The sequence below is a fragment of the Pelodiscus sinensis genome, chromosome 4, assembly GCF_049634645.1.
Source record: "Pelodiscus sinensis isolate JC-2024 chromosome 4, ASM4963464v1, whole genome shotgun sequence".
Lineage (NCBI taxonomy): Eukaryota > Metazoa > Chordata > Testudines > Trionychidae > Pelodiscus > Pelodiscus sinensis.
Genome location: NC_134714.1, coordinates 62,070,282 through 62,306,250, shown reverse-complemented (window position 1 = coordinate 62,306,250; position 235,969 = coordinate 62,070,282). Strand labels below are relative to the sequence as shown.

At 45.1% G+C, this 235,969-nt stretch overlaps 2 protein-coding genes and 1 long non-coding RNA gene across 8 annotated transcripts; 1 reads left to right on the top strand and 2 right to left on the bottom strand.

Moving 5' to 3' along the window:
- Positions 1–20,216: 20,216 nt before the first annotated feature.
- Positions 20,217–66,066, bottom strand: BUB1B (BUB1 mitotic checkpoint serine/threonine kinase B). 2 transcript variants are annotated; one of them, XM_075927082.1, is made up of 24 exons: positions 65,910–66,066; positions 64,730–64,880; positions 63,360–63,419; positions 62,944–63,088; positions 54,820–55,016; positions 54,538–54,719; positions 54,214–54,413; positions 51,872–51,966; positions 50,861–51,087; positions 49,161–49,276; positions 48,474–48,619; positions 48,087–48,139; positions 46,738–46,839; positions 46,403–46,487; positions 45,843–45,945; positions 42,295–42,581; positions 41,551–41,738; positions 35,965–36,108; positions 33,292–33,404; positions 30,723–30,884; positions 28,824–28,966; positions 25,199–25,370; positions 24,491–24,597; positions 20,217–20,774 (listed from the first exon to the last, which is right to left on the bottom strand). In XM_075927082.1, the coding sequence occupies exons 2-24, from the start codon at positions 64,867–64,869 to the stop codon at positions 20,585–20,587; spliced, it is 3,357 nt and encodes a 1,118-aa protein (XP_075783197.1). In that variant the 5' UTR covers positions 64,870–64,880; positions 65,910–66,066; the 3' UTR covers positions 20,217–20,584. The 2 variants fall into 2 exon arrangements, with proteins under 2 accessions (XP_075783197.1, XP_006128709.2); XM_006128647.4 differs by lacking the exon at positions 65,910–66,066 and adding an exon at positions 65,732–65,863.
- Positions 66,067–122,918: 56,852 nt separating this feature from the next.
- Positions 122,919–146,959, top strand: BMF (Bcl2 modifying factor). 2 transcript variants are annotated; one of them, XM_075927081.1, is made up of 5 exons: positions 122,920–123,078; positions 126,925–127,245; positions 128,460–128,623; positions 145,215–145,312; positions 145,984–146,959. In XM_075927081.1, the coding sequence occupies exons 2-5, from the start codon at positions 126,930–126,932 to the stop codon at positions 145,985–145,987; spliced, it is 582 nt and encodes a 193-aa protein (XP_075783196.1). In that variant the 5' UTR covers positions 122,920–123,078; positions 126,925–126,929; the 3' UTR covers positions 145,988–146,959. The 2 variants fall into 2 exon arrangements, with proteins under 2 accessions (XP_006128708.1, XP_075783196.1); XM_006128646.4 differs by lacking the exons at positions 145,215–145,312; positions 145,984–146,959 and adding an exon at positions 129,664–130,445 and having other exon boundaries at positions 122,919–123,078.
- LOC112546720 (uncharacterized) lies at positions 136,432–233,265 on the bottom strand. Of its 4 annotated transcripts, none has more exons than XR_012903431.1 (7): positions 231,351–231,390; positions 207,900–207,960; positions 157,380–157,452; positions 155,761–155,876; positions 155,526–155,617; positions 143,340–143,442; positions 136,432–136,568 (listed from the first exon to the last, which is right to left on the bottom strand). It is a non-coding gene; the product is annotated as an uncharacterized LOC112546720 (long non-coding RNA). The 4 variants fall into 4 exon arrangements; XR_012903430.1 differs by lacking the exons at positions 136,432–136,568; positions 231,351–231,390 and adding exons at positions 138,417–138,539; positions 233,168–233,265; XR_012903429.1 differs by lacking the exon at positions 136,432–136,568 and adding an exon at positions 138,417–138,539.
- Positions 233,266–235,969: the final 2,704 nt, after the last annotated feature.

The window sequence follows — 235,969 nt, the reverse complement described above, 5'->3', positions numbered from 1 at the left end:
TGGGAGAATAAAACTGAGCTCTGGAGAAATGTTTGGCTAGAGTTTCCCCTACAATATGTACCAGTTCCGACTTACATACAAATTCAACTTAAGAACAAACCTACAGTCCCTATCTTGTATGTAACCCGGGGACTGCTTGTAGAAGAACCTAGATATCTGAAGAGATATGGTAAGGGAGTGAATCTAGAGACTGCAAGGCACTAGAAATGCAAGTATAAGAAAATCCACAGAAACTAAGCAGAAGAGTAGAGCTGACAGTTTGAAGGTGCTTCCAGCATTTGCCTTTCATCTGTGATCTTATCATTCAAAAGCTGATCCTTCTTGGTGTCATACTGCCATACCAATTTTGTTTAAGCAACAATAATTAGATAACCTTTGAGCAGTGCATGTGACCAAAAGAAAGCGAAACAAATATTGATAGAGCAGAATAGAAGAATCTGACACTTCTCTAATCTAATCGAGTGACTTTAATGTTCAGATGCCAATTTAATTAAATGTATTTCAAATATTCCACCAGTAAAGAATTCATGGACATGAGACAACTCCATTTCCAAGAGTGTCCTGAAGCAGATGTCATGGATCTGACACAATATTTAACTTTTAGGAGTGACAGTAATTTCCTGGTAATCTTTGGAAAGCATGCACACTAGTGTAACTGCAGTACCCACAGCCCAAAGCTAAATGACATATTTTTACCTCCAGTTCTCAGCACCTCAGTCAAATAATGCATTCAGAACAACCCAACTAAAACTCACTAAATATTCCCACATACAAGCACCACTAGCAACTTTTTAGGCTATGTTTACATTACAGACTTATGTCAACTCATGTTGGCATCCAGCTGTCAGCTGTATGTCACTTGTGCACATGCATACTTGGCTCCTTGTGTCGGTGATGCACATAATCAACAGGAGTGCTTGTATTCATGCAGAGTATGGTGCACCATGGGAAGGTATCCCACTATGCAACTTGCCACCATCCAAGGCACTCTTTTGGGAAGTTTTAGAAATGCATTGTGGGCCTGAAATGAGTCATGCAGGGGTGACTAGGAGAATGGGGGTCAACATCCCAGTTTGCAACTATGTCCATCTTGTAATTTTTGCAATTTTTTTTCCCAAAATCCCATAAATCTGCACAGTCCTCCATGTTGTCCATCATCTCTGACAGAAACATGGAGCCTGCATAGCTCTGCACTATCAATGTCAGTGTTGTAAGCACAGGGCACTTGATCTTGAAGTATTTGCACAATCACAAGAACCAAATCAATGGGGAACATGACAATTTCGTGGAGGAAACCTTGCTAGGGGACATTGCAAGAACCAATTCAAGTTTGTTGTTGGCATTCGTGGAGCAGTTGCAGTTGATGGAGCACTGCTTCTGGGCCTCAGAAGCAAGTATTAACTGGTGGGAGAACATCACAATGCAGGTTTGAGATGACAAGCAGTGGCTTCAGAATTTTTGCATTCACAAGACCACATTCCCAGATCTGTGTGCTAAGCTTGCCCTAGCACTCTGGAGCAAGGACACCAAAATGAGAGCAGTACAAACAATTGAGAACATAAGAACATACATAATAAAATGGCCATACTGGGTCAGACCAAAGGTCCATCCAGCCCAGTACCCTGTCTGCCAACAGTGGCCAACGCCAGGTGTCCCAGAGGGAGTGACCCAAACAGGTAATGATCAAGCGATCTCTCTCCTGCCATCCATCTCCACTCTCTGACAAACAGAAGCTAGGGACACCATTCCTTACCCATACTGGCTAATAGCCATTAATGGACTTAACCTCCATGAATTTATCTAGTTCTCTTTTAAACCCTGTTATAGTCCTAGCCTTCACAACCTCCTCAGGCAAGGAGTTCCACAGTTTGACTATGCGCTGTGTGAAGAAGAACATCTTTTTATTTGTTTTAAACCTGCTGCCCATTAGTATAATTTGGTGGACCCTAGTTCTTATATTATGGGAACAAGAAAATAACTTTTCCTTATTCACTTTCTCCACACCACTCATGATTTTATAGACTTCTATCATATCCCCCCATACTCTCCTCTTTTCCAAGCTGAAAAGTCCTAGTCTCTTTAATCTCTTTTCATATGAGAGCCATTCCAAACCCCTAATCATTTTTGTTGCCCTTTTCTCAACCTTTTTCAAGGACAATATATCTTTTTTGAGATGAGGAGACCACATATGTATGCAGTATTCAAGATGTGGGCATACCATGGATTTATATAAGGGCAATAAGATTTTCTTCGTCTTATTTTCTATCCCTTTTTTAATGATTCCTAACATCCTGTTTGCTTTTTTGACTGCCGCTGCACACTGCATGGACGTTTTCAGAGAACTATCCATGATGACTCCAAGATCTCTTTCCTGATTAGTTGTAGTTAAATTAGCCCCATCATAGTATATGTATAGTTGGGGTTATTTTTTCCAATGTGCATTACTGTACATTTATCCACATTACATTTCATTTGCCATTTTGTTGCCCAGTCACTTAGTTTTGTGAGATCTTTTTGACGTTCTTCACAGTCTGCTTTGGTCTTAACTACCTTGAGCAGTTTGGTATCATTTGCAAACTTTGCCACCTCACTGTTTACCCCTTTCTCCAGATCATTTATGAATATGTTGAATAGAATTGGTTCTAGGACTGACCCTTGGAGAACACCACTAGTTACCCGTCTCCATTTTGAAAATTTGCCATTTATTCCTACCCTTTGTTTCCCGTCTTTTAACCAGTTCTCAGTCCATGAAATAATCTCCCCTCTTATCCCATGACATCTTAATTTACATAAGAGCCTTTGGTGAGGGACCTTGTCAAAGGCTTTCTGGAAATCTAAGTACACTGTATCTACTGGATCCTCCTTGTCCAATGTTTGTTGACCACTTCAAATAACTCTAATAGATTAGATAAGACATGATTTCCCTTTACAGAATCCATGTTGACTTTTGCCCAACAAATTATGTTCTTCTATGTGTCTGACAATTTTATTCTTTACTATTGTTTCAACTAATTTGCCTGATATTGATGTTAGAATTACTGGTCTGGAATTGCCGGGATCGCCCAAGAGCCATTTTTAAATATTGGCGTTACATTATCTATCTTCCAGTTATTGGGTACAGAAGCTGATTTAAAGGACAGGTTACAAACCATAATTAATAATTCTGCAATTTCACATTTGAGTTCTTTCAGAACTCTTGGGTGAATGCCATCTGGTCCCGGTGACTTGTTACTGTTAAGTTTATCAATTAATTCCAAAACCTCCTCAGATTTGTCACCTACAAGGGATGGGTCAGGTTTGGGAATCTCCCTAACATCCTCAGCCGTGAAGACTGAAGCAAAGAATTCATTTAGTTTCTCCGCAACGACTTTATTGCCTTTAATTGCTTCTTTTGCATCTCGATCATCCAGGGGCCCTACTGGTTGTTTAGCAGGCTTCCTGCTTCTGATGTACTTAAAAAACATTTTATTATTACCTTTTGAGTGTTTGGCTAGCTGTTCTTCAAACTCCTTTTGGCTTTTCTTATTACATTTTTACACTTAATTTGGCAGTGTTTATGCTCCTTTCTATTTACCTCACTAGGATTTGACTTCCACTTTTTAAAAGATGCCTTTTTATCTCTCACTGTGTCTTTTACATGGTTAAGTAACGGTGGCTCTTTTTTTACTTCTTCTACTATGTTTTTTAATTTGGGGTATACATTTAAGTTGGGCCTCTATTATGGTTTCTTTGAAAAGTGTCCATGCAGCTTTAGTCACTGTACCTTTTAATTTCTGTTTAACCAACCCCTTCATTTTTGCATAATTCCCTTTTTTGAAATTAAATGCCACAGTGTTGGGCTGCTGAAGTGTTCTTCCCAATACAGGAATATTAAATGCTATTATATTATGGTCACTGTTTCTAAGCGGTTCTGTTATAGTTACCTCTTGGACCAGATCCTGCACGCCACTCAGGACTGAATTGCCTCTCACCTTGTGGGTTTCTATACCAGCTGCTCCAAGAAGCAGTCATTTAAGGTATCAAGAAATTTTGTCTCTGAGTCTCATCCTGAGGTGACATGTACCCAGTCAATATAGGGATAGTTGAAATCCTCCACTATTCTTGCGTTCTTTATTTTGATAGCTTCTCTAATCAACCTTAGCATTTCATAGTCACTATTACTGTACTGGTCAGGTGGTCGATAATAGATCCCTACTGTTATATTCTTATTAGTGCAGGGAATTACTATCCATAGAGATTCTATGGAACATATTGATTCAGTTAAGATTTTTACTTCATTTGATTCTAAAATGGCAGTGGCAATTGTACTGTGGAAACTTGCAATACCAGATTGCTACTGGTCAGAATCAATTTGGACTTGGGAAATCTACCATAGGGGCTATTGTGATGCAAGAGTGCTGGGCTATTAACTGCCACCTGTTATGCAGGACTGTGACTCTTGGCAATATGCAAGGTACAGTGGATGGATTTGCAGCAATCAGGTCCCCAAAGTGCAGTAGAGTGACAGAAAGTACACATATTTCTGTTTTGGCATCTAAACACCTCACCACAAAGTAAATCAAACAGAACAGACTACTTTTCTATTGTTATGCAATCATTGGTGGGTCACTGAGGACGTTTGACCAAAATTAATGTGGGCTGGTCATGAGGGTGCATGACACTTGTATATTTAAAAACACAAGACTATTCAGAAAGCTATAAGCAGAGATTTTTTTTTCTGACTAAAAGATTACCACTGAGAATGTTGAAATGCAATAGTTATTCTAAGGGGCCCAGACTAATATTTGTATATAAGACCAGGACTGTAAGGGTGCATCTACACAGCAGGGTTTAACTCGAAATAAGCTATGCAAATTGAGCTACGTTATTTGCGTAGATTATTTTGAAATAGTTCATTTTGAAATTGGGAGTATCTACACAGCATTTATTTCAAAATAGAGCATTCTTCGACTTCCCTTACTCCCCCTACAATGAGGGTTACAGGAGTCAAAGTAAGAGGTCCTCCAGCTTGACAGTATTTCAACACTATTTTGAAATAACTGCCTGCTGTGTAGACATGGACTAAGTTATTTCAAAATAACACTAGTTATTTTGAAATAATGTTGTGTAGATGTGCCCTAGCAGTTCAAAAAAGGACTACATAAATTCATGGATAGGTCCATCAATGGTATTAACCAGGATAGGTTGTAATGGTGTCCTAGTCTGTTTATCAGAGGCTGGGAATGGGAGGGTTGATGATCACTTGATGATTGCCTGTTCTGTTCATTTCCTATGGGGCATCTGGCACTGGCCACTGTTGAAAGACAAGTTACTGGGCTAAATGGATTTTTTTTTTGTCTAGAACAGTGGTTCCCAAACTTTTCAGCATCGTGCCCCCTTTTTTATTTTTGAGAAACTCTCACGCCCATCCTCCCCCCCATAGCAGCAAAACTTGAGAGAGAAAGGGGGGGGAAGAGAGGGGAACTGACAGGGGCTGAAAAACAATAGCAGCAAAACTTTGGGGGATGGAGGGAGAGAGATTGTCAGCAGGAGAGGGGGGGCTGGGTCACCTCACACACCCCTGGAATTTCTTCACCCCCCCCCAGGGGGGGCACGCTCCCCAGTTTGGGAATCCATGTTCTAAAATGACAGTTGACTGTGCTTTTTGTCATTTGAAGATTAGCCATAATTGGCCACTCAGAAGACTGGACTTCAGTGAGAAAAAAATAGCCCAATGGCTATAGCTGCTTTCAGTTTCCTCCATAGTAGATATGAAACGCCGGGAAAACTTTCTGCCAAGGTTGAGGGCAGAGGTGGAGTTGTTAATAAGTAACACAACAGAGAAACTATTATAGGGTTAAGTGAGCGGTCGCCTGCTGAATTTAGAGAGCCAGACACAAGTGTTATTAAAACAGCCTAGCACATAGTCTTTCAAACACTCCTTGAGCTATAGCTATTTTAACAGAGAGTCAGAGAAGGGTATTGTTATTTTCTTGTGCTCTGGCTTGGTCTGCTCTTTTGTGGGCCGGTAGGAATTGTTTTGTGATTGCTGTACAGATAGGACTATAACATCAGCAGTGCACCAACTAATTTTGTTTCTAATGATCTTATGAGTTATGTGATAGTGTAACAACAGGTAATGGGTTCCTTTCAGAACTGTTGAACACTTAGGAGAATATGCTTTGAACTAATAAAGATGAATTATGTTCTAAGTTATAGAAGTGTATTCTATAACAAAAATCAACGAAAAAAATCCCCAAAACCCTTGTGCAATTTTAAAACAGGTTTTTCCTACGAAAGCTCATGATACTATATATACACATTTTTGTTAGTCTCTAAGGTACTACAGGATTACTCATTACTTTTAAAGTTACAGAGTTGAACTTGCAGGATCCACCGCAGTCTACAGCATCTGTGTTTGCTGCCAGAGAAACCCCATTATGTTCTGGTGCATCTCCCTCTCCTTTTCCAGCTAGGACACCTGGGCCTCTCCTCTGTTTCACCAGAATGTCTGCAACATTCATCCTGAAGGTGCTGTGCTCACAGTCTAATGCAATCCTGGTTTGCCAGAGCTCCTGCAACATATCATGCCAAGTCCTCCTCTTTCTCCACCTTATCCAGCTCAGTCATTCTATAGATATGAAGGGGGAGACCCTGAAAGCCAGTCAAAAAAGCTGAAGATAAAGCACAGAAATGCAATCGTCATTCACTACAGAAAAGTAAAGCAAAGATGCTGAACTCACTCCTATTGCTCCCAAGAAGTTTTAAGTACTACATTCTGACTTCCATTTGGGGCTGCTTGTGCATAGCACTAGCCCTGGTGGGCATGTCCCACCAAAGGTTGAGGAAATGAGAGAATTGCTCAGTTGTAATATACTGCAATGTCACTGAATACAGGCAGTGGTTATTTTAGCTGATCTCTCACTCCTGAGGGAAACAAAAGCAGAGAGAGCACAGCTGCAGCTGGTCTTCTGAAGCCACCCAGACCCATATGCTGCCATCCTGTGAGCTTCATTGGTGCCTGCTGAGGTTACCACTAAATGGCATGGGAAAGCATCCTACCACAGAAATGGTAAGGCAGCCCTTCATAGAAACCTTTGGCAGAGGAATGCAGATTAGCTCAATGGATGTTTCAGTGAGATTTCCCAGGGTAGTTCAAGGAACATTTCCGTGTATATAAACAAACTGGACTGCATCCCCTAGCCCCCAAATTCTAGAGGGGAAATGACAACCTGATAGCAGCTCTACCTCTCTTGGCTGTACCACTCCCTAGTCTAGCATGAGCAAATTAATGAAAAAAAATCAGAAGACTGTGTCCAACCACTTTGGGGCACCATCCCTATAATTGAAAATGTATCTACACACACTTATCTGAGGTTCTGTCTCCTGAATTAGGCTCTTCTGTGCTTGACTGGCAGGACTGACTGGAGTAAAAAACATGTCCTGGCTCACTGCAGCTGGATTCCCCATTTACCTCTTCCCCTTTCTCCTCTTCCTTGTTCACAGCAGTGGCTTGTGACTTGGGCTCCTCAGAGGTATTCATGGTGGGGTGAAGGGTCTCCGTTGAGGATGGCATGCAGCTCGTTGTAAAAGCAGCAGCTTTGTGGCTCAGCACCAGATCATGTTGGCTTCTAGTATACCTGCTGCAGCTTGTTGGCTTTGACTCAGCACTACTGCTGCTCTCTGACTTATTTACTTGTAACCAGAGTGCTTTGAGATGGGCTCTGCAATCTAGGCAGTGGCACCTTCTCCTAGCACTGCCTCAGAGTTTTTGTGCACCTCTCCTGCTCCTTCATTTGGCATTCCTGAACAGCCTGATTGCAAATCTATAAAAGAGGGTATGCTGCTCCTTGACACCTCATTTCCTTGCACTACACCCCGAGTCAGGATTTTACAGAACTATGAGGGTATAACTACACTGCAGAGTTTTTCCCAAAAAAACCTCCAATTACGCCCACACTGCAATCGCATTCTTTCGAGGGGGAGAAAAAATGGAAAGAACAGAGGGGTTTTTCAGACATTGGTAAACCCCTTTCTACAAGAAAGGAGCCTTTTTCCAAAAGGGCTCTTTCGGAAAAAGGCGTGTGTGGCCGGGGAAGAGGAAGTTCTCTCTCAAGAAGTGGAAAGAGGAAAAAGCACAGGTGCCTCTGGTGGCCACTCTGTCCATAGTAATTGCAGCTTAAATGCAAGATAGCACCCATTCAGCGTGGATGCTAGCTTTCAAAAAAGCAGATCACTTTTTCTATATACTTTTGCTGTGTAGACGCTCTCTTTTGGAAGAATTTTTTCTGGAAGTTCTCTTCCGGAAAAGCTTCTTCCAAAAGAAGCCTGCAGTTTAGGCACAGTCTGAATAAAAGAAATGAGAGAGGTGACCAAGTGAGGAGGAATGTGCAGAGTTCATTTCAAAGAGCACCAGTTAAAAGAAAGTAATCGTCAGCTTTTCTTCAAGTATCTTGGCATACTCTTACTCATGGGATAGTTTGACAAGCAGTACACCATGTTTAGATGGTGGAACTCAAGAATCCTAACTGAATAGTATTTTGAGCATCTGAGCAAGATGCCATCTCTGTGGAACAGTATGTTGTAAATATGAGTGTCGAACTCCAGGAGGCACCTTGCATGTCTCAATTATTGGAGCATGTCTAAGGCATGCTAAATTAGTTCAACAGTTCCGCATACTCTGATTCCAACAAGAGGAACAGATGCAGTCCTGTATTCCTGTTCTATACATTGTCTAGCCCTGTACACCATGACTGAAGAAATAACCACCTCTGTGGCTTCAGCATAGAACATCAAACTTTTAGGGGGCTTTCAAAAAATTCTTTATTGAAACCAACAACTTGGGCAGTAAAAAGGGTTAAAAAATTCTAACCATGTACCAGATTACAATTCAATTGGTTATATGATTAAATGCTGCCAGCCCTGGAGGCAGCTGGCTCTTGACAGCCCCGGCAGCTGCCAGTCCCATCAGCCCTGTGGGCTGTGGACCTTGAGGGCTGCCAATGCCATGGATTCCTGGCCCCACCAGCCCAGTAGGAGTTTAACTGATGAGCTGTTATCTGTTCTAGTTATCTATTAACTGATTAAACTCTTACATCTCTACAAGCAGCAATCTGACATTGGCTCAAAAGAACAATTCATGAGCTGTGTTGATACCAAACTGAGATCCTATGATGGACCTGGACCATTTATTAACAGATATGTATTAAGAAACTTACTTTAGATCTGTTTACCAGTACCATGCACAGAGCATTTTATATGTATTAGAGTATATCAACATTTACAGCATTATTTCAAAATAACACATCTAATAGTGTTTTGCTATTTCAAAATAGCGCATCCACACTGATTGGATGCGGAATCACATTTAAGGCTGGCCGGAACTGGTTCTGAAAGGGCATCGGGTCAGGAGTTAGCCTCAGGCAGCAGCCACACAAGGTATCTGAGGCCTGTGCTTAAAGGGACCCACCCCCCCTCCCCGGACAGCCAATTCTCAGGTTTCCCTGCTTGCTTGCCTACCTTGCTGAGGGACAGCAAAACATTTTTTTCTCTGCATGCTCTACTTGCCCTCACTCAGGACACAACAACACTCTGCAGCATGGAGCCAGAGCCACCCCTGGGCACTCTGGTGCTTCTCCTGGATGTGTTGCTGCGAGCCTGGCAGCACGTTCTGCAGAAAGTAACAGTTTCTCTGGTGTGCCCCACTGGGGGCTTGTGTCTCATTTCTCCCTCACGTCCTTCCACTTACCCCTCTCTAACCCTCTTTCCTGCTGTACAATAAAAGACACGTGTTCATTACAACAAAGTCTCTTTATTGAACAAAACTGGCATGGAGGGGGAATGAAACTGAGGTGAGACTGGGGAAAGAAGGTGGGAGAGGGGAGGAAGAAGGGTGGGAGAGGGGAGGAAGAAGGGTGGGAGAGGGGAGAGGGAAACCTGGGAGGAGGGAGCTGGCAAAGGGAAGCAAGGGGAGGAGAAGCTCAGGGCTGGGGGGGGACTCGCAGGCCCAACTGTCTCCCAGCACCATGGGGGAAGGGCGATGATGGGAGGGTATGGAGGAATAAGCGGGAGGAGGAGAAGGAGGAGGAGTGGTAACTGGGGAGGCAGCAGGGGCTGGAGCCAGCAAGCTCTGCAGCAGGGTCTGCAGATGCTCGCAGATGGCACGGCCCTGGACAAGCTGCTCCCACCAGAGCCACAGGTCTTCCTGCACCCAGTGGTGGAGGAACCGGTGCAGGGTTCACAGTGTCCCCAGGTGCGCCTGCTGGTACCCCTCCACTGCATGGGTGGGCCTGCGGAGTCCTCGGGTGCAGGAGAATGTCCTGGGTGGGGTGGTGCACCCTGCACTCGCAGCTAGTGCGGCTGTGGAGAAACAAGAGAAGTGGTCAGTTCTCCTTGCGGACACAGGCAGTAATGCCCAGCCCCACTCTGCAAGGCGAGGATGACAGGTCTCCGTACCATCAGAGCCGATATACTTGCAGAGAGACCATGTTCGGGATGTCCTGCTATCCCCGGGAGTGGGAGCTGCCCCGGGACTGCACCCCATGCCCCTGTGCTGTATATAATGTGTGTGTGGGGAGGGGGGGCAGGAGGTGTTCCCTGCCTCTGTGTAGGGGGAGGGTGTCCTGCTGTGTCCAATCCCAGGGTCTCTTCACACATGTGTATGGCTAACAGGCCAAGGCCCCTGTGTGGCAGCCAGATGGGGCCACATGCCCAGGGGTGGCACAGCACATGCTCGCATGTGCACAGGTTGCTGTGTGATCCGTGGCCAGCAAGGCCAACATGTGAAGTCCCTGGTTTCTCCCCTCTCTCCCCCACATATAAGGGGACAGTGATGGCACTCACATGTTGTTGCCTCCCTGGATGACTCCTGCGACAGGTCCGCTGGGATGACTCGGGGGTCCTGGCTGCATGGCAGGCTCCCTCCGGGCTTCTGGCCCTCCTTGCCCTGGTCAGGGCCCCTCTGCCCCAGGGTCAATGATGCGGTCCAGGGCATCAGAAGAGGGACAGCTCTCTGGGTCTGCCCCAGGTTGGGAGCTGCCCCCTGTGGCCCTGGCCATAAGCCTGCCGCAGCTCCTTAATTTTCATACGAACCAGCTCTTGGGTTCAGATGTGACCTTTGGTGGCCAGGCTGGCAGCCAGCCATCCTGCTACAGACAGCCGCGTTCCTCCATCTAGTGCAGAGATCATGGACTTTGGAGGCATCCCCCCAAACTTCAATCAGGTTCATGATCTCCACACTATACACTAACATCCCTACTTGGGAGCTCATTATATTACAACCACACATGTTTCCAAGGTTATTGAGAGGTAGTCATGTCTTACAGACAAGTTATGTACACAAATGTGAAACTTGGGAAGTTTGATGAGCTTCAGAGAACTATTTGAAACAATGGGTTAAGATGAAAAATGAAGTTTTTAAAGTGAAGATGGTTTCCCAGGAAATCTCTAGGAGAAGGGGTATTCAAAAGTAGTACTCCAACTATGCAAGAACCTTTCTAAGCTTCTCCGAGGGATGACTTTGGCTGCTGATCACCTGAGACATAAGGACAGATTAAAAACAAAACCAACCTAGTCAAGCTCTGAGGTGGTAGGGCACAAGTCTATCAGTAGATTGGGAGACAAGATGCACACAGTTTGAAAGCCAGTTCTCTTCCACCTCAGCTCTGCCATCATGGAACCAGTACATAAAACTGAAAATCTATCTATAAGCAATACTGAAAGAGTCTCTAAACTACAAACCCTATTATAAAAGTGTAAAATAACATTAAAATAGTAACCATACTATGCTAGGCACTACTAAGCAAAGTATCAGATCTAAAGATATGCATGCCCATCTGCTGCTGCAGTTGTCATTCCCTTTTATAGCCTCACACCCAGAACTTTCAGAAATACTGAATGGAAGCTGGTAAGAGGTAGGGGTGAGGTGGGGGGGGAGGGGGAGGAGGGTGTGTGTGTGTTCTAAAAGCACTACTCTGAAAAGGCTCCCTCATGTAGGCTGCACATCCCATGAGTAGAAATAAGCAGAGGACATGCACAGAACAATAATAATTAAAAGGGCCAATCTAGTTTCACTGACCAAATGGGGTGACATGCAAAATGTAAACAGTGTAATGGATGAAAAGTAAATTTTACAATTGTTTTAACTACAACCTAAAAATTGGACTAGTAACCCACCAATTTTTTAAAAGGTTTTTTAATCACTGCTTTACTGTATCTCTGCAATTAAGATGCAAAAATTCAATAGTGCTGATAAGCAGACTCTGGTCTTACAAAAAGACAATTATTGTAGAACTTAGTAAATGAAACTCAATATGTAGGAAATGGAAAAAAAATAAGAAACCTATAGTTAGAGATATAAAATTGTTGTCTTAGAAGAAACTGGAAAAACTGTTTCTTGTTATTGAAACAAAAGACAGGACTATGTAGCACTTTAAAGATTAACCTTTGATCTGAGGAAGTGGGTCTGGCCCACGAAAGCTCATTACCTAATAAACCATCTTGTTAGTCTTTAAAGTGCTACATAGTCCTGTTTTTTGTTTCAGCTACACCAGACTAACATGGCTACATTTCTATCACTATTCTTGTTATTGAATAATTCCAAACCTTTTTACCCCACAGACAGAAGTAAGTATAAGCTGAATCTCTCTAGTCTGGCACCCTCAGGTGCTGATCATTGCTAAACAAGAAAATTTGCCGAACCACAGGAGGTCAATATCATCTAGCAGCCTAAGCAACACTTCCACTGCTTACTGTAGACATTTAGGGGTAAAGTAGAGCTATTTAATAGCACAGAACACGGAGAACCAGGACTGGTCGCTGTAAACAAACTTTATGGGACCATAGGAAACTTGGCCACACCCATAGTAAATGGACATCCAGCTAACTAAAATCATGCTGGACCACGGATGTTGCTGGACTAGAGAGTGCCGGACTAGAGAGGTTTAACTTGTACTAATATTTGTGATATCCAGAATATGTCTCTCTCAAAAGAATAGAAAGCTGCCTCTAGTAGATTCATCTAAACAGGGACTCAATGAGACACTGATCCTGCAAAGTCTTGTCTAAAGTTACACACATTCTTAAATCATTGTAGGATTGAAGCCTGAGAAGACAGCGCAAAGCAGTCTTTATTGGTTCTGGGCTTGAAATAATTTTACTGATCGCCTTCATATGTTTCAAGCTATCCTTAGAATTGTCAGACAAATTACCTTTATCTGTTAACTTAAATTTAAAATTTTTACTGAATACACTACCAGAGTTACAAGAATCTATCATTTACGCTGTAAATAAGAGTGTATAAAATTACATCTTTTTATAAAGAGGCTGTACATGTGTGACATGGATCCTATACACTAACTCTCGTAAAATGCCACCTCCTTATCCATCAATAGAATTTATATACTAGGCAACAATTTAGGTAACACAGAAAAACTACACTCCGTGCCTGTTCACCTAACCTTTTCTAAAACTTGTTTGATAACTAACCTGACTTATTCCACAATACCAAGCACAGCCACACCTAACAAAGTATCACAAAAAACAGCTGAATAGTCCTCTTGCTGAATTGCTTCATGATCTCTTCACCTTATCAGACTCCTTAATCTACTGACAGTCTCAAACACTAATGCTTTTAGAACCCTTCTGAGTTTGTGCATATGACAGAGGGACAGATTTACAGCTTTATCATGATCTGAGTTTTTGATGTGTATACAGTAATTCCTCATTTAACACTATAGATATGTTTCAGAAAATGATCGTGTTAAGTGAAAACGTGTTATGCAGGGTTAATTTTCCCATTGAAAATAATGGAGAAGGTGGGGGTTGCGTTTCAAGTAGTGGTGTCTGTTGGGACCGAGACATAAGGTTAGGGGAAAAAGGGGACTGGGTTACAGCAGGGAGGGGATGCGTTTGGCTCTGGAGAAGGAGAGGGGAGGAGAGGGATGGGGGATTGGGTTGGGAGTATGCCCCTGTGATGGGTCTGCTGGGACCTGCACTGCATCTGGTGAGGGGGAGTCACCAGGGAACGGCGCGGCAAGTGGCGAACCCGCCGCCGCTTTGCAGGGAGGTGGGAGAAGCCCTGCACAGCCACCAGCGACAGGCCGGCTGGGGAAACCCAGCCGCCGGCCTGCAAGCGGGGGCGGAGGAGAGGGGGCAAGGCGTCTGGCAACGGGGAGTCAGCGGGGAATGGCGCGGTGAGCGGCAAACTCGCCACTGCTTTACAGGGAGGCGGGGAAAGCCAGTGGCTGTGTGGGGCAACAGGCCGGCTGGGGAAATTGTGTTGTTCCGGGGACTGTCGTGTAATTCAAAAAACGTTCCCTAAAAAAAACCCCGTGCTATCGCGAAAACGTGTTAAGCGGGCACGTGTTAAATGAGGAATTACTGTATTACACAGTTGAACTACAAGTTGAACCTCTCTAGTCCAACAACATCCAAGGTGTTTAGTTAGCCAGATGTCCACTTGCCACAGGTGTGGCCAAGTTTCTCACAGTCCCACAAAGTTTGTTTACAGCCACCAGTATTGGCGCTCAGTGTTCTGGGCTGTAATTTAGCTCTAAATTTACCCTTAAATGTCTTCTAAGAGCCCAGTAAGCAGTGGAAATGCTGGCAATGCTACTAGACCAGTGTTTCTCAACCTTTTTCTTATAAAGTACCCCTTAAAAGAAAAAAAAAAAAAAAAAAGATTACAAGTACCCCCAGTACCTACTGTTTTCAGACACTCAAAATTTGTTTCTACCATTGCAACACTTTTGTTTAAACAACTTAATTGTAGCTGGGCGGGCAATGAAATTTTTTTAGTGTAAATAGTACAAAATTAATAAAGTACTGTAAAACTTAGAACAAAAATTCAGTTTCTCCAAACTTCAGTTGTGTTGACGTACCTCCCAGACTTCTCGTGAGTACCCGAGGGCACTCTTACCACTGGTTGAGAAACACTGTGCTAGACAATATTGACCACCTATGGTTTGGCGCCAATCAGGTCTCGTGTAAGGATATTAGATATTGGTTATTTTAATAATCATGTAGCAGCAACAATTTTTAGCAGTTACCAAAATGCTCCCATTATCCGTCCCGGGGACAGGGACAGCAGCCAGTGTACTTGCAGCCCCACTCCTGGGGAGCCTCCAGCTGCCCCTGTTGTAGCGTGGGATGGCAGGCAGTACTTTATCATTAACTAATGCATCTTTCTGTTTTACCTTGCTAACTAGAACTTAATATCTTACCTATTCCAAATGTAATGTTTTGTAGGTTACTTAAAATATCTTTGTAAGGAAGAGTTCCAACTCACCTCACAGTACTCAATACAAAGTCACTTGAACTATATTCAACCTATTAAGTTAAATAAAGTCTTAGTATTTTACCTATTGGCCCACACCAGAGCAGACGAAAGCCAGTGGTATATTTGTTGAATAAAAATCAACTTAATGAACAAAATTTACAATAAATATCTTAATATTTTCAAGTAATATAAAAAGCAGATAATTGCTATGGCTAGATTCTCAGGCAGACAACTTTTTTTTTTTTGCAGATAACTCAGAGAAATTTTGCCAATTTTAAGGAATAATTTGGAGGGTTTGAAAGTCAAAAATGTTATTGATTTTCCAAGAAACTCAAATATTAGCATTGCTTCTGTCAGTCTATACTTATCATGCAAGACCACAGACCACAAAAAACTGTTCACATTCTGAAGTTTTACCACCAGTTTATGAAAGCCAATGGATGTTTTGTGCATCCAAGGCCCTCAATCAAGCCTTACATGTCCTAAATATTTGAGAGTTGGTCTGTTCAATAATTTCTCCTAAACCAAATTCAGTATACAATTTCCTCTTATAAAAAAGCAAGGTAAGGTTTGTTTGTGCCAGGGAAATGGATGTACCTGAAATGGGATTGCTTCTCATGAAACCATACAGAGAAGAAGAGAACCACCAAGCAGGTGAAAAGGGCTGGAGGCAGTCTCTTCTCTCTCCATCCCCCCCCCCCAACCCAGGACTGCCCCAGTCACAAGCCTCCTTTCCCCTACATGGCTGAAGGTTCTCCCTGCCTCAATTTACATGGCAACTTTGTGGACTGGTCCCCTTCATCAAGTGAAGGGAAAATGCAGAGTTTGCTGTACTTCTCACCCTGGCTGGAGAGCACAGGGGACAGATGAACCTAGACCTGCCATAGCTGGAGGACATGCACTCCTCCCCCCAGGCTGTGTCTGCTGGAGCTGCAGCAGCCATGGAGATGTGCTTTTCACCTGGTGCCACACTGCTGTGGTGAGAGAGGGCTGGGGTAGTCCTCTCTTCACAGGTAGGCTTCATACTGAGCTGCTCATCCCCGGCCCAACCCTAGAGAAATGATTTAAATGAAGAAAAACAAAAACTGGAGTTAACAATCCGAGCAACACCAATTAAATCTTCGAGTCACATTTAGGCCTTGTATGTGGCAGAGAAGTATGGGGAAATGAAGGACAGTTTCAGTGACAGTCAAGATCATGCACAAGTCAGTCAGTGGTAAAAAAGAACATAGAATCCAGAATCAACTTCTTTAAACATTATTTCACTTTCATGCACAGCATACAATTTATAGCTGAAGAACCCAAACACATTACATTACTACTCCACAGGAGATATTTAGACTAATTTACTTAACTAAGTTAGCATTATGATTAAGAGAATTCCAAAGATGAGAGGGAAGTGGGGCTGCCCTATAATAATGTATTAATTCTATATTTTAACCTGGTTAGTGGGATGTTAACTTCTTGAGCCATCTATTTTTACAGTAAACCATTAAGTGTTCACCAAGTAGTAAGAGAAACTCATTACAGGAAGTGGCCTGGGAATAGAAGATCAAAAGGATTATAGAGCAATTTTTAAAAGGACATCCCTATCAAAAAGGAGATGGATTTTAATGATTGTTGAGGTAGTTATTCAGGGGAATTGGGCTGACAAACAGATACCATTTATGTAGGTTTAACTTCTTCAGACATCCCCAGCAGGTAAGACAGGTATGTGTATAGATTCAAAGAGCAGGAGAATTGTAGAATTCCACCTCACTAGAGCTAAAGGCAAGAAGCAAAAGGCATAGTTATAGGACACACCTCTGTGATAGGACAAGAATCAGTGGGCTTAAATTGAAAAACTATCATCATGTCCCCCCCCTCAGTCTTCTCTTTTTAACCTAAACAAGCCCAATTCAGTCCGTTTTCCCTCAGAGGTCATCTTTTCTAGACCTTTTAATCATTTTTGTTGCTCTTCTCTGGACCTTTTCCAATTTTTTTATATTTGTATTGAAATGTGGTGCCCAGAACTGGACACAGTACTCCAACTGAATCCTAATCAGTGAAGAGTAGAACAGAAGTATTACTTCTTGTGTTTTGCTCACAACACTCCTGTTAATGCATCCCAGAATCATGTTTGCTTTTTTCGCAACAGTATCACACTCTTAACTCATATTTAGCTTGTGATTCACTATGACCGCTAGATTCCTTTCTGCAGTACTCCTTCCTAGACACTTGCTTCCCATTCTGTGTGTGAAACTGATTGTTCCTTCCTAAGTGAAGTACTTTGCATTTGTCCTTATTAAACTTCATCACATTTACCTCAGACCATTTCTTTAGTTTGTCCAGATCATTTTGAATTATGACCCCACTCTCCAAAGCACTTGCAACCCCGCCCAGCTTGGCATCATGTGCAAGCTTAAAACGTGTACTCTCTATGGCAGGAGTCAGTAACTTTTTCAAGCCAAAAAGCCAAACTATTATCAAAATTCAAAATAAGCGGTCAACAAAGAGCTATATAAGAATGCCCATTTGCAGGACTGAATATGTACAACATAGTATTATTGGTAATTGACATAATGATTAATAATAGCATAAATGAAACATACTCACAGACTTTCATGGGACTCCTGCTGCTGCAACTTTTCACACATTTCTTTGAAGTTTACATCATAACTGGTCAAATCCAACTTCATTCATGCAATCAGGCTGTTTTCTGTCAACCTTATGGCAGGGGGCTGAGGATGTGGGAGTTCAGGAGAGTGGGCTGGTGTGTACGAGGGGCTCAGGGCAGGAGACTGGGTGTATAATGGACTCAGGGCACAAAGTTGTGTGTGCAGGGGTGCAGAAGTGCTTGACAGGTGCTGGGTCCCAAATGGGGGCTTGTTGGCTAGGCTTCATTTTTAAATAAAGTAAAATATGTCCAAGACAAAAGGTTTCAATATTGCCTTTGTTTATGACAGGAGTAGGGAACCTTTTCTGGGTTGGGGGCCATTGACGCACAGGAAAAAAAAAAAAATCAGTTGGGACCACACAAGTGAGAAGCAAAAACAGCCCTCAAAACCCTCCCAACCCTCACTGATGTGGCCCCCAACTGAAACATCTCAGTGCCCTGGTGCTCCAACCCCATAGCAGAGGGAGGGGCAGGGAAGACTGAGGTTCAAGGCTTAGACCAGATTTACTCTTCTGGGGTTTCAGGGTTAGTGGATTTTTTGCCCCCTTCCCTCCCGCCCAAGCTCTGGGGTGGGTCCAAAAATGAGGGGTTAAGTGTACGGGACAGGGCTACTAGTGAATGGAATAGGGATGGGAGTGCAGGGTATGGGTGGGAGGAGGTAGGATGCAGGAAGGGGTGAGGGGTGTGAGATCTGGCCAGGGGGCAGGAGGTAGCTGGGGGCAGGCTCCCTGGCAAGGGGGCATGAAGCTGGCTGCCTGGCCAGGGGCAGATTTTGACCAAGGGGGCTTGTGGCAGGGAAGGGAGGAGATTCTGGCCAAAGTGGGGCATGGGGAGGATTGAGGACAGGGAGTAAGGAGGATTTTGGCCAGATCCCCCACAGAGCTTTGGACCTTTGTCCCCCATCATTCTCTCCAGGATGCCAGGCCTGGACGAACCAGTCTTATGGGGGGAGGGAAGAGGACATAATGTTGTAGCACCAGCACGGGCTCCCTGCTGCAGAGGGGGCTGAGTTGGGGTTCAAAAAGAGCCATATCTGGCTCCCTAGAGAGCCATAGGTTGCCAACCCCTGCTCTATGCTATCATCTAAATCGTGGATGAAGATATTGAACAGAACTGGCCCCAAAACAGACCCCTGTGGAGCCCCACTTGTTATGTCCTTCCAGCATGACAGTGAAGCATTTAACTACTCTGAGAACCATTATACAGCCAGCTATGTACCCACCTTATAGTAGTCCCATCTAGGTTGTATCTCCCTAGTTTATCAATAAGGTCATGTGAGACCATATCAAACGCTTTACTAAAGTCTAGTATATACAATTATTAGATACAATTGTATCACAATTTGTATGAACGTTGAAAGTGAGAGAACAAGGAAGTGAGACTCCAGAGATTTTTTCCATGGAAAGAGTGAAACATAATAAGAACCAATGTACTAACTGTTCTGTACAAGATAAAATTATTGGTGGTAATTAGTGTTGGCAGATGTGGAAAGGAGAGAAAGGTCTATCAGTATATGGGTTAGGTGGCTTGTATCACTATAAATTAAAATTGGTGGTGGGGCGGAAGGTGGGGGGGCGGGGGGAGGGGAAGAGAATTTGGAGATGTTAGACCAAAACATGGGAAGAGAAGAATCAGGAGAATAACCATAAACTAGGAACATCAGAAAACTTGACTGAGATCTTTTTACATCCATTGTGCCTTATGAGTAGTCGTCCCTGGAAAGGTACCCTGGTATCCCTACTATCTCACGTAAAGAGGTGCTGCAAGGAGAGGGAAGACCTAAAGTCATGAAACTTCTGAGACCCCAGACCTCCTTTACATTTTGAGTACAGGGCATGTTGCCCCAGGCTCTCTAATTCCTGGCTGCATCCCTGATACCTGATCCTTGAAGCCTGCATCATTCTTTACACTGTGTTAGAGAACACTGGCAGAAGACAACTCTGTCACAGCTGGCAAATTATGTCTCAAAATAGGTTTTTGTTGAATTAAAAAAATCCAATCATTGAGTCCAACACAGCAAATAAGGACTCATGGGTTACTGGAGCAGTCAACTTAACCCTGCACTTTTCTCAGTTGGAATTTCAGCCATCTGTTCTACTTCAGTGATCCATAAGTATTACTGATTGGGATATCAGCTCAAGTTAAAAAAAGCCCCAGGTGCTTGCGAAAGCCACCCAAAGCCTACCACCTTGTAAAGCCATGAACAGCCCCCCAATTAGTCAGAAATGACACTCACATTCATGACTCCAGTAACTAAGTCAAAAAATTAAGGCTATTTGGCAGTAACATTTCACAAGACAGTACTGCTTACAAAAACATAGGTTTATTACACACACAGTGATTAACAGCAGTTGTACAGAACAGAACAAAGACAGGATGAAGATGGAAAAAAACTCATGAAGGTGCTTCAAGTATTAAAACATACATTAGCAAATCATACATGAGGCTGGCTGGCATGGAAAAAAAATGGATAAAACATCTGTACATATTTAGTTAATGCACAAGATTTAAGAGATGTCTAGACATTAACTCAAACACATTTTGCAAGTTTATATAAAGTATTTAGGAAACAGTTACAACCAATTTCCACCAATATATTGCATATTCAGTATTAAACAGCAAATCCCACAGGATGGATAAAAATTGGCAAGCATTTGCCCTTCTACATAGGATCAGAGGAAATTCTCCATGTTGAAAATTTCTCTCAGTTTTGCTAAGGTACCACAAAACCATTCTTGCACAGAGCTGGCAAACATGCCATTCATTTCCTCTCTTAGTTCCCTCAGCACAGGCACTGTGGACTTGCCATCTGCATTCAGAATCCTCATAAAGAATTTATTCCACAAATCACTGTCAACAGTCCTAAAAACACACAGAACAGTTTTCAATGAGAACAGCATCCATCCACATAACAGCTCCCATCATGATTCCTGCTTCAATTCAGCTCTGCAAGCCCTGTGGAGACTCAGCAATGTAACAAATATTGAACTCCACTCTCAGATGAGCACATGTGCTGAAAAAGTGAGGGTGCTATCAAGCTTTTCTATGCAAGCTTTTTATTCCTTCACAAATAGACTTACATGTAACTAACCTTAGCATTATTGTGCATGCCAATGAAACACTTTGATCACCACAACTTAACCCAACATATCTAACACCTATTTACCATTTTAAATAGGAATTGTCTGAGGCTTTTGGGAAAGGTTAGTAGGATAACAACATATCACCAAACTGGCAGATCCCTTTCATGGAGAAAGGCTGGCTGCGACTATTTAAAATATTCACCAGCTTTCAGTTATAGAAGCAGCAGAGCCCAGCTAGGTCTCTGTGGGATCACCAGCATTCAAAAAGGAGAGCTTTGTAAGGGACAACTGTCAAAATAAATTAGTGGCTTACTGCTGCTAGAAGCCTCCATTATGCCCATCTACCAAAACAACGTGTGTACATTCTACGCAGCCAATTGTTTGTGAAACACTAGCTTGCACAAGTCCCCTTGTGGGGTAATTTACCCATATGCAAAATAGAGATATTAAAACCAAAAGGGTTGAGTGACTTGACTACGGCTAAGTAGAATCACTATCAGAGCTGTAATTCAAATAAAGGAATCCTTTGTTCCTCAATTCTGTGAGGAAGCACATTTTTTCCTTAAGGCTCTCACAACATAAGGGAGTGGCGTGTGGTCTGGGTTCCCAGCTTATCCCTGTGGGACCAGGAAGGAGTCATGCACCCATGAAAAAGTTATGGACTAGGGATGTAAAAGAGTCAGTTAAAAAGCTAACTGTAATCCCTGAAAATCTTAGTGGCTACACGCACTGCGGACTCTGCAGTATAATTTATACTTCAGAGCCTGGAGCAAAGCCTCCCCAGGTACAGTATCTTCTCTGCCATAGGGAAGCCTCCTCCCCAGGAGCAGAGCCAGCAAGAGCTGCCATCCCACTCCTCAGAAGGCTCCACTGCAGACTCTACAGCTGGCTCCTCAGGAGTGGGGTTAGCAGTCTCCGCTGGCCCTGTACCCAGGGAGCCAGCACGCAACCTGCAACAAGGGAGCTGGGCCTGCTATGGAAAGTGGTTGCTCCAGCTGGCTGGAGCAGCCTCTGCTTGCAGTGGGTCCCATGGAGCTGGAGCAGCTCCCTTGCCTAGAGCAGGCGGGAAGCTGCTTCCTCCCGTAAGGTTAACTGGAATCAGTAAGCATTACTCATTTAGGGTGATGCTTACAGATTACCCAGTTAACCTTTCACATCTCTATTATGGACCCCAGGCTGAGAACTGTTCCACTAAATAATGCTGCCTCCTAGGAGGCATTTCTCCTTCAAGCTAGAAAGGACATTGGCTGTTTAAAGGAAACTGTTCAGCTGCAAGAGAGTTTGCAGCAGCCATATCAGAAGCAGCAGTCTGGATTAATATAGGGACTTTTAAAATAACCCCACTCACCAAAAGAAAAAAAACCCTAAAGGCAGACTGAGCCCCAGGAGGTAAGGGCAAGGAGATTACAGATAACTTGGGAACTTTAGAGTATCAGCTTGGACATTTCCAGTTCCCTAGAATGCAACGGCAGGAGGAGAAGAATACACAATTCAGTAAGATTCATGGGCTCCAAAGGTCAGTTCCAGAACTAAAAAAATGCAACTGAAGTCTCCTTTTAATAAGAACCAATACCAACTGTGCTTAACATAGGGACAGGAGATTTTAGTGTGATAATCAATTCAAGGGATTCTTAAATTAAAGCAAAAGAAATGGTTTCTAGCCTGTAACTCCTTATCTAGATAGACACTCTAGTAAAATAATAGATTCCAGCTTTTCCTGCCTTTTTGTTAACAAGTCAGTAAGTTAAGAATTCAGGTGGTCTTAACTTTTCAGAGATTTCTAGTTTGTTTAAATCTCTTTCCTCTAAGTTTAAATTCTGTAGGTTATTCCAGGATAACATCTCTATACTTTGAGAAAATAGCTCCATCAACTCAACGTTTTTACCACCACTCATCCATTTAGTCATGCTAAAGTTTTCTTAATCAAGATAGCTCTGTTGATTAATTTTTAAAAGGGAACTAAACTCTGGGATCTTGCAGGCGTGAGGTTATAGCATTTACCACAAGCTGTCTCATAAGAAAGTCATTTTCCTTTCTTACTTCCTACTCCCCTATATGCCCAGGATACTTTTACAGTAAAGCAATCCTCTCAAGTAGGCTCTAAAACCACTTGGGCTCCTTTTTGCACAAAACCCTCCGAAGAACAGCTCTTGTGCAAAAGGAGGTTTTTGCACAAAAAGGAGCAGTCTACACAGCTCTTTTTTGCACAAAAACCTCTTGTGCAAAAGGTATCCAAAGAGGAAATGCAAATGCAAGCGTGACATATGCAGATGAGCACTCCATTTGCATTTCCTCTTGCAGAAAAGCTTTGCAGTATAGACATAGCCTTACTGGTGGGTCTATAGAAACAGAGAAAACCAAAGATCAGGCCAACTTTAAGCTCAAACCCCACGTGTGAGCTGGGGACTGTGCATGAGGATCTCATTGCCCTTCACGGTGACTAATCTAATTCTTGAAGGGTCAGATGGATTTGGATTCCACCAAAGGTTAGAGACAGACTAAATGTCTGCAGTCTTGGAAACAAGTTGTGTGTTTAAGAGTAACCAGGCCTAAAATAGGAGGAGCAGAACAAGTCACTGAAGAACCTATTGAGGAGGGATGAAATAGATTACAGAAAGGCATCATGTAATTTGGTTCAAAACGTTGAGAAGTCTCTACTCAGAGGCAGTACCCAGGCAGAAAAGCATAGATGCAGAAGACTTGAAGTGACAGCTTAGGACTAGCTCTAATTCCCATAAAACTGAATGGCTGGCTCAGCACACTGGAAATTCCCCCAAAGGACTGACGGTCTCAGCATAAGCTGCCCCTTTCCTGAGGCATTTGACTACAGTAGGGGAGGAGGGAAGAAGACTCTTGCTTCCTGAAAGTTAACAGGTAAATGTGCAAAGAGCAGCTGCCCATGCAACCTTAAATTTTGCCCCTTGCACATATGCTCATGCTACAATCTTTAAATTATATTTTTGCCCCCACCCAAGTTAGTTTCCTTCATCCTGTTCACCCTATAGCACAGCACACAGCAAAGTAAAAAACGCTGAAGACCTAAATGGTTACAATTCAGAATCATGTCCTCTTATTAATGTGTAATTCCCCACTACACAGCTCCAAATTTACCTGCTGAGTCAGAGAGAATCCAAGTGTAACTCATAAAGAGCTCAGAAAAGGGGTATAAAATTCTATAATAAATTAGGCCACACTCTAATGTACACTCTTTCAGCTCCTTGGTAAATAAGCAACTAATGTGTCAGGGGGTCTAAACTGTAAGCGAGTGTAAATAGATTGAGAGAGTCCAACAAAACATCAGTAAATCCATCTAATTCTATTTCAAACAAACAAGTCCAGTTTCAAAACGGAATCTTTAATTGTAAAGCAGCACTATTGTTACCAATGGATAGCATAAATTCAATACTCCAGCTTTGGCAAAAACCGCAATACAGAGGTAAGGGAGAAAGCTAAAACTGCCTTTACCTACCGAGAGATTCCTGATGAAACACTTACTTGGAGAAATTCTGGTTGATTTTCCAGAGTGAATCTTCTTGATAAACCTGGAGGTGCTCCCCAAACAGCATCAAATGCACTATTTCTGCAATACCAATCAAGTCTACCTGAAACCACAACAATCAACATTAGGAAAATGTTCTGCTGATCTCTGCAGCCATTTCGCCATTCCTCCATATCCACAAAATACAGCACAAAAGCATTAATAGCAACGGTGCCACTAGAGATGTCCTACCACACCTTCTGTACCTATTAACCCTGAATTCTGATGTTTGAGATTTTCCAGCAAAATAAATTAAGCTAAGGAAAAGAAAGCAATGTGAACTACTGTAGGAAGCAAAATCCTTGTTTAGCATTTCAGATCAAGACACAGTCTAGCCATTTATAATGAAGTGTAGCTGTCAAATGAAACTGCTCCAGATTAAAAATGCCAGTTTCTTCAGATAATATAGAATATACTGGGTCCAACTGAAGGGGACCCAGTTTAAGTGTTGTTACTTTAAGCGTTATGGCAATTGTGAAAGATGCTGCTTATTTTGATAAGATCTATATATTAAAAAAAAAAAAAAAAAAAAAAGAGACAGGCCACATGTCCAGTGAAATTCAGCTTAGAACAAAAACATTCAGTCTGCACTCCGGCTTCTTCAGATAAGGAAGATACATGTCAAAGGACACTCATAGCAATTACCTGACTTAATAGGTACTTACGTGATAGGGAAGAGAGCACTTGGCTAAGATCTGTTGTCCAGGCTGGGTCTGAGCTATTGGGAAGCTGTTGAGTAAACTCACTCTAGGCTGCAACCTCACATCTAGGCTGTAAGAGAAGTCCACTATCTTCAAAGCACTGGTAATCTCATTATTAGCAAATGGATCACAGATCCTAAGGAAAGAATCCAAGGAAACAAAGACAAAGAAGCAGAAAAATTTCCTTTTATTATCTTGTATGGCAGGTGAGTCTTAACTATGGCAATAGCCTCCTCTAATGGTTAGATTAGGAACTGCTATTAAAAAGGCTTAACCCACATGACGTGGTTTAATGAGGACTTAAGTTTAAGTGATACATAGGGGGCTGTCCCCCCTGCATGCTATGCTTGCCAACCCCCGCTCCCCCCGGGTGTAGGCAGCCCTGGCCCTCTCTCCCCCGTATTCCTGGCCACACCAGCCCCAGCCCCTTCTTCCCTGCCCCGGGCTCCTCAGCCAGTCTCTCAAATATTCCAGATGTTCTTAGAGAAAACACCTGCATGAATTCTGTCCTGTCCAAAGTGTAATACCATGGTGTTGATTTCTGAATTTGTATGCACAGTATACCAATGTTTGCCAAGGTCACACTTAAACAGCTCAGAACAGCTTTTTCATGCAAGTTTTATTGATTAACATTCTGGGTTCTCTCTTTAGACTTCTTGGAAATTGGAAATTTTTAGATTTAAATCCTTAATCCAATTGAGATTAGAGAACATCAATAAATAGCTACACATGACTGTTTTCACTACAGGTGTGTCACTTTGGTTTCCTCTTGTTAAAAAAAGACTCATGGATATACCAGATATTTAGATAATTAGTCCAATGACAAGTTAAGGAAGACTTTTCTGGCTCTCTAATTTCAATCCATGTAGACAGCTTACTTCAACAGACGAGATTAGCATTGAGAAATGTAACCGCCTCTTTCCCTGTTGCTCAGAAGAGGTGGATGACCTGTCCCAGAGGCAGGCATGTGGGCAGCCCTGTATGGACCCTCAGGCACAGAGCAGCCCCAGCTGCTTTAAGCAGCTGGCCTGCTCTCTGCTCAGGGCATGGGGCCAGAAACTGGCTAATGGGAGATGAGATTTTACAGAGGTGCAAAGCCTCCACACTCCAGAGCAGAGATGCACATGGAGAGAGCAGCCAGCTGCTTTGAGTAGTCTGGGGCTGTTGGCAGGCAGGGAAGCCTGCCTCGGGGTTCTGCATGGCTGCTGGCCGGCAGCCATGTAGGTACATACCTCTCAGTCAGCGGTCGCCTTTGGCACCTCACACCCTTCCTGCCCAAGGTCATCATCCAAAATTTATGCACCGCCTCCCCCAGACCCTGCACTCTGCTACACACCTCCCCAAGGCCAGAATCCTCTCCTGCACCCGTACCCCCTTCCCAGACTATTCATCCCAATCCCTTGCCCAGATCACAACCCCCTTTCTTCACCCAACTCTCAGACCCCATGCCCTCTCCTGCACTCCAGTCCCCTATCTCAAGCTCCCTTCTGCACCCAACCTCCAACCCAGACCCCGCACCTCCCCAAAGAAAAGTGTGGCCCTTAGCCATTTATCAAAATTTTGGTGTGCCCACCCACCAAAGTTATGGACCATTTCTTACATACTCCATTCTATCACAATTGTCCCTTGAAGGTAAAAATGGCTTTCCATGTTTTTGCTCGATCTCTTTCCCACAACCTCTCAGAAAATAGAATATTTACAGATTTATTGGGAACTGGCAACATATTTGATATCTAAGCACTTGCCTATTTCCATGGCCAGCCACTAAAGGAAGGAAAAGGCAAGTGGTAGTGATTTTTTTAAATTTGTATTTGTGTACAAGCAGTCCCTGACTTACGCGGATCCGACTTATGTCGGATCCGAACTTACGAACGGGGCTCTCTCGCCCCGGAGGTCGAGGTGGCGGATTGCTACCTGCGAGCTTCGGGGCGAGAAAGACCCGTTCGTAAGCTGCTCCGGTGCCCCTGGTCTGCTGGAGACTGTCTCCAGCAGACCAGGGGCACCGGGCGCGTTCCCGCACTTCTGAGGCTTTGCCAGAGCAAAGCCTCAGAAGCGCAGGAACTGCCGCTGCTGCGGCTTCAGTCCCGGTGCCTGTGGTCTGCTGGGGACCGCCAGAGCAAAGCCTCAGAGGCGAGGCACCCCGCTGCCACTGCGGCTCTGCTCCCCGTGTCCCTGGTCTGCTGGGGGGGGGGGGGGGGGGGCGCAGCTAGTGGGCCCCCCCCAGCAGACCAGGCTTTTGTTTTGGACCCTGGGGCAGAGCAGCTGGGGCGCTGCCGATTGGTCCTGCAGCGCCGCTCTGGGCACTACTGGACCAACCCGGCAGCACCCCAGCTGCTCTGCCCCAGGTCCTGATTCAGCCGCTGCTGGTCAGTTTCAGCAGTGGCTGAATCAGGATGCCTGGGGCAGAGCAGCTGGGGTGCTGCTGGGTTGGTCCAGTAGCGCCGAGTGGTGCTACTGGAGCAACCCAGCAGCACCCCAGCTGCTCTGCCCCAGGCGTCCCCAAGTCAGCCGCTGCTGAAACTGACCAGCGCTGACTACAGGAAGCCCGAGGCAGAGTTGCTCTGCCCCAGGCTTCCTGGAATCAGCCACTGATCAGTTTCAGCAGCAGCTGACTTGGGGACGCTTGGGGTTCTTAAGTTGAATCTGTATGTAAGTCAGAACTGGCGGTCAGTTTCAGCAGCGGCTGAATCTGGACGCCAGTTCCGACTTACATACAGATTCAACTTAAGAACAAACCTACAGTCCCTATCTTGTTCGTAACCCGGGGACTGCCTGTATTTTAATATTTACAATTCTGAATTTATTTTAAGTTTTATTATAATGTTCTGTGGTTTTGCCGGATTGGCATATGGTGAGATTTCTATTAATAATCATCGCTAATAATGAGCTCACCACTTATTCTTGTGACTTATCAGTTGGAAGTGACAGAGGTGAAAGACCTAGGTGCATTGATCGATCATAAAAGGAGTGAGCCATGAATGGGATGTGACTGTAAAATGGGCTAATGTATCCTAAGACTACATTAGGCATGGTATTTCTAATAGAGACTTGGGATGTAAAATCCTGGTTAATCAGTTAACTGATTAAGTGGGATCCCATGCATGGTGTGGCTGACAGCAGGAGCTAGCCACCCCGCATGCACTGGGTAGCCAGCTCCTAACACCTGCTGGGCCCATGGCAGGCTGCTGCCAGATACTGGTTAACCATTAAAGCTGATGCTTACCAGGTAACTGGTTAACCATTCATACACCTTGTAAATGCAGGGAAGTGTTAGCTCCATTATACAAGGAACTGGTGGGACCTCATCTGGAATACTGTGTGCAATCTGGTCACTTGTATTTAAGACTGGAACAGGGGCAGAGAAAGGCTACTAGGATAACCAGAGGAATGGGACACCCCTTCCTTCATATGTGCCTTTTAAATATTTCCAAATCAATTTTCCTAGCTGCTTCCTTCCTACTCCTGAAATAGTGAACCATGTCATTATTAACCTGCATAGGAGAGAGGGAGTTACAACCACAGCACAAGTCTTCAGGACAGGGCTCAATTATAATTCTTTGTTCCATGTCTCTGGAACAAGGCTACTAACCTGTCTCCCAAGAAGAGAGCCTCTGGACACAAGTTTCCATGGACAATCTCTGCTTTGTGTAGCTTCTCCACCACATCCAGGATATTGTAAGCCACCAAAACAATCACTTCCTCAGGGATGGCTTTACAGCACTGGATAATATCCTGAGGACAGAACAAATGTAAGCCACAGTGGAACCATTCTGCTGTCAAGAGATAAAGCATCAGACAGGAACAATACTATTTCTCAAATATCGAGTTTACAGGGTCTTGTGAAAGAGGGTTTTTTCTGGCTCCGTCTACATGGGGCTTTTTATCAGAAAAACCTCCTCCACAAAAAGAATTGGAAGATATGCAAGTGCGAGCACGATTTGCATATCCCTCTTCTGCAAACAAAAAAACTGCAGTGTAGCTGTAGCCCCAGATAACAAGCCCAGCAGAATTCAAGGACTAAGTTCTCAGCAGACACTGCAAATAAAGAATAGCTGAAGAATCTGGTTGGAAACAAGTTAAAGGTCAGCTTCAGCCCTGAATTCATTTTTTAAACCCTGTATACGCTAGAGCTCAAACTGTGCAAGTCAAAACCATATTTAAACATAAGCCCTTTTATGATGATGATGCTAACCCTACTCCCGCTGGCCAGAGTAGACTGCAGATCTAGATTAGAGTTTTCTTAGGGCTGTTAAAAGACCTGAACCACACATGCCCACTAAGGCTACGTGTACACTGCGGGTTTTTTGCAGAAGAGGATATGCAAATAGCATGCTCATTTGCATATATTTTTCTGACCCTTTTTGTAGAAGAGGTTTTTGCAATAAAAAGCCCCATGTAGATGGGGCCATTTGTCAGGAAAAAAAAAAAAAAAAAAAAAAAAACCCACCTTTCACAAGATCCTGTAAATCTCATTTTTTGAGGAATAAGGGATCTTACAAAAAAAGGGGTTTTTTTTTCCCCTGACAAATGACTCCATCTACACGAGGCTTTTAAATCGCAAAAACCTCTTCTGCAAAAAGGATCAGAAGATATGTGAATGAGCATGCTATTTGCATATTGTCTTCCACAAAAAACCTGCAGTGTAGACGTAGCCTAATTTTGGATTGCAGGGGTGGTGAGATTCATGCTGCACCTCTATGGACCAAAAAGCTTTACACCAGGAACACACAGGGACTCTCAGGAAAAAGTTATGTCAAAGTCAACTAAAGATGAAGATAATCTGCATGAATTAAAGCGTGATAATCCCTTTTTTAAACTCTCTCATTCAGGAGAAGAGTGGCTTTTTCAGGATTAAGCTATGGCAAAAACCTACGGCCAGGATACTTCTGAATGACAACATCCACACGAGGGTTTAACATACTTTAAATTATGCACATTATCTTCATACCTTTATTTGACCTTGCCTTAACTTCCCTGAGTGCCCCTTCAAAAGTTGGGGAATTTTTTGTCTCCTACTGGGAAGCACAAAACCCAAGAATGAGAATCTTGCTTAGATACCATCTTATAAAATTAGGAATCTTTACAGAAAATATGTTTCTAGCTAAGACTTCAAAATTGTATTTAAATAGTTAAATTAATATTCTGGGTCTCTTGAATCTGTTTCACACCGAAGAACAGCCGACATCTCTAACTGCTGACATCTGGGTTTGTCTCCACTACCAGGTGTATTGATGCTGCAGCAATCAATCCCCCAGGTCTAGTGAAGATCTGCTAATTCAACTGCAAAATCACTCTCCCCTTGACTATAGTACTTCACCAGAGCAAGGACAGTAAGGAAAGTTGATGGGAGTAGTGTGTGGACACTATGGTAAGCAGATTTAAGGTAACTCAAATTGCATAGCTTAGATTTACTTTTTCCCATAATGAAGAGCTGCTCTATGCTACAGTTCAGGGCTCCCTAAATCATATATAGATTGCCTACACTGACCCAGAGAGTAAAGCGATTTATCTCCCTATGCAGAATAATGCAGCCATCCAGGTATAAGAAACAGCTACAGCTCTCACTGAAGCTTTGGTCAAAGTCAGTACTCAGGCGTTCCTCCAGCTGGAGTGTGATATAGAAATCCCAAGGCAAAGGCTGAGAATACACCTAGAAAAAGGTAAATAAAAATACAAATTATTGTTAGATTTACTTTGAGTGCTCATCCTCACATACAGCTCAGGGTGCTCTTCTCATTTTAATGAAGAGTCAGAATACACAGAGCTGGAACTGCTATTCTATATGAAGAGCAACGTACACCTTAAATCAGTGGTCTTCAACCTTTTTACACCCAAGATCACTTTTTAAGTGACAGAACAAGCCAAGATCTACTGCCCCGCCCCTTCCTCTCTATTCTCCTCCTCTCCAACACTTGCTATCCTCAACCCTTATACGGCTGCTTTTTTCCCCAATTCTTCTGTAGGAAGAGGTTTTTCCAACATTGGGTCTGTCTAGACTGGACCAAATGTTAGAAAAAACCCTTCTTTTGGAAGCCCCCTTATTCCTCATGGAAAGGGAAATATAGGTGTGACAGAGTATGTTTGCTCTTTTACTAAAAAAAGTGGAAGAACAAACACATCCCTGGATGCAGAAGAGTTTTTCTGGGATATCTTCGGAATCCTGAAAAATTCCTGCAGTCTAGCCTTACCCTCGCTGGGTTGAGGCAAGATGTGTAGGCTCTGGAGTGGGAATGAGGGATTTGGGTGTGGGAAGGGGTGAGAGGTGCAAGCTCTGGGAGGAAATCTGGATGCAGGAGGAGGTGGAGAAGGGGATGCTGGGTCGGGGAGGGGGCTTCAGCCCGAGCAGTATTGGGGTCAGATGTAGGGTTGGGGGTACTAAGCAAGCCACAGGGCTTGTGGGTATGAGGGTGCAGAAATGTGGGTTGGGGTATAGGAGGGGCTCAGGGCAGGGGGGTTTCAGTGTATGATAGGTTCAGATCTAGGGTCTGGGGGAAGAGGGAGTGCAGGAGTGTTATGATGCTGTGGGCAGATAGGGGCTTGTTGGCCAGGCTTCGTTTTTAAATAAAATACTATGTCAAACACAAAAAGTTTCTGCATTGTCTTTATTTATGAGAAGGACAGGGAACATGTTTTGAGTCAGGGTCACTGACCTACAGAAAAAAGTCAGCTGGGGCCACACAAGTGAAATGCAAAATAAAAAAACTCCTCCAAAACCCCCACAAGCCTCACTAATGTGGCCCCAACTGTACTGGTGGGAGCGGGGGACATGGTATTGGGGAAGGATGCCAGGGGGTACCGGGACAGGGTGCTGGGTAGGATGCCAATGGGTGCTGGGGCAGGGGACAGGGTGCCGGGGCAGGGTACTTTGGGGGGTTCTGGGCAGGGGAAGGGGACAGGGACCAGTACCTGGGGATCCTGCAGCTGCAGATCAAGGCCCAGGAAGTGAGTGGGCTGCTCCCCCGAGCCCTAAACAGTAGCATGGTACCTGAAACACTTGTTTGTTGTGTAGCCTGATGCCCTCCTTTGCGGGCTGGGAAGTCCCGGACCGCGTCGGCTCCAGCTGACATGCTGGAGACTTTATTCCCCTCTGCCTTGGAGGGTGGGGAGGACGGGGAGAGTCCCAGACCGCGCCAGCCCCAACCTAAAGTGCCGGTCCATCGCACACTGGGGATTTTGTTCCCCTGCTGCCTTCCTGCATTCGGGGAAGGGGTTGGGTGTCTGGAACTCCGCTGGCTCTGGCTGCTCAGGAAGCATGTGCTGCCGTGGGGAGGGGAGGAGTAAGGCGCAAGCTTCTCAAGTAGTTGCGGTTGGCGTGAGCTGGGACTCTCCCATCCCCCGCAGGCAGGCAGCAGGGGAATAAAGTCCCCAGCATGCCAGCTCCAGCTGTTCGGGCAGTGGGAACGGGGAGTCCCAGACCACGCCATCCCCAACCACTTGGGCAGCATGCGCTGCCCGAGCAGCTGGAGCCGGTGTGCTGGGGACTTTATTCCCCTGCTGCCTGCCTGCAGGAGAAGGGGGAGTGCCAGCTCACACCAACCGCAACCACTCAGGAAGCTTGCGCCTTACTTCTCCCCTCCCCACGGCAGCACGCGCTGCCTCAGCAGGTGCAGTCCCGGACACCCCACCCCTTTCCCATGCTCAGGAAGGCAGCAGGGGAACAAAGTCCCCAGCACGCAACGGACCAGCATTTTAGGTACTGCACCAGCAGTTCGGGGGGAGGAAGAGCAGCCCGCACACTTCCGGTACCAGAGACGGGGCTGCAGAACTCTCCCCACCTCGCTGGAAGCCCGCGCTACCTCCATTGTTCCTGGAGGTAGCATCGGCACGGCATTCATCTTGGGAGGTGGGGGCACTGAGGGGGCCCCCCAAAAGCCTCACGATCGACTGGTCGGGCCCCCAAGATCGACCAGTAGATCACCATCGACACGTTCGTGACCCTGGCTGTAAATAATTCTATACTCCCAATTCATTCAGCTGCCATGACCAGATTTTACCCTGCTGAGAGTTAAGAGTTTTAATTCTTTAAGACTCAGGTGTGCATATGGTGACAGTCCTACCTTTATTGCAAATCCTTTTGCATCCAACTCTGCAAAGCTAGACAGAACACCAAAGAACATCTTGTAGTCTTCATTGGTCCAGTATTCCCGTTTGATACAATAAGTCTCATTCCCTATTGTGAAAGTTTAAGTTTAGAAGAGCTCACAGGAAGTTCACGTATGGAGAATGTGGCAAATTTCTATATTATCTTTATGAAAAATATACATGACTGTTTCCCACTTGCTTCTGAGTTCTGACCTAGGACTAAAGAGATTGACAAGAGATGGGTGTTGGCCATGTAGGCCTGTCTGTGTTGGGATGAAAGAACTGGAAACATATGAATGAGAATTACAATGGAAGACCAGTGACAGGACATTTACCAAGGGAAGCAGAATGTTTTAAAAACACTTTTCAAGTTCTAACGTTGATGATCTAGGGTATCCAAAATGTATTGAAAATGGTCTTCCACTTTACTGGGCACACTGAAAAGCTGGATGCTTGGTCAAAAAAGGCACATTGGACTACCAGCATAGGCATGCACATAAGTTTTGATTTTTCATGCTAAACTAAGGACCCTGAAATACTGCATAGCAGTTCACTAATACACACTGGCTTATTTTGTAAAGATGCCCTGCACTGCTGAAAATATCTGCCAGTTGCACAGCTTCAATAGGAGTAAGTCTCCAACAGGAGTCAGAATTCATTTAGACTTGCTGGAGAAGCCTTGGTGAAGCCAAAGGGCCCAGTCTAGAGCTGCAAAAAAGTTGGTGTAGGAACTAGTGCTGAGTACAGATGTAATCGTATACAGGCAGTCCCCGGGTTACGTACAAGATAGGGACTGTAGGTTTGTTCTTAAGTTGAATCTGTATGTAAGTCGGAACTGGCGTCCAGATTCAGCCGCTGCTGAAACTGATCAGTTTCAACAGCGGCTGAATCTGGACGCCAGTTCTGACTTACATACAGATTCAACTTAAGAACCCCAGGCGTCCCCAAGTCAGCTGCTGCTGAAACTGATCAGCGGCTGATTCCAGGAAGCCCGGGGCAGGGGCTTCCTGTAGTCAGCCACTGGTCAGTTTCAGCAGCGGCTGACTTGGGGACGCCTGGGGCAGAGCAGTTGGGGTGCTGCTGGGTTGGTCCAGTAGCGCCGCCACTCCTCGGCGCTACTGAACCAACCCAGCAGCACCTAAGCTGCTCTGCCCCAGGCGTCCTGATTCAGCCGCTGCTGAATCTGACCAGCAGTGGCTGAATCAGGACGCCTGGGGCAGAACAGCTGACGTGCTGCCCGGTTGGTCCAGTAGCGCCCAGAGCGGCGCTACGGGACCAACTGGCAGCACCCCAGCTGCTGTACCACAGGTGTCCGGAGCAAAGGCACGGAGCACGGGGGCAGCGGGACAGCCCAGACGCGCCATGGCTGTCCTGCTGCCCTCAGGCTACGTGGCTTTGCTCTCCGTCCCCCTGGTCTGCAGACCAGGGGGACGGGGGGCAAAGCGGCGGAACACGCGGGCAGCGGACAGCCCAGACGCGTCTGGGCTGTCCACTGCCCGCGTGCTCCGCGGCTTTGCTCTGCTTTGCCCCCCCCCCCCGTCCCCCTGGTCTGCAGACGGGGGGGGGGGGGGGCCAAAGCAGAGCCAAGCCGCGGAGCGCGCTGCCAGCTGCCAGCCCAGACGCGTCTGGGCTGTCAGCTGACCGCGCGCTCCGCGGCTTGGCTCTGCTTGGCTCTGCTTTGCCCCCCCCCCCCCGTCTCCCTGGTCTGCAGACCAGGGGGACGGGGGGGGGGCAAAGAGCCAAGCCTCGGAGCGCGTGGGCAGCGGACAGCCCTGTCCGCTGCCCACGTGTTCCGCCACTTTGCTTCCTCTCCCTGGTCTGCTGGAGACCAGGGAGAGGAACGGCCCCGTTCGTAACTGCTCGGGGACTGCCTGTATTCGATTAACTGATGAGCAAAAGTTTATCGGTTAATGCTACACAATACATGCATTTCCCTCTCCCCGCCAGTAAAGTTTTAGCAGGCTAGCCAGCAGCCTGGCTCGGTCCTGGCTCACAACAGGTCTGGGACCTATTCCTGTTGTGGCTCCGCATTTCAAGTGTAGTAAGAACTGAGCAGGCAGGCAGTCCGGCTCAGTCCTGCCTCACGCTGGGTCCAGAACCCACCCCAGTTTCAGCTCTGCATTTCAAGGGTATTAAGAACCAAGTGGGCAGGCAGCCCAACTCAGTTCTGGCTTGCGCTGGGTCCGAGCTCAGACTTCCCCTTGAAAGGGACTGCTGCCACCCCGCACTGCTACCTTTTTCTCAGAAGAGGCAGCAGAAGGTTACAGGCAGCCAGTCCATGAGGGGAGCTGGTTTTTAACTGACTCCCCTTGAGGACTAGCTCCCTCCTGGTCCTCACACTGCTGCCTCTGATACACCAGCTGCTGGCCTACTACTATAGAGTAGTCAACTAACCGATAAAATTTCATGAGGTTACTCAACTATTCAATTAACCACTATTTAACAAAGGAGAGAGGCAAGTGCACTCTTTGGATTCATTGCATGTCCAAATTAAGATCTCTAAGATCTAAGGCAATATGCTACCATGTTAACTTGAGTTAAATATTGCAGTTATTTCACAAAATTTATGGTTTGGGATCCATTTTGAAGGAAAACACCTAAGCCAGTTTGAACAGAATGCTAGCACAACAGGGTCTTTTACTGCTTACCCAGCTCTATTTCTTTTTCTAGCTCCATCACAGGCATGGGCCCATTCTCTGAACAAAAACCTGGAAAATTACTCAGTGAACCTAACAGAGGGTCCAACAGCCCCCTGCACGTCTCTGCATTCCACATGACTTGAGATGCAGCATCTAAAAAACAAAAAAGTAATAGAGTTCCAAACGGGCAGATGTGAATTATGTTTGTAAAGCCAGCATGTATGTTTAGATTAGGAAACCTAGATATCATGTCACCTCATTTATATTCCCATTCTGTTAGTGATCTTCTGTAGGAATCCATTAACCTCCTACTTATGGCTTATTCTGCTAAGCGTACAGAGCAACACCTACTCAACCTCTGAAGATACTTAGAAATTCTGATATAAAGATTGTGAATAAGTGCAAATTGTTTAAATAAAAAGACTGAGTCAACTTTTGTACATCTTAAAACCAATATTTAACAACTAGTGGTCATTTGGTTTTAGGTGCATTTCTCTGACCACCACAAAAATCCAGTCAGGACAAGTTCCAGTTCTGACCCATTTCTATAGTGGACCAAAATTATTATTTTTTTTTTTAAAGTACTGGAAATTAAACCCCTCTTCTAGACCTTGCAAAAAAAGTAAGGTTACAGATTAACTCATCCAGCCACATTTAATCATAACACTGTTAATCTGTTTGTAGTAAAACCGGCACCACTAAACCTCTGAGTGGTCACAAATCTTAACATTTTTCATTCTACAAAGCAAGTATATAGGAAAAATTCAAAGAGACAGGCCAAGATTCCTCCACCCACCCCAGTTTACTGGAATACAAAGAGTAAATTCTGAAGAAAAAAAAATTAGTCCGATTCAATTGTTCTATTCAACTGAAAGAGAAAGTTTTGAAACTGTTTACTACACCAAGGGAAAAAAGGTGTTTAAAAAACCCCAGGAGGTTGTGATTGTAAAAGCACAAAAGTTGAAGCAGAACTTTATGGGAAACTTTAAGGCTTGACATTTCCAAAATATGTTGGATTTCAGGTTGGAAGCAAATCAGGAAGACACTGGCTTTTCAATATCAAACTAGGGTACTTTGACTATTTTCCTGACAAGAATGTCCCAGAGCCTAAAAAATATCTTCCTGTAAGGAAGCTTTTCCTGCCATTCAAGCTAAGGGTTGTCAACAGAGTTATTGCTGATTATTCCAGAGTGTCCACAAAAGGGAGTTTATCAGAAATAATTAATGTACTTCAAATTCACACCCTACCTTCTTCTGGATTAGTTTTTCTGTGTAGAGTAGGGATGTAAAATCCCATTTAACCAGTTAAATGGTATCCTGAGCTGTGGCGGACACACCACAGCGTGGGGGGCTGCTCTGGCTGGCTGGAGCAATCCTTCCCCCAACACAGGCAGGGCCACCAGTTAACCAGTGACATCTCTATAGCACACAGTAGGGATGTAAAGTAGTCATCTACCCCCCAGTAAGCCTATGTTTATTGGGTAGTTGAGTCGACTACTCTCATTTCCCCCTCACCTGCTGCTTCTATATCAGAGGCAGCAAGGGGGTGGGAAAGCAAGAACCAGTGCTGGGGGGAGCCAGCTTAAAAGCCAGTTCCCCCACAGCACCACTTCCAAATTGGGCAGGGGAGGTGGAGGGCAGCAGGGAAACAGCACGAGCGGGGACTGAAACAGTCCTGCTCACACCGGTCCCAAGGGCTGCTCCTCTTTCAAATGCACAAGAGTCATCCCCAGCTCCTGAACATTTCAAAAGGGAGAGGCACAGAGGGAACGCATGGCAGCAGGGACCTGCTGGCACAGGTTCCTGCTGCCTCTCTCCCTTCAATGTACAATAGCTGCCCACAGCTCCTGTACATTGCAATGGGAGAAAGACAGGAAAACCTGCCTCTTGTACATTTCAAAAGTAGGAGGTGCAGTGGGATAGCGAGTACCCCTTATCGACTAGTTCAGTGGTCCCCAACCTTTTCAGGTTGTCGGGTACCAGGGGGCGTGGCCGTTCGCCCGTCGGGTGCCAGGGGGCGGGGACACTTGCCCGCCTGGGGGCGGGGCCCCCCCCAGCCGCAGGCCCGGGGGCGGGCCCCCCCATAGCCACGCGCCCCGGGTCGGCGCTCCCCCCGTAAGCACCGCGGGGCCAAGGCCGGCACCGGAGCCGGCAAGGGCACGCGCGGCACCCCCGGGGGCGTGGGTCAGGGTCGGCACCAGCATGCGCGGCGCACCCGGGGCCGGGACCAGCCATGCGCCCAGGGCTGGCACCTGCTAGCCCAGATGCTCCGCGGGCGCATGTAAAGAGCCCGGCGGGCGCCATGGCGCCCGTGGGCACCGGGTTGGGGACCACGGGACTAGTTGATGAAAATTCCATCAACTACTCAGTTTAATACCCGCATTTTAACATCCCTAGTCTAGAGAAGCACTAAGTTTTCTATTTCTTAATTTTATACTATTACTTTTAATTATAACCCATTATATTACCTTAAATGATCTCTGCAATAAGATGAAGGCCTGAAACAAAACCCCATGTAGCCCAGGCCTGGTTTGAGGCCCAAGGCCTAGCTAACAATGGACAAAACTTGGCTAACATAGTAAAGCTACTCTGTGAGCAAAAGGCAGTTCCCTGCTCACAAAACTAGGCACAAATAGGCCTGAGTGTGCAAAACACTAATTGGTAATAGGCCCAGGTGTACAACAGTAATTGATACTGGTCATAAGTTGAAAGGACATTCCAAAAGGATATTAACACCAGCTCATTAAAAAGAGACCTTGATACCCACACTCTCCACAGATACCCACACTCTCCACAAATACCAACCTAGGTTCTGGAAAGGGTCTATAACTAACAGCATGATGGATAGAGATGTTCTAATCAAATCACAAGATGCAGGGTGATGGGTGGTATCTAAATAGTATCAGAGGGTGGCAACCTGACATGTCAGGAGTGACGTGCAGCTTATTTGTACTGGTATATAAAGTAGTATCTGGGGGGAAAAGAGGGAGAGGAGACAGGGACGGTCTTTGTCCAGCCAAGGGGGCAGTGGGACCTCCAACTGATTGAGATGAGTCCATTGTTATAGGGTACATATGCGTAGTGGTTTGGTAGAGTCTACTGACAACTATTATCAGGGCTTGACAAATTCTGGAAAACCCTACTCGCCAGACAAAAAAGGGACTCGCCACCCTCCCCCTCAAAAAGTGTTTTTTTTTTTTTTAAATAGCATACATTCCTAAGAAGAATAAGAACAGTAATTACTAATAAGTTATTATTAAATATCTTCTAAACCTCTTCCTTTTCCCTCTGCTGCCATGTCTCCTCCCCTTCTTCCATCAGCTCTCCTGGTGCCTGCTGCCCCACAACCCCTCATCCTCCCCTGCTGTCCTGAGTCCTGCCCTTCTCATTGCCCTCAGCCTTCCTGAGACCTGCCCTCCTCCACCAGCCCTTCTCTCTCCCCCTGTGCCCACTCCTCCAGTAGCCCTACTCTGATCTGATCCTCATCCCTTCTCCTAAACACCTCCCTCTACACACCTGCCCTGCCTCTCTCCTCTGGTGATGGTCCCTTCCCTGCAGGTGTCTGCCCTTCTGCTTCACCCCCAGAATCCCCTGGCATCTGCCTCCCCCTTCCCTCACTGCCCCTGCCCCCTTTGCTCTCGTTTTCCCTGATGCCCACCTCCTCACCACCCTCTGCCCCTGTTCCCCTCATGCCCCTGTGCCCTCACACATGAAGGCAGGGATGGAGCAAGTCCTCATGCCCACCTCTTCTTTCTAGCCTTCTCCCAGCACCCTCCCTCCCCCTCTAGCCCCCAGTGCCCTTACTCTCTCCTCTCCCAGCATTACCCTGTCTCCCCTCCCACTGACACCTCCCCTCCTGCCCTTTACCTCATTGTCTGCACTTGGCCCCCTGGCATTTCTCTCCTGCACCCCTGTCCCTTGGTGCCTTCCCCTTTCTTCTTCTTCTGACCTCCTCCCCCGCCCTCAAGCCCCTTCCCCCTATTTTTCCCCTCCCTTCCCCACAGTCCAGCCCAGCCCAGCCCCTTCCAAGGTTTTTTGCTGCCCCAAGCAAAATATTTTTGGCTGCCCCCCTTTTTTTTGGTTGTCTTTTACACGTTTGCATTTTGCAGTGGTTTTTTTTTCCCATTTGTTTTCATTTTTGTCCCCGCATTTTAGCCCTATAAATAGCAAAGAGCATTTTCATTTGTTTTATTCCATAAAGGCAAAGGCGCTTCAAATGAAATCCCCCTTTCACTCCCTGCTGGGTCATAGCAGCCTTCTCCCTGGCCTGTCCAGCCCCTCCGTATGGACAAGCACCCCTCACTCCCGACCGACAGGGGAAACAGGGTGCAGGACAGCACAGAGCCAGAGGGGTGCAGGGAACAGTGGGAGGGGAGGGTGTACAGGGTTGGCACGGGGAATGGGAGGCACAGATCCAGAGGGACGCAGGGTGCGGTGGAGACACGGGGAATGGGACGCGGGGAACGGGAGAGGCAGAGGGATTGGAGTCTAGGGGCAGTGCAGGGAATGGGCAACACAGAGCTGGGGGGCAGGTATTGGAAGGGAGCAGGGTGCACGGGCAGCGCAGAGCCAGAGAGTCGCAGAGAAGAGGGAGAGCAAGGGATCCGTGGTACAGGGGACCAGGGTGCAGGGGAACAGGGGGCACGGAGACAAAGCGGTGCGGTGCAGGGCGGGTGCAGCAAGCCGGATGGTCGGCCGGGAGCAGTCTCTCACCGGCGAGAGGATTGTAGCCATGGCAAGACTGGAGCTGGCGAGGCAGGACCTGGCTGTGCCGCAGCCAGCTCCATGGCCACGCAGCCAGAGCTGAGCTGCTGCGGCCCTTTAAAATCAGTGGGGCCATGTCACGCCAGCATCCTGGCATCTGCCGGTGTCCCGCCCTTTGGCCCCGCCTCCTCGCACCGGAGATGCACACAGGCAGCCCAGTGCTGAGAATCACTGCACTTCCCCCTTCCCGGTGGCGCTCTGCTCCTCCGCCCGGCTGGCGGATCAGATGGGGCCACGCCGGCCGTAATGCGGGCTTTGGCCAGCCCGTCACAACCGCCTACCAGGCCAGTCCGCCCCTGCACTCGCCAGCTGATAAAATCTACTCGCCACAGACGAGCGCATTTGTCGAGCCCTGACTATTATTGTACTTTGCTTAACAATAAACCTGGCTGGGCACCATTGATTCTTATCTGATTTCTGGTCTTTGCGAGCTATCAGTCTGCTGGTGTTAACTAATCGCACAAAAGTCAACACAGCACACGACTGAGAACAAACACAGACGCAGTCTTCTGGCCAACGACAGAGCAGACCACCTGTCAGGACACCATGACAATAAATCCTAACCTACAACATTGTTGATCCTACTACAATCCCTTTCTTCCTTAATACCAACATCCTTCAAGAAGTTTTATTTATGTGCCCCACACTGTTACTTAGTTCAGTTAAGACAGGATCACACAGCCCACTGCATAGACTTAACCTTATAAAACCATAAAGCCAATGAGATATTTACACAAAAGTACAGCAGAATACAGGACATGCTTATTGAAGATTGTAGCTGAGCTCAAATCAAAGACATGTTGTCAAGTGAAATTCAGACTTGGTACTTACTAGTATTGTCTTCACTGCCTCCAGTGTCACTAGCTACTTCACCAGGCAGGCTCTGAGCCAATTCCAGTTTCTCAGGAATATGCAAGTATTTAACAGTGGAGATGTGCGCAACAGAGGAAAGAGAGGAGGCTGAGGAAACAGAGGAACCAGAGGAGCCAGTGTCTTCCTGACTTGCTTCCATAATTGGGCTGTAAATAAGAAGATTATCAGCCACCCAACCTTCCAGCTGTTGTAGTGCCTGCATACCAATCCCTTAGCTACAGAAATATACCAGACATCCCCAAACCCCTCTAGTAAATACTGAATTCACAAGACTCTTCTCATCCTGAAATAGAGACTTACTAGAGAGACTGAAAAACCAAACCATTGCTATATTAACAAGACAGTAAGAAATCCTGAAATATAACTGGAATTGGTTATTCTCTCTAATCATTTTGGTTTAAACTTTTGCTCAACTTTAATTATTTTAGACACACAGCATGAAGTTAAGCATTGCAGCAAAGCTGTGACTCTTGGCTGAACATTCAATTCTATTTTCAAGATATTACACCAATAAAAAAAAAAATGAAACCCCAAACCTTAGACTGAGCTGGAAAAATGATAAGTATACCCAGCTCTATTAAGAATATTCATTATACAGTATCTAATCTTGGGAAAGAGACTCCCAATAACCAAAGACTCAAATCAGGAAAAAAGGATTAAGGCATTTTGCTCTTGATGGAAATGTGATCTACAGAGAATTACCTTAATTTCTTAATGCAAAGAGTTTCATTGTAGATACCCTCACAAATAGGAATTTGCTGGCTCAGAGATGTGCTCTTAGATTCTGGACACTCTTCCTTCAAGGTACACTCAGGATTGGTAGGAGGCTGGATTCTCTGAGCCACTACACCATGGAAGGGAGTTGATGCCAAGTGAGCTGCCCTAACAAAGTCACAGGTATCTTCTGGACTGGGGCAAAGGGTTTTGTTCTTGTAGGAGCCAGTCAAAATTGCATCTTCAACTAAGGGTTCAATTCCATGGAGCTCATCCTGAAACAAAAAGAAAACAGAACAAATTAGCCAACAGCTATCACCTAGCCCCTAGATTGGGGAGGGGGGTGTCCTTGAACAGTTTCTATTAAAAAGAATGTCAGTTACATATAAAATGTCTTTGATGTTATCTACTTTGCCTTACTCTCCAGCGCAAAACCCACAAAAAAGTAACATGACTTGTTATTCATACTTCGCTTCCTTCCAAGAAACTTCTACATGACTGACAAAGATGTACCTGCTATTTGTGATTATTAATAGTTTAGATTTGATCATCATTCGTTTTTCTGCCAGTTTACAGAATACTAGAGTTATGAACTAACTGTCCAATCAACCACAGACCTCATTTGGAATAAGCTGTATGATAATCAGGCAGCAGAAGAGACTAAAAACCCAAATACATTACAGTACTGTGTTAAACTACTGGAAAAAATAGAGGGAAAGCAGTATTTTTATTAGGAACAGTAAAAGTTTCAAAATGGTATTAAGTCAATATTCAGTTGTAAACTTTTGAAAGAACCATGTTTTGTTCAGTTACAAATTTTTTAGCAAACAGCTCTTTATGTAGATGATTCTTGTGTTAGTAACCCTTCCCCCCCACCACTGACTTTGATCCTTATCTGCTTTGTTTTAACTGGCCAATCCTCAGGTGCTTACCGTTTTGCCTTTGTTTTACCCTTAGATTTTTTTCATAACCTCTGCTCCTTGCTTCCTGCCCCCCTCCCCCTTCTTCCCCTTTCTCCCCTATTTATTTGGGTCTGCCCATCTTAAACTCAAAACTCTGGTCATCTGAAGAAGTGGACTGTGCCCACAAAAGCTCATGATACCATCTACACGTTTTGTTAGTCTATAAAGTGCTACCAGACCAGTTTTTGTTTGAGGTTCTACTGTACATGCAAGTTTCATCTTTCTCCAATGCACTCTGTCCCTTTTCTCACTCTTGTTACTACCCCCATAATCAGTCCAGTCATCTGATCCTCCCCCCTTTTTCCTGCACAATCAAGATTTGTACTTCTCTTTCCTTTTGATTCTTCTCATTTTGGATTAAAGGCATCTTTGAATTAAAGGCATCTCTAGCTTCATGTGCTCTTCCTATAGCTTGCTGTTAGTTTCAGTTGGGTAAATGACTTCTGCCTATCTAGAATTATATAATTTTCTTACTGTTCTGAGTTATTCTATAACAATATTGCTGAGAACTGTTTAAAGCTTACTATCTTTCACCTCAGAAGTGGATGAAACGACTAGTAAAATGATCACTCAAATTTATTTCCATCTGAAGCTGTGTATGCTGCTCTGTAACTCAATTATAAAAAGTTAAAAATCAAAAAGTATGTCTAACATTAAAACCCTTCCCAATTCAAGACAGCCTTTAAAGCCACTAATGAATTCCAAAGTCCTAAAGATTTCCTCACAATATTCATTCTCCTTCAATTCCCTAAATTTCCCCTTGAGATCCTCAAGTTTCTTTAGACTTCCAGAACTGTCCATTCCCAGTTCTTCTATCTTGATAGCCAAGCTTTCATAATTAGACTTGTATCAAGAAGACTTAGTCTTCCATTTTGGACATGCTCTGGTGCAGTGGCTCCTAAGTTTTTAGTAAAAATGCATCACATGCATTTTTAATCTTTTGAGGGTCCCTATTAATCCTACCCTTCCCCCCGCCCCCATCATGCTTTGCCTTTCTTCCCAATCTTTCAGCCCCCTTCTCCCTCCACAACTTCCTTACATCTGATCTCCCAACCCTACCCCTTTTCTGCAGGCCCTAGCTGCCCCCAAACCACCATCCCTACCTTGGTATGGTCTGCTTGCTAACTCCAGCTGCTTCATCTGTATTGTTGCTGCTTCCCAGATCTTGCTTCCCACTCTGCTACCTAGGGGAAGTGAGATAAGGACCCAGACAGCAGCAGCATGAAGCAAATGGTAATGGGCAAGGCGGAGAGACTGCTGATTCCTCACTGGCTCTGGCTGCTTCCCTATGCACCACTTGGATCCTCCCGCTCACGTCAGGTAAGCCTACTGCTCAGGGTAAGCAGAACAGAAGGGGACATGCACAGCCCATTATGTGGAAAACACTGCACTGAAGGCCAGTCTTTGATCCTTTCCAGTAGCTTTCTGGTGGGCTATATGTACAATCATGTTTACCCATCTACTCTGACTCCCATACTTCTTCAGAGATAGGTCTCTACTTACACACAGCAAAAAACTCAACTTCTCATCTCACTGAAACTCTGCCCTCCCTCCTTTCTGCATCATTAGAGACAAATCCAGTTTCTTTCCTTGAGATGTTGGTTCTCATCAAATCTTACCTTATTCTCCAACACTGTCAATCCCCCCCATCCTCCCCAGAATGCCCCCCATCTCATTCACTCTTTAGCCAAGCCATGGTTCACATCATGATTGTATCATCTCATATGAACTACTGTAGTCTTATCTACACAATTTTCACTAATTTTCACTTTTCCATCTATCCAGCTTTCAATCTTAATCATATCTCTGGCCATCTTAATCGTCTCTACCTAGCTAATTCCTTCATGTGCTTATTATCTCCTACTTTTGCTTAAGATTCTGCCCCCTACCTTGTTGTCTCTCATTACCCACTTCCTACCTTGTCTCTTGCTTTTTCACGGTTTCCCTTCTTGCCCTTTCACCTTAATGCCTTTTCCTGTGTTTCTACTCGGTTATCCTTCTCATGCATCAATTGTCTTCACTTTATGTATTATTTTCTTGACATCAACTTCCATTTCTGTGCTGTGTCCTTCTCCCCACTCTTGCCCATCTCAATCCCTACTTTAATATCAGAACTTATTACTTGGTTGCTATACAAGTTATTTTTGTTCACTTGAATCCTCTTTTCCTTTTGTCTACATCCTGTGCTCGTCCAAGTAGACTGTAAACTCTGAACAGAACAAGGTCTGTTCAAGTCATATAACGGTCATTTCATTATGATACACTTATGTTACTTTGGAGTTTTTTTTAAAAGCACTCCTTCCCTCCAAAAAAGCTGCACTTATCTGTTTGTTTAGCTTTTTGTCATGCAAGGTGGCCAAACAAACAAGTCTTCCACTGTGATCTGAAGGTTACTCCAAAGGCTTGCAAACCAGAGAGAGGCATCAGGGATCCCTTTCTGAAAGTATGGAACTGTGTTTTCATCAAGGACTCGTTAGTTCAAACCCCTTCTATCACACCATCACCAAATTTGGCAAAAGCTCATTCAACACTGTCTCCTTTCCTCCAAAAGCTGATAGAAGTTTTGCTCCTTACGCAGACTTCTGGTGGTATATTCTCCTTGGTGGTGAGACTAGCTGAAGATTTACGAACAGCAAGGGGACGACGGACACTTTTCGGTGGGTGGCCTGCAGGATGACTAAACGAAAGTGACACATAGCATTAAATATTTACACAAATAATCATTGCTCAATAGAGACTTAATTCATACAACACTTCAAAACCATTTTGCCTCTTTTTAGATCAAAACTATAAACCAATACAATAAACTACTTACCAAGAATGGAAATAATCTTGTTTAAGTACTATATGGGGGTTAGGGTGCACCATAAGAAGGAAAGAGAATTATGTGAAATCAATAAAGGAAAGATTTAGGATGAATTGTGGGGATTTTTTCCTGACCATGAGGTCTCAGACTGTAGAGTCTCCAGAGAGCAGTGAAGTCTATGAGAGAAAAAATTAGCCAATGCATAAAGAGGAATACTGTCATGAATAATCATACTGGAAGAGGGAGTCGTATGGGAGTAGTCAAGGCAACTTATTTAGCATCTTTCACCCTCCAGCATGTATGTGTTTTAGTAATTGACTTCTATCACCTGATAGTCTGGTTTTCTGCATCAGATGATTCATCAAAAATGGAGAAAGTCTTAATAGGATCCAGTGAAAGAGGAAGAGCAGCATCTGAAAGAAAACGGAATCTGGCTAAAACAGACAGATACTTCTGCAAGCACACAATAGTGCTTCAGATCCATCTAAGACAACTCTAGGTGTCCGTTCTAGCGGAAAGTATTTGGACTCATGCTTAGAAGTCCCCATTTAAAAACATAAGAGTGATAATACATTAAGACTGTTTATTTAACATACCAACAGCTAATTGAGCAAAAGCATGAGGCAGTGTGCAGCCTGGATTTTATTTTTTTAAAGCTTGTACCTTTTTTCTTAAGTGTGGTCTCAAATTTCTGCTCGTCTTGGTCATCTAAAAACACACTGTCTCTCCGGAATTCAGAGCACACAGCTAGAGACTGGGTCATTTCTGTCAATACAAGAATCAATAAAGAATTGTAATCTCATGTCTGACCATCTCAAACTCATGTCCCGTTGGCCATCTACGACTGGAGCATTTTCACATTCTAGCCTGTGAATCCTGGCGACCTTAGGGGTAGGGAACATATCTGTACATGTCCCTCAAGCCCCAGCCCTTTCCACCACCACCCTTTTCCCCCAGCGATGTTGCCTTGCAGGTGCCTGGTGGGCAGCAGCAGCAGCCGCCAAGTCCTCCCACACTTCCTGCAGCAGCAGGAGCTGTAGGGAAACTGATGCATATTCAGTGTACAAACTCAGGCCATTCCCCATGGCCCCAACCACCATGGGGAGTGCCAGACAGCCCAATCACTGCTGCTACTCTACACCAGGCTCCCCCAGATAATGCCCAAAACAAGGTGCAACATGGGAGTGGCAGGAAGGAACAGAGCTTAGGGGACAGGAACCAACCCCCACCCCTACAATCAGATTGTGAAAATGCTCCATCTGTAGATGGCCTGCAGGCAGTGAGTTGGAGACCCCTGATCAGTAAGATTATTCATTGCTGGAAAGTGCATAGGCTAATGAAGAGGAGTTCATGAGGCACTCTCATCAACAGCAGTCCAACTGTAGAATATATTAGCTCCTGCAGAAGGCACTCTCAACTGGTATCAGTCTCAACAAATATGAAACTCTAGAACTGTACCTCAAGAGAAGAAGAAAGGACCCTCAGCTATTATATTTGATAGTCTCTTTAAATAAGAACATAAGACTGGACATACTGGATCAGACCAAAGGCCCATCTAGCCCAGTAGCCAGTCTTTCAAAAGTGGCCAAAGCCAGGTGCCCGAGAGAACAAACAGAAGGGGTAATTATCAAGAGATTCGTCCCCCGTCATCCATACTTCTTGCAAACAGAGGCTAGGAACACTATTTCTGCCCATCCTGGTTAATAACCATTGATGGACCTATCCTCTATCAATCTATCTAATGGTTTTTTGAACTCTGATATGATCTTGGACTTTACAACGTTCTCTGCCAAGGAATCCCACAGGTTGATTGTTGTATTTTTTTCAAACTTCCTTTTGTTTTATACCATAATCACATCTCCTATTCAATACAACACTGAGCATACGAAACCCCTGAAGAAGACCAAAGCCAATTAGCATGTTCTTTTCACTATTCTAATCCAAAATTTTGCTATTTATTTGAATGATTACTTCCATTCCCTCAAAACGGAATCAACGCAAACAGAACTTGCCTTTGGAGCATGGCTGGTCATGCTGCTGAGCATTTTCTGCTAACTGGGACTCACTGTGAACAAAACATAGGCAAGTTTAATACATGCATGCAGCCCCCAACTAGACTTAGTAGGCCAGGAAGCTGAACTCAGGTATGCCAGATAAACACACACTAACTTCATTACTCTCCTCAGACAAATTATTAAAATCCTCTGAAAACAGATACCTAGATCTCTGAACAGAATCAGGTATTAACTTGACATCCAACAGTTTTTGTTTAAAAAGGGGTGGAGGGGGACTAAAAACAGGTGTCCCAGAAAGTGACCTATTTTTTTTTTTAAATAAGAAGCAAACAACTACAGTGAGGCAGAGTCCCCCCACATCTTGTTCCCAAAGCTAATCACTACCTTTGCAATCCTGTCAGTTTCTTCGCAAGAGATTCTGTAGTAAGTACTTCTGCCCCAGACAAAGTAATTCCTCCTTGTGCTTTAAGAGACTCTGAAGCTCCCACCAAAACAGATTCCGTTCTTGCAGGCTCTCTCTCCTCTGATGGCTGTCACCATGAAAGGGGGAGCAGGTGGCAGAAGGGAGAGAAACAGCACTCAGTAAGCTAATCACAAGCCATGATACCAACTTCCAAAACCACATGAGATGGCACTCTGTACTTAAAGTCACTGATTTTTAATTTTAAAATCAGAAAACATAATATTTAAAACAATTTAAATCATGTTCCCTGTTCACACTATTTTTCCTAAAGAAAGGTTCATTCTCATTGGTGGTATAAAAATGGCATGCCAATTCTATTATTTACAATTGAATACATTTTTTACACTACCTTTGATATTTAAATCTACGAAGAAAGACTCAGATTTGTATTCATTGTAATTAAAATAAATCTAAAAAATACACTCTATCCTCTTTCAGTTGTTAGGGAAGTGGCTTTATAGAGTTATTCCAAAAATTTAAGAATCCCTTCACAGTAAGAGGGAGGAAACTGTACTTGCCAGATAACAGAGAAGTCACCGTTCCATTAGAACTTTCATCTGCCTTCATGCAGGTAGGACACTAGCACAAATGAACAGGGAAGAAGTTACCTGCTCATATAGTCTCTGCTGCTGATCATCATCTTCTTTCTCCTTTAGCTTCTTCTCCAGCTCTTCAATCCTCCTCTGCATTGCTGCTGTCCGCTGTGCTATGGCCTGAAACTCTTCTAAAGAAGAAATACCTAATTAAAATTTGATGTATTCCTTATGAATAACTTATAGCCAAGCCCAAACTCTGCACACCCCCAGTAACAGATCCTCCTGCAAAGAAAAAAAAAAAAGTTACCCTCCACAGGAAGTAGTGGGATATCATAATCATGAGGGTTAGCCAGCAGCCTGGGGGACTAAGGGGTTAACTATACCTAACCCTGGTAGAGTTGGCCAATAGGAAGGTACATAGGAATTCCAAACCAGGACAAAGGAATTTTGGGGTTTCCCTCCTTTGTCTCTGGGGGTATGTCTACACTACCCCGCTAGTTCGAACTAGCGGGGTAATGTAGGCATACCGCACTTGCAAATGAAGCCCGGGATTTGAATTTCCCGGGCTTCATTTGCAGAAGCCGGCCGGCGCCATTTTTAAATGCCGGCTTGTTCGAACCCCGAACAAGCCATTCTGAACTATCTAGCCCGTGCCGCGCGGCTACACGCGGCACGGGCTAGATAGTTCAGAATGGCTTGTTCGGGGTTCGAACAAGCCGGCATTTAAAAATGGCGCCGGCCGGCTTCTGCAAATGAAGCCCGGGAAAGTCAAATCCCGGGCTTCATTTGCAAGTGCGGTATGCCTACATTACCCCGCTAGTTCGAACTAGCGGGGTAGTGTAGACATACCCTGGGGCAGTTTTCTTTCCAGCTACTGAGGGAGTCAGACAGAATGTCTCCCTCCAAGAACAGATTCTTCACTCTTCTGTAAGTAGGGTAAAGTTTAGATAAATCCATTCAGTTTTATGGTTTGGGAAAAGGGATCTGATTGATGTCTGTGCATTTAAAATGGGTTTTGCTCTCTTTTGCAACTAAGTTTGGGCCCATGGTGGAATTCCCCACGAGGATATTACTTTGTGACTTTACCATCTAGTCATTATGCTTGCAACAGGAATATTGCGGTGGTGATAAAAGTTCTCTTCTTTTTATTCACCTGGTATTGGTTAATTTGTGTGTCCTGGTATGTGCTTTAGGGGTGAGATTTCCCAAGTGATCTCTCCCCTGATTTTCTTATTACTTGGGTAGTGGCAGCAGAGTTTTTATCCCCAAAAAACTTTGGGAAGCTTTTACCAAAGCCTGGAAAGATAAGGTTTTGGTGGTACTTTTGCAGGCCCCCACTTCTGCATTTATCATGCCAGAGTGGGGATGAAGCCTTGACAGAGGGGTATTTATTTAGGCTATTAACAGAACAAAAGACAATCAGGTAAGATAAAAAGGCCCATTTGCCAAACAGATACAGTCTAATACCTGCTGTTCCTGGATAAACCCTAGTAGTGGATGCAGACAGCATGTCTTCCTTTCTAGGAATAGCTTGAGCAAGCTATTATCTACAATGGTTCATTTGTTAACACTGAAGAGCCAGTGAACCTTTTTTCCCTTCCCACTGTAGACCTCCATATGAGTCTTCTCCGCAGGTTTGTCTCTTCTCAGGACTTGGTTGCTGGTTTCTATGCTTAGCATTAACAGGTGCTAAGCAATAGTCCTACCTTCCCCAAGGCTGCCATACCTAATGCAAACTGCATCTGAAGAAGCGTCTGGTCATTGATACATACCTTCCCTTCTCTTTTTTGCTTTCTTTCTATAGATTTCCGCTCGGATCTCCTCCAACGAGAACTCCTCTACTCCGGCATAAACTCTCTCTTTACAATACATTGGCACCTCTTTCTTCTCTTGAGTATCCTGTTGATGGTTTTGCACTCGTTGTAGTGGATCTTCTTCCTTCCCAGGCTTCCAAGCACTTAAAACACGATTTATGCTTGGCTCAATTTTGCAGGGAGTACTAAGAACAAAAAATAATTAACATTCAGCACATAGTCCCCAATACAGGCTCTGTACAATACAGGCTCCTAGTGAAAACAGGAAAGGCGAGAGGAAGAAATGGAATGGCAGAAAAAATAAACGCAGACACTTAGGGGTAAGCGGTAATTGATGAAATAAGCACCAATACACCCCGTCAAATAGCATCTATATGCTATATAACACTTGTTCTTGAGTGGGAGTTTTTGCCTTTCAACCCAGAGACCCTGATAGGCATTTGCCACCTGCAGCTTTTTTGTCACCAGTCTCCCTACCACATGCCCCATTGTTATCTAAGCAAGAAAAAGTAAACAAGAATAATCCTGAGGACAACTGTTCCAACTGTCACCATTTACAGTCAATGCAGATCTGTGAACAACTGAATTTGTCAAATCGTTTAACTCTTTGCAAGATGTTTACTGAAATTCTAGGAAAGAGAGTTCTGTGAAAAAGATCCTAATGCAGAATTAAACCTTCAATTTTCACATTAAGAAAATACCAACAGATAACCCTGAGGCCAACATGAAGATTTAAGAATTAAAGATAAAGGCCTCACAATTTGATTAGGCAATTTGTTAAAATTCAGGAATTTTCTATTCAAAGTAGTCATATTGTTTTTCACTCCATAAACACTGTTCTAGTTGGACTCTTTCAAACATAGTTTGGGGACAGACCAATGCTCATAGCATGGGCAGAACAAGACTGGCCAAACCACTTACGAAGCGAATTTAGCTCCCACTACAAGCTTTCAAGAGACAGAAACTCACATAACTTGCTGCTGTGCAGACTCTTCCACATATGGAGTAAAACTGGGCAGCGTACAGGGCACCTCTATGCCAGAGTTCATATTACTGCGAGGACGCTGAGGGAGCAAAAACTTAATGTCAGAAGCTTAAAGAATGGCCCTTAGACACCCCACAGCCTAATTTGTTGTAATTCTCTGCCCAGACTTTTTCCTGCTGAGTTCTTTGGGTTCTAACCACTTTCACTCTGATAATACATCTATTCTCTCATCTGCCCTGACCAAGTCATTCTGGTACTGTAGTGATGGAGGCCATAAGGACCTAACTAGACAAATTTTTGACTTAATTTCAGCTGCTATCGGCAAACATCTGAAACTAATCTGCTTCTTTTCAGAGAGGAGCAGACTGAAGCATAACTCCCTCTCCCTGCACCTTTCCCTGACTGTCTGCAAGCCTCCTTACATTGCTAGAGTACTGTCTCAATTTAACTTTTCAATACCTTTTTGATGCTTTTAGTTTAGCACCTCTAAGTCTCAGTTCTCCAAACCTCAGACCTATGAAACCTTACTAATCGTCTGTCTTCCTTTCATGCCTATAAGGCGGCACAACCACATTCTTAAGCAGAGTCATGGGTTGTGCTATACTAAGCCTATTTCGCTACAGCTAATTAATCTTCTGCTTTACTGTCCTCTCATTCACTGGACTAACCAAAAGTGTGCGCGCGCACACACACACGCACGCATGGCCAGCTTCTCTCTCTCCATTCTACCCTAGCCTAACTCCATAAAAGGGTATAACAACAAGAAGAAATCTGGTAGCACTTTAAAGACTAAAAATGTATTAGGTTGTTTGAACATAAGCTTTCATGAGCTACAATTCTCATCCTCAGATGCTGAAGAGGGGAAAAAAAAGAAAAAAAAATACAGAGACAGAAGCATGAAATCAGTGCTCATTAAAACAGAATGGATGTGGCTCATCAACAATGGTGAAAAGGCAAGAGTACCTGAATGGAAAGTTACCCTTTGTAATTCAAGAACCATTCCATGTGTTTATTTAGACTAGGAGTGGGGAAACTTTTTTGGGTCAGGTGCTGCTGACCCACAGAAAAAAAAATTGGGAGCCACACCCAAATGAAAAGCAAAAATACAAAAACAAAAACAAAACAAAAAAAACCCAACTCGCACTGCCGTGGCCCCTGAATGAGGGGAAAGACACTCGTCACGTTCCCCTCTCACGCCAGAGCCTAATGGGGTCCAGGTTAGGAGATTTAGTGTGCTCTAGCCCTAAGGTGGAGTAGCTCGGGGCTGGAGTATCAGTCTGAGTTTCCCTGAGCCTTGGGGGCTGAATCAAGGCAAGCTGGGGGTTGGACGTAGCCCCTGGGCCTTATGTTTCCCCACTCAATTTAGACCTCAGTTCATGGTGTCAAATTTGCATATGAATGCCAGCTCAGCAGTTTCTCTCTGCAGTCTGTTTTTGAAGTTTTTCTGCCTGAAAATGGCAACTTGAAAGTCCAAAACTGTGTGCCCAGGGAGTATAAGCACTCCCCCACTGGCTTTGGGATGTTGCCATTCATAATGCAGGCGTGTCCGATTCAGCCGCTGCTGGCTGAATCTGGACGCCAGTTCCAACTTACATACAAATTCAACTTAAGAACAAAACCTACGGTCCCTATCTTGTACGCAACCCGGGGACTGCCTGTATTTTACTAGTCAAGTAGTTGACAGAATTTCCTCCTTTGAAATGTACATCAAGTAGTCGATGGAATGTGGAAGTGCTTAAGAGTCCCAGTTGGGGCTCTTGTACATTTCAAAGGAGGAATGCGGAACTCTGCAAATAGCCCGGGGCCAGCGGGAAGTCCCACTGATTCCGGACTGCACATGGCGTGCCAGCTTTGAAAGATACAAGAGTCCCCAGCAGGGGCTCTTGTGCATTTCAAAGTGGCAGAGCAGCATGGAGCCTGGAGTCAGCGGGGGACTCAGAGTTCCCTGCTGACCCTGGGCTCTATGACACGCTGCCGATTTGAAATGCCACGTGGAGCTGGGATCAGCTAGAGACTCCCCAGCTAATCCCTGGCTCCATGCGCGGCAATGGCACACAGCTGATCTCGGGCTCAGCTGTGCAGCGTTGCCCCTCTGAAGTACCCCTTCTTCCCCCGCTTTGCTGCCTCTATCTGATAAAGGAAGCAAGGTGGGAGGGAAATGTCAACTGACTATCCAATAAGCATTTGCTTATCAGTTTATTGACCAGTCCTTAATATCCCTACTTCATACAGCATATATAGACCTTATTTCAAAAGAATACTGGGAAAAGCACTTACTCTTACATCCTCCCTCCTTTTTTAGGGAACCAGCCTTGCCACACCTTACCCTGCCTGAGTTCCAAGGTCCTGCCTTCAATTCATTCTCCTTGGCTCTTCCTGTTGGGGGTGCTGCCCATGGCTGTGGTGTAAGAATAGGAAGCTCAGCTCCAGAAACTGAAGCTTTGTTTTCATCAAAAACAGCAAAATTTGGACCATTTGACACCTGTTGAGATGTTGAATTCTGGGAACTTCGGCCTCTGTTTGGGGCTAGGAGAAAAGGAGATAAGTTGTACATGCATAATGTTAGGAACACAACTACAATGTCAGCTATTTTTTACTTTACAAGATTACTATTTTTCTATAAGCATGAGAATTTACCAGATGAATTTACCTTTAAGAGCATCTCCTACTCGACTGATTGGGGCTCTCACGTTTTTCTTTCCCTTGCCTTTCAGTTCTGCCAGTGAGCTCCTTTGGGGTTCAGCGGTAATAGGAAGATCTAACTCCTCCTCTTCCTCCTCATCTTGCTCAAGTCCCAGCAGAGTCTGTCGAGAGACACGTGCCTGAAACTGCCTGAAGAAATAAATCTGTGTGAATTTCGTTATGCGGGTTGCCTAGTCAGAGCTATACAAAACAAATCCAATTCACATCTCTCCAGGAGCAAAAGTTTTACCTGTGATGGGACTGTAGTTTGTCCTGGGGCTCAGCCCTGCGCTGAAGTCCTTCCTGGAATATTAAGTCTGCTTTCTTATAACTACCTCTTGCCTCAAGTGCCTCTGCCCATGTGATGTAGAATAACGCCAAAGATGTGCCAATTTCCTGGCTGTGTAGATAACTATAGAGATCCAACGGTTCACTACAGTAGTTTCCCTGAAACAGCCCAGAAGTTTCAGTGATTTACTGCACCAAGTTAAAACACAAAATAAAGACTGGGGGGGTAAATTGCTAACTTTTAATACACCTGCAAGGCTTCAACTGTTTTCAATTCAAGTCCCAAAGGAGTAAATCCCTGGGTAGACATAACTTTGCATTTAAGAGAAATACCAACGTTCACAAAGTGAGGAAAGCAATTCCTAGAAGATTCAAATAGTGCGCTATTGAACAACACTGCTTTTTTTTATCTAGGACTTCATGCATGCATTTGATGGTTGATCGAACTGTTAACTTAATTCTAGCCCGTAAACTTACATATGGGTATTTTCGCTCTTTATAGTAAAGACAAAACTAAGAATTCTATAAGCTGCCAGACTAATGGACCTGGAAGCAAAAATCCCGTAAATTCTCAGAACAAGCACACGTTACCCTGTCAACAACCTGACATTCTGGGAATGGAGAGAGAGAAGCAAAAAGAGAGACTCTCTCTGAACATCAAGAAGGGAATTCAGGATATAGAGAATTCAGATGGTATCAAACTCCGTTTGGTACCAACTAAGATGCACATTAGTTTTGATGTAGAATTGAACATTAATCCTATAGCATTACTTTAAAATCACTCCTGTAGAGACCTGGATTCAGACTGGTGACCTATAAGCCACCATTACTAACTTCAACCCAACCAGACAAATGCACCTTGTAAAACCAGAGGCACATATACACAGCAGGGCTAAACTCGAATTAAGCTACATTAGTTGTCTAACTTAAGTCAAAATAACTTATTCTGGTGCTGTCTACATAGCAGTTATTTCAATATAGAACACTTCTCCCCTCCTCCCCCCGACTTCCCTTACTCCTTGTACAATGAGGGGTACAGGAGTCAAAATAAGCATTCCTCCAGTTCGACATTATGTCGAAATAACTGCTTGTGTATAGATGCAGACTGTTATTCTGGAATATCAGTTATTCCAAAATAACGCTGCTGTGAAGACATAGCCCAGCAGAACAAAGTTAATTAACACTTATTTTGCTAAAATTATTTCAGGTCTTATTTGATATTTGGGTTAGATAAGTTATACTAAAATTAGAACTCTTCCACCTGCCTCAAAAGGAAGCAAAAAACTTTTCATTGGTCTGATCTTCACTAGAAGGAAAGCAGAGTTAGTATTATCGTAACATCTAGGAGATCTAATTATGGACCAAAGTCCCACTATGTTCGGTACTGTAATTACAGATCAAAAAATAATCCATGCCATGAAGAATTTACAATTTTACTAAGTTTATTTTTTTAACTGTTACAATAGTTTTGGAATTAGCTCCTTTTCATGATAAAGCAAGTGAGTGACAGCCACTCACAGTGCAGGATTCCCATTTCATCTTAACTATAGCTGTTGGGCAGCTTCATGATTACTAATTTTCCTATTTGAAGGGACTATTGAAATCATCACTGAGGGACAAGAAAAAGGATATGAACTTTATGAAGTGTATATGCATGCTAGTAGCTAGAAGATATGTTATGGGTTTTCCCAAGTTAAGGATCTTGCCTAAAAAAAATACTTAAATTCTCTCCTGTGTCATTCCTGTAGAGGGAAGAAGGTACTAGACTGAAGGAATCTAGTTCTGGGAAGCAACAAACGTTACAAAGGATGTGCTGCCTTTTAGCTAAATACTGGACACATACAGTGGAAAATGAGTCAAATAGAGAGGCCTGTGGACTGCTGTTGCATATAATGCACCTATGCAGTTTTAAAAAAATACCTTTTTGAAAGGTTTTTGCCTGCTATCATTACAAGTAACATTTAAGAGGACTAGGAAAAGATGGAAAATGGAAAAACTTCTTTCCATTATTCTGCATATTCAGTTCACTGTTAGTGTCTTCTGTTTGAGAGAGCCTTCCTGGAAGTAACAGGAGAGAGAAGGAAAAACATACATGTATAAAAATCACATTGAGACTTAGAGGCAGATATAGTGACCTGACATTTCATTTACCACTGATTTTTCTAACTGACTACATTTCAAGTCATCTGCATTCCTTTAAGCTTCTTCTGCTCCCTTCGGGCCGACCAGTCAATCACAGTCAAGTAGGTGGATCAAGAAAGTTGAGGTTTGATCTCAGCTCAGTCCCACATCTCCAGCTTTTGTTCTCAAGTAGCAGATTGTGTTTTAATACAGCACCAGCTGAACTCAAAGTCTCACTCTGCCTTAACCACAGGCTGCATGCTGCCATAGCCAAAGGTTGATTTGCTGGATGCTCTCTCAGCAGGGGTTGTCTTTATTTTCAAACAAACAGTCTGCACAGGATAAACTTAAAAAACAACAAATAGTCTGGTAGCATTGATGACGAAGTGGGCTAAGCCCACAAAAGCTCATACCCTATCTACGTGTTTTGTTAGTCTTCAAAGTGCTACCAGACTATGTATTGTTTTTAAGTTTACCCTGTACAGACTAACTCGGCTACCCCCTGAAGCTTTTATTTTGAAAGGTGTTTACAGGACAGTGAGAGGGGGAGCCTATAGAGGAAGGATGGGCTCCACCTAAACCAGGGTGGAACCAGACTGCTGGCACTAAACATTAAAAAGGCCATAGAGCAGTTTTTAAGCTAAGAGATGGAGGAAAGCCGATTGGTGCGGAGATACACGTAAAATCGGATGGAGACTTCTTAGAGGAGAATCCATCGATAGAGATTCTCTAAGCTGTAGTCAGAAAGAGAGGAGGGGAGAGGACAAACCATGGGCCAGAACAGACAAACAATCACATATAAAGGAATCCAATGCATCAGGGAAGGACAGACAAATAAGCAGTGGCAAATTTTTAAAGTGCTTCTACACAAATGCTAGGAGTCTGACTAATAAGATAGGTGAACTAGAGTACCTCATATTAAAGGAAGAGATTGATATAATAGGCATCACTGAAACCTGGTGGAACTAGGAAAATCTATGGGACACAATCATACCGGAATATAAAATATTTCGAAAGGATAGAGTAGGCTGGGTGGGTGGCAGAGTGGCACTGTATGTGAAAGATAATGTAGAATCAAATGAAATAAAAATATTAAATGAATCAACATGTTCAATAGAATCGCTATGGATAGTAATCCCATGCTCCAATAATAAGAAATTAGCAGTAGGGATATATTACCGACCACCTGACTAGGACAGCGATACTGACATTGAAATGCTGAAGGAGATTAGAGAGACTACCAAAATAAAGAACTCTATAATAATGGGGGATTTTAATTATCCCAATATTGACTGGATACATGTCACCTCAGGAAGAGAAGCAGAGATAAAATTTCTCAATGGCTTAAAGGACTGCTTCTTGGAGCAGCTAGTACAGGAACCCACAAGGGGAGAGGCAATTCTCGATTTAGTCCTGAGTGGAGCGTAGGATCAGGTCCAGGAGATAACCGTTACAGGATCACTTGGGAATAGTGACCATAATATAATAACATTTAACATTCCTGTGGTAGGTAGAACACCTCAGCAGTCCAGCACTCTGGCATTTAATTTCAAAAAGGGGAATTACACAAAAATGAGAAGGTTAGTTAAACAGAAATTAAAAGGCACAGTAACTAGAGCCAATGCCTGAAAGCTGCATGGAAACTTTTTAAAGACACCATAATAGAGGCCCAACTTAAATGTATACCCCAAATTAAAAAACATAGCAAGAGACCTAAAAAAGAGTCACCGTGGCTTAACCACCATGTAAAAGAAGCAGCGAGGGACAAAAAGGCATCTTTTAAGAAGTGGAAGTCCAATCCTAGTGAGATAAATAGAAAGGAACATAAACACTGTCAAATCAAGTGTAAAAATCTAATAAGAAAAGCAAAAAAAGATTGAGGAACGGCTAGCCAAAAACCTCAAAAAGAAATAACAAAATGTTTTTTTAAGTACATTAGAAGCAGGAAGCCTGCTAAAAAACCTGTGGGTCCCCTAGACGATCAAGATATAAAAGGAGCAATCAAGGACGATAAAGCCATTGTGGAGAAACTAAATGATTTCTTTGCTTCAGTCTTCATGGCTGAGGACATTAGGGAGATTCCCAAATCTGCACTGTCCTTTGTGGGTGATGAATCTGAGGAACTGTCCCGGATTGAAGTGTCTTTAGAGGAGGTTTTGGAACAAATAGAAAAACTTAATGTTAATAAATCTCTGGGACTGGATGACATTCATCCAAGGGTTCTAAAAGAACTCAAATGGGAAATTGCTGAACTATTATCTGTGGTTTGTAACCTATCCTTTAAATCTGCTTCTGTACCTAATGACTAGAAGGTAGCCAACATGACACCAATATTTAAAAAGGGCACTAGAGGCGATCCTGGCAATTACAGGCCAGTAAGTCTAACTTCAGTACCGGGCAAATTAGTTGAAACAATAGTAAAGAATAAAATTATGAGGCATGTAGAAGAACATACTTTGTTGGACAAAAGTCAACATGGATTCTGTAAAGGGAAATCATGTCTTACTAATCTATTAGAGTTCTTTGAAGGGGTTAAACATGCAGACAAGGGAGATCCAGTAGATATAGTATACTTAGATTTTCAGAAAGCTTTTGACAAGGTCCCTCACCAAAGGCTCTTGTGTAAATTACATTGCCATGGGATAAGAGGGAAGGTCCTTTCTTGGATTGAGAACTGGTTAAAAGACAGGAAACAAAGGATAGGAATAAATGGTAAATTTTCAGAATGGAGAGGGGTAACTAGTGGTGTCCCCCAGGGGTCAGTCCTGGGACCAATCCTTTTCGACTTATTCATAAATGATCTGAAGAAAGGGGTAAACAGTGAGGTGGTAAAGTTTGCGGATGATACCAAACTGTTTAGGATAGTAAAGACAGAAGCAGACTATGAGGAACTCCAAAAAGATCTCACGATACTGAGTGACTGGGCAACAAAATGGCAAATGAAATTTAATGTGGATAAGTGTAAAGTAATGCACATCCGGAAAAATAACCCCACCTATACGTAGTTAATTTGGCTATGACAAATCAGGAAAGAGATCTTGGAGTTATCGTGGATAGTTCTCTGAAAACTCCCACACAGTGTGCAGTGGCGGTCAAAAAGGCAAATAGGATGCTAGGAATTATTACGAAAGGGATAGAAAATAAGACAGAATATCTTACTGTCCCTGTATAAAACTATCGTATGCCCACATCTTGAATACTGTGTACAGATGTGGTCTCCTCACCTCAAAAAAGATATTTTGGCCTTGGAAAGGGTTCAGAAAAGAGCAACTAAAGTGATTACGGGTTTGGAACAGGTCCCATATGAAGAGAGGTTAAAGCGACTGGGACCTTTCAGTTTAGAAAAGGAGACTGAGGGGGGATATGATAGAGGTATATAAAATCGTGAGTGGTGTGGAGAGGGCAGACAAAGAAAAGTTATTTATTAGTTCCCATAATAGAAGGACTAGAGGACACCAAATGAAATTAATGGTTAGCAGGTTTAGAACCAATAAAAGAAAGTTCTTCTTCACACAGCATGTAGTCAACCCGTGGAACTCCTTGCCAGAGGAGGCTGTGAAGGCTAGGACTATAACAGAGTTTAAAGAGAAGCTAGATAATTTCATGGAGGTTACATCCATAAAAGGCCATTAGCCAGGGGATAGAAGTGGTGTCCCTGGCCTCTGTTTGTCAGAGGCTGGAAAAGAATGACAGGAGACAAATCGCTGATTATTGTCTTCAGTTCACCCTCTCTGGGGCACCTGGTGCTAGCCACTGTCGCCAGAAAGGCTACTGGGCTAGATTGACCTTTGGTCTGACCCAGTACGGCCGTTCTTATGTTCTAGTGCTAATCTCAGACTTTGCCTTCCGGAAGAAAATCCAGTAAGTTCCTGAGGCATTTAGCAAGAAGAGCATGGACTGGATAGTGGTTAAGTGGATAGCTATGTGCATGTTTGTACTGTGGTGAGCTATCTGTGGGACCAGTATTTTTATCAGCATCTCTCAGCAAAATAAGCTATATTGACAAACCCCACATTTGCCTCCCTTCTGCTTCCACCCCTGCCCTCCCTGGTTCCAAGTGATCCCTGGTTTCTTTCCATTCTCAGCTGTCACCTCACCTAATCATCTTCTTCCTCTTCCCTAGAAACCTGGCTCCATTTCTCACTCCCTACAATCCATCTTCCCTTCACTGACCCTACTCTCCATCCAACCATCCTCTACCCCTCCCATTCAAAGCTTCAGCAGAGCTGATTTTCCCATGGAATTGATCTGGGCTTCTTTATGATCTGGTACATACTGAGATCTCTTTCCTGCAATGAGGTGAGTAAGCATGATGTACTCTGAACCTCCCCCAGTGTGACAAACCAGGAATCCTTCCCTTCTCCTTTCATGGAGCCCCAAAAGAGAACAGCACTGGGTCTCTAGTCATCATGCAACTGTGTCAGTTGTTTATATTTCTTTGGCTTTACACATCACCAGCAGGAAGAAGGGCCATTGCAATGACCATGCAGAAGGAATAAGAGGCTAGATAGCCAGGCCTCAGCTTAGCTCCTTTAGGCACTAGAAGATACATTAATTTTATTGACAACTTGATCATGTTAGAAGTGCTTTCTCTTCCTGCTCCATTACCTTCCCATTACTGCTCTCCTTCCCCCATGCTATTGGCTCCTCTCTCCCACTTATCCCTTAGTTTTTGCTACTCCTCTCCACCCCCACCTTCTCTTTGGCTGCCTCTAATTTTTATCTTAACAGCTGTTGCCTCCAACCCTGCCCTTTCATCCTTTTGCTGCTGTTTCCTCCCCGTCTGTTGTCCCCATCATTAGTTCTCCTCCTCCTGCTGCTACCACCCCTGCCCACCTCATCCCTCTTGACAACCCTGTGATCTTGTTCAAGAAGACTGCTGGTGCTTGGGGGGGTAAATTGGATCTGATGAGAAAGAGCTGGTCCAGTTGCTGTGGCAAGTGGTGAATCTGGCTAACAAGAATGTACTCCTTTGAATACAGCTCTCAGCCTCAAGAGGAAAGGCAAGGTTATTTTCACAGATTGCCACTGTGCGATCAGCAGGGAGTTCGGAGGCAGGGGGATGAGGATTATAACAAATCTGCTAAGCAGCCATCAAGGGGAGTTGGGGCTGGTGCCTGTAAGCACTGAGGAGAAAGCCACAGCCCAGACCAAACTACACTAACCCCTGTGGTGCAACCATCCACATAGGCTTTTTCCCTTATGCCTCCAACCCGGGAGGCAGCCATCCCACATGCTAGGAGGTGCTGAATGGGGAAATGCAAAGCCCCGCTTCCAACAAGCATTCAGGGGTTTTTCCTCTTTGGCCCGGGATCTTGCTCTGCACCCCCACACCTCCACCTGACCACAATACTCTGCCCCAGTCTAAAGACGCCTCCCAGAGCCAGCATTCCCTTCTCCGCTCCAGCACTCTGACTCAGCTTGGAGTCCTTTCCTGCACCTAAATTCCCTTCCAGAGCTTCCACCTCTTACCCCCTTTCTACTCCCAAATTCCTTGATCCCAACCCAATGAAAGTGAGTGAGGATGGGGGAGAGCAAGTGATGGAGAGGGGAGGAGTGGAGTGGGGCCTCAGGGAAGAGTGGGGCTAGGCCTGGATTGCCCTGACATTTAGAAAGTGTTCTTGGGCATAAGAAGGGTGGAGACCACTATTCTAAGGAAAGATATGTCTATTTCAAAGACTATTTCTAATGAAATCCAGCTACAATTTCCAACCAGGCTGAGTGATACCAGAAGACTTTGGAAGATTCCAACAGCACAGTGGTCTTTGAATGATAGATTGGTACATAACACCTATATTGTGAAAAGCTCCCATGTGCCAGATGGGAAGCGAAGAGGGCTAATCCTAAATTTGCACTCGTAGCAGAGTCATAGAATGAACTGTGCAAACAAAAGCAGTTCACGCATTTTCTGAAGCTTTTGGATGTCACTGAATGTACCAAAGAAAATATCTAAAAAGATACTTACAAACTTGAGCCAGAGACTGAGGTAGCGAGGATCTTTGTAGTATCTCTTCTGCTCATTCAGTGTTTTTACAGCTCTCTCCAGCACTGCTGAGAGGTTGCTCTCTTTTCCACCTTGAGGGAATGTCTGCTCTGTCCATTTTATGTACCTGTAGATAATATAAAAATAGAGGCATCTAAAAATAGAGGCATCTTAATTTCTGTATATTATGGAGGCAAAAGAAAAATTAAGTTTATAGTAATGAGAAGAGACAGACCATAGATTATTATAACAAAAACATTTCTCTTTGTACACTTTCCCCCTTATCAATTGGCTCTCTGCTAACAAAACAAAAGCATTTTATTTCACTTCTTGGAAATTCTACAGTTTCACCTGGGAGCATTACAAGTTATACCACTATCAAAATGAATATAGCGTACCTGTCCCAAACATCTAATGGATCATCTCCAGAGTAAAAGCGGATTTCAGATTCAAATTCCCTAGAAAAGATATAACATGATACAGCAACTCAATAACAACAGATTAGTTAACTACAGTTAACATGGCAGAAAACAAGATCTTGACCCCAATTCATGTTATTGTGAATAGTTTTTCATAGACCAACTAATTTATTTCTCCTACAATAGGACTCAATCCTGCTCCCAAAGGTATCAAGGAAATCAAATTATACTCTTAACCAAACTTGGACACAGTTTTCTAGTCCTTTGACATTTAACACCAAGAAGGCATTGGAACAGCATCTAAGTGCTTTTTTTCCCTAAAATTACTATCTGAAGAGTCACACAGTTCCACCAAAGAGAATTCTTATACCTTGCTGTGGAACATTACTGTACTAGGGAGGGGAAGATAACGAACTGACAGGTAGCCCATTTTGGTTGATTATTATAACAGACTTTTTTTTCCCTGACAAAATGCCCTCCCTCACTAGATATTAGGAGTTGCATCTTCCCCGTTCAGTGGTTTCACTTGGAAGATTACCAGAGGAAAACGGGTGAGGACAGACATGCTTCCTGTAATGTTCCTCTTTAGAAGAGGGTTCAGACAATTCTCCTTACAGCCTGCAGTTTAAAAGTTTTTCTACTGAACTGTGAAAGGAACTCCCACTTTCACCACCTCTTCATTTATACAGTGCATAAAAGGCAAATTGCCTGATAGCTTTAGTGTGATGCAACCATGCACAGCAGCATTAGTAAAGATTCAGATGTAGACGTTCTTTTGCTACTAGGGATGTTAAATTGTGTTTAATTGACTAGTCAATAAGGGGAGGAAAACTGCACAGCCGCAGCCGGCTTAGCTCCGAGCACTAGGAGCTAACCCCACTGCGGCTGCCTTTTAAACCCCACTGCGGCTGCCTTTTAAACCCCACTGCGACTGCCTTTTAAACCCCACTGCGACTGCCTTTTAAGAGCCTCTAGGTTTTTAATACATTTAAAGAGCAGAGGTGTGGTGTCTGGGATGGGATGTGAGCCAGGAATCACACCCAGTCCCCTGCTACGCCTCTGCCTCCCTTGACTCTCCACGGAGATGGTGCTGGGTAGAGCCGGCTCCCCACCAGCACTGGCTCCTGCTCCCCCCACTAGCTGCTTCTGATAGGAGGCAGCAAGAGGGGGGAGCGTCTAGTCAAGTCACTACTCGACTATCTGATAAGCTTATATTTATTGGATAGTCAACTAGTCGTTTACATCCCTATCTGCTACTTCTACTCTTCTTATAGCTAGGGACTAGTGGTGGAAAGCCAATGGAAAGTACAGAAATACTGATGATGAAAATAGGTCAGTATTTTGCTTACTGTTTTTGCTGCTGAATAACTGTGTGGCTGGAAGTTTCCTGCTGAGCCAAGACTTCCTGGAGGGTAGACATGATTCTCCCCTGTCTCAGGGGCTGCACATTCTCTTTACTCAGCTCCCATTCGTTCCACTCCTGTGACATGGTGACCTCTCCTGAAACAGCACACACGAAAGTAAACAATAGAGAAAGGGTGGTCCAGGGCTTAGGGTGCTAGCCTGGGACTTACATGACAGACCCAATTCTCTGGTCTATCCCAGACTTCCCACAACCTCAAGCAAGTCATTTACTTCTCTGTGCCTTATTTCCCCATGGATAAAATGGATAACAGCACTCTTCAGTGTTGCATGTATCATGAGGATAACTGCATTAAAGATGGTTAGGCACTAACATGCTACAATGACAAGGGGTGGACCAGACAGATATAAGAGTCCATGGTATTCTATTAAAACTGCATCTTGAGAAGAGTGAGCATAAGAAAGAAGCCCTGGCTGGGATATAAACTAAAGGAACAACCAACCTTAAGCGCCAGCTGAAATAGCACAGCCACAGTGGTTCTTCCACAGACTTGGCAGAATACTGTTTTATCGTTTTGACAGAGAATAGAGATGCATATTTTAAGCATTTTTCCTATAGACTAGCTCACATGTGTATTAAATGAGGGCTTAAGCATTTCGTTTGATTTTTAGTCATTTAGCTTTACACGGGTGCAAGACACGATGAGGGGAGGTCCGAGTGACCCCGAGCACTGAATGGCAGCAGGCATGGTGGGGCAAAAGGGCAAAGCTGTATAGCCGCTAAAACTCGCTCTGCACACCCCCGACTCCGAAGCGGCCAGGCGGTGCTTTTCTTGCTTCGCCTGCCCCAGGAGCCAGTGAGTGTCGATAGAAATAGGCTGCTGGGGAAGGCGAACTCCACCTTTGCGGGCTTTTACCAACAAAGAGCTCTAACGCCACCAAGCCTACAGCAGTGAGCAGCGGCCCCGGGGCGCGCCACAGACACTCACTGAAGGGGGAATCCGAGGCTCCGAGGCGGCTGGGAGACGCCCGAAGGCCCAGCGCTTCCCGACGGCCTCGGGACACCGCGCTGGCCGACCCCGCAGCCCTTCCGCACTTCCCGGGAGCAGCCTTCGGCAACTGCCGCGCCCGGCCAGGGCATCCGCCGCGGCAGCCGCGCTCGCTCACCTAGCGCGGCAGCCGCGGGACACGGGCACTGCTCGGCTTCTCCGCGGCTAAGTCCCAACAGCAACCAGCCGGCTCGTGCGCTCAGTTCCACAGTTTAAACTTCAACCGCCACCAACCTCGGTTCCATTGGCCAGTCCCTAGTACTACGGACTTATCTGATTGGTCCTGCTGCGAGCCGGAAGTTTTGTTGCAGGATGATGCATGATGGGAGCTGTAGTTTCCTCTGGGTCTTGGCAGCCGGCCAAGTGTGGATTCCCATTCCCAATCCTAGCCCTGTGCAGTGAGAATGTTCCAGTGCCATAGTATCCAACCAGTTCTGAAGCAGAGCACACTATGGCTTAGCACACTAGATTGGCATGATTTTCCGGAAATGCTTTTAATGGAAAAGTTTCCTACTTTAAAGTAGGAATAAGAGATCCTCCGGAATAGGGCTTTATTCCGGAGGATCGGGCCAGTCTAGACGCTTTTTTCTGGCTTTTCCCCAAACCGGAAAAAAGCAGCAGACATCTTTATTTAAATCCCGCTGGGGATATTTAAATCCCCCGCGGATTTCCCTATTCCGAAGTTTAAAATTAGCATGCCCCTTTCGAAAAAGGGGCCAGTGTAGACGTAGCCAGGATGTTATCTAGCAGTTAATTTACTAGTCAAGTAGTTGATGGAATTTCCATCGACTACTCGACTAGTCAATAGGCACTTCCACATTCTTCCTTTGAAATATATATCTTGTACATTTCAAAGGAGGAATGCAGAACTCCACGTGCAGCCCGGGGCCAGCAGTATGTCCTGCTGACTCTGGGCTGCACGTGGTGTGCCATCTATGAAATGTACAAGAGTCCCCAGCGAGTTCCACAGAAATGCCACAGGGAGCAACTCTGGGTTCTGCACGGCGCTGCTGCTTTGAAACACTGAGGTGGCGTTTCAAAGAAGCAGCACCGCACAGCTGAACGGAGGATCAGCTGTGCAGCGCTGCTCCTTTCAACACCGCCTCGGCATTTCAAAGCAGTAGTGCCGCACAGCTGATCCCGGGCTCAGCTGTGTGTCACTGCAGCTTTGAAGTTCCCCATCTTCCCTGCCCCTTTGCTGCCTCTATCTGATAGAGGCTTCAAGGGGGGTGGAATCGACTAGTCAACTGACTATCCAATAAGTATTTTTTCTATCGGATAGTCGACTAGTCCTTAACTTCTTTAATTTATACGTACTGCTAGGCCCAGCTAGGCACATAGGGCTCAGGTCCCGAGAGTCACTGGTCATGATCAGGCCCTCAATCACAGGGACAGCATTGGCCCATGGGGTTCTCTGCCAGGGACATGCAAGCTGTACAGGCACATGGTGTAGCTTCCCTACACCCCTTAGCTAAAACTGTGGAGGGGGATAAGTGGGGAAGGAGGGCCATGGGGTGTATGGAGCTGACAGGATGAAGCCAGGAGGTAGGCAAGAGAAATAGGATGACTGAAAAAAAAGGGGGGAGGGTTCTGGCACTTGATCTACCATGCAAACACACCATGACTGTTAAATATTGTGTCCTAATTTGGGTACCCGCGAAAAGTATTTCACTACCTTGGCTGGGTATTTGTTTGTTTGATGTGGATGAACATATCACAGTACAAGAAAAATAATTTGTTGGATTTTTTTTTAATTTGAGTCTAAAGATTTTATATTATTGTCACAATGCAGTGGGATAGCTAATGTTAAAAGCTTCTGTGTCCAGTTACATATGCTGCAGTGTTCCCATTTCTACAGATAATAGATCAAAACTGTTGAAAATACACCAGCTGTCTATGCACCAACAATCAAGTTCACCATGCATATGTGAGAAGTTTGAAATATGCAATAATAAATAAATGAGTGATGTTATCAGTCTTATGTATAATTGTGTTCTCTCTTTGGATAAGAGGTCTCTCTCTGGATCAGAAAGTATGGGGCATGTCCCCATAGGAGGGTATGACTGGGGCCAGATCCAGCCCCTATAAAAACAGGGAAGGAGTTCTACCCAGCTCTAGCTGCAGGGCCCCTACCCTTGGCTGGTAGGGTCCCAGGCAGAGCCTCTGCCGGCTCCTAACCACAGCTCAGTCCTCTTAACTCAGTTTACATCTCCCCTCCCAGAGCTGCAGTCCCACTCCTGGTTATAGGTATTCTTATCTCAAACCAGACTTGATCTTTTTCTGATGTGGGCCTATCATATTTGTCTTCACCCTTTCCCCACAGTTCTTTGTTTCTAGGTTTCTTCATCCTCTTAGGATGGGGAGTCAATTTTAAAAGACTTAGATCAGTGATGGGTAAATACCGGCCTTCAGGCCTGATCCATTTTGCCAGGGTTAACCCCTGGCAGGCCACCACTGGAGCTACGGGCGCTTGCAGGCATGGTGATCCGCAGCCAATGGGAGTTGCAAGCACCTGTACAGGTAAATATAGTGAAGCTGGCCTATCAGGAACTAACCCTGGTGAAGCACCACCATCTTATTGCCCACCCCAGCCTTAGATCAACTGTTTAGAGTAAGAATTTGCATGTAACAAGTTTCTTAGTGTATTAGGATTAATCCTCTACCTACGGTACATCGATGACATCTTTATGATCTGGGCGCATGGACAAGAAACACTGGAGATATTCCACAGAGATTTCAACAACCTACACCCCACCATCAACCTCAGCCTGGACCATTCTACATGAGAGATCCACTTCCTGGACACCACAGTACAAATCAACAATGGAAAATTAGACACCACTCTCTACAGAAAACCCACCAACTCATACAGTTACCTACATGCTTCCAGCTCCCATCCAGAACACACCACACGATCCATCGTCTATAGCCAAGCCCTTCGATACAACCGCATCTGCTCTAATCCCACTGACAGAGACCAGAAGCTTCAGGATCTCTACCAAGCATTTATAAACCTCAACTACCCACCCAGAGAAATAAAAAAGCAAATTGAAAGAGCCAGACGAATACCTAGAAACCATCTACTTCAAGACAGACCCAAGAAAACCAATAATAGAACACCACTTGTCATCACCTACAACCCCCAACTTAAACCTGTCCAACACATTATCAATAAACTACAGCCTATACTGGAACAGGATACCATACTCAAAGAGGCTCTGGGAGACAGACCCATAGTCTCCTATAGACAACCACCTAACCTCAAGATGATTCTTACCAACCACCACAGGATATACCACACTAATACCAACCCTGGTACCTTCCCTTGCAACAAACCCCGTTGCCAGCTTTGTCCACATATTCATTCTGCTGATACCATTATTGGACCTAACCAAGTGAGTTATAAGATCAAGAACACATATTCCTGCGCATCCAGAAATATAATCTATGCTATCATGTGCCGAAAGTGTCCGTCTGCTATGTACATTGGACAAACATCTCAGACACTTCGCCAAAGGATTAATGCCCACAAAACAGATATCAGACAAGATCACAAAGAAAAAACAGTTTCTTGCCATTTTAACCAGAAAGGACACTCTCTCAATGACTTAACCACCTGCATTCTGCTACAAAGACCTTTTACATCTGCACTTGAAAGGGAATCCTCTGAACTGTCATTCATGTTAAAATTCAACACTTTCCAAAAAGGACTCAACAAACACTTGAACTATCTCACCCATTACCAAGATAGTTTCCCCAATTATCACCTCTAATACTGTAACAGGGCAGCTGCCCTGTACTGGCCCCTTAAGAGCCAAACCCCAGCCTGGAGCAGGCCCGGGGAGTTCAGCCCAGCTGGGCGGCATTGGCCAATTAAGGCCCAGCTGGGGGCTATAAAAGGGCAGGGCTGCTTCAGCCAAGGCAGTGTGAGCCTGGCTGCCGAGGGAGCAGGATGCTCTCTGGGGCTAGGGCAGGGCTAGAGAGGCAGACTGGACCAGGACGCGTGGACAGCCAACCGGCCAGCCTGCTAGGCCTGCGGCAGGGCTGTGAGCCTGGCTGCCGAGGGAGCAGGACGCTCTCTGGAGCTAGGGCAGGGCTAGAGAGTGAGGCTGGGCCAGGGCGCTCGGACAGCCAGCCGGCCAGCCTGCTAGGCCTGCGGACAGGCCTGCTGGAGAGACACCAATCCCCCGGAAGGGGGGCTCAGAGCGAGTGACTTGGGCACTGCCGGAGGGCCGTGTGGCGAAGAGAGCAACGCGACTAGAAGATTCCAGAGGGGAAACGCCACGTGAGCGGAGGCCTGTGCGGGCGGAATGGACTGATTCCGGGGACAGATGACGGACCCCCGCTACGGTGGTGAGTGACCCCCTCACAGATGGTGGAGAATGTGGGTGCTTGAAGCTACGCGATCCCGGCCCTGACGTAAGGGCTCCGCGGGTGCCTCAGTGGACCCTAATCCAAAAAAAAAAAAAAAAAAAACCCCTCACGCAAAAAGAGAGAAGTTTGTGGGGGTTCCCTCCTCTCCTCTCGGCGAACTCGGGCGGGAGGGCCATGGAGGGAGAGGCAATGCCTGAAGGACTGACTAAGGGGCGACCGCCGCCAGTGAAGCTGCGAGCCCAACGATTGGCGGCGCAGCTCCGACAACAGCAGAGGCTGGTACAGCAGCTGGATGCCCAGTACCGCCAGGCTCTTCAGGAGGTGGCGGAGCAGGACCAGGCCGGTATGGGGGCCGCCCCGACTCCACCGGCTAGCTCCCCATCCCTGACCACGCGGGGACCCGCGGGGGACCCCGCGGTGTTTGCCCTCCTTGACTCAGGATGCAGCCAGACGCTTATCCGCCCCGACGTACTGCCTGACACCGCGGCGCCCGAGGGGGAGATGCAGCTGCGGTGCGTCCACGGGGATGTGAAGACCTATCCTCAGGTCCGGCTCCCCTTGAGTGTGCGGGGAGTCACCCGAATGATGCGAGTGGGCGTGGTGCCGCACCTACCATACCCTATGGTGCTGGGTCGCGACTGGCCAGGTCTTACAGCTCTCATTACAGACTCACCAGCGCCGACCGAGCCCCATGTGGAACTCCTAGGGGAGGAACTCCAGGCAGACCGACCGCCGGGGTCGTTCGACCGGGAAGGCCCCACCAAGCACGACGCATCGGGCCCGGCCGACCCAGGGCGCTCAGACATGGAGGACGTGCCGATTACACTGGACTCGGCAGACTTTCCCCGTGACCAGCGGGAGGATCCCACCCTGCGGGAGGCCTACGTCCAGCTTGCTTGTGTGGATGGGACGGTGGTGGATCCACAGAGGGCAGCTCACTGGCCCCGGTTTGAGCTACGAGCCGACCGGCTCTATCGGGTCGGGCGGAACCCGCAGACGCAGGAAGAAGAGGCCCAGTTGTTGGTACCCCGGGTCCATCGACGAACCGTGCTGAGGTTGGCGCACGACCTTCCGGCCGCCGGGCACCTCGGGCATGAGAAGACCCTGGCCCGAGTCTTGGCCCGCTTCTTCTGGCCCGGGGTGTACAAAGAGGTCAAAGACTATTGCCAGTCATGTCCAGCCTGCCAGCTCGCCGCAGCCCCCGGGGTGCCGAAGGCTCCCCTCGTCCCTTTGCCCGTGGTAGGGACCCCCTTCGAAAGGATCGCCTTGGACATAGTGGGGCCCTTTCCGCAGAGCGCGGCGGGATTTCGATATATTTTAACGATCATGGACTATGCAACCCGGTTCCCTGAGGCCGTCCCCCTTCGAAACACCCGTGCCCGCACGATCGCGAATGAGTTGGTGAGGATTTTTGCCTGGGTGGGGCTACCTCGGGAACTACTGACCGACCAAGGAACGAACTTTACCTCCCGGTTGCTGCGTCAGGTCTGCGACCTCCTGGGTATTCACAAACTACAGACCTCCGTCTACCACCCCCAAACCGACGGGCTGGTAGAGCGGTTCAACCGCACCCTGAAGGGGATGCTGAGAAGATTTCCGCCACCGGACATGAAGCACTGGGACCAGCTCATCCCCTTGCTCTTGATGGCGGTGCGGGAGGTGCCACAGGCCTCCACTCGATTTTCCCCCTTCGAGCTCCTGTACGGCAGACGACCTCGGGGCATCCTCGATCTGGTCAGAGAGACCTGGGAACGGACCCCCTCCTCCTCGCTTGGGCTTCTGCAGTACGTACTCCGGCTTCAGGAGAGACTCACGCAGGTGGGGGCCTTGGCTCAAGAAAACATACAGGCGGCCCAGGAAGCGCAGGAGCGAGCGTATAACCGGGGGGCCCAGGAAAGAGTGTTTGAACCCGGGGATCGGGTGTTGCTGTTACTCCCCTCAGAGGAGTCAAAATTGCTGGCCCGCTGGCAGGGGCCGTATGAGGTCTCCCGACGAGTGGGCCCAGTTACCTATGAAATTCATCAGCCAGACCGGCGAAGGAAAAACCAAATCTACCACGTGAACCTCCTCAAACCTTGGCGAGGGAGAGAAGGCATGTTGGTCGCGCCCTACCCGTCGGAGCCCATGTTAGGTCCCCGGGTCCCTGACGCCAAGGAGGAGGAGATACCCCAGCTCGCGGATACCCTGTCTAAGGACCAACGGCGGGTGGCCCAGGTGCTCATCGAAACGTTCACCAGGACCTTTACTTCGCGTCCGGGCCGAACCTCGGTGATAACGCACACCATCCGAACCCCGCCCGGACAGGTTGTTCGCGAGGGAAACCGACCTCTTTCCCGACGGATGCGCGACGTCGTGGAACAAGAGGTTAGCACCATGTTGGAGCTGGGAGTGATCGAGCGATCCAGAAGTGAGTGGAGGAGCCCAGTCGTGTTGGTCCCTAAGCCAGATGGAAGCATTAGGTTTTGCATCGACTTTCGAAAGGTGAACGCGATATCGAAGTTTGACGCCTATCCGATGACCCGGACGGATGAACTGCTGGAGCGCCTGGGAAAAGCCAAGTTCATAACAACCCTCGACTTGACCAAGGGCTATTGGCAGATCCCGCTGGATCGGGAGTCCCAGGAGAAGACAGCGTTCACCACCCCGTCCGGGCTCTTCCACTTCGTGCGCATGCCATTCGGCCTCCATGGGGCATCCGCCACCTTTCAGCGGATGATGGATCGCCTGCTCGCCCCTCATCTGGAATATGCCGCAGCTTACCTGGATGACGTGGTCATCTATGGTCGCGACTGGGAGGACCACATAAACCAAGTGGCAGCCGTGTTACGGACGCTCCGCGACGCGGGTCTCACGGCCAACCCCAAAAAGTGTAAAATCGGCGCGCAAGAGACCACCTATCTGGGGTATCGTTTGGGGCGTGGGCTAGTCCGGCCCCTGGTGGGGAAGGTAGAGGCCATACGAAGTTACCCCACACCGACCACGAAAAGGAAGGTCCGACAATTTCTGGGACTGGCGGGGTATTACCGCCGATTTGTTCCCCAATTTGCTAGCATAGCGGCGCCGCTCACCTCTCTGCTCACAAAGGACAAACCTCAGAGTGAGGTGGGACACAGAGTGTGACTCGGCCTTTCAACAACTTAAGGAAGTCCTGTGTAGCGAGCCCGTTTTGCTTAGCCCAGACTTCGATAAACCTTTTTGTCTACAGACAGACGCCTCCGCCACTGGGCTGGGCGCCGTACTCTCCCAGGAGGTCGATGGAGAAGAGCATCCGGTGGTCTTTATCAGCCGTAAGCTGTTTCCCCGAGAACGCCAGTACTCCGTAATAGAAAGAGAGGCCCTGGCGATCAAATGGGCGGTTGAAGCCCTAAGGTACTACCTGCTAGGGGGGGAGTTTACGCTATGGACAGACCATGCCCCGCTAAAGTGGCTACACACTATGCGGGACACCAATAGCCGCCTCATGAGGTGGTATTTAGCCCTTCAACCCTATGTGTTCTCCATACGCCACAGAGCAGGCAAGGCCAACGCCAATGCGGACGCATTGTCCCGCCTGGCCGAGGAGCCGGGATCCAATCCCGAGGTGGGGGACCTGGACTTGTGGGGGAGGGCAAGTAGCAGGGCGGACTGGCCGCCCACTGACCCAGAGGAGGAGGAACCCCTCAGGACACCCGGGTGGGCGGAGGCGGACCCCACCCCGTCACCTGGCCGGAACCCAGAGGGTGGGGCGGGGAGGATAAGAAGACGGCGGGAGAGGGCAGTCAGGGCCCAGCCGCTGGAGGAGCTGGAGGCAGACCCCAAACGCCTGCCCGGGGAGGCCGAGGTCCGGGCTGGGCGGCACCCAGCTGAGTTCCTGGAGGCCGGCTGAAACGCCCCAGACTGGGGCACGGAGACCTGGCCCAGACCAGCGGCCGGAGCACCCCTGGATCCCGAGGACGACCCCGATGGGCTGGACCAGCTAGATCCCCGATGGGTGCTGGAACGCCGCGGCCGACCCACCGGCGGGACCTCGCAGGACCCAACCCTGGACCCCTGGAGTGGGCCACCCGGACCCTACTAGGATGACTGGGACAGCGCGACAGCCCGATGAGCCCTCAGAGGAACAGGTACCCGGGAAGGGGGGGAGAAGAAGGGGCCCAGGGATCGCTCAGGCGGGAGAGCCGCCACGGCCAGCAAGGCCCGGACTGAGCCAATCGCAGCGACGCGGCTGCACTCAGGGTCCCTGGGCCGGGGCGCAGTGAGACGGGTGGGCCTGCGCCCCCTCCCCCCCCCCCCCTCACCCCCGGCCGGGCCGTCCCGGGTTCACTCCGGGAGGAGGACTTGATATGGACACGCCGGGAACTGTGGCCTCGCCTCATAGCGAGATGGGGGCTGGGGCTTGCGGAACAGGGCAGGCAGCAGGGAACCCCCCCCCCCCCGAGATATTTAAGGGGGAGGGTGTGTAACAGGGCAGCTGCCCTGTACTGGCCCCTTAAGAGCCAAACCCCAGCCTGGAGCAGGCCTGGGGAGTTCAGCCCAGCTGGGCGGCATTGGCCAATTAAGGCCCAGCTGGGGGCTATAAAAGGGCAGGGCTGCTTCAGCCAAGGCAGTGTGAGCCTGGCTGCTGAGGGAGCAGGACGCTCTCTGGGGCTAGGGCAGGGCTAGAGAGGCAGACTGGACCAGGACGCGTGGACAGCCAACCGGCCAGCCTGCTAGGCCTGCGGCAGGGCTGTGAGCCTGGCTGCCGAGGGAGCAGGACGCTCTCTGGAGCTAGGGCAGGGCTAGAGAGTGAGGCTGGGCCAGGGCGCTCGGACAGCCAGCCGGCCAGCCTGCTAGGCCTGCGGCAGGGCTGTGAGCCTGGCTGCCGAGGGAGCAGGACGCTCTCTGGAGCTAGGGCAGGGCTAGAGAGTGAGGCTGGGCCAGGGCGCTCGGACAGCCAGCCGGCCAGCCTGCTAGGCCTGCGGACAGGCCTGCTGGAGAGACACCAATCCCCCGGAAGGGGGGCTCAGAGCGAGTGACTTGGGCACTGCCGGAGGGCCGTGTGGCGAAGAGAGCAACGCGACTAGAAGATTCCAGAGGGGAAATGCCACGTGAGCGGAGGCCTGTGCGGGCGGAATGGACTGATTCCGGGGACAGATGACGGACCCCCGCTACGGTGGTGAGTGACCCCCTCACAATACCATTAACTCACAAACATCCCACTCTCCCTACCTCTAATATCATCAATTCACAGACACTTACCTTCCTTCCTTCCCCCCCCCCCCCGCATCCCCCTCCTGTTCTGCAATGTGATTTGTCCTTTTCATATTTGTTCATTTTTTTTAATTGTATCCTTTGGTATATATGGTTGTGACTACTTTCTTCCACTACTTGATCTGAGGAAGTGGGTCTGGCCCACGAAAGCTCATCATCTAATAAACCATCTTGTTAGTCTTTAAAGTGCTACATTGTCCTGCATTTTGCTTCAGCTACCCCAGACTAACACGGCTACATTTCTATCAGGATTATCTAGTGTGTTTTGTTTATTTTGTGTTAGTAATTTACGTTGCTATGTCTGTTTTCAATTGCAACCATTTAAGCCTACTTTTTATACTTAATAAAGACACTTTTGTTTATTTTCAAGCTTAATGTAAATTATTGTTACCTGAAGAGGGAACAACCACTGTGCATCTTTCTCTTTCATTGATAAAACGGGCTGAACTTATGTGTTTCTTCTGTGTAAAACTGAATAAGATGGATTTATTTGGGGTTTTAGTACTTTTTTGGGAATTGGTTTCCTGTGTGCTATTAGCAGCCTTACAGCTGAGCCCTCCCACAGTTGAGCTGGTTCATTGTCTGTGTTGCTCTGGAAGAGGGGAGAGGGGGACACACCAAATGATCTGGCCCAGCAGGACAGGATGGTAGGGAGTCACAAAGGGCAAGAAGTTGGGCATTAGTGGCTTGATCAACATACCAGAGGACACCCCCAAAGGGATTTCTGTGATCCAGCCCATCGCAACTAGTTTCCACATTTCCCCCAGAACCTTGAGCCCCCTTATGGAATGAAGAATAGAACTCTGAGAAGGAAAATACCTGGGAATATCCAGGCTCACTACTAGTGCAGGACTGTTCCCTCTCCTGTGCTTTTCTAGTGTAATATTCTCAATGACATTCACATATATGATCGACTTAAAAAACAGCAAATGGTCTGGTAGCACTTTATAGACTAACAAAACATGTAGATGGTATCATGAGCTTTCGTGGCACAGCCCACTTCTTCAGATGACTGGAGTTAGTCACGCTCCACTCACTGCAGAATTGAAGTGTAAGTGCTATTATTTGCATTATTGTCAGTGACTCTTTGGATTTGTCCATGACAGTTAAACTAATAATAAATCCTAATACAAACGAGCAGCTTAAAGGCTGCATAGATAAAGGTTTCCATTAGTATGGAAGACACATTGCTTTCCAAGCCATGTTAACAAAGGTAAGTGCTGTAATCACTGACAGCCAAAAAGCAGCAACATTACGTAACAACCCTCACTTTATATTACACTCCATACATTTCCTCCTCCTCATGAAGCAGGCATATCTTCCATTGGAAAGACACTGTCCTCTTCAGCACACTCAATGCCTTGTATTTCAGGGGAAATGAGATGATTTGGAGCCTTGGTACAGCTTAGATTACTCATAAATCCATGTTGTAAACACTCTGAATTACCAAAAATTAAAGCAGTTCTACAGCCTGGCAAGAAAGGGACATGGGCCTTACCTAATCTGCTGTACACAGAAAACCAAGACAATTAACCATTTCAAATATGAAAAATTATGAACATACATAATAGTATGGTGTGGACTGTTCATCACAGCATTATGATTGTATTGAGGGCTTGTGATTTCAATAGAGGCAGCTTTCTCTGGTTTGAAAGACAGAAAACAACATTGGCAAGGAGTCCTGTGGCACCTGATAGACTAACTGAAGTGTAGGAGCATAAGCTTTCGAGGGCAAAGACCCACTTCGTCAGATGCATGTAGTGGAAATTTCCAGAGGCAGGTATAAATATGCAGGCCAGAATCAGGCTGGAGATGACGAGGTGGATCCAATCAAGGAGGATGAGGCCCACTTCTAGTAAATGGGTTACTAGAAGTGGGCCTCATCCTCCTTGATTGGATCCACCTCGTCATCTCCAGCCTGATTCTGGCCTGCATATTTATACCTGCCTCTGGAAATTTCCACTACATGCATCTGACGAAGTGGGTCTTTGCCCACGAAAGACTAACTGAAGTGTAGGAGCATAAGCTATCAGGTGCCACAGGACTCCTCGCCGCTTTTGCAGATTCAGACTAACACAGCTACCCCTCTGATAGAAAACAACATGTTTTTACACTGGTGCAGTACATCTGCAGTAGGGGATCTGATTTTCCACTACTTTGCCACTTGCATAGCCATTTACATTTGTGCAATGTCAATGTAAGGTGGTACAAAATGCAACAGTTCATTCTGGCACTATTTTAGACCCTCCCTGATCTGTTTTGATCATGGCTAAATTGAGGCAATCCAGGACTCTAGATCCAGCATGACAGAAGGCCCCATGTGGCTTCTCACCATGCACTCTTTCTCTCCTCTCAGTCTTTGTGTGCACTAGAGAGCTTACAACACTGCAGCTGTACCAATCCAGCTGCACTTCTGTAAGATTTCTGGTGTACCTGCTCTATGCCAAAGGGAGAGAGCTTTCCTGTCAACATAATTAATCCATCCCTAAAGACAGCAGTAGCTAAGTCAGTGGAAGAAGTTCCCACTAGCATAGCTCTGCCCACACCAACGTTTATGTCAGTGTGACTTATGTTGCCGAGAGGGGTGTTTTTTTCTTACTCTTAATCAACATAAATTATACCAATGTAAGTGATGGTGTAGACATAGCCTCAGAGAGGCAGAGCAGCTGCATGGGGCCTCTTTCCAGCTTGTTTCCAGGAATGACCTTCATTTGAGAGCAGTGTGTCTACACTACAGGGTTTAGATCAAAATAAACTCTGCAAATTGAGCTACGTCAATTGCGTATCTTATTTCAAAATACAGGCAGTCCCCGGGTTACGTACAAGACAGGGACTGTAGGTTTGTTCTTAAGTTGACTCTGTATGTAAGTCGGAACTGGCGTCCAGATTCAGCCGCTGCTGAAACTGACCGCCAGTTCTGACTTACATACAGAATCAATTTAAGAACCCCAGGCGTCCCCAAGTCAGCTGCTGCTGAAACTGATCAGCAGCTGATTCCAGGAAGCCCGGGGCAGAGCAACTCTGCCTCGGGCTTCCTGTAGTCAGCGCTGGTCAGTTTCAGCAGAAGCTGACTTGGGGACGCCTGGGGCAGAGCAGCTGGGGTGCTGCTGGGTTGCTCCAGTAGCGCTGCTCCTCGGTGCTACTGGACCAACCCAGCAGCACCCCATCTGCTCTGCCCCAGGCGTCCTGATTCAGCCGCTGCTCTGAATCGGCAGCGCCCCAGCTGCTCTGCCCCAGGGTCCAAAACAAAAGCCTGGTCTGCTGGGGGGGGGGGGGCACACTAGCTGCGCCCCCCCCCAGCAGACCAGGGACACGGGGAGCAGAGCAAAGGGGGCATTCACACTTCTCAGAACCTTTGTTTTAAGCTGTCTAGAAACTTGGGCAGGTGTCCTTACATCATTACACTCAAGTATTTTCCAAGCTTTTCTTCCTAAAGGATGAGGACTGGAAACTTGTTTTGTGAAAAATTACAGATGAGATTGTGATGTAAAATAAGTCAGTTATGCTTATGTCTTAATCTATCCTGCATTGTCCACAGGTGAAAATAGAATACAAGATGCAGGACAGTGGAGTGCAGTTACATTGGCATAGCTTGACTGCATGAAAACAGTACAGGTCCCTCATTTAAAGTTTCTTCTGAATGTATGAAATCTTTATTCTTCACCTTCATCTCCAAACTGGTTTGCTAATTTGTCTTCTCTAATTTAGTTGTTTGTCAGTTGAAAAAACTGTCCTCAACTAGATTAAAAAATAGAAATGGCCACTAGATGATGATGTAGCACAGTTTTTCCTTCACATGATGAATGTGATTGCCAGACTAAAGAGATAAATAGAACTTTATTTTAGGATGGCACAATATCCTCAAACTGAAACAGACTATGTCCGTGAAAGGCTAGCAACACCTTTATACTCAAGTGCTGTTCACTGTGATAGTGCCCTTGTCCAAAACAATCATTAAGACTAAGACGTCAAGTCTCATGGACCAGATGCCATTGCTGCAAATGGTGTTCAGTATGGGAGAGTTGGCAACACTAATTAAGACAGATAGCAAATGCCTAATGCACATATACTTGAAGAATTAAAGAGAATATGTAGAATATTTGTGACCAAAAGTAGGAAGTTTTATCCCATCATCTTAGTTATTTGCATATTTTAAGGGCACTACAGGCAGTCCCCGGGTTACGTCAGTCCGACTTAAGTCGGACCCCTAGATATGAAAGGGGGGCCCCCGCTAGTGTGGGGTGCCTCCCCCACTGTCGCTGCCTCCGGCGGTGCGGGGGGCGCTTCCCCCCAGCAGACCAGGGAGACACGGAGTGGCTTTTCTCGCCACGGAGGACGCGGGTGGCGAGACCACGGCGCGTCTCGGCAGTCCCGCCGCCCGTGTCCTCCGCGGCGAGAAAAGCCGCTCCGCGTCTCCCTGGTCTGCTGGGGGAGGGGGGGCGCAGCTAGACCAGGCTTTTCTTCCCCCAGCAGACCAGGCTTTTCTCGCCAACGCCTGGGGTAGAGCAGCTGGGGGGCTGCCGGGTTGGTCCCCGCAGTGCCGAGGTGCGGCGCTGCGAGGACCTACCTGGCAGCGCCCCAGCTGCTCTGTCCCAGGCGTCCAGATTCAGCCACTGTTGAAACTGATCAGTGGCTGATTCCAGGAAGCCCGGGGCAGAGCAGCTCTGCCTCGGGCTTCCTGTAGTCAGCCGCTGGTCAGTTTCAGCAGCTGCTGACTTGGGAACACCTGGGGCAGAGCAGCTGGGGTGCTGCCGGGTTGGTCCAGTAGTGCCGAGGAGCAGCACTGTGGGACCAACCCAACAGCACCCCAGCTGCTCTGCCCCAGGCGTGTCCGATTCAGCCGCTGCTGGTCAGTTTCAACAGCGGCTGAATCTGGACGCCAGTTCCGACTTACATACAAATTCAACTTAAGAACAAACCTACGGTCCCTATCTTGTACGTAACCCGGGGCTGCCTGTATATGTACACACTCTATGCTTGCTGGAATAAATGACAGAGACAAACTTCCTCAGATACTAATTACAGTAACAGAATTTCAGGGGTTCTAGAAGAGCATTTTAGAAAAGACAACCAGAACGAGGCAGATGGTAGACAAAAGAAACTGCAAATAGACATTTTTCTTGATTTAGATAGAGATTAAATATTAGGGATATGATTCATTTTTATAAAGTTTGATTTGATATTCAAATCCTGTTTTTCAGAAGGTATTTGGAATCCCACAAATAGTTATGTCCTAAAAAGTATGGATTTCAGATAGTTTCAATGTAAGTTTAAAGCTCCTGTTAGTGTATATTTCTATTATAAATATTAAAAGAATGTTAAGATTGAAAATATTCAAAAGACATGAAATTCCAGAATTAAGATTGCTTGTACAACTTTACCTTAGCTCCCCTGTGGGTTTGCATTATGATACAATGTTTAATTATATAATTATGTTATTTTTCCCACAGGACTGCTGCATCATTCAGTGCACAGAATTGATAAAGCTCACTATATAGGTAGCTATCCAATATTTCTTTGTATTCTTACCATCCAATGTCGTCTTCATTCAGTGTATTGTCCCTTGAATTATTAACTGTACTCTATGCAACTCCTCCATTTAATACAGAATTTTTTATTTACTTACGGGCTTTTCTATGTTCTCATCATAGTGTCACCGGTTTATAGGAGGAGAGCTGAGCCCCAGAGATTAAAGTCAAAATTGTCAGTAGCAACAACTAAATTGAGGTGCCCAATTTCAGAAACTTAGGGTCTCATTTTTCAGAGTCCTTAGTATTTTATGTTCAAAGCTTCCACTGACTTCAGCTGCAGCAGCTGTGAATGCTCAGCACTTTGCAGATCAATCCCCAACATATTAAACTGGGCACCCAGAGAATAAATGTCCACTGTGAAGTTTGTTTTGCGTGATTGGCTGTGCATTCCATGCTAGCCCTCATAGATTTAATGGGGCCTAATGTGATAGGCCAGTTAGGTGGCATGACCTGTGAGAGCGAGGGCCAGAGTTATTTATGAGTGAAGCCCCGCTGGGAAAAGGACTAGGATAGCACAATAAAGCCAGGAAGCTGAAGCAGGAGGGGATTATAGGACAAGGAGGCTGTAGTCATTCCCTGGAATGAGGGAGGTTGTCAGAGATAAGGAGGAAATGCAGGGAGAGAGTAAGACCTGAGCTCTTATTCTGGGGTAAGGAAGCTAAGTGGGGGTGCAGTAACTATGGGGAGTAGAGCAAGATCCCAGGGTAAACCCACATACAAGCAAAGGAAAAGAGAGGCTGCAAGGAAAGAAGGGAAACATGGAAAGAGAAGCTATGTCTACACAATAGCGTTATTTCAGAATAACTGACGTTATTCCAAAATAAAAAAGTCCGCATCTACACACAAGCAGGTATTTTGACATAATGTCAAAATAATGTCGAGCTGGAGGACTGCTTACTCTGACTCTTGTAACTCTCATTGTATGAGGAGTAAGGGAAGTTGGGGGAAGAGTGCTCTATCTTGAAATAACTGCTGTGAAGACAGTGTCAAAAAGTTGAAATACAGGCAGTCCCCGACTTACGCGGATCCGACTTACCAGCAGACCAGGGAGATGGGGAGCAAAGCCTGGGAGCACACCAGCAGTGGGACAGCCGCGGCGCGCCTGGACTGTCCCGCTGCCCGCGTGCTCTGCGGCTTTGCTCCACGTCTCCCAGGTCAGCAGACCAGGGAGACGGAGCAAAGCCGTGGAGGACTTGGGCGGTCCCGCCACCCCCGTCTCCCTGGTCTGCTGGGGGCGGGTGCAGCTAGTGCCCCCCCCCAGCAGACCAGGCTTTTCTTACCTACCCCTGGGGTAGAGCATCTGGGGGCTGCCGGGTTGGTCCCGCAGCGCCGCTCCGGACCAACCCGGCAGCACCCCAGCTGCTCTGCCCCAGGCGTCCTGATTCAGCCGCTGCTGGTCAGTTTCAGCAGCGGCTGAATCAGGACGCCTGGGGCAGAGCTGCTGGGGTGCTGCTGGGTTGCTCCAGTAGCGCCAAGGAGCCGCGCTACTGGAACAACCAAGCAGCACCCCAGCTGCTCTGCCCCAGGCGTCCCCAAGTCAGCCGCTGCTGAAACTGACCAGTGGCTGACTACAGGAAGCCCGAGGCAGAGTTGCTCTGCCCTGGGCTTCCTGGAATCAGCCGCTGATCAGTTTCAGCAGCAGCTGACTTGGGGACGCCTGGGTTTCTTAAGTTGAATCTGTATGTAAGTCAGAACTGGCATCCAGATTCAGCCACGGTTGAAACTGATCAGTTTCAGCAGCGGCTGATGCCAGTTCCGACTTACAGATTCAACTTAAGAACAAACCTACAGTCCCTATCTTGTACGTAACCCGGGGACTGCCTGTAAACTATTTTGACTTAAGCTACACAATTAGCGTAACTGGGCAAACCTGAATTGCTGATTATATGGTCTCCAGGGCCACAGCCCCATGTTGTACAAAGACTTGCTTTCAGTACAGAGCCCTAAGCTGGGACTGAATGCTATCTGGGGAAGGCATTTGGACAGTGGTTCTGTTAAACTTTGTAATCCTGGAAGGGGCAGACTAAAGGGGAACCTGGCTGGAGAAAAGAGCAAAAGGTGCTGCAAGACCTACTTTCCCAGATGTAGGTGTGAGGCAGCAGGTAGTGGTGAGCTGAAACCCCGTTACAGTGAATCATTTAACATCACACAGGAACTCTGTTATCTGCTTAAACAAAGCACACAAGATCTTTTATAGGAGAAAGGCAGTACGCCCCATTTATTGAGAATACAATGGTTGCATATGCTTTTCAATCGCTCATACACACAAATAACATACGCACAAAGTCTCGCCAGACGATGTCATAGATGTCATAGTCTGTATCAATCTAGTGGCCAGCTAGATTGAACACAGAGAGGAGCAGGGCCTTTGTCAATCGATCGATCCAATGCTCCTCTGGAACTGGTGGTTGGCAAAACAAACCCAAAGTTCCATAGCAAAGCACCCTGATTTTATAATCCTTTTCTCTGTTGAAATCAATGTATTCCACTGTGTCATTCTGTGACCGGAACATTATCTTTTTTATGTCAGTGTTCCCAAAACATTTTCCAAGGCTCATTCTTAATCAATCGTCCTTCAGGGGTGCCCGCTTGCTTCAAGGCTCGTCAGTCTGCCAATATTCAATCATCTTATGAGTCAGGGTATGTATCGATGGTTATAGGTGGCTTCTCTGCATCCAGGTTGTCTTGTCTTCACCCACGCTTGCTCCCCCTCCTTCTTTGGTCACCTGGTTCTGAGAAATAACTTTGCACCTTATCTCGACACATTCAGTACTCTTTCATACACACATAAGCAATGTTACAAGGGCTTTCAAGATTATGTGGCACATCAACATCTGTATTGGTAAGGCAAAGAAGCATTGTAAATCAAGCAATTAAGGCCTCAGCTTTTAACATTCTTATAATCTTCATTAACGCAGACACAATATGAGATCCTGTCTCTTTACTTACTAAAACTTTAGAACAAGGAAATATAGGAGATATATACTTTACTAAAGGATTTGACTTACTACAATCTTAAATATGATTATATATTACCTTACATTACTACATTACTAAACCTAAGATCAGAAATATAAAAAGAATAAAACTTTCAATTCCAACACTCTGTGGCAGAGGCAGAGAGAGAATCCAATTCTCCAAGGTGACTTTCCACAGCCTTGTCCATGAGAACCTTCTTTCTCCTCCTGCAATCCCCTATCTCATTAACCTTTCAAATCAGGAGACTCCCTTATCAGTCTCTTCTTGGCACAGCCCAAGATGGCCATCTGGTCATTCCAGGAGGAGTAAGCTTAATGGTGGGCTGTTCTGTGACTGTGGGGGCCTGTTCCCAATCCCTTGTTTAATCCTGCCTCCAAGCAGCGTTCCTGTGGGCACTGTCCACTGGCTCCACAGATGTCTTTGAAGTGCACTGGGCACTGTCTGGGGCTCTCTGCTTGGCATCCTCCTTTGGATCCCTCACTATTAATCTTTGACCACACTCCCAATCCTCTTTTATCTTTTGTTGTCCCCAGTGTTCAACTGAAGACTGGACTCAGTGGCTCTACCTCTTAGCTGCGAGGGAGGAACTTCAGTTTTGGATGGGCCTACACCCATCCATCCCAAATGCTTCAAATAGTGCACACTTTTAAAATCATAACATCTCCTCATGCTGCCCAAGATGGCCATCCATCACTCCAAGAGGAACAACCTGGACATGTGAGTGTGGGGCCTGTTTCCATGCCCTTGTTCAGTCATGCCTCTGAGCAGCATATGTTGACCCTCTCAATGTCTTGGAGATAGGCGTAGATAGTTATTTTCATCAGGATCCAAATTTCTTGGACAAGGTATAGTCAGACTCCAAAGAAAATAATTTTAAAATCTAACAATAATTATAATAAGTACATAGAAATATTTCAGAGTCTGCTCAACTGGATTTGACCTTTGGATAGCCTACTAACTCCTTCTGAGTAGTGAGTACTTTCCAGGGTTATCTGCTCAATGTTCCCCTCTGGCTGGCTGATTTTCAACATTTGATCTCACTGTTGCCCATTTTTTTTCATTGCTGTCTCTTGTGGCCTACGCTTAGTGGTTCTTCCCCCTTAGCTGAGAGGGTTGGCTTTAGTTTGCACAGCCCTAGACCCACCTGTCCCAGACATACAGGCTACGTCTACACTGGCCCCTTTTCCGGAAGGGGCATGTTAATTTCAGAGATCGCAATAGGGAAATCCGCAGGGGATTTAAATATCCCCCCCGGCATTTAAATAAAAATGTCCGCCGCTTTTTTCCGGCTTTTAGAAAAGCCGGAAAAGAGCGTCTACACTGGCCCCGATCCTCCGGAAAAAGCGCCCTTTTCCAGAGGATCTTATTCCTACTTTGAATAAGATCCTCCGGAAAAGGGAGCTTTTTCCGGAGGATCGGGGCCAGTGTAGACGCTCTTTTCCGGCTTTTCTAAAAGCCGGAAAAAAGCGGCGGACATTTTTATTTAAATGCCGCGGGGGATATTTAAATCCCCTGCGGACTTCCCTATTGCGATCTCTGAAATTAACATGCCCCTTCCGGAAAAGGGGCCAATGTAGACGAGCCCTATGAGTATACCACTAGAGGGGGATGGAGACACATGCCTTATCAGAAAGTTTCACAGCTATTTGTTAGACCAGAGGTGGGCAGCAATTTTTGTAGGGTGGGGGAAGAGGCACTTAATTAATTTTGGTGCATGATCATGGGCTGGCCCCATCCCCAGAAGGGGCAGGCCTGGGGAGGAAGGGGAAGGGCTGGGGACTAGCCTCCCTGAGACTTGTCTGGGGCTTGAGGGTTTGAAGTAAAAACACAGCAAAGGGCTCGCAGTCCCCAGCCCTGCCACTATTGCATTGCCTGGCAGCCTCTTGGAGTTGCTGTGACTATTTAAAAGGCTTGTGGCTCCGGTCCCTGCTGGGGTAGCGCTGTGACTGGGAGCCATTTAAATAAGGTTCTGCTGCCTGAGCTACTGCCTGGAAATTTGGTGGCATGGGCAGCAGGATATAAATAGAAAGTGGCCTGATGCAGTCCATGGGCTGGATCAGAGTGTTAGGCGGTTGGATCCAGTCCCTGGGCTGCATCTTGCCCAGCTCTGTGCAGGACAGTGAAGGAACAATGAAATTCAGGAATAATGGACTACAGGTATGCTCTGGGATTCAACCCAGACCAGTAAGCAATTGTGGCACCACCTGCCCTGCAACACTAGGGACCTTAAATCCTATGCTGCTGTGGCTCATAGCCCTGACACTAACAGCCAGCCTGCGCGGGGCCGGACTAAGGGGTGGGCTAGCTGGGCAGCTGCCCAGGGTGCTAACCTGATGGCACGCAGTGTCCCTTATAGCTGCCATCAGGCGCTGTGCACCCAGCTCCCGCAGCACCGGCCCACCCATCCCCGCAACGCTAGCCAGCAGTGCCCTTCTCCCCACTGCTGCTGGGCCCTGCACGGCCAGGCACACTCCCCCCGGGCCCGGGGCGCCAAAATGGCTCTGGCCAGCCCCGCTAGCATGCAGGTCACACCTGGCTTCCATCACCCTATTACTTTCTGAAGGGTGATCTGCGACCCCCTCCCCCCCGCCATCCTGAATTTCTCCAAAATTGTCTGCCCTTTAGTTTCCAGGCCTCTTGAGGTACACTCACTGAAGTTTTTAAGTTGGTTGATGCTTTGAAGAGACAGTAAACTGCGGCTCGTTAATTTAACTGGTGCTTGAAAAAAACACTTTTATTTCAAACCACTGAATTCGTTTGCAATAAAAGTAAAACAAATGTATTAAACAAAAGCTCAAACATATAAGCGATACCAAGTATGAGGAATAAAAATAGTAAAGGTTACAAAGAACAAAATAAAAATACACTTTAGGTAACAACCTTTGCCTAAGCAGGTTTCTCTCCTATATCAATGCCCAGAATGTAACCCCCCTTGATTGAAGGATCCTTCATTCTCTGGTTTCAAGTACTATGGCCCTTTTAAATACCTCAAATAATGGATGCCAAATTTTTTCTCTCCATTTCTATCTTCTCAAAGTTCATTGACCTGGCTTCAATAGGCAGGAAGGTTTCCTGGGGGTGCAGCCTTCATACTCAAATGAGATTGTTATGTGGCCAAATGCCAAGGCTGTTCCCCACTCTGGCACTTTGAGTGTAGAAGGTGGGGCCCACAAGAGACCTTAAAAATACCTTCCAGGAAAGGCTTGGGTTAAAATTCCCCCAGGTCACAGATTCTCTGGCCTTGGATTAATATTGCTGCCACCACCCAAAACCCCTTTGAGAACTCAGGAAGGTGCACTTGGGAATTCCTTCCTCTAGGGTACCTTCAAGCCCTTCCTCTGAAGAGGAGAGAGTTTGAAACCTGTAATTTCTCTTAGTAGTTTGGCTTTGCAGTCTTAGGGTATGTCTATGAGAGAGGAATGCAACTGCAGCTGAGCAAAATTGCAAATGAAGTGCGGATTTGAATTTCCCGCACTTCATTTGCATAATCGCGTCTGGGCACTATTTCAAAACACCCTATTTCGAAAAAAACCTGCTATCTAGATGCAATTATTTAGAAAGAAAACCCTTCTTTCAAAATTACCCTTAAACCCTTAAATTCTCAGCTGCATTTGCATTCCTCTCTCGAAAGAGGAATGCAGTGTAGACATACCCTTAGGCACATGCACATAGAACCTCCTGCATTCTAGGACACAAGAATCAGAACATGGTTTTAAAAGGGTGATTTTTATTAATAATAAAAAAAGGAAACACACTTTGCAAAATATTACGTGGCTGCTAGGTATTACAGAGCAACTGAAAAAAAAAGGATTCAAACACAGAGAATTGCTTCCCTGGGATTTAGTTTGGAAAACTACAGCATAAGAGTAGCTTCAGGGGGTAGCTAAGTAAGGGTACGTCTAGACTACATGCCTCTGCCGCCAGGGGCATGTAGATTAGGCTACCAGACATAGTAAAATGAAGTGGCGATTTAAATAATCGCCGCTTCATTTAAATTAACATGGCTGCCACGCTGAGCCAACAAACAGCTGATCAGCTGTTTGTCGGCTCAGCGCAATAGTCTGGACGCGCGGGTATCGACATCAAAGGTATTTGTCGACCACCCAGCTAAACCTCATCCCAGGAAGCTTATTTAAATCGCCGCTTCATTTTACTATGTCTGGTAGCCTAATCTACATGCCTCTGGCGACAGAGGCATGTAGTCTAGACGTACCCTTAGTCTGTAAAAGCCGTAAACAGTGAGGTGGCAAAGTTTGCAGATGATACTAAAATGTGCAAAGTAGTTAAAACCAAAGCAGACTGTGAACAATTTCAAAAAGATCTCACAAAACTAAGTGATTGGGCAACAAAATGGCAAATGAAATTTAATGTGGATAAATGTAACATAATGCACATTGAAAAAAATAACCTCAACTACACATACAATATGATGGGAGTTAATTAAGCTACAACTAATCAGGAAAGTGATCTTGGAGTCATCATGGATAGTTCTCTGAAAACGTTCACACAGTGTGCAGAGGCAGTCAAAAAAGCAAACAGGATGTTAGGAATCATTAAAAAAGGGATAGAGAATAAGACGGAGAATATCTTATTGCCCTTATCTAAAACCATGGTATGCCCACATCTTGAATACTGCGTACAGATGTGGTCTCCTCATCTCAAAAAATATATACTAGCATTAGAAAAGGTTCAGAGAAGGGCAACTAAAATGATTAGGGGTTTGGAATGGGTTCCATATGAGGAGAGATTAAAGAGACTAGGATATTTCAGTTTGGAAAAGAGGAGACTAAGGGGGGATATGATAGCAGTATATAAAATCATGAGTGGTGTGGAGAAAGTGAATAAGGAAAAGTTATGTACTTGTTCCCATAATATAAGAACTAGGGGCCAACAAATGAAATTAATGGGCAGCAGGTTTAAAACAAATAAAAGGATTTTTTTCTTTACACAGCGCATAGTCAATCTGTGGAACTCCTTGCCTGAGGAGGTTGTAAGGGCTAGGACTATAACAGGGTTTAAAAGAGAGCTAGATAAATTCATGGAGGTTAAGTCCATTAATGGCTATTAGCTAATCTGGGTAGTGAATAGTGTCCCTAGCCTCAGTTTGTCAGAGGGTGGAGATAGACGGCAGGAGAGAGATCACTTGATCATTACCTGTTCAGTGCACTCTCTCTGGGACACCTGGCATTGGCCACTGTCGGCAGACAGGATACTGTGCTGGCTGGACCTTTGGTCTGACCCAGTATGGCCATTATTATGTTCTTATGTACAGGATACATTTAAAAAACAACAAATGGTCTGGTAGAAGGGGCGGGGCCAGGAGACTTCTTGTGCTTCCTTCTCAACCTGATTGGCCTGGGGTGGGGGAGTGCAAGAAGTCTTCCCCCTACTTCTCCCACCCTGCCCCCTAGAATGAAGTGGAACGAGGTGTACTGGTAGTTCGAATTAGAGAGCCTAATTCGAACTACCTACTCCGTGCCACGTGTAGCCACGGGCACGGAGTCCGCACTAACGGGGATTTAAAAATGGAGGCACCCAGCAAGATGCAAATGCAGCCCGGGCTATTTAAATCCCGGGCTTCATTTGCAACTTCGAATGCCTACATTAGCCACCCTAATTTAAACTAGGGTGGCAGTGTAGACATACCCCAGCTGTTTTAAAACAGCTGGCAGTTCCCTCTAAGCGCCTAGCATGCTCCCCCTGGCCTCAGGCCAATCAATGCCTGTGGGCCGGGGATCATGTGAAGTCTCCTCACCCCCGCAAGAGCGTACGGCAGTTAAAGAGACATGCCAGCAGTTTTAGAACAGGCAGCATGTGTCTCTAGCCCAGGGAAGGGCAATGGGCCCTCTGTGGGCTGGATCCAGCCTGCCAAGCCAGTGGATCTGGCCCGAAACCACCTTGCTGCTCCCTCACCCCCAGGCCGATCAGGGAACATGCGGCGGCTAGAGACACACCGGCTGTTTTAAAACAGCCAGCATCTCTTTCTAGCTGCTGCGTGCCTCTATCAGGGTGGGAACAGGGTGTGAGGGTGTGTCCAGACTACATGCCTCCGTTAACGGAGGCATGTAGATTAGACAGATCGGCAGAGGGAAATGAAGCCGCGATTTAAATAATCGTGGCTTCATTTAAATTTAAATGGCTGCCCCGCTCAGCCGATCACCTGTTTTTCGGCAGATCGGGGCAGTCTGGACGCGCCACTGTCGACAAGGAAGGCTTTGTCGATTGGCGCAGGTAAACCTGGTTTCATGAGGCATACCTGCGCTGATCGACAAAGCCTTCCTTGTCGACAGCGGCACGTCCAGACTGCCTCGATCTGCCGACAAACAGCTGATCAGCAGAGCGGGGCAGCCATTTAAATTTAAATGAAGCCGCGATTATTTAAATCGCGGCTTCATTTCCCTCTGCCGATCTGTCTAATCTACATGCCTCCGTCGACGGAGGCATGTAGTCTAGACACACCCTGAGAGATTTTGCACACTCCCCACCCCCAGGCTATGATTGACCGGGGAGCAGGGAACACGCAAAGTTCCTCCCCTGCCAAAGGCTCATAGCAGCTAGAGATAAATGCTCGCTGTTTTAAAACAGATGGCACGTCTCCCTAGCCACTGCGTGCTCTTGCAGGGGCGAGGAATCTTCATGCTCTCCCCTGCCCTCAGGCTCTGATTGGCCTGGAGGTAGGGGAGTGGCAGGGCAGCCGTGGGCCAGATCCACCGGATGGCAGGCCAGATCCGGCCCGCGGAGGGCTCTTTGCCCACCCCTGGTCTAGAACCTAGTGTCTATGGCAGGGATGTAAAAGGTTAACTGGTTAACTGGTAAACATCATCCATTAAGGGTGATGCTTACTGGTACTGGTTAACTGGTGGGGGCGGGAGCAGTTCCCCACCAGCCATGGGCAGGAAGTTGCTCCAGTCCCGTGGGGCTCACCACAGATAGGGTCTGCACCAAAGTTGGAGCAGACACTGCCTGCTGCTGAGGGCTGGTAGGCTCTGGTATCCAAAGCATACCTTGTCTGTGGTGTTCCCAGGCACGCCACAGGCAGGGGCTACGCTGGCATCCAGAGCAGCCTCTGTCCACAGAGGGCATGGGCGCCCCGCAGGCAGGAGCTGTAGCAGCCGGGCTGGAGTGACCCCCTCACCTGCTGCCCCTATTATCGGTTAACCAGTTAAGCAATATTTTTAACTGGTTAACAAATTAAACGGGAATTACATCCCTTGTCTATGGTTTTAACCCTTATAGGCTAGACAACTGGGGTTAGGTCTCAACAGTTAACCAAAGACTAGTTAATTGAATGACTGGTATATCCAGAAAAGGGTATTCCCTCCCCCGCATCCCTTCATCACAGCAACATTCCTTACTTGATCGCCCCATGCTTTTGTTCACATTTCATGTTAACGTGGCTTCATTGTCTCTGCCTGATGTCCAGTTGGTCAATCAAGTAAATACACATTCCTTTGTCTAGGGCAGACTGTGTCTATCTATTCCAACACATTTTAAGAACTATAGCCAAACCCTATGCTGGTATCATACAAAAATAATTAATGATTAATGACTTATTGGTTTCCAATGGTATACTACATGCCACTTTTTGGGCATACTACAAGCTGCACCTCCTGCTTGCCACACTCACCAACTCCCCTTTCTCTGCCTGTGATACTTGCCAACCCTTCCTTCTGGCTCCTACACTCACCAATTTCCCTCTCTGGCTGCTACGCTCTCCAACCTCCCTCACTCTGGCTGCTATGCCCCTTTCTCTGGTTGTGTGCCAGAGAGAAGGGGTTGGCAAATGTAGCAGCCAGAGAAGAGGGGCTGGTGAGAGTAGTGGTGGTGGTGGGGGAGTTTGGCGCTCGTAGCAGCTGGAGGGTGGGGGTTGGCGAATGTCGCGGCCAGAGAGAGGGAGGTTGGAGAGCATAGTAGCCGGGGGTAGGGGATTGGTGAACTCAGCGGCCAGAAATGGGGGTGGGGTGGCAAGCATAACAGGCAGAGAGAGGGAGGTTGGCGAATGTAGTGGGAAGGGGGGGGGGTTGGTGAATGTAGTGGCCAGAGAGGAGGGTTGGTGAGTGTAGAGGGAAGAGAGAGGGGGATTGGTGAGAGTAGTGGCCAGAGAGAGGGGTGATTCCAAACACCCTAGAATATTCAAGGAGCTGATTGAGGAGGTATCTAACCCACTAGTGATTATCTTTGAAAAGTCATGGAAGATGGGAGAGATTCCAGAGGACTGGAAAAGAGCAAATATAGTGTCAATCTACAAAAAGAAGAAAAAGGACAATCTGGGGAATTGCTACATTGTTCCAGTTTTCCTGCTTTTGTATTCACATAGCCTGGTGTCTCAACATTTCATTATTTACCAAATTTTACTGTCATTTTACTGTTTTCCCCCATAAGACCATGCTTGCTCTTCCATCCATACTGTACATTGTGGGTTGCAAATAAAAACATGTACATTGGGCTTCCTTATGTTACCCTGAATTAGATGATTTCACCATCTTTCCTTTGTACGGTGATGGGGTGTGTGTGTGAAAATCAAAGTTGCATGTTCCCTTTACATTCATGACACAAAGGTGCAATGGCAAGACAGTTTGCCTGTGATATGATTTCACTACGTTATTAGGAAGGCCATCAAGTTTAAGCAGAGAGAAGATTAAAACACAAAGATTATTTAGATTGCTAAGTCTCTATTAATCGCATAACAGGCAGCTCAGACTAACACAGCGGTCTCCAACCTTTTCTGACTGGATCCCTCACTTTGTCCTATTGGAAACCAGGACATGGGCGGGCATATGCCTGCCCACATTTAAAGGACTCTTTTCTAGTCTACAAGGAAGATCCACTGAACTCTGTAGTCCAAATAATTACAGGAGACAAATTAAAAGGAAAACCAGGGACAGGTGTGTAGGTTAAAAGGCTAAAACAAGAGAACCAGAAGGGGACCAAGCAGAGAGCACCAGACAGCACTCACTGTTCCTAGAAAGCATTGAGGGAGCCAGAAGATGCTGCCCAGAGGAACTCTAACCAGATGCATGAATAAATACAGGAATGGAAATAGGCCCCACAGTCACAGGCCCCTCCCTGAGCCAACCTCTATTCCCTAGTTTTACAAGTGGCCACCTTGGCCATAGCCAGGTGGAGGTTGACATTAATGGAGTGCACTTAAATATGTAGGTGAAGGGAGAAGTGCAACCAGAACCTCAACAAGAGATTCTGGAGGGGCTGAAAAAGGGGCTGTAACCTGGCACACTCAAGGTAGATGTGCACCAGTGTCTCCCTCATGCTACAGAAGAGGCAAGCATCGGGGACAGGAATGAACCACATAAAGTACAGGCCTGTGCTCACAGCACCAAGCATTCCTCACTTTGGGTATGTCTACACTACAGCACTAATTTGAACTAACTTTGTAGTGTAGACATACCCTCAGAGACAGTCCTAGTCAGATCCACCCATTTCACCAATCCCACATGGTCTGCTCAAGTTGCTGTATCTTATTTCCTTTTATCTTCATTCCCTCTTGACTTTTTCTATATGCTTTCCTTTTACTTCCTGTCCAATGTTTTCTCTTCTGCTTAACATTTCTGACTATGTATTCTTCTAACAATCTGGCTGTGCTCAGGGCCACATGAGTATAAATGGCAGCCAAATCAAAGAGCATCTTCAGTGGGCCCTCCCCCCAGTTTGTTCAACTTTTGAATGCTTTATTTTTTATTGCATTTGTAGCTCATTTCACAATGTTGTTGCATGATTTACATAACAGGTTGGATCACAGAGGTCCACTTGAGTCTGTAATCCAGTGTGCTGATCTTACTGCTAAGCCTACCTTCCTGCCCTCTAGGGCACTCCACCACCCTGTTCTGCTGGTCCAGATGCTCTGATCTCCCCCAGCAAAGGCACAGAGTTGGGGTAACAGCCCTCTACAGAGTGACATAGATGCTAGTAACTGCTGAGCTCTGGGAGGGCACAGCTACAGGGACTTGAGAGCACCCAGGAGCACAGATCTCAAAAATGATCAAAACCCCAAATAAATTCAACTTATTCTGTATGAAAGTTTTACACAGAGAAAGTTAATAGAAGCGATGAGGAGTCCTGTGGCACCTTATAGACTAACTGAAGTGTAGGAGCATAAGCTTTCGTGGGCAAAGACCCACTTCGTCAGATGCATGTAGTGGAAATTTCCAGAGGCAGGAATAAATATGCAGGCCAGGATCAGGCTGGAGATGACGAGGTGGATCCAATCAAGGAGGATGAGGCCCACTTCTAGCAGCTGATCTTGAGGTGTGAATTCCAAGAGAGCAGAAGCTGCTTTTGTAGTTAGCGAGCCATTCACAGTCTTTGTTTAATCCAGAGTTGATTGTGTCAAACTTAAAGATGAACTGTAGCTCAGCAGTTTCTCTTTGAAGTCTGGTCCTGAAGTTTTTTTGCTGCAGGATGGCTACTTTTAGATCTGCAATTGTGTGTCCAGGAAGATTGAAGTGTTCCCCTACAGGTTTTTGTATGTTGCCATTCCTAATATCAGATTTGTGTCCATTGATTCTTTTACGTAGGGACTGTCCTGTTTGGCCGATGTATATAGCAGTGGGGCATTGTTGGCACATGATGGCATATATTACATTGGTGGATGTGCAGGAGAATGTACCAGTGACAGTATGGCTGATCTGGTTAGGTCAGTTAATAGAGTTTGCTCTCTTTATCAATGAAAGAGAGAGATGCACAGCTGTTGCTTTCTCTCTCTCTCTCTCTCTCTCACACACACACACACACACACACACACACACCGGTAACAATTATTTACACTGGGTTTGATAATAAACAAAAGTGTTTTTATTAAGTATAAAAGGTATGATTTAAGTGATTGCAAGTGAAAACAGACAGATCAAACTAAGATACTAATATAAAATAAAATGTAAAAACCCCACACCAGCTAAGCTAATACACTAATAAGGCATATCTATACTGCAAGGCAAAAATCGAATTAAGATACGCAACTTCAACTTCATCAATTGTGTAGATGAAGTTGAAATAGCTTAATTTGGCTTTTGGACCTGTCTCTAGAGCAGGAAGCCAAAGGAAGAACACTCTTCTTTTGACTTCCCTTATTCCTTGTGAAATGAGGGTTACAGAAATCAGAGCAAGAAGTCCTCCAGCTTGATATTATTTTGAAATAATGGCTTGCTGTGGAGAAGCGCACTTTGTTATTTCGAAATAATGTCAGTTAATTCAAAATAACACTGCAGTATAGACGTGCCCTAGGAGAGATTGTTACAGATCGTATTTCCCAGGCTATGTCTAGACTATGGGAACGTGTTTGCTCTTCCGACATTTTTTACAGAAGAGCAGACGTGCTCTTTCAGAAGCCCTGTCTTCCTCGTTTCATGAGGAAGAAGGACTCTCCTGAAAGGGGAGGCTTTTTCAAAATTTGGCCCAGTGTAGATAGACCAAATTTCAGAAAAGCCTCTTCCAAAAAACAACTGGAAAAAGGTACTCAAATTACAGAGTGCAATTTGCATATCTTTTTTTGAAAAAAACCTGCAGCCTAGACGTAGCCCCATCCTAGTCCTCGTTTCAGGTAAAATCTTTCAAATCAGAGATGACCTTTTTTCTGGCTTGGGTCTAGCAGATTCTTGTGAATCCTCTTAGGGTGGGAAGGCAGTTTCAATAGCCAGCTGAAGACAATAATTGATTACTTCCCATCCCTTAAATAGAATTTCCCCAGGCCCGGAATCCTTTGTTTAATTCTCCCAATCCCCATCTATGCAGGGTTGTTGGTTTTTTTTTTACCATATTGGCTGTCTCTACCCAGTAGTGTCTCATTAACTTACTCGTATATACATCAAAGAAAGGGTTTGAGTGGTGTGAGGTAATCCCAAGAACTGTAATAGTCAGAGATCAAAGCCGCTAGAAATGTTGCAATGAAGAGACCAAAGCTGCTGCCTGGTTGGAAAAGAGAAGAATCTAACAAGGCTGGAGGTAGCATCTATAAAGTTCCCAGTTGTGGGGGAGGAGGGAAAGATGGTTTATTTAGCTGCTTCTCAGTGACATATCTATCTTAGGTGTTTCAAGGATGCCCATCCCAGAGCGTCTGAGCTCCATCTCAGCTGTCTGGGAGCTAGTAACAGAAAACTGCTATTTGATCTCACTTCTTCTCCTTTATCTAATCTCATCTATCAATAGCATGCACAGCAGCATGGTATCTGAGCACCTCACAGAAATTACACAAAGTCAACAACCTTCTTTGGAGTCTTCTTACCATGTTGAAATAAAAGGGTTAAAATAAAATGGGAATTCAAGTGCATACTTTGTGATTCACCTATACCCACCTCTGTAGCTGGTCAGATGGTGGAAGGTATATCCTGTGTGAAGAGAAGGAACATTGTTTTATGTAGAAAAGTTCTAATGCTCATATAATAATAATAATTAATTAGGAGCATTTATATAAGGGGGAGCATGTTCAAAGGTCTGTGCAAATAATAATCAATCCTACAATACCCTTTTGGAACAGTGTGATGATGTATACAAATCCCACATTGGAGAGCAAGGAGTTAAGGAACAACTATGGGCTTGGGCAGGGCTTTAAAAAGGGAAGGCCAGGGCAAAGTGGGGGTAGGGCGATGGAAGGAAGATGGTCACTCTGAGGTGAAAATGCTCCCAGGAGCTGATTGCCTGAGGCCTGACACAACAGACCTATATACCTCTCTATGGAGAAGAAACCTGGGACTGAGTTTGCAGGTCAGAAACGAGACAGAAGTGATTTACTCTGGGAAACTAACAGAAGCTGGGTCAGGAAGTGGGCCAACGAGCAGTTGATTAGCACAAGAGTGCACCAATTACGGATGTTAGATATCATGTAATTAAATAGTCATGTAACTGCATGAAAACTTAGCAGTTACATGACTATTTGATAGTCCCTAGGGGTGGGACCAGCAGCCAGTGAACTTCCAGCTCTACTCCTGAGGGGCTCCCTGCAATCCTGTGCTGCTGCCTCTGTACCAGAGGCAGCAGCGCAGTGTGACAGGCAGGAACCAGTCCGCGAGGGAAGCCAGTTTAAAAAACAGCTCTCCATGCAGACCATCTGCCTGCTACCCCATGCTGCTGCCTCTGATACAGAGGCAGCAGCATGGGTGGCCACAGCCACTGTCTATAGGGTTGCCAGGTGTCTGGTTTTGAACTGGACAGTCCGGTATTTGAGGGTTCTGGCTGGGAAAAAATTAAGAAAATACTGGACACATAAAATGTCTGGTATTTTCTAATTAGGTACGTTTTATTATTATTAGGAGTATCAGTACCTAGTTGTGTACTGACTGGCTGGTAGACATGCTCATGCTGTGTGAGTGTGTCTACCAGACAGGCAGTATACGACCAGGGACAGTGGGAATCTCTGGGGCCAGCCTCACTCGTGCTTCGCCAAGACTGCGTGCGGGATGGGCAGTGCCCCAGGATCTGCATATGCCTGGGTCAGTCCTGCTCCCCGCCAGCCAATTCTCTACCCCCGCTCCCCACCAACCAGCCCCACTCCCCCCGACTCTCTCCCGGCCAGACCCTCTTCCCATCGGCCAGTCCTCCACCACCCGATCTCCCCTGGCCAGCCCTGCTGCCCCCAACCAGCCCTACTTCCCACCAGCTGGTTCTCCCCCCTCCTTCTCCCGATCTCCCCTGGCCAGCTCTGCTCCACCCGACCCCCTCCCAGACAGACTTGCTTCCTGCCGGCCAGTCCCACCCCCCCATCTTCCCCGACCCCCTCCCCAACTCTCCCCCACCAGCCCTGCTTCCTGCCAGCCAGTTTCCCCCACACACACATCCTCCCGGCCAGCCCCTCCCAGCTTGTGTCCTACCCCTCCCCCCATCTGAGATCAAGTGTGTCCGGTAATTTTTTTTTAAGCCACCTGGTAACCCTAACTGTCTGCAAGGGGTCCGAGCGTCCCATGGACAGGGGCTGCTGCTGCGATGCAGCCTCTGTCCACAGTGGGCCCAGGCTTGCTGCCGACAGAGGCTGCTCTGTGGGATGTGGAGCAGCCTTTGTTTGCAGGGAGCTCGGGCCCACAACAGACAGAGGCTGCTTCAGTGTGGGGGCAGGCGGGTAAGTGGCACTGCAGAGCCAGTGCTGGGAGGAACTAGCATTTAAGCCATCTCTCTACAGCACCGGCTCCTGCCTGCTCCACTCCTCACTGCCTCTCTAGGAGGCAGCAAGTGGGGCAGGCGGGTTACCAGAGATGATATGCACAGGGAGCTGGCTTGAAAGCTAGCTCCTTGTACATATTGGCACCAACCTGCTCCCATTACCCTCCACACTGCTGCTTCTCTATCAAAGGCAGCCGTGTGGGGGAGCAGGCAGAACTGGTACTTGTGGGGAACTACCCTTTTAAGCCAGCTCCTCCCGGGCACCAGCTCCCACTTCCCCCCATCTTGCTGTCTCTGATACAGAGGCAGCAAGTGGGGAGGGGGAAATGCATGTAGTTGACAAGATTAACTAATAAGCCCAGGCTTACTGGTTAATAATGTAATTGTCTACACGATGACTTCCCTAGTGCCATTGGGAGCTACCCACACATTGGGCCCCCGATAAAAGCCCAGTGGAAATGGCAGCCTGGGCTCCCCTATGCATTCCGAGAGGATGTTACAACAACAAAGAGCCTTCACCTATAGTGAGAGTCTGTCTGGAAAAGACTGTTCAAGGGTTCAGTCTGCCAAATACCTGTGCTCTAGGGGAGAACTGGAAATCCTTCGGATGGAAAAGTTGCTAGAAAGACTGGGAACAGCCATATATATTTTCACCCTACACCTCATAAAGGGGTATTGGCAGAACCCTCTGATGTCAGGGTATGTCTACACTACCACCCTAGTTCGAACTAGGGTGGTAATGTAGGCAACCGGAGTTGCAAATGAAGCCCGGGATTTGAATTTCCCAGGCTTCATTTGCATAAAGCCGGGCGCCGCCATTTTTAAATGTCCACTAGTGCGGACTCCGTGCCGCACAGCTACACGCAGCACGGACTAGGTAGTTTGGACTAGGCTTCCTAGTCCGAACTACCGTTACTCCTCGTCCGAACTACCTAGTCCGTGCCGCGTGTAGCCGCGCGGCACAGAGTCCGCACTAGCGGACATTTAAAAATGGCGGTGCCCGGCTTTATGCAAATGTAGCCCGGGAAATTCAAATCCCGGGCTTCATTTGCAACTCTGGTTGCCTACATTACCACCCTAGTTTGAACTAAGGTGGTAGTGTAGACATATCCTCAGAGTCTTAGAAGAAGATAGCGTTCTCCACCCCATAGGTCTGTGTCAATTTCTGAACTATGCCAGTCAGCCTTCATGGGGCAGCAGCCAGGGACCAAGTGCTGTACCACATGACCAATATGTGGCAACATTCATAGGTGAAAGTGCTTTACCGATGTAATTGGGACTATCATGTGTCATGTCCATCCTACAAGCCCTTGAGAGTGCAGGACTCATGGTGAACTTGGATGGCAAATGAGTACATCACATATCTTGGCAACACTGTAGGGTGGAGCAAGTTATGACCCCTAATTGGCAAAGTTCAGGTCTCACCATCTTTTCCTATCCCAACAACAAGAAAAAAAGAGCTTTTGGGGTGTAATGCGCAATTATAGACAATTCATACTTGTGACAGGGCAAGGCATTTAAAGGACAGGATTGTGCTTTTACAGGAAGACAACCTGCTAACCTCTCACATAATCACTAGGCAGCACTGTCAGTGGATGTGCATCTTCTACAGGCAGGTGGGTAAGTCAGGAGAGAGATGGAATAACTGAATTACAGCTAAAAAAACTTGCCAAAGTCCTTAACCAGTCAGTAGAAGAACCAAAGCCCCATTTCTAGGCCTGGGTGAGCTGTTCTCAGAACAGGCCCTGAGGGGAGAGGACAAGGTGTTTTGGCAGTCCCTCAATCCCCAAGTTTGCTACAGGGACTAGTTTAGTCCCACATTGAGGGGTTTCTAACCTACATGTTACTCTGATGACCACGTGCAACAGCCCCCAAGGGTTGTTGTGGCAGTTGTAATGCCCCAGAAAAAAGAGTACTCTCCATGCGTCCACTGCCCGAGCAACTGTGTGTGTGGGGGTGGCAACCTAGAGCCAGGGAAATCCCCAGCTGACTGCTTAGGCTAGCTCGGAGGCTGCTTTGTGTCACTGGAAAGGCACAACAGAGCTGTCAGTGGGCAAAGGATCAGGTTTCAGGGCATCCATATACTGTTTGCATTGGGGTGCCTACTTGTTTCATCTCCTGTTGCAGTTTCCTTAACCTGGTCTTCTTGTGGGACATGGAAGAGATTACTCATCAGGCAGTTTCTATCATGTTCATGGTTCAGATTCATGTTAAGCTCTTCCATGCTAGTGTAGTGGCAGACCTCAATGTATTTAGGCCTCCTAAAAATAATAAATATGGCTTGGCATATGCCTCTCTTTAAAGAGTGGTCAAAGAATTTGAAGAGGGGCGCTCATTGGCAAAAGTCTCATTATATACAGCTTCAAAGGCAGAGTTCATAGCACATAAACTTCAATATTTCTCCTTCTGAAATGAACTATCACTATTTCTATGGTATAGCCTTACTTCATAACTTGCTGCAATGTCAGCCAAAGGGGCCTAGAGCCAGCACTACAATATCTCAAGTGAAGCTAAACTAACAGTGCCTGCAATTAATAGGGGATCATGTGCCCAAGTCCTATAAATAAATGAAAGGGACAGAGTCATCCTTCGGAGGCTCGTCACCTTTTAGGCACTCATGCATACCTTAGACGCACTGGGCCAACACGACAGCTCAGGAACAAAATGAGCAATTAATTAAACAAATGTACAGTAACAGAGGTAATGGAGTAACTATTTACACAGTGGGAAAGTTTCCCAGAGCCACGTCATCTGACTAAAGAAGGCTGAAAGAGAAAAGGGAAAGAGTAAAAAAGAAAAGAGGTTCTAATGAGTTAAGTCCAACATGATTATGTTAAAATCAGGCCCTCCCGTGTTTGAGACCTCACATCAGTAAGTAGCTGCAGATACTGACTTGGGTTCTACTACATAGATCACTGGTCAGTTTTTGGCCTACTTGAAGGCAGTTGTATTGGTGACCAGAACTCTGCACTTTGGCTGCAGAATCTTCATGCCAAATAAGTCCTGCATATTTAGCATAATGTCATTTTAATACAGCCACAAGTTGTTGGCTTCAGAAACAGGAGTCACTGGGAGAAATTCTCCGAAACGTGATATGCAGGAGATCAGATTAAATGATCATAAAGATGCCTTCTGGCCCTAAAAACTACAAATCTGGGAATTTTATAATGATGTAGCAACACTGGCTCCAGTGGAATTGCTACTGAGTGAGATCACAATCAGGTCCTGTAATTTCAGCCCTGTGGCCCAGGTTTGTGAGAAAATAACAACAGAAGCGCTTTTCATGTTGCTTTCAGGGACATGGATAAACAACATTTTAGCTTGCAAGAAAATACCTAAGGCTTGTTACAATACTCGAACTTCAGTGGGAAATAGAAATGGGAGTGTTTGGAAACAGGATTCTACAATGGATTTTTTTAAATGGTCGGGACAGAGCTCTGTAAGTAAGCAAATCATCTCTATTTATTACTGACAGAGAACACGAGGCAGCTCCTCACTGGCTGCTATAACCAGCAATTCCTCTTTCTGCACATGCAGGAAGCACATTCCCTTACAAACATCCCCTCAGAGGTACTTCCCTCTGCCAGCAGGGAGGAGCCACACCTTTAGGAAGCCAAGAAACAGCCCTTCCCCCAACCTGCACAGCAATTCCATTACAATAATAAGAGCTGCCCCCTCCTCCCCATCCACCCCAGAGTACTGCAGAGCTGTATTTCATAGTTGTATAGCATGGGTATGTCTCTCTTTTTAATCTGTATAGCAGGATGCAGGCTTTTCCAATGCCAAGTAGTTAGCTAATCCTGCTCAGGGTATGTTCAGATGTTCAGGGGATGCAAGAGGAGATTATAGTATTCCCATCTCTCCAAATGACCTCTCTGTCTCAGAAATCCTGGCATCCTTTCCTCAGAGGCTGGATTTAGTCCTTGGCCGGGTGCCTGGTTTTCAAATCCCATATATTTGGTGTGCTACTAAGGGGTGCCTCCCTGACCTTGGCATCTCTGTTCCACAGTGGACTGAGACTACAGAGCTTTGGGCCAACAACTTCTCCATTACCTCTCAAGTAACAGTCAGTTCTTCCGATCAGATGCAGTCTCCAGAACTCCCCGATAAGGCGGTGTGCATTCCAGATTCCACTTCAATTATTCACACTGGGATTGTACTGCAGTATCTTTCCCGCAGATAGTCTCTCTCTACTCTTTTAAATAAGACCTGCTCTAACCACAGAGAAAGATTTCCAGGACTGACATGTATTTACTCTAAGTGGGCTCCATTTCCTACCCCTTTTCAAAAATATCTCCTGGAACAGTAATGGGTCAGAGACAATTCCTATAATGCTCCTAAAGATGGTTTTGGTAAAGAACAGCAAGAGAAGAGACTTGCCCCATTTCACAGTATTTAATAGTTAAATGGGAGTTAATCTTTAGGTTTCTATAACCCTAACCTGTGGGGACATTAGGAGCCTTTGGGCTCAGCTCTACATTTAAAATAAAAGCATAAAATCCTATGTCCATAGAGCTTTGTTCTAGACATGAAGGATCCACCTTCATTTACCTGCAGATTCCTAACAGAAGTATTCAAAGCTCTTTTTCAGCACCCTCAGGATTACTTCTGAACCTCTAGAAAAGTTTCTCACACATACTCACATACAATGAACAAACATTTCCCAGAACACAGAAGATCTGACCATAACTCATATAGCTGATTATAAGCCAGAAGTAGCAGATTCCCCAACCTAGGCTCTCAGTAACACTGATGGCAAACAGAATTGAGGGTTTCCGAATGTATGAATAATCAGATGAGGACTCTTCCTTGGCTACTAGTTAAAGGTCATAAGGATATATTAGAGAGACCAGGTGGGTAGAGTTATATATTTTATTAGACCAACTTGGTCCAGTTATTCTGTCACCCTCGTCTCACGAATATCTAGGACCAAAATGGGTACAACAACACTGCATATAAGAATGTATTACATTCAAAAGTGGATTTTCCCTGGACTCACAGCAAAATCTCAGATTTGACCTACAGTGTTCTTAGTTAGCTAACATGACACAGAATACAATTTGTGTAGGTGTATATTGATCATTCAGTCATGGGCATCATCATGTCAGCTCATTTGATTCTTCACAATTGCATTAAAACACTAACATTTTGTAATACAGACATGCCCCTGGTAGTTTCAAGTTGTTCAAGGCCAATGTGAAAATCTTTGCTTTTATTAGAGAAGTAAGTTGCTCATGTAAACTGGTAGCAGATTCTGTACTCTAAGGAGGTGTATTTCTACACACCAAGAAAACAGTGATCACTGAGGAAACTGATTCAATTGAAAGTCCAGTTCTACTCTAGATGAAGTCTGTAACTGAAAGAGAACAGCAGTGGGACCAAGGGTCTACTTCAGATCAAGTCACAGATATCAGTAAGAGGACAGGGTTGTGGGAGCAGTCTGTGAGGTACAGAGAGGGCAGACTGAAGCATATGGTACAGTGTGTTTAAATCCCAGCAGCATACATCTGCTTTGCAGATCTGGCACAGATCTAAGTCTACAACCAAAGTTTGTTTTAGCTCCCATGAGAGTACCTCAGAGAAGAGTCCAATAAAAGTAGAGTTCACTTCAAAACTGTGTATCGACAATGATACTGGAATAGCATGAGGAGCAGCAGGAATGTTCCTGTATTTAGAAGTTCTTGCTAACTCATTCTCAGACATAAAAGTTCAACCTCTCACACACTACTAATCTAGCGTTACCTGAAAGCTCTGGCCCAATAACAGAAGGAATGCAGCATTTTGTAGAAGCCTGGGATTTTTAGAGCAACTCTTTAAATGTCCAGCCTTTCAAAGTCTGCATCCTTCCCACCCTGCTTGCATTAGACATAAGAAATAAAATATTTTATAACACTTATGACTCATGCCTTGCTCACCCAACTGATCACACAATCTGATTGTCTCTGCCACCCTACCATCCTATTTGTCATAGGATCCATAAATAGGGGAACGCGTAGTAGGGATTATTTTACTTCTACGTCTGGCATTGGTGTGATTGTTTCTGCAATACTGTGACCAACTCTGGTGCCCATAATTCAAGAAGGATATTGATAAATCAGAGAAAGCAAAGATCTGGTCTATATTGGGAGCTTGGTTTGAACTTAGTTGCATTAGGTTGATTTTCTAAACAGTGAGTCCACATCACCAAGCCCGTTCTGTTGACTTTAAGGACTATTAAAGTCAATTTCTGTACTCCTGCTTTCACGAGAAGTAACAGCAGAAGAGCCACACAAATTATTAAAGGATTCAAAAACTTGCATGACACAGACAACCTCAAGGAGCTCAATCTATTTAGTTTAGCAAAGACATGAGATTGGTCACTGTCAGATCAGTGTTTCTCAAAATCTAGATTAGTGTTTCTCAAAGTGGTCCAGGAAACCACTCTGAGAAACCTATTAACTGCAGGGTGATCAGGATACCAAGGTGGGGGGCTACCAGTGCTTGGAGCTTTAGCCCAAAGGGGGGGTGCGCTGGCACCTGGGGTTTCAGCCCTGGGGGGGCAGCACACAGCACTCAGGGCTTCAGCCCTACAGTGGGTGTGGGTCAGGGGCAGCACTTAGGGCTCCAGGAGGAGGGAGGGGAACCACAAGTGCTCAGGGCTCCAGCCCCAGAGTGGGGAAGGAGAAGAGCCACCGGTGTTGGGAGGCACTTGGGGCTCCAGCCCCAGAGTGGAGGGGGAGGAGCCACTGGCACTTGGGGCTCCAATGGCAGAAGCTCTGAGTGCCAGCAGCTCTCCACCCACCTTGCTCCACTGCAGAGATGAAGTTCAGCCCCACAGCATGCACAATAGGGAGGGGAGGGGAGCCGCCGATGCTTGGGCGCTGGTGGCTCTTTCCCACCCCCAGCTGGAGGGGAAATACGGGACAATGTGCCAATTTTTTTTTAAAAGTCAGGATCCTGGAACAGACCTTAAATCCAGGAGTGTCTTGATAAAAATGGGATGGATGGTCACCCTAATTAACTGGCCATGCCAGTTTATTTACTAGTGCTGCAGCCAAGCAGCCTCGCAGCTCCTTTTGGCTCCATTTTGCTGTTTGTAGCCAATAGGACTCGCGAGAAGTGGCAGCCTGGCCCACGCTGCTTCCCGCAGCTGCCCTTGGCTACAGACAGCCAAACAGAGCAAATAGGAACCGCAAGGCTCTGTGGCCACAGCGCCGATAAATAAACAAACTGGTGCGGCCAGTTAATAGGTTTTGTGGACCACTTTGAGAAACACTGATCTAGATGGACCATTTCTTATACTCTTAACTCCTTTGAGTTCAGTGGAGTTACTCACAATTTACACTAGCAGAGAAACTCAGGGCTAGAATGACTAGATACCAAGTATGAAAAATTGTGAGAGCGTAGGACATAATAAGCACCTATATAAAAATAAGTCCCGAATATCACAACTGTCCCTATAAAATCAGGACCTCTGGTCTCTCTACTCCGGTCCCTTCTAGAGAGGACGGAAAATGGTTGGAACAAAATGTTAAAGAGAAAGCAAAGATCAAAATGTAGCAAAATATCCAAGAACAGCAGTCACAACAAATTGTAAAGAAAAATTGTTTTGTCTTTTTTTTTTAAAGATGAATAGCTCAACTGTTCTAAAATATTTTTCTATGGTTGATTACAAAAGTTAAGTAGCTACAATAGCCCTAACCCCTTTCTTGAGCGAAAATGTGAAGCTGTGTGGCTGATGCAAATTGGTAGGCTCTCAGGTTAGCTCTCTTCTCTGAAGAGTCAGTAATAACCATGGGTTACAGTTATACACAAAAGAAGGATAAATATACTGTGAAAAGATTTCAATAATCAGTTCACATGGTTCAGTCTGGCTTCAAAGGCTACCATACGTAAGAAGGGTAATAGGAAAAATGCCAGAAGACCTTGGCAACCTTAGGGCCTGATTCTGGGAAGTAGTGAGTATCCCACAGAGTTCAGGGCTTTTTTATAGCATTTCCCCTCCAAAGAGTTCACTCTTTGTTCTTCAAGGGAAGAAAACGATTGAGTGTTTGTTTTGTAAACCTTTCTGTCAGCTGAGGTTTTGCTTTGCACAACTAAACCCCAAAGTAATTTTGATCCAGGTCCTTTTTTTCTACTCAAACCTCCAAAGTTTCCATGGATTCACAGAATGGTCCCAGTTGTGACTCATCTATAGGAATCACCTTCCTCTCTGTGACTGTCAGAAAGGTGAGTCAACCCAGACCTGACTTGCAAGCCTGCCTGACAAAAGGCCTGAGTCAATCCTGCCTACCACACTTTGAGGTGGTATGAGCACTGGTCCTATTCTCTATGATACGGGAACAATGTTTGTCTAAATACTATAAAACTGCAGAAATATTCTTAAAGTGAGACTCTGAAGATGACCAGAATTCTGAGGGAAATCTTAGTTGTGAAGCTAAAAGGTGTTTTAATACTGGCTTGTCTCGCCAGTCACAGATAAGCTCTGGAGACACAGTTCATTTGATTGACAGCTCATTAGAAATTGCAAGAGCAGCGAAACCCAAACTACAGACCATCTCTTTCTCTCTCTCCCTCCCTCTCTTTCCTCCTCCCTCTGTCTGTCTAGTCTGGGAGTCGTGCTGGTCAGCATTGGCCTGAGTGGAACAAAGAACTCAGGAGACACAGAAGAAAAACAACATCAAATTTTAATAGTGTTCTAGAAAGGCTGGGTGTAATGGATCAGGGCCAAGGCCTCCCCCGCCCACACTGCCTAGACACTTATATTTACTTACCATATATAGACACATAGAGAGCATAGATTGTGCTATGCTGCACATACACACGTGTGCACACACATGAACACACAAAATCCTAGCTTATATATTCTGAAAGGCACAGCACCCACTTAAAAGAAGAGTTATGTAAAATATAGGCATTGAGGAAAATACGACGTTAAAAGAAGAGGTAGTAATAACTGGATGAGGTCAAACAACAGACCAAATTCATCCCTGGTGTAAAAACAAAAGAGTTACAATAGGAATGAATTTAGTCTGTTTACATATTATCAAAACTTGTTTATGCAAATCCTGTTTATCCATCATGAAATCATAATCCCGCCTATTTAGAAGACTTCAACTAGTAATAAGCCTGTTAGGTCCTGAAATCATTAACTAGAATGCCCATTTCTTCATCTCCTCTAAGGATCATTCAAGGATCTGTTTTTCCAGCCAAATAGGAGAGAATGAAACTCCCTCTGAAATACATCAACACTAAAACTGAGTAAAGAATTCATAACATATAATGTGATTCATTATTCCATTTTTTCTTTTTATGGGATGTCATTTTGAAATGGTCTCAAATAGATTTATTTGAAAGTATTCAGTAGTATTTTCCACAGTTTTCTTCCACTCTATAGCATGGTATTTAAGATGTGATGCTTAGTTGTGATTGGTTCCCAAGGATACATGGTATGGTTTCTGTTCCTGATTGGATGCATACAGATCATATAGTCAGGTTTCTGGTATGAATTCTCAAAGGAAGGCGAGTTGTAGTCCACTCTCCATGAACATTCAAGTGTAAGCTTCATCTTCTGTGAGTTTTTGTGCAAGTAAAACTGAATCATACAACTATTTATTTGCAGATAAGAATTAGATAAAGACAGTAGGCCCAAACGAGCCATGAACACAGCCAAACTGAATTATTTAAAAATATTAGTGAATATTTGCAGGTTGTTGGGGCTTTTTTGTTTGTTTCCCCAGGATTCTTCCAGCTTTAGTCAACACAGCAAAAACTCAAAGAGAACTTCAAAAACAGTATAAACTTGAGAGGACAAGTGCTGTAAGATTATTTAAGCTTACAAAGGCTCTGACTCTAATGGAATGTAGGTAGAATATCTGTACAAAGACTACACAGAAATAATGGAGGTATTAGTTTGTGAAAAGGGTGGCGTGAGAATGCATGTGTTACTGTGGCATTGCATTCATTCGTAAAATCTGTGACCATGCACCCGATTCTCCTCTCAGACTATTGTAAGGATTCACTGTAGTCATTACAGTTCCCTGCTATAAAATTGCAGTAAGTGAGAAGAGAGGATCGTCAGGTCCTTTATTCCAAATCTATGAAAAATGACCTTTCCAGTGACTTAATAATCATAACAATGATGTTTTGTACTTACATAGCACCTTTCATCTTTAGATTTCAAAGAGCTTAATAAAAGTAGGCAGGTAAAATTATTCCCATTTCACAGAAGGAGGAACCAAGGCCTGAAGAGGTGATGTGATTTGTCTAAGATCACACAGAGTTTCAGTAACTAAACTCAGAAAAGCTTGGTTGCTGTAAGGTCATTGCATGCAGAACTCCACTGACATACAGAAGGTTGCTGGGCCCTCCAAGAAGAGCAGCTGTTTATAACTATTTTAAAAGGATTTATACATGTATTTGGAGGGAGACAAACCTTCTACAATCAAGGAATACAGTTTACAGTTCTGACTCAATATAAAGAGAGAGCTTAACCTTCCTCCAGTCTTAGTAAATGCTCCTTGAGATCACATGAATTAGAATATTGAATCAAACTGTAAGTGCTTTTGGATTTTTGTCATTTAGGTTTCCTAGACAGTTATTCAACACATAGGAAAATAGGATTCTAGAGGTACCTGGCATCTCACTGGAATTTCAGACAGAAACTATCTTATCCCTCAGTTATAATTTTCTTTAAAAAAATAATATCTCATTGTACAGCAAAGTAAAGACCCAAACATTCCTGCTTACAATAGTGATGCTACAGAAGCTTGGACCGGTAGAATATTGGAATAGGTTTTTAAAAGTCTGATATTAGCAGTAGCATTGTCTATTGAACGGAGTGTAGGACTGGGAGCCAGAAATTCCTACTTTAAAGTGTTATTATTTATTATTTGTTTATGGTAGCACTCAGACTTAGGTGATTTCCAGCATATGAGTGCTTGCTCATGAGTGCTTGCTCCTAGGGACAGAGAGACCCTAGATAGAGGTTAGAGGAAGGGGAATAAGCAAATAGTGTTTACTTTCTATCACAGAGCCACTGAGTGGCCAAGTCAGATAAATAACATATGATGTTTGGACATTAAAGTGATAGGAGCCTTAAAAAATGAAGACAGATACAATCCAATTTTCAAAAGTGGCTAATTATTTTGGGTGCCCAATTACAATATCCAAAACGTGAGGCCCCCAGAAGAAATGGCCCCTACTGAAAATGTAATCATAACGTCTCTGCCTCAGTCTCCTCATCTGTAAAATGGAGATAAGACGCACGTGTCACTATCTCCCATGGAGGCAATGAGGTTTCACTAATGTTTGTAAAGTGTTTTGAAGATGGAAAGCACTAAGTATTATCGCTGAAAAATATATTGAGAGTAAGGGAATAAATTGAGGGAGGAAAGGGAGATGACTGAGAAACAAGAGGTTGTAAGGACAAAGCAGCAGGAGAAAATAGAGGAAAAGACACAGGAGAGAAAAACTGGGAGAAAATTCTAGAAGAGAGGGAAAAAACCAAAGAACATGAAACTATTTCTGGCCAGAAATAGCCCATAATATTAGTCCCCACGGGCTGCTTCATGATGGATCAGGTCAGGTGTCCGTAAGAGCAAGAGCAACTCGCAGGGAAGCCAAATTGCTTCACAAAAGTCAGGCAAACTAAATAATCAAATTGTGAGTAATAAAGTGAAGCTTTGTTACATTTCTATTGTAATTTATAATGATCTCTGCCCCAAACATTACCACCTAGCCATGGGATTCAAACACCATTTGATTGGGCTCCTCCCTTTGCATCACTTCTTTCTGACCTAGTTCCTTTGGAATTAGCTGTAACCCCACAGTCTCTTTAAAGCCCCCCGTCACAGCAAGTGGATGCAGCCCACAGGTGCCTAACCAGTTTTTCAGCCTTCCTCCAAACTGTGCAAAAGAGACAAAAAATATTCTTGTTTTCTTCTAGATCCTTTTCTAAGCTAGAAGTTTTGAACCAGATTTTCAAATATAGATGTGTGTGTGAAAACTCCTACCCAATTTTTGCACACATGTGCTGGGGAATTTGCACATGTATATTTGAAAATATAACCTTCTGGCTTTTGCTACATTTCTTTGATACGGCTTTTTGCAAAACATCCTTTTTCAGTAATAGTGGACCCATTTTTACTCAAAGATAGCCCTATTTTTACGAAAGATCCCCTTAACATTTCATGGTTCTTTTCAAAATAAATGGATCATTTTTTAAATTCAGATCAAAACATGAAAACCAGTTTGAAGGGTTTCACATTTCATTGTGAATTTTCCATATGATTCTACAGTCTTCTCAAATTACTAGCATACACCTGCATCCTCACATCCTCATCAGTGAGTAGTGAGAAAGGAGGGAGTTCAAATGAAGATCACCTCCCATTACTCAGTCACCACATCTGGGCAATCTGAATGGACAAAAATAATATTTGCATTTTCATCAGAGGATTTCAATGTGCTTTTAAATCAGCAGTATTCTATACTGTGCCATGCAGAGTTTTGAAGTATTATTATCAGCTCCATGTTACAGATGGAGAAACTGAGACACAAAACAATTAAGTGACTTTTCAAGATCACACAGTGACTCAGTGGCAAAGCATGGAACTGAACCTACATCTCCTGAGCCTGGGTCCCTGTGTTTTAGCCAATGGACAATGCTTCTTGTGTGTGGAAACTTCACTTACAGCACTGGTGTTGATTTAACATTTGCATGACACAGACATGGAAATGAAAAGAGATGGAAAGAGAGAAGCAGGCCCAGTGAACCTCTTGCCAGATTTAAGGAGGAGTCTTTACTTGGGTTTTGTAAGAGGATCTCCTCCGTCTCTTTAATAAATAAAGAATTTGGGTGACACAGGACCTTCTTGTCTCCAATGGAGGACATTTTTTCCCTGGGAACCTGAAGCTCAGTTATTAAAAATGAAAATCTCTCTCAGCCTTTCAACCCACTTCCTAGAAAGATCAGGTAGTATAAAAGGAAGAGGAAGAAAGGAGCCAAGGCAAAAGACCCTTTCCCAACGAAAACATTGCTGACATTGGGATCTCAGCATCAGAACGGCTACACATGATTACAGAGGGGAATGGGTAAGCTATGATGTTTAGCATATTTCATGTAAGAAATAGCCTGTTTCCTTTTATATGTATGGTATAGTGCAGAGGCTACCGATAAGAAGCTTCAGTATTATAATCCAAAGAAAAACTTTTTTCAAAGTTTCCAGCAAATCTGCTGCTTATTCCCTTTGGCCCATGTGAGGATTAACATTTTCATAAGAAGAAAAGATTTCATAAGGAATTGGAGAATATTAACTGCAAACACTCACACATGAGAATTCTGAGATTTCATTTTTAAAATTTTGTTTTCAAATTTATTTTCCAGGTTTGGGGATTTTGTAGAAAAATTCTTTCCTCTAAAAATGTAGGGCCTGATCCTTCTCACATAGAAGTTTAAGGAGAGACTTCAGAGGGAGCAGGATCAAGCCACTAGTTTTTGTGGTAATCCTATTAATTAACTGTCTGAGAGAAAATTATATTAAATTTACATTGACAATAGTTGGAAAAATATTACTGGATACAAACATACAAAGGAACAAAATGAGACTCTTTCCCTGTGTTCCTGCAAAGATAGATTTACGGTCTTATCAACCTTTAAATCCTCTATTGTAATAAAACTTTTTACAAAAGCACATAGAGTAAATACTATAATTAGCTAAATGCAATAAAAAGGTTCCCAGGGATGCCCACAGGTGATGGAAAAAAAGGAGATAGTTTTACATGGAGGAATATAGGACTCTTGGTCCTACAAATTCTTAAGCAATTTTTTCCCGGAAGGTTTGCAGGATCGGGCCCATAGACTATTCAATAGGTTTGATGCCAGCCTGTGTTAAATGGTCAGGAAAACACAGGATCATTGCAGCAAAATCAAACTCTGACATATTTCTTTACATATTGACTTTAAAGAAAAACACCAGAAATATTAATCTCCTGGCAGGTATCAGAGCTAGATGATTCCTTCAGAATATTGTTGGCAGGACTGGGCACTAATAATTCTATTTGTACTTTGCTGTCTCGCTTTGGCTTTCTAATCCTGCATGGTGCTATAAATATCCAGAGTGTTCATAAACATAAGTAGGAAATTAGGGTACTCAGCACCTCTTAAGATCAAGGCTCTATGACAGGAATGGGGAACTTTTTTGGGTTAGGGGCTGCTGTCTCACAGAAAAATCAGTCAGGGGCCACACACAAGTGAGAAGCAAAAAAAAAAAAAAGAGAGAGAGACAAACACTTACTGACATCGCCCCTCACACACCAGGCTGGTAGATTTTGTGTGCTCCAGTCCTGCAGTAGCCACAGGTTCCCCCAATGCTGGGAGGGGAAGCCTTAACCTTTCGGGGCTGGATCCAGAGCCTGAGGTTCCCCAGCCCTGCTCTATGATTTAATTTTAAATTTATAGAAAGGGACTGATAGCAATGCTGTCATTAATACCCAAAATATATTTTCTGAATTGAAAGTTATCATAGTCAATCTTAAAGCAAATAATTACCAATAGAGTAAAATAATACCATTCGCCAGATTTGTAAAATTGGTACAACATTCCTTACCCTAAGTTGGGGGGAGGTGTGACGTGGAGTTTAATCCATTAGGCCCTGATCCTTCAAGCATGCATTTTACACATTGTGAATAGTACTGAGGCTAATAAAAATGCATCGTGTTAAGCATCCACATAAATGGTTACAAGCAAGTGTTATGGATATGTGAAGTATTAACTATTTTTATTATTAAATGAAATGGGGGGAAATAGAGAGGACCAAACATCTTTAAAAAAATCTAATTAAAATATTCCAGTTGCTCACTTTAAACTTGTCACAGTTATAAAACTAACATTCTTCAGATAGCAAGAATTTTTGGGCTCCCACTTCAACAGATAGGGTTGCCAAGTGTCTGGTATTGTACTGGACAGTCCAATTTTTGCACCCCCTGTCCGGTAAAAAAAAATGCAGAAAATACCAGACATGTGCAATGTCCAGTATTTTCTGTTTTTCCAGCTGGGCGCCAGATGGAAGCCTGACGGGAGCAGGGAGAGTGGCTGGGAGGCGGGGCCGCAATCAGCGCTGGGAGCCTGTGGTAGCGTGCAAAACCCTGGCGGAGGCGGGGGGACTGCCTGGGAGTCCCAGCCATTCCCCCCGCCCGGCTTCTGCTCGCAACCACAGGCTCCCAGCGCCAATCGCAGCCCTGCCTCCCAGCTGGGACCCTGTGGCTGCGTGCAGAAGCCGGGCGGAGGGAGTGGCTGGAAGTCCCAGACACTCCCCCCGCGCCCGCCAGGCTTCTGCTTGCAACCAGAGGGAGTCCCAGGCTGGGAGGCAAGGCCACGATCAGTGCTGGGAGCCTCAGGTTGCGTGCAGAAGCTGGGCAGGGGCAGGAGGAGTGGCTGGGAGGCGGGGCACAATTGGCACTGGGAGCCCTCAGCTGATTGCGTCTGAGGAGGAGTGACGTCTTGGGGAGGAAGAGAAGCCCTGTTCCTGCTCCTGAGCGCTGTTCAAGCACCTTGTGGCACCGTAGTCCAGGAGAGAAGCCCACAGGTAGTTGTGTTTAGGCTCCTTCCATGGGCTCTCAGTCAAAACTTACTGGGGTGGAATTTCTGCTTCTTTCTACTGGGACACCCAAAGACCTGGCTATGGGGGAGTCACCTTCCTACCCATGGTCGCCCTTCCCTCCGCTCTGCCATTGTGTTGCCCTGGGGTCTGCCTCTCTCTGCTTTGGGTAGCAGGCAGCTACTTTGTAGAGCAGGCTCTGCTGCCTCTCTCCCCCTTTGTTCCCAGCTTGGTGGCTCTTGGTAGTAGCCACACAGGATGTGTGTTCAGTGTGGGTGGTGTTTGTTTGGTTTTTTCCTCGACAAATTCTTAGCCCATGTGTTCGGTATTTTTTGGGAGACCATCTGGCAACCCTATCAACAGATCTTACACAGGGAAAACATCCCTAGAAGTCAAAATAAGGCATGCATCATCAGGCCCCAAATGTTAAGCATCGTTCAAATATGACATTTTAACAATGTATTTTTTCCTCTACTAAAATGTAAAGATCCTGATCCTGAGAGATGCAGAGTACCTCTGGTAAGTGCTAAGCACCAACAACCCTCATTTTTAATGTATTATTATTATTGGTTATATGGCTCCCAAAGCATGCTAAGCACACCAGGGCATCAGTGGGAATTTTTCCATTGATTTGATTGAGTGTCAGATCAAGCTTTAAAGAGCGAGGCCCCAATCCTGCAGACATTTATGTATGTGCTTATCTTTAATACCAGAAGTAGTTTTGTTGAAATTATGGTAGCAAAGCCAACCATTTTCATATGTTTGCAGGATTAGAACAGAATAAGTTCTAATAAGCAAAGTTAAAGACAGGAGATGGGAAACAAAAGGAGATACAGTAGATGAGAACACAGAGGGGGAAAGAATAAACCGCAGTTTATATAACAGTTAAGTTACATGAAAATTGTGTTCTGATTCCAATTTTTTTTCAGAGGTGAAGGAAACATGAGAAATCTTTACTTTTTATAGAAATCGGTAGCTTGCTATAGAAATCTATTCTATAGAAAGTTTCTACAGAATTGGGCCAGTTTCCTATAGAAAACAGAATTCTACAGCAGAAGTCTGTGAGAATAGGGATGAAAGAAAGAAAAGACAGGGCAAAAAAATCAATCTGACCACAGGGGGCAAAGAATGACATGTACCACCCAGACACACACCTCAGAGTCATAGTACTTCCTTCAACAAGTTGCTTTTAGGCTTCTCTGTGAGCTTGCACTGTTTCAGAAAAAGGAGGAGAGAAATGCTGAATGGACAATACAAGCTTATGTTTGCCCAGCTGACAATGAAAACGGAGGGCCACTCCTCAGGTCTCATTTACCAGGGGGCTATCTGCTTTTCTTGGGACAGAATGAATGGCTTTCCAAGGGGATTTCCATGGCCTGGGAAGAAAAAGTGTTTTTATTTTGCTGTCAGAAACATTTAAAGAGACAGGAGCCCCTTGAGACCTATGTCTTTTAAAATGTGCTATGTTCAGAAAAAGGCACAACAGAAATACCATCTCGGTGTTTACTTATTCCCCAAATGACTTCATTATCAAATTTGCTCAGTTCAAAGTGAGCAACACTTTTTTCTATCTATCAGCAAGCCATGCTGAACCCAATGAACCCTGCAGTCTAATACAGACCAAACTCCCTTATCAGAAGTGAAAGCTTTGCTTGTGTGGGGAATACACGATCAAAGTCAAAACTTGAAAATTAAGCTGATTTTTTCCTGCTTCTCACAACACAATTAATAAAGATTTCATAGTGACAGAACTCAAATGGCAATATTTCTGTGAAAAGGCAGTGCATAACCGTCATTTGACAATCAAAAGCACTCAAAATCATGATCCAAACCCACCATAATTATAAAATTTCCTTAAAATCATATTTTAACAAAAATAATTGGGAAGGCAATATTTGCCTCCTGGTTTCTGAGGACTTTAAGCTACACTCAGATCATGATTTCCAGTTTTTCACCATTGCTGCGAGGGCTAAAAAATCCTTAATGTCAATGAAAACTGAGGTGCATATGCAATCTCTTGATTCCAGTAGGTGGAGCTTTAAGAATAAATATCAAATCACAGTACTTGCAATAAATTCATGAGACTTGGCTCCACTGATTAATATTATATAAGAAATAGTATTTCTTACTACTCCAATAAGCTTGGCCGAATCCAAATGGCAGTGCCTTGCTCCTGCAACCTCATCTGAGTGGGAGGACTTGTGCGCCTGCATGGAGCTCCGCTGAACTGAATGAGGCTCCATGTGGGCTTAAGGATCCATGCATGCAGAGAAGCTTGCAGGACTGGGGGCTAAGAATACAACTTATTCTGCAATTATTTTGTGTTGATAGTACTATCAGAATGTTTTTGTAGTAAAATAAGCAGAAATGGTTCAGAACACACATTATAAAATAAATATGAGCAGTACATATAAAAGCCCACCACTTTTCTAAGCATCATAGCAGTCTACCACGGAATGATTGTTCTCCACTGAGCAGAATGGAATGTTGGGACCTATTTTCCTATAACTGTTTCAGGGACGCCATCACACATGATCCCAGATAAACCTCTGTTTATAAAAATACCATCACGTACATTAATGAGCAGAAATTACAGGCAGAATGTCTACCCCAGGGGGTCCAGTTCCCAGGTAAGGAGCTTGTCTCAGTGCTATTGTGGCAGCTCTATTAGCAGAATCCAGCAAGGTCACTGGTATAACTTGCCCTCAGTTCACAAATTTCCATTTCAGACTCTCTGTCTCTGTCTTGGTTTCGGTCTATTTACTCGGAGCCATTTCTTAACAATGTCTAATTTCCTCAAGGAATCCCTCTGAGTCCATTCTCTCAGATATGCTGCCATATCTTTTTTTTAAATCACTGAAAGGCACAAATATCCTTCCTGAGCTTTAAAACCATCTAGCTTGATTATAGACATGAATTTCAGTTACCATACATTTCTGCACAGCAGGGGTTCCAAAACTGCAGCCTCAGGGGATCTAAAGCATGGCCCTAACCACCTTTGCCCACAAGATGAGGATAAAGCAGATTGATACTGTTTTTTCTATCGCTAATGAAACACAATCAGCAAGCATTTTTTTATACTGGAAGATACAAGCTATGGGAATTGTGGTGTTTTCATTTTTGCTTTATATCAGTGTACACGCAAATTAGAGGCATCCCTCAGGTGTCTGGCAAGTTGCCATGCTATATCACAAATTTTGCACATCTCTAATAAATAGAAAGCTTTAGGTTGTTGTTTGTAGTGGTTTCCTCCAGGTTGTCTGATTTTCCAAGGTGGGGAACTTGTCGTAATTAAATTAGGATTCAGTCCTTTATTGAAAATAAAAGGAACCAGTCCTTTCTCTTTCTCACTTGATAAGGACACCCAACCTAAGCAGAGGTGCCTTAATCCCCCTGTAATGAGGAGCAGGATCAACCCTTCATCAGGCAAGTAAAAAAAAAAAAGACTAAGGAATAGACTTTGGAACTGGAGCCATAAAGAAATGTATCAGTGTTTCTTGGACAGAGTGCACATTATTGCCATATATATATAGATCTAGCGATGCCATTTATAAATAGCCTCTCAAAATTGCTGAGAGGATCTAAACTAAAGAGGATCACTGGGCTCAGCCAGAGGGAATGTTATATTGAGATCTCACCATAACTTATCTCACCTTTCTGGTAATCGGTTCCCAATCTAACCCCTCTCCTGAGTTTAGGTTACAAACCTCAATAACTCTGTGGCAGTCTTGACAGCAATTAACATTACTCAGCAGCCAGCTGGGTTTTAAAATCTCCCTTCCAAGTGATCTTGTTACTTAGGTTTTAAAGACAGCATGACACTGACATTCTGCACTAGGGACCTGATCCTGCACTTTTGAAATCAATAGGAGTTTCACTATTGACTTCCAGGAAAGCAGGAGCAGATCCCAGGAAAGCAATCCTAGAAGTAGGTAAAACAATAGTAAACTTTTGACTGTTTCCCAAATTGCAAAGTGTTTTCCTGCCTGGTTTTGATATTATTATGGAAAGCAGAGGAATGGAGAAGGGTTGCCTAACTGTACCTTCTGAGAGCTTTTCTTCCCAAATTAACCCCTTTTTCTTCCTGATTATTTATTTTTGCAAATACTCACATGTATCATAGTAGTGCATTTCAGTGATTCTCTTATCCTACTACTACTGGAGCATTTAGACTATGGGAGTCTCCTGAGTCATTTAAAACAAACAAACAATGCTGTTGGAATCTCACTTCAGTTTAAAACCCAGCAAACAAGTTCCCAACTCATCTGTTATAAGAGCTCCATTGTCAGAGTCAGAATACAGAATTGTTCTCTACAGCAATGGTTCTCAATCATTTTTGGGTTAGGACCCATTTGTAAATGTTTACAGCCTGTAAATGGTCTGGGGTGGAGGTCATGGATTTTCTCCTCCCCCCCCCACCCCCCGCCATTTATTTTGAAGAAATGGAATTGGGACCTGTCTGCCACTAACCCCACAGTGATGGCTCCTGCAGCTCCCATGCATGGGTGCCTGGGCTTGACGCTCTCCTCTAGATATCGTAACGTCCAGGGTTACAGTGAGTACTGCTAAAGTTTGGCCCCACCTCTCTCACTGGACCAAATTTTATGGAGTGGAACTGTGACCTAGCTCATGGGGTTGCAGTACCCCTCACTCACATTTGACTTACTCCTGTCATCGTGACAGCTGGGCCCAACCAAAGTGGTGCTGGAACCCAAGCACAGGAGCTGCTACATGACCCTTGGAACATTCTGGTGACCCAATTTTGGGTCCTGACTCACGTGCTGAGAAACCGTCTTCTTTAGTAGAGCAGTGTAGCTGAGAGGCAACATGGTCTCTAGTTCAGTGTTTCTCAACCTTTTTTTATGAAGTACCCCTTTTTTTAAAAAAATTGTAAGTACCCCCAGTCTAACCCAAAGCCCTCATCCCACAAAGCCAGGCACCCCCAGCTGCCCCCCCAACCCAATGCACCCACTCCTCCCCCAGAGCCAGGCACCCCCCCAGGCACCCTGCTCTAACCAAATGCCCCACCCCTCCCCCAGAGCCAGGCACCCTAGTCCCCCCATTCTAACCCAATGCCCCTTCCCTCCCCCAGAACCAGACAGCCCCAGATTCTTTTATTAACACCCTGAGTCTCACCAGAGCCACTGACACAGCCACGTGCTTCTCCCTCCAGGCGCTGGGGCACGTGCGCAGAGCAGTTGTTAACGTCCCAGCATGCGGCTCCGAACATTCAATTTGACGGGCATATGCCGCTGCCCCTCCCCATCCTCTTTGCAGGGCAAAATCTCAGACATTTCTTGCCAAATTTCACTGGTGTTGTCGTACCCCCCAGACTTCTTTCACATGCTCCTGAGGGTATGCGTACCACTAGTTGACAGGGCACTGAACTAAGAGTCAGGAGACCTGCATTCTCTTCCTAACTCTGCACCTGACCTGCTGCCATCCTTTGTCTGTCAAGACTGTTTAGATTGAAAAATTTTCAGGGCAGGAGCTTCTGTTACTACCTGTCTATACAGAACCTGGAACAATGGGACCCTGTTCTTGGCTGAGGCTTCTAAGTGCAATATAAATAAATAGCTTTATGTGACTCAGGTGGTAGGGCTTCCACCACTTCCTTTGGGAGATTTTTCAACACTCTAAGAGATCTCATTCTTAAGAATTTTCTTCCTGATGTTCCACCAAAATCTGGCTTTGCTTTAATTTCATGTCACTGTTTTGGATTGGGTATTTTGGGCGTGTGTATGTGTTTGTAAGAGGGTGTTAGGTTCCCCCCACGTTTCTTAAAGCACAATAATACTATTTCTTATCTGTGTGTAAATTTCTTGTAATTTGATTGTAAGACATTTCCATTCAAAATAAATACTCCTTGATGAAAGAGGAAAATAAAACACTCCTTGATGAAAGCTTCTTAAAGAATTCCCAGATTTCTCCAGTAGGCTTCAGCCTCATTCCACCCCCACTTCCCCAAGTACAGATGGCATACAGGCTTTCCAGGATAGCTGTAAAATGTGGCAAGTCTGATTCTGATCACACATCAGTTTTACACTGTAAACAGCAAGATGAGGCCTGACATGCATTAATGGCTTACATCTTGTGAAAGTTTATTGACTTTAGTGGAGTTACCCTTTCCTGTGGGTAAACTGGTTAGAGTGAACATGATGAGAGATAAAGGAAGGGGAGCCCTTCACATGCTGACCTGAGAGCCCAGAAGTTACACGTTGAACTGTGCAGTACATTTGGAGAGCCAAGTGCCAATTCTGAGGTTAGTCCATTGCTCTCTGATCAAGCCGGTGGTTGGAATGTTGGTGGGAATGCTGCAGATATGACATGCTTAGTTTTGGAGGAAGGCAGATGAAGTATTCCTCACTGACAGCATAAAAGCCCCCTATTCACTGATATGGAGGCAGTAATTCTCTGCAGCAATCCCTAAGGGCATTTCTCCATTGCCCTTAGAAAATACCCACAGCATAGAAGGTCACACGGGTCAGCATACAAGGCAGTTTGGAGGTAGACTGAGAAAAGGCACTGCTGCACATAGGATCACCAGATTTCTGACTGTAGAAAACTGAACATCTGGGCCCTACTACTGCCACAAGGCCCCACCCCATCCTGCCCCTTTTCTGAGGCCCGCCCCCACTCACTCCATTTCCCCCCATCAGACACTCCCTCATTTTCACCAGACTGGGTCAAGGGGGTTCGGATGCAGGATGGGATGGAGGATTCTGGCTGGTGGGTGCAGGCTCCAGGATGGGGCCAAAGATGAGGGATTTGGGATTCGGGTGGGAACTCCAGGCTGGGGATGGAACCAAAATGGTTTGGATTGTGGGAGTGGGCTCTGGGTTGGGGCAGGGACATGGGAGGGGGTGAGGGCTCCAGGCTGGGGCCAGAAAGGAGGGTCTCAGAGTGCACAAATGGGCTCCTGGTTGGAGCAGGGGGTTGGGCTATGAGGAATGAAGGCTCTGACAGGGGGTGCAGACACTGGGGTGGAGCTAGGGATGAGGGCTTTGGGATGTAGGAAGAGTTTGGAGTGTGGGAAGAGGCTCAGGGCTGGGGCAGAAGATTGGAGTGTGGGAGGGGGTTCAAGTTGTGGGCTCCGAGTGATGCTTAACTCAGGTGACTCCCAGGAAGCAGCCAGCATGTCTGGCTCCTAGGCACAGAGGAGAGACAGGGGACTCTACATGCTCCCCAATGGCAGGCACCAACCCTGCAGCTCCCATTGGTCACAATTTCCAGCCAATGAGAGCTGTGGAGCCTGTACTCAGTTGGGTGCCTATGCTGCAGTCAGAGGCAGTGTACAGAGGCCCCCTGACCAGCCTTGTGTCTAGGAGCAGAGGAACATGCCAGCCACTTCTGGGAGCTGCACGGAGCTGGTGGGTGCGGCCAACCAAACTTTTAATGGCCTGGTCAGCTGTGCTGACTGGAGCTGCTAGGGTCCCTTTTCAACCTGCTGTTTTGGTCAAAAACAGGATGCCTGGCAAACCTGGCTGCAGACACCCTATTACTCAAGGGTACCATCATCTACACTGGGAGCAAGGTAGGCCCCCAGATGCGGGGTATGCTAGGTAGGGGAAGGCACTGCCTTACTAAACTACCTCACCTGGCCCCACCCATGCTCCACTGGAATCCTTTGGACCCACTCCCCCAGTCTGCTGTTGTGGTACCAGATGCTGAGGCAGGCAAGTTTGGGGCTGCGTCGCCTGTCTTTCCAGTGCTAGAGCTACTCTTTCTGTCCAGTGCTAGGGCTGGTGGCTCGCTGCAGGGAGGGCCTTGCTGGTCAGGACCCAGGGTGCGGGTGGCGTGGCCTCAGCCCTGTGCCATGCCTGTTGGCCAGCTCTCCAGAGCTCCAGGGTTAGGAGAGGCTGCCCGCCAGATCTCCAGGGCTAGAGGAGGCTGCTGCCATGCCATCTGCTGGCTCTCCAGAGCTCTGGGGCCAGAGGAAGGCTGGGGGTGCTACTTTGGGAGGGAGGGGGCAAGGGCCAGCAGCCACAGTGTCAGGGGGCAGCATGGGCTCTGGTGGATCAGTATGGGAGAGCTTGCCTCCCCAAGCCATGGGGTCACCCACCATCCATGTACCTACTGCAGGCAGTGTTGTGTCCTGGTACAAAGGAAAAGGACCACACATAAGAAAGCCTTTAATTACCTCCTGAAAGATCTGACCATTGTTCTTGACTGAAGGTTTAGAATTTTCCCCAGTAAGTAAAAGGAAAAAAGCACTCCAAGTGTAATGTGGAGTTGGGGAAATCTCAGCGGCAATCCATTCCTTTATGACGTGGGCCTGATTTTCAAACAGGCGAGTTCCATTTCTGAAAAATCCAGCTTAAGGTATGGCAAAATGAAAAGCTGGGATCTCTCAAGTAGGGTGACCATATGTCCCATTTTGGCTATGAGAGTTCCTTTTTAAAGCCCTGTCCCAGTTGTCCCAACATTTTTAGCAAAAGTGGACTTTTGTCACTTGATCAGTTAGTAAAAGCAAATGGGACAACTATCCACTTTTATATATATATAAGTGGGCTGTGGTGTAAAGAAATGTGTCAGGGTTGAGCAGTTATGTCAGCCTGGTGTGGGGGTAGGTAGAGCAGGAGGGATCAGTGACAGCATCTTGCAAGGGGGTGCATGGGCAGGCAGGGCTGGATAAGTGGCTTGGGTGAGATCCATAGCAGGAGAGAGAGGCTTGGGCCGGCTCCATGTGGTGTCCTATTTTCCCTTTGGGAAATATGGTCACCCTGTACCACAACCCACTATTCACTTTTAAAAATAATGGCCCTGAGTTTTTGGTGCCTCGGTTTCCCCACCTGTAAGAATGGAGATTTTATGTGACCAGCTGCAAGGTACTGCCATTGATGTAGCAACCCCTCCCAACTCGGTGTCATCCCCTAATTTTATAAGCTTACTCTCGGCTTCATTAGCCAAGTCACTGAAGAAAAATAATGAATAATGCTGGCCCCAGGACTGACCCCACCCGCTAGATACACCACCCCAGTTCCATGAGGATGGTCTTTCAACCACTTGTGCACCCACCTTACAGTAGTTTCAGCTACAGCTTTCCCTGCGTTGCTTCTGAGCCCATCAGGAGGGGCTGTGTCAAAGGCCATACTGAAAGCCTCTCTTGTCCTGCACCCCTCGGGCTAGCAGCGTAGCAACAGAGCCGGAGCCTCCCGACACCAGCCCTGCTTGTGCATTGAGCGCTTCATGACGGCCTGAGGATTTACCCTCTCTCCCTTACTCGTGCTTGCCGCGAAGGCTGCACACTAGCCTCTGTCCCAGCTGCTGTGGCCCTGGGGGGGCTCTTCCCCTATTGGCTGACTGGCGGGTACGTCACGTGGGGGGGCGGGGCTTCTATCAGCTGTTTGGGGGATGCCAGGAAGCAAGTGTATTTTGGAAACAATGCGGCGCGGCGGCGCCTGAGGCGGCAGCCTGGGGACTCCTCGCTCCGCCCGGGTTCGGCGCCCGCGCCCCTGCACCCTAACCCGCCCAGCGGCGCCCTGCCCTGCCTCAGGTAAGTGCCCGCCGGGCTGGGGGCTCCTGCCTGCCGCCTCCCCGCTGCGAGCATGGAGAGGAGCGCGCCCCATTTCTGCTGCGGGAGGCGCTCCCGGGCGGGCCCGTCAGGCGTCTCCTTTGCACCCCGTTCTCCCCGGCTCCTGTCATCCTCTTCCCGGAGGGTAAACCCTCCCCCTCCCCCTGCCTCCCCCGCACGGTCATGGCGGCAGCTCCCAGTCCCATCGGGCACTGACCTAGCTATCTGCCCCATGGCCAGTAGGGGCTGGAAGGGGGACGTGAATGAGGAGCCCTAGGGCGATGAGGAGAGAGTGAGCCTGTGGCAGCTTCTCTCTCTCTGGTGCTTCTTGGCTGGGCTCGGGGCCGAAAACGAGCCGTCCCGATTGCAGTAGTTTGTGCCATAGAGCCAGGTGTGTACTGGGAAGAGTCGGTACTTGCACGTCTATGTGTAGGGTTTGTAGTTGACCGGCTAGTGAGAGTGCCTTCAGTTCCGTTTCGTCTTGGTCTGGGAGACCCCCAACCTTCATCACTTCAAAGAGGAGAAGTCTGCTCTCTGCTGGTACCATTTAGTTCTAGTTCACTATGCAGTGACCCTCTCTCCCATCCAGGAAATGGCTTCCCCTGTTGGTATGGGGGGGGGGGGGGTTATATTGTCCCCAGCTGATCCTTGGTGACAAGTGTTTCATTCTGTTATCTGAGCTCATGAATCCCAAACTGGTGAAGGGGAATCTTCTCACTTGTGAAGTTACCTTCAACTGCAAGTGGCAGTCATTAGATTACTGGTAACTAAAGAGAAAAAGCTTTAGGGGGTAGCTGAGTTAGTCTGTACAGGATAAACTTAAAAAGGGGGAAAAAAGTTTCTCATGAAACCATATAGCTATATAGTTCATCCCCGGTCTGATGACAACATCTTAATGTTGTTTTATATCCTTCCATTGTACTGTCTCTGCAGCTGCATTCTAGTCTGGTAAAACAAGCCCCTCCTACCATCAGAAAAATATTTGCACTGTCCTCAGTTACTCCTAGGACTACCTGTTTGCCCAAGTTTTCATAATGGTGCCCATCATCATGGTATTTGAGCATTTCCCAAAAGATTTACTTAAAAAAAAATCCTCTTCAGTTGGGTTTCCTCAACCTGATGTGGTGTGATTAATTCCTTATAGTTTAGATTCATGCGAGTACCTGTTGAAAAAATACTCATGCCTCTTTGGCTAATTCAGTGTATTGCTCACAAAGCAATTATTCAGGCTCTTGCCAAAGGCAGAGACTTGAAAAATTGGTGATTTGCATAAATGTTCATGATCATAAAGAAAGATGTTAGGATTATTCCAAAGCATACTGCTTTTTGGAAACAGTTACCTGGTCCATGAAGTACCTGTATAAGATAGCATCCTGTACATACAATGCTGAGTACACTTGTGATGCTGCAAATTATGGTAGTGTTCAATAATCTAGATAATGTTTCCACTGTTGTATCTCTTCTGGGATTTAAAGTTTATGTTTAAATCCTGCTAACCTCAAACATTGTATTTAAGTCTTTTGTACATGTATAATTTTGCAGTACTTAAGCCCGCAAAGGGAAGGAAACGAAGGAAAAGAATATGGTAGTCCTAAACTTAGACCAGCCAATTTTGTTTTGGGAAGCAGGCATGCATGTATATGTTGAACCCTCCCTCTGTTTTTCCTGTCTGCTCCTCTTGAGAGTAGGCCTGCTACTGTGATGTATAAGAATTCCACTGTCATTATGCTGCCTTTCTCTGATAGCAGGTTTTCTTGTCCCAGGAGAATGCTTTAGGCAGATGTAAGGTATGATACTCCATGCATATGTGCACCACACTCATAAACAACTCTCACAAACTCTGTTTTGCTTGATGCCCCTCTTGCTGATAACTCTGTATATTTGTAGTTCTTGCATCTGAAGGAGTTAGTAAACATTATTTTGAGATGATGAAGAAATTAAGTGACTCTTACTATAGGTAATGCTCCAGATACATCAAACTTCTTGGTCTCAGGGCCTCAGAACAAAGCAGTAGCATACTTTGGCTCACCAGAATAGGATGCAGACTCAGATTTCTGACAGTTCTGAAGCTCCTTTTGTTAAATGTTTGGTCTGCCTAGTAAACTTCTTGGCTTTGGGGTTTGTCACATTTAGCCTTTTATACCAAATGTAACTGTAGTTCTGGCCATACATTTTAAATTATTTGCAGCTGTAACTTCTTCGTGAGAGTGGAAATTTTTATTTCTTCCTATCTGTGCATCACCTTTAGGACAATGGTGTCCTGAGTTCATATTTACACGGGGGGAGATACATCTGTGACCGAAGTACTGGATAGGTTATGTTAACAGTTGTCTTTTTATCTCCTTCAGGCCTACGATTCCTTTTACTAGTCTGCCATCCTGTTAAATTTTGTCAAAATCAGAGCAAGGGAGATGTGAAGAGTTGAATTTCACTTCCTTGTTGAAAACTGGGTAGAAATCCTGGGGATGGATCTTTTAGAAGACTGTCATCAGTTTGGGTTAGATGCACAGAGAATAGTAAGGGGTTGTCAGATTCATTGGCCGGGCTGCTTGTACTGACTCTGTGTTTGTGGGAGCTTGGGAGGTCTAAAAGAGTGCTCTTTTTGCCTGCTCTTAGGACATAATGGGGCTCAGGAATATACTTTGATATGTGTAAAAGCCCTACCTGAGATACTGATATCACCAAACACTTGTTGACTCCCTTAATTCTAGGGCAGGTGTCTCAAACTACTGACCCATGGGCCATACCCAGCTGCAGTGATTGTGCAATCTGGTCCTTGGTCTCCTGGTGGGCTGGGTGGGGGGGGCCCTCTGTTACCAGCCACAAGCCCCACCTCTTAATGCCCTTCCCCTCCCCGCCCCGTCAGGATCCCGTCCCTCCAAGGACATGGTTTTGGGATCACCAGGGGAGCCTGGTGTGATGTGAGGACAGTGGTCATGCCCCCCTCTGGCAGCAGGAGCTTCAGGGAAAGTGGAGCGAGTACACTTGTCCCAATGCACTCCCCATCCTCCTCAGCTCTTAGCGCTGTGGGAGCACAGCAGGGTACAACCGCTGCCACCACATGATGCCAGGCTCCCTCTGTGATCCCCAAAACTGTGTTCTTGGAGGGACAGGGTGCCAAGTGGGGGGAGAAGGCAGGGCAATAGTGGGAAGGGTTGGGTTTTGAGGGCTGGTAACAGACCGCCCTCCCAGCCCACCTGGGGGGGATTGTGCAATCATTCTGGCCAGGGTTGGCCTGTGGGCCAGGTGTTTGAGACCCTGTTCTAGGGTGAAATAAAGGAAGGGTTTTAGGGTGGATTGTGTAGTAATGAGGGGTACCTGAAGGTGGTGGGACTGCTTGAGTTTTGGGTATTTGTGTGGCTGGGTTGTGGGGAAAGGAAAGGGGTGTTTGGCAGAAGCAATGTTGCCAAGTCTTATGGTCTGATGGCAAGGCTCTTACTATTTGGTGCAACACAAAGGCTCTGAAATCAGAAACTTCCCAAAATGTGGGTTGAGGGTGGCTATGCATGTTAAAAAGTCCCTCTGTCTCACCATGTCTTTTTTTGGGGGGGGGTAGGGGAGGATGCTGTATTTTAAGACTTTGAACTATAGGTGGAGCCTTTTCGGCATGCTCAACTGTCTATTCAAGGGCTGCATAACTTGACCACAAGGCCTTAATTGTGTTTCTGATCTCTTCAGGCCATGGAGACTGGTTTTAGATGTGTGAGAGGAAAGAGCTTGGGTCTGGGAGAACTGTGTATTCCTTAATGGAATTGGTTGTGGGAAGGTTATTCAGGACTGCACTCTGGTTTTATCTTAGCCATTTTCACAGGCGTTCATTTGTTTCAGGAGCAATGGATCCCCCCAGCTACCTGGAAGAAGACTATTCTAGCCTGGACGGGCTGGACGATGACGTGTTTCACTCTGATGACTTTGGACTCACAGGTCAGCCTGGTGAGATGACTCCTACTGGCATTTTCACACAGAACCAATCGTACAGCTGCCTCCTGGGGAGGTTTCAACTGTTCCCACTCACACACTGCTGTGGTCCAGGTATCAGGCATGCTGAGCAGCAGGACAAGGCAACCCAAACACTCAGCCCATCCTCTTCCACTCAGGATGTCATGTTGCCATGTGGAGTCACTGAAGAGCCCCAGAGACTCTTCTATGGTAAGAGCACTGCAGCATCACTAGCTTTGCAGCAGGGAAAACTGGCCCTCAAGTGCTTCCCCACTTCCCCCACTGGACAAGAGAGGGCAACTTAATCTGCTGCTATTCTGCTGTACCACCAAGAAAGACAGCTCTCTCTGCTTCTCACGCTTGCCTACTCACTGCAGGAGTTGCTCACTGCTACTGCCACCCTTTAAATGCCAGCTCCCTTTTCCCCCGTTGTCCTTATAGGGCAGTTTAAGTTATTACTAGACACTTCAGCACTTAAGGCTGAGTCCCTTCCACAGGCTTCTGAGAATGATTTGGATGCTTCTCTTCACTCAATGTATATGCTGCCGATTTGTCTACAAAGAGTTAAACCTTCCCTTTCTCCAGGCTGCCCAGGTGAATCTTATGTGGATGGGACTGCATTAGTGTTGTCACTGCAGACACTGTAAACACAGAAGTTCAAATGGTGTGGGTCTTTTATTGGGCTCTGCAGAGAAAAAAGTTGTCAACTATGTAACGTGAACAACCAGTTTTTCAGTAGTAAAGTGGTAATTGACAGGTTGCCAGGCCTCTTGGCCTAAATTTCTATTAAAGCTGAATTGGAGAAATGAATCATTCCTGACTGATTTTCAGGTTATACAATTAAAACAAAAAGCAACAACTTCCTTCCCCCATCAGCTTTGAGTCACATTCTACTTTTAGATCCTTGCATGTGGCACCTGTAAAAACGAAGAACCGGGTGTCCCAAGGTGAAACTTTGGCCCTTAATGCTGGGCTGTTGCGAGTGTTGCCTGATTTGGAAGGTGCAGCAAAAGTTAATGCCAAGATATTTTTGATGTTTAGGACCTAGGTCCCTCCTGCTTAAGTGTAAGACTGTCATTCCAACTAAAATCTCAATGCTGACTGAACTATAAACAAGCTAGATCCATGTGTGAGAGCTTTCCCTATCTTAATGTGGTTTCTTTCTTTCAGGTCGTTCGGTTATGGAAGGAACATAATGCACTCTGTTTGATCAATGTAAATCTACTTAAAGCTCCAAGTGAATGTTTTACTGAATACTTAGTGTGATTAGTCATTGTTTAGGCTGCAGAAACTGGACTTTAGCCTGAGTCAGAAGTTTGCAATCACACATCTCTTCCTTCATAATGTGTAACAGTCAGAAAGGGAACCAGGCTTAATGCTGGGAGATCAAGGCAACGCGCCTTCTCATCTCTAATGTCTTGCAGGGAATGCTGGGTACCGTTTACATGAACCCCCAGTTGGCTTCGCATTGAATCCGCACCTCCAAGAGGAGCCTCGGGAAGGTCACCAGGAAGCCCGGGCTGAGGTTCAGATTGCACGGAAGTTACAGTGCATAGCAGACCAGTTCCACAGGCTCCACATACAGAGGGTAGGAGCTCTTTCTGGGGGACGGGGAGAAAAGGATTTGGTTATACAGGCATTGCATCCAGGACAGAAGCATTTGCCTCAGCTGACCCTTTACCTCTTATTTTCTGTGTATTTATTGTCTGTGCTGAATACACACTTGGGCCACTCTGGTGTTGCTAGGGTCTGCACTGCACGCCAGCACTACTTGGTGATTACCATATTTTGGCAGTCGTCTTCACAGCAGCTGTGTGACACCATTCTGCTTTGCCTTCCAGTCTCTAAGTAGTCTCTGCTCATCCGGGGTTTAGAATTGGCACATCCAAAGTGCAGCCCAGCATTGTCCTCATCTTCGATGTGGAGGAAGTTAGCAGAGTGCTCAGATGTAACATGCAATGCCTCAACTAGATTTGAGCAGACTTCCACTCACCTCAAAGAGTGCCACATGCTGGGAGCTGAAGCTGCTGATGCCATCCAGTGGGCTTCAGAGGGTGAACGAGTGTTTCTTCACCCCAGTAGAGTCTATTAAAGGTGGGCGCTGCTTCAGTTTTACTCCTTAGGTGAGGAACTTAGCTCCTGGCGAGTTGCTGGGATGACCCTTGGTTGGGCAAAGTTTGGGTGCACTTAACTTACGGAAATGAAGGGTCCCAAAGCTTTCTTCTCATGACCCAACAGCAGAATTGCTAAAGCGAATGTTAGAGAGAGATCAGCCATCTTTCACATTTCTTTAGTTATCTGGACTGGAGGATGTCATTCTGACATCAGAAATACCATAACTCAAGTTATTTTTGTGAGTTGTTTGTTTTTTCTCCCCCTTCTAAATGGTACTGTCTTGCAACTGTCCTGGAAGCCTTACTGACTGTAGTTAGCTTCTTACAGCAAAGGGAAGGTTAACAATCTTGCTGTCAGGAGTCCTGAAGGGAAGCAGTGGAACTGGTTGTAACTTGACCCTTTCCATCTGGGGAGTGTAGCTATCCAATGTCTTTGTCAGGGAAATGTGTCCAAGAATGCCCCCCTCTCCAAACCCAATAGAAAACCTTGGCTTGTCCGTTCCCTCTCTCCCAGGCAAGAAGTGTGTGCTGCTATGGCACTGAGAGAGCCATGCGACTGACTGCAGTGCAGAACAGGCGTGGGGGACTGACGGAGCCAGGAGAATAGAATTGAATCCTGTGTCAGCCAAGCATGTGGGAGAGTTAGTAAACAAAAGCATTCGCCTGCACTACCAGCTTATGTGGCCTGCCAAGGAGGAGTTCCTGTGTCTTTGTTTGAACTGGAAGAACAGACCATTGTAAAGGAGAGGGAGCTGTTGAACCATTTAAAAAACAAAACCAAAAAACAGGTGTGAAAAATCATAGCTAGTGGTTCTGCAGGACTTGATGCTGGGATAGGTATTCATATTTAGAACTGCTCAGGGATTCTTTTTCTTGAGTGTGTGTGTGGGGGGGGGGGGAGTAAAGAGCCCTCATGTTAATGTGGAGCTGTGCTTTGGGTCACATAGGACACTAAAATCCTATTGTGCCAATGCATTCTCTTCCTTGCTGACTCTGCATGGAATACTTCCTTTGACTGTTGGTACAATTCTCCAAAACAGCGTTGTACAATGGCTCTTCCATGTCTGCTGTTTAAAAGGGCAGTTGGTGGCCAGAGGCACGTGAACTGGTTTATGATGGGCTGTGGTTTGTCTTTTGGGCAGGAGCAGTCTCTGGGAATAGGAAACCTGAGCTGCCATTTGTCTGTAAAGCTCCTATCTTGCTGTGAAACTAATCTTTGTCATATTCAGGTTTTTTATGCCTTCATTTGGTGCAGACATATATTCAAATAAAATGATTGCATCTTCATCCTCAGTACAGAGATAGAACAATGGTGTAACATTATGTAGCACACTTCATGGCTCTACTCTGAAAAGTGTTTTTCAAATGTGGGCTACTTTTAAAAAGTATTTCCACATGCAGGCATTGCTGCTTGGGATTGTTATGGTCTGTCCAGGGTTCTGCAGGGCCCTTTTCAAACTATGCATGGGATATTTAGCTCACTTCTCACTCTTATATACCCACAGTGCCCTCCACCTGTTTGAGTCTCCATGCCTTCTAGTAATCTCCCCTCTCACCCCCAAAAGCCCCCACCATGTGCCAAGAAGCCAGGAGGTGGAGCTAAAACACAACTTTCTGTGTGCAGGAGAGCCATCGGAGATCTCTACTCTGGCTTACTGGCAGTAGATTAGACATAAATGAAAATTTTGGGATGTTGGTAGGTTGGTTGCATGCATATATCCTGTACAGCTTTTGTGTGAGCACCTAAATGCCTTAAATCTGAATTTTACCTGCTGTGATAGCTCCATAAAACACGTAAGGCATTTCCCATTGAAAAGACATTGAGGCTACATCTACGCTGTGGAGCCTTCTATGTCTTAAGAGCAAGCCCATTATATCAAAATATATCAGGCTCACTATTCCAATGTCCCTGTAAACTTCATTGCATGAGGGATAAGGGATATTTTGGAATAGTGCTTTATTTCTAAATTTGGTGCTGTGTAGACAGCACCAAATTTTGAAATAAAATCAAAATAAGCTACGCAATTTGAGTAACAAAAATTGCGTAGCTTTTTTCAAGATAAGGGTGCCATTGTAGACGCACCCTTACTGAATAGGCTGCAATTTTGTGGGGGGCCAGTTTTATTCCATCCTTTCCTCATCCCTTAAATCTAACATTGGCTACTGTGCGCAACTATAAGATCATGTCACAAAAGGTAAAATTGTCTCTCTAAAAATAAAGACCTGGTAGCTCAGGACAGTTCTGGGCTTTAATCCAAGTGGAGCCACTGACTTGCTACATGTCCGCAGACAAGTTTCTTAACCTCTTTCTGCTCCAATCAACTCAGCTGGAAGACTGGGTTAAAAAAAGCAGAACCTCAATGAGAACCAGATGCTGAATCAGAGCTGAGCTGTCATGGGTAAATAAGTACATTACAACCAGCAAGAAAACCCCCTTCAGACGGTGTGCGTTAGGTGTGCTGACCATGTTCAGAAAGCTATGGGATCCAGCAATAGAAATTTATTGCTACCCTATGTGGAAATTCCCCATGCAGTTCAGCAAATTGTCTTGATGGAATTGTGAGCAAGAAAAAGGTGATTGGCCTGCACTGGCCCTGTGTTTGAAATGTTTAGGACTAGATTCACATTGTTTGTGGTCAGGTTTCTGGAAATTAGCCAATTCCAGTACAATTAAAACCAGCAAAATAAATTCTTCCTTCAGAAAAATTTCCACTTGAAAGTGAAACTTGTCATGTTCTGCATATGTTTTTTTTCTTATACAAATTCATCAGCTGAAGCATCTATCATTTTGGGTCATCCTTCCATTAGGGAATCTATGGTTTGTTTAAGATACTACAGTATAGGTTGTAGGCACAAGGACATTGACCAAAATTTATCTATCTCTTTCTGCATCACACTTGTCTGTGGGTTTGTTTGCCTTTTTTGGGAGGCGGGGGGTGGGGTGGGAAGAGAATGAGCTAAACATTTTTCATAAAAAATCCTGATATGTCAAAACCAAACAGTTCTGGGTCATTTTCAACAAATTTCCCATTTGGGGATTTTTTTTTTTTCAAAAGTTACCAAATTGTCAAAACATTCTGTTACACTTTCAAAATGAAGAAGTCCAGTTTTGGTTCAAAATGACTTTTTAAAGTAATGTAATGTATAGTATTGAAAACATTGAAATTAAAACATTTTAATTTTCTCAAAATCCTTCAAAATAATTTGATATGTTTGGGGGGTGGGTGAGTTTTTTGTCTTTTATTTTGCAAACATTTGAGACTTCCACTTTGTCTTGATGGGAGAAATTGTAGACCTCTCAAATTCTCTTGGGATGGAAAATCTGTTTCCTGCTATGTTCTAGTTACCAGTGAAGCAGTGAGTAGGGGTAAGAAAAGGCCTAGCTGTGGGGAAAATTGGGAGTTCTACATAACCAACTGCAGCAAAAGTTTAGCTTGGGATAAAAAGGGTGTAGGGGATGTCCTAGCAATGAGATTGCAACCTACATATATGGTGGTTTTCCCACAGACAAGGATTAGATAAAAGAATAGTGCAGAACACCTCAAACTGTAGGATGAATTTTAAAAAGTGGAGGAAATAACTAGGGGGACAGATGTTTTAATGTTAATTCTGGCCAACTGAGAGGAATTGGTTGCAAATCTGAAGCAGAAAGGCAACTTGGGTAAAGTGATTATGAAATGATAGATTTAATGATTCAAAAAAAGGCAGCTGCAGAATAAGGACAATAGACTTGAAAATAGAGGACTTTAATGAACTCAGAGAACTGTTAAGTAAGGTCCCATGGAAGGAAAATCTAAAGGGATAAAGGAGTTCTGGAGAGCTGGCAATTTCTCAAAAAGACAATATTAAATGCACTGCTGCCAAGTATTCTGATGAAAAGGAAAGATAGGAAGAAGAGGAAGAGGCCAATATGGTTCCATCAGGAGACCTTTAATATTTCCAAAAAGTGCAAACATGGAATAATTGCAAAAGAAGAGTGCAAAAGAACAGCTCAAGCATATAGGGACAAAGTCAGAAAGGCTAAGGCACACAATGAGTTACACCTAAGAAGGGGTATTACAGGCAATAAGAAAGAGGTTCTTTAAATACATTAAGAGGAAGAAAAAAATGAGGGTAAGTGTAGGTCCTTTTCTTGGCAAGGAAGCAAAGCTGTTAATTGGCGACATCAGGAAAACTGAGATGTTAATCTATTTTGCCTCAATCTTGATTTAAAAAGTTCATAGTGGTCGATACTCAATACACTATTAACAAGGAGGAAGGAATGCAAACCAAAATAGGGATAACAGGTTAAATAAGCTAAAATATTAAAGTCAGCAGACCCTTATGAAATTCACAATGAGATCCTTAAGGAAATATCTGAAACCATCTGAGAATGCTAGCTATTATCTTTGGGAATTCATGGAGGATGGGTGAGAAGGGAGAGACACAAACATAGTGCCTATCTTTTAGATAGGGGGCCAAAGAGGCCTAGAAACATACTGGAACAAATTATTTTAAATAATCAACTTGTAAGCACTTGGAGAATAATAAAGTTATTAAGGAATAGCCAACAGGGATTTGACCAGAACAAATAATCCAAAACCAGCCTAATTTCTTTGTGACGGTTACTCGTCCAGTGGATGGAAGGGGTGGTAGACATGATAAATCTTGATCTTTAGTAAGGCTTTTGACAAAGCCATATGTGATAGTCTCATAAGTAAACTAAGGACATGCAGTCTAGATTAAATTACTGTAAGGTGGGTGTATAACTGGTTGATAGACCACACACAAAGCACTTTGCTGTCAAACTGAAATGTCATTTGTAATGGAGTTTTGCAAGGTTAGTTCTGAGTCTCAGACTAGTAAATATTTTCATTAATAACTTGGATAATGGAGTGTAGTGTGTGCTTATAAAATGTATAGATGAGACAAAACTGCTTGCATACCATTGTGAGGACAGGATTATAATTAAAAATTATTTTGACAAATTAGAAAATTGGTCTTAAAACATCAAGATGAAATTCAATGAATACAAGTGCAAAATACTACACCTAGAAAGGTAAAATCAACTGCACAACTCCATTTGGGGAATAACTGGCTAGTATTACCAAAAAGGATATGGGGGTTACTGTGGATAAACAGAATGAGTTGGCAATGTGATACAGTTCAAAAAAGGGCAAATATCCTGGGGTGTAATAGCAATGTCATATGTAAGACACAAGCAATAATTCTGCTCTACTCAACACTGGTAAGGGCTCTGCTGGAGTACTGTGTTCAGTTCTGGGTGCCACGTTTTAGGAAGGATGTGTACAAAGTGGAGAGAGTCCAGAGGAGATCAACAAAGATCAGAAAAGGTTTAGAGCCTGGCCTATTAGAAAAGCTTAAAAAAATGACTCTGGGCATAAACAGTCTTGAGAAAAGAAGACTGAGTGGGGACTTCATAAGTCTTCATAGATATGCTAAGGACTGTTACAAAAAGGATGTGATCAATTGTTTTCCATATCTGCTGAAGATAGGGCAAGGAGATATGAGTTTAATCTGCTGCAAGGGAGATTTAGATTAAGTATTAGGAATATCTGACTAACTGTTGTAGTTAAGCTCTGGAACATGCTTCTAAAGGAAGTTGGAGAATCCCCATCGCTGGTGTTTTTTAAGAACAGGTTGGACAAACACCTGTTAGGGATGGTCTAGAGATTTACTTGGTCCTGCCTCACTGCAGAAATCTGGAATTGACCTCTCAAAGTTCATTCTAGCCATAGGAGTCAACAGACTTTTGGGGTCCTGGGCATGGTGAGGGCTGCAGCTCCATGCTCCCAGAAAGGGAGTGGCCTTAGGTGGAAAGGGCGGTGCTGGAAGTAGCCAGCCCTCATTTATGATTGCTCTCTGAGCTGTCTGGAGTGCATCACGGGGGGGGGGGGGTGGTTTCTGGCAGTGATTTAAAGGGCACTTACCATCTTGCTTCCCCCCACCCCCACCATTGGTGATCCTGGTTCCTGCCCTATGTTTCTATGATTGTATAACCAGTGCAGGATACCTCAAATGATGTGGGATAAATTGCACTGCATTGCCAACAACTTTTTTTGTGATAAATTACTTGCAATGCTTTTTGTGCTGCCACAGGATCTCCGGGCACTTCATAACCTGCAGTGCAGCCCTTTTAAGAGTCAAAACACCACTCCTGGCAGAGCCGGCCCAAGCTACTGGCTGACCGGGCTACTGCCCAGGGTGCCCCATTTAGGGGGCACTGTGTGGGGCTGCCGGACTGGGCAGGGGTGGGGCCGCGAATGCACCGGGCGCCTGAGATCCGGGGACAGGGCCATGCATGTGTCAGACTCCTGGGGGCAGCACCACACTCCCGGGGCGCAGGAATGGCTCGGGCTGGCCCTGCTACTGGGGACAACAAATACCAGTTACTCAGCACTTTTCTGCCATTACTGCCCTGTGGCATGTGAAATGCAGTTATTTCTTACTCTCAAAGTAATAATATTCCATTTTACAAATGGGGAAGGTAAGAAACAGAAGTTATAACTGCAGAGTGACAGAAGAGCAGATTAGTGACTAGCACCCAAAAGCCCTGATTCTGATCCCTTGCTCTGACTGCTAGATCACGCTGCAATCTCACTGTAGCTGGAGGGATGCTTGGGCTGATATTAATAATAGAGGGAAAGGGGTGTATATTTGTGTGTTGTATGTGAATAAAACTGGTGGAGAGACAAGAAAGTGAGAAACTTAAACTGTAAGTTACTTTAGCAGTATGGAAGAAAATATCCTATTATCTTTTAGTAACTATTCCTGTCATTGGCAAAGGGACCTTGAATTATTTACAAACTTTTTTTTTTAACTCTATGTACGGTCCCTTTAAAGCAGCAGGGCAGCTTTTATTCACCCCCATCAGGTTGTGTGATGTAACACAACCCCATGATGAAAGGGAGCTGCACCTCTGGCAACACAATGAAAAGTCTCTGGAGCAGACAGCTTCCCCTCATAGGAGGGCTCGCAACTTCCAAGAGCGAGAAGGGAAAGGTTCAGAGAGTGTGCGTGAGAGATGGGTCAGTTCAGCCGTGTTTGCTCTGCGGCCAGCTCTGTTTATATCACTGTCTATATTTAGCCTCTGAGTCATCAGAACTGCTGACAAGAAGCTGAACTACCCACAGGCTCCAGTCAGTGCTGCACCTGATTGCTTGTCTTTGTGTGTTTCCAGTGGATGGGGGGCTGTTGCTCTGTTCAAAGTCCACTTCATTTCAGTCTTCTCTGGTGTTTTCTTTCTTTCAGTAGATACAAAAGGTTACTTTTACTCCTCTTCTAATTAATCTCCGTATCTAGAAATAGGGAGAGTAGATCTGCTGCCTCTTCCTAGTGCCTTCATCAGATACTGAAACGTCTTTGTAACTTCACCCTTTGTGAGGAAGGGGCCTGTATAAAACAAACATCAGGAGGACCCTGATGCATACACAGTAATACAGATTATGAGCAAAGTAAATCTAGGAAAGAGGGCTCTCTAGACTCTAATAGCTAATCGTTAAGGCCTGAGTTAAGCCAAACTTATGATACACAGCACCAGGTTTCCAAATGGGTGGCTTGTTTTGTTTCATCCCCACATCAATGAAAGGTTTTATTCCAATCCGTTAATAAATTTAGTTCTAAGTAAACTGGAAAATCTGCCTGCACTTTGACTGAAATTCTCCAAGGGAGAGGGAATGCTCTGAGGATACGGAGAGCAAAGGCAGATTGAGCAGGCAGCACCGCACATGCTAGACTGGAATACTTTGCCAGATAAATTTCCCACATCTCCTAGGGTTCAGTTTGAGGTGGGAGTGTTGGTAGGAATGTAAAATTTTGATTAATTGGCTAATCAAATAGTCAATGCAATTTGCATTGACTATTTGATTAGCGATAAGGATGCCTTCACCTTTTGGCTGTGTCTAGACTGGAAAGTTTTTCTGCAAATGCAGCTGCTTTTGCTGAAAAACTTGCCAGCTGTCTACACTGGCTGCTTGAATTTCCGCAAGAACTGACTTCCTACTGTCTGAAATCAGTGCTTCTTGCAGAAATCCTATGCTGCTCCCGTTCGGGCAAAAGTCCTTTTGCGCAAAGCTTTTGCGCAAAAGGGCCAGTGTAGACCGCTCAGCCCAGTGTAGATAGCAAAAATGGCGATCAGGGCTCTTTTGCGGAAAAGCGTGTCTAGATTGGCACAGACGCTTTTCCGCAAAAAGTGCTTTTGCGGAAAAGCGTCCGTGCCAATCTAGATGCTCTTTTCCACAAATGCTTTTAACAGAAAACTTTTCCGTTAAAAGCATTTGCAGAAAATCATGTCAGTCTAGACGTAGCCTTAAAGTGTAGCAACAGCCACAGAGCACTGTGGGGAGTACAGGGCCAGCAGGGGACACAAGCAGTTCCCCGCTGGCCCTGTGCTCCCCATGGCATTTCAAAGCTGCAGTGCTGCATGGAGCCTGGAGTCAGCAGAGGGGTCCGCACAGTGCTACCACTCTGAAGCACCCCCTCCTCATCGCCTCCCCCCCCCCCCCCCCTGTTGCTTCTTTCTGATAAAGGCAGCAAGGGGGGAGGGAAGTGACTAGTCGACAAGCGTGTTGACTGTCCAATAAGCATTTGCTTATTGCAGGGGTTCTCAAACTTTGTGATACCTCAACCCCCTTCTAAGTTGCTCGTGACCCCCCGGGGGATCAGGACCCACAGTTTGAGAAACGCGGGCTTATCGAATAGTCAACTAGTTGTTCACATCCCTAAGTGTTAGTCCTTAGCTGACACTCCTTGTCAGGGAAGAGGCTTAGGGAGGATTTTGAACCCTCCAACTGATAAAGAGCATCTTGTAAAGGAATCCTGTCCCAAGCCATATAGATGATAGGGTCTCAAGGACTATCTGTGTAAAGCAGCAGCAGATGGAAAAATCCCATGACTCTTGAAGGGCCTTTATTCTCCCTCTGCCCTGAATGGAAAACAACTAAATAACCTCAGCGGGTTGCAAAAGATAGGAAACACTGTGGCCTGGGAAAGTGCTGGCCAGCAGTTGCCCTTTCCAGGTTGAAAGTCAGTTGTTGCCATGAGTGTTTGTCTGCTTCCACTTCCTGTAGGCTCAGTTGAAAGAGGAAGGCACACGGTGGTGTTTGTTTTGAGTTAGAAAAACTTTGAGAAATGATTCACCTGCCAAACCTTCCCACAGGCTGGAGAATGTATCTTTTTAATAATAGTTTCCTGCCACTCCTGGAATCCCCTTTGTGGTGGGCATTATTGCTCTTTCTGCCACTGTCCTGCAGCTGAGGGTCTCTTCAACTCATCTCTGTGTCTCCTTCATCTGCAGCATTCTGATCCCTCAAATGTTTGGTGGCTTTCTCTAGATGTTGACAAAGTGGTTTCTTATTTGGGCATCATAGGAGTCAGTGCTTCTGAGTAGGGCTGTCAAGTGATTAAAAAAATTAATTGTGAATAATCGCTGCGGTGGCGTTTCAAAGGGGCAGCACCGCAGGAGCCCGGGGTCAACTGGAGTCCCCACCTGACCCCAGGTTCCATGCAGCGTTGCCTCTTTGAAGTGCCGGAGCAGCATTTCAAAGGGGCAGCGCAACGCGGAGCCGGAGATCAACTGATCTCCAGCTCTGCATTTCACTTCCCCTTTGAAGTGCCACTCCAGCGCATCAAAGGGGCAGCGCTGCACGGAGCCTGGGGTCAGCTGGGGACTCCAGTTGATCCCAGGCTCCTAATGCCCTTCTCCTTTGAAGCGCCGGGGCGGCACTTCAAAGGGGCAGTGCAGCATTAACATGTTAATCCTGTCCTGCATTAATCGCAGGCATTAACACAGATAAATTGACAGATCTATCTTGCCTTCCTTTCAGAAATGTTGTGTTTAATTTAGATGGAGTAAGTGGGGCAAATGTCCCAGTCACTGTCCTATATTAAGCAGTGTTGAAGGTTCAGGGTAGGGATGTTATAATTAGATTAATCAACTATTCAATTAGTCAGTAAGGGCACTTTGAAATGTAGCAAGAGCCTGCACAGCTGTTGCTACATTTCAAAGATGGAAGTGCTGCTGCATGGAGCCTGCAGCCAGTGGGGACCCGCTAGCCCCAAGCTCCATGTAGTGCTTCCGCTTTAAAATGTACAAGAGTCCCCACTTTCTCCTCCCTTTAACCGGAAAGAGTTTTAGAAGGGAAAACCCTGTCTAACAGTCTTAGAGCAGTGGTTCTCAAACTTTTTTTTTTATTTGCAGACCCCTTTGGATACCGATTATCTATAGAATTGAATTCTGTTCCATCAGTTTTCAGTCTTTCGCAGGCCAATTAGACATTATCTGCAGAGCCGCAGCAGTGGGGGTCCACAGGCTGAGGACCACTGTTTCAGATGGTATCTGAGATGGGAATGACTGTCTGGGCTGAGGGGTGGAGGAGGCAGAGTACTGAATTGAGACAGCAGTAACTCCCAACAGTTCCAACCTATTGTTAAAGTCCTGTCGTAGTGTATCACAGGCAGTGGTTGGGATTCAGTTGGTGCTGGTAGAGGTGGCAGTGTCCTCTGGGTTCCTCTCTGGCTCGGTCTGGTCAAGACATTTTTCAGAACATGGGTAACAAAGGCTTGGGTTTGGTGGGACTGGCAACCATGATGATGGAGCTCACTCCTGTAACCTTCATCTGTTCTTTATTTCTCCCACAAAGTGCCTTTCTTCATGGAACCAAAAGGGATGATCAGTGAAATACCTCATCCCTTCATGATCTGGTCCACCAATTAAGCCTAATATATGATCTGCCAATTTTGATTAATTTCTCGGTGCACATTTTCTTGTTTCCCAAGGGTGATTTAACACAAACCCTGAGTTACATTACTTGCCCTTTTTGTTCAGGTTGTCATCTTGTCTCTTTTTCATGCCTTTTCCCATCAACATTTATTAATATAGGTTATTGTGACAATTCATTAACTGTCACATACAGCCGGTCCCCAACTTACGAATGCATCGACTTATGACCATCTTCCCATTAACCCCATTACAGCTGGTCCCCGACTTACGAACACACCATCCGCACTTATAAACAGCGCGGCTGTGTGTAAAAGCATGTATTTCCGACTTACAAACAAATCAAGTTACGACCAGGTGTTTGGAACGTAACCCGTTCGTAAGTTGGGGACTGGCTGTAGTCGTTACAGTTGAGTGCATAATTAGAGTAAACTTGCAGGCAGTAAAAATTACAGTAAATTTGCAATTATCACAACCTAATCCTATTCTGAATGTGACCGCTAAAGACTGGAGCTCTTAAATCAATCCATTATCTCTCTCACATTATTTTTATCTTTTTTAGGTGTATTATTCCCTAGTCATTAGACGTCCAGGAGATTGCAACGTGACTTAATTTGTCCCTTGCCCTCACTTTTTCCAGCTGAGACATCAACCATGATGTCTGTTGCCTGGACAACATGATTTCCCAGTGTTACTAAACTCAGATCTGTTTTATAATAGCACAAATGTGCCTCTAGTCACCTGGCACTAACTAGCTTTCAGCAGTGAGTCAATAACTGCTCATCATTTGCTAGTGTTTTTTGTTTCTTTGCAAGAAGTAGCAACTTATTACTAAGATTTGTATTGTTAAAGTGAGACTAATATCCCTAGACACACATCCACTCGTGTTCCTGTGCAGTGTTGCCTCTTATGGCCAAATCTTGGTTCTGCTGATTTCAACAAGAGTTTGGCCACTGACAGTAATGGGAACAGAATTTGGTCTTTGAAGAACATCATGGGGTAAGAACTATGTAACAAAGCAGAGAGAGACTGACACCCATGCTGTGAACAAAGCTACATTCTGTTATACAAAGGTCCCACCAATGGTACAGTGAATATATATACCCTCTATATAGAAATGTATGTGTATGACTATTTGTTTTGTAAGGAGGGAATCTGCAGCTGCTCCTCCAGCAGGAAGAAAATAAGACCCTTAATCTCAGCCACTACTACTTCACAGCTACTACCTGTGATTCTGGGAGCTAAATCCAAATAGACACATTTTGCCTTTGTGTACTACGTCCCCCAAAATCATCTTGAGCCACAGATACTCTGCCCTTGTGTACATATGAATAAAAGTGGTTTGACACAATAACTGGAATGCTGATTGGTTGGTGACAGTTTTATATGTATGAGACATATCACTTATTGTACACAATGTCCAACACCCAGTAGGAATATTGATTATCGAAAACATCTGTTGCCAGTTCTTGCCCCTATTCCATTTTTGGCACAGTTCCTCCTTCCCATCATGACTCTTATGTTCTTTATTAACTTGTTTATGTAGTGGCATCCTGGCTGATACAAGCACAGTTCTGGGAATGGGATTTAGGGTTGTTAGCTGACTGTTGCTGTATAGGGCATTTTTCTTGTAAAATTAGCTTTCTTGTGACTTACTGAAACATCCATGTTAACAGCTTGGACAGAGAGTCTCGTAAGGATATCCTCCTTAACAGGCTGCAGCTACTGCAGGAAGCTGTTTCGTGTGCCTCAAACTTTGTCACTTACTAACTTACTGTAGTTTACAAGTCTAGTCTGCTTTAGTCACAGGCTCCTTCCTTTCTAGAGTCATTAGCAATTTATACTTCCCTAATATTTTCTCCCACAGTAACATTACAAAATGAATTACTTTTGGCAGGGATACTGTGGGCTAGAATCATCCCTGGAAAGACTATAAATCTGCACCACGAGGTAGTGATGGGTGAATCTCAAGGCTGTGACTTTGATACTTGAGCGAGTCTCTTGTGTCTGAGAAATCCGACTGGAAATCTCATGAACTGGCTCTCCTGATATTTCTGGTCCTTTCTGGCAGGCAAGCAATACCTTGGAAAAAATCCTCTCTTGCGATATTTGAGTATTTTGCTCCCAGTCCTGGCTGAGGCATGTCTGGGAAAAATTACTTGAACTTACTGAAACTTTCAAGAAGGTCCTGTTCAGGTTTAGGTAAGTTCTTTTTCTGAACTGGCTTTTCTGTGCTTATGCTGAGACTGTCTGTCATCTTCCCTCCATGACTCTTGTCTCTCCGTTAAATTGATTTTTATCTGATATGTCCTGTTAGTGACTGAGAGAGCACTGCTCCTGAATCTGACTAAATAGGAAAGAGGCAGTGAGATATAGAGCAGTGGGACTTTAGAGACCTGGATTCTGTTCTTAGCTCAGTTGATGGTGTGCTGGGTAGCCTTGGTCAAATCACTTCACCTCTCTGTGCCTTTCATGTACCCATATGTGAATTGGGAATAAGGATACCAGCCTTCTTTATAACACTGTGAGAGCTGTTGATGAAAAGCTAGGTGGTCGTGTTTAACTCAAATGTGTGTCAATGAAAGCAAATCAAGAACAGTGTGTGGATAAAATAACTTCCTTGCTTAATCATGGTCACCAGCTATCCAGTGAGGTTTTCCAAGGTAGAAAAGACCTGAATTTCCGATATATTAAAAAGTACGTAGGAAAAGCCACTTTTGGTGTGGGAGGATTCTTTATCCATCATAAAGCAAAAACACAGATTTCCTTCCGAAGTCTGCCTATTGAACTTCAGGAAAGATCAACATTTAGAAACCTAATATATTGCATGAGACACTCAAAGCAACCTCCTTACCTACTAACCATTTGCCTTCAAATAAATATATAGCAGGATAAATTGCGTGCACTTTAATGCATCTCTTTTCTCCCTACATGTCTCAAAATAAGCACTTTGACAAATGTCACGTGAGCAGATGGGTAAGAAGTTCCACCAGTTAAGCTACTATGTTTCAAATTTTCAAATTTATTTTTAAGATTATTTAAGGCCATCTTAAGATTTCTTAAAGACTAGCCTGTTTGGTCACAAATACAATGAAGTAATAAATCTTGTTGAACATGTGAAGTTGCCTGCATTTCCTTTGGAGCATCCATTGTGTTTGCACTAGTTCTCTCCCATAGTTTGCTAAGCAGTGAGGATGGGGGAAATCTATACACTGCAGTATACACTGTCAAGAGTCTTGGTTGCACATGCATGTCAGAGCAGGTTCTGAAATGTGGCTTGGAGTAGGGAAAGAAAGAGCGTGAGTGATCTCCAAAGTCTCTGACAAAAAGGAGTGTATGGCTAGTTACAACAATAAAGGGAAACCAAAAGCATCTCCCTTCTTTAAGAGCATTTTTAAGGGTTCACTGTACCACTAACCAACTCTAGAGGATATCAATGTCAGGAGTTGTGTGGGGGGAATGGTTGTTCTCACCTGTGAATGTGACCATGCCCTGGGACAGTTTGCTTGAGGGTAGTAAACCTCAGGTTGTTTGGAACAGGTGACAGGCTTCAGAATGGCTGCTCTGGGTCATGCTCTGAACAGAAAGATGTTGGAACATTGTAATTAGAACAGTGTAAACCCTCCTAAATCTGTGGACACATTTAAGTCTTGTGGACTAAGGATGTTAGAGTAGAACCATTTAAGCGATAAGCTGATGTTTATCGGTTAATGGTCTTGATTACACTCAGCCGACTCTCAGGGAGGTGGCTTGCTGCGGCAGGGTAGCGAAGCCTCCTCCTCAGGAGGCAGGTGGGCAAGAGCTGCCCTCTCTGCTCCTGGGGAGGAGGCTTTGCTGCTGCAGTGAAACCTCCTCTCTGGGAGCCGGGCCAGCAGAGGCTGGTGGCCCTGTTCCCGGGGAGACTTTACCGAGGGCTCTGCAGCATAAAGCTAAGCTTATAACGTTTCCAAGGCCTAATTTGACTGCATTTGAGGTTCATGTTGTACCTTTTCTGCAGGTCAGTCTCTGGAAATTATGAGCACAATTTAAAGAGTTTATTGGAGTGTTTTGTTTCTCTTGAAACAATTTTAATATGCAAACTACAGGTAAGACTTTTTTTCTTTATCCAGTTCATAATTATGTGGCAAAAACTTTGCAATCATGTGGATCTGCCCTGTTGAACTAATCTAAATTGAAACACCTTGTTCATATAACATGCTTCAGTACTCTGTCATGCACCCATGTGCTAAGGTGAAGTCACTGTAAAGCAGCCTTCTATTCCCTGTCTGCTGGGGATTTTTTTTTTTTTAACAGCCACTAACCTGGCTTAACAAATAGGGAATTCTGGATGAGAAAACAAGAACTGGTCTTTTAATTGAGGATTGGTAAGGGATGTGAAATACTATCCCACACTGTGCAATGTAAAGAGAAACCCACCTGTTTGAATGAGATGCCATTTAAAGAACAAGAAGGTGGGGGCATAATGGAGAACACTTTCACCAAGATGATTGCACATAACAAAAGAGGGGACAGCATTCCTTCCCAGAAGCAGCATTATGTGGGCTGATGTTCCCCCTGAAACTTAACGTCCAAATATCATTTCTAGACAATGGAACCTGAAATAACCTTTTGCTTTGCTTTTTCTTTTTTCTTGTTCTCTTTTCTTTTCTTTTTTGTAAGTATGTTCTTGCTTAAGGTTTAATTGGCTCCAGTCGGTAGGAAAGGGCTCCAAGGCTGATTATTTATGGCTTACTGTCAAAAGTAGCTATAAAAAGGGCAGTATTATCTTGGAGATGCTGGGAAGGAAAATGTGATGGGGGGAGGGAGTGGGGGAGTGTGTGTGTGCACGAGTGTTTTCTTGTACTGGATGAAATCAGAGTTTTGCTGCCTCAGCAGTGTGGTTTAAATTGAAGATTAACCCTTTGACCTTCACGGTGTCAAATCGCTTACAGATGGATCACCAGTTACTTTTTTTTTTCACTTTTGGGGTGAAGAAGGGGGGTAACTTTTTTTTTTTTTTAAGAAAGTTGTTTGTTCATGCAGCTGGAGCTTTTGAGAGGCTCAGAAGCCAATCTGATTAAAACCAGCACTTGGCTAAACTCTGCAAAATCCTGCAAGCAAAAAAAGGTTTAATCCCCTTGTGCACAATGCATAAGGGTCTGCTCTTTTTTTTATAATGTTAGAGCTATAATTATTTCTGGAGAACTTATCATTCTCCCCACCCCCTACCTCTTTTTTCCCCCCTTGTTGTGCTGATGGGATTAAAGTGTCTGCTCTTGAAAAGTAACTGAGTTTTTATTGGAAAAGATAAGTAGTAGGTTGCAATTATAAAATATAAATAACCTTGTTTCAATTATTCTCCTTTACAGCATCAGCAGAACAGAAATCAAGTGTGGTGGCAGATCCTTCTTTTCCTACATAACTTGGCCTTAAATGTGGAGGCGAACAGGAACCACATAGGTCAGAGGTGAGATCCCTCCACCTGTTCCAGGTCACATCCAGTCTGCAGGGAGCACTGAACAAACACTGGTCTGGGGAAAAGAGACACGCACACCGCCGGCCGGATGTGAGGACTCTGTCTAACTCTTATTTGTCTTCAAGGTTTTTGGGGGTTTTTTTTTGTTTGTTTGTTTTTTGAGGACTCTTCTTTACTGCTTCCTGCCTGATGAGGCTGGAAGCTCTTGTCCAACACTGTTGAAGGAAAGTCTTAAAATTTGGATGTGTTTGGTAAAGCTTGCTGCTGATTCCCCAAATCAGTAACCTCTATGCAAGTGTGGCAGGTAGTAGATTAACAGGTTCCTCTGCTCTGGGTTTTTTTGTTGTTTTTTTTTTATTGATAGAATGCAGCATTTTGTAATTTTGGCTGCTTGTTAATGATGGTGTCTGGGACTGATGGCTCTAAATGTGTTTTGGGCAACTTCCAGATTGAGACATTTGACTCCTCTATGGGATAACTTTGAAAAAAAGTTTTTTGGAAACAATTACAGTTAAAGTAGCTTATGTACAGCAGCAGGTGGGTCACTGTTTATTTTCCTGCATTTTATTACCAGGGAGACATGTAAAAATCTAGTTTTGTTTAATGACTTGACTGCCCTAAATTTGACATTCTTCACATGAAGTTGCTCTTGCCACCAACAGATGAAATCGTTTCTATTAGAAGAAGAGTCTTCAGAATCTTTCAGAAGATGTTGGCGACTCTTCAGTGTGTTTATACAAAGAACTGTGTGGTTCTGAACACCATATACTGTCCCCATAAACTGTGTGGTTCTGAACACCATATACTGTCCCCATAAACTAGGATAGAGCTCTTAAAGATGAAGCCTCATTCTTCTGAAATTGTTAATCTGTATATTTTTGTTAGTGCTCTGGTGTTTTGTTTGTTTTTTCTCCTTCCTATCATGTGGGCTGTTAAGAAGATTCAGATCCCAGGCATCTGATATGTTTGCTTCATGATTTGACTAGGAGATCAGTTAGTAATTACTTTGAACCCATACATTGCAGGTTTGTACAAGTGATTGGACTATTATTCTAATGATTAATACTGGAAGTTGGTATTAGTGTACACTGATGACAGAAATATTACTTGGAGTGATAGCTAATTGTCATTGACTTGTGACTGTTCTGGCCTTTTAAAATCTGTTTGGCTGCCACTCATGGAATGGAGAGGGAAACTACCTATCCAAAAAAGGTTGGTTTAGTTAGTATTTCAGGCTCCATAAACAAAGGGAAAAAAGGGTATATAGCCTCTGCTGTCCACAGACTGTTTCCATACTTGCCCAGAACTAGTTCTAAATCACAAATTATAAAACTAACACTAGGAAAAATCTTTCTGGACAGTTGCCCTTCAGTCCTGCTACAGCTGTCAACACAGAGGGATTCTGGGCCTCCTGGTCTGCTTTGAAGCCTAATGAACAGTAAAGCAGCCTTGTGCTGGAAGAGAAGTTTTCTTGCACATTTTCCTTCCCCCTCCATGTTTTTCCTCTTCCCTTCTTTTTTTGGAGGGGGGAGGGGTGTCCTTCTTTAAGCCTGTTTCCATCTCTGATATTTGTAATTATCCAGTTTCTATGTATCCTCAGTGCCCCTATTAAAGTGCCTGCTAATGATTTGTAGCACATATTTGTATTTGGATGATTTCCCTCTATTTCTCAATCCCATCGCTTAACTGGCATTCTGCTTTTTCATGGCGGGAGTTGCCTAGTCCTCTCAACTCCAGCTCCCAGGTCATTCTTAGCTCTGCTGTGATCTTTCAATACCCATAGGGTTCCTCATGCAAATGACCCCCACCCCAGCTAAAACTATATTATGCAGAGTAATGTGTTCCTCTGGGATGGTCAGCAGTTCAGAACAATGATTCCTAAATTAGCTGTGTTTCTTTTTACTTAAGCATGTGCACTGCGGAGTTACCCAGTGGGAGATAAGTGGTACCTGTCTTCGATTACTCTGCAGCAGTAGTAGAAGCTGCTCTCTATTTACTGAAATATTTTCCGTGGCTCTGCAAAGCAGAGTGATTTGTGGGATGTTATAATTGGAGAATTGGGTTATAAATAGGAAGCAGTCCTGAGGGGTGAGGGAAGGGCACACTGAATTGAGGGGATTGACGCCTCAGAATCTAGACGAGCTTGCATAGAGCCCTCTTAAAACTGAAGGTGTAGGCTTCTCAATAGGGATGTAAAATTTTGATTTTTTGGCTAATCGAATAGCTGATGCAATTTGTATCAACTATTCAATTAGTAGATAAGGGCGCTTCTGCCTTTGAAATGTGGCAACAGCCCCAGGGCTGTTGCCACACTTCAAAGGCGAAAATGCTGCGGGGAGACAGGGCCAGCAGGCAACTCAAGTAGTCCCCGCTGGCCATGGGCTCCGTGCGGCATTTCAAAGCAGCAGCACTGCAGGGGGCCCAGAGTGAGCGGGTGAGTTCCCAGCTGACCCCAGGCTCTACATGGTGCTGCCGATTTGAAATACTGCGTGCAGCCCGACCCCAGCTGGCCCTAGGCTGCAAGCAGCATTTTAAAGCAGCAGCACCATGTGGATCCCGGGGTCTGGCCCCAGGTTCCACGCAGCACTGCTGCTTTGTAGCACCTCCTCCTCCCGCTCCCTTCCCCCCCCCCCCCCCGCTGTCTCTTTATGACAGAGGCAGCAAAGGGGGGGGGAGTGACTAGCCTACTAGTCATTCACATCCCTACTTCTTAAGGAAGGTCTTGAGGGAAGAGGAGGGGAACTTTAGAGTCTGCAGTGAGGAAGGAATGAAATGAAGTATGGCAGACACATTGGTAATGTACATTCATTTCCCTACTGATTGGCTGAAAACCTTTCATTCATCAGAGGGGTCAGATTAATAACTAACAGCCTTATGAAGTGTGTAAAAATGGAGCAAGCCCATCTAACTTTAGAACACTAAATGGTCATCGTATCAAGAAATCAAACGTCACCTTTCTTCCTTAAATTGCAGCCTAATTAGTTAAACCAAGAAGCAAATAAATCTCCCTGGACTCCTTAGCCAACCACAATAGATATGTAAGCTGGAAAAGCAAGTCTGGTATAATCACTTAATGATGCTCTGTCCTCACTAGCTTATTCTATAATATCACCCTTCTTACTGGGGAGAATAAATTGCTAAAATAGTTTTGTAGGTCATCTAACTGTACAGAATCATTTGCTTCATGAGAGATGAGCCTTTCCTGGCTATGATGTCCACTGGTAGCAGTGGATTTATCAAAACTGTCTATTTCAAGGTCTTAAATGAGGTTTGGCAACCATGATGCTTCTCTAACATCTCATATTTGCATGTCTTGGAGAAAGAAACCAAGGTTCTATCAACCCTAAACCCAAGGATTTTAATTTGCTTCTTTTATGTCCACGGGGATTTTGCTATTGAGTTCAATGGGAGCAGGATTTGGTTACTACTTAACATCTCATCTTCTTCAGGAAACAATGGATTATGTAGAGTTTTCTTGTTCCTTTGCCAAGCCGTATGGTTATGTTGCCCTCAGGTGCACTGTTTTTTCATACATTCTGTCTAAGCAGGGCTCTCTTCAGTATGTACTTCTTTTGAGAAAATCCTCCGCTCAAAGGCCTGGTCTGCCCTACAATGGAAGTTCGAATTAAGATGTGCAACTCCAGCTACGTTAATTACATAGCTGGAGTTGATGTCTCAAATCATGCTTCCATGCCGTCCACACAGCAGGAGGCCAATGGAAGCAAACACTCCCTTCAGCTTCCCTTATTCCTCACAAAAGGAGGCGTACTAGACGCTGGCCGGAGCTGCCCTCAGCATTCAATTTATGGGTCTATACTAGACCCACTAAATCAAACGCCACAAGATTGACATCTGGTGCTTCCCCTCATCTGCTTAGGATAGACGTGGCCAATGTACTTATTACAGTATGACCACAGTTAGAAATATGTGGATCAATTAGGGAAATATTTTCAGGTAGGCCTAAATCTGATGAGGGGAGGGGCAACTCTTGAATGATTTAATAGGTTTGCCTTGGTGAAATGGGGAGGTTTCAGTTTTCAGCTCCTTTTTAATACACTCAAGTGCTAGTGAAGTGTCTTGAAAAGTTGGCTTTCTCCTAAAGCTCCTTTTAGTTTGATGGGCAACAGTCAAGACAACTTGAGTTTCAACTGACAGCACCTACAGTACAGGCAGTTCCTGAGTTATGCGGATCCAACTTATGTTGGATCTGCAGTTACGAACGGGGTTTGCTGCCCGTCTCCCTGGTCTGCTGAGACGGGGAGCAAAGCCTCTGAGGACGCCAGCAGCGGGACAGCCGCGGCGCGTCTGGGCTGTCCACTGCCCGCGTGCTCCGCGGCTTTGCTCCATGTCTCCCGGGTCTGCTGGGGGGGAGGGGGCACAGCTAGTACGCCCCCTCCCCCCAGCAGACCAGGCTTTTCTCCGGACGCCTGTGGTAGAGCAGCTGGGGCGCTGCCGGTTGGTCCCGCAGCGCCGCTCTGGGCGCTACTGGACCAACCTGGCAGCACCCCAGCTGCTCTGCCCCAGGCGTCCTAATTCAGCCGCTGCTGGTCAGTTTCAGCAGCGGCTGACTTGGGGACGCCTGGGGCAGAGCAGCTGGGGTGCTGCTGGGTTGGTCCAGTAGCGCCGAGGAGCAACCCAGCAGCACCCCAGCTGCTCTGCCCCAGGCGTCCCCAAGTCAGCCGCTGCTGAAACTGACCAGCGCTGACTACAGGAAGCCCGAGGCAGAGTTGCTCTGCCCCAGGATTCCTGGAATCAGCCGCTGATCAGTTTGAGCAGCAGCTGACTTGGGGACGCCTGGGGTTCTTAAGTTGAATCTGTATGTAAGTCGGAACTGGCGTCCAGATTCAGCCTGTTGAAACTGATCAGAGGCTGATTCCAGGAAGCCCGGGGCAGAGCAACTCTGCCTTGGGCTTCCTGTAGTCAGCCGCTGGTCAGTTTCAGCAGTGGCTGAATCTGGACGCCAGTTCCGACTTACATACAGATTCAACTTAGGGACTGTAGGTTTGTTCTTATCTTGTACGTAACCCGGGGACTGCCTGTATTTGAAGTACACCTCCCTTTCCATGATTGCCAAAATGGCTTGATCCTGACATTCTTGACCTGAGAGAGGAGAGAATTTATTTCAATATCTCCCTTGTGTCTCTTATAACCCAAACCATACCTGGATCCTTTTAGCCTGGTGTTAGTGGATGTTAGTTTATCTTACTTTGTTTCCTGCAATTCATGAAGGCTGAGCCAGTAATTCACGAAGTGATTGCCCAAGGTTAGCTGCAAACTGCCATAGCTAGGATAAAATGGAGGTAGACAAGGGAATGGACTTCCAATAGAAAGGGCTGACACTGGAAATGGATGTTGGACTGCAGGCTTCTCTCAAGGTGCTAGCAGTAGACTTCTTATTGCATGTATTAACTGCTATCATTTTGTTAGTTTCTAGGGGGTATTGTATTCTATTGCAATTTTCCCATTGTAACAAGTATGCCTGTCTTCTGCTGCCATCTGAAGCATAGCTTAATATTTGTCAATGTTCTGGACGGCTGGAATTCTAGTTGAGAAATTGGCCCTTCAGTGAAATGTTCTCCTCAACCTTTCCTTTTTAAACTGTGCCTATATCCACACTGGGCTGGTGAAGAGGAAGCTCCTTTGTGCTTGAACCAAGGCTGAATAAAAATCATCTGAGATGTAACCAGATTTAGATGCATTGATGCCACTTCATACCAGTATAATTCCATTTCCATCAATGAAGTTACACCACAGATGAATTTGGCTCATGGGAAGAGGAAGGTTGCCCTTTCCCTTTGGGAAATTGCAGGTTCTGGATTCTAATAAACTAGCTGGAGGTAAAATAAAGGCTCTAGGCAGTTGCTGCAACCTGAAGTCTAAACTCTGCAAAGTCACTTTGATTCACTTTAACCCTTCCTTTGTTGATCTTCAGTAGCACCTACTATGCTTTCCAGTGAATGGGGTAGAAGTGGTAATATTGGAACATATCAGGTACATTCAAGGGGTGGTTTTACTAACAGTCCTATTTTGGTTAAAGGGAAGGCTCATATGACTATGTTTTGAGCTCATGAACTAGAGGCCCTATAATGCTCTTGATTAAACTCTTCAGTGCCTATTAATGGGAGTTCTGCATGTTTGTCAAATGCTACAGAGTATCGAGTTGATAGCAAAGCTATTCATAACCATTTCAGAGAATATTATTTTTAAATTGTGATCATTTAAAAAAATACACCTCTCTGTTGCTTTTGATTTGTTTCGGAAATTTAAAAAAATACCTCAAGGAATTGGTGAGAGATTGTCCAAGAGCTCTTACAGTTCTTAAAAAGCTTTTATGGTCATTGTTTCTTTGGTTTTGTACATGTTCACACAGGTAGCACACAACTTAGTTCTTACCCATAAGGAAAAGCAGAAAAAGACCAAACACATCAAATGCACTGGAATGTAATAGTGTGTGTGTGTGTGTGTGTGTGTGTGTGTGTGTTTATATAAAAATGCAGTCTTAACATCCTCCCTTCTTTCTTCCACAACTCACAACCCCTTCCCCCACAGAAGGAAGGATCTCTTCCTCTGAATCCCATGCTGGAAGTTGGTTTCTGGGAAGTGAAACTAAAATCTGTGGAGTTTTTAAAAAGCCATTTTTTTTCAGTTCTGTCTTCAGACTATTTGCTGCCTTTGGGGGATGGAGGGAGGAGATGGGAAGGGTAGGTCTTTAAACTGTTTTAAATTTTATTATGAAAATTTGCATGTATAAAGTTATCTTTAAAAATCAAGTGGAGTCTCCCTGATTTGCAGATTTATCCTCAGGAGAGCATCGCCACATTCCTCAGCTCCAGAGAGACAAATGTAGGCCTGTACCCCTCAGAAGACCACTCCAGTTTGGTTAGATTACTAGGAAAGGAAAAGTTGAGTGTGGAAAGAGGATGTAATACCCCTCTCTTCTCACTGTGTTATAGTTGTATGAAGACAAACATGGCCAAGATCTTACTAAATGGGTGCTTACTACATAGGTTCCTAGTGGGGTATTTCCAAAGGCACCCAAAAGAGGTGATTTTGAAAACCCTGATACTAAATATGAACTTTGGGTACCCAAAATTAAGACTACTTTAAAAAATGCCCCTACAACTTGGGACATGTATTTCCCTGCCCCCCCCCTTAAATCCTCTTCCTCTCCTTCTGTGATGATAGCAATATATACAGATCCCCCCTGCAATTTCTCTCTAAAGATCCATAGATGAGCATACTGTATTCGATGGGCAGCTTCATCTTCCATTGGACTTTTCTACTCTTGTCAGAGATCATTTTTAAACACTGAAGTAATTAATTGCCACCAGTGGCTACCTTGTAGAGTCAAAGGGATGAAGAGGAGAGAAATTCTCAGTATATTGTTAAAAATGCTCTTATGCATTCATGGAGCCTGTCCATACTAAATGAATCTTACGTTCTTCCCGCTGAAGAAGTGCAGCCGATGCTCTCCTGTGAAATCTTTGTCTAGACTAGTCCTGAAGTGCACATGCCCTCTCTGCCATGGACTGAGACCCAGTGAGAATGTAGCATTTTGTTTATCTTGGCTGTGTGCCTCCAGGACTCCTGCCTGTAGTGGTGGTGACTGGGAATAGCTCCTTTTTTGTATCTGTGCAGTATATTTGCTTTGTGCTTTCTCTCTGGTGCTTTTTAATACTTGGAATTTTTTCTAATAACTGGTACACTTTTTAATAAAATTGTTAAATGCTATATATTCTCTTCAGTTGCATGATTTAATGGCTGTATGACACTGTATGACACTCCATTATAGTGACCTGAAACTTCACAAACTGACCAACAATTCTGTAATTTAGTCAAAGGTGAAAGTAAGTTGTTTTTTTTCTTATCACCCAATTGAAGAAAATTGTTCATGCCTGTGCCCAACATAATTTGATTAGAGTGTGGGCTCTGGGTGGGACTGAGGATAAGAGCTTTGGCGTGTAGGAGGGGGTTCAGGCTTTTGGGTGTCTGGGCTGGAGCACAATGGGGTGAAACCTTGAGCAACTCCTGGTCAGCAGGGAAGCAGGGGTGCTAAGGCAGGCTTCCTGCCTCTCCTGGCACTGCAGACCATGCTGCGCCCCAGAAGCAGCCAGCAGCAGGTTGCCAGCCAATGGGAGAGTGGAGCTAGTGCTCGAGGCAGGGATAGTGCACAGAGTCCTGTGTGCTTCCACCATACACTCCTAGGAGCTGGGCCTTCTTTTGGGGCGCAGTGCAGTTTGCACTGCAGGACAGGTAGGCAGCTTGCCTTAGCACCCCCATTTGACACCTCACCACCTGCAGCAATGTGACCCAGTGCCTGACATTCCATGAACCAGTAATGGTTTACAACCCAGAGTTTGTAAACCACTACATTAGCGGGCCTGAGCCAGTACCAACAACCCCTGGGAAGTGCAGCCACAGTGCACCCAGGTTCCAGACTCGGTATACTCCCTGTTACCTAGCCTTTACCAACCTTTGCAGCTAAACCAAGATTTTCCTTTAAGATTCTGTCATTGTATGGGGGGGAGGGAGGAAGGTATGTCCCAGCCCACTGGTGACTGAATTATAAAATATGAAGCCTTAGAGGCTAAGTTTTCACCATGGTACACTAGGCTTTCCAAAACTGTTGCTAATAGGAACTGCATGGCTAAAGCATCCACTTCCCTCCACAAAGCTGTAAAATGTATCTTCAGAACAGGTACCAAAGTATTTAAAAAGGAGCCTCTGACTGCAGTTTCTCTGCACTTTCTAGGCAAGCTCAATCAAAGTTGATCAGCTGCAGGCTTTTATTGATGACTACAATTACAGTTGTTAATGTACCAAGGAAGATTCCAGTCTATACTACTACTAATTATGTATATTTCATACAAATGAGTAGTGGCTCTGGAGGATAAGATGGTATCAGGCCTGCCACTGGAGGAGCAAAAGAGACAACTGCCCAGGGGCCCAGCAATTTAAAAAGACCTGCGGACACATTTCCTCCCCCCCTCCCCACCCCGGGTTGCTGCCACAAAGTGTGTCTTGATGGAAAAAGGCTTTTGATATGCCCCTTACAGGTTCCAGGGTGGAGTTACTGGGCCCAGAACCTGCAAGTGTGTCAAAAGTGTCTTTCAATCAAGAAACACTTCTGTGGCTTTGCCCAAAGTAGATAGATTGGGTCCGGGGAAGAGAGGAACGGTGTGGCATATCTTTCCTAGAGCTTTTCCAAACAGGTGGGGGGCTGGGCTGACTCAGGCCTCCTCTGGCAAAGGGGAGTGTGCTTGGGGCTTCTGTGAGGCTGGAGGCAGGGTTTGTGGCCCTGGCCTAGCCAGAGAAGCAGGGGGCCCACAGATTTCTGCCCAGAGGCCCAGAACTGCTGTCGGTGGAAGTTTCCAGAACCTGACTGGAGCTGAGCTGCTGCCCCTAGACACATACTTGAGCAGGGGCGGCCCGTGACTATAGGCTGACTCGGCCGTCACCTAGGGTGCCGCCTTCAACAGGGCGCCCGATGACGTCATTCCATTGACGGCTGTGCAGGCGGGGGCGCTGATCGCACGTTCCACCTGGGGCGCTAGCTGCCGCAGCCCGCCTCGGGCCGCTCCTGTACTTGAGGTAAAGGCCGTCTTTCTCATATCCCCTGGTTGAGAGCTGAACACTGATGTCAAGCTTCCTGGAACACTGACCCTTCTGACTGCTCTGTAGCTCATATACTTCTGGAAGCTCAGCAAAAATGAGTGTTTTCTGAGTTACCATTTAACTCTCTCAGGCTATGTCTAGACTGCCACTTTTTATCAGAAAAAGTTACGCAAATTGCACACCTTTTTCCGATAGTTTTGTCGGAAGAGGCTTTTCCAAAATTTGGCCCGTGTACAGTGGGCCAAATTTCAGAAAAACCTCCTCTTTTGGAAGAGCCCTTCTTCCTCTTGGCATGAGAAAGACGGGGTTTCTGAAAGAGCGTGTCTGCTCTTCCGCAAAAAATGTTGGAAGAGCAGATGCATTCCTTGGATGCAGCAGAGTTTTTCCGGGATACCTCCAGTATCCCAGAAAAACTCCATAGTCTAGACATAGCCTCAGAGACACATTGCAGTTGTGAAGCATATAGCTCTTACAGACTCTTTGACCAGAATCAAACACATTATTTCTTTACTTAATCACCTGAGAAATAGACAGGTGTAGGACATTTAGAAAACAAACATTCACTGCACAATGCTCCTCACTCTTTTACCTGTCCCCAGGGGTACCAATTGTAGTCAGATTGTAGGAGAGATGATCTCATCAGGCCTCTGCATGTTGTAGGGTTAATTGCTTCTCCTTTCTCTTACACAGGAGAAAAATGGTCATTGAGTGAAGCAGTTCCTGCCCTCTTATCACTTTTAGCCCCCTTTGTCTGATGGCCTGCTCTGGACAGTCACAGATCCCTGCCTGGCCTTTGTTACCAAGGTAACCTTCCCCTGACAAACCTGCTCACTAGCATAGAAACCAGCCCATTGTCTTTCCTTGGTAGGGGACCAGCTTGGTTTAACAATCCTCTCTTGTTAGGCCTTTGCCCCTATTGCTGTTGGAGTTTTGGTTCCACCTGGAGGTGAAAAGACAATAAAAGACACAGGATCACATTTAAAATTGAGTTTTCAGCTGGATAAAGATGCATAAGCAATTCATAATTTCTCTCAGAATTAATGAGTTGTACAGATTTCCCAAGTCATTACAGATGGTAATGCATCCCCTTGCCACAGCTGCAAAGTTAAATTCCTGAATGATAGTAAATGCACACTTACAGTTAGGACCCTGATGTGTACCCCTTTGGTGGAATTCAATTTTAACTGAGTTCCTATAAATGATTGGAAGAAATGTCTCCCCTGAATAATGTAACCAGTCAAAAATGGGACAATGTATGTGTTTAATAATTTTAATACACCCCATTAAAGCAATGTTACTAGTGAGATTTTCATCTCCAAAAGGTTTAGGAAACTGAGTTAATGATCCCACTCCAATGTTAAGTTGCCTTGTTTTGGTGTATGCATTACAATAGAGTCTTTCATTCCATGAACACATGATGTATGCAGTAATATGAAAAGCAACATGCATATCTAAAATTATAGACAAAAAGTACAATTTCTTTTCATTGTATTAGATTTGCTGAGAAGTGTGTCCCCTGCCCAATGTCATGTGATTATGAAAGAGCTTATTGTAATACACTCGCACAAGGGGACAGAGGTAAGATTGATGCAGCTGGGGGAATTAACTCTGAATTTCCTGACTCTAGGATGATTAAAATCTTAATTTTTTCCATAATTTTTTTATTAAAGCAAAATGTGGCCTTTAAAAACGAACTGTATGGTGTTAGCATTGACACATAGCTGGAACAGCTGAAAGAGCTTTTACCTAACAGGAAACATAGACTGGTGCACAAATGGCTGGAACACAAACCTTCCTTGGAGATCTCTCAAAAGAGTAAACCCAGCCTTTCTTAACTTATGAAATTAGATGCTATCGCAGCCTGTAGTTATCAAACTGCAGCCAAGTGAGGGGTTTTTAATTGTATACATTGGGGGTGAAGAGAGATGATTGGCTCAAGCATCAAAACCAAATCCAAGATGCTCTTACGCATTGGAGTACTCCCATTAGGATCATCAACAAGTTGGGAGATTTTCTCCTCAGATCCTGACTAGACTCAAACGTGCATACTAATCAAAATTGGAGAGGGGTAGTGTCCTTTATCCCTTAACTTGTAACGTGGTGGAGCAATTGTAATGTATGCTTCCTAGTAAGTATCAGCACCATAGTAACAGCATTAAAAATGTACTTTGATTTCATACCATTAACTTTTAAATGGCACACTTTACTGAAGAGATTTAAGTTGGGTTAGTTAGTACTGCAGGAAAAACTGTTTATTAAGAAGTGTTCAGCCTCTCTTTAAAATGAAATACAATTATAATATATGCACTGTTCTGATGATTAAAGTTCTTCTCTTGTTACACAGCCAGATACATAAAGCACTATATTCCAGTGCCTCTTTTTGCTGAAGTTAAAAGATGAAAAGCTACTGATTAACCATCCAAAAAATTACAAAATTAAATACCTTTTTATGGAAAAGGTACCTGTCCTTGCTGAGCTTGATATATATGAAAGCTGCTCAAAGTCTGCTTTCACACCTGAATAATTCAGAAATAGATTAGTATTTAAAAGATACTTTAGAAAATATATTTATTTCTGGTGTAGCGCTAAGTGCCTTTTATTTAAGGTTTTTGAGAGGAGTGTTCCAAAAAGTCATTTTTTTAAACAGATCTAAGTGACTGGGAAATAATGGCTTAAAATGGGAGAAGTTCAACTGCATTATCTCATTCAAACAAACAACAACAAAAAAACAACCAGCCAGGGAAAGTTTTAACCATGTGCAATAGAAGTGACCAGGCTCTTTTGCTTTTGGGCGTGTCACACAAGCCAAGCAGTTTTCCACCTCAGACGTGGAACAGAGATAACTTGCCAACTATTTCCTCCTTTCTGGCTAGTCAGGACAGCAGTCTCTGTCTGAATAATTATATATATATATATACATGCTAATTCCTGCCCCATTGAGCCTCCATTCCAAGGTAGGGTGCATCCTATACATGTCCAATACCACATGATTGGAGAATGAAGTGGCACATCAGAAAATGGCAGACTCTATATAAACATACACATATTGCTAGTTAGCATTAAAATGCTGCATGAAAACAAATGTGCTTCATTCCAACAGGGATTTGAATTAAAAAGTGGATGATAGTTCAGGGCTAATAGCTACTTGCTATTATAACACTTGCTGCTGCTGAGTGTTCCCTACTATTTTGACTTTCTTCCCATCTGATACTGGCATTGCCTTTTGTTGTTTTGAGGTCCTGATGTCTGTCTGTCCCTTTAACAAAATTAAGTGTCTGACAACAATATAAATGTTCCATTTGAAAGGTCTTTAAATCTTGATTTCTCCTAAATGATTTAATTCTTGTCTCTCTAGAATTATAATGGTCTCTTTTCTTTCCCCATTGAAATCTGTCAGCATTCTCCCTCTCTGTTTTGCCTCAGGACTCTTGATGTATACAAAGGATCCTCTGTTTTTCACTCTTAGTCACATGCTTTTACTCTTAACCTCAATGCCGTAAACTAAACATCCACCCTCTGTGGCTGGAGATGACCCTATTTATGTCTGTAGCTCACATCAAAACAGCAACAGTGGTGAAAACTGTGTTTGATGGAGACAACTAGCTTTTAGTAAATGGACAACAAATCTTGAGTTTTGCATAACTTAATGAGTTCCAGAGTTTATGGGAAACTTCAAACAGAAATAATGAGCAGGAGATGGCTAATGGGTTATATAAGGAAAAAGGTCTTTGAGCCATTTTCCTTTTCCACCCCTTGTGTTTATTGCAGATGATTTATTAGAATAGTTCTGTGTGTTTGTTTTTATGCAGTGTGAACTCCATTTGAGACAGTGAAGCTACAGCCATGTTCAGGGGTGACTACTTTTAAATTCGGAGTTAATTAACCACTAGTGAAAGGTGCCAGAATGATAGATCTGAAGCATGAAGTCTGGATCAACAGAGCAGGCAAAGTCTGTCAGTTATAGTTCAAGTTTCCTCTTCATACTCTCTGCTAATGTGCCTCTCACCTGAGATGGCAGGACCATTGATGTATGTGAAGATATTCAGTTTCAGTACTCAGTCATTCTTCAACCTTTATGCTAAGACTACCAACAGGGGTGCCAATTGTGGGGGACTTTTCATAAGGCATAAATTTTTCATAAAACATTGACTGGGAACTGGGCTGAGATGACAATCACATGTTCAATAGCCAACAGATGGTAAAGTTTGGGGAGGCGTTGGGTGGGAGAAGAAACATTTTAACGTTTTATAGAGGAAGTGGGTTGTCACTGAAAAGCCTGAAGTCATGTTTAGTTCCATGCAGAGAGAGCACAAAAGGACTGATAATGTCCACAGACAAAGGGCTATCATTTTTCCTCTGTGTTTAATTTCCACTCATTAACTAATAAAACCTCAAAAATAGACAGGGATCCTTCTCAGTGAGGGATTCTTGCTCTTTTGCTATAACCTCAAAAGATAGTGGGGGAAGAGAAATATTCTCATGAAACATTCAAAGTTCTTCTGGTCTAATCTCTTTCCTTCTCCTTGCAGTCATCTAAAATGCTTCACCTTTTCTTTCATAATTTGGCAAGAATTACAAGAAAAAATTACATGTTGTTTTTAAAAAATGGATTTCAACATTCTCCGCAAGATCTCTCTCTGTGACCCCATTCACAGTTGCTGGCTGTTTTACAGGCAAATTTTCTTGGCCACTCAGAATTTGTACCCTCAAGCATAATTCTCAGACCTGCCTTTCTTTACTCGGGAATTCCTAAGGCTCTTCTGAAGGGTGAGAACAAATAACTTGCTCAGTCTTATCCTCTGAATCCTGATACAGACAAGCCGCCTCTGACAGTATTAGGTCATGTAGTCCATCCGCCTGTCAGTGCAGGCATGTTCCCTAGAGCATATTCGCCAGTGTTTTGATTAGTCTAGTTTTTAATGTCCCAAGTGACTAGCTTTCCACTACTTCCCTAGGGAGACTGTTCCACAGCCTAATAAATCTCACTGACAGGATTTTTTTCCCCAATATTCATCCTACATTTTCTATTTCTTAATTGTATTTCAGTATCCTAGTTATATGCCCTTGTACCATCTTGTAAAGAGACTGCATCAAGCCACTATTACAGCTAATACATACTAATAACCTGATCCAAAGCCCATTGAAATCCATGGAAAATACTCACATTAACTTCAATGGAGGTTGGTTCATATGCTAGAATATCAGGCATGTCTGGCCTATTCACTTGTGTGACAGGATAGTGTATGTCTGTAACTGTGCGGAGAAAATAGGAGTTTTGTAATATTGATATAAACAATTTGCATGACTGTTTTCCTACTCAACTTGTACTGAAACCTATTGAGTCTGAAGGGGTTAATTTCTTCCAGAGGAGACTGGTAGTAAGCCTGTCTGGCTTGGAACTTGTTATATTTTCAAAAACTAACTGGAATCAACACAAATGAATGCAGTGTCCTGAAGAGACAATGGAAGCTCCAACAACCAAACATTAGCTGTTGGTGACAGGGAAAGGAAGGCAAGCTAAACATAGGGGCTGTGTCTACATTGGCATCCCTTTCCAGAAAAGGGATGCTAATGAGACACTTCGGAGTTGCAAATCCGCGGGGGATTTAAATATCCCCCACGGCATTTGCATTTACATGGCTGCCGCTTTTTTCCGGCTCGGGGTTTTTGCCGGAGAAAAGTGCCAGTGTAGACGCGATTCTCCGGAAAATAAGCCCTTTTCCGGAGGATTCCTTATTCCTACTTTCAAAATAAGCCCTTTTCCGGAGGATCCCTTATTCCTACTTTCAAGTAGGAATAAGGGATCCTCCGGAAAAGGGCTTATTTTCCGGAGAATCGCGTCTACACTGGTGCTTTTCTCCGGCAAAAACCCCGAGCCGGAAAAAAGCGGCAGCCATGTAAATGCAAATGCCACGGGGGATATTTAAATCCCCTGCGGACTTGCAATTCCGAAGTGTCTCATTAGCATCCCTTTTCCGAAAAGGGATGCCAATGTAGACACAGCCAGGAAGACAGCAGAGGCTGCAACTTGGGACAAAGGGGCCAGGTGTGAACAGGCTATGTTTTAAATTTCCTGCTACCCAAGCAGATACACACAGTGAGGGAGAGACACAAGAAGACAGAAGATGGAGCCTATAGAGCACTGTGGGGCAAGCTGACTTAAGCTTTGCTTTACCATTCAAACCTGCACTCTTAAATACTGTACTATAGCTGACTAATAAATGCTGACTTGTCTACTGTGATGCTGCAGATACTGGCTGCAATACTCCCTGAAGGAGTAAAATCTATGGCAGGAGTTTGAACTTACTGGACTTCTTTAAAGCCCTCATGAGCAATGGGTGCACTGTGCCCAGAAAGGCTGGTCTTGAAGTAAGGTAGCCACATGACTTGCCCTCATAAAAAGGTAAGCCAAGAGCCTATGAAATAATAGGGGGACTCCCAAAGGCCTCCTAATCTACACTAAGAGATTGTTTCAAATTCACTAAATTTGACTTCTGGCATCTGATTTTACAATTTCGAAGTTCTGTGTTCTCACTACAGGGAAGAATCAAATGTAGTCTGAGGCAGGCTCCATTAATGTGGATATGCTACCATGGACTCAGAGTCCCAGGAAGCGCTCTGGGGAGCTGCAGGAGACCTCCTGGAGGCCAGTTAGTTCGAATAAGCGGCACTGAAATATCCACACTAATGGTATTTTGGATTTACAAGTTTAGGAATAACATTATTCCTGATGAAAAGCAGGACCACAGAGTTCGAATTCTGTAGCCCCTTATTCTGGAATAATGGGCTTGGTAGTATGGCTGCATTGCTTATAAATTCAGCCTTGTAAGCCAGGCCAAAGAGACGACAAAGTCTGGGGCATTGTACACTTCTTTAATTCCCTGACAGTATGTCTATATCAAACTATGAATCCTATTTTGTTTTGTGAACACCATTTTGACGACAAAGTACACTGCACTTTCACTATTGCTTTTTGAACGTCCATCTTGGTTAACCAGGAGGTGTTAGCTGAGGGCTAACAATGGGGAGCAATCAGGAATTGTTAACCTGGATGATCTTCCATTCAAATTCCTAGGGCAATGAGCTGGCTAGCTGTCCTCTAAGGAACCAGTTGTCCCAGGCAGGCTTGTAATCAAAGCATCAAAATACCTGATGAGTGATTTGAAGCCACTCAGGAGGGTCACTTTTTACAAAGTGAAGTCTCTCTCACTGGTTATTTAAGAAGAACCAGAACTGTGCAGGTAATAAGAAAGAGCCCTGGACTTCCTAAAGGTCATTGACTGAGACCCACAAGACTCTCTGAATAGTAAGCGCATGGGAGGAAAGATTTTGTCAGTAGGTGTTTATTATTAGTCCCTAGATCTGTGTATGTCTTGTCCTTTGTGACTTAAGGTATGATTGGTTTAGAAATTCCTTTGCTAAGTCTGTGTCTCCTTTGCTTTTACTCTCTCATTGTTCTTAACAAAGGATACAAAGTATCCTTAACAAAGTAATTTTTCGGGACCATAGCTTCAGTGAAGCTCTGGGAACATGCAAGAGCCATTGAGAAGGCTTGGCAGAGCTAACCCTAATTTCAGGATGTGGGCTCTTGGATTGCAGAGTCCTATCTTTCAGGCAGTGATGCTAGAGGATTGACACTGAAAAGGAATGTGGAGGCTCACTGGTTGAGGCAGAGCCCAGACCATAGGCAGGCAAAATACAGCCTGTGGGCCTCTTCTGGCCCACCAAACTGCTAGATCCATCCTATCACCGACCCACACACTGCCCCCATGTGCTCCCACATGCTACTCAAAATGTTTGGCTGTGGGGGTCTCATGCTCTCTGTGCACTGCATGCCTGGGGGAGAGGATCTTTTGTGCACTGCCCCCACCTCCAGCACAATCTTGCAGCTTACATTGGCCAAAAATCAGCAAATGGGAGCTGCCTGGGCTGTGCTTGCAGTGCAGGCAGAGTACTGTGCTTCCTCCCTCCTCCCCCCCAACGGCATGTGGCTTTCAGCAATAACATGGACCCCATAGCCACCCACTTTGAGAGGTGTGCAAGGGCTTAGCAGGCAGGGAGCCTACCTGAGTGACCAGCTAGGCTGCTGGCCACGAGTCGCCTCAGGTAAGTACCTCCCAACCTGAGCCTGCACCTGGCTCCTTAGTCACTCTCTCAGCCCAATTCCCTGCCCCAGCTCATAAACCAACTCCTCTGCACCCTTGTCCCAGTTCACAATTCTCTCCCAGATACTGCACCCCCTCCTTCACCCCTCCTCCACATCAGAATCCTTTCCTACACCTATATCTCTCCCGGATCCTGCATCTGCTTCTGCACCCCAATTCCCTGCCCCAAGTCACAATCCTCTTTTATCTAAACTCCCTCCCAGACCCCATGCCTCCTTCTGCATCCCAATCCCCTACCCTTAGTTCCTTTCTGCACCTAACCTCCATTCCAGATCCTGCACCACCTCCATTTATATCATGGAACCACTTACCAAATTCTTGAGAGTAGGCCCCCCACCATCAAAAATTATTGCCCACTCCTGGCCCAGACTCTACCTATCCCTCGCCAGCCTAAGAGTATGTGAGACATAGCAGTGGATCAAAGTACAACCTGAAAAGCATTCACTAGGGGGATTGCAGTATGACTGCCAACTGTCTGAAGCTTTCTAGAACCTATGACTGACTTCCCCTTGTGGTTGTAGTCCTATCTGGAAGTACACTGATAATATGGTCTCTAAAACAGCATAAGGCCTCCATTCTGTCTTCTTAACAATCATAACTTATAATTCACATGAGTAAAGGGCTCAAGTGAAACTGAATTGTGCCCACAACCTACAGTAAACTAATATCTATCACTTCCCCCATCTCACTCAAAAACCACTTTAAAATGTGTCTCTATCTTATGACCTAAAGTTCTATGGCCATAGGTTTAATCTGAGCTAAATGTTATTTCTCTAGGCAGCCTCACCCACAAAAATGAAACAATACTTCTGCTCCTTCCAATGATTCACAATTAAAAATATACCTTTGAGTAAGTTACATTACAGCGATGCTGCATTTCAGAACCCAGATTGGATCAGCCAGAATTCTCTGCTGCATTGTCCAGCTCCTAAATCCTGTCAGAACGGAAATGGAAATTGCACAGCATTGGTGGCTATTTTAGAGGTCTGTTGAATCCTGGAAACTGTACAAGATGTGCCCTGGATTTATTTTTTATTAAATATGCATGATGCCCTTCCTAAGCTAGGTCTGGTGATGCTGAAGGGGACTGCATTGCACGTAGGTGCTGGCATACAACTATTCTTCACCCTTCGTAGTGGTGGAGACAGCCTTGTGGTGCAGATATGTTTCCTTTTGAGATCATCCTTGAAGCACAGCGTTTTTACATAATTCCCTGTATGCCTAGCCTTATGCAGTCCACACTTAGTGTGGCTCTCTAACCTGTGGGCCACTGAGGTTTGCGAATCTGTTACAGCCTTTGGGTGAGGAAAGTCTCTTTTAGCGTGGGCAAGCAGAGGTTCAAACTTCTACATCCAGAGATTCTCGGTTTAATTGCCACTGCCACTAACCAACCTGGAGTACTGAGTTATAAGTGGTGTTGCACCTTGGAATATGAATTGAGTTGAATCCCAAGTTGAGATTTGTTGGTTAGGAGAAATAGTTCGCCTAGTGCAAACTACCATGTGGTCCAGTCTCTAACAGGACTAGATCTTTCAGTTTAGAAAGTCCAGACTTACTCTCTTAGATCTATTGTTCTCAGCATTTGATCCCTGCATCTGATGATCCATCCAGGAGCATTATGTTAAACTTGGAATGTTGCTAATGTCCCCAATAAGCTAAAATGTCTTGAGTAAAGGGGGCGGGGGGGACGAGTGCTTGGGCTCGGTCACTCAACATACTTGGTCAGACGGTGCAGAGGTTAAAGAATATGTGAGGAAGGGAGACAAGAAAATAAGGTTTATTCCTGAATCAGAAACTGTGTTGTGTAATAATATACTGCAAGTTGCTTTGTCCATCTGAGAACAGGGGTTTATTGTTATCCCATGTGAGGCTTAATCCAATAGTTTGTAAGGCGCTTTGAGAGTCTCAAATGGAAGATGCTCTATAAAGACACAGCATTTCCTTAACTTAGATATGGGGTTTTATTTCTAATTTCTTGTCCCGAGTTGGCAGTAGCTTCAAGTGGTGCAAGTGAGGGCCACTTATTTATCTTGCCAAGCAGTGCTGAAGGAGCTATCCTAATAGATTCAGCAGCTTCTACTCACCTAACAGAGAAGATGGAGGAGTGGATGGTGCATTCAGTGTAGAAAATAGCTCTTAGTGGGAATGTGACACTTTTGGCATAGTTTAGGACCTAAGCCATTAAAATGTACAAGGAAAGGTGCACCACCAATTCAAAAACATCATTTTTTTCAACAAATCTAGTGAAGATTTTAGTGAAAGTATGAAGTTCTGAATTTATCCTTGAACAAATGCTACACAAACAGCTGAAATGCAAACTTACTTAGCAACGCTAACAAAAAGGTGTGGTCAAATTGGAGAAGGTCCAAAGGAGGGCAACAAAAATGATTACAAGTGTACACAAGGTGACCTGTGAGGAAAGACTGGAAAAAATAAGTTTGTTTAGTCTGGAGAAGAAATGTCTGGGGTGGGGAGAAAGACATGATAACAGTTTTGAGAGACATAAAAGGCTGTTACAAGGAGGAGGGTGAAAAATTGTTCTCATTAACCTCTGAGGATAGGACAAAAAGCAATGGGCTTAAATTAAAGCAAGGGAAGTTTAGATTGGACATCAGAAAAAAACTATCCAGTGTCAGGATAGTTAAGCACTGGAACTAATTGCCTAGAGAAGTTGTGGAATCCCCCACACTGGAGGTTTTTAAGAACAGGAAAGACAAACACCTGTCAGGAAAGGTCTAGTTATTATGTAATCTTGCTTTGATTGCAGGAGAGTGGATAAGATCAGTATTTCTCAACCTTTTTATTTTTATAAAGTCCCCCTTTTAAAAATATATATATAAGTACCCCCAGTACCTACAGTTTTCAGACACACAAATTTTTTTTCTACCATTGCAACACATTTGTTTAAACAACTTAATTGTAGCCGGGTGAGTGATTAAATTTTTGGGTGTAAAAAGTACAAAAAATAATAAAGTGCTGTAAAACTTAAAACAAAAATTTAGTTTTCTCTAAATTTCAGTTGTGTTGACGTACCTCCCCTCCTCCCCCCAGACTTCTCTTGAGTACCCCTGAGAGTACTTGTACCACTGGTTGAGAAACACTGGACTAGATGACCTATTAAGGTCACTTCCAGTCCTACACTTCTGGGATAATGCAGTTTTTGCTTTTGCTGAAAGCAATTTGGCAATGATGCAAAACCTCCAGCCTTCATACAATCTTGGGAACAAAAATCTTGACTTCAGCATTCCTGAGAGACCAAGAGTTCTAATTCTAACTTTTGCATTGTCTGTTATTTTTGAATATCTATCAGGGTAACTATCATTCACTTATTTCAATATAAAATAACTAAAATCAGTTCAAAAGAGCTGTTAATGGGACCCAAATCTGATCCTCTTTGCACATAATTTTTCAGAAGGAAAACACCAAATTAGGTGTTTCTGTAACCCACAATAACACTATTTGCTTCTGTGTTTAGTAACAAACCACATGTAGTAGTTAGTCTCTGCTAACTGTTTCTAAGAAAGCTGGTTCTTTAGTTCAAGTTGTAGCGGTTTATAGTTTTTACATCCAGATATCCCAAATTCACTCCCAGCAGATGACTCAAAGATGAGTGTGTTACATTTGGTTATGTTGTTTGTACTTACTACTCTACAATCTGCTGAGCCAAGAATCCTGATGCCCACTATTTGATTAAATCTTTCCCAATAAACTTGGGAGGGTTGTGACCATGAAAGCTCATGATACCATCTACATTTTTTGGTAGTCTCTAAGGTGCTGCTGAAAATTGTTTTTTAAGTTTTTTTCTATTATGGACTAGGGCTATGTCTAGACTGCAGGCTTCATTTGGAAGAAACTTTTCCGGAAGAGATCTTCCAGAAAAACTTCTTCCGTAAGAGAGTGTCCACACTGCAAAAGTGCATAAAAAAAGTCATCTGCTTTTTCAAAAGATAGCGTCCACACTTATGGACACTATCTTGCATTTCAGCTGTGATTACTATGGACGGCATGGCCACCAGGGTACCTGTGCTTTTTCCTCTTTCCTCCTCTTTTGAAAGAACTCCCTCTTCCTCGTCCACTCACGCCATTTTCCAAAAGAGCTCCTTCGAAAAAGGCTTCTTCCTCTTAGAAAGAGGATTACCAATATCGGAAAAAACCCTCTGTTCTTTTGATTTTTTTTCAAAAGAATGCAATTGCAGTATGGACATAATTGAAGTTTTTTTGGAAAAACGACATACCCTAACATGGCTACCCCTCTGATACTTGAGTTGACAACACTAATTCTCTTTCACACATAAATATGCACATGTAAATAATTCTGGAAAGAGGGAAACATGGCAGTCACTACAAAGATGCCACTTAGTGGAAAACGTGGTGGTAGTTTTTGTGATCTGTACATACGTGCAGAGAACTGCGCTAAACACCAACTCATTTTAGAAGCCACCAAATACTAGCCAGCTAGTAACTATTTCAGGTCATTACCAGCCTTGGCTGGTTTTGAACACATCACCTATCGGTAAATGCACTATGACCCCATACAGTGCTGTTTCTGCCCTGTTACCTGTATTGTTATTTATAGTTTCTCACGTGCCTGATAGTGTTCTAGATGCTGAGAAGACACAGTCCCTGCCCTCAAAGAGCTCACAATGCAAAATTAGATACAACTTGCCCCAGAACCATGATTAATGTGACTTGAGGAAGTGGGGGCATAGCAAGCAGGAGACTGAAAATACAAAAGATGGTCCTATAAGTACTTAGGTTTGTTATGTGCACATCCTCTTGATCTTACCTGCTCTGCAGGTGTGTGTATTTTTTATGAACATATGCTCAATAAAGGCTTTTCATAGGTATCCAATTTGAGCCAAATGACCACAACCTTGTTACCGACTTTTCAACAATATTTTTCAACAGTTTCTCCTGCAAACATTTCCGCACCAACATGCATTCTCCTGGAGTCATATTGCAGTTATAAACAATCATATCTTGAGACTATGTCAGATGTATGGCTTTGGGCCTAATTAGACCAGATTTTTTTTTAATGTTTTGACATTGTTTTAAGGGCTGAGTTTTGCACTGGTGTCTGAGACCCGAGTTTCATTTCTAATCACAGTCCCTGACTCTTTCATCCAGCAGGATCTGGGAGCACAGGGCAAGAAGCACACTGTATCTCTCAACAGCAACACCTCACCCCCCATCAAGTCCTTAGCAGGAAGCATGGTGACAGCAATGTCATCATTCTGGAGCAGATTTATTGAGAGAAGAAATCGTTAGGGATCCATGTCCCTATCAAAAGATTCAGTGAAGTTCTTTAATAATTCTTTTCTCCTTCTTTCCTCTCTCCTGTCCTTTTTTTTTTTTTTACAGCACCTCCATGTATTTTACACACCCTCTGGAAAACAATGGCATTGTTTAAAATAGAATTTGAAGTAGCTGCCAAGGCTTGATCTAGAAAGTAAAATGAAAATACACTGAGGCCAAGTGCCCATAAACTTGTCAAGAAGTCTCTTCACTCCCCTCTAAGAACTATAAATTTCCTAGTGCCTGAGGTGTCAAGATTCCTCCTCCCACAAGCTCCTCTCTTCAACATACCAAGCTCTTAATGATGCCTCTTTTGGGCACATGGGAGTGGATCACAATTAACTCTCATGAGTCTCCTTGCTCATGGTTTGGTAGTTGGTACTTCAGTATTCCATTGGGATGCATTGAAAATAGTCAGAAAAAACATGGAAAAAAATAATCTCCAGCATGGTATGAGGTGCCCAACTCAGTCATTAAAGGTGTAGAGATAATTCCAAAAGTATCATAATAATGAAACTTCATCACATAGCATTCTGCATTGGACTTTTGCAGAGTTTTCTTGGAGTACAAATCTCTATTTGATCCCTTTACTTTTTTATCCCTGTTGTGCTATGTGGTCTTTCTGCCCCAGAAACATAGATGGATTTCTACTCTCTCCTTGTTAGTCTATAAGGTGCCACAGGATTCCTTGTCACTACTCTCTCCCTGTCACTGGTTGCTACTTCAGTTGCTAGTAGTCCCTCTACTGTGGAACATCGATTAACAGAGTTGCTAAAACTGTGGGAGCAATTCAAATGTACAAGATTTAAAAATAAATATTAGTGGAATTGTAAAGCTCTCCCTGACCACACAATATCAACCTCATTCATTGCCAGAGGGAAAACCTTAAAATTGAGCCAAAATGAATGTGCTTCATTCGAAAGAAGGGAAATGTTTATTGTTGGCTACTAGAGCCTTTTCTCAACATGTCTTGACCATAGCCCACAGATGCTTATTGAACATGTTTGTGATGGCTGGAATGTCTATGCATAATAATGGGAATGTGGTTGCCTTTTTTAGCTTGGAGAGAGACAAAATTATTAAATAGTTTGAGTCCAATGTATTACATAGTAGAGGTAATAATGTAATGACTGTGAAATAGGTGGTTCCAAAGTTTCACTTCTTGGCAGAACTAGGACAATATCTTTGAATCTAAAGTGTTTAATGACTTATTGTTTTGGGAAGGTATTTTCCTGAGATGCTGCCCATCTTTAGTGCCAGGCTCTTTGGAGGCTTCTGTTTTTTTAAGAGCGCAAAGTTTTCATTCTGATTCAAGAGCCCTACATTTTTCTTCTGCTTCCATTCTGACCATCCATGCTCTGAGATCTCAATGTTACCATTATACCTAAATCATCTCCTCTCTGCACCTGCAAGCCTCTCATTCTTTAGCAGCTCTGGATGTTCCTTTCTAGCTCACTAGGAAACTAGATTCTTCTTCAATATCCAGCTCTGTAATAAGTCTTTTTTTTCTCAGCATCCCATTCTGTAATTTAGGCTACATCTAGACTGCAGACTTTTTGCGCAAGAACCTTTTTTTGGAAGAGATCTTCTCAAAAAACTTCTTGCACAAGACAGCGTCCACACACAAAAGTGCATCAAAAACGCAATGCGCTTTTGTGCAAGAGAGCGTTCAGTCAGGGCATTAGGTCAGCAGTTACTTCCAGGTGCTGTTGCCTAAGGCTATCTGAGACGCGTGCTTAAATGGACCCCCCTGGACAGCTGTTCCTCAGGCTCTGCTGCGGGCTTGCTACCTCTTTGAGAAATAGCAAAGCTTCAGCAGTGCCTGCTATGGTTTCCCTCTTCTTTTGTGGGTGCCACAGCTTTTTGCTTTGTGCCATGGAGCCGGAGCTGCTCCTGGCCATGCGATGGCCCCACACAGCCATGCTGCAGTTTCTGCAGCAGTTTGTGTCTGCTGCCTTCCTGGTCCTGCAGGACATGGACCCCAAGCTCATTCTGGGGTCCCTCTCCGTGGCTGTGGCTGCTCCACTTTGGCAAACGCACTTCTCTGTGGAGAGGCTCGACACCAGTTCAGACAGCTGGTCATGGAGCGGTGGAACGACCAGCAGTGGCTCCAAAACTTCCACATGTGGAAGGCCACCTTTTTGGAGCTGTGTGCCTGGCTTGCTCCCGCCCTCCAAAGACGCAACACCCACCTGTGGCCCACCATCCCTCTGGAGAAGCAGGTCGCCATCGCCATAGGGAAGCTCGCCACCCTGGACAGCTACTGGTCGTTGGGACACCAGTTCAGTGTGGGGAAGTCCACCATCGGGGTCCTCTTTATGAAGGTATGGCACTCTTGGGGTGCACTCCAAGCACAGGGGGAGGAGAATCCTGGAAAAAGGGGACCCTCGTGGCACCTGTGCTTTTTCTTCTTGTGCAAAAAACCCCTCCTCCGCATCCACACACGCCTTTTTGCGAAAGAGCTCTTTCGCAAAAAGGATTCTTCCTCGTAGAAAGAGTAATACCAATTGTGCAAAAACCCCTCTGTTCTGTCAATTTACTTGCGCAAGAACACGCTTGCAGTGTGGTCGTTGCATGAGTTTTGTCGGAAAAACAGACATTTTTCCAACAAAACTCTGTAGTCTAGACATAGCCTAAGTCTAAGATAGGACTCCATTTTTGTTGCTTTGCAGCTGTCTTGTCTTGCTGAAGGCTCTGATAAGAATTTCATAGAATTGCAGCAATGTAGGGGTGACATTACCCAGGGCAGAATCTGGACCATTGAAAAGTGGTGTCCCTTTAATGCTCTAGCCTGGGGTGCCTTTTAAACTGCTTTGCAGCCAGAACATCTACTTATGGCCTGCTCGCCCAGCCTTCAGTATGCAAATTCACACCCAGCTAAACACGAGTACTCTGGCCAGTTCCTCATGAATTAAATAAAGGGTGACACCCACAAATTCTTAGTCCCAACCTTGTCTTCTCCCCCAAGAAATGTGTGTCTGGGGCTGTTCCAGACACTACTGAACAATGCAAGTTCATAAAAAAATTTGTCATTTCATCAAAGGAAAATAATAATGCACGGACTTTATCCCAAATGGAGTTTCCCCACACCCTCTAAACCAAACACTCTGGTTAAGATAAAACAACAAGATAAGTTTATTAACTACAGAAAGACAGATTTTAAGTGATTGCAATGGTATATAAAATTCAGGATTGGTTACAAAGGAAAATAAGAGTAAAATGTAAGCTAATACCTAATTTAACAAGCTAAATAATCTTACAAGATAAATGATCTTAAAAGCAAAAGGTTTTGTCACACCATATGCTACCGTAAATTTCACAGGTTGGGTCTCCTTTCTGCTTGGGATCTCTCTTTATTAGTTCAGTTCTCTGAAAGTCATTGATGTCAGGAGCAGAGAGATGGAGGAGAAAGGTGAATTGGAGGCCACTGTTTCTCATTGTTGTACCATTCTCCCTCTTTGAGGATTGCCTCTAGTTCAGGGACAGCTGATAAGCAGACTTTTATGGACACAAGGCCTGAACTGTCCCTGTGATGAAATGTATGGATCTTGTGTACATCTTCCATACCTGGAGAATGGCAGCCTACCATTCTCCAGCTATGGGTAATGGCTGCTTAACTACCTGGCTGGGTAGTAGTGTGTCTTTGGGTGCGTCTAAAATGCAAGCTTCTTTTGAAAGAGAGTGTCCATACTTCAGAAGCAGATTGAAAAAGCGATTTGCTTTTTCAAAAGAGAGCGTGCACACTGATTGGATGTTCTCTTGCATAAGATGCCACCCGGAACCACTTCAACCAGGGTATTAGGTCAGCAGTTACTTCTGGGTGCTGCTGCCTAAGGCTATATGAAACACGTGCTTAAAGGGACCCCCCCGGGACAGTTGTTTCTCAGGTTCTGCTGTGGGCTTGCCTACCTCTCTGAGGGAAAGCACAGCTTTTGCAGTGCATGCTCTGGTTGCCCAGCTTGGTTGCTATGGAGCCGGAGCTGCCTCTGGGCGTGCAATGGCCCCACACTGTGAGTCCCTCTGCCTGGATGCAGGAGCAATGCCCTTGCCCCCGTACCGCACAGTTGAGAGACAAATCTGGAGGCTGGACACCAGTTCCAACTGGTGGGACCAGCTGGTGTTGGAGCCGTGGGACGACCAGCAGTGGCTCAACAACTTCCACATGCAGAAGGCCACCTTCTTGGAGCTGTGTGCCTGGCTCGCCCCTGCCATCCGGAGACACGACACCCACCTGCGGCTCGTCATCCCCCTGAAGAAGTGGGTCACAATTGCCTTATGGAAGCTCGCCACCCCCAACAGCTACCAGTCAGTGGGCCACCAGTTTGGTATGGGGAATTCCACCATCGGGGTTCTCTTTATGGAGGTAAGACACTATCAGGGTGCACTCTCTGCACAGAGGCAGGGGAGTCCTGGAAAAGGGAGAACCTCGGGAAAGGGGAGAGGGAAGGATAAGGGATAAGGGCCGTCCTGCCCTCACAAAGCCCTGCTGCTGGGGGGACAGCTGCAGTGGGGGTGGCTCCTGGAGTGTTTGAGGGGAGAAGGGAGATGGGCACCTCCCAAAGGCTAAGGCACCCCCTCTCATTCTCTGTTTTGTGTGTTTCTATGTCTCCTTCTGCAGGGGGTGAAGACCATTAACTACATCCTGCTGTGCAGGGTCATCTGTCTGGACCTGACCATGGCCGGATTTGCTGCCTTTGGCTTCCCGAACTGCGGAGGAACAATCAATGGGATCCACATGCCAATCCTCACACCACAGCATCGAGCCACCCAGTATATAAACAGGAAGGGCTACTTTTCTATGGTGTTGCAGGCCCTGGTCGACCACTGGGGACAGTTTTCAGACATTTTTGTAGGGTGGTTGGGCACACAATGCCCGCATATTTAGGAACTCTAGCCTGTTTCGCAAGCTGGAGGCTGGAACATTCTTCCCCCTGAGGGATTTCACGTGGGGGACATCCAGATGCCACTCTGTATCATTGGCAACGCAGCCTACCCAATTATGCCATGGCTCATGAAATCCTACACTGGCCACCTGGACCACACCAGGGAACAATTCAACGTGTACCTGAACCAGGCCCGCATGCAGGTGGAATGCGCCTTCAGGTGCCTCAGGTCCAGATACAGGTATCTTCTGACACACCTTGACGTAGAGGAGTGCAACATCTGTGAGGTGGTCTCTGCGTGTTGCGTGCTCCACAACCTGGTGGAGAGCAAAGGGGAAGCTTTCCTCCCTGGGTGGGGGACAGAGGCTGATCACGAGGGGAGGGTATTTGAACACCTGTGGACAGCTGCCATCCGCCAGGCCCATCAGGCCGGGGTGCACATCCGTCAGGCCCTGAGGGAGAGGTTCTCTGAAGGAGCCCAGTAGCTCTCCCCAGGGCCTCGCCAATGGGGGCTTGTGCCTTGCCCCCCCCCATACCTTTCCTACCACAATTCCTCCTTTCCCCCGTTCCCTGTGCAATTAATAAAGACGCCAGTTTCAGTTTCAATAAAAACTGTGGGTTTTTTTAAATGAAAGTAACTAGGGTGGAGGGGGGCTGAGAACCTGAAGGAGAGAGGGAAGAAGGGGGCTGAGAACTTGGAGGGGGGGAGCTGAGAACCTGGAGGGGGAGGGAGAAGGCAGGCGCATGGAGTTCCTGCAAGTGCTGCCTCAGGTCTGGGCACCTCGACAAACTCGGGGTTGGAGGGGTCTGGGACAACAGGGGGGATGGACAGGAGGGGGAGCTGCAGCGGGGTCAAGGATGGCAGGGGGAGCAGGGGCAGGGAGAGTAGGAGTGGGGACAGGACCCGGGTGTGCCATCACTTCCCAGATGGTGGCACACATGTTTTTGCCCTGCCGCACAAGCTGGTCCCACATGTGATTGCATCACTCGGCATCATTGTGGACCTTTTGGGCCAGGGTCTGCTGCATGTCATGCGGGATTGCTCTCGCATGAGGTGCTGGTGGACCCTCGAGTACTTGTGGCTCCCCCAGCTTCAGTCGGCTGCCTGGGCTGGTGTGGATCGCCCCTCAGCGATGGCTGGTCCAGCTGTGGAGGACAAGGGGGAGAAGCGGTCAGTCATCCATGCAGACAGTGTCTCTGAGGGCGTGCTCTCCTCTGTGAGCAGCGATCAACTGTCGTTGGAACAGGGGAGGGTGATGTCCAGAAAGCAAGGCCATGTGTGGCCTGCACAGCAGGTCCGGCCTCACAGGGGCCCCTAGGTGCCCACTGACCATCCAGTCTGATTCCTCCCTCTCCCCCATGGACAAGCAGGCCAGGGAAGTGTCCGGCCACAGTGGGATCCCATGTGCGGGAGAGGGACCTGGGGTGCTCCCTGGGACCCACACACACACACCTGCACCTGGCAGCGTTGTCTCCGGGAGCAGGTGGTGCCTCATGCGTGCAGGCATGGCCATGTGCTATGTGCGACACTCCGCAGTCTGTGTGGGGGTCTTGCATGCACTTTTGTGCCCAGCCTGCTTCTGGCAGTGGCTGGTGGGAGGAAGACGTCCTTTCCAGGGGTCGGATGTGTGTGGAGCCTCCCCCCAGGATGTGAGCAGCAACCCGTGTGTGTTCCGGGCTGGCTCCTGAGACAAGGTTGTGCACACTGCTGCTACACATGCTAGCATGTGCACGGCCATCTGCATGCTGTCCAGGCTGAGCATGTCGAGTGATGATTGTGCCCCGTCTCCTGTGCTCCTGCCTCCCCCAGCCTATGTGTGTGAAAACCCGACAGCACTCACCTGAAGATCCCTCCTCAGCATCAGATGATGCCTGGGAGATGTCCAAGGCCTGGGGTACCAGCTCCAAGGTGAGGGTGACGACGCTGCTAGTGTCCTTCTCCTCTTGCAGCTGATGTCCATTGTCATTGTCCTCCTCTTCCTCCTCCTCCAGGAGCTCTGCCTGGGCAACCATGGGTGTCTCCAAGCCCAAGACCACCAGTATGGGTGGGGAAAGGGCTTGCCCATCACCCAGTATTTGGTGGAGCTCGTGGTAGTATGGACAGGAGTGTGGTCTTGCCCTGGAGCAAGAGCTGCGCTCCCTGAACCAAGCGTATCCTTCCTGGAGCTCCTTTACTTTGCTCAGGACTTGGATAAGGTGGTGACCCCTGTGAGCCAGAGCTTCAGCCATGCACCCATAAATGTCCAATTGATGGCGGCTGGAGGTCAGATCCTTCAGGGTCTCCTCCTTCCCCCACAGCTCCAGGAGGGGCAGGATCTCTGGGCCGGTCCAAAAAGGCGCCCGGCGTTTGGTGCACCTGGTGGGTCCTGGGACCCCTGGGGCTACTCCCTGGAAGGGCCAAGAGGGTGTCAGGGGGCTTGTTGCTCTGCCATCTGTCAGCAGGCCTGTGGCAATCACAGCCACGTAGTCAAGGTCCTGCTGCAAGGCTGGTTTCCTACCACAGGGCTTGTGCAGGGTGCTTGCAGCTTTAAGAGCTGCCAGGAGACAGGACCTATAGAGCTGTGATTAGTGTGGATGGAGTGTCCACCAGGGCACCTGTGCTTTTTCCTGGAGGCCTCTTCTTTCGAAAGAACTGCCACCTCCGCATCCTCACATGCCTTTTTCCAAAAGAGCTCTTTTGGAAAAGGCATTCTTCCTCATAGAATGAGGCTTACCAATGTTGGAAAGATGCCTGCGTTCTTTCAATTTTCTTTCAAAAGAACGCTATTGCAGTGTGGACATAGGTGAAGTTTTTCGGAAAAATGGCTGTTTTTCCGAAAAAACCCTGTGGTCTAGATGCACCCTTTGTCTCAGAACAATTTTGTCTGGATCTGTTTTTTAACTTTGGCGCATGTTATAACAAAAATATATATTATAGAATCTTATAGGTGTATATACAATGTTGACACACATTTTACCAAGACAACACTAATCAGCAGATTACGTTTTTTCAAATTTTACCTCACTAGACATACTTTGAACACAAGTTATCACAGTCTTGTAAAAGTGTGGAACAATATAGTAGAGACTGTCACAGTGTGGCTGGAAGGAACTTCAGGATATCATCTACTCCAGCCCTCTGCACTGTGGCTGGACCTTACAGGTGTTTGCCCATCTTATTTTTAAAAAACTTCCAATGATGGGAATTCTGCAATCTCCCTTAGAAGCCTATTAAACTTAAACAGTTTTCCTAACATCTGACCTAAATCTGCTTTGGTATCTTGCTTTGTCTGTCTTCAGTGAGCATGGAAACAACTGATCACTATCCTCATTTGAAAGATTGTTATAAAATCTTTAAAAACTGTTATAAAATCTCCCCTCATTCTTCTTTTTTCGTAATTAAACATACTGAGGGTTTTAACTTTTCTTCATAAGTCTGGTTTTCTAAATCTTTTTATCATTTCTGTTGCTCTGCTGGACTCTCTCTAAATCATCCATTTCTTACCTAAAGTGTCGGAGGGTAGCCGTGTTAGTCTGTAACTGTAAAAAACAACAGGGGGGTAGCCGAGTTAGTCTGTAATAGGAAAAATTTTAAAAACAACAAATAATTTAGTAGTATCTTACAGACTAATAAAACATGTAGATGGTATCATGAGCTTTCATGAGCACAACCCACTTCTTCAGATGACTGGAGTATTAAAAATACAGATCTAAGAATAAATAAGGGAAAGGAGGGAGGAAGAAAAAAAAGAGAGAAATAAGGAGGGGGGAAGGAGAGCGAGACAGTGAGTAGATGGTTCAAATAGTGTATTTGGCTTGTGGAATTGGCCTGAAACACTACAGTGACTTGGAGATCCATTAATGAGTCTTCAGGCAGATTAAAGTGTTCTCCAACAGGTTTTTGTGTATTGCCTTTTCAGATATCTGATTGTGTCCATTAATTCTTTCCCATAGAGACTGTTCAGTTTGGCCAGTATACATGGCATTGGGGCATTGCTGGCATTTGATGGCATAGATCACATTAATGGGTGTGCAGTTAAATGAGCCTCTGATTTGGTGGCTAATGTGGTTGGGTCCACTGATGAAATCACTAGTGTGGATGTGTGGGCAGAGTCGGCACCAGGGATGATTGCAGGGTTGGGTTCCAGGATGATTATGATGGAGGTGTGTTGCATGGTTACTGGAAAGAATTTGTTTCAGGTTACAGGTTGTCTGTAGGCAAGGACTGGCCTTTCCCCCAAGGCCTCTTGAGAGTGAGCGGTCATTTCCCAGGATAAGTTGTAGATTGTTGATAATGTGTTGGAGGGGTTTACATTATGGACAAGTCTCTGCTCATCCAAAATTGGACACAGTACTGCTGCTGAGTCCTCACTTTTGCAGAGTAGAATGGGACAGTTACCTCCTATATCCTACATAACATAGGGTGTTAATGCACCCTAGAATTATATTGGCCTTTTTCACAGCTGTCTCACACTGTTGGCTCAGATTCAGTTTGTAAGTTGTTATAGCCCCCAAATCCTTTTCAGCAGTATTACCACCAACACAGTTATCCCTTATTTTTTACTTGTGAACAGACTTTTTTCCTTTCAAAGTGAAGTATGTTGCACTTATCTTTATTGAATTCATCTTCTTGTATTCAGATTAATTCTCCAATTTCTCAAGGTTCTTTTAAATTCTATTTGTTAGTCGCTAAGGTGACACAGGACTACTCGTTGTTTTTAAAGATACAGACTAATATGGCTACCCCTGAGACTCTTTGCCTCAGTTTGCCTATGTGTAAAATGGCTGTGAAAGCATTTAATCCTGGAATTGTGAAACTTCATTAATATTTTAAAATGCCTTGAAATCCTAAGCTTAAAGGAAAATCATTATTCTTGTTAGCTCTGCTGTTTACCATCTGGTTTAACAAGATATCTTTATTCTTGGTGCACTGAGATTCCAGTTCAACATGATGCTGAATGACTCCTGAGAGCTATTCAGCATCCTTGATCTTCACTTCTCAAGAAGCATCAGCCCATTGCCAGAATTGGCTTACATGTTTTGGAGGGTTTGGTGTTTGTTTGTTTGTTTTTTGAAGTACCATATTCCTGTTCCTGCAGAAGAAAAATTATAATACAAAATGCTACTTCTGTGAGCAACACATTGAGGCCCAAAGCAGAAGCGTTGTGGACCCTGCGGTCACCAGCAACATCTGATACAAAACTAAACACAAAGCACAGATTAAACCTTTGAACAGCAAATAAAAGGAGCCAAAACAGATCAGTTCCCACCCATTCCCCTTTATTTTTGTACAGATCTGACTTGAAGTGAATTAATGTTTCCACACCAAACCATGTACATTTGCACCAAGCAGAAACATAAGAATAAAGTCAAAGGTGAAGCAATATTAAAACTGAAGATTACAGACTGGAAATTGGACTCAATGTAAAATCTTTTATACAAGTTACAGTAACTACAAGCAAGATGTGAGTGCCAGAGGAAATGAGAATTTAAGAAAATGCAGACATTTTGGCAGGGCTACAAAACTGAAGGCTTTAAAAGAAGAAAATTAGAGAACTAAAGGAAATATTAGGTGGAGAAAAGATGGAATTGTAGAAGTATCAAGCTTTGGTGAAAGACATAAGTATGTACTCAATGCTTTAAAATCAAAGGCACATACTACATGAAAGTAGGCAGCCCTGTCACATCTGATCTTGGGGGAAATGTTTAAGTAGAAGATTTTTCTTAACTACTTGAAGATTAAGACATTGTGCATCATATAAATACATATGTACACCCACAAAGAGAGAGGGAGAGAGAGAAGCATTTGGGGAGCAGAAAAAGTTGGGGGAATCCAGTGATTTAAGGGTTAAGCTATTGGAAAAGTAACCAGACACAATTTCTGTAGAAATGATGAAGTTGAGATTTAGAAGATGTTGAAAGAATTGATTCTGAATGGCCAAATCCACATTAGTGCCCCTACCTTGACACAAATAAACCACAGCTGCCTGGATAGCATAATTCCCCATGGTCTGAAACTATATATGTTATTCAGAAGGATCTTCAAAAATAGAAGTAGACTATTGAGAGACTCACAGGGAAGCCAGGGATCTAGAGCCGACTCAGCAGGTTGCCACTGAGTGCCTGTGGAAGAAATCTGACGTGGAAACCACCTTTATCAAAGGTAGCACCAATGAAAAAATACATTTAGCGTTTGATCCTATTCTTGTAGATCAGTGATTCTCAAAGTGCAGTATGCAGACCACTAGTGGTCTGCAGCTGCATTGCAAGTGTGCCACAGCTGGAGGCTAATTTCTCCCTGCAGCGAGGAGCCCACACTGGTGCTCCAGCCCCATGCCTTTCCCTCTATCCACTGCGAGGCTGGAGCACCAGCACCAGCTTCCCGCTGCAGGGAGGGGAGAACCTTGAGCTACAAGGGCCAGATCCGGTTTGCAGGAGAAGCTAGTAGGTCTGCATGATGCTGTTCCCTTGCTCTCCTCCCCCTCCCAGGCTAGGGGAACAGCAGCATAGGGAAGCACTGCCTGGAGGCTTTCCCCGCTGCTCCCATTGGCCAAAATCGCAGCCAATGGGAGCAGCAGGATGTGGTGCCTGATAGTGGCAAGGGGCACAAAGCCAGGTAAGCACTCCCCAACTTCTCATGCCCAGACCCCCATCCCTCTCCTACATTTCCCCCTGCCAAGATCCTGCATCCCCACCCTGCCCCTGAGCCCTTCCTCCTAATCTTACACCCCCCCCTGTTCACTCCTGCACCCTACCTCCCACTCATACCTCCACACACTCAGCCCGCTCCTACACCCTGTGGGCCCCAGTGGGGCAAGGTGGGAGGGGGCCAGCTCTGCACCCCCAGAAGAGATGGGATCAAAGGCAATGGGCAGTTAGACCTTAATGCCAACTGAACCGCGGTGTGCTGCCTCCCCAACCCTCAGAGCCATGCGGAGTCGCACTCCAATGCTCCTGTGGCAATTCAAAAGAGCTCTGGACCCCTTTGAATGGCTAGGCCCTAGGGCAATTGCTCCCCTTTGCCCCACCCCCGGTGGTAGGCCTCTCTTCACTCTACTACCCACCCGGTCCCCACACCACCACCCCCTCCTGCACCTATTATGTAATCATGTGTGGTTGGCTGGTAGTCCATGGAAAGGTTTGCATTGAGTGGGGTGGGCCGCTAGCACAAAAGTTTGAGAACCTCTGTTATAGATGCTACCAGTAAGTACTCATTTGCTACTGTGATAGGCATGGTTTGAGAACCTTAGCAGAATACAACTCCCATTGCCTTCCAGGAAAGGTGGGTTGGCCCTTGTTTATGGCGTTTGCCCTCATGGGCATGAAAAGTGAAGTAGTGGGCACGTGGCCTTACATTGGGCCGCTCCTCATTCTTTAAAATGAAATCTTTAATCATTCCAGTCTCTGTAGGTAATGGACTGCTGAGCTCTGCACTTAGTGCTCCCCCGAGACACCCATTTCTTTGCTGCTACATTGTTCAGTAATACTTGGGAGTCCCCTGCTCAGTTCTTTATAACTTTTATTTATTTTCCTGGTTTAGTCTTTAACCAGCCAAGCATCAAACCATCATTTACCAGCTGTCTCCTGCCAAAGCTGCACTCTCTGCACTTCCCAAAGCTGTACCCACAGCGAGAGAGTGTATTCTCCCCTAATGGGCTGGAAGAGCAGCCTGTGTCTTCAGTCTCATTCAAGGTAAACATTACACACTAGCTACTACTTTTGACCTGAACAGCCATCTCCTGACCGACAAACCAGACAAAGAAGAAGAGGACATTTCACACCTACGCTAAATCACACTTATGAAAACTTGTGAGATTCTTGTCTGAGTCCAGCCAATTATAAGAACTCCCATTTCAGCAAGTAGTTCAACCAAAGGATACACAACCTAGTACAGCACAGGGTACGTTCTTTTAAATATCATATTTTACATGAACGGTGTGCTTGACAATCTGACACCTTTCACATCTGTGGCAGCTGAGTACTCCCCACAAAACATGAGATAAAGTCAAGCTTCCCCACAGTGCTCTGCCAATACGTCTCAACCCTAATGTGGAAGGATCATCTCTAGTAGAGAAGGTGCATGTTAGTCTCCGTGTCTGTTCAGTTATTGTCTTCTTTTCTGAGACTACCGACAAGAGTGCCATTTAAAGTCAGTTGTGGCAGTAAAATGGGAACAGCGGTTCACCAGAAAATGGGCTTCAGCCACCAATTTTCTTCACATCAGCTACTAGAAAGTCTTTTGGTATAACAGTCTAGACCAGATTTTAACTGCAATCTATATTCCAGCCTCAGTAGCTAAAGTGATTTGGTTTTGCTATTGAACTTATTGTAGTGCATTGGCTAAAAATGTAACGTCCAGTTGGGCTCCATGATATAGATTCAGAGCTGTTCAGCAGCCTGTCACAAACACTGTGCAAACAGAAGATAATTTCCTTTGGTCCAAATGGTAGATAATGGTGCTTTTGGAGCAGACTTCTATTCCTTATGTTGTGCTAAGTCCCAGGATGCTGTGTTATCCCGTGCAATGATAACGAAGAGGCAATAAGTGGCCACAATTTTGTAACAGTAAAGAGAGAAGTAATCACTGAATATGACATGTACAATGAAGATCCCTCTATACAACTAGTCAAACATTTTGGGATCCTTCTCAGGTGGGACAGAAATCTGTGCAACTCCAACAGGTGTTTGCCTCAATCCACAAGCAGCCTCTAACTTATGTGGAGTGATGGGTCACTGCCAGATGGGTCTCATAAGTCCCAATGTTGGTCAGACATTTGGGGATTCAAAGAAACAGTAGCTCGCTTTATGCAGAGGCATCCCAAAGCATTTTGTAAATGGCATTTAAGAATTAATTACTCACTATATCCATGCAGTTATCCCTGGGGTGGTATCCAATACTCATTCTGTGTAGACATGTGCCCTCCCCCTTCCAGACTCACTGACAGCTAGTCTGAGCCCAGGGCAGAAATTGGTCTGCTCCCTGCCCCTTCCCTTGGCAGGGGCCACAACCACCATGTCCCTGCCCAGAGAAGCCCCAAGCAACACCTCCCTTTTGCCAAAGGAAGCCTGGACCAGCCAAGACTCATCCCCTATCTGCATAGATGAGCTCTAGAGAAGCCACACCATGTCTCTCCTCCCTTTCCTGGACCCAACCTACCTTCTCTGGAGAAAGCCCACAGCAGTATCTCTTGATTGAGAAATACTTTTTATATGCCCTATTCAGGTTCCAGGGCTGCGTAACCCTGCCCCAGAACCTTCATGAGGAATATCAAAAGCCTCTTTGAATCAGGAGATTCTTTTCTCCCTCTTCCCTCTCCCCCCCACACCCTTTCTCCTGTTGGCATGCCTGAGCCCTCGAGAAATCATGCCATCAAAAAACTTTTCATTGTCTTCCTCTTTCTTCCATTGCCAGAGATGGAGCACATAAGAACATCCATACTGGGTCAGACTAATGATCCATCTATCCCAGTATCTTGTCTTCTGGAAGCAGCCAGTGGCAGGTGCTTCAGTGGGAATAAGCAGAACAGGTAATCAGGGAATGATCCAGCTCCTGATATGTTCCTACTTCCAGCTTTTGACAAGTAGGCCATGTCTACACAACAGTGTTATTTTGAAATAACAAGGTGAGTGTCCATAGAGCAAGACCGTTATTTCAAAATTATTTAAAAATAACAGGCTTCTTATTCTAGAATAATAAACCCTCATCTCACAAGGAATAACGCCTATTTTGAAATAGCTATTTCGAAATAAGGTGTGTGTGGACGCTCCACTGCTGCTATTTAGAAATACCTCCTCCCCTGGGCATTCAATGTTATTACTCTCCAGTGCTTCCGGGGGCTCTAAATCAAGGTAGTGCATCCATATTAAGGGAGCCTGCCTTGGACTAATTTTGAGGCTTCCTTGTATTGCGGATGTGCTATTTTGAAATAGTTATTTCGGGAATTATTATTCCGAAATAACTTATTTCAAAATACCCTTGTAGTCATGGGGATCTGGTGTATAAGGCAGCGAAAGGCTTTGCCTTCCCAAACTGCCAGCCTGGCCCCACCCACACTCTGCCCCCAGAATGCCTACTGTAGGTCTTTTGGAGGTAGTGTTGCTGCCTCATAGTGCTCACCCTCCCTGTGCTGGAGAGGCTGAGCCGGGCCACGCAGTGCGACCTCCTCTCTTTCCCGGTGGTCCAGGGCTGGAGAGGCTGGGCTGGGCTAGGCTGCATGGTGCACCATTCTCTGGGGCTGGAGAGGCTGGGCTGGGCTGCACCGCATGGCATGCTCTCCTCCCTTCCCCTGCCCCCCCCTCCCCATGCTCTGTGGTTGGAAAGGCTGGGCCAGGCCACGCAGTGTGCCCTCCTCTGGGGTTGGGGAGGCTGGAGCGAGTGTGCACCTCACCGCTCTCCTCCCTGTGGTTGGAAGGGGGAGCACACACGTGGCATGCTGACCTGCCTCCCCATTGGAGGGCGGGAAAGTGCGGGGCCTCAGCAGAAGGGGAGGGACTGGAGGTGAGGCTGGGGGTTTGCCTCCCCCATCCCTGCCATCATCAACCACCCATGCGTAGTGTAGACATACCCTTAGAGGCTAGAAACACTCTGAGCATAGGGTTGCATACTTTACCATCTTGGCAAATAGCCCTTGATGAATCTACCCTCCTTGAACTTATTTAATTCTTTTTTGAACCCCATTATAGTTTTGGCCTTCACAATATTCCCTGACAATGAGTTCCACAGGTTGACTGTGCAGTGTGTGTAGCAGTACTTCTGTCTATTCCTTTTAAAGTGCTGCCTATTGATTTCAGTGGGTGACCCCTGGTTCTTGGGTTATGGAAAGGAGTAAATAACATTTCCTAATTCATTTTCTCCATACCATTCATGATTTTATAGACCTCTATCATAGCCTCATTTGTCTCTCTTCCAAGCTGAAAAGTCACAGACTTTTAGAGTTACCTTCACTACTCAAGAGAGTGAGAGTCATTTTTAGTTCAATTGCATGTAGTCTTTAATGTGATACACATAAAGATTTTGGTAAAACAAAAAACAGGACGGTGTAGCACTTTAAAGACTAACAAGATGGTTTAATAGGTGATGAGCTTTCGTGGGCCAGACCCACTTCCTCAGATCAAATAGCGGAAGAAAATTGTCACAACCATTGTGACAATTTTCTTCCACTATTTGATCTGAGGAAGTGGGTCTGGCCCACGAAAGCTCATCACCTAATAAACCATCTTGTTAGTCTTTAAAGTGCTACACCGTCCTGTTTTTTGTTTCGGCTGCACCAGACTAACACGGCTACATTTCTACCACAAAGATTTTGGTAATACTCAGAGATGAATTGGCAGGCACGAACAATGCAAGCAAACGCTGGAGCAGCTTATACAGTTAGTTTTCAGAAACCTATATCCTTTGTTCAATTACTGCTCCCTTCTATATACATATTTATATTTGTCTCTAATGGAAAAGCATGTGCATTGTGATTTACTGAAATGTCTCAGCATAAAATCTTCTATAAAATGTATTTTAAAATAAGTTTCTCTTGCTTTCATTCTTCTTTTATTCACTCCTATACTATTTCCTTCTAAAATATGTGTTAGTGCATCTTTTCCTCTTTCTTTCAGTGCCTGTTTTCACTCAGTCCAATTTTTTTTGTTGGGGTTACTAAGTGTTCCTTCTTGATTTGCTATTTCTATAACATCAAACCCCATAATAAGCAGTTGTTTATTTCTATTTTGGTTTATTTAAACATATATCTGGAGTTCTGGGTGCATGTTTAAACATAACTAATAAAATATACAAATTAGGACCAATATCCAAAATAATATAACCGCCTCCCCAATTCACCCCAAACTAGGCTTCTCACACCACTCAGTACAGCTAACTTGTCCCCGTCTCTCCCAGAAAAATTATGATGTGAACTTGCAACATGCATGAGCCAAAAGTCAACAAATTTGGGCTTATGCAAACCAGTGGGAGAGACAAGTTATAGTCTCTACTTTGCAGAAGTAACCCTGCCCCCATCACATGCCCACTTAAACTAAGAGGTGTGTTGTAACGAGCATCTCAACTGTTGATACTGCAAGGAACTTAGGATCTAACTATTCAGGGACTGACAATACTAAAAATAAACATTTTAAATTATACCCAGAAATGTAGAAGGAGCACGTAGCTTTTTCTACTCCACAGAAAATACAGTATCGGTAATCAAATGAATGGCATCAGCTACTGCACATATCTGGGCAGACTGCTTTGGCCGGTGATCTGGACAGACTCTTTTGGCCCGTGGAAGAGCAACAACACAGGAAGCAGCTCTTAGGAGAGTCACAATGTATAAATAGCTCTGCTGACAGCATAACAAAGACTCGGCTGTGCTACTGCACAGCAGAGCCAACCATGGTATCACTATGTCATTGAAACAAAACCAATGTGTTACCTGATGTGAAACTATATGGGGGAGGAGGGTCAACTGGCAACCACAGATACAACTGCCAAACAACACTGCAAACAACCATTACCACATTACCACGACAATGTAATGTAATGTCTTTCTGGGGAATCTCATAAGGATAGATGCTATTGACAAGCAAGAGGAGCCCATGTGCACTTTTTGGGATTCTTCCCAATTGATGTAACCCTCCCTTTCTTTCAGCTTGGGCAGTCAAGTGTTCTCAAAGTTCCTAAAAGAATAGGATGCCATCAGCAGATTTCATATGGGTGCCATGGTATTGATTGTTCACACACAAAGTGTGTGTGTGCATGGTGGGAAGTGGTTGCTGATACAGCTGATGAGCGACTGCTGTTTTCACAGTAGGAGGTGTCTTATCAGGTTTGGTTTAAAAAAAGCAAGACATAAAGGAAGACGTGTCTCATTTGCCTCTGCCCTGCACCTTGTGTAGTCACTTACACCTGTGCAAAATTAGAATAAAATTTTATTCTAATCTTCTGATCTGGCAGCACACGGCCTAGGTGAACCTGGTGCTTAGGGCCCAATGCCATTCCTGTTTTAAATCAATGGGAGTTTTATCACTGACCACAATGGAAGGAAGATCAGGCTTTTAGTTTAGTGTTAACAGCTATTTAAAAAATCTTCATGCTTTCCAACAACTGAAAGGCCCTTACAAAAATCCAAACAAACATTCACACATGCAACACTGGAAGTCAGCTTGAGTTACAAACACAGGAAATTAAATACAAAACTATGTTACAATAGCAAGGAGGATTGGATTTATATCAACCCAAAGAAGGGCATACACAGTTCAGGTTCCACTCTGCACCAGTGTTCCCTGTAAGTCTATGTCTACACTTAACAGTTTTAAATGCAGCCAAGGTAGCACTTTAAACTGAAAGTGTGGCCATGGCATGAGCCCTGGGATGGAGGTCTCTAAGTGCTCTACGTAAACCCCCTCTGTGAGGGGAGTAGTTGCTCCCAACGCTCTAACCTGATTCACACTGGCGCTTTACAGCACTGTAACTTGCTGTACTCGGGGGGGGGGGTGTTTTTTCACACCCCATGAGCCAGAAAGTTACAGACCTGTAAAGTACCAGTGTAGACTCAGCCTAAGCTGTGCACTTGTGTAGCCGCACAGAACAGATTGAAATCCCACCCAGCTAAGTTTTGTTCCTACTGGTGGTGCACATTTGCACATGCTTTGGTGCACATAAAATAATTCTGCACATGAATGGAAAAAATCTGCACATGAAAAGATTAGAGGGAAAATTGCTCTGCACAAACTTTCTGCTCCTGCCCCCAATCCAAGCACTTGTCTACATACAAAAATTGTAGCACTTTAGATAACCCACATAGCATGGCTACAAGTATGCCAGAAAGACGGTATACTGCTTTATATAAGTATAGCTATTCTCATTTGGGTGGGCAGTAAGCTACAACATTCTAAAGGAATTTCTATACTGCTGTCATTTCTGAGGCACAACAGAGCTGTCACTGTGCTGCTGTACAGAGCATCTATACTATGGTGCTACAACAGAAGGAGGCTGTCTGTCAAGATAGTTAATCCACCTTTGACAAGCATTAGTTACATTGACAGAAGAATTATTCCATCAATCTAGCAGTAGCTACACCAGGTATTAGGATGATCTAACTACAGTGCTCAGGGCACAATTTTCACAGCCCTGTGTGACATAGATCGGAAAGGCTAATTTTTAATTTTAGAGTAGGCTTCAGTCACCTTTATACCAGTATAACTGCATCCACACACGGGCTACGTCTACACTGGCATGATTTTCCAAAAATGCTTTTAATGGAAAAGCACGTCTAGATTGGCAGGAAAAGCATCCGTGGCCAATCTATACGCAGTTTTCCGCAAAAAAGCCCCGATCGCCATTTTCGTGATCGGAGCTTTTTAGTGGAAAACACTACTGTGCTGTTTACACTGGCCCTTTTACGCAAAAGTCTTTCGGAAAAAGACTTTTGCCCAAATGGGAGCAGCATAGTATTTCTGGAAAAGCACTGACGATCTTACATGAGATCGTCAGTGCTTTTCCGGAAATTCAAGCGGCCAGTGTAGACAGCTGGCAAGTTTTTCCACAAAATCAGAAGATTTTGTGGAAAAACTTGCCAGTCTAGATACAGCCTAGGGGTTGTCCTGATATAAATATATCAGTGACTAAAGTAGCCATCCTGGTACAAAAGCTGTATGTGCAGACTGGGCCTTAGTACCTTCCCCTGATGTACCCTTATAAATTATAGCAAATAGACTACTATCCTCTAACATCCTACACACCCTTCTAAAAACTCTCCCCCTCCCCCTCATCACACTAGGGTACGATTCCCACATATCTAATTTCTAGTAAACGGGCCCCTGAGGGCCCCACCCTCTGCCCTACCTCTTCCCCCAAGGCCTGGCCCAGGACCCACCCCTTCTCTCAAGGCCCCACCTCTTCTTGGACTTTTACCTGGGTACCTGACAATCATAAGTGGCAGCTGGACACAGAAGCCAAGAAATGGACTGTCTGGGTAAAATGCAGACAAGTGGCACCCCTATACTGAGGCCAATTAAAGGTAATGTATAGCCTCAGCTCTACATGGCCTAGCTTGTGGGCTTGTGTTAAAGCAGAAACTTAACCTAGCTTTCAGTTTGTATTTTATGTCCTTAGTCCAAGGTTACCCACTTGCTTTTCTTCTTTAAGCTTTACTGGGACAAAAACAATCAAACATTTCATATGGGAACGTTGTTATGAGATTTCCATCTATTACATTGTGGCACAATTCATCAACTAGCTACCAGAGTTATCTGAGGCCATACTTCTTTAAAAAAAAGTCTCCCAAGTTCTGAACATTTATCTGGAGCCCTGCATAAAGTCACATGTCTACTCCAGCAGAAGGGCTCGCAAAGTTAAACAATGTCCCCTCGCTTGCTCTGTCTGAGTAAATACAGACCATATTGGAGTAAATAAACAGCCAGGCAGTGTCCCAGACAATGGGCCTTGGCGATGAATTAATAAACTCTGCCTCTTGCATTAGCAGAGTGTGACTGGAACTGGCAGCAGTCCCTGGCTGGAGTCCAGAAACTATTATTACTAGACAGAGCCAAAGGAGACTTGGCACGAAGCAGGGCCCACAGCTGGAGATTAGGTAACAGAGTCAACGCTGAGCTGCCAGGGCGTTGGTCACCCTGCTTGAAAAAAGGTTCAAAATTTTGTTTTTGTGGCTCATAGTCACATATGCTGCCTACCTCCAAAACTCATAGGGCACATCTACACAGCAGGGCAAAAGTCGAATTAAGCTATGCAACTGGAGCTACGTCAATTGCATAGCTTAAGTCAAAATAGCTTAATTCGGCTTTTGGCGCTCTTTACACAGCAGGAAGTGGAAGGAAGAACATTCTTCCTTCGACTTCCCTTATTCCTCATGAAATGAGGGTTACAGGAGTTGGAGTAAGAAGTCCTCCAGCTCGACATTATTTCAAACTAATGGTTTGCAATGTAGACACATTATTTGTTATTTTGGAATAACGTCACTTATTCTGAAATAATGCTGCTGTGTAGACATAGCTCTACTGATTCAAGCTATAATTCTCAGTAGATTTTTCTTTGTAGAACTGGAACTTTCATGCCAAACCCATAACGCTACCAGTACTCCTGCTTAACCAAAGCATTATGGCATCCTCTGACATAAATGTGCACCATCCATTTCCTTCCTGCCATCCAACATGAGACTCTGTTGATTCAAAGGTTTCTGATGCCCTTTAACACATAACTGTGCCCTATTCGAAAATGGAAGGTGCTTCCATGAACTCTAGGAAAAGAGGTGGCAAGGCTCCTTTTTTGTAAAGAAAAGCTTAATTGAGGTTGACCTCTTGCTTCCTGAGGCTGACAAGAACTTGGAGCATGACAGAGGCATTTGGATCAACCTCTGGAGGGGGAAGCACCTTACATGAATCTGCAGTGATCTCCTACTCATTGAAGAGTGGTGCTGTCAGACCATCTCTCCAGGAGATTCCCTGGCCCTCACAACTGAAGGAAAGGAAATCCAAAGCACAGCCTTTAGTAAGTGAGTGGTGGGGCTGCTGACACAAATGCCTGGCCCCTGGGCAATGGATGGAGGGAAAGGAGGGGACCTTGGGTGGAAGTGGTGGGATTGGAGGCCAGCCTCCCCCAGCCAGCCTTTTAGTGCTACCTGGCCCTTGCTGCCAAGTGCTCTGGCAGCAAATTTAAGGGCCTGGGGCAGCTGCCCCTTTTTGCACCCTGTCCGAGTGAAGATTCTAGCCATCACCATCACTACTGCAGCAGCATCTGGGAGCTCTGAGCTCTTTTAAGATGCCCAGAGGCCCCTGAATAATTGCCCCCTATGCCTTCCCTGTCAGCATCCCTGGGGAGCTGTAACTTGTAAGTATAGAAATATGGAGAATAGAGGTGGATCCTTAATAACAAATAATAAGAAAAGGGTGCTATAAGGAGGAGGGAGAAAAATTGTTCTCCTTGGCCTCTGAAGATAGGACAAGAAGCAATGGGCTTAAATTGCAGCAAGGGAGGTATAGGTTGGACATTAGGAAAAACTTCCTAACTCTCAGGGTGGTTAAACACTGGAATAAATTGCCTACAGGGGTTGTGGAATCTCCTATCACTGGAGATATTTAATAGCAGGTTAGGCAGACACCAGTCACGGATGATGTAGATTCTAGACAGTGCTTGGTCCTGCAGGAGGGCAGGGGACTGGACTCAGTGACCTTTTGATTCCTTCCAGTTCTATGAATCTATAACAGAAGGCCCTCACCCTGCCTCCAGAGAAAACTCTGTTTGCAGCTGAGTTCTTTGCAATAGATTATGAACATTTTGCCAATACCAAAGATATCTTTCACTGAATCAATACTTACACTCATGTAAATAAGGATGATGACACTGACCTTTTTGAAAAGCACTTTGAGATTTAAGAATGAAAAGTTTGATATAAGAGCTAGGATAATACCTAATAATCATTATTTTATTAATGATACATTGTGCACACTGGAAAATGTAGAGAGAAAGTACAAGACTGAGGCCAACTTTTTCATGGAATCACAGAGCAAATCTTAGAAGCACTTCTGATGAGAGGACATTTGTGTGCAGCCACCATCGGTGACTGGAAGTAGCACTCGGAAGGTGCACTGTCTTCCTATGCTCCCATCAAAATTTTAATTGCTAAGTGGAGTGACCCCACATACTCCCTCCCTATTCCTCTGAGTCCCTCCCTAGATCTCCCCTTCCCCCTCCCCCCGCAGACACCAGCCCCCACTGGCAGTCACCTCTGGGCCAGGACTTGGAGAAAAAGTGGTTTTGTGTGTACGTAGGGGAGGGCAGCTATTGGTTTGCAGATTCCAAGCAAAAGGAGTTTCTAAACAGATATGTATTTCCCAGTTTAACTGGGAAAAGAATAAACCTAAGGGCACAAAAACCAGAAATACCTACTTGTGCAGCAGTGTTTCCTCCTTTTCTTCCCATCTCCTAGAAGGACATTTGAACAAGTTTGATGGAAATACGAATAAGAAGACATGTTAAAGGAATGTTTCTCTTTTTACAATCTGCAGGAAGAATTAATCAGCAATCCTTACAAATGGTGCCCTGAACCTCTCTTCATCTGTCCCTTTTTCCAAAATGATCTTCTGTCCTTTGGCCATAACTAGTGAGAGGCTCAAACCTGATCCTGAAATTGAAATCCATCTTCTTTCATCCACATTTTGGTTGGGTATATATTTGGATTCTTGTATCAAAACCACTTTTAATGGTTTTAGTTTCAGGAAAGATCCAAAACCGGAGGGACCTATTTTTTTATCTGCCTCTGGTATGGCCCAAGATGGGGAAAATCTTCAAGAACATCTTGAGCTCATAAGATTGCCAGTATTTTGAGTTGAAATCTCACATGAAGATTTGCAAGATTTTGATGCCATCAAATCCAAATGTTAGACCTGGCTCAGCTTCTGACCCTAATCTAAACCATATGCACTGCAGAGCTGAAAATCGCAAGTGTGTCTCATTTCTATTCAGATCATTCCTTTGTTCTACTTTTCGTTCCTTCTCTCTCATGTTCTCCTCCTCTTATGTGGTATCTTTTTGTTTCTTCCCTTCTGTTCTCTACTTGCTTCTCTTTGGGTACATCTAGATTACATGCCTCTGCCGACAGAGGCATGTAAAATAGGCTACTGACACAGTCAATGAAGCAGGGATTTAAATATTCCTGGCTTTGTTAAAATAAAAATGGCCGCTGCGCTGTGCCAGCGCAGCTGATCATCGCCACAGCGCGCGAGTCGAGATGCAGATCAGTTGACAGGGAACGCCTTTGTCAACCGATCCCCTTATGCCTCATGAAACGAGCTTTACAGGAGCGGTCGACAAAGGCGTTCCCTGTCATAGAATCATAGAATACTAGGACTGGAAGGGTCCTTGAGAGGTCATCAAGTCCAGTCCCCTGCCCTCATGGCAGGACCAAATACTGTCTAGACCAGGCATGTCCAAAGTCTGGCCCGCGGGCCAATTGCGGCCCTTGTTCTGGTTTAATATGGCCCCACAGGTAATTTGGCAATATCTATCTTTTAAGGCCCCCAATGAATCCATATGTATTGAGATGAATACATTGTAAAATCTCAGTTAATGTCAGTTGGTCTAAATCAGTTATAAATATATTTGGACACAACATGTATACTTGGTGTTATGTTCCTGTTCATATTTTTTGAACTTAAAAGTTGACAGACAACCTTTATTACCAATAATATGTAATGTACTTTACAATGTTCCTGACATATATTTCAGCTTCCTGGATTTTTTTTTCATCTGGCCTTCAGATATGAAAGGCAGAGTGATTTAACACCTGTTTAGATTTGTGATCCATATGACGAAATGAAAAGTATGCCGTTTGCAATAAACTTTGCATAAAATAGTTAATTTGCATTTAATTTTAATGGTTCAAAGAATGTCAGGCAAAATGGTCGGCCCTCACGCATGTTCACTTCATCCAAATCTGGCCCTCTTTGAAAAAAGTTTGGACTCCCCTGGTCTAGACCATCCCTGATAGACATTTATCTAACCCACTCTTAAATATCTCCACAGATGGAGATTCCACAACCTCCCTGGGCAATTTATTCCAGTGTTTGACTACCCTGACAGACCCTGTTGACCGATCTGCATCTTGACTTGCACACTGTGCCGACAATCAGCTGAGCCGGCACAGTGCGGCAGCCATTTTTATTTTAACAAACCCGGGGGTATTTAAATCCCTGCTTCATTGACTATGTCAGGTAGCCTATTTTATATGCCTCTGTTGGCAGAGGCATGTAATCTAGATGTACCCTTTGTGACAGATCCCCCATGCTTTAGAAAATGGATTTGTGGACACAGATATGCCAAACTCAAAGGTCTTTGGACAAATTATCTCATAATCCACTGGGTCTGCATAGTTTATTTTGGTGTATGTATCATTTGTGTGTGTAAAGTTAGATATATGGAGTATGGAATGGTTTATGGTTTTAAATGTGCAAATGAAAGCCATCAAAGGTGTTACCCTCAATGTCTAGACGACCAACTGTAAACACCCTGTTTTGTCCTTTAAGTCTTAGCAGTGGTTGGTCTTAGGAAGTCACAGGTCCACCTCAACTGAAAGGGCAGACCAAGCCCCAGACAGCAAGAAGGCGAGTGTGGGTGGCTTTGTCTGCGCCCTGGGAAGCACCCTTAAGAGGTTGTCTCTGACCTCACCCCATCACAGTGGCACAGCTAGCAGGGTGGTGAGAAGCCCCAGAAAGCAAGAAGGCAAATGTCAGTGGCTTTGCAGTCCAGGAAGCACCCCCAAGGGGGTCATCTGTGACTTCACCCTGTCACACTCTTCTTTTTTCCTACCCCACAATTGCTTCTTTATTCCTCTTTCCCTTTTTCCTTTTTCCCTAGTTTTCCCACTCTTCCTTTTCTACATCTTTATGCTTTGTTCTGATAAAGAGTGGGATGCTTCTTTTAATATTTGTTTCTTGGATACAGGCAGCACTGTTTTCTTATGGAAATTCAGCTTCACTGAAGCCCTGCGATGGTCATTCTATACAAACCTGTAAGTAATTTTTTAAACTACATTTTACTTTGGTGAACACGATGTCATTAGAAGGGGCTAACCAGAGAGGATTAAAGACTTCACCAGGCCCTGGGCAATGTGGCAGGGAGTATTGCTCTGGCCCTCTCAGAGTGTTGGGCAGAAAGGGCAGGGCTAGGAGCAGGCAGCCCTCAATACTGCCCAAACTGCACCATGTGGGGCTCTGGCAGTGATGTAAATGGCCTTGAGACCTGAAATTACTGAGCCCCAAGGCGGCATCCCTTGTTCTATGTAGCTTCATAGCAGGTACAGGATAGCATGTGGCAGCACAAGCTCTTCCCACATCTTTCGTAAGCTTGACCTGAACTGATCACTTTAAAGCCGTGGTCCCCAACACGGTGCCCGCGGGGCATTCGTGTGCGCCCGCCACGTGCTCGGGGCAGGGCTGGCCTGGCCCCGGGCGCGCGGCACTTGGGGCGGGGGGCGCCGGCCTGGCCCCGGCCGCTTGGAGGAGGGGGGGGCGCCGGCCCCGGGCACACGGAGCTGGGGGGGAGGGGGCGCCGGCCCCGGGCGCGCAGCACTTGGGGCGGGGGGCGCTGGCCCCGGCCCATTGGAGGAGGGGGGGCGCTGGCCCCGGGTGCACGGAGCTTGGGGGGGGAGGGGGCCCCCGTCCCGGGCGCTTGGAGGGGGGGGGGCGTCGGCCCCGGCCCCTGGCGCCCGGCAACCTCCACAGGTTGGGGACCACTGCTTTAAAGTAATACTACTGCTAGCTGTTAAATAGCACTTTTCATCAATAGTTCTCAAAGCACTTTACAGAGGAGATATGTTTCCTTATTCCCGTTTTACAGATAAGGAAACTGAAACAGAGAACAAAGCCTTGAATCCAGCACTTCTGACTCCTAATCCATTGCTCTATGCAGTTGGTCACATTGCCTGCCCAGGACCACATTGTGACCATGCTCATTCAGTCACTTGTCCTCTGAGACTGCAATCAAGAATGCACCATTGTGCTGACTTGTGATACAAGTCTACTACAAACTTGACTAAAGCCACAACTTTATGTTGCATTATTAGCTGTTCAGTAGCCAATGAAACATCTTTGGGTTAATATTGACCTTAGTTGAAGTCAAACTGATCCCCTACTAGCCAAAAGCTCTATCTCCCTTTATCAATACCTCTGAACTATTGAATCCTTCAAAAGCAAAGGTGTGGAATTATGTCTCTTATTTTTAAAATTAGAATTAAGTGTCACAGTCGGCACAATCAGCAAAAGAACTGCTTTCAGTTAGCCATGGGATAGATGTGGTTCTTTTTTCTCCTTAAATAACCCTCAGTTTGATAAACATGGGCATTGCCTGCTGTTGTCTTCAAAGAGCAATGCCTAGAGAGAAAACCCAAGTGGAAAATGAAATTCAGAAGAACTAATAAAACACTTTCTGAAGGGTTTGAATCTCTCATTCCAAAGAAAACAAAGAGGTCAAATGACCTTTCAACCTCATCCTTCTTTTTTTTCTGAGACATTAAGAAAAACATTCTGAAAACAATGAGTGTTCGCTCTAATTGTCCCTCCCCTACATCCTAGCTCCTGCCAAAAGCAACATTTCAATGTCCATGGAGTGTGGGGGTTGGGAGCAAATGACTAAGCCAGGCAACGCTGGCTTTCACACATCAGCGACTACACTGTCAACCAGACCCATGGAGGCTCAAGGTGAGGTTGTCAGGCACACAGACTATTACTTTTACTCAGTTAGTGCAGTACCTGAGATATTGTAATCAAAGTGGGCTGTTGAAAACATTTGTCAGCAGCATTCAGAGTGATAGGTCAAAGCGTAAGAAAAGGGCTACATGGAGGTAAAATGCCATTTCAAACTTTACCTAATAATTACCAAACATCTATTCATATGACTAGTGGAAATTTTCATTGGTTATACAGACAAGATCTGTCCTAACCTAGGTCTAGAATGGCTTTGGTGGCTATGATTTTTTATTTCTTTATATTAGTGTGGTGCTTAGGTGCCCCCAACATAGACCAGGACCTCATTGTGCTAGGCTCTATTCAAATACAGAACAAAAAGAGGGTCCTTGACCCAGTCTTAAATAGGTGAGAGGACTGGTTTAAAAATAACAGAATGTTTGTTACTTTTGTAGTAGTGCTTTTGAATGGAAGAGGTTTCCTGGGTCAGTTTGCACCACTGCTTTCTTGCAATAGGAGCTCAAGAATATCTGCCGTAACATGTTTCCAGATGCAAAAGGAGTCTAGATGTTACAGACTGAATTCACTCTAGCATCTGGATCATGTTCTACTGGGCAATCTTTTGGAATATTTCTGCACTAATTGCTCTGAGGCCATCTAAGAGAGGCCTCCCCTTTTCACTTTCATTATCAGGGATTCCAAGCTCCCAGCCCAACGGTCTATTTCATTCCTACCTGTGCAAGCAACAAGGATATTTCTGACCCTGACACTAACTGTGTTGTTGACAAGTTGTTGACGCCTTCTCTGCATCAGAGAATTTTTACCAAAAAACCCCACCATTGCTCACTGGCACCACTGGTGTTAGCAAGGTAAGTGCTCCTAAGTGGACAGGTCTGTGGCTTCAGCAGCTGTTTTCACTACTCTCTGCTGAAGTTGGGGAGCTATCTGCATTAGGCCACTCAGTCTTGCTAACTCTTGGGCTGCTGCCTTATTTTTGTAAAAATTCTCCAGTTATAGACAGCGCTTTACCTTTTCAAAGGCCCATTTCAAATGTGGATAATAACACTTATCTAGCTTTGTAATGGCTCCTAATGGCAAAAAGCTCTATATCCCTTTATTAGTCCCTCTGAGCTATTCAGTCCCTTGAAAGTATTACCTAGCTTTGTAAAGTGCTTTTGAGATCACTGGATGAAAGATGCTGGGAATGGTCTATAAGTGCAACATAGCAGTAACTTGCTGCAGCTCCATTGAGACTCAAGCTATGTCTATATTTTCTCTTTTTCATTGTCAATGGCACTAGCAAGTACAAGGAAAGACCAGAACAGTTTCTACACTTCTTTGGAACCACAATGCAAAAGCAGTGACCCTGGGAACCTACCTCATAATTCCTAATAAGCACATGAGTGGGTTTAGGTACTAGGGTGGGAGCGGGGGAGGAGGTTAAGAAGGTTAAATAAACAATTCTTCTAGGACCTTTTTGTTACCCTTGAGATTTATTACTACTGTGCAGTAGGCATTTCTAAGGCAAAGTGCAATTTTGTGGTTCTTCATCAAGACTCAGATTCAATATATAAAAAAGAAACTTGGAGCTGAGCTTTTGTGAGCCATGTTCAGTTCATTAAGCAATGAGTCAGCCTTGGTTTTGTGGCAGAGAATTCAGCTTTTCCTTAAAGGTGGGATCAAGATGCCCCATTTCACTATAATTTACGTCTCATCTGTGCTACATGACAAAATTTAATATTTACCTTCATCCTGCACAAACCCCACATTCTCTCTCTTTTCTTACTATACATTATTTATGTCAGTAATGCTGAATCATGACATTGAGGTTAAACAAAATGGTATTTATGGTTAAAGTAAAAATTATTCCCACATCAGTGTAAGATCCCTTTATTATTATTTTCCTTGTGTCTTTATGTATTATGTTTTTATTACCGTTAAAAGAGTGCATTGGCCTTGGTCCTCTGATTAACGATGAATTACACCTTTAGTGAATTGAATGCTTGTTAGATGGTGCTTGTTTAACTGTCTTTAACTTGGAATGGAGGTCTTTGGTATATCTAAACAAGAAGAACCACAGTAGGGCCACAGTGCTAGCTTCCCACACAGCCCCACTAATGTGCCAGTTGTTGCAGAGTGACTCCTCTTGTGGTGAGAAGGTAGTGATTTTCTAAGGCCGTTCAGTCTTTAGCCTTATTGAGGCTACAAATAAGGGGACAAATTGTAGTAGTGTGACAATGGCACCTGTCAGCCTAGTAATGGAATAACCTTAAATGAGTCAGAGATTCTGTTCAGCTAAGGACCCCAATGCTTGAAAGCATATCTGAAGCTTATTCTGACAGCCTGAATCTCCTGGTTTACAAAATTGGGCTGGAAGTCTCATTAGAAAAGGCTCTCCCTTGAGAATTCTAGTACTTCTGGGTTTTTTATCCAGCCAATAATACCAGAAAAATAGCCATTCTCACTGTATTTTGGTACTTTGGCTTCCAGCAAGAAATAGGGTTGCCAGATGGTTTCAACAAAAATACCAGACACACTTGACATTACATCACCGTCTACATTACATCTTATTTAAAAAATACTGGACATTTATATTTTCTCAATTTGTTTCCCGAACAGTAAGCTCAAATAGTGGATTATCCAGTTCAAAACCGGACACCTGGCAACCCTAGCAAAAAACCAGGTGTACAGAAGCAGCAGTGAATCTGAAAACTAAATCTTTACCATAACTTTTGAACCTCATAAAAGGGTCAGTTTGAGGTGAAAGTTGGGGTTAGTCAAACCAATTCACTCATTTATTGTCCACAAAGAACTGGACTTGGACCATCGACTCATTCCACATATTTCATTATGGCTGTCACACAATAATTAAGTTAGATCACTACCAGCCCGGTGCGATTAAACCGAGCAATCTGGGGCAAAAGGTCTATTTCCTATCACCAATCACTTGAGCCCCCTGTGATTTTTGTTTTTACTTTGTCCTAAATTTGACCTGCAGCAGCCATTTTGTGTATTGAACTAGAGACTCATGCCAACACACTCACAGCACCCCTGCTGCCAGCGAGGCATTCTGACCACATACAACATTCTGTCAAAGCAAGTAAGTAAAATGAATATATACAATCAGATTCCAAACTGATGTTTAAAGTGTGAAAACTGAGAGAGGGAGTCTAAGTGTAAGGTTGGCCCTTTATTGAAACTTAGAGGTGGGGGTTTAGTGGGAGCATCCCTCAGTAGCAAAAGAAAGAAGAATGGTTGAAGGAAAGGGAAAGGGAAACCCAAGACCCTGGGACTGAGAATCCCCAGAGGCAATGGGGAGAAACCAATGCTCCAACTCAGCCTGACTGACAGGGCAGACAAGCTAATGAGGGAGTTAGGAGGCCTGGTGAGGTCCCATCCTCCATGTGGGCTGAGCTAAGGAGAAGGCAGGAGCCAGGCTATGCTGGCCAGATTCAGAAGGGCCAGAGAGGGCAGCCTGAGCAGAGCAGGGCTGCACCAGCCAGAGACAGAGGGACCAGAGGAGCTGGCCTGGGGGCTGCGTTGGAAGCCGAGCAGCAGCAATGCTGAGGCAGAACAGACATAGGGCTGGAGCAGTCTGTAGCTGGGTGCAGTGAGCATCTGGGGACTCTGGGCAATGAGCCCAGCACAAGGAGACACCCCAGCCAAAGGGTGGGGACTTTCAGGCCAGACTTGGAGGGGGATCATAACCTCAAAGTGAGGGAAGGCAAGAAGAGTCCTGCCACCTAGAGCTGAAGGTTTTTTAGCAAGTGTCTTGACTTGCAGCATCCCTTTAGCACAGGCAGTACCTGGGCAGGAGGCCTGGGACCTCAGAGGAATAGACTGTGACCTGTCTTTACGTTCCAGAGATGGCTGTTTGCAATGTCCTTGTGCCCCGAGAGGGGGGAAGTGATGTCTTTTCCTTTAACCCTTCCTGTTTTCCCTCATTTTTTAAATTGACTGCTATTTAATAAAATGTATTGGCTTTGTAATGATCAGTGGGTCAATGAAGCACCCAGAACGGAGAGAGCACCCTGGAGTGGGAAAACACTAGCCTCTGCCCTAAGTCACCATGACAAGGTTGGGGGTCAAGCCCCCCTCCCTCAGGAATCCTGGGCTCAGCCTAGCTGGGATTACAAGGACTTTGCCATACAGGCAAGTGGAAGAGGAGCCCTTAAAGTCACAGGGTAATGGAGTGGGAGCAAGGACTGTGATCCTTTCCTTGCCAATTCCATCAGGTAAAACAAAAGGGAAAAAATTATTTGGCATTTTAAAGACTAACAAGATAGTTTATTAGGTGATGAGCTTTTGTGGGGCAGACCCACTTCTTCAGATCATATTCTGAAAGAGAATTGGCATGACCATATATAACATTCAGAATATGATCTGTAGAAGTGGGTCTGCCCCACGAAAGCTCATCACCTAATAAATTATCTTGTTAGTCTTTAAATTGCTACATAATTGTTTTCCCTTTTGTTTTACCAAGATCAGACTAACACGGCTACCTCTCTATTACTTTAAATTCCATCAGGGTCATGCATAAGCCAAGAAAGTTCCCCACAATAGCAGGACCCAGCCCTCACTTACATAGTTTTACATTTTGTAACTTAAATGCTGATGGGCTGAAAGACAGAGGTGCACCAGGAAAAGCAACATGCAGGAGGACAGGCTTTAACTTATATTTTTTTTATGCTTTCTACCTACCATCTTAAACCCCCTTGCACCCTCTTAATGATGTGTAAATGATATCACCTCACACATCACCTCTGAACTTGGCCCTTTGTTTCGTGGTTTGTCAGGGACACTTAAGAATAAGATCTACTAGTAAATGAAGAGAGATAACTGAAGACCATAGGGAAGCATTTCATTGGACTCTAGTCCATACAACCTTCCAAAAAAACTTCTCATCTTAATGAAAATGGAACATGAAAAATGAATACAAACTTCCCATTCTAAATTGGCCTGAGGCTCAGAGAACATTGCACAGACCCAGTTACCTTTAGGAGAAAGGGCAATTTCAGACATTAACATGCCATAGAAATTTCAGGTGTGGGGCATTTTACTGCAAAACCAACATTTCTCACAGAGTAAATTGAGTCAGCAAGTGTCAGATGGCTTAGTAACTGCAGACAGAAGTGTTGCTCCTGACCTGCAGCTGACCCTTGGACCTCTTCACTGCTGCTGCTGCAATGCCCTTTTCTGAGTAAGTTCATAGCCCTGAGTTTTTAATAAGATGGCTTCTAGTGCATCTCCGCTTCATTAGGCAATGTATAATTGCTAAAAGAGGCAGATGCGCTTAGCAAATTGCAGTCTAATGAATAAACTAACCACTTTTTCCAGCTTTATCCATGGTCACTCAGCCTTAGATGGGACTCCAGTTTGCAGCTGAAGGGGCTCTTGTTCTTATCTCTGGCCTAGAGCAGATAGTGATTAGGCTTGTTCCTTGAAGCAGAACGCAGTTGCAAAACAAATGAGCAGACTGTGAGGCACGAATAAATTCTATGTTGTGATGACTTTTTCAAGAGGCTAGTATAACTTCAGATGAACCTGAAAGTGTATTAAACCTCATTAACTGTTAATTTCAATGATAATATTTTACATTTCTCTCGTCCTTGTCTTGGAAGCATCTCAAAGTTCCTTATAAAAATTACTTTTAAATGTGAATTAATGAAGGATCAGCACATCTGCGAAGTAGGGCTTTTTAAAACCCATTTTACAGATGGGGATGATGAGAGAGAGAGGGGGGGAGCTACAGAGAGTGACTTGCCCAAAGAGACCCTGTAAGTCATTGACACAGCCAGGGGTAAAACCCAAGTCTCCAGCCTAATGTTCTCCTATTGTTCTTATGATGACACATCATATCTTTAACCAGAGTAACTGCGTGGAGGCATGAGGAGTTTAAATGGGGCTGGGAAAAGAACAGCATGATTGAATGTGTGAGACAAGCCTACAGGAATCCTGAAAAGCCTCTGATTTGCTCAGAGGATGGTGAATTTTAGAGTTTGGAAACCTTTGCATTTTATACTCTTACCACACTGCCATGCCCTTGTCCCCCACCTCAGCTTCGTGGATGAGACAGAGTAGTATTCTTATGTTTTCACAGCCATAGCCATATGATAAACCTCGATTTAGATTATTGGACGTACAGAGAGACCCTGGGATTTGGGGTTCAGCAATTGTACTGCAAGGCAGTCATATAGTCATTTCCCCTGTTTCCAAGGCCTTATCATGAGGTGGTCAGTGCTTGGCTGTGTACTCTATCCCATTCTGCATTTGAGACTTTATCCTGACATCAGTAAGTGTGGGGATAAACACACTCTTCACCACCTTGTAAACAACACTGCAAGTACACAGATAGACATTAGCCCCATTGCTGAACCTCTGAACCAGTGGTGGGATGAGGATTGCCTCCATAAAGGCAGTGACCGTTGAGCTGCAGGGCTCCGAAGTAGAAGCACACAGTCAAAGAAGCAGGAGCCTCTGAGTCCAGAGTTAATGCCACAATTCAGTAGAGAAAGGAACAAATATAAAAACACAGTTAGAAATCTGCACTTTCTGACTGTCTCCACAAAGTGCTTCTGCCATTCCCCACAGTGCTAGAGTAGAGGTGAATTTACAGTGCAGTGGGAGCATTAACACAGTTAATGTTTAACATTATTATTACCTCATCTTCCAGGGGCTCCTTCTAAACATAACAATTGACAACAGGCTCCTGACAGTTTGGAGGAGTCCGACCTCAGCCCTAAGACTATGATGAACACGATTTCCCTTCCCCCTCTGTTTTGATTTTCTGCTCTGTTACCCCAGAGCCTTGGCTGGCCATGACCCCTGGCTGCTTTTTCTGTAATTACCAGCTCCTGCCAGATTTACTGTGGAAGTTAATGTCTGTTCCAGCCAAGTCAGCCCTCACTATTACATTCTGTGAGACTGTAACCCCTTCATTACAGGCAACAGTAAAATAAATAAAGTAATAAAGCTTATAAAGGCCCTGCAAAAGGTTTTACACTATTTGATGAGAGTGTTGAGTTAACACTGTTGCTCCTATCATTAACTTTCCCTGTGGAGGTGTGTGCTGAGGATTCTGCCCTGAGGATTTTCTAGTCTTGAAAAGCACAATAAGTGCTGATGAGTGGGGAGAAAAGAAATTTCATGGAGATCTTTGAAAAATCTTCAGTTTTTCCCCAGCCTGTGAAATGTCTGTGGGTCTTTCCTTTAGAGTCTATGAAAGAAAGCTGGGATGGGAACTTCCCTAATAAATGAACATTCTTCAGGTTTGTCTTCTAGATCTGTAGGGATTTTTATAGGGAATTTTTTAAATTACCTAAGAAGCATGCCTCACTAAAAACTGAGAGACTCGAGCTCTCATGGATCTCTCTCAGAAACAAATGCCAGAATTTATGCACATCCATTAGGAACACCTCTCCCTGGCCCCACACGTTTTGCCTTAGGTCTAGTTAATCCTGGCAAACCATGGATTGCGACTATTGCAATATTGCACAGGCTTTTAAACAGGTTTACACAAGATTAAACAAGATTATACATGCTTGATCCTAGCCAAAAGTCCAAATGGATTACAAACAAAGGCTAGATTCTGATCCAAAGTATGTTGCAGTAAATCTCCAGTCAATAGAGTTATTCCATGAGTGGAAGCTCAGAATCTGACCCATGGCCTATACCAAGGGGTGGGCAATAATTTTTGACCAGGGTCCCTGGGCCACCCTGGAAGGGGCGGGGCCTCAGGTGGAAGGGGCAGGGCTAGAACATTTCCGTACTTCCCCCATCCACAGACCCTGATGGTCTGTGGGTGGGGGAGTGCATGAAGTCTTTGTTCCTGCCTCCCCCTCCTCCCCCCCAAAGAACCACTGTTCTGAACAGCTGGTGGTTCCCTCAAGGCAACCATGCTGCTGTGGTGGGAGACTTTGCGTGCTCCCCCATTCCCCCAGATCAATCAGCTAAGCAGCAGCTGACGGTTGGCTGAGCCCCTTGCAGGGCGAGAGGAGACTTTGTGTGCTTCCCTCTGCCCCCAGACCCTGATTAGCCTGGAGATAGAGGGGAGAGTGAAGTCTCTCCTTCCTTGCCCTCTGGCATGCAGTGCTTAGAGTCACCCACCAGGGTTGAGTTCAGTGTTCTCTCTAAGATTTTCCACCCATGAGTGGAATGAATTTTGTCTTGTGCACCAGTATTGAGTTCATGTGGCTTGTTTGGATGTACCACTGTGGCACCCAAGTTTTTAATGTCTTATAAACCTCTCCCTCTTCCCTCTGCTGCCATGTCTCCTCCCCTCTCCTCACCCTATCTGCTCCCCTGGTGCCTGCTGCCCCCTACCCTTCACCCTCCTCTGCTGTCTTGGCTCCCATCCTTCTTACTCTCCTCAGCCCTTTGGGGACCTGCCCCCCTTTGCCTACTCCCTGACCCCTGTAACCACCCTTCTCTTCCCCCTGTGCCCACTCCTCCTCTAGCCCCACTCTGATCATCTGTAGCTACCCCTCCCTATCCCATCTCCTAACACCACCTGTCCTGCCTCTCTCCTATGTCCTTTGATGCCCGTCTCTCCCCTCCATGTGTCTGCCCTTCTGCTTCACCACCACAATCCTCTGGCACCTGCACCTTCCCTTACCACTACACCTTCCTGGTGCCTCCCCCTTCCCTCACTGTCCCTGGCCTCCTTGCCCTCTTTCTCCCTGGTGCCCACCCCTCACCGCCCTCTGCACCAGGTTCTCCTCATGCCCCATGTGCCCTCACACATGACTTGCTCCATCCCCTGCCTTCCTCATGCCCATCCCTCCTTTCAACACCTCTTCTGCTGGCACCCAATCCTCTCTCCTCTTCCTCCTCATTGTCCCTCCCCTCTTCTTACCCAGCATCACCCTGTCCCCTCTCTTCTTTTACCTCCACTGACACCTTCCCTCCCTTCCCCGCTCGTACCCTTTTCCTCATTGTCTCCTCTTGGCTCCTTGGCATTTGTCTCTCCTCCACCCTGCCCCTTCGTGCCTGCCCCTTTCTTTGACTGCCCTGTCTCCCTCCTCTCCCTTGAGCACAAACCCTTTCCTCTCCTCACCCACCTCCTCCTTAGTTCTCCCCCTGCCCCTTCTCTAGTTTTCTACCTTTGATGTGGAAAGCAGTTTGCTGGGGCTGGAGCTAGGGCCATGGTGCTATTTTTAGCACTGTGGTCCTGGCCCCAGAAGCCCCTGAAGCCACAGCCACAGCCACTCATCACCAGGCACTCTACAGGCCACCGGCTGCCACTACCACCACTCACCTTCCATTCCAACAGGAAGGTGAGCAGTGAGTGCTTCTGCGCAGCTCTGAAAATGATGTGGGTAGACCTAAAATTTTTAGTGCATGGCTGCACAGGCGCACAGCTTAGAGGGAATACTGGTTGACTCTAAGCACCATGTGCTCCCCTGTCCTTAGGCCCTGATTGGCCTGATCAACCCACTTGGCGGGTCAGATTCGGCCTGCGAAGGTCCTTTTGCCCACACCCCTGACCTATACTGATGCTCCTATCATTGCTGCAAAACCAAACAACCCACAAACTCTAACAGCCTGGGAGACAAAAGGATCACTGAAGTACTAGCTTTACTCTGATCTATTACAAGAGAGAGACACTATGAATAGCCTACACAGGTTCGTAGTAGCATGTCAGTGACAAACTTTTCACATTAATGCTACAGACAGACAGCAAAGCTCATGGCAGCTTGCAAATTGTTGGGAATATCTATCATTTTGCTCAGAGGGGTAGCCGTGTTAGTCTGTAACTAAAAAAACTTAAAAAACAACAAGAAGTGGGTTGTGCCCATGGAAGCTCATGATATCATCTATATTTTTTGTTAGTCTCTAAGGTGGTACAGGACCATTCATTGTTTTTTAAGTTTTTGTCATTCTGCTCTTCACTGAGCTATCAGAACGCACAGTGGCAGCTTGCGGGTCTTTGAAAGGAAATGGCATCCCGAGCACCAACAAGGACTTGACAATGGGCTTCTTCCTACTCTGGCCCACATCTAGATCAGGCCTAGGCAAAACATCTTCTGCCGGCCTGATCCAAGCCACCAGATCCAGCCTGCAGACACAGCAAGGAGCCACTAGGCAGACTCTCCTGCTTGCCCTGCCCCCACAAGCTGCTCAGAAAAGTGGCTGCCAGCCTATTTGTGTTTCACAAAGCATGAGCCGGAGGTTGAAGGGAATGGTGCTTCATGGCTGCTCCCACCCCCAGATCAATCACATTGTCCAGAAACTGGCCAATGGGAGTTGCCTGTTTCAAGAACAGTCAGCATACAACTCACCCTTCTCCCTCCCCTTCCCTCAGGTTCTGCAGCCTGTGTGGGGGAGGAGCAGGCTCCTACCTGAGAAATATGCTGGGCTGCTGGCCAGGAGTCTCACAGGTAAGTCTCTCTGCACACCCCAGCCTCTCTCTCCTCCCAGCCGTCTGCCTTCCGTCACCCCACATAAACCAAACCATCTTCCCCCTCCTAAGCCCATACCCCTTCCCACACCCTGCACCCCAGTCCCTACCCTAGATCACAATGCAAACCCCTGCACTTCAATCTCCTGCTCCAGATCACAACTGCCTCCTTCACCCAAACTCCCTCCCAGACCTCATAGGCCCTCCTGCACTCCAATCCCTTACCCCAAGCTCCCTTCTGCACCCAACCTCCATTCCAGACCCCGCATCTCCTCTATTAATATCATGGAAGAGTGCGGTCCTTGACCACTTTAAAAAAAATCATGGAGAGGCCCTGCATCAAAAATTATTGCCCACCCCAATCTAGATGCAGAAGGGCTAGAATAATTGGCATAGTGGTGGTGCTAAGCCATTGAACCAAACTGTAAACCGCTGTATATAATAGAAACCACTTCAAGCCAGAACCCATAGTTCCAGCACCTATGTCTAGAACGGGAGATTCAGCAGGGTTATGAATTGCCAAGATAGCACAAGGTTATGGAGTCTCAACTAGTAGAGTTGTTTTTTGTGCTTAAAAATGCTTTGTAAATCAGAGAACTCCAGATAAACTTTCCTTTCAACACATCTTAGAAATTAAGGAAGTATGCCCGTGGGGTTAATGTTAATCTTACAAGTGCCAAACTGCAACCTGATGTGGATGGTGGAGCAGAATCTTTTGCCATTCTTTGTTCCCCCTCCCACAGCCAATCTCCCCCTCCCCCCTCCACACACACACACACACACACACAAGGAGGAAAATCTGTATAGCTCAGTCTAGGTCAGTGGTGGGCAAATAACCAGCCCACAATCGGGTCTGGAGGGCTCCCACTGCTGTATTTACTTGTGCCTCTGCAGGTATGGGCAATTGTGGCTCCTGCTGGCTGCAGATCACTGTTTCTGGCCAATGGGAGCTATGGCAAATGATGTCCCAGTCCATGCTGCTTCCCATAGCTCCCATTTGCCAGAAATGGTGAACTGCAGCTAACAGGGGCTGCAATCACCAGTTTCTGTGGAGGCGCAGGTAAGTATAGATCTGTCAGCCCCTCCAGGAGCTGACCTTGGCTAACCATTGCCATTTTATTGCCCATCGCTGGTCTAGATGACTTATTTCAGATTGAAGAATGCAAAGAAAGAAAAAGCAAATATAAGGGTTCCATGGAGGAAGACGAGAGAGAGAGAGATTGTGAAATCATAGTGACTTCACTTGTAACATTGTGGTCTAAATGATGCTCCCCTACCCAGCCAGGAATATCTCTGAACGGCATAGAGGTAGACTAAGAGATCCTGTCCTAGGCTGAGGAGGATGTGGATAGTGCATACTGCCTTTTGGGTACTGCAAACCAGAGTGGCCCACAATTGGGTATGAGTAACTGTCATGAGCTAGTTTGGCCCTGAGGCTGTTCTAGTTTATGCTGGGGTCCAGGCAGACACAGAATTGGAGAGTGCAGATGTTGTACTCCCAGCTCTAGCTGCTCAAGAGAGTTCAGCTCAGATTCAAGCGTGCTTCATCAGAACTGAAACACAAAATGGCAATTGCCAGACAGATACCCCATAGCAGGCAGAGAAATGCTTCTCAGTTTAAGGGGGCTGTACATGAAACCCAGAATGGCAACATCTCCTGACAATGCCAAAGATTCATACATCATGGTTCTTATTCTCTTAACCCAAGCTAGTGAGGCTTAAAGTATTACATGCAATATCACACACACACACATAGGTGCATCATGTCCCAATTAAACTTTGAATGCCACATAGCTTCAATCATAAGAATTTGGGAATACATGTGCCTCTCGTGCAGATTCATGTGGGATGATATCATGGCAGAACAGCATGTGACTAAAATGGAAAGCCTCCTTTGGGCTGGTGAGTGTCACACACTGGATCATGAAAAGGGCCATATCCTCCATCAACCTGCAGGAATCACTGGAGTATCTACAGAAGGAATCATTTTAAAGGATATGTATAAAGAAACATACCATAGGCTTACCATACCTGAAGGCCTAGTTAGTCTTGCATCTTACCTCTGGTAAAGAATTTTCAGGAGTAACAAAGTCTCAGAGGGGTAGCCAGGTTAGTCTGTAACTGGAAAAAAAATTAAACAATGAATGGTCCTGCTGCACTTAAGGGGCTGTAGGACCATTTGTTGTGTTTTAAGTTTTTTCAGGAGTAACAAAGAAAGGAAAATCCCACTATGTATTCAGCTAATAATGCGTTTCTACATTATGTAGGAGTGGGATTCTGTTCTAAATATTTCACATTATGGCCTAAAGATTGTTTTAAAAGATTATTACTTTCCCTAGCTGGCCATTACAATCGGTTATGTAAATACCATATTTAATAGAGACGGGTCCAAACTGAATCACAGAACTTGGAGGGGATTGGGATCTGACCCCAGATCCAGAGATGCTTTTCCTATCAGGACCCAGTATCCGTTTCATGAGAGGAAGGCTGGTTTAGTGTTTTGGTACTAACATAGGATTTGTTCATTTCCCTCCTATGGACTTCTGGAATGAGTTTGGATTTAGGCTGTTTCTCCTCTTCATGGAAATCAGTGGAAATTAGGAGTCTTAAGGATATGGGACTTAGCTTCTCATCTGTAAAATGGAGATAATAGTATTTCCCAGCTTTTTAGGGGTGTTGAGATGAATACATTACAGATTGACAACATCTACGCTGCAGGCTTCTTGTGCAAGAACTGTTTTGTGCAAGAGTTCTTGCGCAAAAGGTTTTGTGCAAGAGCGCATCTACACTGCCATGTGCTTTTGCGCAAAAGCATCCATGGCTGTGGATGCTCTTTTGCGCAAGAAAGCTCTGATGGCCATTTTAGCCATAGGGGTTTCTTGCGCAAGAAACCCCTGTTGCCCATCCACACTGCCATCTTGCACAAGAGGGCTTATTCCTCATGGGGAGAGGAATAACTCTTGCGCAAGAAGCCCTCAGTTCTGATGCTTTACTGTAAATTTCCTTGTGTGTGCAGTGTAGACGCTCCACAAGTTTTTGTGCAATGATGGCTGTTCTTGCTCAAGAAGCATGCAGTGTAGATACCACCATATCGGGATAAATATTACAGACCAAACCTAAGCCCCAGATCAAAACAGCATCAGATTGTTGGGGAGACATTAAAACCTGGAAACATGGCTCCTCTCAAATATATTCCAACAATTAAAAACCTGCAGGTAAGATCTGTGGGGAAAAAACTTATGAAAAGAGCAAATGAACTTTCTCAGTTTACACATGTGTCATTCTCTAGCTTTAAAGGAACACTTTCAGCCTACATTTAAGGCCTAAACTTCTTGGTGCCCTTTTAAGTGTTCTCAAATACAAAAAGTGGGGGAGGAGAGGGAGATATTCTGTCAGTTTGTTGCTTTATTATGTGGGCTAGGATTTGCTGCTGGATTAGTTTGGGTTTAGGGTTGGCTGTGGTTTTTGTTTTTGTGTGTGTTTGTTGTAGCAACTGTTAAAGCACCTAAAGCTTGGGACCAGGGATTTTTGTATTTCTAAAACTAAATACATGAATAAAATAAGTACATGGAACAAGCTACTGTTAGAACAGTAGAGTAACTTTGTACTGTTTTAGTAATCAACAAATATCAGTATGTACAGCACTTTTTACTAGCTATTATGTGCACTGGAGTTTGTGTCTTATGACACCGCAAATACACTAAGCTGTCTGTGAATTAGGTGATGTTTCTTCCTTTTAGATATACAGACTTAAAATAGATCCAGCCACAGAACAAAAAGTTTTGTCAGAATGAAGGAGTTTTGAAGTCCATTATATTAGTTTTGATTCAGACCTGAGTTCAGATTCTAGTTTGGGAAGTGTGTTCACTTTGAGCCTCTCAAAGAAGCAGTAACTTGTATCGGGGACACTAAAAATGATTTAAGTGATTCAACATGAAATTTCTGGAAGCAGCACCTCCTTCTGTTTGGTGTGAGGGCTTTTCTCTCTTCCTTCTTATAGGATGCCCCCTTTTTTTTTCTTTGCATGCAAAATACTTTGCCTGTTTTTCCAGACAGTCTCTCTCTCTCTCTCTCTCTCTCTCTCTCTGTTATGAGAAAAAGAAAACCCCCTCTCCAGATGGACAGCTGCTCCCTGCTTCTTTTGATGTAGCTTTTATCTGTCAGGCCAGTGCTCTCTGTCCCATGTCTCCCTGAGGCAGTTTTCCAGAGGCGTCCCAGGGGAGCTTTGTCTTTCACATGTGTTTAAAAAGAAATGTGGGGCTGGCACAATGGCTCCACAGCTTGACCTTCGCCCTTCACTGTTATGAGGGCCATAAAGCTCAAGTCCCTAGTAACTGTGCTGGTGACCAGAGCAATTTTGTACATAGACAGAGCTCCTTGACAGAAAGCTGTTTAACTAAAAATAAGTTAAGAAGGAAAATAAAAGGTTGTACAAAGTAAGCAATGTCTTTTATTGCCTAATTTGGCATTATTCCCCTGTGTGACCAGAGGCAGATGCTTTAGTGGCAGAGCACCAGGCTTGAAACACATAGGGCCTGATTCTCCTCCCATTTATATAAGTGCAAATCAGGAGTATCTTCAACTGAGTTACACTAATATAACTACAGGCTGAACCTCCCTCATCCAGGACACCCTGGTCTGACAACATCCATAGTTGGGCAGCACAGATGTTGCTAGACCAGAGAGCCTCGGCCGCAGAGGTTGAGAGTGGCTGGGAGCGGAGCTGGTTTGGTCGGCGGCAGCCTGCAGGGGCAGTGACATGGGGGTAGAGAGCCCTGGGAGCAGCTGGAGCCCACCTGTTTCTGGGGTTCTGGGGAACCCTGGGAGCAGCTGCCACTGCCACACATGTAGCCAGAGCCGGGGACCCCCAGGAGCAGCCGCTGCTCATGGGGCCAAGGAACCCCAGGAAGAGCTGCCGCCCTGCGTGGGGCTGGGAGCAGGGAGCAGAGCCCCGTGAGCGGGCTGGGGGCAGCAAACCCAGGCACGTGGGCCTGAAGAGGTCAGGTCTCCGGGTTCTACCGGGGCAGGTGCCAGGAGTGGAGCCTTGGGAGAGCCAAGACACCTGACTTTACCTGGTCCGGCAAATTCCCTTGTTCAAGACCATTCTGGTCCCAAGGGTGCCAGACAAGGGAGGTTCAACCTGTAAAAGGAGAATCAGACCCTTAAGCCACATATGAGATTGTAAGCTCCTTCGAGCTGGGACTATCTTTTTGTTCGTGTGTATAGCCCCAAGATCATGACTAGGGCTCCTTGGTAGTTTGGCAATACAAGTACAGGTTGAACCTCTCTAGTCTGGCACTTTCTGGTCCGGTAACATTCACGGTCCATCATGATTTTAGTTAGCCAGACATCCACTTATCATGAGTGTGGCCAAGTTTCCTGCTGACCCATAAAGTTTGTTTACAGCCACCAGTTCTGGCTCTCAGTGTTCTGTGCTGTTATTTAGCTCTAATTTACCCCCTAAATGTCTTCTAAAAGCCCAGTAACCAGTGGAAGTGCTGTTAATGCTTCTAGACAATACTGACCACTTGTGGTTTGGCAAATTATCTGGTTTGGCCCTGGTCAGGCCCTGAGGATGCCAGACTAAAGAGTCAATCTGTACTAAATAAATAAATAAATAAATCCATCATCATCATCATCATCATCATCCTAGGAATGTTTATTCAAACCCTCAGTCTTCCAAGGCAGATAAATTGAGAACCATGTGGTCATGGGCACTGTTCCCTCTCATCTTTTCCATTCATGTACAGAATAAATGTTTTCATGTGCCCTGAGACATGTGTGAATGTGCACCACCAGTAGAAACAAACTTGCTGTGGGGGTTCTGCTAATCAGCTGGGTAGTATTTGAATCTCTCCTGGGCAGCTGCACAAGCATGGAGCTTACAAGGAATATTGGTCATGGATGGTGGGTATAATAGGCTAGGGGAGACTCTGCCATATTTATTGTGTCTTAAGGAGGCAGTGTGTGCTATTCAGCTACCTGGGTTCATCAGTAATGACCCTGAATTCCACATATCACCTCCTCAACTATCCGGGAGCCTGCATGCAGCATATCAAAAGAATTGCTGAAGAGGTGCTTTTTCCTGGAGCAACTTGGCTCTAGGAGGGGAGGAGCGGATGCACTGGCTTGGGGGTGGGGAGGAAGCTTGGGACTGTGGATGGCTTGGGGTCTCTCTAGCCACGGTGGGTGGAGGTGAAAGGTCATCTCGGCTCCAGTCAAAAGGGGTGGGGGCAAGTGGAAGGCATGGTGGTGTGGAGCTAGCCTCCCCAAAGGGGGGCTCCACCTTCTGCCCATGCAAGTGGCATGGTCAGAAATGGAGACTGTTATGTTTTTCCATTTATAAAACAGTCTGGATTACTTTTCTTAATCTGAAATAAAAGTAAAAGCAAGAAAGCAGAAATATAAAGTCTCCATGAGGGGGAGAGAGAATAAGAGTACATAGAACAGCAATGGGCAGGAGTGGCCCAAGCTTGGCTGCAGCAGCTGGTTCCCTAGGCGGGGCAGCACAATCGGTGCCCCTGCCTGCACGGCCATCAATGGCCATAACGTTTTCATCGGGCGCCTGGACCAGCAGCGCCCTAGGCAGCTGCCTAGCTCGCCTAGGCTCACGGGCCGCCCCTGGCAATGGGTAACCTAAGCTAGTGAATGGGCTGCTCTCCTTCATCTCAGACGGCTAAAGATTACTGTAACCAAGAGAGTTTCCTGGGATAGGGTAATTTTGCTAACTGCACTTGTGTATCTAGAATTTGCAGAGTGTGCCGATTGAATCGTAGCAGCACTTTGGATGCAACCATGAGCTCCGACAACATTGTGTGCAATCAGTACACACCTCATTTCATGTGCTCTTGCTTTAAGTGCACATCACTTTTGTAATACCGGTAGGAAAAAACTACATGGACAAAAAACAGCAGAATCTGGAAACCCTGTGTGTGGGCAAAGGCAAATGAAATATGGGCCACACATTGACCCCCCCCAATGGGCCACATGCGGTTGCCACAGGTTGCCCACCACTAAGATAGAGGCTTACTCTGTAACACTTGTGTTTTGGAGCAGAAGGAAAAAAAATTGAGGGAGAAGATTTTCTCTTAAAGTTGCAACACACAGAAAACACCCGGGCTGTGTCTAGACTGGCCAGTTTTCCCGAAAATCAGCCACTTTTCCGGAAAAACTTGCTAGCTGTCTACACTGGCCACTTGAATTTCCGCAAAAGCACCAATGATCTCATGTAAGATAGTCAGTGTTCTTGCAGAAATACTATGCTGCTCCTGTTCGGGCAAAAGTCCTTTTGCGCAAAACTTTTGTGCAAAAGGGCTAGTGTAGACAGCCCAGATTTGTTTTCTGCAAAAAAGTCCCGATTGCGAAAATGGCGATCGGGGCTTTTTTGTGGAAAAGTGCATCTAGATTGGCACAGACACTTTCCCGCAAAAAGTGCTTTTGCAGAAAAGTGTCCGTGCCAATCTAGATGCTCTGTTCCAAAAATGCTTTTAACGGAAAACTTTTCCGTTAAAAGCATTTCCGGAAAATCATGCCAGTCTAGACGTAGCCACAGACAGCATCTCCTTACAGTTACATATCCTCCTAGAACACATGAATTCCTTTTTGCTTGAAAATGCATGAACTTTAAGTAAAACTTCATATTCAAATGTGGAGCAGGAATGTGAATGGCAATTCCATTTATCTGCATTTGCCTGACTTGTGCATGCAGTCATGCCATATGTGGGTGCACCTGTGCTCTTATTTTCTTCATGAGAGTTTCCTCTTTCTGTTTAAAAGGTGTAGCCCTAAAGACACCAGGACATTGTTATTAAGAATAGAGGATTAAATTGGTGCCTTTGGCTAAAAATGCCTCTGATAGTAGGACAGTCTCAGGTAGCATAAAGCCAGTGTACCTGGCTCACATACCAATTATCCCCATCCCACCATGGCATAGGGAAGGAGAGAGTAAGTAAGGCCTGGGAGGAGGACTTTTCCTCAGCTGCTGATCCTTAGGTGGGCCATGGTCTCTCACAGAATCCTATGGTTGGCATAAGCGAGAGCTTTGAGCACCAACCAGTAGATCAGGATATACTGGTAGATCTTGGAGCCTCTGACAGGGGATCCTGACTGGTTTGGCCAAAAGTGCCAGCACTTTCAACTCCCCGCCACCTAATGCTGTTCATCTTCTGCCCTTTGCCTTGCTGCTGCCTACCCCATATCCCTGGGAGCCTCCTGCTTGCTGTGCAGGGCAGGGGAGGGAGAGGAAGGGGTGCTGATGTCAAGGTATCTTCTCTCTCACCATGTATCCTATCTCTAGAGTGGGGGGCACAATAGGACTTTGGGATGGAGTTTGCTGGCTGCTTTTGAGAGTGGTGCAGGGCCAGAGCAGGGGTGAGCCTGCCTGAGCCACCTGAGGTAAGCGGTGTCCAGTCAGATCCCACGTCCCAAAACCCTACCCCAGTCATGAACCCCCTGCTGCACGCCAAGCTCCTGCCCTACCCCCAAGCACCCCTGCATCCAAACATCCTCCCACAGCCTGCACCTAGAACCCCCTTGGATGCCCCAATTGCCTGCCCCAAGCTCAGCTTGGAGTCCCTCTCACACTCCAAATCCCTTAATCCAAGACCAGAGCCTGCACCCCAACCTGCTGCCCCAGCCTAGTGAAAGTGAGAGAGGATGGAGTGAGCAGGGGTGAGGCCTCAGAGAAGGGGCACATATGAGGCAGGGCAAAGGTATTTTGGTTTGAGGTAGATATTGGATTGCACTTAAATTCAAAAAGGGATCTCAGGCTTAGGTTGGATACCACTGAGCTACAGCCATCTAGGAGTTACTTTAATTAATACCAGAGCTAGGGCCAAAGTAGATCACCCACAGAAATGGGGAGCTAAAAGCAGATTCCAAATGACCTCAACACTCACATTACTCCCCTCTTCCACCAAGGAGACCTCAGATGCAGGAAAGATGCTATTTTGCTGTCATTTTATTCAGAACACATGATGCTAGTTTATACAGATGATCCTAATTACTATTCCCTCTGCCTCAGGCTAGCAGACAACTCTCCCTTGTAACTACTGACCCCAGTAATCTCCTGGCTGCTGTGAGCTAGCTGATATAGTTAACTATGGGTTTTAGTTTGGGGGATTAATCATTCTTTCCTTGCTTAAGGCTAATATTGGATAACTAATTATGGGAGTAGAATGATGTTTGAGTGGCTAAAGCACAGATCTGAGAATCAGAAGAGTTGAATCCCATATCTGGCTTTGCCACAGACTTGTTGTCTGTGACCTCAAGAAACTTACTTAATTTCTATCTCATTCTCCTCATCTAGACAGCCAGAATAATAACAGATATCTACTTCAAATGGGTGTTGTAAAGCTGCATTTTCTGATGTATGTAAAGTGCCTTGAGATCTTCAGACAGAAGATGCTATATAAATGGGAAATAACTGAGAATAGTGCTTCATTGAAACTGCTCTCCTCACAGAAATTGCTTTTCTACTAAGATAGTGGTTTCATGGCCTCTGTACTAGCCCTTGAGGCTGCATTACCACTGAAGGGTAATCTCACAAACTCTCCATTTACACTTTATAACCTCCATGTAGGCTGCAGAGTCACAGATGCAGCTGTGAGAAGAAACCACACACCACAGACCTGCAGGTGCATGTGGGCCCTAGTGGGGAAAAATATTAACTATTTCCTGGTAATAGGAACAGAGAGATCTCTAGCATGGATGAAATTAACTACTGCTGTCTGTATTACATACTCTGAACATGCAAATGGGGAAGGCTATTGTTAAATTAAGTAAAAAATCTCCATTTAAATAACCCTGAGAGTCTGTTCTGTAATGACCAAAGGCAGAAGATCCAGGGCCTGATTCTCATTCACAGAGCTGATGAATTTTCACACTTAATGTGCTCTAAACTTCCAAAGTAGCATGCAAGGTTTTTGACCATGACTCCCACTACTGTTAGGTTAGTACTTTATGTGCTGACATTATCGTTACCACCCCCTGATTCTTTTTCAGGATGAAGCCAGTTTTAATAAGGTGATTCTGTATGTTACACACAGAGCTTGAGAGAGATTTACAGATCACAAAATTACTTTTGATCCCCAAGACACAGGGGAAACTAGAGTTAGAAGAATAATTCCTAATGGATACTTTATCAGAAGAATTTCCTGTTTTTTCTGTTGGAAAATCATTCATGAATGCATAATTATTTTCTCTAGTTTATTCAGCGGTCATAATAAGTGTCTGAAATTAAATGTATGTGACGGGTATCATAAATTATATGGCATGGATAGATGAATGTAACTATTAGAATTAGATTTCCAGTGTGAATGTTTCCAGAAAGCAAAATATAAATTGGTTTTCATCAAATATTTTCCTGAATTCCCTTAAATTTGCTATTTCTTCAATCATCTTTGCTAATAAACTTGTTTGCTAGAATATTAGTGAGAGGCAAACACAGTGGCTACGTCTAGACTGGCATGATTTTCTAGAGCGTCTAGATTGTCACGGATGCTTTTCCGCAAAAGCACTTTTTGCGGGAAAGCATCTGTGCCAATCTAGATGCGCTTTTGTGCAAGAAAGCCCCGATCGCCATTTTCACGATTGGGGCTTTTTTGCGCAAAACAAATCTGAGCTGTCTAAATTGGCCCTTTTGCGCAAAAGGACTTTTGCCCGAACGCGAGCAGCATAGTATTTCCGCAAGAAGCACTGATTTCTTACATGAGATCGTCAGTGTTCTTGAGGAAATTCAAGCAGCCAGTGTAGACAGCTGGCAAGTTTTTCCGCAAAAGCGCCTGCTTTGACGGAAAAACTTGCCAGTCTAGACACAGTCAGAAGGGGACCAAGCAGAATGGATTATTTTACAAATTTAATGAATATTTGTAGATCTGCTTTCAGTATTGACCAAGCTATAGCAGCAACTTTGATCCCTTGTTGCCCTCTCTTAGCCTCTGGGAACCAGAGGCTAGAGACACCATCCCTTCCTGTTCTAATAGCCATTGACAGACCTATATCCTCCACAAATGTATCTAGTTCTTTTTTGATAATTGTTTTGTATGTCTTCTGTTGTCACTTCAGTGTGACATGCATCCTCATTTTATGTTGCAGCAAAGCATTATCACTTGTCTTAGTGCTCACAAGGGTAGTATTTCAGATAGATCCTAGTGGATCTATAATCAGCGATGGTGGATGTCCCTTAAAAAGTTCAGTGATTTGGTTCAGAAAAATACCCAGCAGCTTCAATACTTAGCCAAACTTCCAACTGAACCGTGTGGAGCTATAAAACTGCATAAGAACAAGCTTTGCACTAATTTCCAGCTTCCTGCTTTTGAGAAGAGTTGAAATACTGGCTCTGAAAAAACAGCCTCGCCATGATATTGAGGGGGAGGTTAAATTTGGCCAAAATGTTGCGTTGCTTCTTATCTAAAATGATCAATCAACAGCAACAGAAGTTGCATTTAGTCTTTCTCTTGGCATAGATAAAAATGTGAAATCTCATTTATATTTGGTTAGTTGCTTGGCACGTTGTCAGAATTAGACAATATATTGGTCAAAAATTGTCTATGGTAGGGCTTCCACTAGTATACACAAATGGATCTGAAATTGTAGTGGTAAATGCAGAAATTTCTAGAGAGAAAATGTTTGTGTAGATTATTTCCATTTCAATGACCATTTCTTCATCTATCCACTGTAACTGTCAATAGCCACCTAATTGCCAGTTAGTGGCAGCTACAACTAATTTTTTGGGACATGGACCTCTAGCCACTGACTAGAGACCAGAAAACTTATGTCACACAGGAACTGAACAGTCACCAAATGCTAAAAGCCTTATGATCATCACTGTGCAGAGCTAGACAACCCAGTGGTAAATAAGTTCTACTAACCCATTATCGGTCTACTAAGTCATTAATTCCCACAAGATGGGTGGCTTTAACAAAAATAGAAGTATATAAGGCCCAGCATTCACATTTTTTCCCTCTGTAAGCCCTAGATTTTATGGACTCTAAATTTCTGTACTATGATTTTTTAATTCTGCCTTGTTTTTTAATGGTGCATTTTAAGGGGCAGAGGAAGAGAAGACAACACACTCATTGGTAGGATTTCTGGCTGCACTTTCATTTCCTCTTTTTTGTTTGTCACTTGGTGCTTCTTTAGCATGAGAAAAAGATATATTATACAGGGAAGGAAAACAAAAGACAGTGTAGCTGCACCTCCTTGTTCCAGCTGAATGTTCTCCTATGCTTCAGCTTCTTCACCTTTTGGTAACAATGAACTCCTGAAAATTTAGAGCACTCTCCCTTTAAGAGGCTCTGCTCTCTGCCCAGCTGTTGACTTGCCTGAAGGTGAGACCTCTGCTTAAATTCATGGCTCCAGCTGTCAAAAGCAAAGAAAAGCAGCTTTTCCTTGGCGGCTCTCTGCTTTGGGTAGAGTTTGACATCTTCCTCAGTCAGCAGAATTTAATCAGCATCAAGTACCCACAGCCTCTCAGCTTCTCCACAGCTCAGCTGTGGGGGGAGGGAAGGGGAATCTTGCTAATAGAAAAAGGGGATAGTCCAAGCACAATAATGTATAAACAGACACAGACACGAACATGATCTAAAGCATGTTGCTGTCTAGAGATAGTCCCCTTATGCCCTTTGATTTAAGAATTGCTGCTACCATTAGCTATGTGGGAACACTCCCATTTGCTTATGGAGGAAATTTTTTCCTTGCTAAGGTTTTGCCCTGGCTTCATTACACTCTCAGCTTCTCATGAAACAGCTGTAATTAGCAGGTGACAATTACACCAATTGCAAAAGAAAGCTAATGAAATGCACATAGGGGTGTTGTTCCCCACCATAGATGAACAAATGAACTAACTTCAGTAACAGGAATACCTTGTTTGCAATTTACTTAAATATTAGCTGGAAAGATGCTCTTCTTCCATTTATTCTCACCTATATCTCAGTGAATCAAATAATTCAACCTAGTAGACAGAGTTATGGACAACTGTAAAACATTCACATTATACCTCAAACTCCCAGAGCCTTGGGCCCAACAGTTGATGAATTTAATTAAACACAGCCTGTGCTCAAAACAACTTGGAGCACACAAGCTAAGGCTTCTTCCCCACATTCAGCTTCAATTTCCTTCCCTATACAATTGATTTTTCCCTTTCCACATGCAAGCCCAAAAATCTCACAGAGAACTAAGGTAAGAAAGGAGGCAGTGAGTAGTAAGGGAGAGGTTGATTACAGGGTGGCATGATCGTTCCTTTTAGAGGTTTCAGTGCTGTGCTGTATGTAGCTGGTGTGGCTGTTTTCTGTGTACAGTACTCTCCTGTATGGTTTGTAAGGAATCTGCCTGCCTGCTTCCTATGAGACGCTTGAGTTTGAGGAGAAGTTTTAGTTCCAGGTGGCTGTTCTTAGGGAGAGGCGTGTATAACATGCTGTCTTGAGATTTTTTTTCTTGTTTTATTGATTTCCTTTGTGTAAAAATAGATCAGTCTGATTAAAATATCTAATTATTCTTGTGATTAGAAAAACCAAACTCCAGCAATCCCAAATGGCTGGTTCATGTCCCACACCTGTAGCTTGGTTATCCTTTCTGGACTGTTTTGCACAAGAGTTTTTGCGCAAGAGGTCTTGCACAAGAGTGCATCCACACTGCCGTGTGCTTTTTGCAGGAGTGTCCATGGCAGTGTGGACGCGCTCTTGCGCATGAAAGCTCTGATTGCCATTTTAGCCATTGGGGTTTCTTGCACAAGAAACCCCTGTTGCCCGTCCACACTGCCTTCTTGCATAAGAGCTCTTGCGCAAGAGGGCTTATTCCTCCTGGGGAGAGGAATAATTCTTGCACAAGAAAGACCTCTTTTCTGATGCTTTATTGTATATTTACCTACGCAAGAGTACATATGCAGTGTAGATGCTCTGCAAGTTTTTGCACAAGAACAGCCATTCTTGTGCAAAAAGCCTGCAGTGTAGACTTAGCCAAAGTGTCTACATTTCTGTTGATACATCTTACATCTCCCACCTTTCAGGAGAGTCTCAAACCACTTGGCTTTGGGCTGGGGGTGGTGGTCTCTCTCCATCTCTTCTGTTTAAAGCTATTCCAGTTTGCTTAGTCAATGGCAAAGGGACTTCAGTATCTTACATCAGAGGTGAGTGCCAAACACTGAGCAATTGAGTCTTGCTCTTTTGCTATTCCTTTAAGACAGTGGTGGGCAAAAGGGCTTCCATGGGCTGGATCCAAAGCCTCCTCTACCACTCCCCCCACTCCAAAGGGGCTCCCCCGCCCCCAGACCAAGCATGGGGATGGGATAGCCCTGCTCCTTCTTGTTTAGGCCCTGCCTCTTCCGGGGTGGCCTGGGGCTACTTCAAAAAATTTGGAAATGGCCCCTGGGGAAAAATTATTGCCCACCCATGCTTTAAAGGATATCTCATGTTGGGAGAGAGGTATAAAGCCAAGCCATATATTTCTCCCAGGTGCGCCCCCCCCTTTTTAGAATGGGCATTCTATTTATACCTTAGCAAAATTTGATAATTTTCCTCGCTTTTTGCCACTTGGGAAAAAAACAAACAACTACCCCCCCCCCCCAAAAAAAACCCCAACAACAACAAAACAACAAAACCTTAGATCAGTGTATTTCAATAATGTTACATTCTTAGTTCCCTCCTCAAACCTGTCTATAGTTTTCCACTGTTAAAAGGTATTGTATGGACCCTCTATAACATCTGCAGTCTTCTATCCTCTAATAAAAATATTTCTCATATTCAAATAGCTTTTGGGGACCATCTATCAGGAGAAATTTTTTATATGTTATACATTATATTCCTCCAAGCTGCCTGAATAATTATTAGTTCAATAGCTGACAAAAATAAATGTAAACAGATATTATTTACAGTTATTAGTGAATACATATTTCCATTAAATACCATCCATGCTCGAATAAATTATTCACAAACTTTCTCTTTTGTCAAAGCTATTATCTATGAATAATTATTTTAATTATTCAGATTACCGGAAGGAGTATAAATATATATTTTTTTAAAATAAGAGCTGAGGATCCAAAAATGTTCTGTTGAATGTGGTGTATGCCATGGCAAGTACCGTACATGTGGAATTACAGAATACACAGGAATCTGCCTAGAGAACAAAGCACCCAACTAATTGTGCTACACTGAGGGATAGATGGAGATTACTGATAACTGATTTTATGTCAGAGCTATCTGCAAATTGACAAAAAAAAATTGTTGTTAATAATTTAAGTTGTGCAAAAAATTAATTCAAAATTAAAATGACTTCAACAACTCTGTATGTGTCTAATGCCCTGGCACTTCCTCAGAACTGCCATTGAGCTTGACCCTGAGCATATAAGGAGAACCAGGAGGGTTCATTACTGCAGCTCCTAGGAGTCCTAATCGTGCACCAGGTGTTGTGCTAGGTGCTGTACAATCACAGAACAACATCGAAAACGTTTCTGCCCCAAAGAGCTCTCTCCCTTATACAAACCTGCACAGGATCTGAGCTCAAGCTCACCTTGAGATAACAAAGCCCAAGATGTTTACAGTCTTTTGTGCTTTGTTCAGTGGCAAGCACGCGGTCTCATTTTTATTTTAATTCACAATTTAGCATGTGCACTTTGAATGCAACATAGTCTTTTTCAATCTTTAAAATGTTCATATAGTCTGCTGTAGAGTGTAGAAAAGAGTATTTGAGGCCAGATTGGGGTGAGAGGCCACATGCAGTCTCTGCCCCATTTAACTTGAGCCAACAGCCAGGCCTAACCCTCTTTCGAATTTGAGCACAAGGAGAAGGAAAGACTAGCACTGCTGAGGAAAACAGATGCCCAAAGTTGTGGGGTGAGGGTAGAGCTGAGCTGGCACTGGGAGTCTGCCAGGCTCCCATATTCTGTTATGTGCTCTTTTGGAATGCTAACTGAGTCAGCCAGGATGCCTGTTAGAGCTGCCCCTGGTATAGAGCCATGTCTACCTCATCATAGGGACTAAAGAACATGAGTTATATTGCCCATAACGAGAGGTATACAGAACAGCACATTGATATGTGGAGAAAACTTGTTAGTTTACTTTGTAAGACATTTACATTCTTTTTACTACACGTTAACTAGATCCTTGGCTTCAAAAGAAGAAATCCCACTCGATTTCCTAAAACTTGCAGGCTGTGTCTAGACTGGCCAGTTTTTCCGGGAAAAACTTGCCAGCTGTCTACACTGGCCGCTTGAATTTCCACAAAACCACTTACTTCCTACTGTAAAAAATCAGTGCTTCTTGCGGAAATACTATTCTGCTCCCATTCAGGCAAAAGTCCCTTTTGCGCAAATCTTTTGCGCAAAAGGGCCAGTGTAGACAGCTCAGATTTGTTTTCCGCAAAAAAGCCCCAATCACGAAAATGGCGATCGGGGCTTATTTGCGGAAAAGCGCGTCTAGATTGGCACGGACGCTTTTCCGCAAAAAGTGCTTTTGCGGAAAAGCGTCTGTGATAATTTAGACGCTCTGTTCCGAAAATGCTTTTAACGGAAAACTTCTCCGTTAAAAGCATTTCCAGAAAATCATGCCAATCTAGACGCAGCCGCAGTGTAAGGATGAAACGGGATATTTGCATATGTTTGACGCCAATGTCCTTGCTTCATTCTACCTATGTGTAGATGATAGAAGGTAATTTTTTGGACATTTTAGATGTTCAGGAACAAAATGATATTTTTACAATGAAATATATTTAGTGTACCACCTGAGATTTCTTTGTTGCTTAAAAAGAACTGTGAAGCTCTGCACTTGTTTCATTTTCACTAAGCCCATGTCCTGACCCCCAATCCCTCCACTAAATCCCTGTCCATATTAATCTTTAACTGCTTAAGAGATGTTGTTTTCAAATTTGGTGTAGAACAAGGCACACCAGACTTACAAAGGAGCAGTGCTCTGCACTCTTTTCAAGGCTATTTCTGAAGTGACTCTACAACAGGGCTACTCAACTTTGGAAGCCCCAGGGGCCACAATGATGCAGCACATGCTAGGAGCTGCAACTTAAGTGTGATTGTATATACATGCAAATATATGCAAATAGCTTCTTTTACACTGACAGGCATGAATACAAAGATTAAGACAAGACTACACAACACACAGGCCCCCCGTTTAAGTCAGTTCTACTGATATTAATAAAATGCAATATGTTCCCAATTTCCACCCATATGACAGCACTTTTAATGAGCAATGACAGTCCAGGTATTTAACTACTAAAACACATATCAACAGAAGACCATTATATTGCCTACTTTTTTTTTTTTGGCCCCCATCTGCGAGCCGTGTGTTGAGCCCCATGTAAACCCAAAGGGCTACATCTACACTGGCCCCTTTTCCGGAAGGGGCATGTAAATTTCATGAGTTGTAGTAGGGAAATGCGCGGGGGATTTAAATATCCCCCGCGGCATTTAAATAAAAATGTCCGCCGCTTTTTTCCGGCTTTTAAAAAAGCTGGAAAAGAGCATCTAGACTGGCCCCGATCCTCCGGAAAAAGTGCCCTTTTCCGGAGGATCTTATTCCTACTTTGAATAAGATCCTCCGGAAAAGGGCACTTTTTCCGGAGGATCGGGGCCAGTGTAGACGCTCTTTTCCGGCTTTTTTAAAAGCCGGAAAAAAGCGGCGGACATTTTTATTTAAATGCCGCGGGGGATATTTAATTCCCCCGCGCATTTCCCTACTACGACTCATGAAATTTACATGCCCCTTCCGGAAAAGGGGCCAGTGTAGACATAGCCAAAGTGTACTGAGGTTTGCAAACATATCCATAGTTTAAAAATTATTTGCTGGAGAGCAAGGTGTGCTCTATGAGCCTGATTTTAAATTGTGCTAAGCTAGAAATGTAGAGGCAGGCCCAGAATTTTGTCTCACTCACATCATTACCTTAATATATACACTGATACATTTGTCACTGCAGCAGTTCTCACTGGCCATGTCTTCAATCACTGTTTAAAAAAGAAAAACTTAAAAACTGCATAGTCTTGCAGCACCTCAGAGATTAACAAAACATGTAGATGGTATCATGAGCTTTCGTGGGCACAACCCACTTCTTCAGATGAAAGAGTAGGTTCTTTACTTCAGGGTAACTAATATGCATGAGCTATCTTGACATAAAAACACAGTGAAGACCAGACGCTTCAGTTTTACTGGGAGAGAAACTAGACAAGGTCAGCCCCAGGCAAGGGTAGAGGGATGACCTCACCTAATTTACCTCACAGAAAAATACTAAAATTGCCTGTTCTTCACTGTGGTTTTTGTTACACAATAGTTCATGGTTGTTGGTTACCTTGAGGTAAAAAACACACCCTTTTAACAGGTGAAGGCAAGGGCATAGAAAGACATGCCTTCCTGCAGACATACATCTACACGTACACTCTTGGCAACTCAATTGTATATACATATGCACACAGACCTCTTAAACTCTACAGGGCCATCACTTTAAAATGCAGAGATATAACCAGCTCTGTTCTGTTTGTCTCCCTTTTCTTCCTTCACACCTGTCCTTTTCTCAACAGGATGTGCCAGCACTTGTCTTGGCAGGAGCCAGCCCTGTACAGTAAAGCTAAAGAGCTTCCAGTGTGTTTGTGATTCTCACAGACTTTAGCAGCCCTCCTCCCCCCCCTGCTCCAGCACACAAAGGGAAACAAACATGCATTGATACATGCTGGGAAGAGACACAATCACAAGGTCCATCCACACAGATCCTCACACAGCACTTTACAAACATGCATGGTCGGCACTTCTGTAAATTAGAGCCTCGTCACAACCACAATTACATGTGCATCTACCACACAGAGTGAGGAGCATACACACCCAACATTCACATGGAAAAATAACAGAACGTTTTCACTGAGTACAGGCTTGGACTACAGTTTGGCAAGTACACACAGTATTGAAAAGTAGCAAGTGCCATTCTGACAGTCCTGGTGACTGAAACACTTCATTTATGCACAGAGCCAATAGTGTGAACACCTCAATACAGCTCTGCCAAGGTGCCTCAGCCTTTTGGTGTGTTCATTTTCATTGTCCACTCAATCTTTGTCCTTACAGACTACTTGCCTGAAGGTGTATCACTGATGGTGATTTTGTGACATGGGCACCTCGTCATAGGAATCAGTCACCTTGTGAACATTTATTTTCCACGAAGGCCACCATTCAAATGTCTATAGTGTCTAATCAGTTTTCAGCCACTGCTAAGTGATAACTTCTTCTGGATTATAACCAGTGACAGGGGTGAAAGTAACTTTAAATTTCTAATAGGTACTCTTGTATTGCCTCCGCCTCTGGGGTCATTCAAGGCAGGGGGCTGGGAGAGTGCGATATGGTAGTACCTGTAAGAAATTTAAGTGTTGGGTGGGATGCAGGGCTTTTGGGGCAGGGAGCTGGGGATGTGGGGAATGCAAGAGTCAGAGCAGGGGGCTGGCAAGTGTATGTGGTGGGGGGGGTGCAGGAGTCAGGATTAGGGGATGTGAGGAAGGGCTTAGGACAGATGCTTGGGGCATATGGGGGTACAAGAGTCAGGGTTGGGTGTGTGAGGAGGAGCTCAGTAGAGGGTTGGGATGTGTGTGGAGAAGAGCAGGAATCAGGGCTGGACACATTGGGGAGCTCAGAGCAGATGGTTGGGGTGTGGGGATACAGGAATCGGGGCGAGGGCTGAAGGCTTGGGGGGCCCAGGGCTGGAGGTTGGGGTTTGTGTGTGAGGGTGGAGAAGACAGTGTTCCCTCTACGATGCCCAGCAACACAGCTTCACAGGTGATTAATCAGCCCCACCCCAGTCACTCAGCACTGAGCCTCTGACTAGGCAGTGCTGATTAATCACCTGTGAAGTTGTGTTGCCACTAAGCTTAGAGGAAACACTGAGAGGCACCCTTTAGGGAGGGCAGGGTCATTGAAGCACCTCCTCCCTATTTTTACCAAAGTTGCTTGTGAGAAGAAGCACACGATGGCTGTGTCTAGACTGGCAAGTTTTTCCGCAAAAGCAATTGCTTTTGCGGAAAAATGTGCTAGCTGTCTACACTGGCCGCTTGAATTTCCGCAAGAACACTGACGATCTCATGTAAGAAATCAGTGCTTCTTGCGGAAATACTGTGCTGCTCCCGTTCACGTAAACGTCCTTTTGCACAAAAGCTTTTGCGCAAAAGGGTCCGTGTAGACAGCTCAGATTTATTTTGCGCAAAAAAGCCCCGATTGCAAAAATGGAGATCGGGGCTTTTTTGCACAAAAGCGCGTCTAGATTGGCACGGACACTTTTCCGCAAAAAGTGCTTTTGCGCAAAAGCGTCCGTTCCAATCTATACGCTCTTTTCCACAAATGACTTTAACGGAAAACTTTTCCTTTAAAAGCATTTGCAGAAAATCATGCCAGTCTAGATGTAGCCAGTGTTGGTCACTCACTGCTCAGCCCCCTTTGTGCAAGCTAGCTGTGTGCTAGGGGAACAGCAAGCAATAAACAGCATCAGTAGGAATGGGAGGGCTTCAGTCTCTGCTCTCCCTAAAGGGGATCAGTGGGAGAGCACGCCCTCAGCCACCCCTTTCACCTGCCTGCTGCTTAATATGGCAGCCTGCAAGAGAGGCCCAGGAGCTCTGCTGGAAGCTCACTGCCCCTCCTCCTGCAGCTGAGTGCCCCAGCTGGCTCTTAGCAGTGGAGGGCGGGCTTACTTTCACCTCTGCCAGTGACCTAGATGTTAAAGGCTCCTTACACTCTCACCAGTGCCCAAACCTGTCCTGATCTCCAAATAAATGAACAACTAAGTAAACAGGAAGATTTTATTGTCTTCCTGCACGAACATCTACAGAGGCTTTAAGTTCTGCCTCTTATCAGTGCCACTTAGTAAGATAACAGGCCTCATTCACCTCAAGACTTTTAGCCATCACTTGTGGAAATCTTCGTCCATAAGTTAACGTATGAAACGTCTGCCATCCTTCGTCAGTTCATAAACCTTCCAAACTAAGTGTCTACCCTTTCCTGCCTACTGGATTGTTTTTCTCCTGCACAAAAAGGCAAGATAAATCAATTGCGTATCTTATTTTGAAATTGGGAGCCTCTACACAGTGCTTATTTTGAAACAGAGCACTCTTCCTCCCATTTCCCTTACTCCTCATAGGGTGCATCTACACAGCACCCTAAACTCGAAATAAGATACCCAATTTGCACTATGCATCTTATTTTGATTGAATTTCAAATAGCCTATCTACACAGCACCAAATTTTAAAATAATGCACTATTTCGAGACATCCTTTAACCCTCATGGAATGCAGGTTACTAGGATGCTGAAATAGCGCACCTATTATTTCAAAAAATATTTTGAAATAATGGGCGGCTCGTGAAGACTTCTAGTATCCCGAAATAGCCATGCAGTGTAGACGTATCGTATAATGAGGATTACAGGAGTTGGAGTAAGAAGTCCTCCAGCTTGACAGTATTTCAACATTATTTTGAAATAACTGCCTGCTGTGTAGACGCGGACTAAGTTATTTCAAAATAATGTTGCTGTGTAGATGTACCCCAACAGAAATAAGGACTCCCTGATTTGTGTTTGATTCTGGAGCAGCACTGGAGCCTTTATGTAGGCAGGGATCACTCGAGTGCAGCTTGCTCCAGGCATATCTCCACAAAGTGCCCTATTTTAGAGGGGCTGGCATAGAACCAACTAGAAAAGAATCAGTTGTAAACAAGCCCTACAGTATGCTGCCTTGGGACTAGACAAATCCAAGAGGAAAAGTCTCAGAGAATATGTGTGCAACAGCCCCATAAAACTTGCAGAATACGCCCACGGCGTATATGAAAACCACACCATGTACAGTTAATACACATAGATGTGCTGTCAGTCCCCAAAGTATTGCGTGAGAGGGGTTGGGATGTTTTAAGTTTGGAATGGGAACAGTTTGAAGAACAGTAATACACAAGGAGTTGCCTTTCCTTCTTAAGGGGGAAGGGAGGTATTATCTTTTCTACATTAATCACTTGCACCTCCAACCTGTCTGGATCCTATGAAAAGAAACAGCAAAGAAAACACCAGCTGCTGCAGCTTCTACTTCTTCTTTGGCACCCTGCAGCCTCCCCCCTGGACTATGTTTATTTTTACAGTTAGTGAATCAGCCAGAAGCTTGCTCCCTGCAACAAGATCATCTGAGAACAAGCTGTAGTTTGTACGGCTCCTGAAACACTGGAGTTGTTTGCTAGTTTATGACCAAAAGCAAAATACATAGCTGAGAAAAGTGAGAGAAATCTTCTGTCACCCAGAAAGACTGCACTTTCATTTAACTCCAGCCACAGAGAGGGGTTTCCCCAGCGTGCTCCAAGAAAGCATTTCAGTTTTTCGCTAGATAAGAAATTGTTAGTCCCCATTTAGGCTGTGGCTACACGATGACTTTTGCCGCAAGAGCCTATGCAAATGAAGCACGGATTAGCATTTTCCCCGCGCTTCATTTGCATACTCTCTTTCAGTCCGTTTTTGCAAAAAAACCGGCAGAGTGGCTGTGGCCGTTTTGCACAAAAAAAAAAAAACTTTTTCTGCACGATCCTTATGCATGTCCCGGAGAGGCATAAGGATCTTGCAGAAAAGGGGTTTTTTGTGACAAACGGCCTGTTTTTGCGCAAAAATCCCTAGCACAAAAATGGACTGAAAGAAAGTATGCAAATGAAGTGTGGGAAAATGCTAATTCATGCTTCATTTGCATAGGCTCTTGTAGTGTAGACAAAGCCTTATATTGTAAGCTCTTTGAACAGGAGTTATCTGTTACATATGTTTGCAAGCACCTATCACAATGGGACTTCAATCCTTAGTGGTGTTTCTAGGGGATATTGGCATAGAAATGATAATAATAATTTCAGAGGGGTAGCCAAGTTAGTCTGTAACAGGAAAAACTTAAAAAATAATGAAAAGTCTAGTAGCACCTTAAAGACTATCAAAACATGTACATGGGTATCATGAGCTTTTGTGGGCACAGCCCACTTCTTCAGATGATGGTAGTATTAGAAGTCCAGATCCAAGAATAAATAAGGGTAATAATGTTTAGTCAGTCGCAAGCATCTGTACCCTTCTCCACCAGTGAGCCACAATGCTTCCTAATCCAATGGAAGCACTGTTCTCTTTTTAAGGGAAAAAACGGGATTCACTTGCCTTGCTCATTGTCATTCCTCCACACTTCTCTTCTGGCAGCCATTCTGCACCTCCCACCGCAGGAGGCGAGTATCTTTTTCTGGGATAAGGGCATTAAAGTCTTACTTAGCCACAGAATAGTGGTAGAGATGTAGCCGTGTTAGTCTGGGGTAGCTGAAGCAAAATGCAGGACAATGTAGCACTTTAAAGACTAACAAGATGGTTTATTAGATGATGAGCTTTCGTGGGCCAGACCCACTTCCTCAGATCAAATAATGGAAGAAAACAGTCACAACCCTATATACCAAAGGATACAATTTAAAAAAAAGAACACACATGTTCTTTTTTTTAAATTGTATCCTTTGGTATATAGGGTTGTGACTGTTTTCTTCCATTATTTGATCTGAGGAAGTGGGTCTGGCCCACGAAAGCTCATCATCTAATAAACCATCTTGTTAGTCTTTAAAGTGCTACATTGTCCTGCATTTTACTTAGCCACATTTCTTCAATGTGATATTTCTCCAACATGGCTACACCAATTGACTCTACATACTTGACCAAGGAAAATTAGTGACAAGCATTCCATTGTGCTCCATCAAAGAACACCTGTCCAGAAGAGTTTCTCTTCTAGTGAAAAGGGATTTCTCATTTCCTCTTTCTCTTTCCCAGTAAAAAGCATTGCAAAGTCTTTGTAATCTGAGCTGAGATTCCCCCATGCACTTCACCCAAAACACACTGTTTTAGGTAAAATATAAAACAGATTTATTAACTAAGGAAAGGTAGATTTTAAGTTCTTATTTGTAGCAGGCACAAGATCAAAATTGTTTACTTAAAAAATAAAAATAAATTCAGAATCTAAATTCTACAAGCTAAACAGGATTTGAGTTAAGCGATGTCTCTATTTGACAGACGGTACAAGTAGGTTACAGTCATTCAATACACAGACTGGAATCACCTTCTAGATATACAAGGCATACTTTGTACAAAACATCTAATACTCATGTGAGAGTGGTAAATATGCGGGTTCCAAGGTGCTTATTTTGAGGTACAGCATGTCACACTGCATTTGAGTCCAGTTCACTCCAAGAAATCACATTGCAGGAGGCCCTGCCATGCAGCTGAAATCACACCATTGTGGCATGCACCAAGACTGATGTTGTCTCTGTTGTTTCCTGTCCTGACAGCCTAAACCTGATATGTTGTCAGACACAATGAGAGACTCATGATGATGAGTCACCACTGTCTAATGTGCTTTTTCTCACTGAATCTTTGTGAGAGCTGATGCTCTTGCACCCTCTGCTAAAATGGCTTAATTTGCCTCATTCCTTGCAATGCTCTCACAGTGTGGGATACCTCTTCTTTACCTACTCCTGCTGTCTCCCACAGTAAATGCATCTCACCATGGGTATGGAACCCTCGCCACCTGCTCTCCTTTGCTGTTGTCTCCCAGCATGTCCTCTTGGGAGTGTTGTACCACCTAGGGCTTTCATGTCTAAACATTGTATAAAATGTCACATCACCATCTCAGAGCAACCACACCTGAGGGTGGTGATCCCAATTACCACAGATTATTTCATCCTGAATTAGGAAGCCTGTTAAGTCCCCAAAATTGCATGTAGCAGTCAGTGTTTTTAAGGTAGTAATATAAGGGGCCTCTCCCCTCACTTTCTGGTCTCTAGAGAAAAACCTGTGGTGTTCCATAATTTCATTCTGCTTTGGCTCCTAGGACTGGACTACTGTGAGGCTTGGGGCAGGAGTGAGTTTCACAGTGCTGCAGCCTTCTCTGCCTTGTTCCCCAATGTGGTCAAATATCAATGTTACTTTCCTGCTGTGTAATCCAGCATGGCTAGCAGTGTCCCCTGTAAGATGAGCGGTTGGGTGGCCACTCAGGAGAGATTCAAATGCCACCCCAACTGATTAGCAGAGCTCCAGTTTTCTCTCCAAGCTGCATGGCAGCATAACCTCACAGCTGCTTAATGAACCCCACCCAGCCAGGGCTGGGAAAGACTGGCTGCTCTGTCTTCAGCAGGGAGCAGCTGCTATCACTGAGGGAGAAGTGCTCCTCCTCCAGTTAGGCAGTTCCATGCAAAAGGTCTGGCTGGGCAGAGCTCATTAAGCAGCTGCTGGGCTGTGCTGCCATGCAGCTTAGAGGGAAAACTGCAGCATTCCCACAGACAGCAGCATGTGCTTCCATTAGTGGTGCACATCTGCACATGCCTTGGTTCACATAACATTTATGCTACACATAGATGGAAAAAATTGAAGGGAACATTGATGGCCAGGCCTGTGAATAGCTTAAACTCCTCTTTCCATTGGGTCCATCGATGGGCTAAGTTTATCTCTGCAAAATCTAGGGCTCCAGGGGCCTTTATATCGAGTTCCAAGTGGAAGGAGTGGCACGTTATCAATACCTGAGCTCTACCCTGTCCAGGTGGCTGAGTTGCTTCCTTCCCAGTCCCACATTCCCTGGCGTTTGTTTTCTGTCAATAACAGTTCCTCCAGGAAAATGGGCCTTCTGATTCCAGTTCCATTGATTATGACACACCAGCTGGGGCCTCTTACACTCCAGGGGTAGAACATGGGCTTCTCAGGCCCCAGAGCCAGGACTTCTCTGACTTTACCAACTTGAAATGTTGGGAGGTATGTTATTTAGTCAGAATACTGTAGTCAGCTTCAAGTCTCTGATGGGAAAGCCTCCATCAGGAAAGCCCAGGAGCTGTCAACACGCACTACCACTGTGGCCGACTGAGCGATGAGGCAATAAAGAGAAGAAATTGCTCCAGTGGAAGATGCTGAATTTGCTGGAGGTTTTTACATCCCGCACATGGATAAAACATGGTGCAGTTGTCCCATGGTAGACTTCAGAAACAGGAGCCTTGCCTTTTCATCTGCCAGGTAAGGACCTGGGGCTTCTTTATTGCTCATACATTGACCTGATACCCAAAATAATTTTTTTTAAAGGCAACACTTCTCTACTGATACAAGGTGCTGTTTCTGCAAAGAAATATTTTACATTCTTCCTTTAATTCTTCTCATTTGTTTTCCTCCTGCTTTCTTTTGTCTCTCTTCTCCTTTCTTCTCTTCTGTAAAGGCTCCCAATTTTTCACATGATACCCACAACTGAACTATTTTCACTTAAAAAAAAAAGAGATACTAACAGAATTCAAATACAAATGAAAAATTAAAGGTGCACTTATTATGCAAAGTCCTGGAAGAGGAACAGTATTCTTTGGATTCCTGTTGTGAAATCAGAATTTTTCCTGAGTGTGGTAACTGCTGAGCCCGGCACAGGAGGACCTGGGCAAGCCCAAGCCATCACCACCAATCTCCGTGGAGCAAGCGCTGCTGCAGATGCTGGCCTCTCCCTCACCTTTCAAGTCCATGTTATGCTCAACCCCTGCTTTCCAGTCCAGCCCAGCCAGCTGCAGTGTCACTCCCATCCCTAAGTTCCTCTACTGCATTGGTCACCAACCTGTCGATTGCAATCAACTGGTCGATCGGAGAGCTGGGGCATTGTGGGAAGTGCTTTGTATTCATACCCCAGCAATGTAAAGAAGCTATTTACATATATTTGCATAGATATTTGTATATATATGCAACTACACTTAAGTTGTGGTCCTCGGCATGTGCTGTGAGTATCATTGTGGCCCCTGGGGCTTCCAAAGTTGAGTAGCCCTGATCTCAATGGTACTTGGGCTTGCCATGAGGGCAGAGGACTGGACTTTATCTCTCAAGGTCCTTTCTAGTTCTAGTGTTCTATGAGTCTATTATTCCTTTGCAATGCTTTTTACTGGGAAAGAGAGAGAGGAAATGAGAAATCCCTTTTCACTAGAAGAGAAACTCTTCTGGACAGGTGTTCTTTGATGGAGCACAATGGAATGCTTGTCACTAATTTTCCTTGGTCAAGTATGTAGAGTCAATTGGTGTAGCCATGTTGGAGAAATCTCACATTGAAGAAATGTGGCTAAGTGAGACTTTAATGCCCTTATCCCAGAAAAAGATACTGGGGTATGTCCATTTTCTGAGGAAGTCATGGCAGACTGGGTAATGCTTACATTGGCCAGTCTTCTGACCAGTGTAAGATGATACAGTTCTGGGGTGTAAGCCTGGGGAGCTGGGAGGAACTGGCTGGAGCCTCCCTATTGATGGTTCATGAGAGGCTGGAAGATCATTCAGGTAACTTAACTGAGTATGTCTCTGCTTGTGGAGGTCCATTTAAGTGCAGTACCTGTCAGAATTTGTAGCTTGACATCATCATCACAGTATGAAAAGCAGCTCAGGTTGGTTTGGAGGACTCAGTGGTCCCACAGTCTAGGTTGCACCCTGGGGATCTCCTCACATGTACCCATTACAAAGATCAGATGCAACTTAACAATAAACAGTGAGAACATAATGCAGCACATAGGTTACTGTGACTTCATAGTAACTAACCTGAAGAATAACAGCTGGTATCAACTGAAGTTTATGGCTGTGGAGTGAAACACAAGAGACCACTATTAGGACATAGAAATTATCATTTTGATCAGGGTGCAGCATCAGAATTATATAGCTGGAGTGCAAGAAGCAAAAGGAAGAGTGCCATGAACAATGGACAAAATTTTGAATGCATACGGGAAAGTTTTCAAAGGCAATGGGTGCCTTTTAAGGAAAGCTGCAACTTTGAAGTGGAACCTGTGTGCTTACAAAGATGGAAAGTTTCAGTGGTGCTATGTAATCCAGTGTGCAGAAAACTTGAAAGTCATCAGAACAGGGCATCATAGCATCCGTGGAGGCCAGTAGAGCCTGGGTAAGCAGCATAGCAATGATAAATAATCCATTAGGCAAATTACATATCTGCATAGACCCAAAGCCTCTGAACCAGGCATTAAATTGCTGCCCACAATTGATGACATCTTGGCATAACTCTCCAATACCAGAATCTTTATGTTTGGTATAGTGATGAACAGTTTTTGGCACAGATGCCTGGAGAAAGAGTTCAGAATGCTGACAGTCTTTGCATGCCATTTGGTCACTACAGATGGCTGCGGATGCCGGTGGACATAAGCCCAGCAACAGAGATGTTTTGGAGAAGACTCACCCAAGTGTTGGAAGGCCTGCCTGGGAAAATAATTGCAGGTAATACCCTCATTGTGGAGAAAAGAGCAATGATCCAGGAGCTAAATGGGACCATAATGGGAAACTCAAGCTTTTCTATAGCAATACAGGAACAAGAACATAAAACTCGGTCCAGAAAAAATGCAACTCAAAGAACACCAGGTGACCTTGGACAACTACTCACAGTAATGGACTAAAAGTGGATCCCAACAAGATCAAGGCTGTCAGAGACATGCCAGCTCTAGTGGATATAAAAGGGTTAAAGCACAATGTAGGAAAGAGAACTGGCTCAAAAATTTATATCTACACCTGGCGGCAGTAGAGGAACCCATATGTCAGCTCACAGGTTGGGATTCTTGAGAGGCACTGGGCAGGTTCCCAACAGCAAGTATTTGATGCACTGAAACAAATGATAACAGATGTGCCTATCCTGAAGTACTGCCAGCCAGTTGAACCACTGACAGTGTGATGCAATGAAGAAGGAACTGGGTGTAGCTTTTTTGCAGGAGCAGCCAATTGCTCATGCCAGCAGAACCCTGCCAGAGACTGAAAAGGGGTACACCCAAATAGGGGAAAAAAAGAGCTACTGAGTATGGTTTATGGAGTGGAGTGATTCCAAAGCACACCTGTGTCCATCCGTAATAGTACAATCAGACCACAACCCCCTAAAGACAGTTGTGGCAGACCTCCTGCTTAGTGCTCCAAAGAGACTGCAGTGCACGTTGGTGTGTCTGCAGTGCTACCAGGCAGAGATCAGACATTGTGCAGTCTGATTACTGATGTTAACTGATGCTTTAAGCAGTAATATGGGGGTGGGTGGATATTAGGACACAGAGGCTATGTCTACACTACAGGGTTTTTGCACAAGAAGCTTTTTGTGGAAGAGATCTTCCGCAAAAACATGTCAATGCGCTTTTGCACAAGAGAGCGTCCACACTATTGGATGCTCTCTCGGATATAAAGACCCCCCCGCCCTGAACTGGATCTAGCCAGGCCTTAGGACATCACTTGCTCTCAACTGCTGTTGCCAGAGACCTGCAGAGACATGCACTTAACGGGACCCCCAGACAGCTGTTTCTTTGTTTCTGCTGCCTGCTTGTGGACCTCTCTCGAGGGACAGCAAAGCTTCAGCAGTGCCTGTTGTGGTTGCCCTGTGCTTTTTGGGAACGCCACAGCTTTTTGCCTGCTTGCTGTTTGCAGTGGAGCTGGAGCTGCCCCTGGGCAGGCAACAGCCACACACGGCCATGCTACAGTTCCTGCAGTGGTTGATTCCCTCTAGACACACAACACCAATCTGCGGCCCGCCATCCATGTGCAGAAGCTGGCCACCCCAGACAGCCACTGCTCCGTGGCCAACCAGTTTGGGGTGGGGAAGTCCACCGTTGGGGCCCTGCTTATGCAGGTAAGGAGCTCGCGGGCTGAAGTCCCTGGCCAGAGGGGGGGGGGAGGGTGCTGGATAAGGAGGACCCAGGGGGGCCTGGGGACTGGAGGGGTGGACTGGGTGTGAGGAGAAAGGCCTGGCCCCGGCAGCTTGTGCAATCTTGCCCTCACACAGTCCTGCTGCTGGGGGTGGGGACAGCTCCTGGGAAGTTGAGGGGGCAGAGGAGGGCATGGGGACGGGCACCCCCTCTCTCATTCTCTATTCCGTGTGTTTCATTGTCTCCTTCTGCAGGTCGTCCGGGCCATCCATTCCCTGCTGCTGCGCAGGATCGTCCGGCTCTACGACCTGGATGCAACCATGGGCGGATTTGCTGCCCTGGGGTTCCCCAATTGCAGGGGAGCCATTGATGGCAGGCACATCCTCATCTGGGCATCAGAACATCAAGTGGCCCAGTTTATAAACAGAAAGGGCTACTTCTCAGTAATTCTGCAGGCCCTGGTGGACCACCAAAGCCATTTTACAGACATTTATGTGGGGTCATCGGGCAGGGCACAC

Bases quoted from the DNA above. Each gene is read 5' to 3' on its own strand.
- BUB1B (XM_075927082.1), bottom strand. From the start codon at position 64,869: ATGTCACAGGAGTGGAACGAATGGGAGCTGAGTAAAGAGAATGTGCAG. The intron at 54,720-54,819 runs GTAAAACTTTTG...TTATTTCTTCAG, and splicing joins AAACTACAGTCCCATCACAG to GCAGTTTCAGGCACGTGTCT. The intron at 42,582-45,842 runs GTAAGGAGCAAA...TTTTTGTTTCAG, and splicing joins ATATACCACCAGAAGTCTGC to GATGAGCTCCATGGAATTGA.
- BMF (XM_075927081.1), top strand. From the start codon at position 126,930: ATGGATCCCCCCAGCTACCTGGAAGAAGACTATTCTAGCCTGGACGGG. The intron at 127,246-128,459 runs GTAAGAGCACTG...AATGTCTTGCAG, and splicing joins GCCCCAGAGACTCTTCTATG to GGAATGCTGGGTACCGTTTA. The intron at 128,624-145,214 runs GTAGGAGCTCTT...TCTCCTTTACAG, and splicing joins ACAGGCTCCACATACAGAGG to CATCAGCAGAACAGAAATCA.